This window comes from Talpa europaea, assembly GCF_964194135.1.
Source record: "Talpa europaea genome assembly, chromosome: 10".
NCBI lineage: Eukaryota > Metazoa > Chordata > Mammalia > Eulipotyphla > Talpidae > Talpa > Talpa europaea.
Window position 1 is genome coordinate 22,946,024 of NC_140077.1, and position 288,358 is coordinate 23,234,381.

Here is a 288,358-nt window from a genome sequence, read left to right on the forward strand (position 1 = left end):
GTCGGGGCTGCATTCCTGTGACCTTTTGTTCATTTGTTGGAAACAGATAACTTTCTGAACTTTCATGAATTCCTGCTGTATAGCCTGCTTATCACCAGGTTGACAATCAGTACTTTGAAGGAGTATGATGACTTCAGGGGAGCTATGACACCCTTGCAGAAACAGGGTGTGCAGCCTTGTTAGCTGGGGTGCATTTTTATAGCACTTAGCAATGATACTAACTTCTAATCATAAGTCACAGAGGAACAATTGCTTTTGAGGAGAAACATATCCCTCTTCAGAGTAACTGATTAAACTGTAACTATAAGTATAATGTCTGGTCCCTATCACATAGCAATGGAGACAGAATTGTTTTCTGAGAAAGGAGTTTAGCATTCAAATATTTATCATATCACTTTGAACTTTTATCTAGTCTTAGTAGGTGCCAGACACTGTTCTGCTTAGCAGCTTTTTCAGCAGTTATCTAATTCAATGTTCCCAGCACTCCTTCTTAGAATTTTCGTTATCCTTATTTTCCAGGAGAGGAAATGTTATCAGAAAGTTAAGTAACTTTGGGCCTCCCTGGTGGTGCAAGGGGTTAAAACACAACCTATGAAGCTGTCAGCAGCCACTGCAGCATGAGTTTGATCCCCGGCCCGGCCAGGGAGATACCCACATGGTGCAACAGACCTCTCCTGTCTCGCCCGCTGCTCCCCTCAGCAGTGTTTCTGTAGATCTGCCTGTTCTGCTCCCCACTCTGTCTCTGATGAGTTCTCCCACCATCCCACCCCCCATCTCTGGCCTGTGCCCCAGCTCTTATGCATAAATAAATAAATCTTCAAAAAAATACAGAAAATAAACCCCAACAATGCTTTAACTTTACCATGTTCTCACATCTGTTGCCTGCCTCAGTTAATCTTCATCAGAAGCCTGTGAGGCAGGAAGGGCTAGCATAATGATGGCTATTTCAACCACTGAGGAATAAGTTCAGGCAGGGACAAAGTTATGTGGCTTTTGGTTTCATGATTCAGACAGGAGGGGAAACCCGGGAACCTCTAGAAAGCTGTAAGCAAACAACTGTGGTCTCAAGAAAGCATACCATGAATTCCGTAATTCTGAGATTTCCACATCAGAACCACATTTGGGCGCAGGTAGAACCTAAATGCTGGTGGACTCGCAAGGCAGAATGAAAATGAGAAACTACAACTCCCGGCAGGCCTCGGGGCTGGGTCTCCTCCCTCCCCCTTTTGCCCTAGCTGGGGGGGCCACCCACGACAGTTACTTATTTGAACAGACCAATAATACCACGAAATTCATGTTACCCAATTGCATGGAAGAGGAAGAAGCACCTCAGCCAATCCGAAGTCTCGGGGGGCGGGACCTGCGGTGGGCGGTGAAAGAACTTTGCTGACTAAGATGGCGGCTGAGGCGCAGGGTGAAGGGGAGGTGCCCGCCCGCGAATCGGGTCGGAGGTGAGCTGAGTTCTTGGTCCAGCTGCCTAGGAAACGAGGCCGTGGGCTGGGCACACTGACGCCTTTCCTTTGGGTCACGGTGACCCAGCGGGATCGGGCTTTTGACTTCCCCCGCCGCGTATCGCACGTCGGGGCTGCGGCGGCTGAGGTCCGGCGCGGGCGCCGGTTGGGTCCGGCTGACGGGCGGGGGTCGTGTCGCGGCCCGGGCTGCAGTGGGCCCCGCGGGTGGCCGCGCTGTGGGCCGAGGCGCCGCTGGTGAGCAACAGCCCAGAGGGGTTAAGCCAGATTTCCCGCGTCACACAGCCCCGGGAGCGAGCGCCCTCGGTACCCTTTGATCGGCATCAAGGCGGTTAATGTGATTATCGGAGCATGGATTTGAGTGTCAGAAATGGGTTTTAGTCCTTGAATCAATTAAAAAAAATGTTTTTTTTTTTAACTGAGTTGGTTAAGAACTCCTCAAGAGGAGACCTGCCCTCTGAGCAAGATGTTAAGAGTACAATCCAGTGTTGTTGAGTGTAGGGACAGTGTTGTTCTGCAGATCTCAAGAGTTTATTCATCCTGTTTAGCTGAAACATTATGCCTGTGAATGAGTAACTTCTCTCCCCCTGGCCCCCAGCCCCTGGCAACCACCACTGCACTTTAATTCTATACATTTTACTATTTTAATTATATTTAATTTAGAATCATGCACTATTTTGTCTTCCTGTAACTGGCTTATTTCACTTAGCATAATGTCCTTAAGTTTCATCCGTGTTGTAGTGTATGTCAGAATTTCCTTCCCTTTTGGGGCCTTAATAATTCCTTTCTATTTCCATTCTATGTATATACCACATTTTTCTTCGCCATCTCTGAACATTATTATTTTCACAGCTTGGCTACTTTTTTTTTTTTAAAGATTTATTTATTTATGCATACAATAACTGTGGTCCAGAGGTAGAGTGTATGTGTGTGTGTGTGTGTGTATTCACCAGAGATAGTGGGGAGCAGAACAGGCGGATTGACTATAATAAACTGCTGAGGGGAGCAGTGGAGGAGTCTGGAGAGGTCTGCTGCACCATGTGGGTAGCTCCCTGGCTAGCAGGGGATCTAACTTGAACAGGTGCTGCAGTGACTGTAGATAGCTTCATAGTTTTTTTTTTTTTTTTTAAATTTAAAGAGCAGGTTTATTCGGAAAAGGGACAGAAGAGTAAAAGACACTCGCATAGACACAGGTGGGCAGGAAGAGCTGCCCCGAAAGGAACAGGTTTGTTGAGGGGGGCCTGCTTGGTTGCAGGAGGGCGGCCTTGAGAGAGCTGCCCTCCTGAGAGAGGTCAGTGAAGAGAGGTCCTGGCATGGTACAGGTCACGGGCAGGCAGGCAGGAAGGCCTCTGCCCTGCGGAGGGAGAGAGTTGGTGAAAGGAAGCACCTGCATAATCACAGGTGGGCAGAAAGATTGCTGCCAGATAGCTTCACAGTTTTGAGACCTAACCCCTTGTGCCACCAGGGAGGCCCCACATTGGACACTGTTAATCATGCCTTGGTAAACATGGGAATGCTAGCTAGCATCTCTTCAAGACTGTGATTCCAATACTTTCAGAAAAATATCCAGAAGTGGAATCGCTGAATTATTTGTTATTTTCTTCTTCTTATTTTTTTTTTATAGAGGCATGTTTTATTTATTTATTTATTTGTTGGTTTGTTTTGTTTATACATGCACTGGGTACAGTCAGAAGTGCGGGAGGGTGAGAGAATTCACCAGAGCCAGAGCGGGGAGCAGAGCAGGCAGAAGGACTGAAGTACACTGCTGAGGGGAGCAGCGGGCGGCAGGAGAGGTCTGCGCGCCATGTGGGACCCTCCTCCGATGGCCGGGGAGCAGCTGGGGATCGAACCGGCGCCGCAGAGGCTGCGTGCAGCTTCGCAACCCAGCGCTCAACCGCTGCGCCACCGGGGAGGCCCTCTTATTTTTTTTTTTTTAAGATTTATTTATACAAGAGCTGCATCTTCAGGCCAGAGATGCAGGAGGGTGAGAGAATTCACCAGACACAGAGTGGGGAACAGAACAGGCAGATGGACCAAAGACATTGCTGAGGGGAGCAGTGGTGAGACAGGAGAGGTCTGCCATGCCATGTGGGAATCTCCCTGGCTGGCCAGGAATCGAACCAGCTCTGCAGAGACTGCGGACAGCTTCACAGCGTTGCACTCAACCCCCTGCATCACCAGGGAGGCCTGTTATTTTGAGGACTCACTATTCTAGTTTCCATAACAGGCACACAATTTTGTACTGCTAGCAGTGTACAGAGGTTCCAGTTTCTTGATGTTCTCACCAACAGTTGTTTATTTTTTTTAATAGCTATCCTGACAGATATGAGGTGATATCTCATTGTGATCAGGAACATGGCAAGGGTGCCCACTCTTGTCCCCCCCCCCTTTTTTTAGATTTATTTATTTATTTATACAAGCACTGTGGTACAGTCAGAAGTGTGGGAGGGTGAGAGAATTCACCAGAGCCAGAGCGGAGAGCAGAACAGGCAGACTGACCCTCACCCAGAGGCCGGGGATTGAACTGGTGTTGCAGAGGCTATGGGCAGTTTCGCAACCCAGCACTCAACCACTGCGCCACCGCCACCTGGGAGGCCCTCTTGTCCCTTTTATTCAACATAGTATTGGAAGTCCCAGGCAAGAAGTTAGGCAAGAGAAAGAAAGAAAAGGCATATAAATTGGAAGGAAGAAGTGAAATTGTCCCAGTTTGCAACATGATCTTATATATAAGAAGCTAAAGGGGCCTCCCCTGTGGCACAGCGGTTGAGTGCTGGGCTGTGAGGCTGCTCGCAGCCTCTGCAGCGCCGATTGTATCCCTGGTCACTGGCGAGGGTCCCACATGGCGCGCAGACCTCTCCTGCCACACCTGCTGCTCCCCTCAGCAGTGTACTTCCTCACTCTGCCTGTTCTGCTCTCTGCTCTGGCTCTGGTAAATTCTCTCACCCTCCCGCCCAGTGCTTGCATAAATAAATAAATAAATAAATAAATAAATAAATAAATAAATAAATCTTTTTTTTTTTTTTAAATGAAACTAAAGACTTAACAGCAATAACAAACTGTTAGAACTGATAAATTTAGGGCCTCCCCAGTGGCGCAGCGGGTTGAGTGCAGCACTGTGAAGCTGTCCGCAGCCTCTGCAGCATGGGTTTGATCCTGGCAGGCCAGGGAAATACCCACATGGCACAGCAGATCTCTCCTGGCTCGCATTCTGCTCCCCTCAGCAGTGCTTTTGGTCTGTCTGCCTGTTCTGCTCCCAGCTCTGTCTCTGGTGAATCCTCTGACAACCGCCCCCCCACCCCCACCTGTACCCCAGTCTTGTATAAATAAAATAAATCTTTAAAAAAAAAAATAGAACTAGGGCCTCCCTGGTGGCACAAGGGCTTAAGACGCAACCTATGATGCTATCTGCAGCCACTGCAGCATGAGTTCGATCCCCAGCCAGGGAGATACCCACATGGGGCAGCAGACCTCTCCTGACTTGCCCGCTGCTCCCCTCAGCAGTGTATTTCAGTCAATCTGGCTGTTATGTTCCCCACTCTGTCTCTGGTGAATCCTTTCACCCCCCTCCCACACCTCTGGACTGTACCCCAGTTCTTGTATGCATAAATAGTCTTTAAAAAAATAGAATAAATTTAATAAAGTTGCAGGATATAAAATATACAGAAATCAGTTGTTTCTATATATTGTGAACTATCTGAAAAGGAAATTAGGAAATCAGTATCATTTACAGTAATATCAAACATAGTAAGATACCCAGGCTAAGTTTTAAACTTTACTCAGCTTCAGTTTCTTTCTTTGTATGTCATGGTGTTTATTACAGAGAATGTCAGGATTAATTAGACAGTCCTTCTAAGGCACTAAGCCTAACAGTTAATACATTCAATAACATGATAGATTTTACTTTCTCCTAGTAGAACAACTGACGAACAGATCACAGGGGTCTGTAGTTGAGGAAGTCATTACATAATTTCTACAGAGCTTCTCTCCTAAACAAATACACTGAAACCTAGCATTTCCCAGAAAGAATTTTTAGGTGGTATTCCTCCAGTCTTGAGATCTTAGATGTTGTGATTGTTTATATACATATACATTAGGATTCAGTACAGTGAGCTTATTTACATTGCTTCTATAATCCAATAAAACCTTTGGTAGCTCTTGTCCTATCTACTTAATAGGAGATTTCATGTATTGGGAAGCTGGATTTAGGAGTGGGCATCAGATACCTTCCCTGCCTGACATGCGCATAGTTGAATATGTTACTTGATATTTTGTAGGGAAGAGTTTTCTATTCTTATAACTATCTATAAATGATTGGCTATTTTTTGCCTGGAAACCATGGAGGGATTGCTAGATCTGATTAGATAGATCAGCCATCATCCTACTCAAATCGTGAATTGTGGATGAAAACCTGAAGACAAAATATTCTGTAGCAGGAGTAGGAATTCCACTTAAAGCATGTTGCTAACTGAATTAAAATTTTGGTTAATAGTTGCATGATCAACAGATATTCACAGGCACAGATAGCTGAACCTGAATTATCAATTCTACTATTTGTAAAATAGTGGTATATCAATTCCATATCATAAAAGAGAAGTTTGTGTTTCTATAATGCTTTTTGGGGCAGGATCTCCCTCCACCCATACACCCATGCACACACCTGCACACATTTATATATACCAGGCACTTAGCTTTGTGTAGGTGGTCTTTGATGAATGAATAATAGTCTTTGTCATCTCTAAGACATATTACCTTGCAATGATATGTACCATATAAATTCTTTTTGCCCTGCAGATGTTAAACTTTTGAGTATTCTGTTGTTTTGCTCCTTGTAGTCCACAAAGAAGAGGAAAGAATAGTCTGATTTTACGCAGATCATTACCTATTTTGCATGTTGAATGGAGAATATGTAATCACTCATTTATAACTCTTTTTCTTCATATTCTTTATATTCTTTTCTTCATATTATATTCCTAATAGATGCTTTAAATGGTTTCAGTCTGTTAACTAAGAAATGCTTTTTTTTTTTTGTGGGACCCTCGCTGGCGGCCAAGGAAGGAACCAGTGCTGCAGAGGCTGCGGGCAGCCTCGCAGCCCAGCGCTCAACCATTGCGCGAGCAGGGAAGGCCCCTAAAAAATGCTTTAAGGACTGAGTTCAATCCCCCACCAGAGGAAAGGTGCTGGCCCACCTTTCTTTGCCTCAAACCTTTGAGAGTTGTGACATCAAAAAATATTAAAGAAGGAGGTTGCTGGTTGGTTGTGTGGAAAGTCCTCAGAGATGTCAGTTTTATTAATTTTTTTCCTCTTATTATTGCAAGTTCAGAAATGATTTTATTCATTAGATGGTTTTGAGGAGACTGATTCCATTCAGGCTGACAAGAAGCCAAGTGGTAAAATACAAATTTGGTCATTTGCATAAAGAATATGCCAGATACGTATGTCAGGTTGCTAGCACATTTTATCCTGGGAAGAAGCACTGTGCAATTGATTAGATTATTACTTAAAAAGAATCAGCACTTTTCAGCACTTTCTTCCTAAAGATACCTTTTGTTTACCTTGGGTGGACCTCTTAGCTGTATTTTTTTTTTTTTGAGAACAGAAAAGGCATGTTTATTGAAATACACTGCTAAGAGGACCAGCAGGCAAGACAGGAGAGGTCTGCTGCATGGTGCTGTACTTTTTTTTTTTTTTTTAAGATTTATTTATTTATGCATACAAGAGCTGAGGTACAGGCCAGAGATGTGGGGGGTGAGAGGATTCACCAGAGACAGAGTGGGGAACAGAACAGGCAGACCGACTGAAACACACTGCTGAGGGGAGCAGTGGGCGAGATAGGAGAGGTCTGCTGCACCATGTGGGTTGCTCCCTGGCCAGCTCGGGATGTGCTGCAGAGGCTGCGGACAGCTTCATGGTGTGGTGCTTAGCCCCTTCAGCCACCAGGAAGGCCCATGCTGCTGTACTTTTAATCAAGAATGGATTTCTAGGGCCTCCCCGGTGGCGCAGCGGTTGAGCGCTGGGTTGCAGAGCTGCCCGCAGCCTCCGAGGCACCGGTTCGATCCCTGGCTGCTTCCCGGCCACAGGAGTAGGGTCCCACATGGCGCCCAGACCTCTCCTGCAGCCCGCTGCTCCCCTCAGCAGTGTACTTTGGTCCTCCTGCCTGCTCTGCTCCCCGCTCTGGCTCTGGTGAATTCTCTCACCCTCCCGCGTTTCTGACTGTACCCAGTGCATGTATAAACAAAAACAAACAAACAAATAAAAATAAATAAAAAAAAAAAACATGCCTCTATTTAAAAAAAAAAAAGAATGGATTTCTAGAAATGCCAGAGCCCATCTATTTTGTACTGATGTTTTGCTAGTTTTACTTGATGTAGCAGTCAGGGTTCACCCAGTACATTAAAACTATACAATAATTTGATCAAAGAATATTTTTTATAAAGAGTGATTAACAGGATTGGACTAATAAGATATTGGCTAGTTAAGAAGTAAAGAGAATTAGCTGTACAATGTATATGTACATCATATGTATATGTGTATCAAATCATGTACACATATATCTTAAATTTTCTATCTCAATTATCTTTTTTTTAAGTATGAAAATACTTTTTTTAACGATTTATTTATTTATGCATACAGGAACTGGAGTCCAGACCAGAAGTGTGGGGGTGAGAGGATTCACCAGAGACAGAGTGGGGAACAGAACAGGCAGATTGACTGAAATACACTGCTGAGGGGAGCAGCTGGTGAGATGGGGAGGTCTGCTGCACCATGTGGGTTAGCTCCCTGGCCTGGGACCTAACTTGTGCTGCCGTGGCTGCCAATATCTTGAGATCCCTGACTTTAACCCCTGCGCCACCAGGGAGGCCCCCTCATTGTGGTTTTGATTTACATTTCCCTTATGAGAAGTGATGATAAACTTTTTTTTATGTGCTGATTGACCATCTGTATGTCTTCTTTGGAGAAGTGTCTATCCAGTGTTTGATTGGGTTTTTGTTTTCTACTTGACTTGTATGGGTCCTTTATGGATCTGGATATTAATTCCCCTAGCTGTATGTATGCTGTATGGATATTATCTCCTACTTGGTAGGGTGTCTGTTTTAGTGGAAGTTTCTTTTGTTGTGCAGAAACTCTTTAATTTGATGTAGTCCTATTTATTTTTGCTTTTGTTCCCATTATAAGTTGAGCCCCTACAGACATCATGAGGCAGTTGTGGAATGTTTTCCCTATATTTTCTCCCTATGTATAGATGATTTCAGGTCTTACATCCAAGTCTTTGATCCATTTTGAATTAGTTTTTGTAGACATCAGTTTTTTGTTATTGCAAGAATGAAGCAGCCAGTAGAACTGTAAGAAAATTGGCTTCCTGCTGGCTGAGTTTAGTTATGCTGTAGTATTAACTGTTGAGCTTTTTTTTTGAAAGATTTATTTATTTTTTTACAATAACTGGAGTGCAAGCCATGCGCGGGAGGGTGAGAGGATTCATCAGAGACAGAGTGGGGAACAGAACAGGCAGACTGACGAAATACACTGCTGAGGGGAGCAGCGGGCGAGACAGGAGGGGTCCGCCTTGCCAAGTGGGATTCTCACGGCTGCCGGGGATTGAACTCGAGGCTGCGGACAGCTTCACAGTGTGGCGCTCAACCTCCTGCTCCACCAGGGAGGCCCTTAACTGTTGAGCTTTTACAAATTAATACATAATTAAAATATTGCTTATATTCACAAGTATGAAAAGGAGATGTTTCCTTTAGAGATGTGTAGATCAGTTTTTGCTTTGTTTATTTATTAAATTAAAAAAAAAGATTTATTTATTTATTTATACAAGCCCTGGGTACAGTCAGAAGCGCCGGAGGGTGAGAGAATTCGCCAGAGCGGGGAACAGAACAGGCAGAAGGACCGAAGTACACTGCTGAGGGGAGCAGCGGGCGGCAGGAGAGGTCTGTGCACTATGTGGGACCCTCACCCTGCGGCCGGGGATCGAACTAGTGCTGCAGAGGCTGCGGGCAGCTTCGCAACCCAGTGCTCAACCACTGCGTCACCGGGGAGGCCCTTGCTTTATTTCTTTTGCTTACTGGTCAGAATATATTACATTTCATAAAACAAATTTCTTGGGACTTGGTAAGATTACAAAATACAATAATGATGTCAGCCAATCTATAACAGATAAACTTTTCTCCAATTCAACAGAAAATGTTGTTTAGCATACCATACAAAGCTACATCCCTTTCAGAATGTTCCCATTATATGATCCCAATTTTCTTTGCTGTTTGTTTTTTTCTTTTCATTTTTCCCACCGTAGAAAATTAAAATGTTTTGGTTTATCTACGTTCAAGTTTCTGAAGTGTTGTAGTAAAGAAGTAAAACATTGCAGTCCAAGACTTAAGATATTTTAATTTTTTTTTTTTTTTTTTTTTTTTTTATAGAGGCATGCTTCATCCATTTGTTTGCTGGTTTGTTTGTCTGTTTTGTTTATACATGCACTGGGCACAGTCAGAAGCACGGGAGGGTGAGAGAATTCACCAGAGCCAGAGCGGGGAGCAGAGCAGGCAGAAGGACCGAAGTACACTGCTGAGGGGAGCAGCGGGCGGCAGGAGAGGTCTGCGCGCCATGTGGGACCCTCCTCCGGTGGCCGGGGAGCAGCCAGGGATCGAACCGGCGCCACAGAGGCCGCGCGCAGCTTCGCAACCCAGCGCTCAACCGCTGCGCCACCGGGGAGGCCCGACTTAAGATATTTTGACTTTAGTTTGATACAAAAGTTATACACAGTCAGGGGAAAAAATCATACTTCAAATTTTGATTTTTGATCTTTTCCCAGACTAGTGACAGGCAGCCTGATACTCTCTTGTGATGCTGGGCAGTGGCAGTGAGCCTCAGCTCCCAGTCAGCTGTGCCATCATGAGGGCCAACAGCTGATAGTCTGCAGTGGACTGTATTGCCAGCTTTTAAAGCTTAACTATATTTTCAACCTTATGATTGACATGTCAGGTCATAATCCTAATGAACAATTCAAGGAAGAACTGTATTTGACATACTTCAAACAATGTTATCAAAGATAAAAGTGTCTCAGTTCTATCACTAGATGAGCTATATGTTTTAATTACTTTTTTACTTTAATTATTTTATTAGAAATTATAACCAAAGAATGATATTGGAGGCCTCCCTGGTGGCCCAGGGGTTAAAGTCCCAGCTGTGTCAAGCCATAGGCAGCCACTGCTGCATGAGTTCCCTGGCCTGGCCCTCCCCTGGCCAGGGAGCTAACCCGTATGGCGCAGTGGACCTCTCCTGTCTCACAGCTGCTCCCCTTAGTAGTGTTTTTCAGTAGATCTGCATTTTCTGCTCCCCACTCTGTCTCTGGTAAATCCTCTCAGCACCCCCCCAATACCTCTGACCTATACCCCAGTTCTTGTACCCCAAAATAAATAAAAATAAATCTTTAAAAAAAAAAGATATTGGGATTACATAATGAAAAAGTTCACTTATTTTCATGTAGTCAAGCCAAATTAGTAATAACAATGAAACTGAAGGAAAATGCAGCAAAAACAGGAAACCAGGAATCATGAAGATCGGACACCAAGAAAATGTATAGCAATATTATTAGTAACATCATATTAGAAAATATCAGATATGCACTTAAAGTCCTTTGAAATATGGCTAACTTTTGTATACTTAAGCCTATTTATCATTTTAAAGTTTTATGAATTTCGGGATCCCTACAGGCCCTCTATTTGTCACAATAATAGTTTCTTCACTCAAGTAGCATGGTCCATTTTATTATTTTTTTCATTTGGTAAGGTCATTTTTGTGAGGGCTATCTTTGTGATTAAAATAATTACATCTGTTGCTCAGTCTGCCTCAATTGTTTCGATGACCCTGAACAAGAGATATGTCACTTTTCAGTGTTTTCATCAAATAAGCATGACTTTTAAATTAAAAATAAGTCCACCAATGTGAAAGATGACACTTATGCCATTGCATTAATTTCATTGAAAATTTGATTCCAGGGTATGTTTATTAAGATTATACAGACTATGTGGGGCGGGAATGGGGAGAGGGGACCAACTGATTGGTGGTGGATGGTGACTGGACATTTGGTGATGGGTGTGGTGTAGGGTGATATATATAGTTGCTGAGGATAGGAATTGTAATCTGAAACCTATACAGTGATGTAAACTACTGTTATCTCAATAGAAAGAGAAGTTTTGTGTACTGTTGGAATTTAAATTAGAGATAAGAGGTGCGTTTTATAAAATCTTTGATAGCTAAAGGTGAATCTTAGCATGTAGATGTTTCAAATTTTTGTCTAAGATACAGATTACTGTTCCCTGAAATCTTTTGATATTACTTACAAACTTTGAACTGTTCCCATTACATATATTGGAAAAAAACCCTGCTGATCCGGGCACATGCCTGCTTTATCCTTTGTGTACAGCTTTTTTGATATCAGTTTAAATTTGATCTGTAGAAAAAGGAAGTATGATAGTCTTTTGTTTATCACTGGTTTGTATACCTATTTAAAATTCTCCAATAAAGTGACATTCAGAAGCTTTTAGGGCTGAAAAAGAAGTAAGAGAGTGCATACTTTTCTCAGGGTGGTAAGTCAAATTTAGACAACTTTAAATATAGCTCATATTTTGATAGATGTTGCCAAGGTTGTGGTTCTTGGAGAACAAATCAAGTTAAGCAATTCACTAGGGAGGAAACATTTAGTTTTGTGGGTATACAGTTTTTGTAGTAGTCTGCCAAAAGATACATCTACAGGATACAGGTTTGTTTCTCTCACTGCCTTGAATTTTGCAGATTCATGGGTTCAGCATGCCTCAAAAGCACTTACATTTCATTTTTCTGTAATTGATTTTTCAGCTGTGGATTCTGTTTCTGTTCCTTTCACTAAGCGTATCACTTTACATGTAGAGTTCCATCTAGTGGTAACAGTAATAATTGCAGACTGTAAGTAGATTTTAAAAAATGATCTTTTCGAGGGTGGTAGATCTTACCTCTGCAGGTTTCCCCCCACTTCCTGAAAATAGGTCATTCCTATTTAGTTGTTTTTAGGAGGTTGTATTTTTGGTGTGGGAATGCTATTATCATTAATTCCTGTGGCAAAAGCATCTCCAGACCCAAAAAATAATGTGCCAACTCATACCAATTAGGAACTTTGTGTTTTTGGATTGTGGGGAGAACCTTTATCAATCTCTCTCTAAGGATACTTGCCTAGTATGTGCATTTAAATGCTTGAACTCTTGCTCTCTCTGCATGCCTATGCACCTAACCACTAAATATGGTTCTGGCCATCACTTTTATGATAAGGGAATTCATGTTTAGTATATACTTTTGTTTTCTATAATAGTTACATGAAGTTGTAGCAAAATTTAGTCAGAACTACTCGGTTTCTTCAGAAAACTTTGTCATGGAAGATATTGCTTATATATGTAAGTATAGCATAATCTACGCAGTACTCTTCCTGTCAGACAGCTTTAACCGTTCTTAACATTTGTCATATTTACTTCAAATTCATTGTTCCCTTCTCCCCCTTGCCCAATGATTTATTCTTCACAAGAACAATCCTAGCACCCTAGAAATTTCCCTCATGAAGAACCGGGATGTAGATCAGAGGTGGGGAGGTGGGTGGTGAGAAGATTCACCAGAGACAGAGTGGGGAGCAGAACAGGCGGATTTATTGAAATACACTGCTAAGGGAAGCAGCGGGTGAGTCAGGAGAGGTCTGCTGCGCCATATGTGGAGTTAGCTCCCTGGCTGGGGACAGAACTCAGGTCGTCACAGTGATAGTGCTGAGACTTAACCCTCTAGGCCACCAGGGAGGCTCCCTCATGCTACTTCTTAATCACTAACCGCCACAGGTTTTTGACATCCTGAGTTTTAAATACATTTTTGCTTCTCTTTACAATTTGACCACTTAAGCAAGTTTGTCTAAACAGTATAGTTTTTTTTTTCTTTTTAAAATTCATTGGAAATGGCTTTATATAGTAAGTCATTGTCTCTCTGTGTGTGCTCATTTATATATATATGATTCTTTTGGTCATTGTTATATGTAAGATAACTCCACGATGGTGCACGTAACTGGGATTCCTCCATTTTTATTGCTGTAAATTATGCCACTATATATTTCATAATTTTTAAATCATTCTGGACATTATGCTTCCAGTTTTGGCTGTTTAAAAATTGTTGGAACGTTCTTGTTTGTTGTTTTTGGTGCACATGTGGCTGCACATTAGGTGTGGAATAGAATTGTTGGATCATAGGGGTATATTTATTCAACTTAGTAGCTAAAACCAAACAGTTTTTCAAAATAGCAGTATAAAAGAATTACTGTTTTTTTTTTAAAGCTTAGTGTTGTTAATCTCTTTAATTTGAGTCATTCTGTTGAATAATAGGTTGTCATTGTTTTTTAATTTGCATTTTATTGATGTCTAATGATACTGAAGAGTTTTTTTCATGAATGTGTTGGTCACTTGTCCAAACTTTTTTCTCATATTTTATTGAACCCTCTTGCTTATTTTTCTATTGTTTCTTTTTTCTTATTGATTTGTAGGAATTCTTAATATACTCAAGATATGAATCCTTTTTTTGCTATATATCTGTGACTGTAGCTGTAATATTAATACATATAACAGATACATTTTCCTATTCTGGCTTGCTTTTTCACTTTCTTAATGGTGTATTTTGAACACAAGTTTTTTACTACAATGAAGTCAAATATATTAATCTTTTTCTTCATGATTAATATTTTCTTTTTTTTTTTTTTTTTTTTTTTTTTTTTTTATTTTTTTTTTTTTATAGAGGCATGTTTTTATTTATTTATTTATTATATTTGTTTGTTTTTGTTTATACATGCACTGGGTACAGTCAGAAGCGCGGGAGGGTGAGAGAATTCACCAGAGCCAGAGCGGGGAGCAGAGCAGGCAGAAGGACCGAAGTACACTGCTGAGGGGAGCAGCGGGCGGCAGGAGAGGTCTGCGCGCCATGTGGGACCCTCCTCCGGTGGCCGGGGAGCAGCCGGGGATCGAACCGGCTCTGCAGAGGCTGTGGGAGCTTCGCAACCCAGCGCTCAACCGCTGCGCCACTGGGGAGGCCCATGATTAATATTTTCTATGTTTTATTTAAAAATTAATTTCCCTCTGTGGGTTTCAATAATATATTCTATATTCTAGAAAGTTTGTTTTATTCTCTACCTTTAGATCCATAATTTACCTGGAATTTATCTTTGTATATCATGTATACACACAAAAGATATTGTTTATAATGTCACTTGCTGTACAGAAATAAGTATCAGATTTCATTTACCCTCCCCAGAGATGTCCAAGTTCCCCAGCACTGTAAGTGAAAAGGTCATCCATTTAGGTGGAATTGCAGTTCCACCTTCATCCTGAATCCAGTAAGGAAAGCAAAGGAAGTAATAAAGATAAGGTCAGAAATTAATGAACTAACCAACAAACATGCAATAGAGGGATTCAATAAAACCAAACCCTGGAACCTTGGCAAAGCTAATACAATTGATAAACCTATAATAAGATTCATAAATTTAAAGAGGGAAAACAAATTACCAAAGAGGATATCATTATATCACCTAGAGGCATTAAAATGTTCCTAAGAGGATATTCAGTAAATTTGAAAATTTATGTGAAATAGACAAATTCCCAGAAATATATAACTTACCAAAGTTAATACAAGAATAGAGAATTTAAATAGTCCTATAGCACAAAATAAATTGAATATATATTTAAAATCCTTACAAAGTAGACTATGGATGGTTTTATTATCCACTTTATTTTTATTTTTTTAATAGAGGCATGTTTTATTTATTTATTTTTATTTGTTTATTTGTTTTGTTTATACATGCACTGGGTACAGTCAGAAGCATGGGAGGGTGAGAGAATCCACCAGAGCCAGAGCGGGGAGCAGAACAGGCAGACCGACGAAATACACTGCCAAGGGGAGCAGTGGGCGGCAGGAAAGGTCTGCGCACCATGTGGGACCCTCCTCTGGTGGCAGGGGAGCAGCCGGGGATCGAACTGGCGCCACAGAGCCCGCGGGCAGCTTCGCAACCCAGCGCTCAACCGCTGCACCACCGGGGAGGCCCTATTTTTATTTTTTTAAAGATTTATTTATTTATGCATACAAGAACAGGGGTGCAGACCAGAGTTATGGGGTATGAGAGGATTCACCAGAGACAATGTGGAACAGAACAGGCAGATCTTCTGAAATACACTGCTGAGGGGAGCAGGGGGCGAGACAGGAGAGGTCTGCTGTGCCATGTGGGTAGCTCCCTGGCTGGCCAGGTTTAAACTCCTGCTTCAGAGGCTGCGGATAGCTTCACAGTGCTGTGCTTAACCCCTTGCGCCACCCGGGAGGTCCCATGAACCACTTTTTTTTTTTTCAAAGATTTTATTTATTTATTTATTTATTTATTTATTTATTTATTTATTTATTTATTTATTTATGCAAGCACTGGGTACAGTCAGAAGCGCGGGAGGGTGAGAGAATTCACCAGAGCCAGAGCGGGGAGCAGAACAGGCAGAAGGACCGAAGTACACTGCTGAGGGGAGCAGCAGACGGCAGGAGAGGTCTGCGCGCCCGCCATGTGGGACCCTCCTCTGGTGGCCGGGGAGCAGCCGGGGATCGAACCGGCGCTGCAGAGGCTTCGGGCAGCTTTGCAACCCAGAGCTCAACCGCTGCGCCACAGGGGAGGCCCCCCATTAACCACTTTTAATCGAACATTTTAAAGAAGAAATAACAGTCTTATATAAACTTTTTCAGAAAATAGAAAAATAAGATTACTTCCCAACTAACTTTTTTTTTTTTTTTTAAGATTTACTTATTTATACAAGAACCGGGGTACAGGCCAGAGGCGCGGAAGGGTGAGAGGATTTACCAGAGACAGAGCGGGGAACAGAACAGGCAGACTGACGAAATACAAGACTGAGGGGAGCAGCGGGCAAGACAGGAGAGGTCTGCCCCGCCATGTGGGATTCTCGCTGGCTGGCCGGGATTGAACCCACACTGCAGAGTCTGCAGACAGCTTCACAGTGCAACACTCATCCACCTGTGCCACCAGAGAGGTCCCCAACTAACTTTTTAAGATCAGCACAGCCTTGATATGAAACCTAACGAAGATAATACAAGAAAGGACAATTACAGGCCAACCACAAATATGGAGAAACCTAAGCAAACTTATACCATATTAATTCAACAATATATAAACATGATAATACATTATAACAGCATTGAGTTTACTCTAGACATGCAAGGTTGGTGTAACATTAGAAAATTAGTGTCATTTACCATATAAAATACAGGTGAAAAATAATATTAACAGAGGAACACACATTGACTCATTTTTATAAATAATGCTTACCATACCAGGATAAAAGATACAACCCGAATATCATAGTTTTCACCAAAATGATGGATGGTTAAAGAAAGATACCATTTGAGCCTTCCTGGTGGTGCAGTGGTTAAAGTCAAAGTGCTATTAAGCTGTCGTCCCCCACTGCGCCATGAGTTCGAGCCCAGGCCTGGGAGCTAACCTATATATTGCCCAGCAGACCTCTCCTGTCTTGCCCACTGCTCCCCTCTGCAGTGTATTTCAGTAGCCTGTTCTGCTCCCCACTCTGTCTCTGGTGAATTTTCTCATCTTTGCCCCTCGCCCCCCACCCATCTCTAACCTACACCCCAGTTCTTGTATGTATAAATAAATAAAATAAATTTTTTTTTAAAAAAGAAAAAAAGATGCCATTTGAAAATTTGTTTTACCATAATTATTTCTAAAGTTGGGGTTTCTTTTCATGTTTATTAGTCATTTAGGCCTCCTGTTCTCTGAATTTACTTGACTAATTTTCTGGAGTAAATGTATTTTTCTTGTAAATTTTAGGCATACTGATATTCTGAATGCCACTCCTTATATATTCATGACGGATTTCTTTTTCTAGTTTATGGCTTGTCTTTTTTTATTTTAAAGTTTTGAATTTATTTATGAATGGGTTGTATGTTCACATGCATCAAAAATCCAGAAAATACAAAAGAGCATACAGTGAAGTTTCTCTCCCACTCCTGTTCTTTCATCCAATTCCTCTCTCCAAAGTCATTGTGACTTCATTTTAAAAAAATGTTTATAATGTCACTTGCTGTACAGACATTTTAAATTTTAATATACTTCTGTATTATTTCAGTCTTGGTGGATTGTGCTTTTTATCTCCTGTTTAAGAAATCTTTCCTCTGCCTCATTAATTTATTCTTCCAAACTGTTTTCTAGAGTTTTTAAATTTAGGCTGTTCGTTTTTAGATCTATGTTCTGTTTGGAACCTTTTTTTTTTGTATGTGGTATGAGGTAGGAATTATATTCCTCCATATCATAAAACTACTTGTACTTTTACTTTAGGGAATTGTTTTGTCTAATACAACTTTTCGGTGGTGATGGAAGATACTATTGAACTTAATAAGCAATTTGGGAAATACAGTGAACTAGTCCAGTTCTTAAAAATTTTTGTTTTGTTCCTACTTGCAGATGAGTGCCTAGAGTTCTAATAAGTCTGCCTTTCAGGTCCCATAATGTGTCCTTGTGTCCTCTGACATGTCTGGAATTTGTGTAGGCTGAGATGGGGCAGGGAAAGGAGGGTTCTTTTGTCACAACTAAGGAGAAAGCTTTTTTCCTATCCATTCGATGTACCAATGCCTCATCAGAAACTTTCAGCACTTATGTAAGAAATTTGTTTTTTCTTGAACTTGACAAACTTTGAGGTTGTTTTAAAAGAAGATACTGTAAAGTAGGAAGTTAGTTTGCTTAAATATAATACTTTAAAATTTTTTTTTAGCTTTGAATCTCTTAAGTTCTTAGCCATGTTCCGTGATAGTCTCAGCTCTTTACTGTGTATTGTGTATTTTGTGGAAAAGGAGTAGTGGGCTCGGTGACATGGGAATTACAAGAACATGTCTTTTCCATTTTTCATCTTTCAGGTTAGTTTTACTTCTTTTTTGACCAATGCTCTCTTGGTTCTTGTCTTACCAAATGTTCTGTTCAGAAAAAATGAGGAAAAAGAAAAAAGAGAACTAGGTTAAAGAAATTAATGTAGGGCAAAGCAAGAGTAAATGATGGAGGGAGAAAAAGCATAAGGGAAAAGTAACAGATTACCTGTGTTTTAGAGCTTCAGAGGTATCTTTCTTGTATATTTTTTTGTGAATAGGTAGGAACAACCTTGAACTTCTTTACTCTTCTGTCTACTACACTTTAAGAGCAGGTGCTATTTAGGGGGTGATGCCTAGACTGAAAGAATTCTGTTGAAAAACACTGTAGCTAGGGCTTTATGCTTCTCTTTCTTTTTTCACTTGTGTTTGATCCAGCTCAGTGCTGGAGGGTCAACTGTGAGGTAAGGTTTAGAATCTTAACTTAGCCTTGCTCGGGACATCAATGAAATAAGAATTTGGAGATTGTATGTATGTATGCATTTCTGCTTCAGCCATTTAATGGATACTACTCATGTACATTTGCATGATAGGACTAACAGGAGCTGAAATCTGTTATTTAGAATTAAAAGGGATGTGAGTTCATAAAATCATTGTTTAGGCTAGATATGATATGAATGTTGATATTCAGTATGAATGCGATCACTCTCAGACTCATGTTTTCTGGCTCTGGGTAGAAAAATAATTAAAAAAAAAAAAAGAATATTTATTTATACAAGCACTGGCTACAGTCAGAAGTGCAGGAGGGTGAAAGAATTCACCAGAGCCAGAGTGGGGAGCAGAACAGGAAGACTGACGAAGTGCACTGCTGAGGGGAGCAGTGGGTGCGGCAGGAGAGGTCTGCTACGCCATGTGGGACCCTCTCCGTGGCCGGGGAACGAACCGCTGCTGCAGAGAGTGGGCAGCCTCGCGGCCCAGTGCTCAACCACTGTGCCACCAGGGGAGGCCCAGATTTATTTTAATTTATGCATACAAGAACTGGGGTGCAGGCCAGAGGTGCGGGAGTGTGAGAGGATTCATCAGAGACAGAGTGGGGAGCAGAACAGGCAGACTGACTGAAATACACTGCTGAGGGGAGCAGTGGGTAAGACAGGAGGTGGGGTGAGACAGGGCTAGCTCCCTGGCCTGGGGTAGAACTCTTGCTGCAGTGGCTGCTGATAGCTTAATAGCATTGACTTTAACCCCTGCACTACCAGGGAGGTCCTGACTCTTGTTTCTTGACAGAAATAAGCTGATGTTTAAAAAAAGAGGTTTTTGTTAACGATTTAGGAAACAGTTGCTTTTGATTTTAGTTGGCTTATAGTCAGTTGGCATTTTTAGTTTATGCAGGAATGATAACCTATCTTAAACTGTGTAAAAGCCTTGAGGAGGCAAGCATTATAAGTTCTCTTTCTTCAATAACTTTTTGTCTTGAAAACATGCATTCATAATTTTAAATTTTCACCTGAATTCTTATCATTTTAGAGAAAAGAAGTAATTTAGTTAGCTACCAACTGGAGATTTGGGCTGTTGATTAAAAATTCTGTAATAGTTTTTCAGGGAAGTAGAGATGAACTTTGAAGTATACCCATACCTTATTTTCATTATAGCGTTATTAAAAATTAGTCCATGTAGTGTTGGAAAGGTGTATCATAGATTACTTACATTTAATACTTACAGGTGTCATTTTTTTGGAGCAGTGCTTTGGTGCCAAGGGTGTAGTGGGAGACTTTTGTGATTTTTTAATTGTGGAAATCTGTATTAGTCAGGTGAATTTCGACTTTACTTGATAGATAAGTTGTCCTTTCTGGCTTGTATTACATCTACTCAGAGGTTAGAAAATAAATAACTGTTTCTATAATAAGGATTAGAACAGATCATTAGATAATAAGTGATGTGTGCTGTAAGAGATGGAATAATGCTGTTTTATATATATGATATTGGAAGTAAAATGGAGTACAGTTATTAGGCATTAGGAAACAGAGAACAGGGAAGAAGATATTTCTGAGAGTCAAAAGAGCTTTGCTGGGATTATGGCAAAGTACTGTAGGAGTGGAAAACCAGCTAGGGGCCAGCAGAACATACAGTGTTATTCAATGATGGAAGAATGAAATTAGAAGCAAAATGTAATTCCCCAAGTACTCTGGAGAGAAGAACCTGTCCAAATAAAGATTGGACTTAGATGATGGGAGAGAGGCATTGAAAATTAAAGGATTTAAAAATAAAAGAGTGACTTCTTGCGGGAGGGACTAATTCTTGGGTTGCTTGACAGAGAATATTTTATCTATATTATTTAATTTTTAATGAGGAAAATGCCTTCACATATTGTGCAATTAAACAATATAAAAAGAAAACTATATGGCCTCCTTGGTGGCACAGGGGTTAAGTCTCAGCACTATGAAGCTATTGGTAGCTACCGCAGCACAAGTTCAATCCCCAGCCAAGGAGCTAACCCTTGATGCAGCAGACCTCTCCTGGCTTGCCTGTTCTGCTCTCCACTCTGTCTCTGGTAAATCCTATCACCCCTTGTACCTCTTGTCTACACCCCAGCTTTTGTATGCATAAATAAATCTTTAAAAAAAAATAAAACCTGTTTTTCACCCTGGACAAGGCTGAATTAATATCTATTTAGTGTACCTCTAAAATGTCTTTCATTCTAGTGAAGGCTTTTTGGCTCTGAGGAATAGAATCCAAGGGCAACTGGATCAGTTAAAGGGGTCTGATTATAAGGAGATTATTTACCTATATTGACCTAGGAATCACAGAACCCTGTGGGTAGAGTAAATGTATCTGAAATGTCTATTACATTATTATAGTGTTAGCTCTTACATAGTCTCAGGTTTACTGTCCTGAATGTGGCCTGACTGTGGCCTTGTCAGCAGTTGCTTGTTGTATAGTACTGACTGTATTCACAAGAAGGCCTTAATTTAATGATTATCCACTGCTGCGTTAAGGGAAACACCTACAGTCTAATGTCTTACAAGTTTTTAACAGTAATTAATCCAGGGTTTGACTGTTCTATAAGGAAACATGGCCCATGTGACTAGCAATTCTAATATACTATTAGAGCTGGGAGTCTGTAAGGATCTGTATCTTCCTGCAGTATATGCTTGAAATTAAGAGACAAACTTAGGTAATATCAAACTGGCTGTTCGATGATTTCTTTCATTAAACTAAGTACTTAAGTGTTTGTTTCAGTGAGTATTACCTCAGCAACAAGTCCAAATTGTCTTCTTTTGTGCAGTCAGTAGAATAAGGATTAGTTTTTTTTTTTTTTTTGTGGGACCCTCGGCGGCGGTCTGGGAACGAAACGGCGCTGCAGAGGCTGCAGGCAGCCTCGCAGCCCAGCACTCAACCACTGCACCACCAGGGGAGGCCCAGGATTAGGTTTTTCCAAAGACCAACATGTAGATGAATCTACAGAAAGTGGGTAATGGTATGGTTGAGAGGACCTGAGAAACACATGCAAAAATGATCCCAACAATCCTTCTGTTTCCTATTTTCCAGTGATGCCATCTGCAGTTTTGTTATCTGCAATGACTCTTCCCTTCGGGGTCAGCCCATTATCTTCAATCCTGACTTTTTTGTGGAAAAACTCCGACATGAGAATCCTGAGGTGTTCACTGAGTTGGTGGTCAGCAATATTACAAGGCTCATCGATTTACCTGGAACTGAGTTGGCCCAACTAATGGGGGAAGTGGACCTTAAATTGCCTGGTGGGGCTGGTCCAGCATCAGGATTCTTCCGGTCTCTGATGTCTCTCAAACGGAAGGGTAGGAGATGTGTCTGGGAAGGCTGGGTCCATGGGCTTCACTCCTAACATCTGCGTGAAGTTACTATGACTGTAAAGGGTTTTTTTGTCATTTTTCTCATTTTTATGTAGCATAATCTTATTTAATAGTACTAAAAATTATAATCTAGATAAGTAAGCAAAGCAAATATAGTCAGTCCTCAAGGAATGCCATGATTAAGTAGTTATCAAGGTCACCTTGATTTTAATGTCCTCTTAATACTGTACTAAAATAATATTTAAAAAAAACAAAACAAAATCACACAGCTGGACAGTAAGGGAAATTTGAACTTTTTTTATTGCAATAGTTTTCAAACATTTTTATTCTCCAAATGCTTTGGATAAGCATTTGAATGCCTATGAATCACCCAGAAAGTTTCCAGGAAATAATTGTAGCACTGCTTTTGATAAGCTATGAAAGAGGCACTATTTTATTTTATTAAATATGAGGAGATCATTTAGGTAGAAAAAAGTTTAGACATTGTAACAGATCAGACTGTACCAATTAGTGGATAATCTGTCATGCTTAGACAATTATTTGGCTCTAAGTTCTGTTTTTCATAAATATCAACATTCTGGGTATTGATACTTAAGAAGATGGTCTGTGCCTTCAAGGAACCTATAGTCAACATGTAGAGAGTTTTTTGAAAGTTATCCTGATTGTATTTTTTGGTGCATGTCCAGTTCTGAGGTTTTGTTTACTGACTCCATGAAAACGTTTGCTGAATTGTAATATAGATGCTTGGGTGACTTGTAAGTATGATGATTTTGTACTATTTGTGGAAAATATAGACCTTTCCTGTCTTTTTTTTTTTTAAGAAAAAGGAGTAGTATTTGGATCTCCTTTGACAGAGGAAGGCATTGCCCAGATATACCAGCTGATTGAATATCTACACAAAAGTAAGACTGCTCAAAATTTTGTTGTTGTTTGTTAATGAAAAATTATGAGTTTGCTATTGAGAGTTAACTTCCTGGAATCACTGGGTGTCTATTAATCATCAACAGTGACACTAATTGGTGATGTTTTCAGGTGGCATGTTTTTAAATATATTTCCTCTTAAATTTCATCTCATGTATTGATTTTATATTGTCAAAGGTGTATATAGATTAGATAGTGTCTGTGAAATTATATTTTCCTCTTCATTCAGAGACATTTCTGGAAATATACATTGTCCCTAAAGAATTGTAACAATGAATTATCACCAAAGATATTCTCATCTCTAAAATTCTATGATTAAAATACAGTCTTACTTCCTATTCATTTATAGCAGTCATGCTGGTAAATGTCATTGCTCTAAGTGCTTGATACAGCATGTGAAATTTGTGGCTTTATGTGATGCTTTAACTTTGACATATTACGGCTTATTCTATGTTGGACACCATGCTAGGAGCTAGAGTAGAGGTTGCAAACTGATGGTCTAAGGACTCCATTAATGTTTTGTTGGCAAAGGATTAAATTAAAAGATAAAATTGTCAGTTTTAAAGTGGTGAGGGTTCATATTTTTAATTTTTTTGGATGCTAAGCAGATACAGCATCCTTCAGCTGTGTTTCCTCTTGGACATGATCTGCCGGAGCAAATGTCTGTGCCCTCCAGTTTGTTATGGTTCCTTTTCATTCATTTACTGTTACCTGCCTGAACTGTAGGCATTTGAACTTGGAGCCTTGAATTAAGAGGCTATAAACAGAGGTAAATATTTACCTTAATTTGAAACATGAACTCTCACACTTCTTCCAGATCAAACCAAAGCTGTCTATCCCATCTTTTTTTTTTTTTTTTTTTTAATCTCAATAGATTAGTTTAGGACCTAATTGGGAGGGAAGAATGACCCTACACTTCTGGGAATCTCTTGGTGTGAAAGGTAATCCAACAGGTTAAAGTTCTAATTCCTGGGACAACACGGAGAGTCTTGATTTGTTTTGGGCTGGGAAACCATTTACAGGAAAAACGAGCCTCATATGAACTCAACCTCCCTTCTGTGATGACCAAAGAAGGGGAGTGCCTTTAGGGAGCTTTGGCTTTTCTCTCAACTGATTTTTCAGATTCATTCTGACTATTGTTTCGAATTCTGTCTCCAGATGGTACTCAGGACGTTGAATGACTCCTGGGAGACCATCTCTTAGTCTGGGAGATCACCAGGTGCTCAGGGATGTTAAGACATGTCTCTTCAGGGGCCAGTGGTTTTAAACTACTCTGGGAAAAAAACCAGAAACCTCCTTCTAAGGTCTTGCAAAAGATCTTTGAATTGTGAAGTAGTCTTTTAGACAATGTATTTTAATCATAATTTCCCTTTTTGATTCCTTTCTACATGACTTCTGTTCTCTTCTGTGCTAAACAGACTTGCGAGTAGAAGGTTTGTTTAGAGTACCAGGGAATAGTGTCCGACAACAGATTTTAAGGGATGCTCTCAATAGTGGAACGGATATTGACTTGGAATCGGGGGAGTTTCACTCAAATGACGTTGCCACCTTGCTGAAGATGTTTCTTGGAGAGTTACCTGAGCCCCTGCTGACACATAAACATTTCCATGCACACCTTAAAATTGCTGGTGAGTATAGGAAGTGAGATATAAATACATTTCTTTCAATTTAATAGTTTGGAATATATGCATGTTTTTCATTGGATTGATTCATATACTGGAGATGGTTACAAGTTCGTTATATTTGCCTTGCTTTGGGACTTTTGCTAAGTATTATTATGCCTCAAGTGAGATAATTTCTACTCTTGAAAATTTTTCTTTAAAACTAATTTTATGGTTTTTTAAATAGGCAATATATTCTCATGGTTCAGAATTCAAAAGGTTCAAGAATATACAGTGAAAAGCCCTTTACCCTCACTCACCCCTTTTCCTAGTACTCTGTTTTTCTTCCTGCAGGCAGCTCATGCTCTTGATTTCTGGTGTATCATTCCAGAGATATTTTATAAGCTTACAAATACATATTTTCCTTTCACTCTTTTCATGTAATTATGGGGTATGGTTCTTTGGTCTGCTCTTTATACTGAATATATCTTGGAGAATGTTCCATTTTCAGCTCATAAATAGTTTTCTCATTTTCTTTCATGTTTGTGTGATAAGGGATTCATTTTTAGATTGCACAGCTGTTATGCTGCTATAGGCTTTAAGTGTGCACAGCATCAAAATCCATACTGAATCTATTTAGTTTTCTGCCCTCGAGGATTTTCTTCTAATTTTAAGGAAAAATATTAAATATAAGATTTTTTCTTTTGAATAACTTTTACTACTTAAAATTTTAGTTTTGAATTTCTAACATTTAATAAGATTAGCTCTTTTTTGTACTTCCTCTTGAGTTAATTTAGTGCAGTATTTGAAATCCTCTCTGAGGATGCACCGTCCTTTGAGATCATATTGAGGTGTGGCACAGTCGTAGCAGCGTTTGATACACCTTTATGATGATGACAGGATTTTTGTTTTCAAAAAACAGGAAAAGCTTATAGAAATATTCTTTTCCTTTCATAAATCTTGAAGTTTTATTGAAGTTAAAAGGTTTAACTAACACACTAATCATTTTCAGGTCGATATGAATTGTACCTATGTGGTTATCAGTGTCCTTTGAAATGCTGATTATCCAGTGGACTGTCTTTATAATAACCTGTGTCTCCTGGTGAGGGCAGAAACAGTGATTCTGCCTCCATGAGGTGATACTTGGGTCATGCCGTTACCAGGCATAATTCACTTCTCATATTTCTTTCAGCAATAACATCCCTGAGTGAGGGAAAGTGAAGGGGGTGGAATTATTAAAAATATGTATGGGCATGCTTTTCATTTCTTCTCGGTGTATACCTAGGAATGAGATTGCTGGGTTATAAGGTAATTGTTTACATTTTTGTGGAATTCCACAGTTTTCCAAAGTAGTTGCATCTTTTTTTTTTTTTTTTTTTGTAGTTGCATCATTTTACAATCCCACTGCAATGTAAAGGAGTTTAATTTTCTCTGTATTCTTGCCAACACTTGGTATTATCAGTCTTTTGATTATAGCCATGCTAGTGTGTATAAAGTAGAATCTTACTGTGGTTTTGATTTTACATATACATTTCCTGATAGCTAGTGAAACCGAGTATACTAATACTTACTGACCATTTGTGTATCTTCTTTGGGAGAATGTCTGTTTGTCTTTTGCTTGCTTTTAATTGTTTTTTGTCTTTTGTTATTGAGTTGTATTGACCTTACCTTGTTACTATATTTTGTTGTAATCCGTGTTGTTGCCTGAATTTATTTTTTCATTTCTTTTATTGGGATTGAGGGGAAGATTATAATAGGAGCATTGATTTTTCTTGATTGTATTTTTTTCTTACTTTGCAATCATTTCTTTTGTCCTCAAGATTTGATGCAGTTTGATGATAAAGGGAACAAGACAAATGTACCAGATAAGGAGCGGCAGATTGAGGCTCTTCGGTTGCTCTTCCTTATTCTCCCTCCACCCAATCGTAACTTGCTGAAGTTATTGCTTGATCTCCTGTACCAGACAGCAAAGAAACAAGACAAGAATAAGATGTCTGCCTATAATCTGGCCCTTATGTTTGCACCCCATGTCCTATGGCCAAAAAATGTGAGTGTTGAGGGGACGAGCAAAGATTGCCAGATTTTCTTGGGCTGGGCCTCATCCTGTGGTTGTACTTTGGTGAGGTTATCAGGGTTCAAGGTCTAGTTTTCAGCTTTATGATGTTAGGAACTTTTTTACTAGATCATTTAAGAGTTTTACTAGATCATTTAAGAGTTATCAAACCTAAGGGAACTGATTTCTGTTAATCTTACCTATAATCAATCTCTGATAAACTTAAATGGCAGTTTATTAGTGGAGACTCTTAGTCGAAATTGTAACTCTTAAATAATAATTATGGATGGTCAGTCTGAATTCCTTTTTTTTTTTAAATTTTTTTTTTTTTTAATAGAGGCATGTTTTATTTATTTATTTATTTTGTTTATGCATGCACTGGGTACAGTCAGGAGCGCGGGAGGGTGAGAGAATTCACCAGAGCCAGAGTGGGGAGCAGAGCAGGCAGAAGGACCAAAGTACACTGCTGAGGGGAGCAGCAGGCGGCAGGAGAGGTCTGCGCGCCATGTGGGACCCTCCTCCGGTGGCCAGGGAGCAGCCGGGGATCGAACCGGCGCCGCAGAGGCCGCGGGCAGCTTCGCAACCCAACGCTCAACCGCTGCGCCACCAGGGAGGCCCTTTTTTTTTTAAATTTTTAATTTATTTTTTCATAGAAGACCTAGGGTGTAGGCCAGAGGTGTGGGGGTTTGGGGGTGGGGTGAAAGGATTCACCAGAGACAGTGGGGACAGATTGAAATACACTGCCTTTTTTTTTTTTTTTTTAAGATTTATTTATTTATGCATATAAGAGCTGGGGTACAGGCCAGAGATGCAGGGGCTAAGAGGATTCCAGAGACAGATGAGGAACAGAGAAGGCAGACTGACTGAAATGCACTGCTGAGGGGAGCAGTGGGAGAGGCAGGAGAGGTTTGCCTTGCAATGTGGGTTTCTCTCTGGCCAGCCGGGGATTGAACTTGTGCTGCAGAGGTTGCGGACTGCTTCATAGTGTGGTGCTTAAGCCCTTGCGCCACCAGAGAGGCCCTTGAAATACACTACTAAGGGGAGCAGCAGGGAAGACAGGAAAGTTCTACTGTGCAATATGTGGATCCAGTTCCCTAAGTGGGAATCAAACTCAGGCCATAGTGGTGATAGTGCTGAGACTTAACCCCTAGGCCACCAGGGAGGCCCACTCTGAATTCCTTTTTAACATAGAAATCTTGGGAATTCAAACTGATATCTGGAGGGTTGTGTGGTATAAATTTAGAATAGCTTATAATCTTACAGGATAGTGTTACTAAACTTTTATTAAGAGGACACAGAGCGGGCTCCCTGGTAGTGCAGGTGGTTGAGCGCTGCACTGTGAAGCTGTCTGCAGCCTCTGCAGGGTGGGTTTAATCCCGGCCGGCTGGCGAGAATCCCACATGGCGAAGCAGACCTCTCCTGTCTTGCCTGCTGCTCCCCTCAGCAGTGTATTTCGCCAGTCTGCCTGTTCTGTTCCCCGCTCTGTCTCTGGTGAATCCTCTCACCCTCCCGCACATCTGGCCTGTACCACGGTTCTTGTATAAAAATAAATAAATCTTTAAAAAAAAAATAGAGGACACAGAGCAATTTTGCCTTGGTGGTAACTTCCTTTGCCTGTAGTTATACTCTTCTTGAATAAAACTGAATGTACTTCTTATTACTGAGACTATGGTTTCTCAGGACTACATGAGAAATAAATAAAATATCTGAAGTCTTTTGTATTAATTTTTCATGTGGAGGCACATAACTTCATATTCTTGTCCTTTTGTAACATAGGTTTTACTATGTGATGAAATTGGGAGCCAGGATACTTGGGTTAGAAGCTACAAATCAGGGCCTCCCTGGTGGTGCAAGGGGTTAAGTTGCAGCACTATGAAGCTATTGGCAGCCACTGAAACACGAGTTCTAGCCCCACCAGGGAGCTAACCCACATGGCACAGCAGACCTCTCCTGTCTCACCTGCTGCTCCCCTCAGCAGTGTATTTCAGTAGATCTGCCTGTTCTGCTCCACACTCGGTCTCTGGTGAATCTTCTCACCCGCTGCACCTCTGGCATATACCCCAGCTCTTGTATGCACAAATAAATAAAATCTTAAAAAAAAAAAAAAAGCTGCAGACCAGCTTTATTACCTGTATCCTTTACCCTGTTTATGCTTAGGCCCCTCTGTATATTGGGCAGATTACTTTACCACTTAACCTCACAAAGTTTTGGGGATGATAATAGAAATAGATAGGATATGGTGACTTAGAAAAATTTTAATATTATGAGGAATTAGAAAAGGAAAGATAAAGGAGAGAGGTTATGTGGGATATTTTACCTAACAAGTAACTAGTGGAAAAATAATATAAAGTTCCTGGCTAGGAAGAGCCTCTGACCGGAGTATGGGGGTGTTTGAGAAGAAAAGAAACACCAACATTTGTCCACATGAAGGAGATCAAACCTTATAATGGAAGAATTTAGAATGAGCTAAATGAGACTGAAAAAGGAATGAGTAATCTGTGCCTATAAAAAGAAATATTTAAGAGCTCTTAGTAAAAGCAAACAGATTAAGTAACAAAGGTACATGTTAAGGATGAGGACTTTGGTATAGTAGAGAGGCTGAAGTGCTTAACAGAGAGGCAGGAGAAAAGAGAAGGGAATCAATGACCATTGCACTGTTTTTTAAGAAATAGGTGTCCATTAGTGACCTTTTTTTTCGGTTTTTGGAGAAACTCCAGTTTTTTGAAGAGGCGCTATCCTTGACGGTTGGCACAGATTCTGTTCTTCTGCTCATTTTGAATCCCTTCTAGATCTTTTTTTCCTTCTAGATCTTTTTTTTTAAGCAATTCTGCTTGCATATTTAATTCTCAAGTTGAATTAGGAAATGAAGATTGGTTCTCAGGGATTTCTTGGTCATTTCAGGGATGCTTGATTCTTCCTAGAGTATGTCAGATTTGGTGGAAACCCACTGAACCAGAAAGCCTTCCCAGTATTAAACATGGTATTAGAGGCATTTTATTGGGGATAGAAACTCATACAGTTGAAAGAATATTGGTAAGTAAATGGAGCATCTACCTTCTCTTTCCTGTTCTTAATTTCTCCTTTTTGTTTTTTTTTCTCTGAATAGGTCACTGCAAATGACCTTCAAGAGAATATCACAAAGTTAAACAATGGGATGGCTTTTATGATTAAACACTCCCAGAAACTTTTTAAGGTAGGTAAGGGATGGGATTTGGGTGGTAACAGGACTAGGAGGATAGAACACAGTAGGGACTTCAGCAGGACTATGAAGATAACTAGATAAGGAAGACCCTGACGGGCATTAAAAACCAAATGGACAGTGGCAAAAACCAGAGGAACTACCCAAGGTGGGGAGGAAAAGGAAAGTACTGGGAGGCTGAGTAAGTTCTGCCCTCTGGGTCATTGACTCCACCCTCTGAGTCCTTTTCTTAAAAGGCAGCTTTACTAATTGGGAGATGGGTAGTTTTAGCCTGCCTGATTCTTGCTGGTAGAATTTTGAGAGTTTGCCAGCCTCTTTTCATTCTGTAGTCTTTGTCCCCTTTAGTCCAAACTAGCGGTATTTCTTTTAATGTAATTTTCTCAAGAACTTTGTGACTTTTCTGTGGATTTCAGGGTATTCACTCCATCATACAAAACCCATATGTACAAATCTTTTGAAGGTAAACCCATTTCTACTTTGGTTTCCTGCTGAAAAGGCTGAGGGCAATACCTTTACACTTCCTGGAGTCCTTCTGGTTTGATTCAGAGGATTTGTGAGGCAGGCCTTTACTCTCTTGAAAGGGGCCTTTTATGTGACTGAATTTTTTGACCTTTTGATGTTTCTAAGGTTTTAGCAAAAGGTTGAACAGTCATAGCCTTGGTCTTTTAAGTATACTTTTCCTGATAGTCAATTTCTTAATTTTCACATCTTTTCACACCTGGAAAGGCTGAGAATTTTTTTTTTTTAAAGATTTATTTATTTATACAAGAACCGGGGTACAGGCCAGATTCACGGGAGGGTGAGAGAATTCACCATAGGCAGAGAGGGGAACAGAACAGGCAGACTGACGAAATACACTGCTGAGGGGAGCAGCGAGTGAGAGAGGAGAGGTCTGCTGTGCCATGTGGGACCCTTGCTGGCCGGCCGGGATCGAACTGGTGCTGCAGAGGCTGCGGATAGCTTCACAGCACGGCTCTCAACTGCCTGCGCCACCAGGGGAGGCCCAAAGGCTGAGAATTTTTAAGTTCATTCATTTCTGATTCTTTTTGTTACCGACTTAACTTGTTCATGTGAGTTAACCAGATCCTATGGCTCACTGCTTAGAAAGCCAGACTGAAAGATGAGGTTGTTTCCACAAATAACTCCATTTATTAACATGCTTTGGCACCATGGGAAAATGGCTGAGTTAGCTTTGTAGAAGACCATTTCCTCAAGGGGCAAGTGAAGGAGGACTATATAGGAAAGAAAGGAATGCAAACACGTGGGCCGGGGAAGGGTTTCTTCATTTTCAGGTCTAGTAGGGCACTAGACAGCCTAGGGGCGGTCATCACAGCATTTTTTTTTTTTTTTTAAAGATTTATTTATTTATTTATACAAGCACTGGGCACAGTCAGAAGTGCGGGAGGGTGAGAGAATTCACCAGAGCCAGAGTGGGGAGCAGAACAGGCAGAAGGACCAAAGTACACTGCTGAGGGGAGCAGTGGGCGGCAGGAGAGGTCCACGCGCCATGTGGGACCCTCCTCAGGTGGCCGGGGAGCAGCTGGGGATCGAACTGGCGCTGCAGAGGCCGCGGGCAGCTTCGCAACCCAGCGCTCAACCGCTGCGCCACCGGGGAGGCCCATCACAGCATTTTTGATCACCTTCTTGGAATAGTTGTTATTAGTTGAAAAGTGGAATTGCTGTGTTATGTAATTCTATTTTATTTTATTTTTTTGGGAACTGCCATACTATTTCTCATAGTGGCTATCCCATTTTACATTCCCACTAACTGCACAAGTGTGATTGCCATTTCTTCACATTCTCACCAAAATTTGTTATTTTGTTTCTGGGTTTTTGTCTTTTCTAATAGCTATACTTAATGAACATGAGGCATTTCCTAATTGGTTTGCATTTTCCTAATTAGTGATGTTGAGCCTTTCATGTGCTTATGCCGATTTGCATTTTCTTTGGAAAAGTGTCTTAAGTCTTTTGCTTGTTTTGAATTGAGTTTTATTTGTTGTTGTTGAGTTATAAGAGTTCACTATGTACTTGAATTGTGTACAATGACACAAAAGCCCAGAAACATTTCTTTGGTCATTCTTCTGTAGTCATATTTCCCTTGGACTATAACTGGGAAAGATTCTCTGCTTTTAAGGACCCAGGTGATTATATTGGGACCCACCTGGATAATCTAGTCTAATCTCCCCATTACACAGGCCTTAATTACACCAGCAAATACCTTTTTTTTTTTTTTTTTTAAATAGAGGCATGTTTTATTTATTTATTTATTTGTTTGTTTGTTTTGTTTATACATGCACTGGGTACAGTCAGAAGCGCGGGAGGGTGAGAGAATTCACCAGAGCCAGAGCGGGGAGCAGAGCAGGCAGAAGGACCGAAGTACACTGCTGAGGGGAGCAGCGGGCGGCAGGAGAGGTCTGCGCGCCATGTGGGACCCTCCTCCGGTGGCCGGGGAGCAGCTGGGGATCGAACTGGCGCTGCAGAGGCCGCGGGCTGCTTCGCAACCCAGCGCTCAACCGCTGCGCCACTGTGAAGAATTTTAAGATACAGATTATTATATACCTTAGAGATAAAACAAGAGTAGTCTCCTAGAGATGTAATTCAGTTTGGTGCAAGTTCTAATTATTACGCTCTTTCAGGCATTCTGTTTTACCTTCCTTTTCCTTCTACAGCTATATTCCTCTTTCAGCTTTGCATCCTTGGGGTTTTGATTCATATTTACTACTTTACCTTTGTTTCCAGGTTAGTATGAACTTTCTTTGAACCTCTATTGATCTCTAAAAGAGAAAAATAACTTTGTTTGGGAAATTTATTCTGGTCTTAGGTGTCTTCTCTTTGGATTCAGGTCAGGAATATTTTTCTTGTGGGCACCTGCTTCAGCACTTTGACTAACTAGGTTCTACCCTAAACTTTACCCCTGGATGAAAAATGGTTATTCTGTGTGTTTGATTGCTTGTTCTAAGGTTCTGTTTTATCCCAGGTTTGTTCTTCTTGGGCTTTGTCTGTCTTACTCTTAGGCTTCTTTGGGTGGACTTTTTTCCTCCTTAATGCTTAGATACTATTTTTTGCCTCATTCAGTGTTCTTTGTATTTTCTGTTTTTCCTGCCCTGTCATTATTCCTAAAATTCCTTTTAACTGTTTATAGTTCTGTCCTCTACTATCTAAGTCTGGCTTTATCTCTTCCCCAACACAAGTAACCACATCTTTTCCTAGAGACATATGTACAGTTACTGTCAATTCCCATTTTATTTGGGAAGTCCTTTTGTTGTTTCCTATGAAACATTGTTTCCTTCTGTCAAATACTTATACTTCTCATATTTTCATTTGAACCAATCTGCCTCTTGCACCCTCTGTGGGTATCCCTTTAGCTATAGTATCTTTTGGAGCAGTTTTTTTTCCCCCCCCAAAGATTTACTTTTGCATACAAGAGCTGGGATATAGGCCAGAGAAGCGGGGTGGGGGGTGAGAGGATTCACCATTGACAGAGTGGGGGACAGAACAGGCAGATTGACCTAAGTAGACTGCTGAGGGGAGCAGAGGGCGAGGCAGGAGAGGTCTGCTGCGCCACGTGGATTGCTCCCTGGCCGGGGGTCGAACATGCTGCAGAGGCTGCGGATTACTTCATAGTGTGGTGCTTAACCCCTTGTGCCACCAGGGAGACCCCTGGGGCTTTTTTTTTTTTTTTTTTTAAGCTTATAGATTAGGTGATGTGGTTCTGTCATATTATTGTTTGGGGGAAAATCTCTCTTGGTTTTGAGCTCTGCTTTATAGTTTTTCAAGTTAAAAATTTAACTGTTAGATATTGCTTGGGTGCAGGGGGAAAACTCGCCCTTATTTGGATTCTTCTGAGGGGCAGTTCAACAATTTAACACCAGACAGATTAGTAGGAGAAAAGACCAAAAGTTAATGACGTACATGTGGGGAATTCACATAACTGTGCATTCTAAGGAATAATAGAGTAAACCAGGGACATTTATTCTGTGTTTAAGGACCTGGGACTCCAGGGACAGATGGGGAAACTTCACATGACAGACAGAAAAGGGATGATCTTGTCTTTACTTTTGAAGAGGACATGTTCATTGATAAATCTGCACCGGGGTGATAGTCCCCAAAGTACATTCTTCTAGGTCATAAAAGGAGGAGCAGTGATTCTTTAATTAGGAAAAAGGGGAAAGACCAAAAGCTCCTACGACCTTTATTTCTCTTAATTTAAAATAATATATTCTTGGGGCCCTCTCTGGTGGCGCAAGGGGTTAAGCACTGCACTGTGAAGCAATCCACAGCCTCTGCAGCACGAGTTTGATCCCTGGCCTGGCAGGGAGCAACCCACATGGCGCAGTAGACCTCTCCTGTCTCGCCCGCTGCTCCCCTCAGCAGTGTACTTGGGTCTGTTCCCCACTCTGTTTCTGGTGAATCCTCTCACCCCCCACATCTCTGGCCTGTACCCCAGCTCTTGTGTGCATAAATAAATAAATCTTAAAAAAAATCTATTCTTTAAATAATGGTAATAGACTTTCTGAGGCTAACGGGTCTCCATTAATCTTTTTTTTTTTTTTTAAAGATTTATTTATTTATGCATACAAAAACTGGGGTATAGGCCAGAGGTGGTGAGAGGATTCACCAGAGATAGAGTAGGGAGCAGAACAGGCGGTATTTTCTTCCCTCCTACCCTTTCTCACTTTTTGCTTCCTTCATTTTTAATCACTGTATGGTTCAGCATTCTATGGATGTTTGCGAGTTTATCCCACATTCCCCTGTTAATACATATTTAGGTGGTGTCCAATCTTTTGATTAGTCTTATCTAAGAGTTACAACTTACTATGTTATTAAGATCATATAAGGTAATTCTGTATAAAATAATTCTAAGGGCCTCCCTGGTGGCGCAGCGGTTGAGCGCTAGGTTGCGAAGCTGCCCGCGGCCTCTGTGGCGCCGGTTCGATCCCTGGCTGCTCCCCGGCCACCGGAGGAGGGTCCCACATGGCGCGCAGAACTCTCCTGCCGCACGCAGTGTACTTCGGTCCTTCTGCCTGCTCTGCTCCCCGCTCTGGCTCTGGTGAATTCTCTCACCCTCCCACGCTTCTGACTGTACCCAGTGCATGTATAAACAAAACAAACAAACAAACAAACAAACAAATAAATAAAACATGCCTCTATTAAAAAAAAATTCTAAAATATGACTGGGGGACTGTTTGTAAGACTTTTAGAGGTGGTTTTTGTTGAATATAAACATTACTATAGATATCTATTTTTGTTATTGGGTCATTTGAGTATATAGATGCCATATTTGATTTTTAAAACAGCAGTAGTAGGATGGTGTCTTTATAGTTTTCCCATCAGATTTGTCGAGATATATTTTTGGTGAAAGTTATAGAATAGGGCATTTTAAAATTTCTTTTTCTAGAGTAATCTGCCAGTCAGATCATTTTAAGAACCACTGTTCCTGTGGCTTGAAACAATTTTAGATACTACTAACTATCCCGTCTGGTTTAATTTTGTATCCTGCCCAGGCTCCTGCTTATATTCGGGAATGTGCCAGATTGCACTATTTGGGCTCGAGGATGCAGGCATCAAAGGTAAGAACAGGAACTTTTTTTTTCCCCAAAGATTTATTTGGTAGGAGGAGGGAGAGGGATCAGAGAAAGGGAGGGAGGTGCACAGGGGCCTGATGTGATGGTGCACGGGTGCATTGGTGAAGGAAACTCTATGGGGACTACACCTGAGGGGGTCGGGGGAAGCAAATATTGTTTAAAAATGAACAATGAGGGCCTCCCCGGTGGCGCAGTGGTTGAGCGCTGGGTTGCGAAGCTGCCCGTGGGCTCTGCAGCACCGGTTAGAACCCCGGCTGCTCCCCGGCCATCGGAGGAGGGTCCCACATGGCGCGCAGACCTCTCCTGCTGCCCGCTGCTCCCCTCAGCAGTGTACTTCGGTCCTTCTGCCTGCTCTGCTCCCCGCTCTGGCTCTGGTGAATTCTCTCACCCTCCCGCGCTTCTGACTGTACCCAGTGCATGTATAAAAAAACAAAACAAACAAATAAATAAATAAATAAAACATGCCTCTATAAAAAAAAAATAAAACATCCAAACTGAAAATTCATACAATTTAAAAAAAAAAAATGAACAATGATGTAAAAAAAAATTAATATAAAAAATAAAAAATAACAAAAAGTAACAAAAAAAAATAAAGATTTATTTATTTTTATACAAGAGCTGGGATACAGGCCAGAGGCGTGGGAGGGTGAGAGGAGTCACCAGAGACGGAGCTGGGAGCAGAACAGGCAGAAGGCCGAAATACACTGCCAAGTGGAGCAGCGAGTGCGACAGGAGAGGTCTGCCACGCCATGTGGGACTCTCCCTGGCCAGCCGGGAATTGAACCCGTGCTGCAGAGGCTGTGGACAGCCTCATAGTGCTGTGCTCAACCCACTGTGCCACCGGGGAGGCCCAAGAATAGGAACTTGCTCTTAGTTCAAGCAATTAAAATTAGTGAAGTTCTTAAACAGTGAGGTTCTAAAAGGAAAGCCATGGAAAATAAAATGTTTTCAGTATTAGATTTAAAAATCATCTAGCTATTTTAAAATAAGAAAGAAGGGCCTCCCTGGTGGTGCAAGTGGTTAAGCACTGCACCATGAAGCAATCCACAGCCTCTGCAACATGAGTTCGATCCCCGGCCTGCCAGGGAGCAACAGACTTCTCCTGACTCGCCCGCTGCTCCCCTCAGCAGTGTACTTCAGTATATCTGCCTGTTCTGTTCCCCATTCTGTCCCTGGTGAATCCTCTTACCCCTTGCATCTCTGGCCTGTACCCCAGCTCTTGTATGCATAAATAAATAAATAAATATTAAAAACATAAAAATAAAATAAAAAACATAAAAATAAAATGAGGAAGAAGATTGAGAAGAAAATTAAGTATTCAAATAAAAATGCCCATTTAGAGTGGCTGCATTTAGAGGTGCTCCATGGTGGATGGTATCCTCTACGTAAGAGTGATAGTGTGGATTGATTGCACCGGTACCTTTTTTCATAAAGCCCTTAAGTACTTGTATATGATATAAACAGTCTGAAAGTAACAAATGCTTTGCAGTAATAAAAATACAATTATATGTAATACATTCTTCTTTTTCATTTTTTTAAAAATTTATTTATTTATGCATACAAGAGCTGGGGTACAGGCCAGAGATGTCGGGGGTGAGAGGATTCACTAGAGACAGAGTGGGGAACAGAACAAGCAGATTGACCAAAGCACACTGTTGAGGGGAGTTAGGAGAGGTCTGCTGTGCCATGTGGGTTGCTCCCTGGCCAGCCGGGGATCGAACTCATGCTGCAGAGGCTGCGGATTGCTTCACAGTGTGGTGCTTAACCCCTTGTGCCACCAGGGAGGCCCTGTAATACATTCTTTATTTTTTTTTAATTTTTTTAAATTTTTAAATTTTTTTAATTTTTTAATTTATTTTTTATTTTTTTTTAATAGAGGCATGCTTTATTTATTTATTTGTTTGTTTGTTTTGTTTATACATGCACTGGGTATAGTCAGAAGCGCGGGAGGGTGAGAGAATTCACCAGAGCCAGAGCGGGGAGCAGAGCAGGCAGGAGGACCGAAGTACACTGCTGAGGGGAGCAGCGGGTGGCAGGAGAGGTCTGCGGGCCATGTGGGACCCTCCTCCGGTGGCCGGGAGCAGCCGGGGATCGAACCGGCGCCTCAGAAGCCGCGGGCAGCTTCGCAACCCAGCGCTCAACCGCTGCGCCACCGTGGAGGCCCTGTAATACATTCTTGTTTCAAGTTCAGTGGTAAATTAATTCTTACATCAAAAAACTAAAAGACTTGAGACCGCATGAGGTTAGAAAGCAAATGTTAGATGCTTATTAACACGATCACATATAATTATTGAGCTTTAAAAGCAGGGCATTTAAAAAAAGTCACACAAAGAGATAAAATTTTTTTTTATAAAGTTTTTTTTTTTTTTTTTTAAGATTTATTTATTTATATAAGCACTGGGTACAGTCAGAAGCGCGGGAGGGTGAGAAAAATCACCAGAGCCAGAGCCACGAGCAGAACAGGCTGACTGACGAAGTACACTGCTGAGGGGAGCAGCAGGCGGCAGGAAAGGTCTGCGGGCCATGTGGGATCCTCGCCCTGTGGCCGGGGATCAAACCGGTGCTGCAGAGCTGCAAAGGGTGCGGGCAGCTTCGCAACCCAGCGCTCAACTGCTGCGCCACTGGGGAGGTCTGAGATAAAATATTTTTAAATTATTTCTATTTAGTTTGTCTTGTTAGAAACTTTAGGTGTCATCTTATGCTATTTTTTTCTGCTCTGGTTTGTTTGTACTTTTTTTAAGCAAATGTTTGGTGTGACCAGGAAAGCAGCATATGATTTCAACTAGCTTAACTGGAGTGTGGTTTTTCTTAGGGAGTTGTTTCTGTTCCTGCTGTATAGTTAGTGTATCCTGTTGTCACGCGTGGGAAAGAACACCCACCAAGGACCCCTGCATTTGGGCTCCAAGACAAGGCCGTCACTTGAATAGTCATTTAGATCACTTTAAACTTCAGCTTAGCTTCAGTTTTTCCTCTATGAAATGGGAATAATACCTTCCCTGCTTACCTCAAAGCACAGTAGTGAGAATGACATGAAATTAACAGATGCTTTGAAAACCGAACTCTTAGGAACTTAGGCTCTCTGGGCAGGTCATGGGAGTGAGTTATTAATATAACCTATAATTATAGGTTTATCTTTATCTGCTAATGGTACTTAGATTTGTCTTCCTGGGTATTAGAACATACCATGTACTTCCCCCAAACCTCTCTTTTTGTTCCAGGTTTATGGGGCCTGAAAATAAAACTGGCAGGTTGTATTAATTCACTTTTTTCAATTTTTTTCTAGGATGATCTTGATCTGACAGCTTCATGTCATACCAAGTCCTTCCAACTCACAAAATCTCAGAAATGGAACCGAGTAGATTCCTACTCCCACGAGGAGACCCAGCAGCGTACAGATGAGGCACTGAGAGAGCTGTACCAACATGTTCACAATATGCCAGAGTCAGCAAAGAAGAGACAACTTATTAGACAGGTGCCTGAAGTCAGGGAAGTATGACAGGACTTTTGGAATATAGAATCAATGGGAATATTATTTTTTTAAAAAGATTTATTTATTTATGCATATAAGAACTGGGGTACAGGCCAGAGGTGCAGGGTAGTGAGAGGATTCACCAGAGACATTGTTGGGGAGCAGATGAGGCAGATCCATTGAAACACACTATTGAGGGGAGCAGCAGGCGAGACAGGAGAGGTCTGCTATGCCATGTGGGTTAGCTCCCTGGCTGGCTGAGGACTGAACTCATGCTGCAGTGGCTGGTGATAGTTTCATAGCGCTGTGTTTAACCCCTGCGCCACCAGGGAGGCCCCAATGGGAATATTGTTAAGAATCTCATATAAGTTTTGGCTCTTATTAGCACCAAGTATTGATTCAGTCGAGAAAGTGAACTTGTCTGTGGAACTGTGGGTGTGATCTCTGTACTACTGCCCAGTGGGGAAAGGAGTGGAGATGCTTGGATTTCTATAGTTAAACAGGAGGATCTGTGGCCTCCTTGGTGGCCCAGGGTTAAGTCTCAGTACTATCAAGCTATTACCAGCCACTGCGGCATGAGTTTGATCCCTGGCCAGGGAGCTAACTCACATGGCACAGCAGACCTCTCCTGTCTTGCCCACTGCTCCCCTCAGCAGTGGATCTGCCTGTTCTGCTCCCCAATTCTGTCTCTGGTGAATCCTCCCACCCCCGACACCTCTGGCTTACACCCATTTCTTGTATGCATGAATAAATTAAAAAAAAAAAAACACTAAAATCTTAAAAAAAAAAAAACAGGAGGATCTAACTATAGTTAAGAGTTTCTCTAATTTTGGTTATGTACCAAGTATGCTGAGAGAGAACCAGCAGTTATATTGTCTCACAGGTTTTTTTTTGTTTTTTTTTAAGATTTATTTTATTTATACCAGAGAAGGGGTATAGGCCAAAGGTGCGGGAGGGTGAGTGAATTCACCAGAGACAGAGCAGGGAGCAGAACAGGCAGAAGGACACTGAAAACACTGCTTAGGGGAGCAGCGGGCAAGACAGCATAGGTCTGGCGTGCCATGTGGGTTTCTCTCTGACCGGCTGGGAATCGAACCTGTGCTGCAGAGGCTGCGGACAGCTTCACAACGCTGTATCAACCTGCTGCACCACCGGGGAGGCCCTTGTCTCACAGTTTAAACCTGTCAGATTCACTTGGCAAATAACTTAATCTTTCTGAATTTCAATTTTGTTTGTAAAGTGGTAATTGTAATGTCCATGTTTCATGGTTGTAAAGATTAAAGAGAACAAAAGTAGTAGCTCTTACTAATGAGTTGTTTGCATTTGGAAAACAACAAGGTTTTAATCTGATACTAAAATTAGGAATTCTTGTGACTAAGTTTGTTTATTTTTTAACTATAGGAGCAAAATTAGGCCTCTTATTTGCCATTTTGAGACTCTGAATGTTGCTTGAGTGAATCCTAATGATTGGTCAGTTTTTTTCCTCAGGAAATTTGTCTCAATTTCTCTTGAATTTTAGCTGAACAGACAAGGTCAGCTTCTTGACTTCTTATTCAACTGGGACTTACTTGAGCGGGGAGTCTTTTTATTATTTTTTTTAATACCTTATCTTAAATATAGGACCAGACATAAATAAGTGTTCAGAAAATGTTGGACTGAACTGTTCTCAACAATTAGGGAAGTGCTTTAAGGGAAGTTTTCTATCACTCTCTTTGAAGTTACTTTGAGATCTAGCAATTTGTGAGGGTGTTTGCTGAGTATTGCAGATTCAAAGCAGTTTAATAATTTAATTCTGAATACAAACTATGACAGCTATTCAGGTAGGAAACGTATAATTTTTCTCGTCAAGAACATTGACGGTTAAAGATTATACAAAGGAAAAAACCCAGTATTTTTTCTTCTTTGGGAAGGATAGAAGAAATTAAGTCACTCATCTTAACAGTGTTTATATTTTGAATATTTCTTTTAGTCAAAAGGAAAAAAGATAAAAAAAAATAGAGCAAATTCCTATGGATATATATTTTACAGAGTTATGATCATACTGTATTCTTTCTTTAATCTCTCCATTAGTCAATAAGCATGATAGCATACACATTTTCTGATGTATGCTCAAAAACTTGCATTGGGACTCCCTGGTGGCTTAGGGGTTAAGTCTCAGCACTATCATGGCTGCGGCACTATCATCCCTGGGTAGGGAGCTGATTTAAATATCGCACAGCAGACCTCTCCTGTCTCGTCCACTGCTCCCCTTAGCAGTGTATTTCTGTAAATCCTCCTGTTCTGCTCTCCACTCTGTCTCTGGTGAATCCTCTCACACACTCTCCACCCACTATCACCTCTAGTCTACACCATAGTCTTCCATGCAAAAATACAAAAAAACATTAACAACAAAAACTTCCTTGCAGGATTTAAAATACTGCCATTTATTTTGAAGATACTATAATTTTACTACTTCCTAATTTTTCTCCATGAAAAATTTCTCACTATAGAAACATTTAAACTTCCAGACGAGTATAAAGAAAAAAGTAAAAAAATCTCCTATAATTATCCAGAAATAACCACTGATAACATTTTGGAGTTTCTTACCATGAATATGTATTTCACATTTTATCCTTTTGCTTAATTGAGATTATAATATATATTTAGTTTTTTATATCTTACCATTTTCACTTAACATCATATCATGAACATTTTCCATATCATTAAAAGGCTGTAAACATTTTTAATGGTTGCATATTTCATCATATAACCTAATATATATACAGTTTGCCATCTACTGGGCACATTGAGGAAGTAGGTCATTTATTCGTTGACAAATTTTGTTCGTAAATACTTTCACTGTAGATTACTTCCTAGAAGTGGCATGACCAAAGGGCACGATGCCCTTTTTTCCTTTTTTTTTTTTTTTGCTCGATACATGTACTAGGTCCCTTTTAGTATTAGGCCCTTCCTTCACTCTTTGCCTTCATTTTTCTCCCTAAAAAATTGCCATAGTGTGCTTGTTTTAATACATTTTAAATTTGTAGTAATTTAAATTTAGAGGAAAATTGCGAAAATAGTACAGAGAATTCCCATGTGACTTTTACCCAATTACTACTAATGCTAATATTGTTAAAACTAACACTGGTACATTACTAGTAACATTGTAGACTTTATTCAGATTTTACCAGTTTTTACACTAATAATTGTTTCTCTCCTCCAGGATACTGCACTGCATTTATTTTTCTTAAAAAATATTTATTTATTTATGCATACAAGAGCTGGGGTACAGGCCAGAGATGTGGGAATGAGAGAATTCACCAGAGACAGAGTGGGGAACAGAACAGGCAGACTGACTAAAATACACTGCTAAGGGGAGCAGTGGGCAAGTCAGGAGAGGTCTGCTGTGCCATTTGGGTTGCTCCCTGGCCAGCTGGGGATCGAACTCGTGCTGTAGAAGCTGCGGATTGCTTCATAGTATGGTGCTTAACCCCTTGCGCCACCGAGGATGCCCCCTGCATTGCATTTAAACACACATACATACATCTCTCTCTCTGTACTTGTGAAAGAAATCAGATTAGTTTTCATAGTCTGGATTTTTCTGCCATACTTGTAGTGTTACTTAATGTGTTCCGCAGTCCTCTTACGATTCTAAAAGCTTGATCTAATTTAGATTTCATTTTTTTGTACGTTGATGGTGTGTATGTACTTTTTAATTTAATTACCCCCTCAGAGTAATTTCCAGAGTAATTTTTGACTCTTTTTTTTTGGCAGCATCATTTCTGCCTCACTGATTTGCCAACCTGCTAATCTATTTATGTATGGACTCAATTATTCCTTTTTTTTCCTGGATCATTACACTTACAGTATTGGGTTGTCATAGAATGCTCCCTTTTGATGGGAAAATATTAACAAAATGTTTGCTATGTTTTCTTTTAGTTTATTAAGCAATCTGTGACCCAAACACCAGGGCAAGAACCTTCTACTCCCCGGGTACAGAAGAGGGCCCGTTCACGGTCCTTCAGTGGCCTTATTAAGGTAGATATGCTGTGCTTGCCTTTTAGCATTGACTGTGAGAAAATGTAACTAACGGTCTGATTTTTCTTATACATAACAGTGTTCTTTTCTTTGGCATCCTATAAAGGGTTCATCTGTAAGGGGTTAAGGATAGAACTTGGAAAAAATTTTATTATTCAAAGCATTTTGCTGTTTTTCAAATCAGAAAAGGAACTCTATAAGTGGAGTAAAAGAAATAAAGGTCCTTCTTTCTCCCTTTGGATTGCCGACAGAGTTCTTGTTCCTAAGCAGAGTAATGAGTCTCTTTTGCTTCATGACCTGCTTTGTGCTACATGCTTCATTGTGTGATTTGCTGAAGTCACAGAGAAATGAGAAAGTTGATAAGACACTAGGGAAATTTTAGGAAGTAGATTTTCTAATGTGAATTTTAGGTAACTCAAATTTTTATAATCTTAGTATTTTGATCCATTGTTGTATTTTCTATCTTTGTATTAAATTCATTAAATATCTTGCTTTTAAAATAAATTATCTATCTATCTATCTATCTATCTATCTATCTATCTATCTATCTATCTATCTATTATTTCTGTGCTATTGCCACCACCAGTATGTTTGCAGATTAGACTCAATTTATGTCTTCATGGACAATTGGAGCTTGTAGTTAAGGGATACTGCCATCAGGTGGCAGTAGATAACTTGACTATGGAGTTCAAATTTCTAGACATAAATAAAGGCAAGTTTCTGGTTAACTTAAAGAGAGATTAGCAACATTCTTATTCTGCTGTTTTTCCTTTTAAAAATTATTTTAACATTCCAAAATCTATGAACTCTTGACGGCAACATCAAGGAGTTCTTTGCATAAAATTAAAATTAGTATCCTAAAAATTGCCCTGTAATTTATATAATTTTCTTCTTTAAGCTGCAGTTATTATCATTAATCGATAAGTTTAGTATTCACTCTCAGTCCTGATCCATTGGGGCTGAATAGCCTCTGGGACATTGGTTTTGCTTGACATGAAAATTTCCTTAACTATCACAAAGTCAAAGGGACCCATAAAATGAGAGAAAATATTAGTAAAACATTTGTAAAACGTAAGGGATTAATATTCAGAGTATTTAAAGAACTTTTAACAACCAGAGCAAAATCCCAACCAGATTAAAAAATCAATAGTGGATTTATAGACACTTCTCTGAAAAATTTACACAAATTGCTAGTAAACACATGAGAAGATGCAAATCAAAACCACAATGAGAATCAAATTCACACCCACTAGAATGACTGTTACTAAAAAAAGACACAACAAAGTAAGAAGTGTGGTGAGGTTCCAGAAATTGGAGCCCTGTTCCACTGCACTGTTGGTGGGAATCTAAAATGGTAAATCACCATGAAAAATAGTATGACTGTTACTTAAATAATTGAAAATAGAAATACTACATAATCCAACAAGTCCACTTCTGGGTACATACTCAAGAGAATTGAAAGTAGGAACATGAACAGATATTTGTATACTCAAGTTTGTGGCAACATGATTCACAGTAGCCAAAAGGTCGAAGCCACCCAAGTGTCCACTGATAGATGGAGAAATAAAAGAGCATTTGCAGATAATGGAATATTACAAAGGAAGTAAGTCATATCACATGCTACAACAAGGGTGAACCTTGAAAATATTGTGCTAAGTGATATAAGCTAGTCATAAAAGAACAAAATTGTTCTGTTACTTATATGGCGTACTTAGACGTTTGCTCTAAGAGAGTAATCAGAATCATAGGAGCAGAAAATAGAATGGTAGTTGCTAGGGTTTGGGGGAAATTAGGTGGAGAGTGATTGTTTAATGGTACAGAGGTTTTCTCTGGGAATCTGAAATGTTCTGGAAATGGGTGGGGTTAATGTTTATATAATCTGACTATGCTTGATGCCACTGAACTCTCCATTTAAAAATGGTTAAAATGGGGCTTCCCCAGGTGGCGCAGTGGTTGAGCGCTGGGCTGCGGGGCTGCCCGCAGCCTCTGCAGCGCCGGTTCGATCCCCAGCCACCTGTGAGGGTCTCACATGGCTCTCAGACCTCTCCTGCCATGCCCACTGCTCCCCTCAGCAGTGTATTTCATCAGTCTGCCTGTTCTGTTCCCCGCTCTGGCTCTGGTGAATTCTCTCACCCTCCCGTGCTTCTGACTGTACCCAGTGCTTGTATAAATAAATAAATCTTTAAAAAAATAAATCACGATGATAGTATTTTAAAAAAAAAATGGTTAAAATGGCACATTTAATGTGTGTGTTTTACCACACACAAAATAAAAATCCCTTTGCTCTCATCCTAGTAGTGCATTCACTTGCTCAGACATGGCTAGTAAAAACTTAACAAATTGGTTCTTTTTACTTGAAAGTCTGGCATTCCTTCTGACTTCCCTGTCTTTTTTTTTTTTTTTTTTAAAGATTTAATTATTTATGCATACAAGAGCTGAGGTACAAGCCAGAGATGGGGGGGTGGTGAGAGGATCTACCAGAGACAGAGGGGGAACAGAACAGGCAGATTGACCAAAGTACACTGCTGAGGGGAGCAGCGGACGAGTCAGGAGAGGTCTGCTGCGCCATGTGGGTTGCTCCCTGGCCGGCTGGGGATCGAATGTGTGCTGCAGAGGCTGCGGATTGCTTCATAGTGAGGTGCTTAACCCCTTGTGCCACCCGGGAGGCCCTGACTTCCCTGTCTTGATAACAGGAGAAGTTATAGTCAAATAAATGTTTCTCAAACAGATGTTTCTTTGACTAAAGTTAGGTGAGTGTAGTAAGCAGTTGGTTCTAGATGTATTGCTAATTGTTGCTTGAAATGTAAATAAATAGTATATCCTCTTGGCAACTGCCCATCTTTTACTGAGGGAATTTAGAACTTTAGAATTCTATCAGCAACTTAAAAAAAAAATGTTAGCTAGTTTCATAAAACAAGAGTAAAAGGTTTTCATTGTAAATGAAGAGACCTTTGAGCTAATAATTGATATGGGTTTCTGCCTAATAGCAGTGAAATAAGGAGATGTCTTATTTCATAAGTTCACTGGAAACTGTGCAGCTGTCCTGTAGCTTCTGGGCCCCCAGTTTAGCTTGCTCTGAGGTAGTATTTGACCTGTGAAAGGAAGCGGGACTGGTCTTATTTGCCAGCATTTCTGTTTTTAACTATTTGATTTATATCCTGCTTTGATCATTTTTGGGCTAGGTTTTTTTTTCCCTTCAGACCACCTCCTCTCTTATAAATAATGTATTACATCAGGATATTCTGCTATATATATTATAGAGTTTATTATATTTAGAGTTTATTCTAGTTTTGATATGTTCCTTTTTTGGAATTCAAAATTTATTCTCTAAGGAGAAAAATGGAAGATTTCTCCAAAGATGGTAGAATTGTCGCTGTCAGCTGTTGCAGTAAGTTACATCAGTATCTGAGCTGCTCAGAGATGAAAGGGCTTTTAGTCCTACTCAGAATGTCAGTAGAGTCATCTGACCCTCTTAAGAAGACCTGTATTCTCTTGTGGCTATATTAGAAACTCTTAAAGAATTCCTCCAAATTTTCCAATCCTGTATGAGGCCATGAGAGGGAAGCAAAGTCTTGGAGTGGACACAGCATAAGTATCCCTTGGTGGGGAGACAAGCGGGGACTCTTTATACCGCCAGGGATAGCATGTCTTCAGGGGAAAGAAACTACACTGGTAAGGAACTGGCATTTCTTTCATGTTCTTAGAAATGCAACTGTGATTGGCCTGTATAAGCTATTTTAAATAGACTATATAGTTGCACTAATATTTCAGCCCAGTAAAGGAAAAGTGATCACTAAAGAGAGGCGATGATTTCAGGGTTTTTCTTTTATAGAACACTTTGACTTCCCTAGTGTCAGATGGCCTGGGAGGGCCCCTACATAATTTATCAGAAAACTGAGTTTATTTTTTAGCCTAAGAAACTATGGTTCTGAAGGTGGGTTTAGCTATAATATGAACATAGTCGATGTTTCTAAACCAAATATTTTTCTCTTCCTAAATCAGCGGAAGGTCCTAGGAAATCCGATGATGTCAGAAAAGAAAAATAAGACCCCTACTCCGGAATCTGTAGCTTTTGGTGACTTGAAGAGAGCCAGCAAAGAAAATATGAACCTAGTAAGATACTGTTTTCTGGACTTTTTCTCTCTTTCTGTGTACATTTGTAGAAGGAGGACAACGGATATACTGTCATCTGTTTTTCCTTTGTTTCACTGGACCGTTCAATTATTCCCTTTTCTCAGTTAATCCTTTCATTTATGCTGTCTTATTTTTGTAGATTTTTAATGGTTTATTCAACAAACACATATGAGTTGAAGGAGGAGCTAGCCAGTCATAAGCAGAGAAGATAAATACAGTGAAATAGCTCCACAAAGTGCTGGAGGGATCATTCTTTCTGGGAGACTCCACAGCGTGGGTGACCTTTGAGCCAGGCCTACCTGGCACTGCATTAGCTGGGGGCTGGTCCTTCAGGCATCTCAGGCAGAGTTACTTCATTAAGCTAGCAATAAAATAAGTTAAGATGAATGATAAAAATATATCAGTCTCATTAAAACTTCTCATGTTGAATTTGAACAAGTAATTCCTCAGTAGCCTGTCTATAGGAATGACAGTAGCACATTCACGCCACTAAATTTTTTCTTATTACAGTTATTTTCTGACTCCCCGCCTGTCATGATGACACCAACAAGATTGAAATGGTCTGAGGGGAAGAAAGAGGAGAAAAAAGGTACTAAGTGCTCTTATTCCATATTCTTAATGAGTGTTGCTCCTTTCTGCATCTGGTCAGCCAGTAGCCTTTTTTGAATTCCCAGTGTAGAATGGCTGCGACCAGAAGCAGTGTAAAAATTACAAGGCACTTGCCCTTGAGTTCATTTAGCAGATGGTTCTTGAGCAGCTACTCAGCACTGTCCCAGGTGCTGAGGAGTAGAGCTGTGAACACAGACCTACAGGGTCCCTGCATTTTTGGGCAGATGGGAGACATGAAAAATATCTAAAGAATACTTGTTAAGCAAATTAAAAACAAGTGTAAACTAATTTGTGAAACCAAGCGAAGGCATGCTGAGAATATCATCAGTAAACATGGAATAGACTTTAGTCTTATTTATTCAGTGATGCTTCCTTGATAAACAACTCATGCTGAAGGGCCCTGGAAATCAAATCATGTAACGTGATTTTGAGAATATTTAGGACAAGAAGGATTACGTAGTGTTGGCACTGTTGTTTGCACCTTGGGTTCATTTTGGTAAAAGGCTGTTGTACTTTCCTCTGAGGAAAGACCTTGGGATTTGTAGCCAGGCTTGATCTGAGTCATCATTTCTCTGGTTTGGAAAAGCCATTCATTCTCTATGAGCCTGTTTTTGCCTCTGAAAATGAGGATAATAGTTAAATCTACTTCACAGGTTTCTTATGAGACTCAATTGGAATAATATTGGGGAAGCATGTGTTAATTGTTAAAATGTATAGTAGTAAATTATAACTAAAATAACGAATTGGTTTGTTTTATAAGACGTGTATAACAGATGAAGTCTACTGGACATGAGCATAATTACTTACATATTTGAAGCACCAGCAAGAGAGAGAGAACCAAAAAAGCTTGATACTGATGGACAAATCTTTATTCTTTTCTAGAAAATTAGATTTCTTTACTTGAATGCATGTTCTGATCTTTCTTCTTTCCACCATGCTTTTGACTTCTAAACTGAGCTGTCTGATTAAGGCAAGTCAGTGTTTGAATTATTTCCACCTATGGGCCTCCTTGGTGGTGCAACGGGTTAAGTCTCGGCATGATGAAGCTATCAGCAGTCACTGCAGCATGAGCTCGATCCCCAGACAGGGAGTTGACCCACATGGCACAGAAGACCTTTCCTGTCTCACTTGCTGCTCCCCTCAACAGTGTATTTCAGTAGATCTGCCTGTTCTGCTCCCCACTCTGTCTCTGGTGAATCTCCTTGCCCCTCCCCCACATACCTCTGGCCTATACTCCTGCTCTTGTATGCATAAATAAATAAAATAAATCTTTAAAAAATAAATATTTCCCCCTATATATCCATGAGTCAAAACCAAACATGTTTGCTTCAGTTCTACTTTTGTTGCTTTCATTTGTGGAAAGCTAATCAAGAAATTATATTATCTTTCTATGTTGACAGTTCCATTTTTTGGAAGAAAGAAATGAATTTAAATTAAGCCAGTTTAATTTATTTTTATTTTTTAAAGATTTATTTATTTATGCATGCAAGAACTGGGGTGCGGAGGGTGAGAGGATTCACTAGAGACAGAGTGGGAAACAGAACAAGCAGATTGACTGAAATACACTGCTGAGGGGAGCAGCGGGCGAGTCAGGGGAGGTCTGCTGCGCCATGTGGGCAGCACCCTGGTCGGCCAGGGATGGAACTCGTGCTGCAGTGGCTGCGGACAGCTTCATAGGTTGCGTCTTAACCCGTTGCGCCACAAGGGAGGCCCAGTCAGTTTAACATTTTAGTTTTAGAGCAGGTATTCTTAACTTGTCTGATATTGTTGATGTAATTTTATATGTAGGTACATATGTGCATTTTCTGAAGGAGAGAATATATAGTTTTTATTAGAGTCTCAAAAGTATTAGTGATTCAGAATGGTGGAGGTCCACAGATAATGAATGACCTTCCACTGAATGAAGCCATGGTGTTTCACTTTTCTCTGTTCCTGGTCATGTCCTCTGTCTGCAAATGATGCTGCATTCTTCTTCTTTTTTTTTTTTTAAATGAGGCATGTATTTTTATTTATTTGTTTGTTTGTTTGTTTGTTCGTACATGCACTGGGTACAGTCAGAAGCGCGGGAGGGTGAGAGAATTCACCAGAGCCAGAGCGGGGAGCAGAGCAGGCAGAAGGACCGAAGTACACTGCTGAGGGGAGCAGCGGGCGGCAGGAGAGGTCTGCGCGCCATGTGGGACCCTCCTCCGGTGGCCGGGAGCAGCCGGGGATCGAACCGGCGCCGCAGAGGTTGCGGGCAGCTTCGCAACCCAGCGCTCAACCACTGCACCACCGGGGAGGCCCGATGCTGCATTATTCTTGTCTTCCTTCCTCCTCTCTAATTCTTTTCCATTTCTTTTTCTTTTTCTTTTTCTTTTTTTGTGGGACCCTCACCGGCGGCTGGGGAACAAACGGGCTCTGCAGAAGCTGCGGGCAGCCCTGCAGCCCAGCGCTCAACCGCTGCGCCACCAGGGGAGGCCCCTAATTCTTCTCCATTTCTGAGCGACTTATTCTTGTCTGCCTGCATGTCCGCTTCTTGTGATTGTTGGTGGTCTGTCTTAAGTTCTCTGTTCATCTCTGCTTTTGCTTTACCCCCCTTAACAGCTTGGTCTACTTCCATAGCTTAGTTCTGCTCTCTGGACGATAACTGCTCCCAGATCTGAACTCCTTCACTCTCTAAGCCCACAGATCCAGTTATGTGCCATTTACTTCTTTTACACAATGGAAACAGTCAGTTTTTCAATGGTGATTTTATAAAAATAACATGTTCTTTGAAAAAGATAAACCAGTTTTATTATCATCATCACTAATAGTATTCTCAACATCATTCAAAAAGACATTTTTTTAGTACAGGGTTTCTCAACTTGGCACTATGCAACATTTGGTTCAAAAAATTCTTTACTGTGGAGCTACCCTGTGCATTGTTGGAGGTTTAGCAGCATTCCTGGTCTCTACTCAGCAGTTTGCCCAGTTCTCACACCAAAAATGCCTCCAGGCATTGCCAGATGATTCCAAAATGAGAGGAGGAGGCAAGATCATCCTTAGGTATAAACTACTGATTTAGCACCTGCTCATTAATTTTTAGCAGTGAGAATCTTAGCCATTGTTCAAAGTCTAGCCAAAACCCTACCTCCTCTTTGAAAGCTTCTTTGGCTAACCCAGCCAGATACACTTTTTCCTTTGAACTCTTTGACTTTCTAAAACATTGCTGTTTAATATGATTTATTATAGTTATTTATTTCTCATGTGTTGTCAATCTCAAACTGTTTTCTCTTCTGGAAGACAAGGGTCAGGAGAGGCCTCTTGTCTTCTGTTTTTCTCTTATTTTCATTAAGACAGTGCCTTGCATCTAGTAGGCATTTAGTAAACATTTGCTAGTGAGAGAAATAGTAGTGGTAAGAATATGAACTCTGCATTCACTTAGGCTTGGATTCAGTTCCCAGATTCACTGCCCAATAACTATGTGTCTTGGGGCAATTTAATTTGTGTAGGCTTCAGATTCTGTACTTGTAAAATGGCAAGATTGTTAACCTCATGTCCAGGTGGTTGTGAGGACAAATGAGTAAAATACCTAAAGAACTCAGAGTAGTCTATACCTTAGTTTATGTACTTAATGAAGTGGGGGCTGTTATTGCCATTGAGATGGTTTAATGAGTTGAGATTAGAGCAAATGTACAAAATGATTACTCTGGTTGCGAGCTCTAAATTATCAATTTTCTTTTGTGCCCAATTTATAGGAAATATTAACTATACACTCTAGCTTTTAGGTAGGATGTTTGCATAAAGAAATATTTATAAATGTGATTAATGCTCTTGTTTCTCTCATAACCTAGCATTCCTCTGAAGGATCCAACCTCTCCTGTCTACCCAGGATTTTCTCTGCAGCGGGCAGGAGTCATTACTACTTACAGAGAAGCTTGGACTTGCAGCTTGCTTGCTGCATTTTGAATTGTGAAAGTCAGCTAATCCTGTGACCTCACTGATACTTCTAACCCCACTCACTGGATGATGCCCGTACACTCTGCCTTCTGAACCAGCACTAGCAACTTTCTGTCTTTTTTTTTCCCCCCCCACTATTATGGGAAAAACCACTAACAAGGCAGCTTACACAGCACAGTAAATGGACAGACAAGGTGGGTTCTAGTGCTTATTCAGTGTATTTGCTTAGGCAGAGTGTACTTTTTTTAATATGAAATTTGTGCTTAACTCTGATTTTTTTTTTTTTTTTAACTACTGTCAATCCCAGTGGATTGATGTTATTTTTAACTGATATTTTGGGCTTTTCTGTTTTGATAGTATTATGGGGTTTTTGGTTGTTTCTTGTTTGTTTTTTGTTTTATTAAAAGCCATTTTTTGGAAAGGTAATCTAAATGGGCTCTAAGGCAGATAGATAGATACCCTTTCACCCTTTTCCACCTCAAGCTTTGGGAAAGCTCTTAATCTCATAAGCTATATTCTTCAGTACCTTATTGTGTTCAAAAAATTTCTAGCTTTCCTAGAAATTTTAAATTATTTCTTAGGTGTGAGATTATAGGATATTTGATCTGTGATCTTGAGAAAGGAGAATTTAGAATGTTAAAATTATCAAATTTCAGTTAAGTTGTGTCTCTCCATCCTTCTCTCCCTTTCCTCAGTGATGCCAAAATAGTTGTGTGGTTGCTGAACTCATTTCCATCAGTTTCCTCTCACCTAAAACATTTCTGGTGCCAATGTAATACTTCGGTGCCAAATCACTGTGACTCAGGGAAAGTCACTGACAGCTTTCTAGAGGTTTGCTGAAAGATCTGTATGTATGGAAGCTCCGGAGTGTGACTGGGATGGGCCTGAATGGCTTCATGTTCAGGACAACTCCTTATGAATGGGATTCTAGTGCATCCTTCTTAGGGATCTGGGGTGCAGGCTAGACCACATCCTTGAGAGCAAGTTGGAGTCGGAGGAAGGAAGTGTGAGCATTGATGTTTGCAGGACTGAGAGGACTTAAAGGAGAAAATGTTCTTTGGGTGCACTTAAGGCTTTCACCAGTGTTTTAAGGAGCTGTTGCTATACTGACCTCTCCTTGTCAGATTGCGCATGGAGAGTGATTGGTGATGGGGCCAGACCTCTGACTGGGTTGGGCATGTCCGTGAGTTTGAGGTGAGCAATGGCATGACTTTGACCTGGTGTAAAGCCTCACTGCCTGGAGAGCGGCACATGGCAGGTAAGAATGTCTGGTTTGTGCCTACTTCGTTAAGCAGTGGGACATTCTTGCCCTGTGTGTGGAACTGAGTCAGGCCTCTATGTGGAAGCAGTTTCTCAACAAAGTATGATTTTCTGATCTGTTTTAAAACTATTGAAAATGCTGTGTTATTTCTGAGACAAAAGATGACTGGATTGGGTTTGTGTCTGGTGTGAGTCCTTTTCTCTATTTTCTTTCTTTTGCTGCTATAACAGCGAAAGTAAAGGACCAATGTGAAATTTGGCCTTTCAGTGGATCATTTGTGAACAGTTGATGGGTAGGATTATAATGGTGCTTAGAGCCCCTATCTCTAGAGCAACTTATATGATTCTTTAAGATACATATTAGCTAATTCATTGTTGGACTGTTTTTCTTATTGGGAAAAAATTAAATTCCTTGGTACCAGCTATCACTGAATTCAAGCAAAAACTTGTTTTAGTATGACGAGAGTGATGGAGTGTTCTCCCTTAATTCCACACTTCCTTTTCTGATTTGTCTGAGTGTTTCTTTGGAGGAAAGCCTATTTGCTATGTTCTGGCATCAGGTAGAGAGCGCAGAGCAGTGACCTGATAACCTTTTCATTCATTCTGTGGTTGCATTTGAGGGAGGAGTGGAGATTTAGAGACTTTCTGGGGATGAGTGGAATCGGTAAGCCAGGCTAGTGTTCCGGGCTTGTGTGGTGAGAGAGGTGTTTGTCACATGCACATGCTTTTAGGTAGCTTGCCCCCTTGGGCAGTTTATGTGATACTTGGGTAATGTGTGTTTCATTAGAGTTATTTATTGAGTATGCTGTCCCTTGCGTTAAGGGTATGATAGGTCATTTTTTTTACAGAAGCTGTGATCTAGTTGGAATCTGGATTTGAAGAAAAAAGAACATAACCTTGTGCCTTGCAGTATGTGACTATTCTAATCCTGTGGAGTGTTATGGGGAACTCAAAGATAAAAGCCTTTTATCATTTGCTACAGAAGGGTACTATCTCCCTGGGTGGGTATTTTTGAGCCAGTATTTTTTAAAATTTAAAAAAATTAAAAAAAATTTTGATTTTAAAACAATTTTTTAAAAAATCCACGTTTTTAAATTTGTTTTGTCATGTTTATTTTTCATGTTGGTATAATCTCTTTGAAAATGCTTCTTGCACCTTTTAAAATTTCATTTCTTTCTGAGTTGAATTGCGATAAGGTTTGATGTGGTGTCAGGAGGAGGCAGAATATTTGTGGCAGAGAACACAAGCATAAAAATGCCAACCACATCCCCTTGATTCAGGTTTGCACTGGGTGAGCTTCACCAGCTGGATCTGTGAAAACCATAGATGCTGGAGTTTCTAGTCTTTTACAGCTATGGGCCTCCACCCTGGGACCAATGACTGTGGTTTGAGAAACTCCACTGCAGCAATGAAAGAGAATTAGGGGACACTGACTGTACCTGAGTGCCAAAACCTAGTAAAGGAGCCGGTACTTAACGAGCCATAACTGAAACCATGTTGATCCTCCATAAAGGAAAGTTCTTTGCCTTGAATGTCCTTCCAGAGTTAGTCAGGAATGACATGGGAACACCCTTGGGAAATGAGTAATGCAGGGCTGTTGACAGCAGTGGTCCCTGGATGTTCTGGCGGGGTCTTGTTTCACCTGCGTGTGAAGCCAGTTGATCCCGGAATGAGCAGAGCCATCTGTTCTCCTCAAGAGCAGTGTTTCTCCTCAGCTTTCCTCATTGGCACCTGTGTTAGATACGGTTTAAAATGCTGCCTTCTCGGAGAGTCTGTGGTCACTGGGGCTGTGCTCCACACTGACTCCTTGTGTGACCTTGCAGAACTGGGGCAGCCAATTTTGGGAAGGGACTTCTCCAGACGACTGTCTGCTTTCTGTCTTCATGCCAGGCCCTTGCACAGGTGCTTGAAGCTGGTGGCTCTTATTCTGCTCTTTTGAAGTTGAATTCCTGTTCCTAGGAAAGAGCTCATCCTTGTCCTCCTTTACCCTGAAACTTCTGCACTGAAGATAGGACCTTGGTCTAAATCTGAGTTTCCAGCATTTGGCAGGATTGTCCTGGCATTTGGGAAAGATTTGGATTCCTAAGAGAACTTTTCAAGCCAGTGGGGATTAACCCAATCCTAAACTCACTATGGAAAGCCCGAGATCTTTCCACCAGTGGAGAGTTGGTGGAGGGGCTAGTGAGGAGCTGGAGTGCCAGGGTTACCATGGAAACTGGAGTGTGTGAGGCTGCAGCCTAGCTGGCTCAGGAGCCATTGAGCACTCCCCTAGGCGTGTTTAGCGACCAGCAGGACTTGTTGGGAAAACATTTCCCAGCCACAGGGTCCTTTCTTCATAGCAGGGGTTACTTTTGCCCGATCCCTGAGCTTGCTCAGCAAGAGAAGCAAGGTTTCCTATTTTACTTCACTGTTTTTAAATTTTCATTCTTATTTGACTGTTATATATAAGTATGTATGTATGTAATGGAATATGTAAAGAAACAATTATATGCATTGTTTTCCTTTTATATTCATGTCATATTCTAAAATTAAATTTCTTTTGTTTCATACTCACAGGCTTTGAGTGGTCTTTTAACTCACATTTTGACTGAGGCATTATTTTAAAGAGAGATTGCCGCTTGTTCTGAGGAATATGAACCCTCTAAGAACATTGCCATTTTGATTGTTTTCCTGGCTCGTGGGTGGGGTCAGGGGAGCGGGGCTTTGGGTGATAGGAGGTGGGGTTTGAGCCTCTGAGAATCCTGAGCTTCTTGAGTTCCTGTGTGAATCTTGAATGGTTGTGTAGGTTTCACTTGGACTCATAACTTTTGTTTCTTCATTTAGAAATAAACTGTGTAGTTACAGTAACAGTAAAAACAGAAGGACATTTTCATCTAGGGAAGCAAATTGTAGTGCTTAGACACCTCTGGTTGAAATGTTTCTACCACTGATTTATTACATATGTGACCCTGGGTGTATCTCCTCATCTGAAAGGTGGGAAAACTGGTGTCTTAGTAATGCCATCCGTGCTTAGATATAAGGACTTTACACAGAGGTTTTAATCTGAGGCCCATAGTTGTGCTTCAGGATGTCTTCTGCCTCTGTTATTCTATGTAAATTTTGTGTGCATTTGAATTTTTCAAAGGAAGAGATTTGATAGTTTCTGCAAGAATCCCAGAGGATTCCTTGACCACAGAAATGCTCAGAACCACCAGCCTTACACAGTGCCTGGCAGATGGCAAGTATTCATTAAATGTTAATTTTCTCTCTCTCTCTCTGCCAAGGATACATTTTATAATCAGTAGGTTATTGATGCTGACATAGTGATTTTTGACAACAAAGGAATCACTTAAATCCGGAACAGATATAAAAACTCTGCAGTTGTCTTTACTCCATCACCTACACACGAATTCCTTTTGCTGTGTTAGCTCCCCAGGTGCTGCTCAGAATTGTCTGTCCCTCTCTCTTCACCCCCAACCACCAACTCATATATTTGCCCTAAAAAATGGAGCCAGGTCTGTTCTTTGACAGTATAGCGTGGAGAGAATCTTAGATGGTACACTGAAATCTGAGTAATGTAGAAGGGGAGAGAAAGGGCTTCAGGGACTAGAGTTATTTTGAAAAATAGGATCACCGTGTGCAGCAAATGCCAATCATGTAGAGCATAATTACTAATTGAATTGTAGAAAGTAATAAAGTTGTAGATATGCATTAAAAACAGTAGAACGGGAAAATAATAAAGTTGAGAAGAATTTTCCTTCGCCTCTACTTCCTCCCGCCAGTGCCGGTCCCCCATGGCAGGCTCCAGCCACATTCTTGAATTAGAAGCCGAGGGAAGGGGAAAGATGAAGAAGCCTCTACCCTTGACTAGAATCACAGTGTAGAGTACATCAAGTTGGTTTAGATGCTTCTGTTATGTCAGCCTTTGATCTCCCCATATAAAGCAAACATAAAAAAAATGAGAGTTCAGCAATGGTCAAGTCTTGGTCCAAGTGGGGCTTTAATATCTTGTCTTTTATCAGCAGCATCGGTGCTTAGATCTTGAAAGTCCACCTTGGAGGCAGGATGAGGGCTTTGGAAGGCACCGTGGGGGGCAGGGCTAGCTTCCCTTTTGGTTTTTTAAAAGATTTATTTATTTATACAACAACTGGGGTACAAACCAGAGGCATGGGAGGGTGAGAGAATTCACCAGAGACAGTGGGGAGCAAGAACAGGCAGATAGACCGAAGACACTGCTGAGGGGAGCAGCGGGTGAGGCAGGAGAGGTCTGCTGCGCCATGTGGGTTGGTCCCCAGCCGGTGAGGTTCGAACCCGCACTGCAGAGGCTGTGGACAGCTTCACAGTGTGGCGCTCAACCTGCTGCGGGAGGCCCAGCTTCCCTTTTTATTCCCAGTTATCAGCCTTTAAAAATTTTCAATGGCTCAGTAGTGAGGACGGCTGAACGCAGTTGAGCCATAGCAGGGGGCAACAGAGAAAGGAACAAACTGTAAAAATTGTGAAGTGGAAGCCATTGCTCGACACCATTGTATGGAAATGGGGGTGCTTTTAAGAGTTTCTCCTGCTCAAGTGCGTCCCAATTTTCCAGCATTGGAAGAGGAGTATAGAGGGTCAGTAAGGAGTTAAAATTTCTTATGAATGAAAAACCTTTTTTTTTTTTAAAGATTTGTTTTCATTTATTTATACATGCACTGGGTACAGTCAGAAGTGCGGGAGGGTGAGAGAATTCACCAGAGCCAGAGTGGGGAGCAGAGCAGGCAGACTGAAGTACACTGCTGAGGGGAGCAGCAGGCGACAGGAGAGGTCTGGGCGCCATGTGGGACCCTCCTCTGGTGGCCGGGGAGCAGCCGGGAATCGAACTGGCGCTGCAGAGGCTGCGGGCAGCTTCGCAACCCAGCGCTCAACTGCTGCACCACTGGGGGAGCCATGAATGAAAAACTTAATCACAATTTTATTGAATATTTACTTCGTACCAAGCTTTGTGCTAGCCAATTAATTTCCTTTCATTACATTCATACATGTCTGTGAAGTATTATGATCTCCAGCTTTATAGAAGAGACCTATGAAGAGTTTTATGTATCATTGTCAGCTAAAACGTGGCAGAACCAAGGTTAGATTCTAGGGCTGCCTGAGTTTAAACACTGCCATATTAAGCGGGGTTTACAGCCCAAACATAGAGACAGTTATCAAATTGATAATTACTTCAAGAGATTTAAATATACTGTGGAAGCCAAACACAACTCAGCCTGGATTATGCCCACAAGCCCCACTTGGCATCTTCTGTGCGATGCTGCTCTGCTCATCTTCCAATTGGGTTCTGGGTCTGCACAGGATGTTCCTCAGAGCTCCTCAATGTTGGCTCTGGGTTGACAGCAGCTGTGTGCCTTCCACGAGTGGTGTTCAGATGCAGGGTGTCTTCTCCATCACCACCCCTGCCTGCAATGCCCCAGGAGTGCTGGAAACTACGTCTTTAAGAGTGTTAAGAGCCATAACCACCTACTACTGAGGGAGGGCAGTTCTTCACTCTCCACTGCTGTTCCAGATGGTAGCCACCAGTCACATGTTGGTAGCAAGCTCCTGAAATGCTCCAGTCTGAATTGAGACTGTTAGTGTGAAATATACACCAAAATGCAAAGACTTATTGAGAAAAGAAGAATGTAAAAATGCCTCTTTTTTTAATATTGATTACATGTTGAAGTGATATTTTGGGCACACTGGGATAATAAAATACATCATTCAAAGTCATTTTACCTGTTTCCTTCTCTATAATGTGGCTGCTGATACTAGATACATCTCACGATGCATTACTATGGTCCAAAACCCGTGGGGCTCTAACCCTAGGCTGTCTTTTCTCCCTTAGAACATATTCCTCAACTCCACTGGCAACTGTCATCACATTTCCTCTTTTCCTGTAGTCCTGAGACCACCCCAGGGAGGAAGGAAGAGGTCAGGGCAAAGCAGGGCAAGGATCACTCCCTGACTCCTGTGGCGTCCTCTGCCCCTTGGCTGGCCGCAGCAGTGCTCAGCGGCTCCAGCTCCCAGCTGCGCACGTGGCTGGCAGCTCTGGGGGCCGGGGATCCCTGCAAGGGTCTTTCAAGTCAGAGTATGCCCCAGACACGGCTGCTTCCAGGGAGGGCTGCCCTTCCAGGGAGTGCAAGGGAGAAAACCCTTGTGATCCATGAAGCCTTGTTAAACTTAACGAGTTCGGGGGCCTCCCCGGTGGCACAGCAGTTGAGTGCTGGGTTGCGAAGCTGCCCACAGCCTCTGCAGCACTGGTTCGATCCCTGGCTGCTCCCCGGCCACCAGAGGAGGGTCCCACATAGCGCGCAGACCTCTCCTGCCACCCGCTGCTCCCCTCAGCAGTGTACTTCGGTCCTTCTGCCTGCTCTGCTCCCTGCTCTGGCTCTGGTGAATTCTCTCACCCTCCCGCACTTCTGACTGTACCCAGTGCATGTATAAATAAATAAAAAAATAATAAAAGAACCCTGCTTTAAAAAAAAAAAAACAACTTAATGAGTTCGTAATCATGTGTGTGTGCGCGTCCTGTATTTTCCACGTGGATAAAAATGCAGTTGTGAAGTTGGAAGCGGAAATTTGCGGGTATTAAGGTCTTCATGGTTCTCAACTGGGAACTACTGATAAGATTGCTAAAGGCTAAAGGAGGGGCGCTGGGCTGGTCAGAAGAGAGCATTAAAATTGTACCCTCCCTCCTTCATGCCGCACTGTCTCCGGCATGAAGACCCAAGTCTTTCTGGGCCAGGGCCTCTGCCTCTCCCTGATAAAAAGCCACTGGGATTTAGTGGAAACACGTAATGAATCCAGCTTTTATTAAAGACTTCGGTGTGACTGCCGCGGCCTGTTGGAGGTCTTTCGCTGCAGCCACCGCAACACCGTGCGGGATGAACTAGAAGAGGAGGGTGGAGAGGAGGGACATGCCTTGTTTCCGCTCTTTCTCCCCGGAGCAGGCGAGCCTCTTTGCACATGGGGGGGAACTAGAAACCATCTGGCATGGCGGAAAGGGGGATATATTTAGTCTGGAGCAAATCCTCGGCAGACACCGAGTCAGCCGGCAGAGCTGTTTGGGACTGTTGGAGGGAATATTGCTGGTGGCTTGTGGCACCTGCTCAGGTATTTGCGAGGCGCGGGAGGCGGTCAGGACAGCCTCACTCAGCCAGGGCGCTCCCTCGCCTCCAGTTTACAGTAAGATTTTGTTGGAATAAGGGGCCCGGAAATCATTTAGCTCACAGATGATGTTTCACAGACAGAAATGGAGATTCAGAAAGATGGGGACTTAGGGCTGAGATGGTACATCCAGTGAAATGGCATTGAGTGGCAGTACAGGGACTGGAATCTCTCTTAAAATCAGCTCTATTAAGCATACAGTTTGATATGTTGTGACAGACACGTACATCTCTGTAACCACCAGCTCAATTAAGATGTACAGATTTCCATCACCCAGAAAGTTCTGTTCTGCCTCTTTACTATCAATCCCCTGGGCCTGCCCCAGGCTACCATCTCATTTCTAGCGCTGGAGATTACTTTACTCATGAATCCCGTCTCCTAACTTGCAGTTGGTGTGTTGACAATGCCGCCTTTCACTCCCTGTCTGACTTTAAATATCTGAGTGTTTCTGCACGGAGGAGGGAGAAAACCCTTGCTACGTGTTTCTGGGACCAGGAGCAGGAAATGAGAAGAATGATTCTGACTTATATTCTGTTTCCAAATACTAAACAGTGCCTGGCACCTTGGAGCTCTTAGTAAATGTACTGAACTGGATTCGATCCTTCCAATAATGGAATGGCCCCCGGTCAGAGAAGCTGCCCCGTTCCTCCTGGATGAACATGTGCTGGGTGGCAGTGCCCATCCCTAGAGGGCACAGGTGATTCTGAGTTTTTTGGGCTTGAGAGAGAGCCATGAGGGCAGAGCCATGTGGGCATGGCTGGTGCTGCTCCATGGCAGTGCAGTGGAGAGACGGTGCGTTCTAATGTGATGTGGGGGGTGAGGTGGAGCTGAGTGCTGTGGGCGCGAGGGACAGGCCCAGAGTCCAACTGGGAGATTTGGGGAGCTCCTCTAGTGGGTATGTGCCACATAGGATGCTAGAAGTAGCCTGTGGAAAGGGATTTTAGTACAGGAACGGCAGCATCACTTGACAGCCACATGAGACCATAGCGCATGTGCGTAACTGCTCTGCCTGGGAGCGTGGGTCTGTGTGACTTCTCAAGTTGCTGCCATCGTCAGATGTGTAAGAAACCTGCGGAATGGCCACAGGTGTCCATAGGCATCCACACAAATTTGTGGTTTGAGTCAGAAAATGGCCTGACACAATGCTTTGCATATTGGGAACAAAGGTGCCCTCTAGAAGCTGGGAAAAAATAAGGAAACAGATTTTTTTGCTAGAGCCTCCAGATAGAACTACCCCTGCTGACACTTTGATTTTAGCCCAGTGAGAACATTTCTGACCTCTGACCTCTAGGACTTTAAAATAAAAAATTGGTGGTACTTTAAGCCACTCAATTTCTTATAATTTGTTACTGCAGGAATAGAAAGCCAGTGCAGGGCCTTCCTGGTGGCGCAAGGTTAAACATCACACTATGAAACAATCCGCAGCCTCTGCAGCATGAGTTCTATCCCTGGCCAGGGAGCAACCCACAAGGCACAGCAGACCTCTCCTGTCTCGCCCACTGTGTATTTCAGTCTGCCTGTTCTGTTCTGTTCTGTTCCCCACTCTGTCTCTGGTGAGACATATGAACTCTGGGCCCCCTACCCTTCACCTCTGGCCTGCACCCCAGCTCTAGTATGCATAAATAAATAAATCTGCAAAAAAAAAAAAAAAGAAAGAAAGAAAGAAAGCCAGTGCACTGGATCACATGGGGAACATGTTACTACAGTAAGAGTCATGTGATCATTTAAGGACAGGGCGGTTTTGTTGTGCAGCTTTCACAGAGTGGACTTATGCCAATCCAGTGGTCTGGCCTGTTGGGACCACCTCCTCCCTGCAGTCCATCTCCGACCCAAACGTTGACAAGTGACGCCTGACTATGCAACAGCATGGGTGAGGATGAGACATCAGAGGCCCTTCAGAGTACATGATTTCACTTATATAAGCACAAAAACGGGCAAAATGGATCTATGCTATTAGAAAGCAGGAGAAGCCATGAGTGGTTATTAACTGGAAGTGGGTTCAAGGAAGCTCTGAGGCGCTGGTCATGTGGGCATGTCGGTTTGAGAAGATTCATTTTCCTCTCTGTCTGCATATCAGTGGAAGGTGTGACTGTGACTGTGTGTGCTTTATCCAGATGAGCCTGGATTTTGAGGGGCATGAAGGGGATTCTTTTTGAACTGGGTGCTAATTTTTCAGGTGTTTAGGTCTTGGGCTTGGGGAGACTGGAGAAGTAGGGTGAGAAGCTGGTTGGGGAGCTGGAGAGAAGGTGGAAGGTGGGACAGGGAGGCCCAGGATCCTTCCCAGAGGTAGTGCTTAGAGCAAACTATGTAATTATGGGGGTTTGGGAGTGTGTGAAGCAGAAGTAAACATCTTGGGGGCCCAGAGTTCATATGTATCTATTGAGCTGGTGCTGCCTCAGTCCTCAGGGCTATCACAGTCATGGGGTTGATGAAAGGGGGGTGCTCAGTGGCCCAGGGGGGTAGTACTGTTATGGGTGTTGAACACAGGGCCTGGAAGGGCAGGGGGGCAGCTACCTGTGGAAAGGGGAGGGGCAGGCTGGACCGAGACGCCTGAGCCAAAAGACAGAGCAGCCCCACCTGGCAAGGCGCCAAGTGAGCTGGTGCCTGGCGCTGAGTGCACGGAGTGAGTGGGGGGTCCTCAGAACTGCTGCAGCTGGTCCTCCACAATTAGGGGGGCTGATTATCAGGGCCACAGTACCTACAGTTTAGCAACAACCCAAAGGGAAGTAAATCAAGACCCTCTAACAGCAGAGGGAGGCTGTCTGCTCTACTTTTCTTACCATTTTTATTTATTTATTTATTTATTTATTTAATACTTTTTTTTTTTTTTTCAAGATTTATTTATTTATACATGCACTGGGTACAGTCAGAAGCACCGGAGGGCGAGAGAATTCACCAGAGCCAGAGCGGGGAGCAGAGCAGGCAGAAGGACCGAAGTACACTGCTGAGGGGAGCAGTGGGCGGCAGGAGAGGTCTGCACGCCATGTGGGACCCTCCTCCGGTGGCCGGCGAGCGGCCGGGGATCGAACTGGCGCCGCAGAGGCTGCGGGCAGCTTCGCAACCCAGCGCTCAACCGCTGCGCCACCGGGGAGGCCCTTCTTACCATTTTTAATCAGAGGAAGTACACTAACTTCCACTAAGCACCTGCCATGTCTCCCACTGTGATCCAACATGCCTTGTCAGGTGTAATCATCACAATCCTGTGATGTCACAAATCTATTTGAAGGATGAGGAAACTGAGGTTGGGAAGTGAAGAAATCTGCTCATTGTTATTTAGACAGACCTGGGATGCAACCAGTCCTGGGCTTGGCTTATCTAATTAAATCTCTCCCCTCCAGATTATCACTTCAACAGGTAATTGGTATAAACAGTTGTTAGTGAGCTGTTTTATAGCCTTTTCCCTCCTGTAAGTGCACGTGCCTGCAGTTACCATTGCTGTCATTAGATGGCGCAGGTGACCTTTCCCCAGTTAACGCAACAGGCGTTAGAGGTTGGGTGGGAACTTCTCTTAAATCCCCCTCTTTAATTTATTTTAAAATATTTTAGCCAGGGCCTCCCCAGTGGCACAGCGGTTGAGCGTCGCACTGCGAAGCTGTCTGCAGCCTCTGCAGTGCCGGTTCGATTCCCCACCAGCCAGGGAGAACTCCACATGGTTTGGCAGACCTCTCCTGCCTCACCCGCTGCTCCCCTCAGCAGTGTCTTCAGTCTGTCTGCCTGTTCTGCTCCCTGCTCTGGCTCTGGTGAATCCTCTCACCCTCCTGAGCTTCTGACCTGTACCCCAGTTCTTGTATAAAATAAATAAATCTTTAAAAAATATATATTTTAGCCAGAAGTGAGCTTAAAAGATTCCAAACCATTATAAACCTACTCTAAAAATAAACACAGTAGCTGGGTCCGAATGCTCCAAGTTAACATCTATGTTGACTATAAGTCAGAGATAAGTAGTAAAATCATGCTAATTTAAAACTTGCACAGACACTATTAAATCTTAATAGTAATTGCAATCACTGTTTTGCACTTAGGCAAATAAGATTTTGGGGGTGAAGAGTATTTTCTCACTGGCTTTCTTAGATGTGCTGGTATGTGGTGGTGATAAAAAGTAGACCAACCATCAGTTGATTATATAAAAAATTCTCCATAGACAATGGAGTCCCCTCTTGGCTGCACCCAAGGGAAACCTGTCTGACCACCAAACTCTGGACCACTGCTGGTACCTGTTAAACTGGGCTTCCGTTCTATTTCCAGGATGAGGAAACTGAGTCTCATGAGCCATGTGCCTCCTCCCATTTGTGTCACGATACAAACGGCCAGCTTTGAACTATCGACAGCATTCAGACTTGACTCCCTGTCCAGTGCTCTCCACCATATCATTTCTCAATCTCTGTGTACAAAATGTCTGAGCCTGACACCGTGGCCCAGAGCTCAGCCCCTGCAGGTCACTTACACGCTGAGAACAAGGCTGAGCCCAGGCAGGAGCTGGGGTCAAAATTATGGAGTGAGGGCCTCCCCGGTGGCGCAGTGGTTGAGCGCTGGGTTGCGAAGCTGCCCGCGGCCTCTGCGGCGCTGGTTCGTTCCCCGGCTGCTCCCGGCCACCGGAGGAGGGTCCCACATGGCGCGCAGACCTCTCCTGCCGCCCGCTGCTCCCCTCAGCAGTGTACTTCGGTCCTTCTGCCTGCTCTGCTCCCCGCTCTGGCTCTGGTGAATTCTCTCACCCTCCCCTGCTTCTGACTGTACCCAGTGCATGTATAAACAAAACAAACAAACAAACAAATAAATAAATAAATAAAACATGCCTCTATAAAAAAAAAAAAAAAAAATTATGGAGTGAACCAGGGGAGGAAGGAGCAGAACACCCTCCAGGCATGGAGAAGCTCACCCTTCCCAGAGGTGGGAGGGCCAGCCCGCTGGCCATCTGGTGGCAGATGACACTGGCCCCTTCCATCATGGAGGGACATTGATTTGGTCCTCACTGGAAGAGACACTCTGAGTGTGGATTTGCTAACCCCATCCTGAAATACTTCCGCCAACCCAACCATCTGTGGCTCAGGGAATGCCTTCTTCGGTCTGAGTGTTCTGCGTAGTACTCTGCTTTTGAGCAGGGGACTCACTTCAGAGCGATGCAAGTGCAGCCACGGGCTGTGCTCACGGGAAGTCATTGGTGTTGTCACCTTTCCTGAAGCCCAGAAGGAGCTGGCCTGGTGGGACCATGAGGTAACCTACTGAAGATATGGTCGTGGTACTGTTACAGGTCAGGGAGAAAGGCATCCCAGACCCCGCAAACCTGCCTGCTCTAAAGATTTATTTATTTATTTATACAAGCACTGGGTACAGTCAGAAGCACGGGAGGGTGAGAGAATTCACCAGTGCCAGAGTGGGGAACAGAACAGGCAGACTGACGAAATACACTGCTGAGGGGAGCAGTGGGCTGCAGGAGAGGTCTGCGCGCCATATGGGACCCTCGCCCAGCAGCTGGGGATCGAACCGGCGCTGCAGAGCCTGCAGGTAGCTTCGCAACCCAGCGCTCAACCGCTGTGCCACTGGGGAGGCCCAAACCTGCCTGCTCTAAATAGGTTCTGCCATCTGCCATATCAACACAAAACATATGAGACTTTAATGGGAAGGAACTTTAATACAATTAGGAAACAATACAGGAAAGACAGAGAATATAGTTTCTAAATCAAGTACCCAGAGTTACCCGTCCCCTCGTGGGTAAAAGTCCACCCAAGCAGGATTGGCTCAGAACAAGGCCCCAAAGCCTGCCACAAATCTAAAGCATCTTCCAGTGGGGACCCTCAGAAAAGGATCAGAAATAACCAGACAAGTTTGGAAGGAAAAGAGCAAAATCAAAAACAAGACAAAACCCGCCATTGTCACCTCCCCACGGGTCTCTCACCCACATCTGTGTCAACCAGTCCGCGACCAAAAGGCAAGTGCAGTTTCTTCACATGTTTCTCTGCTCCATGTGCCTCCTTCAGGTCTCCTTCTGGTTCTCCATTCTGCTTCCTCCCTTTTTCAGTTTCCTCTGCAGCTTCTTCTCTCCCTGCTTAGCTCAACCCTCCTTTGGGGTGGGGCAGGGAAACTGGAACCTCCCCCTTTCCTGGGGACCACCCTGTTACAGCACCAGTTGGCCTGAAAAGTCGGAGCTTTGTCCTCACAGGATGCAGTATATGCCTCGAACCTGTGACTGTCTCTCCCCTAGTCATCAAGGGGGTGTGCACAGGAGGGGGCCACTATTACATGGAATAACTTACCTGCAGAATCATTTTCCCCCTTCGAGCTCTGCTAATTCAAAGGCCTTAGTTCTACTGGAAAAATAGTTCCACCAGGGACACACAATGACTCCACTGAGTTGAGCCTGCCACCCAGGGCGCCTCAGGCCTCTGGACCAAAGGGAAATCCGTGCACAGTGGGCACTACACAGTGGGGCAGAGGAAGTGTGTCTGCAGCTGTAGGGTCACCTCTTCATACTTGCTCATCAACAGTAAAAGTGAATAGAAAACTCTAGCAACCAGCAAGAGGTAGGGCCGCAGAAGGATTTGGACTTTTCAGTAGCGAAGTTTTGGGTCACTCCAAGTGGAGGACCTGACCGGCTGAGGTGTTGGTAGGGGTAGGTGTTCATTTTACTTTCTGTGTTTATCAGAACATTTAAATTGTCTGTGATTCACTGACTTTCTATTGGACAGTATTGGGTTAGAGAGTTATTTGCCTAAGTCGGGGCAGGTGTACGGGAGGCTGAGCTACCTGCCTTTTCAGCATCTGGAAGGGTTTCTGCCCCACTTTCTTTTGGGGGAGTCATCTCTGCCCACCAATTAAGTCTTGGCTATAAATCTTGCTTTACCTTTTTTGTTCCATGAGTGGGTGCTTGACCCCAGTTTGACTCATAGACCGCCTCTCCTCCAGGACTCTGAGCTTAGAGTGGAAAAATATTGCAGATAATCTATCAGCTAAGGGACTTATATCTGGAGTATGTAAAGAACACTTATAACTCAGCATTAAAAATCAAATACTTCAATTTTAAAAGTGGGCAAAGACTATGAATAGATATATCTTCAGAGAAGAAATATGAATGGTCAATAAACCTATAAAAAGATATTTGAAGTCATTAGTCACCAGAGAAATGCAAATCAAAACCACAGTGAGATATACTTTTCAGCCCCTAGGATTTACAACAAAAGAAGACAGATCATAACAAGTTTGGCAAGAATGTGGAGATCTAGAACCCTCCCTCATTGCTTGTAGGATTATTAAGTGATGTAGTCATTCTGGACAACAGCCCAGCAGCTCCTCAAAAAATTAAACAGAGTTACCATATGACCCAGCAATTCCCCTCTTAGGTATACATCTAAGAGAATGAAAACATGCCCACACAATACCTGTACAGGAATGTTCGTGCAGCATCATTCGTAATAGCCAGAGTGTAAACAACTCAAATATGCAGCAGATGATAAACAAAATTTTTATGATCAAAATATTCAGGCAATAATGCTCTGCTTCCCACTCTGTCTCTGGTGAATCCTCTCACCCCCTGCACCTCTGGCCTACACCCCAGTTCTTATATGCATAAATAAATAACAATAGATATTAAAAAAAAACAAAAAACAAAAAATATTCAGGCAATATTATTCAGACATAAAAATCAGTGAAGTCCTGACACATGCTAGAACATGGGTGAGCCTTGAGTACATGCTAAGTTAAAAAAACCAGACACAAAAGACCACTTGTTGTATGGTTTGGTGTATATGAAATGTCAAGGGGAAGCAAATCTAGAGTCTAGAGAATCTGTGGAGAGTTGATTAGTGGTTCCCTGGACTGGAATGGGAGTGTTGATAGGTCAGAGGTTTCTTTTTAGGATGTGAAAATCTAAAATCAGGGCCTCCCTTGTGGCGCAGGGGTTATTAAAGTCTCAGTGTTATCAAGCTATCACCAGCCACTGTGGCATGAATTCAATCCCCAGGCAGGGAGCTAACCCACATAACACAGCAGACCTCTCCTGACTCCCCCGCTGCTCCCCTCAGCAGTGTATTTCAGTCAATCTGCCTGTTCTCCCCGCTCTGTCTCTGGTTGGATCCTTTTATCTCCCACACCCCAGTGTGGGAGGCCTACACCCCAGTTCTTGTATGCATAAATAAATAAAATAAGACTTTAAAAAAATATCTAAAATCAATTGTGATATGTGTACACAACTCTGCAAATACATAAAAACAACTTCAAATGTGTGACTTGCATGATATGTGAATTTTATCTCAAAGCTGGTTTTACGAAAGGATATCAGAGAAAAATCCCCTCACTTCTTTCCCCCCCGCCCCCAGTTCCTATTCCTGTCCACAGAAGTATCCATGATTACCAATTTCTTGTGTATGCTTCCAGAGAAGTAGATACACCCACACAGAATTTTTATACATGCCATAGCAAACCACACAAATGACTCTGTACTTGCATTTTCCACTTGCCATGCCTTGGAGTCATTTTCATAGAGATACTTCTTTCTGAAATCTGCATGACATTCCACTGTGGGGATGCATGATGCAGTTGGCTGAATGAAGGCCCCCAAAAGGAAATTCACATCCCAATCCATGGAATTTGTGAATGTTATCTTCATGGCAAAAAAGGACTTTGCGGATGTGATTAAATTAAGGATCTTAGATGGAGAATTTCTTGCTATTGGCTGTGTGAGCCCTAATAGAAGATTTAACAGAGAAGAAGAAAAGGTAACGTGACCAAGAGGCAGAGAGTGATGTGGCCACAGGCAAGGAATGCCAGCTCCCAGTGGAGGCGGCAAGAAGCCGAGAGCGGACACTCAGAGGGTCTGGGAGGATCGCGGCCCTGCTGATACCTTGAGTTTGGTCCAGTGATACTGATTTCAGGCTTCTGACCTCTGGACTGTGAGAAAATAAATTCTGGTTGTGTTAAGTCACCAACTTTGGAGCAATTTGCTACAACCACCACAGGAAACTAACACAACTCCTTTATACCAGTGGATACTTATATTATTTCTAATGTTCTGCTTTGCAAACAGTGTTGTGAATTTCTTGGAACATATGTCATTTCACATAGGAATAAGTAAATCTGTAAGTTATATTGTGGAAGTAGAATTGCAGGATCACAGAAATACAAAACATTCATTTTCTGCTTATATTCTTTTTTTAAAAGAAGATTTATTTATGCATACAAGAGTTGGGGTGTAAGCCAGAAGAGTATGTGTGTGTGTGTGTGTGTGTGTGTGTGAGAGAGAGAGAGAGAGAGAGAGAGAGAGAGAATTTACCAGAGACAGAGTGGGGAGCAGAACAGCCAGATTGACTGAAATACACTGCTGAGGGGAGCAGCAGGAGAGACAGGAGAGGTCTGCTGTGCCATGTGGGTTGGCTCCCTGGCCAGGGATTGAACTCATGCTGCAGTGGCTGCCAACAGTTTCATAGTGCTGAGGCTTAACCCCTTGCACCACCAGGGAGGACACCCCCCCACCCCCAACCCGCCCGCCGCTTATATTCTTAATTAACTTCAACTTGCGCCCAAAGAGCATTTATACAGGTTGGCTTCATGGAGCAATTTCCCTAACTTGACTTTTTCCAGTGTCATGCAAGGAAGAGCCTACTCAAAAGATACTAGCACCAGGAAGTCTTCTCTCTCCTAGGAAGAGCTATTTGCTCCACTGGTTGAATTCCCAAGGCAACTTGAATCCCTGATCACGTTGCACAGAGTTTACATGGCGTCTCTGTCAGACATGGTGAACTCTTTCAGCACGGGGCCTGGGTCTTACTCACTTTTGCATCTCCCAGACTTGTCACAGACCCTAGAGAACCACGAGGACTCTGTCAATGGATGGAGGGTGTGGCACAGGGTAGAGCCTGACTGCGTAAAGTCAGGACCATTGTACTGGGCAGTTGAACCTGACTGCATCAAGTCTAGGGCTCAGAAATTGTAGGGAAATGGCCGTTTCTGGAACTGTGGACACTGCCACCTGATTACCTAAGATGGACCTATTCCCTGACCCTGGGAGCCCATCTATGTAGTTTGTATATTTTATACGTTCCCAGTACATGAGTAGAATCTGAGGCTGATGATTCACTCTGAGGAGGGAGAAGAGTCTCGAGGAGAGGCCAGGCAGCAAGTCCCCCAGTTTCAGCTCATGTAGGAAACCCCTGCTGACATAAGGTGTAGATGTGGTGGCAGCCAGACCTGGCCATGGAGAGGAGCTCCTGGTGGTCCTTCCTTCTCTGCTTCTGTTGGGTTGTTCCTGGAATCTCTCACTTCTAAGGAAGTCCTTTCTCAATCTCCCGCATTGGCTGAGGGCCACATGGGCAAATGTGGGTGATGAAGGATGTGCATGGGGGGCCCTTTGCTCCCTGGGCCTGTCCTGGGAAGCCACCAAGAGCTGTTGAGGCTCACCACATCCTGTCCTAGGCCCACAGGGTGCTGACCACTCAGTGGGTGTCGGTTGTGTGTGTTCAGGACACTTTCACAGGCATTGTTTCCACAACAGGCTCCTTTCATTGAGTGAACCTGGAATTTGAGGTTTAGGACTTGGGTTTTAGGGTGAGCCACTTGTAGAAATCCATCTCTCATAATGTCCAGGGCTGGGTAGAGTGCAGGGAGACAGGGACTCTAGAGGTGGGGTGAGGGAATGTTTTCTGAATGGTAGTTTGGCAATAAGTATCAAGGCTTAAGAATTTCCCTTTGCATTATCATTATTTTTTTTAAAGCTGATATGTTGTATTTAAAAAATAGTCCTTTTGTTGTGGAGATACCTACTGAAATATTTATAGATGAAATACATGGCATCTGGGATTTGCTTCGATATAATCAGTTGGGGTGGGGCATGTGGGTGGAGTGCAGCTGAAGCAAGCTTGGCTCTGAGGAATTGTTATTGAAGTTGCTGCATGAAGGGTTCAGGGAGGTTGGCTGTTCTCACTACTTTTATAAATTTAGAAAAATGTCCATAAAACACAGTTAATGAATAATGTTATCTTTGACCTAGCATTTCTACTATGGGAACATCATCCCTCGCCAGCCTTTGCTGAGCCCAGTCCAGAGAACTCATGTCCTGCTTGAGCCCCTCAAAGTCCTCAGGGCACCCCCCGTCCTCTGAGTCAAGGACAGTGTTCTCACATGGTTTACTGGGATGTCCCTTCTTTCTCCAGCCTGTCTCTGCACACCTGCCACCCAGGTTTTTAGATCCCAAAACTTGCTGGTGACTTTGGGCCTCGGGTCTTTGTCTGGAGCCCCCCTCCAACCCCAACCCCAGGCCCTGGCCCTGGCCCAGACGCATCTTCTCTTTATCTGATACCTGGTTGAGACCACCTCAGGGCAGCTTGCTCCGGTGCCTTCTTGCTTCGGGTTCCTCAGTGTCCTGAGTTGATCCTTCACTCACGGCTCTCACTGCTCTTGGTGATCGCAAACACTGGTGTTTTTTTGTTTTCCATTTATGCCCTGCCCCAGACTAGACCAGGGACTCCTTGGGAACAGGGAGTGGCCTTGGGACACACCATTGCAGCCCAGAGCCAAGCACATAGAGGCCTTTGTTATTACTAAATATGTACCAGGAGGGTGTGAGTCGGACAAGTCTTGGAGGACGATGCATGCTGTTGTGGGAAAGTGCGTGAGACCTGCTTTGCTTAGAACATACAGTTGGGACCTAAGGCAGGGACTAGATCACAAGGGGCCTTGTTGGCCACATGAAGGGGCCGAGTTTGGATTTGTCAGATCCAGGGAGCCCCTGAAGCTGGTAAATGGAGGAGCAATGTGTATGCCAGGCTGCTTCACTCTCTGACTGTTTCACAGCAGGAAGGCCTGGAGGCCTGGACTTGCTGGTGTTAGAACCTACATTTGGGGCAGGAGAGCTCGTGCTGAGGTTAGGGCAGTGGTGATGGGGACTTAGCAAGGAAGTCAGCATATGTGGCAATTAATGGCCGCAAACCCAGTGGCTCTTGGCCCATCTTCCCTGAAGAAGCAGTACTTCTGCACCAGAGAGATGGTAGGAGCCCCAGAGGGCCTGGTGGGACGCAATGCGTTTCACATGCACATCCTCTGATCACAAAGACTTTTGCAAATGGTCCCTCCAGAGGCGGTCACCAGGAAACGACTCTACAGCCCAGCAGCGCGGGGCAGAGTCAAGGCCCTTGTCCCTGTGGCCGGGAGCTGAGGTGATGGCAGAGCCTGGCAATGGTGAATGGAAAGTTGGCTTGTTACGTGCATTAAATCTCTCTCCAATACTCCTTCATTTAGGGCTTGACTCCGAGCCAGGAGAAGGAGCTTGAGAGACCCTGGAGCCTGAAAAGCCACTGGGGCCTCGCGGGCCTCCTGGTGGGGGCCTCAGCTGGAGCCAGGAAAAGGCAGCCCCTCCGGATGAGCGTGAACTGAGCGTATGGCGTCCACCAGGACGGGCTGCCCTGGGACCTGCTGCACGTCTCTTGTCCCAACACTGCGTCACACTTTCTCTCCGTCCCCTAGGAGGCTTGTAATTGGTCGCAGAGATGGTGAACAAGGCAGCCAGGTCACCCAGTTCTTTTCCTTTCGGGAAGTCGCTGTGGGGAGGCGAGTGGGAATTATACGAGCAAAATCCACATAATAGCCACCATAGACTGAGTGCTCACTCTTCCACTTCCCCTGTGTCAGGCTCTTTACGTTGTTCTCGTTTAATCTGAGCCAGGTTCCTTTCCTTCTCTCCCCTAGAGCTCTGAGCTTGTCTTTTAGAGCACTTTCTGGAGTTGTAGCAGAGATATTCATCTGCATGTTTATTTGCTTCTGGTCTCTTTTTCCTGCCAGATGGTAAACTCCAAGGATTGGTCTCCTTGTCCTCTATAATAGCTCCAGAACCTACCATCTAGCCTGGCATGTAGTTGGCATGCAATACGGATTTGTTGGGTAGATTGATTGTTGGGTAGATGACTTATCTTCACAGCAGCCCAGTGAGGCAGGTGCTATTATTATCCTGTGTCAAGATGGGCAAACTGAGGCATGAAGAGGTTGGATTGCCCGAGCCACAGAGCCAGGAGGTGGCACCCAGGAATCAGACTTGGCAGTGAGCAGCACACAGGGTTGGGTGTGGTCCAAGCTTGGCCAACAAAACCCGGGGAGAACAAGACCCTGCTCTTTGGTCTTGGCTGTTGGGATGTAAGACTGGTAGGGACCATGATTCCAGCATACTGGTAGCTGCTCATGGGTAAGGGGCTTAGGTAGGAGTGGGCATGAAGGAGACTGATTTTGAGTACCTGGCCACAACCTTCTCTGCCTGCTCTGCAGCTGGAAATGAGAGCCAGGGCATGCGATTTTAAGCTTAGGCTGGCCTGGTTCCCATCCCTTATACTTGCCAGGGAGAGAGTGCAGAAGTTTGATGGGCCATCCCATCCCCCTGCCCAAGTGGGAAGTTAACCAAAGACCCGGTTTCGGCTCCAACTCTGCCTTGCCAGGCACTCTGTGTGGAGGCGAGCAAGTTTTTCTTGATCCCTGGGTCTCAGTTTCCTCAGCTAGAAAATGGGTGTGGTTGTTTCTGAGGCCGAGGGTGGAGTGGGGAGGACTAAGAAGGGAGTGAGGGTTTCACATTGGTGCCTGGTGTCCAGCAATTGCTCAGGAAATGTTGGGGCCTGCCTCGACCCCACCCTATCTTGGGGATTTTTAGCTGTAAGTAACAAAAAACTCATCCAGGACCAGCTTGAACAACAAGGGCTTTTATCATGCAGGACCCTGGAAGATCTGGGGCAGGGCAGTTGGTGGGGGTAGTGACTGGATGGGGTAGTAGGGTGTGGGGTTGGGTCTGAAGTGAGTTCTGAAGTTAACAGTGTTAAAGGATCAAGCTTCTTTCAGTCTTTCAGCTCTGCCAGTGTCATCTCAGAGTGTTATCTATTGGCCTCAAGGCAGTGGATGGCTGCCCCAGCTCATGTAGGCCCAGGAGGGCCTGTTTCTTCATCTCCTTGGTAAGAGTGAGGAAAACCTGCCCAGCTGCTCCCCAGAGGAGTCCCCTCAGGGTTCACCAGCTGCCATCATCATGTGCCCGATGTTAAAGGGAACATTCATAGGGGAATAAATGTCCTTTTTGGGCATTGGTGCTATGACTAGTTTAGAGTCATTTAGAAAGACCCTGAGGGGTTGAGGTGGGGAACGGAAGAGAATTTTGATGGCAAAGGAGGAAGGGGGACAATGACGTGTTAGGCCATTTCCGAGTATTTGTTCACAGCCATCTTGCACAGTGCTGGCCCTCGGGGGGTGCTGGGTTTTAGTCTGAGGTGTCAAGCAGGCAATTGGACCAGCAGATCTGAAATCGGCAAGGCTGCTCCCACCCTCCCACTCTACCCTAGAGAGAATGGAGGATGCCCTCCCTCCCCCTGTGAGATGGGCCACGATATGTATTTATTTAGTTTTTTTTTTTCTTCACATTTTGTTAAAGACAGGTTTATCAGGAAAAGGGGAAAGAAAAAGGAAGCATCTGCATAGTCATAGGTGGGCAGGGGAACTGCTGCTGCTGCTTTGCAAAGGGAAAAAGGTTCTGAAAAGATCCGCCCGCATAGTCACAAGTAGGCAGGAGAGCTTGGGCTGTGATCTTTAAATGAAATAGTAACTATAACAATTATTGACATTGAGCCAGGATTTTTTTTTCCCCCAAGCCTTGGCATATTTTCAGGCCCTCACTCTCCAGCAGCCCCCTTGTGCTGGGGCCTTACTACACAGCGGCCCTATGTGGGCTGGGGTTTCTCTCCACAGCAGCCCCATGTGCTGGGCGCCATCCTGGTGTAAGCATCAGGGACTCCATGCCGCGATGCTCATAGCGGAGACTGACAGGAAGCTGTTGCCATCCTGACCCTGTGACAGCATATTATGGTGGCACAAGGATCGTAGCAGCATTCACATTAGGGTATTTGGGAACCAGAAAATGAAATTTGACAGCTGACAACAAAGGCGTCTGAGTCTTATTTTCTGCACTCATGTGGGTGAGACCCTGGGTTGTCACGCTGCTGAGTCCGTTCCCCTCTGTGACCCCAGGCAGAGCTCAGCTGCTTCAGCTCCGTGAGAATGTCCCTGGGGTGGAGGGGGGCTGTGCGCAGGACCTGGGGCTTAAAGGCAAGGAGGACACTGGGGCAGCACCGGCTTTGCAAAAGCGCTGGGCAGGGAGAGGCGGGGTAGGCTCAGCTTTAGACTACCTCACCCCAGAATCTGTTAATTTAGGTGAAATGGTTGTTTTACCAGAATATGTTGGCCACCAATAAGAATGGCAGAGTTTTCCTTTTCAGGTGCTTTCTCCCCTTGCTTTTCATTTGTATTTAAAACAGAATCAGGGCCTCCCGGGTGGCAGTGGCTCAAAGGGTTAAGACACAGCACTATGAAGCAATCCGCAGCTTCTGAAGCACAAGTTTGCTCCCTGGCTGGCCAGGGAGTTGTCCACATGGTGCAGCAGACCTCTCCTGACTCACCCGCTGCTCCCCTCAGCAGTGTATTTCAGTGGAGTTGCCTGTTCTGCTCCCCACGCTGTCTCCAGTGGATCCTCTCACCCCTCTCCCACACACCTCTGGCCTGTACCCCAGTTCTTGAATACATAAATAAATAAATCTTTTAAAAAACAAACAAAACAGAATCAGAACTGCAGAAGACAAATGAATTATTATAGGGACAATTCTGGTAAATCCGCACCTGGGTCAGGAAATGGAGTTTCAGAATCCTCCATGTCGAAATGCAACTCCCTTCCTCTCCCAAAAGAGCAGCTCCATTCCCATTGATCTGGTAATCACTTTCTCACATTTCTGCACAATTTTGTCACCAAAGAGTGCCTTCTGAAACACCACAGTTTAGTCTTACCTGTTTTTAAAAATTAAAAAAATAATTTTGGGGGCCTCCCCGGTGGCGCAGCGGTTGAGCGCTGGGCTGCAAAGCTGCCGGCAGCCTCTGCAGCGCAGGTTCAATCCCCGGCCACCGGCGAGGGTCCCACATGGCACGCAGACCTCTCCTGCCACCCGCTGCTTCCCTCAGCAGTGTATTTCATCACTCTGCCTATTTTGCTCCCTGCTCTGGCTCTGGTGAATTCTCTCACCCTCCCGCACTTCTGACTGTACCCAGTGCTTGTATAAATACATAAATAAATAAATAAATATAAAAAAATTAATCTTGGGAAAACAATAAACACCGTAAGCTCCCATCTTAACATGTTCAGTAGTGTGAAGTATATACTGTCATGTGACAAGTCACTAGAAATTTTTCGTTTTGCCAAACTAAAACTCTGCAGCCATTAAATAACAATTCCCATTTCCCTCTCTTTACCTCTAGTAACCTCCGTTCTACTTCTGACTCTATGAATTTGACTACTCTAGGCACTTCCCCTACCATAGGGATCATATGGTATTTGTCTTTTTTGACTGATTTATTTCACTTAGCATAATGTTCTCAAGGTTCATCAGGTCATAGTATGTGTCAAATTGTCCTTCCTTTTTCAAAGCTGAATAATATTCTACCATATGCATGTACCACATTTTTTATCCATCCATCCAGCAATGGGCATTTGGGTAGCTTCCAGCTCTCGGAGAGTGTGAATAGTGCTTCATGAACATGGGTGTGCACTTGTCTGCTTTTTAAAATTTGATACATCTTTAAAGTCTCTTTAAATCCAAAGACTCTCTTCCCACTCCTCCCCCTTTTTTTAATCACTCGTTTATTTATATGTTGAAGAACCCAGAGCCCTGGACCAGGGGATCTTCCCTAGCCTGGATTTTGCTGATTGCATACTGATGATGCAGCTCAGCTTGTTCTTCTGTCCTCTGTATTTCCTGTAAATTGCTGGCTGGATCCAGAGGCTTGATCGAATTAGGCTTTGATTTTTTTGGCAGCTATAAAAAGATGTACAGAAGTTATGTTATTATTTTGTGCGTGTGTGTGTGTGTGTGTGTGTGTGTATGTAGGGGGTGATGTTAACAGCTGCTGATCTTCAGTGCCTAGATCCACTAATTAATTTATGGGTACAAAATGGTGTGTTCTCATTTGATCTTTCCTTTTTTCATTAATTAGCTGCAGCAGCTTTCATAACAGTCAGCCAATGGAGAGAATCCATAGTATAAGAATGCAATATTGCTTTCATGAGTTTTAGTTATTTGTCTTTTGCACAAGATTTTGGGCCTCCCCGGTGGCGCAGCGGTTGAGCGCTGGGTTGCGAGGCTGCCCGCGGCCTCTGCGGCGCCGGTTCAATCCCCGGCTGCTCCCCGGCCACCGGAGGAGGGTCCCACATGGCGCGCAGACCTCTCCTGCCGCCCGCTGCTCCCCTCAGCAGTGTACTTCGGTCCTTCTGCCTGCTCTGCTCCCCGCTCTGGCTCTGGTGAATTCTCTCACCCTCCCGCGCTTCTGACTGTGCCCAGTGCATGTATAAAACAAAAACAAACAAATAAATGAAACATGCCTTAAAAAACAAAAAACAAAAAACAAGATTTTGTCCATTGCTTATAAAAATGAATAAAAGGATCAGAGAACTTCTGAATAATGACAGTTGTTTGAATATATCTGCTTTTATGCTCTTAAAATTCTACTAAGTTGATAGAAAAAATGATGATGTTGAAGGTCCAAAACTTGCAAGGATAGGGAAAACAGAAGTGGGTTAAGAACAACAAAATTTTGGGCAATTTGCAAAGAAAGTGATATCTTCTAAGAGCTTCTTTAAAACAAAAAGATTTATTTATTTATGCATACAAGAGCTGGGGTACAGGCCAGAGTTGTGGAGGTGAGAGGATACACCAGAGACAGAGTGGGGAGCAGAACAGGCAGACTGACTGAAATACACTGCTGAGGGAGCAGCGGGTGAGTCAGGAATAGTCTGCTGTGCCATGTGGCCTGCTCCCTGGCCAGCTGGGGATTGAACTCCGGGATCGAACTCGGGGATTGAACTTGTGCTGCAGAGGCTGCGGATTGCTTCATAGGGTGATGCTTAACCCCTTGCGCCACCAGGGAAGCCTCTAAGTGCTTCTTGAGAAAAGATACATGAGAAGTCAGCATCTTGAGACCTTTGATATCTGAAAATGTTTTTGTTTTGCCTTACAGTGATTGACAGTTTGTACATAGAATTGAAAGTTGGGGTTGTTTATATCTAGAATTTTGAAGGTGTCATTCCACTGCCTGATGTGTCCCAGAACTGCTTTTGAGAAGACCAAGGCCATTCTATTTCCTAGCTCTTTGTAGGCAATATTATTTTTACTCTTTCTGGAAGTTTGTAGGATCATTTTTGTGCTCTGAATATGCTGAAATTCCATAATGACTCAAGTTAGTATGGATCTTCATTCATTATGGAGATAAATTCAAAAACAGTTTAAAGAGGTAAAGTGGGGGAGGGAACTTCTATTTTCATAACAAATCTTCCAGCATGATTTGACCATTTTTGTGTGTGTCTACCTGTGATGGCAAACTAAAAATAGAATAAAAAACTAAAACCAGAGGAGGAGCATGGGCTCAGGAGTAGGTGGACCTGAGTTGGAATCCCGAACCCCTGAATTCTCTAGTGGCTGTTAGTGAGTCACAGGACATCTCTGACATCTCTGGAGCTCAGCTTTCTTACTTGAAATGGAGGCAGGGATGGTAGCCCCACTCTGTCCAGATCTCATGGTTGTGTGATAGAGAATATGTATGAGATTTTGTAAGCGACACAGGAGAACCCATGGAGGAATAATCATTCCTGAGAAGACACAGACAGACTTGCGTGAGGGCTGAGGTGGAGGCTGTGTTTTCTCCTATTAGAGCACCTTGGGCCAGTCAAGAGGGTGTCATTTCCTGCAGGCCAGTCTTTACTTCCTTCCTCTTTCCTCTCCATTCCCAGTAGGAAAAAACACTTTTTTTTCTACCACTGTGTCGTAGAAAGTAAGCCCTAGTCAAACTCTAGCCTTTGCTGGGCACCACAGTTAACTGTGGCGCTGAATTAACTCCCTGGCCTTGGTCTGGAGGCTTCCTTTCAGTTGGTGGCCCTCATTCTCTCATTCTCCAGCCCTTCCACAATAATTTATTCCTGGAAACCAAACCTGGAATTCAGGGAGCTGTCACCAGTGAGATAGTGGAAGCCAGGCCTCCCCAAAGTGTGACTAAACAAATCGAAGATAACATACCTTCTCTCTTAATTAAGATACTGTGTATACATGAGGGAATGCTAATAGTTTTTGTCTCAAAGCAAACTGGCTGGATTGAGAATGATTCTGAAGCTGAGCTCAATGAAAAGGAGTATGGTGATTAATTAGCAATGTCTGCGAGGCGGGAGGGGGACGTGGCAGCGTGCCCACCACGTACTCATCATCCCGGATGGAAATGTTTTTCTCCTTTTTCTTTTTTTTTTTTGGTTGGGATATAATCATCAGAAAGTACACTAATATTAAGCGTACAATTGGTGTATTTTTACACACACACACACACGCGTGCGCACACACTCCCACCACCCAGATAAAAATTTAGAATATTTCCGGAAGCCCAGGGCTCCCTCATGCTCCTTTCAAGTCTCTGCTGAATCACAGGCAACCATTACTTTGAGTTTTATCACCACTAATTAGTTTTGCCTGTATTTTATTTCATATAAGTTGAACAATATGTACTCTCGTGTCTAGTTCTAGTGTCTTTCACTCAGCATAAGGCCTGTGTGATTCATTCATGCTGTTGGGTGGTTTGTTCTTGTTCATTATTCCATTGTATGGATACACCACCAATTGTTTATCTGTTCTCCTGTGATGAACATTTGAGTCATTTTCAAGTTTGCGCTGTTATAAATGAGGCTGCTGTAAATATTCTTGTACATGTCTTTTGATGGATAAAGCCACTCATTTCTCTTGTTGCGGATGGATTGTTTGTGTCCCACAATTGCACCCTCCCCCCTCCCCCCCAAATTCGTATGTTGAAGCCCTAACCTCCACTAGGATAGTATTGGGAGACAGGACCTTTGGAAGTGATATGAGCTCATGAAGGTGGAGTCCCCATGATGGACTTGTAGCCTTACAGAGGAGGGAGAGACATCAGAACTTCCTCTCTTTGCCGGGAGGATATAGTGAGAAGGCAGCCATTTTCAACCATTTTCTGACCATGCTGACACCCTAAGTCTTAGACTTCCCAGCCTCCAGAACTGTGAGAAAAAATGTTCAAATCACACAGTCTGTGTAGTCTATGGTTCTTGTTATAGCAGCTTGAACTAAGACAGCTGTCCATCCATCTACATCGATCTGTCTGTCCATCTGTCCATCCATCCATCCATCCATCCATCCATCCATCCATCCATCCATCCATATATCTATCATCATCTCCACCGAGGAGGGTTGCTGAGTGATAAGGTAGGTGAATGTCAGGCTGGATTTCTACACATAAAGCACTGAACTGCCTTGACTGTGAAGGGTCTCTGTTTACATCAGATGCGGTGTGGAGGGCATGTGGAGCTGTGGAATGCCTACTTTGAAATATGGTACCAACTTAGAACAAGTATTAGAGAAAAGCAAACACCAATGCAAACAGGCAGCCCATTTTCTAACACTTTACTATATAATATTTCAATTTTTGGATTACTTTATTAACCTTTGGTGTCTGCAGATTTGAATAAATCTTGAGTTTCCTCTAATTCTTTCTTGACTTTTCAGGGGACTTGTCTTGTTTTGGCAGATGTCAAATCTCCAGCTCTTATTAGTTGTCTAAAGTGAATCTTGTCTGTATCTGCTGGGAAAGGATTGGAATACCACCCCAGTCCTCTGCCCAGTCTCTCTGCTTGCATTTTTTTTTCCCATTCAGAAGTGAGAAATGTCTCCAAAAAAGGACTTCTTTTAACCTTAGTTCTTTGCTTTAAAAAAAAAAATTAAATAATAGTTGCTGTATGTAGAGTTTGTATTGAATGCTTATATTTGTTCACTAAATACTTCTGGCTGAAGAAAACTCCTGACTTATAAACTTGCTTCTAATTTTAACAAGGATCATAGTTCTTGTTTCAGCAACACAGGGCCTTGTTCATGGTGGATGTGCAATAAATATTTATTGAAAGAACTTAATGAAAATCATTTATGAAAACATCACCTAGACTGTAACTAGATGCTATGGAAGGTTGCTGCCCCTGCTCAGGTTTTAAGGCAAAGCCCTCAGGTGATTTCCTCGCCCTAAGCCCTGGGGTTGGGGAGTTGGAGAAGGGAGCGGGCAGTTCTTATTTTCACTGCAAAACAGAGTGGAGTTGTGTGGGCTGTGGTCTGGGGTCGCTGGTTGAGTCTGTTTATGCAGCCTCCAGCTGCTCTGGCTCTGAACAACTAACTGTTATTACTCTTGGATTTCTAAATTCCATCTTTTCTCAAAGATTGAGAACCTGGGTTTCCTACTCCCATCCTAGCTCACTTGGATTTCACATTATTTATTGAGCAGCTACTGGGACCCAAGTGCTAGGCTAGGTCCTGGGCTAGAAGCTCACAGCTAGGCTGGAAGGCAGACACCTAAAGGGGTTATCTCAATATGCAAATCATGGCAATGAGGCTGGAGGAGAGTTATTCTGCTCTGCCCCAATCAGCTCTGTGACCCTGGGTGGGTTAGTTCTCCCCTCTGATCTTTAAAATGGCTCTGCAGTGCTTATTTTGGGAGTATCCAGTGGTGCTGTCCTGGGATGCCTGTGCCTGCACCTACAGAAATTAAGGACAGCATGGCTGGACCAACAGGCTTCCCTGGGAGCATGTCAGCCCTCAGCCGCTTGCAGATGGTGCCTGAAATCTCCCAAAGGGCCTCTGTGCTTCGCCCACCCCCGGTTGTCCAGAGGCGCTGTTCTGATTGATCCAACAAAGCCTGCGTGTGGTTTCCGTTTGCTGGGAACCCCTCCTAGCAGACGCCCCCAGCCCCAGGCGGCGGGTCCAGATGGCCCCACCCCACCCTCGCGCTTCTGTGCTGTCCTCACCGGCTCTCCTGTCAGGAAAACCGGGCAGCAGCGCAACGTTCACGTCTGACCTGCCATGGAGAGCCCACCGGGCTGGGGCTGGGGCTGGGAGGAGCCGCTGCCCGGCCCGCCCAGGTCCCCTTGATGGAGGTCTGCTGAAGAGGGTAAGAGACCCTCCAAGGACACAGGCTGTCTTGGCAGAAGCCCAAAGCAGCCTCACAATCAATTTCAGAAATTCTTCCTGCCCTCCATGAAAATGGTCCCAGCCTTTCCTGCCACCCCCCCACCCCCATTTCAATTTAAATACTGCGGGAGGGATTGTTTCCAATCTGCAATCATTCATTTACACCGTTGTCTGGCCTCAGCAGGCCCCAGAATGGGGCATTCTGACCCACCAGAATGGGTCTGGGAAGCGAGCTTTGCCCCCCACCAGCTGCACACCCCGCCAACGCTGCACTCGGAGCCTGGGATTTCTGTCTGTCAGGAGGGTGCCAGCATCTCCCTCTCAGGGTGACTTACAGATGCTTCACGTCATTAGGGAATTATAGCACTTTTGTTGCTGTGGAAAGTGCTGAGTGAAAGGCTGAGGGGGTGACATCTGGACTCAGAGCGCCTGGCTTCAAACCCCCCCCCCCACCCCGCCCCGAATTGGCGGGCATTGATGTTGGCCATGCAGAGAGGTATTGAACCGCGGGGCCACACTTGCTTGTTAGTGATGGGTATTGTTTTCACCGTTGATTGGGCCTGTCCTGGGTAGCAGGAGATAAGGACCAGTGAGGGGACGGGGCATTCTGGCCCCACTTAGATTTATTTGGTGTGGCAAATATATATAAAATATAAAAACTCATTTTAACCATTTCTTAAGTGTGTAATTCAGTGGCATTAATTACATGCACAGTGTTGTGCAACTACCATCCCGAGCTATTTCCAAAACCTTTTCATCACTCCAAACAGAAACTGTGTTCATTAAGCAATGCCCATTCTTGGCTCCCTCCTGCCCTAGTCTATTCTCTGTCTCTATGAATTTGCCTGTTCTAGATATTTCATACAAACCATCATTTATTTTCTGAGCACCCTTTGCAGATCTATAGCAGCTCTGTCAGTGCAGGAAAGCAAAATGTGTCATTTAACATTTACTTTGCTCATAAACTCATTATATTTAGCATATTAAATCTAATGGTCTCTTTATGCAGGCAATAAATCTAGCTTTAGTAATTACGTTTTTTATTTCTAAAATAATATTTTAATTTTTTGTTATAGCTTGTTTATTATGGAAAATAATAAATTATTTTAGACAAATGTCAAAGAAGAGATTAAAGATCCTCTATATTCCAGTGATGTTACCATTTTGCCACTTTTAAAAAAGAAATTAGACTTACTATGAAACTCATTTAATGATTTGAGGCTATGACCTGTTGAATTTAGGATTTTGCTGGTTTGAGAAGGATTACTACATTTGAGATTAGAAGACCTCACCCTCTGTTTGAAGGCAAGGGAAGTTCTAAGGATATCTGGTTACATTGTCAAGCAGACCAGAAGGTATTCATTTGCAGAAGGAGCTAAGGAAGAGGACAGGAGGGAATTCTCCAAAATTAATCATGGCATGCTTATCAAAAGGAACGTTCTCTGGACTGACCTTTTCCCCAACCTATCACTCTTACTGATTCTGGCTTTTTTGGGAAAGGAACACACCACATGCCAGCACAGCAGAAGGCACTTTCATATGTACTATCCATTCAATCCCACATCCTTCCTAGGAGGAAGATTTTATCCTCAGCTTATATCCTAGCTCTGCCACCCATATGTTACCTTGAGCCTCTCTGTATTTCCAGCTCCTCATTTGTAAAAATAGTACCTACCTCATTAGTTTGTTGGAAAGATTAAATGATTTAATAGATAAGGCTTTTGGAATAGTGTAAACCTTTATAGGATTTGTAGGGACAATGTAAGTGCTTGTTAGTTGTTAAGAATTATTCTTTATAATAAGCTCCCCCCACCCCCACCCCCTGCCCCGCCATGACTTGGGGAATCAGTGAGCTCCCTGGTGTCAATTTTTGTCATCTTCTTGAATTTCAGAGGACTGCAGGCTAGCTCAGATGGAAAGGATGCCTTCTTGTCTTGTATGGGTTTTGGGTATGTGATGTGCTTCCAACTGGGTTCTCTCTCCAGTGTGCCACACAAGGCTGAGAACAGCAGAGGAGAGAAAACTGAGTGTATCTGGCTTCTAGACTTAAAGAGCCAGATGGTTCCCCATCCTTACCAGGTTGATTCAGCCCTTCAGGATCTGTCCCTCACTGACCCCCATCTCCCTCCTGATATCTACTCCCATTCACACCTAAAGGGACTGTGCCTTTTTTTGCCCCTGGGTCCGTTCCTACTCAATCTCTGCCCAATAGGTTGGGGAAAAGGTCAGTCCAGAGAACGTTCCTTTTGATAAGCATGCCATGATTAATTTTGGAGAATTCCCTCCTCTCCTTTTCCTTAGCTCCTTCTGCAAATGAATACCTTCTGGTCTGCTTGACAATGTAACCAGATATCCTTAGAACTTCCCTTGCCTTCAAACACAAAGGGTGAGGTCTTCTAATGTCTCTTTAGGTCTTGGTTAGATGCACTATTGTCACCTTCTTTGGTCCCTTGGATTAGCTGCCCTTCCTGTGGGCTCCCGTGGCCCCCATTTAGCTGTGATGCAGTGTCCTGATCTGCCTTCAGGAATAAAGGACTTATCCCAGCTGCTGGAAAATTTGTCCTCGGCAGTCCTCATTGGGGGTTGCCCTTAGCTGAAGAAAACTGCCTCACCCAAGATTCAGATCCCTTCCAGAGACAACCTTGCCCAGGGACTGGTCAGTGCTGTGGGATAAAGGTCCAGTGTTCCTGCCACAACTCATACAGCTCCAGAGGCTCCCCTTTCCTCTCCTCAGAGCTCCCTGTATTGCTGACGGCGCTGCCGCTAAGACAGCATCACCCACTGCCCAGCTGGCCCTTACCCTCTGCCCGCAACAGTGATCCTGAGAGCATCGCTAATGCATGTTCCGCAAGCTCTTCTCCATCCCTGAGGCTCTGCCCAGAGAGCCCAAGCTGTGCTGGTGATTGCTCAGCCCTCCAGCGGTTCGTGAACCGCTGTTTTGCCTGCTGCTCCCCTTAGCAGTGTACTTCAGTCAGTCCACCTGTTCTGTTCCCCACTCTGTCTCTACAGGTGGATCCTCTTACCCCCCACACCTCAGGCCTGTACCCCACTTCTTGTATACATAAATAAACAAATCTTAAAAAAAAAAAGAAAATATGTGAAAGATACAAAAAAAGACCTAAGTGGATCTTCTAGGGATGAAGACTACAATGACTGAGATAAAAATTATGCTAGATGGGATTAACAGCAAAAGACACTACAGAAGAAAAGATAATAGATATGAAAATCCAGCCATTGACGCTCACTGTGATGAATTACAGAAAGAAGATGAAAAAAAAAAGTAAACAAATCAGCAGTTACAGATCAACTTCAAGGGGTCAACTATATGTCTAAGTGAAGTCCCTAAAGGAGAGGAGAGAGAGGAAGGCAGGGGATAATTTTTTAAAAAGAAATAATGATTCAAAATGTTTCAAATTAACAAAAACTGTGAACAAAATACAAGAAGCCTAAAGAATTCCAAGTGAAAAATCTGCCTTCCCAAGCCTTGGCTCCCAGTTGGCATGCAATCAGTGTTTGATGAATGAATAAGCACACCGCTGCTTGCACAGACCTCTCCCCCTACTGTCTCCCTTTCATCACCTCTTCTTTCTCCCCCTTCCCTCTTTGCTTCTCTGTTGCTCCCAGTACTTCTCACCCCCAGAGTTGTCCTGGATGCAAAAGGTGACCTCTGGGCTATAAGAACCACTGACCTCAAATCTAGGAGCTTGTCCCTGCTGCAGGCTTTGTCACTAAGCTCCTCAAACAGTCCAACCCCCTTCAAATTTGAGTAGTCAGGGGGTTAAATATTAAAGCAAAAGTATCCTGAGTCCTACTGGCACAGACCTCTCAGGAACCACTGGTTTCTTAGTCTCCGAAGGGGATGGTAGGGTCAGGAAAAGTGCTCAGGTAGATTGGATGCTGTATTCCACATAGCAGAGCAAGACCAAGTCTCATTCATGACTTACCTCTGCAATACTTCTGCCGTGTGTGGTTAGGCTGATTGCTTCACTACACTGGGCTGCCAACTGTATAGTGGCTATAGTGGCCTTTGGATTTGATATTTTCTTATTCCCCCTCAGCCCAGACATCTTGTGATGGAAGCTATAATGCAGTAGTATCACATGGCTCTATGTGATAGAGCCATGCTCCACCGTCCTTGCTCCACCTCTCCTATCCCTACCTCCCCGCCCCCAGTAATAGCTTTCTCTTTGATGCCTCTCATCCTAGCTAATAGTATGTGGAAACCAGAGGAGGGAGGCAGGCCAACTTCAGACCCTTTGTCCCTGCCAAACCCCTTTCTCCATTGGAGTTTTCTTCAGTGAGATTTATTAACGCAGCACACCAGGCCTTGATTCTTAGAGCCTGGTCTCCGGAATCACCTGCATCAGAATTGTACTACCTGACACCCCAGCTTGCTGATTATAAGAAGGTGGGTTCTGGGAATCAGTGTTTATAATAAGCATCCAGGAGATTTAAAAAAATGTACTGATGGTGATAAAAATTTCAAATCCAAACAGTAGGGAAAAAAAGCATGTGCCTAAACTGTCCCCCTGCCACCACTAAGACCCATTCCGGAAGCAAGCACTGTCACTGGCACCTGGGATAGTACATTCTAAGCATCTGCATATGTTGGCAGGTGCAGCAGCAAAGAGAAGCATCCAGGGATTCTGCTAACTTAGCAAAGTCAGCCAATGCCTGCCCCAAGGCCTTTGGATGTGCCTCCTTCACCTCTCTGGCCTCTGCCCACCTGAACCCCACCTGAACACTCCAGCCTTGCTGAACTTGCTGTAGCTCACTGAGGCTGCTACTGCCATTTGCTTGCCCATGTTACTTCTGTTATCTTTGCACAGAAAGACTTTCTTCCTATTTTGCTGTCCAGTAAGCACCTATTCATCCTTCAAGACTCAGATCAAGTGCCTCCTCTTCCAGGAAGCCTCCCAGTCCTACCTACATTTTGACATCTCTGTAATGCCACACTCCCTGTTACTACACTTACCAAGACAAGTGGGCCTTTTTCTGCTCTCCTGCTGGACTGTGAGCTGACTGCAGGCCAGGACTGTTTTTATTCCCCCTTGAGTTACTGAGCCTCAGTACAGAGCACACAGAACATAGAGACCCAGTAAGTGGTGTCTGATGAATGGCCAGACAGCAGGCATTCTGTCTCATTCTTCCCTTTATAGTTCAGAAATCTAAACCATCAGGTTCCTCAGCGTCACCCAGGCACTCTGCTTTCTTGGTGCTACGGAAGGGGCTGGTGGAAGTGGAGGGAAGGACCCTCTGCAGAAAGCTGTAAGGAAGCTCTTGCTCCAAGTCACAGGCAAGGGATGGTCCTTGGCTCTGAGCATGCATGGCTGAGGGACGCAGAGAGGGCTCACGACACAGGGATGGGGAGCCCCAGCCCAGGTTTCCCTCTGGGGAAACTGCCTTGATGGTGGCCAGTGAGTAGAATGGGGCTTGGAGGAGTATTTTTGTCAGAAGCAACGTGACAGGCTTGCCTCCCCCTACTTGTGCAGAGGGAGCAGGTGGCTTGGCTGCAGGGAGGGAGTGGGGAGATCTGAGAGAGGGAGGGGCATGGGAGAGGAAACTGAAAAAAGCAAAGGGGGGTGCTGGGTGTGTGTGGCTGGCCTGGCGGCTGTTTAAGGAGTAAATGTGCTGGGAACACTAATGAGCTGCGTTCATTCATGGGAGCTGCCTCCCAAATTGGGGAGCTGGCCAGGTTCTGAGGTGGAGGAACTGGGGCTGGGAGCCAAGTTGGGGAGCTGCCCGGCTCCTGGGGCAGGGCCTCCCGTGACAGGCTGGGGGGGGGGGGGGCTGGGGGGAAGTCTTTGTCCTGGGTCTGAGGAGGCTCTCCTTCCTTTCCCCCTTTATAGGAAAGACCAGGCTTTGCCAGGCAATGACAACTTGGCTCAAGGCCTGTTTGGGATTCACTGTCCAGGCTAGTCTGGAAGCTTCTAGGGCAGTGGCTGATGCTGGAGATCCACAGGCAGGGCTGGTCTTGTAGCCCCTGCCTACTCCCACCCTCCTCCCAGCTCTCACCCAGCCACTCTGAAGCCCCCAGGGCACTTTGCCTGGTTAATCAACACTCTTCCTTTTCCCCACATGGGTCCTGGCTTCTGCAGAGCCTTCCAAGGTCACTGCCCAGGAGGGAGCACCACTTGGGCAGAAGGTTGGAGACTCTTCAACAGGGACAGTCCTACTAAGTGCCAGGTGCTGGGTTAAGTGCCAAAGTGAGGAAGTGAGGAAACCTTGTTGATGAGGGAGGGGGAGAAGTAGGCTCTGCCCCTGAGGAGTGTCAGGGAAGAAGCCACATGTGTAAACAGAGCTCCAGCTAAGAGGGGATAAACAAAGCTGCAGGCTCTGAGGAATGAGGATTTAACTCTGCCTGAGGCAGCTGGAGAGGGCCTGGGAGGGAAGGAGGGCTGAGTGCCCTGTGGAGAGAGTAGGAATTTGTGAGGGAGAGGGGAGAGGGAACTCTTGCTGGCCACTGAGCTCTGGCCTGATTTGTGGGAAGCCTCTCTAAGATCACTCCACACAGGACACCCTCCCTCCACCCCCCCAAAGACTCATCCCCCTGAGATGAGATTGAATTGATGCTCATGGACCCATGGCCCTGGATGGAGGTCACCCACAGGAGTGCGGGACACTTTCAAAATCCCATAAAACATCAGTCACATTAGCTGTGACATAGTGAGCACGGTTCTGTCTGTGCTATGACAGTAAAGATACCGCAATGTGGGCCACCCTGATGGCGCAGGCGGTTGAGCGTGGCACTGTGAAGCTGTCTGCAGCCTCTGCAGCACGGGTTCGATCCCAGTTGGCGGGAATCCCACATGTTGAAGCAGACCTCTCCTGTTGCACCTGCTGCTCCCCTCAGCAGTGTGTTTCATCAGTCTGCCTGTTCTGCTCCCCACTCTGTCTATGGTGAATCCTCTCACCCTCCCGCGCATCTGGCCTGTACCCTGGCTCTTGTATAAAAATAAAAAATAAATCTAAAAAACAAAAGATACCGCAATGTTTTTATCAAGATGGGAAAGAAAAACAAAGAAACCCCCTATCATTTTGGCACCTGGTGGGTGACGAGACTTTGATCTCATGGGACCCATCATACCAATCTCCTCAGAAAAAGTGTCTGTGCTGTACAAACCCCTGGCACCTCCTGGACCAGCCCCCTTCTATCTCATGTCTCCCAAGGGGAACCCGGAGCCAAGGGGAGGTGCTTCTTGAGCTGCTAAACTGTTTCCACCGGGGCTGTGAGCAGCCTGCAATCAGGTCTCTGACCAAGGTGGGTCCTGTTAGCACTAGCAAACCACAGTGGGCCTTGCTTTGGGGGAGCCCTTATCTTTCCTGGATTGAGGATGATTCTCTCCTCACCCAGATTTCCTGTCCAACCGCTGTCCACACTCATCAGTGTGAGAAAAATCCCTGCCCACAGGAAAGTTTATAAAGGCCTGGGGTCTGACCTGGGTCTCTTCCAAGCTCTTTCCCACCATTCTCTTCAGTCCTTTGACGACAGGGCTGGATGTTGGTTTTCACCTGTCAGAAATGGAGGGCGGCTGGTATGAGTACAGAAAGATATTTACTGGATTTCCAACCACTGATGCCTTGCCCTCCCCCACAACCCTCATACTAGGAAGCCAGTGTAGCCAAAAGGGCAGAAATAACATCTTCCAGTTGCACAAATGTCCAAATCAGGGTCATTCTCTTTCTGGATGCTGTGAGCTTTGGGGTTCCCCATAGAGAACTGGGGTTACCGCCATCTTGGCTGAGAATGTGTGTTGAAGGAGCACAGCAGACTGTGCCTGGTCTAGGGCTTTTGTGGCCCCTCAGGCTGTAGGTACCAGGTAAGAGAGGGTGGTGTCTGGGAGTTGCCACCTGGGGTGCTGGGATTTCCTTGCACCAAGAATTGACAAAGCAAATCTGATGGGGCCTGGGAGCCATTTCTGCCGTCGGGGAAAGCGAGTCTGTGGACCAGGGGACCGGTCCAGGTGGCTAAATAAGATCCCCTCCCCCTCTGGACCAGCAGCTGGCGCCGCTGGGGCCGGGCTCGTGTGTCTAAGTGTGAGCATCCTCCCTGTGTGTGTGTGCGTGTGTGTGGATGTGCGCGCGCGCGCGTGTGTGTGTGAGTGTGTATGTGTGTGTGCGCGCGCGCGCGTTGTGCAGCGCCGGCGAGGGCTGGGACCAACAGGTCGAGCCGTGGCTCCCTCCGCTTCCCCCCCCCCCCCCCCCCCCCCCCCGCCGCAGGCCCCTGCCGGCTCCCGGCGCGCCCCCGGGGTTCACCTCTGAAACAGTGCTGGGCTCCGCAGCCGCCGAGTGGTCGTCGGGAGGCGGGGGCGGTGGGGGGGGCTTGCTGGCTGCCAGGGGGAGGAGTCTGGCCCTGGATGTGTGCTTTTCGATTGATGGATGACTGCCGGGTGGGAGCGGGCGTGCGGGTGTGAGTGTGTGATTGTGCATGCGTGTGTGTGTGTGTGTGTGCGCGCGAGGTGCGTGCGCGCGCGGGGCCTGCCCATTTTCCTTCTCGCAGCAGTCAGTTGGGAGCTGGAGGGAGGGAGAGAGGGAGACGCAGCCAGCGAGAAACCCGAGAGGAGACGAGCGCCCTCCGCCCCAGGCGCCCCCGCTCAGTCCGCGCCCCGGGGCTGTCGCTCGGAGGAGCGAGGTGCCTCCCAGCCCGCCAGGGCGCAGCCACAGCCCGCGGTGTCTTCCGTGGCTCTGCCCCGGGACTGCACCTGGAGGCGGCCCCGGACGGGGATGGTAAACGGCTGTAGCCGTCTGGTGCACAAGCGGGACGCGGTGAGGGCACCATGGCGCTGATGCCCTGGAGGGGACCCTCGGCGAGACTCGTCCGGCCAGAGCTCTGGCTGCTGCTGTGGACAGCCGCGTGGCACCTGGGTGCCACTGCGTGCCCCGCCCTCTGCACCTGCACCGGCACCACGGTGGACTGCCACGGCACGGGGCTGCAGGCCATCCCCAAGAACATCCCACGGAACACCGAACGCCTGTGAGTATGGACCCTTGCCCTGGCCTCCAGGGATCCTCAAGGTTCCCCTCCCACCCAGAAGCAATCAGGGCTGGGGTGGGGGCAGAGCCCTAGGGACCTGCTCCACAGCCAATGGACTGGTCAGTGTCGCTGGGCTTCTTCCCCAGTCAAGAGCCAGGAGCCGGCTGTTTCCCTTTCCCTGGATTCAGAGGGCCCCAGGCGGGGTTGTCAGCTCCAGCCTCACACCTGCACCCAGAGCTCAGCACCAGCAGGCCCTTCCCTTTGCGCCAGCACTTTATTCCTCAGGGGTGTCAGAAACCTTCCTGGCACCCAGGAGGGCAGCTCCCTCACTTGCATGGCACAGTGTCTCCTTTTGGGCACATTGGGGCTTGGGCTGTGTCCTGAGAGGCTGTGTGGGTTCGAGCTCCGAGGACTAGCAGGCTAGTGATGGGGGGCAAGGTGGGATGGAGTTGAAGTTCCTAATCTCCTTCCTCCCCATTGTTTGCCCCTGAGCCTTAAGAATTCTTCCCTTGCAGGTGTCAGACCTTGACCCCCACCTCCATCCAGCCATCCCTGACCTAGGCAGACAATAGGACCTGAGAGCTTTGGGTTGGGGGAGTGGGGTGTTGCCAGCGATGCGTAGGCGTGACCTGGACTGGGAACCCTGTGAATAATGGGAGGTCAGGAGCTTGGAGCGGGAGAGGACATTAAAGACATTGACTGTGACAAGTCATAAAAACCATCATGTTCTCTCTTCTGAATTCTTGAGGAAACTCAGCTTTTTCTAGAGCTTTGTAGGGGGTGTATATTAGTGTGTATGTGTGTCTAAGATCTCTATGTACTTTGTTTTCTGAGGGTCTCCGGCAGGGTATGTGTCTAGATAGTGTTCGTGGTGCCACCTCAGTAGTGACCATCCCTGTACATTGGTTGTGCATGTAGATATGTGGTCACGCGTGGGGCCTTTGTGCTGCCTGCAGAGGTGACTGCTTTGGGAAGTGTTTGGACTGGACTTTGGCAAAGGCTGCCAGTTCCTTTGAAAACTGCCTACTCCTTCTCCCCACGCTCTGGGGGCAACCGTGGTGGCTCTCAGGAAAGGCAAACATATTTCTGTAACTTTGGAGCACATTTTCCAGGCTCCCAGCCGTTCAGAGGCAGAGGTCTGACCCAGGAGAGAATGTCTCCTGGATCAAACTCTGTACCAAGGTCAGCAATTACTGAATACACATTTGCCCCTGACTTTTCTTGGCTGAGTCTGAAAAATTCCCATAGAGGATTCAGAGAATTTGCAATCTAGATGCAATCTAAATGGGAAGCAATATGTGCATGCGTGTGTGTGAGGGCATGTGTGTTGTGGGGCCGGGGATAGGTGCTGGCTGGCCTGGAGAGAGTTGGGCCAAACCAAATTCCTTAGGGCAGCCGGTGTTTTATCCTGTATGGACCTGAGCATCAGAAATCCAGCCAGAGGAGACCTGAGGTTGCAAGGTCACCCTTCATACCCATTCCCTCTGGACCTACTCCTGTTCCTTTGCCTTGTCCACTGGGGCATTTCTCCTGCAGCTGTTACCCTGGTAGCAGCTTACATTAGCCCCTCTCCTTTGCTTTTGGATCTTGAATCTTGAAGTCATCTCCTTATTCCTTGCTCTTGCATCACCTTTAATTTTTAGGACATTGTCTGTTTTGACTTTCATAAACTGTAGGTCTTTTGCCATTGACTGGGATGGAAGTGAAATTTAGTGCAGAGGCTCCAATCCTGACTCAGGTATTTGCTGTGTGGCCTTGGGCATGTTACTTAATTTCTCTGAGCCTTGGTTGTTTTCTATCAAGAAAATGGGGCTGCTGATACATAAAGTCTCTGGTGCTTGTGAGGACTGAAGATAATGTCCAAGAAGTGCCTGCTACACCAGGATGCCCACTGAGTGAGAACCGTGACAGGTATCCCTTGCTTTGCGAAAGTTTGCTTTAAACCTCTTTGCTTTTGGGTCTCCCTGGTGGCGCAGCGGTTGAGCCCTGGGTTGCAAAGCTGCCCGCAGTCTCTGCGGTGCCGGTTCGATCCCCAGCTGCTCTCCGGCCACCAGAGGAGGGTCCCACATGGCGCGCAGACCTCTCCTGCCGCCCGCTGCTCCCCTCAGCAGTGTACTTCGGTCCTTCTGCTTGCTCTGCTCCCCGCTCTGGCTCTGGTGAATTCGCTCACCCTCCCGCGCTTCTGACTGTACCCAGTGCTTATATAAATAAATAAATAAATAAATAAATCTTTTTTTAAAAAAAAAAAACCTCTTTGCTTTTGTGAGAGACCCACATTAGTACTTTCTTTTGTGAACTACAAGATTTTGCAAGAGGATTTCCACTTTTATGACAAAAGACAAGAGTAGTGTTCGCATTCATTTTGCAACAGTTGTTATAGAGGCAGTGGCTCCCCAAGCAGTGAGAGTGGCACCACCAAGCTCCTTCCCCGGAACCACTTTATATAGGCTGTGTATTTATCATATCTTTCCTGCTTTTACAATATGTTAGTGTTATTTTGGGTTTTATGTGTTATTTGATGGGTTATTTTGGGGGTCTGGGAACACTCAAAGAATTTCCATATAAATTAATGGAAATTGCTTCTTTGCCTTACACATTTCCACTTAGGAAAGTCTTCCTAAGCATGCTCTCCTTTCGGCTACTGGGGAAAGCCCGTATTGCAGCGGGCTCAGGAGAGGAGTCTCATCTATTTCACTCAGCAGATGTTTATGGAGACAGGAACTGCCCTGAATGCTGAGGCTCCAGGAGGGTGTCAGCCCATGTCTACCCTCAAGGGGGGTACAGTACAGAGGACTGGGGAGGGGGTATCCAACCATACGTCTTTGGGAGAGGCCTGGATCAGCAGCCTGATGGGGTTGTGGCAGGGGAAGCATTGGGGTGATAAGCCCTGGGGTAAAAGGTTTTCTCAGAGAATGGGTCACTTGGTCAGGACACTTTGGGGCCCAGTAGTGCTTGGTGGGATGGCAGCGACACAGACAGAGGGAGTAGCAGGATCAGAAGGCCTGTGCTTATGAAGTGCCTGGCTGGATGGGCCCCAGATCAGCCTGGCCCTGGGCTGAAACATGTGTACTGTGGGGTGTGAGGGACCTGGAGGTTGGGAAGAGTCAGGAAGGCCTTTCTTTCTCTGGATTTTAACTCTGGAACTTCAGGGATGAGTTTTGGTGGGGGTGACAGGGAGCTGTGATCTGTGCTGTGTGCCGAACTTCTCGGATGGAGAAGGATGCAGAAAGCAGAGGGAGCTGCTTTTTCCACAGGCAGCCCACATAAGAGCCATCTGAGGAGGAAAAGAACACTCTGAAAAAGAGGCCTTGGGGAGAGCCCAGGCGGACTCAAAATAACTGTGGCAAATGCGCTCTCTGATCAATATGGGTGTTGCGCAGCATCAGGCCTGAAACGGTGGTTTCTTCTGACGCTGTGAAATTTTTATAGACTGCAGCTGTGCATTTTCCTTTTGTCCTCTGGGCAGCTTCTACAGCAGCCTGTGAGGCTGGCGACTTTATGATCATATATTCTAAACTCCTGGTCTGTTCCCCCAATGGGAAGAAATTGTCATTGGTTTGCTGTAGGGACTTCTGGGAAGAGGTTGTGCAGGTCCCAGAGCTGTTGAGGAAATTGGTTCAATCAGAGTGGTTGTGGGGCTGGTGGGCCGGGTGGGGAAGGGATGCTGAGTGATTCACTACAGCAGAACAATTAAAATATGGAATGAGGACTGGGGGTGCAGTAGACGCCTCCAAAGAGCTTCATTTCTTTGAAGGACTCAGGCTCAGGGGGACCGAGCTATGGCCACTATTAATTGCATTTCCTTCACTCAAGGACCTTGATTTTCAGTTGGATTTTTTTCTTTTAATTAAAAAATCTTTTGGACTGGAGTGTCCAGGAGACAGTGATAAGAGAGTTCAGAATGTGTGGACACCCCCTCCCTCCTTATCCCCTTCTTTAAGCTTCACCCTTCCAGCCATCTGCCACAGATTCCCCTGCGGGTACAGGGTGCAGTGAAGGGAGAGGCCAGAGGCTGGAGAGTCGGAGAAGGGCCTGAGGAAGGCTTGCTGGCCAGCATGTTTGTTCCTGTTTCCCCTCTGCTGTCCGCCAGGCCGGGAGGAACAGCTCTCCTCCATGTTCTGTAGAATATATGATCGTGCCTCCCGGCCAGTTTGTCCACTGCCCAGGGTACGCGCCTGCGTTGTAGACCTGTTAGACTGATGCCTTCTGGCTTTTCTGGAGCCCCATTCAACAGGGTTGGGTGGTGATGCCTTGTAAAGACAGTCTGGGGCAACCCAGGCTGATTGTCTGGGGCCTGTTTGGGATTACAAATAATGGTTGGCTGGTGGCTGTGGTGGACCAGACTGAAGCCAGGTCTGACTCCTGCCTGGTTGCTCAGGCTGCTGAGCAGGGCACTGGGATCTGCAGCGGAGCCCTGCGCTGCGTAGAGAGAGCTGCCTCCTGGCGGGGCTTGAGTCTCCAGAGCAGGCTGACTGCTGGGCTCTGGATGACTGGTGGCAGGGCCCCTCTGTGAGCCCCAGTTTCCCCATCTGTGAAAAGAGATAACATAGCTTTGTAGACTGATGGTGAGGGCTAAGTGAGCACATGGCTGGTGTTCTACTGTACCTGGACCTCTGGGGATAGTGACGCCTATTTTGCAAGGGAATCTTTTGCAAGGATTCACCCATGCTATGTGTGTGGAGTGCTTTGTGGCTCAAACAGTAGGTGACGTTATTATTATTTTTCATTATTTGAGAAACTCAAGCTCAAAGCTTTGATGGTTCAGATGGGGCAGGGGAGAGCCTGGGAGGCAAGCATTTGAGCACTGAGCCTGCTGCACAACCCTGTCCTGGAGCTCAGTGGCTCAGAGGGCTTCTTCCCCACACTTGGGCATTTTGCCCTGATTCTTGGGGTTTGGAGTTGGTTGCTTTGCAAGGACTGGCGGTGGGGCCCCAGTGCTGTCACCATGTGATGGCATGGCTCTGGAGCCAGACTGTCTGGGGTTTTAGCCCTACTCTGCCACTCAGCAGCTGGGGGGACCTTGGGCACGCCATAGGCTTTAATTCACTCATTCAACAGATAGCTATCTAATGAGTGTCTGCATCTCACCGGGTGAATGGTGTCGCACTGAAACCGAAACCGCCCAGCTCTCCCCGAGGTTTAGTCCAGTGGGTGGTGTGTGTGTGGGGGTGGGGGGGGTGGGGGTGGATGGGTAGAGATGAATGACATAATATGAGAATAAACCTGTAATTGCAAGCTGGGGTAAGTGCTCCAGAGAAAAGTGTGACTTCTCAGAACCCCCATTTCCTTGCCCACAAAGTGGGGCTGATGACAGGACCTGCTTAGAAGGTGGCCGTGAGGATTAAATGCGGTGATGCTGGGAGAAGCACTTTGCACCGGGCCTGGCAAACAGCAAGTGCCCAATAAATGGTAGTGTTATTATTGTTATTAAGGTGACAGAAAATTGCAGAGACGTGAAAGGAACTTGGGCGCCACTCAATGCTGGGCCTCACGCTGCCCCGTCTCCTCTTCCCTCTCCAGACAGCCTCGGTCTCTGGATCCCCTGGAACCTTGGAGTGCAGGGATATGGGGCTGCCCTTCCTCTGCCCCTCTGAGAGGCAGGGGGCTGGCCGTGGTGGCCCAGGCTGCTGAGGCTGCCCGCGGCCGGCTGAGCTCCTTGGGGGCCTGTGCGCGGTGGGGCTGGGCAGCGCCTGCATTATTGGGAGCAGACGGGCGCTTGGCGGAGTTGCCGCCTCCAGTTCTGTGCCGGCATTAGCAGCTCGGCAGGGCTCTTGCTTAATGGGATTTTCTTCCCAAATGCTGTAATTATCGCCATACAAATACTTATTACCCAGAGCAGATGACGGCCGGGCCTTGGGCAGTAGCCAGGGAGCTGGGCTGTGTTGGGGTGGAGAATTGGCTCCTCTTTTTGACGAGCCCCAGACCCCCTCCACTCGTTTCTGGAGCCCAGCCTGTGGGGGACAAACAGCTGTTGGGCACCTGCCACGAGCACAGTGACTGAGGCTCAGGGTGTGGACCTGCTATTTGGGGCGCTCGTGGCTGGTGGGAAAGAAAGGTCTGTCTGTGAAGAATAAACGTGCAGGGACGACTGTAGGGCCTGCAGCTGTGGCTGCCACACGGTGCTGGCTGGAAGGGTCCTGTGTGATTTCTGTCTCTCTGCAGGAGGCTCTCAAGCAGTGCACTCGTGACTTGACTTCCTTAGCTGCAAAATGGGGCCAACAACAGTACTTTACTTCTCTGTAGGACTGTGAATGCAAATGAAACACTCCATGTAAAGTGGCCAGAGTGATGTGCGTGGAAAGTTATCCTTGCTCATGTCAGAGGTGACAGAGGTGGGTGAGAACACAGCAGGTGTCAGGTCTCTGCACTGACCGGGCTCCTGGAATTTGAAATGGGCCTGAAGGTTGGGCAGGTAAGTAGAGAGGTGAATCGAGGATAGGGAATTCCTGGGCATTCAGAAAACATGTGCCATTTTGGGGGGAAAGAAGGTGAGGACAGGCCCTGCTGCTGGAGTGAGCATTTGCATTGGTGAGTTCTGTGAGGGGAGATTAAATAAATAGGTGGGTACTGGGCCATGGGCAGGGCTGAGGGGAGTCATCAAGAGGTAGGGGGTGTGTGTGTAAAGTTTTTTTTTTTTATTAAAACCTTTTCTTTACTGCTCAGTGATTTTTAATAAATCTACAGAGTTGTGTAAACATCACCACAATTCAATTTTTGAATATTTTTCACTCCAAAAGATTCCTTGTGCTCACTGTAACTTTTAATTTAGCAATAATTTCAAACATGTGGAAATTTGTAACAGAAGTAGCAGGAACTCCTGTAGATGGCTATTCAGATTCAATGCTTTCTATTTTTGCCCTTTTGCTTTACTATATATTATACACACACACACACACACACACAGAATTTTTTTCCTGAACCATTTAATATGAGGTTGGAGACTTTGTAGTTTTTTTGACTGAATACTTCTGAATGTATTTTCTAGGCAAAACAAGGCTACAAAATCAGAAAATGTAACATTGGCTCAACACTATTATCTACTCTAATTCATATTTGAATTTCATTAATTGTCCCCAAAATCTCTTCTAAGATTCTTCTCTTTCCAGGTCCACAACACAGTCAAGGATCACATGTGGCCTTTACAAGTCCTGGCTCTTTATATTTAATTTGGACTAATTCCTAGACCTTTCTTTATTTCCCTTGACCTTGGCATTTTGAAGAATACAGGCCAGTTATTTTGTAGCAAGTCCCTCAATTTGGCATCCTTTCTCATGTCCATTTGTCCCAGTGTTGGTGATTTTAGTAATTTTGGGGGAGATACTTTGAGGCTAGGTGAATATTCTGTTGCTCATCAAACTTTCATCCATTAGTGTGGAGACCCGCTGATGAGAAATTTCTACTCCATCATTTCTTCTCCATCATTTCTTCTATTTATTAGTTAGCATTCTGTTGTAAGACAGAACTTACCTTCTCCACCTGCTTGTCTGTCTGTCTGTAATGGTGTGCATTTACAGATTACTATTTTATACATTGGGTTATAATTTGATATTCAAAGTGTCCCACATTTGGCCAGTAGGAGCCCCACAAGATGCTCCTGGGTCCTTTTGACAAGACCCTTTCAGCACTTGTTCCCAGGGGTTTTGAGTGGAGAGTGATGAGTGAAAGATGGGGTAGTCTGGATTTGGGGTGGGGTAAAAGGGAGATATGAACTGGCAGTGGGGGGTGCTGCTGGTTATGGTGACGGTGGTGTTTGCTCTCTAGGACATCTATATTTTAATATTTTCAAAAATAAAAATCTGAAAATAGTATTAGCTTAAAGTAAGACTTGCCATATTCCCCTTACCCGGTTTCTCTTGTTAACATCTTTTATAACCATAACTTGATTGTCAAAACTATGAAATCAACATTGTCCAAGACTTAACTAAACTATGGACTTTACTAGATTTCACCCGTTTTCCCAATAATGTTGTTTTTCCATTTTAGAATCTTATCCAGAATTCTAATTCACATTTAGATGTGTATCACCTTAGTCTCCTTCAATCTCTGACAATTCCTTCATCTTGTTTTGCTTTCCATGACCTTGGCATTCTTGAAAAGTACTGGTTATTTACTTGTAGTTTTTTTTTTTTTTTCATTATTAGATTGAGGTTTTGCATCTTGGATAAGAGTGTCAGGGAGGTGATGTGCCCCTTGGGATCTTCTTATCAGGAGATAGATGCTATAGATAAGTCTGATGACTGGTGCTGTTAGCCTTCATGGTTGAGATGGTGTCTGTCAGGTGTCTCCACTGTAACGTTACTATCCATTAGAATTAATAAACATTTGGGGGGAGATTCTTTGAGACGATGTGATATCCTTTTTGTCCTCAAATTCTCATCTACTAATTTTAACATCTATTAATGGATCTTGCCTGCAACCATCATTATCCACTTTTGATTTTCTATTTCCCTTATTCCTTCTACATTTATTAATTGAAATCTTTCTGTAGGGAAGAAAATTTTATTGCTTTTTAAGAAGGTGATTGATGGGTACCTGGGGTGTTGATTCCTGAGGGCAGGGGTTGTGTCTCATGTATTTTTTGTGTTCCAATTGCCTGGTACAAAGTAGAAGCTCCAAAAATGTGTGTTTTGATGAAATATTAAAAAAAGCTTTTGATAAATCATTTCTTGGTTGTGATTTTTTGCTTTAAAAATATCATCATTCTGGAAGACTGAATAATAGTTCCCAAAGATGTCCACACTTGAATCCCTGGAAACTGTAAATCTGTTACTTTAGAGGAAAAAAGGGGCATTGTAAATAGGATTAAGTTAATGTTCTTGAAATGACAGATGATCCTGGGTGGGCCCAGTGACCAGGAGGACCAGAGTAAGTAGGAGGAGATGTGACAACGGAAGCAAGAATGGTAGTGCTGGGAAGAAGAGGCCACAAGCCAAAGAAGGCAGGAGGCCTCTGGAAGCTGAAAAAGACAAGGAAATGGATTCTGTCCCAGAGCCTCTAGAAAGGAACGCAGCTTTGCCAACACCTGGACTTTATACCTAGTGTGGCTGATTTTGAACTTCTGATGTCGTCTTGTAAGATCGTATATATGTGTTGTGTTGTTTTAAGTCACTAAGTATGTGGCAGTTTGTGAAACTACCACAGTCCTTGTGAAGGTATTTTTGGAGTTGGGTTCAGAGAGCGGGGTCCTTGGGTTCACTCTGGGAAAGGTTTTACCAGAGCTCCCCTTTCAGCGGCATGCGGTGGGTTTCCCAGGAGAGTTTCTCCACGAGACAGAGACCTCAGTTTTAGCCAAAAGAGCACGTTTATTAAGGAAAGGGAGAGAAGAATAAAGGACACTTGCACAGACATCAGCGGGCAGGAAGAGCTGCCCAAATGGGACAGGTTTGCTAAAAGAGAGGCCTGCGTGGTGGCAGGTGGGCAGCCTTGAGGAGAGCTGCCTCTGTTGTGGACGTCAGCAGCGTGGCACAGGTCACGGCTGGGCGGGCAGGCTGCTGCCCTGTGGAGGGAGAAAACTGGTGAAGAGAAGCACCTGCATCGTCACAGGTTGGCAGGACTGCTGCTCCGTGCCAGTGCAGAGACTGCACTAATAGAGTCTTCTTCTCTTTGGGAGGGGGCTCACTCCTTTGTGGAGTGGGCCATTTGCTGCTAATTTTGGATAACTATATAGAATTTGAAAGGCACCGGAGGATCTACAATGGCCCTCAATCTCCATGTCTTTACTGTCTGCGCCCTGTGACACTAACAGCATCTGGCACCTTGCTTGGGCTTGGGCCTTGGCGCCTAAGGATTTTTAGTTCCTGTAGCTGGTTTAATGACTCTGAATCACTTCTACCCCCACCTCCAGCTCCTGGCATTGTGTGAGCCAGGTTTCTGGTCTTGTGACATCTCCTTTCCAACTTTTCTATCCTTATCCTCCATCACTATCAGAGTCAGGAGGCTGCTCCGGAGGTTGACACAGGAGAGGAAACAGCCCGGACCAAGGCGGAGGGTGCAAAGAGCACGTGGGAAGGTTGTGGGTACTCAAATGCTGGAGCCTGGGAGAATGATCTTGTGAGTAGAGTAAAGCTGGGGAGGGTGACTGATCCAGGATAAAGAGCCCTGAAGTTGGCTTTTGCTGTTCTGTTTGAATTGGCAGTACAAAGCTGCATGAAAAATATGACCCTGGAGGTAGGGATAGGGGTGGTTACTCTGTAGCATGTTCAGGCTAGAGACAGTAGGGAGGGCCTGGAAGGCAGGAAAGCAGAAACATCAATGGAGTTGGATTGTCCTGGGGAGCCGGTATGCAATGGAGATTCCCTCGTCCTTCCCAGAAGTGCTGATTCAGCATCTTTGACAAAGGCCATTTGGGTGATTTGGATTGCTGGAGGTACCCAGAACACAATTTGGGAATCACTGTGTGGTGCCAGGTTTCCTGTGCAGAAAGTACATCCTTCCAAGACCCCCCGGGAAGCCTGTAGCTTCTGCCGGCAGTAAGAAGGCAGGAGGTCGGCCTCCCCAGTGGTGTAGGCGGTTGAGAGCCGCACTGTGAAGCTGTCCGCAGCCTCTGCAGTGCAGGTTCGATCCCAGCCGGTCGGAGAGAATCCCACATGGCGGGCAGACCTCTCCTGTCTTGCCCACCGCTCCCCTCAGCAGTGTATTTCGGTCAGTCTGCCTGTTCTGCTCCCAGCTCTGTCTGGTGAATCCTTTCACCCCCACACACATCTGGCCTGTACCATGTTTCTTGTATAAATAAATAAATCTTTAAAAAAAAAAAAGAGGGCAGGAGGAAGGGAGGCCATGGGTAGGAGGTGGTGGGAGACAAGAGTTGCTCTGGCACTGGGCTAGGGTTTGTGGATCCAACCTGGCCTGGGTAGCAATTCCCAAAGCTGCAGAAGGAGTTTTGGGATGGACAGGAGGGCTGAGTGTGCAGAGAGCCGCCAGTCTGTCTGAGGATGAGGTCCAAGGAAAGCTTCTGGAGCTGTGATGGGGGGTCACTGGCAAAGCTGGACAGACCGGTTTCCTGTGAGAAGTAGAAGGCGGGAGGCAGATGGTCTAGAGAGAGTAGGTGGGGAGGAAGTTTCGGGAGGTGAGAACAAGCCTGGGAGCTCCACTAGGGATCCCGCTCAGGGCAAGTGGTTTGCAGGGGAGCCCCAGGAGGGCGTGGGAGCCCATGGTGAAATAGAGGAAGCTGCGCCTTCTGGGACGCTGGGAAGATCGGAGAGGAGCTGAGGTGGAGAGTGGCAAAGAGGGGATCCTGATGATGTGGGGGTCACCATTTAGAGTCCCTCCCTTGCACCAGACTCAGAGCAAGATGCTTTACCCACCTCTGCTCTTAACTGTCCTGGGAGGAAAGTATTACTGCTGCTTTGCAGAGAAGATTCAGAGAGGTGGAGCCATCTGCCCCAGGCTAAACAGCTGAACAGTGGGTGGTGTGCTGAGAGTCCCTGAGTTTGAGGCTCTGAGATGTGTTTGAGTTTGCTTTTGAGTTTGACTATGCTCCACACAAGGCCTAGCTTCTATTATTCATTCATTTGTCAGAGGTTCATTCAGCACTTAACAAAACCCCTTCAGGGCTTGACATGGGAACCAGAAAGGCAAACTGGTTACAATGGATCCCTCCCTGCTCTTGTTTACCAGATGGACCCAAGTTGCAGCTGGTGTGGGGAGGGGTGTCGGCCTGGTGGGTGGGGGTGGTGAGCAGAGTTGAGGGTGTAAGGAGATGGTATTGCAGGCAGAGGTCAGGGCCCTGGGTGGGCAGTGAGTGGAAAGCAGGCTGGCAGCAATGGACATGGAAGCCTGGTGGCTGTGTGGGGTCCCTTCTACAGGATCATGGTTTTGGAGGGGAACCCAGACCTGGGAGGGGAATTGGCAAGAGTGAGGCTGGGCCTCAGTGGTGAAGGGTCTGGGGTGCAGTTTGGGCCTCAAAACAGAACACAGCATGAGTTGGGGCTTAGAGCTGGACTCTGGCTTCCACACATCTAGCAGAATATCTCCTATTTAAAAAAACTACAGCTAAATGTTGGTGGTATCGGAGCCCTTTGTACTGTGTCTGGGAATGTAAAATGGTGTAGTCACTGTGGAAAATAATAGGATATGCCTCTAAAAATTAAACAAGAATTACCATTTGATCCAACATTTCTTCTTTTGGGTATATATACAAAAGAACCGAGAGCAACATCTCAAAGATATTTGTACATCCATGTTCATAGCAACATGCACAGTAACTAAAAGGTAGAAGCAACCCAGGTTCCAGAATGAATGAATGAAGAAACAAAGCCATGTGAATACATGGAATATTATTCAGACTTAAAAAGTAAGGACATTCGGACACATACCACAACATGGATGAATAATCTTTAGGACATTACTCTAAGTAAAATAAGTTAATTACAACAAGACAAACACTATATGATTGCACTTATAAGAGGTACCTTGAATTGTCAAAATCATAGAGACGTAAGTTAGCATGTAGTTGCTGGGGTGAGGATGGGCGAGGGTGGGGGGCATTGTTTAGTAGGTACAGTGTTTCAGTTTTGCTGATGAGAAAATATATTATTGAACAAATGAATATAATAAAGATTCCAGCAGAACTTCCAGCCCAGGCTCAGTGAACATTCCAATGCAAGCACAATTAACAAGTTTGCTTACTTACAGCTCTTTGCCTTTCAAGATTCATGGCCAGGGCCTCAGCGCTCTATATACAAGGTCGGGCAGCCAACCAGTTGGTCTGTCTCTCCAAGGCTGCCCCCGAATGCCTGCATCTTTCCCCCCTTGCCTTGCCCGCCTTGGCTGGGGACTTTGCGGCATATGGTTGTGCCTGCTGAAAAATGATGCTATCAGTGTAACAGATATGGAGATAGTTGTGTATAAAAGGAACCCTTGGTCTTTAAACCGGTGCTCAGACCTTACAGAGCTACCCATGAGGTCTGGGACCTCATGCATGAGTAATAAAGCTTCTCCTGACCTCACCCTTCTGAAGTACCGCTTGTTCTTCCTCTGCCTGGGAAAAAGGCTAGAATTTATTTCTATAACATTGCAAGATTGAAGAGTTCTGGAGATCGGTTGTACACCAGTGTGAATATACTTAACACTACTGAACTATACATGTAAAAATGGTTAAAGCAATACATTTTATGTTATGTGTTTTTACCACAATTGAAACTTAAAAAAAAAAGAGCTGGATCCTGGAATCAAGACATACCAGGGTTCAAACCCTTCCTCCTCAGCCATACCAGTTGGCTGATTTAGGACAAGTTTTTAAAATTCTTTATGTCTCAGTTTCCTCATCCGGAAAGGATGATAAGACATCTTTGAGACAGGTAAGAGAGGCTTAAATGAGCTGGCTTGGTTGTCATTGCGCAGGTTTTCCCCACCATCTAAAATTAGAGCACTCCTGTGAAAGTTTTCATAGGCAAAAATGGCATAAATTGAAATGCAATTACCATTAACTTATACGGAAAATTTTTTGAGCATTCCCGGACCCCAAAATAACCAACCAAATCACACTAAAATAGCATGAACATGCAGTAAAAGCAGGAGTAATGTGATAAACGCACAGCCTTGTGCGGGAGTTGCTGGGGAGGGGGCTGACAGGGCCACTCTTGCTGCTCTGGGCGCCTCCGGCTTTGGGTTGGCTGCTGCAGCGTGGATGCTGAGTGCTGTGGTCATGCTTCCCCTTTTGTCATAAAAGCGACTCCTCTTTGGATTTCTTTTGGTTAGTGAAAACAGGTACTACTGCAGGTCTTTCATGCAACCACAGTGGTCTAACACGAACTTCTGAAAAGCAGGAGATACCTGTACAGATGTTGCTAGGAGACAGCCGAGGAGGCGGGATGGGTCTCCAGGAACACCAGTGGAGAGAGGGGTCGAATCTGTCTTGGCTCCGGCCCCCGACTACTGTCTCTAGGGTTTCTTGACTCATTACATTTGGGGGTGGCCAGGAGTGAGGGTGTTCCAGTACTGGTTGGTGCCGGACCTGTGAGTTCTGCTAGGGAGTTGGAGGAGTCCCTGATCGTGACTTGCCAAGGCCTGAGCCCAGTGGAGAAGGCTTGGTGGCTATCGGGAGCATGTGCCAGGCTCAGTGGGCAGGGTTGCTCATTGAGCTTATGTTCAGTGAACACCTACTGTGTGCCAGGCACCCTCACAGTGAGCAAAGCAGATGTGGCCTCTGCCCCTCACAGTCTAGCAGAGGAGACTGGCCTTCAACAAAGGACCTTGTGTTGAACATGCTCCAATTCATGACCCCGGCTCTGGAGGAGAACTGAATGGACCCTAAGGAAAACTGGTTGAGAGAAGGAAACATGTAGATTGAGGTCTGTTCAGAGTGAGCCAGCTGTGCTGCTGGGCAGGTGAAGACCAGAGGGCTGTTCTAAGAGGCCTGAGGCTGGGCTGTTCAGGTTGAGGAGAAGCAGAGTGCCTGAGTCCCTGTGGGCTGGTGTTTTCCTTTCTAGGAGTTGAGGAAAAATCAGTTTTTTAACCGGTGGTCTACGGGAGATTGATGCTTATACAACGGCTTCTGCTATGGGTGCAACTTTCTTGCTCGTGTTCATTTGGCAAAAACATTAATTAATATGTTTTTGGGGAAGGTGGGGGAGCAGGGGAGCAGGGAAAGCAAAGCCCACTCAACCTAATGTTATTTGAAATATGTCAATTTTCATGCAAATTTGTCCTTGCATTGAGGACACACTTAACAGTCTGCCAGCAGCCATGTGCTATGTTAGGCCCACGGTCAGAATGATGAGAAAAAACCGGCGGTGCTTGTGTCCACAAGGAGTTCATATTCATGTGTGACATATCTGTCAAGGAAGTCCCCAAGTCCATAGGAAATCACCCCTGTTTTGTGCTGCAGAGGAGAGCTTTGGGGTACCCAGTGGGGCTGTGGCAGGGAGGTTTGACCAATTGGAAGGCGAAGTTGGAGTGAGTTAGGCAAAGCAGAAGGAGGGCCAATCTAGGGAGAGGGACTGGCAAGCTCCAAGGCCCCACCACAGGAGGGAGGGAACCAGAACAGGGAGTGGGCCTTGTAGCTCATGCTAAGATTTTGTCTTGATTCCAAGAGTGATGGGGATTCATTGAAGGGCTTAAGTGGGGAGTGACATGATCAGATTTGCATCTTGAAAAGATCACTCTGGCTGTGGTTTGGAGAACACATTGGAGGGGAGCCAGAGTGAATGTGGGGAGCCTGGTGAAGCGGTTCCTCAGGGCAACAGGCACGCGGCTGGCCAACCTGCAGGTTGGGGTGTTCAGTCTGTGGGCCCCTCTGCTGCTGTCAGGAGGCTGGCTAGGTAGGGAAATTCTTCCCTCCTTCAGTAATCAGGTCTGATTCTGCAGACACTGTGCCATGGATTTGACTTAGGTATAAGCTTTCAAAGAACAGAACTGAGGTGTACAGTTCCCCAGCCCAGATGCCAGTCTCATCCACAGTCGGAGGGTGTGTGTTTATATTTCAGAGATGGGCAGGGAGGGATTTGGAGCCTTCCCACCGTCACTGCAGTGTGAATGTTCTGTGCGAATGTTCTGGTTCCCGGGGAACCAGCACCAGGAGTGACTGGAGCTCCTGGGTAGGTTGTGCTTGGGTACAGAACACCCCAAGAGGGGCCCACGGTGCTTATCCTTGCCGCTCCAGGAAATCCTAGGGTTTTTTTCGGCTTATCATGAATACCCAGATGTTGGAGCTCAGATTCTTGTTTCCTGACAGGATTCAAGAAATCCTCATATGTTTTTGTTTTTTCCTTGGTAACTTTGCTTCAGAGGATTTTCTCCAAAATCTTTTGCCATGGAGGTAGGACCACACAGGAACTGATGAAAATTGGGGCCATCTGCCCCTTGAGTGTGTTTCCTCCTGGGGAAGAACGATGGGTACAGACTCCTCACTTTGGGAGAACCGTCTTCCAATGCCATCGCTGGACTTAGCATGGCGTCCCGGGGCCTGCAGGGCACAGAGAGCTTGCTCCTCCCTGCTCGGCTTGGCTCTGCCAGTCCAGTGTCAGCCTGAGCTGAGCCTGGGGCACTGGCCTCCTGCTGGAGCCATGGTCCTGGAGGAAAACAGCAGCAACAACAGTTGTAGTAGTTAAAATAATCCAGCAGGTAATGCAGAGCTGGACAGCACAGATGCGTGCCCTGCATGATTCTTGGTGCTTTAGAAATATTAAGTCATTTAAGCCTCACATTTCTAAGAGGTGGGGTGTGATCATTATCCTCATTTTATAAAAGGGAAAACCGAGGCACAAGGGATTTAAGCTAAATGCCCAAGGTGATACAGCTAGTAGTAGTGGAGCAGGACTCTGAAGCCGGAGAGTCTTAGCCACCAAGTCCAAGATCTTAGCCATTAAGAACATACTTAGCCCAGGTGCTAGGGACTCCCCTGAGGTTGGTACTTAGGCAGAGCTCATGGTCTTGTGTTTCAAGCTTCCAAGTTGTTTCTCAGGCCTGTTCAACCAGGACCACTTGCGGTGAGAGGTGGAGGGTCCATCAACATGATGTTGATGGATAAAGAATATGGACTCATACTGACCTGGATTTAATCTTGCCCCACCACTTTGTAGCTGTGTGGCACTGGGAAAATTGCTTTACTGGTCTGTGCCTCTGTTTCTTCACCCGTAAGACAGAGAGAAAATGACTCACTTCATTGGTTGCTGTGAGCGTGAAGTGAGATGAAGCATGCTTGGATTGGGCTCAGAGCCCGCACACTGCAGGCGCCCAGTGAGGAGAAGAGGTGGCTGTGAGCTCTGGCGACCAGCGCCTCAGGAGCCCAGTGCAGCTCTGGACCCTGCCTTCTTCCCCAGAAATGGGTGGGCTGCCCTGAGGGCCCACCCCACTGTGTGCTCTGGCTGCAGAGGACCTAAGGTTACAACAGCTGGCTGGGGGTGAGGGTGTCTCCAGGGGGTAGGGAGGGGCCTGTCTCCATGGCAGCCACTCCTGGACCACCTGTTGGAGGAATCAGGCACTGGAGAAAAATCACCTCCTCACCTCATTCCAGCAGCCTCTGCTGAGGGTTCAAGGGGAAGAGGCTGGCTCAGGTTGGGAATTTGATCTGACTGGGTTGCCCTGCTGAGGGGGAGCTGGTGGGGTAGATGGAGGTCATCCTTCTCTTATTCTCTCGGCTTATGTGGTGATAATGCCTTTTTAAACAGCAGCCCTCAGACCTGGAACCTAATAAGAGCTGCCTCTGTCTCACAGAGAGTTCTCCCCTGAGAGGAGGCACTTAGCTCCGGTTCTAGGGAACAAGGCTAATGGGGCAGGCTGGGGACTGGGGTGGGCTCTGGCCTCCGTGGACATTCTCACCTGGAAGCTGCCAGCAGGGCCTCCTGAGATAGGGGGCTGCATTTGTTCTGCTGTCTGCACCATGATCCTCTTCTGTCTGTCCCTTTTCTTGAGTGGGGGTGGGTTGGGTGCAGGAAATGAGGAGGAGGGTGGGCTAATAAATGTGTCTTGGCATCTGCACAGTGGGGCCTGGGAAAAGGGTGAGAGGAGAGGGGTGTGAATATGAGACGTCACCAGCCGTCCCTGCCCCCACCTCTGCTGGCCCATGGGAACCCTCAAGGATCCCAGAGTTCCGTTAGGGCCCTGCTTTGTTCAGACAAGTCTTAGTGTTTGTCTTTGCCTCAGTCTTGCTATCTGTGAAATGAGTACTTGTTGCAGTCAGTTGCTTATAAGCATGGTTTCCCTGAGAAGGAATGCATGAATGTTCTTAAAATTCATCTGAGTTTTCGTGACTTTGGACTGTGTAGTTCTCTTTCTGGGGATGTGTTCCGCCCAAATGCTGGCCAAACTTTAGGCAGTGTTGTGTGGAACTGAACAACATCAGAACAGCCCAGATGCTCCAGTAACAGGGAGGCAGGAATGGCCTGATAACTCGATCTATTCAATTGTGGGGAGACTTTCTGGTCAGCCACAGTCCTAAGTGGAGTGCAAAGAGGGTGTGACATTGTAGAAGGAATGAACACATTCTTTGATGTCATCGATCTTGTGTCTTCAGATTCTTACAAGTCATTGCAAATAGTCAGTCTTCCATAAATATTTGTTGAATCATCTCAACTACATAAGAATTGTATCCCAAGGAAACGGGTTTGAGTGAAAATATTACAAAATGTTAATGGGGTTGACTTCTGGGTGATGGGTTAATATGTGACTTTAATTTTTTCTTTGTTTTTTAGGAAACTGAAAAATTGCAATAATGTGCATCTATTATTCTTATTTTTAAACACAGTACATGAATAGTCTGTTGGCTTGCAAAAATATAGATATCTTTTTTAAAAGAATATGACAACGCAAAAAAAGTATAAAAAAGAAACTAAACTCTCAAGTCCTACCAGTTGGCAGTTATCGGCATTAATGGGAGGGTGACAGCCCTCTGTGATACACGTGTCTCGATGCAGGTGTGTGCTTTTACACAAAGGTGATCATAGAATACAACTGTCTTGAAACCGTCTTCCCACACACTGTATCAGGGACAGTCTTCCTTGTCAATACAGACTGAACTATAACATAATTTATTTATTTATTTTTTCTAACTTTAGTGTTTTTTTTTTTTTTAAGATTTATTTATTTATTTATACATGCACTGGGTACAGTCAGTAGCGCGGGAGGGTGAGAGAATTCACCAGAGCCAGAGCGGGGAGCAGAGCAGGCAGAAGGACTGAAGTACACTGCTGAGGGGAGCAGCGGGCGGCAGGAGAGGTCTGCGCGCCATGTGGGACCCTCCTCCGGTGGCCGGGGAGCAGCCGGGGATCGAACCGGTGCCGCAGAGGCTGCGGGCAGCTTCGCAACCCAGCGCTCAACCGCTGCACCACCAGGGAGGCCCATATGGGTGCATAGTATGCAGTCTATGGGATGTGCTGAAAGTCAACCAAGCATGCTCTGTTGTCCATTTAGGCTGAACCTTTTTGCCCTTATAATCAATGCTGACACATCTTTATAATCAAAACAACCCCAAATTCCTTGAGCTTTGGGTTTGAGGATGAATGTTTGCTCCAGCAGGGTGATCCCAAGCAAACCAGCCCTGCTAGTGGAGAGAGCCGACTTAAGGCTTCTTGCTGACAGTCTCAATGTTTGAAGCGTGGTCAGGTTGCAGAAGGAGCAGATGAGGGAGCAGCACAAGTGAGGCCAGTGCTGATTGTTGCAGGGAAGACTATTTAGTTCAATGGAAAAAAAAGGCCTTTGCATTGAGAAGAGTTGGTCTCACCTGGGAAGGTATGCTTATCCTCATTTAGGGAAGTGGCTTTGTCTGGGGCTCTCACCAATGTTCGTTACCTTGGAGAGGCCTCAAGCCCCTCAGAGATTCTGTTAGAAAAGAGAGCAGGGAAGGGGTTTCCCTAGCTGCTCCTGAGGATCGGGAGCCAGGCCCGGGGAGGGGTAGAGGGTGTGATGATTTGAATGAGTTATCAGCTTGTCGACTTGGGGACGTGGTCTGGCCTGCTAGAAAAAGCCTGGGCCATGGGGTCAGGAAGCCATGTGTCCTGACCCTGGTGGTGTTTATCAGCTGGTGACCTTGGGAAACTGCCTCAACTTCCTTGAGCCCCTCCTACCTCATCTGTGAGGTGGGTACGTTGGCCACTCTCTAGGCACCATGAAGATGGATGTAAAGCCCAGTTCCCCAGGTTTGTCTCATTCCCTGGAATGTCTGCTTTGTCCCCTTATCACCCTTGTCTTTGCCTCAGCTCGAGTCCCACTTCCTCATTCCCCTAAAATGATGTGGTCCTCCCTGCTCTCTCCTGCCCAGAAAAAGGACAGCTTGCATCAGCCAGATGATAGTGTTGGTGTCCTCAAGGGTGTTCATTCCAAGCTCAGGACATGCTCTTTACTTGTTATGCCTCATGCTAGCCCCCTGAGGTGCTTATTATCCCCATTTTATGGATGTGGAAACTGAGACTCAGCTGGGATTCCACCTGACTAGCCTCTTTAATTGACTAGTTTCCAGATTCTTTCCTGTGTGAATGTCTTGTCCTCCAACTAGACTGAATCCTCTCAAGGCAAACCCACATTTTGATTTCCACAGCATGCCCAACAGTAACCCCCGCCCCTTGGCTTTTGCTGATCAGATTCTGCAGCAAAGAGGCCCCAGCTTTCTGGACCTTGACACAGACTTGGGGGGTCCCTGGGCTTAGCAGGGAAGCACCCAGCCTTGTTGGTGAGATGACAGGCTCAGGGAGGGGAGCCTGGAACTGAACCCCTGGGCTGGGGCCCACCCTGGTCATCTCACCATCTCCTTCTTTCCATTTTCCACCAGGGAACTCAACGGCAACAACATCACCCGGATCCATAAGAACGACTTTGCAGGGCTCAAGCAGCTGCGGGTGCTGTGAGTATAGGATGCTTTCCCACCCTCAGCTGTGGTCTGGGGGAACTGAGGTGGAGCTCTGGCTGCTGGTTGCAGGGCTGGAGGCCCACCCCATGGGGAGGATGCCCTGAGGAGTGGGGGTGGAGGTAAGGGTGAGTCTTGACTCAGAGTGGCCACTGCCTCCCGCATGACTGAGAAACTGGGCCTGGGGTGGGTCCTGGGGTTGTTCCTGGCAGGACCTGGGCTGGGTCCTGGGGTTGTTCCTGGCAGGACCGGACTGGGTGAAGGGGTGGTCCCATCCATTGGCTCTCTCCAAAGTGACCCCCGGAAATCCTTAGGCCTCTGTCCTCATGGGCACAGGCTGTCATCACAAAGTATCACAGACTGGGTGTCTTCAACAATAGAAACTTATTTTCTTACCATTCTTGAGGCTTGAAGTTTAAGATGGCCACCATGTTGTTTTCTGGTGAGGCCTCTCGTCCTGGTTTGCAGGCAACTGCCTGCTCCCTGTGACCTCACATGGGCCCTTTCTAGGCTCCAGCAACCTCTTCTAAGTCTGGGGAAGCCCTGCCTCCCTCCTGGCGGTCCCGTCTTCCCCCCAGGCCCCCAGTGGAAGCTGCTCAACGCCTCCAGCTTTTAGAAACAAAGCAAAGGAAGAAGAGTGTCTTGTGGTAGCTTCTGCCCCCTGTCCTGCCCCAAAGCTCCTCTGAGGACCCCGAGGGTGCATAAACCACCCCTTGAGATGGAGAGGGGGAAAGCAGGGAGGAAAACATACTTGATTATCTCAAAAAACCAATATGCAATGAGCGATCTGTTGGTGGAAAACGCTGCCCTGCCTGCTGGATGCTCTGGGTTTCGGGGTGCGTTGGTGGTGAGGAGGTGCAGAGCGCCTCAGAGCAGGTGGTTCAGTTGGCAGCAGATGGGGCCAGGCGGAGAGGGGGTGTCCTCTGCCAACTGTGGTTGCTGCCTGTGTGGGCTTTGCTCAGTTGGCACAGGCTCCTGACTGCCCCCCACTGGCCGGTCCTCCCTGCTCTGCTCCTTGGACACATGCCCTCTGGGCTGAAGGAGGGCATGTGTGCCAGCAGCCCAGGGCTGCCTGCTGCTTGTGGCCTGGGCCGGGCTTTCCCGAGCATGCCTTCGGAGGCTGACCGGTGCCCCTAGGACTTCCATTGTGCAGGGGGCTTCAGAGAGGCTCAGGTGGGGTGAAAGGCCAGAAGTGCATCTTGCTATCGGCGGGTGGGGTGTGCCGAGGGGCTCAAGTTAGGGAATTTGCAGAGTGTGAGGAAATTTTATCGGCTCAGGCCAGGCGAGAGTTTGTGTGTGTCTCCGGCACAGCTGCTGCCCGCTCCCACGGGCCTGCGGTTCCTAGCGTCCTTGTCCTGCCCCCTATAGCTCTCCTTGTCTCTTTGTGTCCTCAGGCAGCTCATGGAGAATCAAATCGGAGTGGTGGAACGCGGAGCTTTCGACGACATGAAGGAGCTGGAGCGGCTGTGAGTATCTGTGGGCGCAGGCACAGGAGGGCAGTGGGAGCTGGCACTGAGGTGGCATGATCCTGGCTGCAACGATGGGGTGAGGATTTGGGGTGAGGATGCTGAGCCCGCCTCCTGCCTGCTGAGGGGAGCCAGGGACAGATGCAGCCACGGTCGCAGTGTTGTAGGAGATGATGGCAAAGACAAAGCTGGGGAGAGTCCTCACCCCACATTCTAAATGCAGCTCTCTTTGTTGCTTTTCCCTGAAAATACATGATGGCAAAAATACACGCAGTACAGAGGCTGTGAAATTTCTTCTTATAGTCTCAACCCCTGGGCAAAACCACTGTTCATCGATATGTGCGGCCTTAAAGGAAGCACCTGTGGGCCCAGGGGATGGTTGGAAAAGCCCCAGGGGAGCTGTGTGTTGGGTGCTCAGGGTGTCAGCATAGGACATAGGACATGTTCCTGGTTTGTATGTCTTGTTCCTTACAGGGCTTTCAAGTTGGAAAAGGGGTTTTGATCAGTTTTAAGTTCCAGGTAGGCAATAATGAAAAAATAAAAGGATGTGGTGTGAGTATGTTGAGGGACGTTCACATTCAAAGTGGCCTCTGGCCTTGTTCTTCTGCAAGGTGAATTGAGGTGTCACGAGCCCTTAAGTTCATGCCTTTGAATCAGGAGGTCCATTTTATTTTAAGGAAATAACCAGAGACATGGCTAAAAATTTAGGTGTAAGCATATTCATTACACATTACATAAATGCAATAAAAAAATTGAAAATGGTCATCCTGGTGGAGACATAAGAAGTAAACTTACATTTAAAAAAATGAGTGATGTTTTTATGAAATCTGCAGAAGGGAAAACTATACCTTGGGGAGTCGGGGGTTGGGACCCAGAAGGAGTGGGAGCCAGCCTACCTACCCAGGAGGCTGATAGAAGGGAGCACAGCATGGAGAAGAGCCAGGCTGGCTTGGGGAGCCCCGGCCTCAGGGCCGTCATCAGGGACACTGCACAGCTTATGGACACTCAGGCCAGCCCTGGCAAGCTTGGTGAAATCACAGTTTTTGAGGAACAGTTAAGCCCATTGGAATGAGCTGACAATATAATGTTAAGCAGGGAAGTCTGGAAGTGTCATTTGGGTAAATAAAACTGACTTGTATGTGTACCGTCTACAAGAGGAGGAAAACAATCAAGAACATCCGCTTTCATTACCTTGAGTGGTGGGAGGACAGATAACTTTAATTTTACTCCTCGTGCCTTCCTTTTTTTACCGATTTTCTAACATCAAGTTTTTCTCATAGCATGGCTGCTGGTGATTGCCTTACACTATGCCAAGCACCAAGATAGTTTCTTTGCCCCCAATATCTTGTTTAATCCTTAAAACAACACGGTGCTTGGTGATGTCTTACAGACAAGAAATAGAGGTGCACAGAAGTTAAGGCGCTTGCCAAATTAAATGATTATTAACCGGTGATTAAGTGATTATGTGCAGAAGAGGGGATTAGAACCTAGATCATTTTGCCTCCAAAGCCTGAGCTCTTAATGACTATGACCTAATACCTCACTTTTCTTTTTTATTTCAAAGAAAATAAGGTATTAAATAAAGGAGAAAAGATGACGGCTGTCTCATTGCCTCCCTGCAGCCTGGAAGAAAGTCAAGGCCGTCTTTCTTTCCCCACTCTTCATCCTCAGACCCTGCGCTGGGGAGCCCAGGGCCCGTGGCTTCAACCCATGCTTAGACCTGTGTTTGTTTTCCTTAAAAAGCTCAGAACAAAATACATATTCATGACCTGGCTCAGAGAGGCTGATTTGGACCGAACCCATTGGGGCTCCAGCTCTGGTGCCGCCATGCCCTGGGGAAGGAGAAGGGGGGGCTGGTCCAGACAGGGTGGGGTGGCCAAGTCACGCCGGCTGCTGCACCCAGTGCTTGGCAGGGACTTCCTTTCTGAGTCACAACTTGTCATCGTGGACTTTGTTCCTTTTGTCCTTTTCCATTCCTTTCTTCCGATGGGTCACCGGCAACTTCTCTGATGGTGGTTATTCTTGGGAGGTGTGACTGCTCTGTCCTGGGGGCCCCGGGGGCCCCTGCTGATGGCTGCACCTTCTCTGACTTGTTGGAGATCAGTGGGGGGTCAGTGTGTCATAAAAGTTGGCTAAAATGGGGAGTCAAATACTGCACACACTCCACATATTTCACTTTAAGTCAAAGTTTATAAATATGCATTTATTGACTCTGCCCACCCCTCTTTTTTCTTTGGCCAGGGGCCAAAGAGATGCTGATGGGAACAGTAGGTTGTTCTCCTCACCTCAACCATGCGTTCACCTTGCCTATGATTTCTGATTTTCGTTTCTCTGAGGTGGAGTTGGGGTGAGATTTCGGAAAGACCTTGGGAGACAAAACAAAAACTAAGGAGAATTCTGAATTTCTTTTCTGCCTCCCTCTTCTAGTCTTTCACTCAATTTGATGGCCCTTTAATCAGTAATTTTCCTTTTATTGACTTGTTCCAAAGCTTAGTTTTCTTAGAGATGACTCTTTTCACACTCGTGTTTCACTCATTTATGTAATAGTTAATTCAATTATATAATTGTAGGTACCTCTGGCATAAACAGCTTCTGGAACAGACATAACTGGTTCTCCTCAGCAGTTAGCAACATGAGGGCAGGAGCAGAGGTGTGGGGTCCTGCTGGCGCCGAGGAGCCCCAGCATCAGTCAGTCTGGCTTGGGAGCAGTGGCATGCCCAGTCCCCACTGCTGGCTGGCTGGTGGGGGTCCGTGTAGAGTGGAGGCAGCCCGGGTGGGAGCTGGGGGAGGCTTCAGAACCCCGCCTCTACCACTTGGCGGTAAGTTGGGTGAGTCATTCACCTCTGGGCATCCCTGTTCCCTCAATTATCAAGGAGACAAGTCAACAAGTCGACAAACATATCCTGAGCACCTATGTAGAGCCACACCAATGGCGAGGTGGTGGTGGTAAAGCCTTCCCCGGGGGCTGTTGTGAGGAGGAGACCGAGGTGAGTGCAGGAGCGTGCAGAAGGCGCTGTTGTAGTGCTCAAGAGAAAGAAACCCGCCTTCCCTTCTGCATTCCCTCCATTGGTGAGGTCATGCCTGCCGAGCACCGCAGGGCCTGGCGCACGGTGGGGCTGAGGTGGGGCCCAGCAGGCCCGCGCCATGCTGGGTACTCCTTTTGTGTCCTTTGACTTTCCACTTCATACCAGCTATTGAATCCCACCTCCTCTGAAGTGTTTTTCAGAAATTGAAGCTGGAAAAATGAGAAAGTCTTAGGGAAGACAAAACAAAACAAAAAGTAATGATTAGCAGGCAGTGTAAACACAGGATTAATTTATTGGACGAGGTTAAGGAGCTTGGAGTCATCGGATGTCTACTCCTGTTGCTCCAAGGATTATACTGGGGTCCTCTTTCCCCCAAGGCAGTGATCTGTTTCCCTAGGAGACAGCTGGGCTAAAGGTGCAGCTCTCACTGTCCATGCTGTGCTGGAAAACAGCCCCTTTCCCACATATCAGATGAAGGGTGGCCCCCTAGGAGGTAACCACAGGCCAGTGACCACTGGTCACATGGAATGTCGTTTCTTCCTCCCTCCCTGCAACGGAGACTTTAGCTGAGTTGGTTTATCCTTGTCTAGCTCTGTTAAAGGAGATTCTTGAGTAGAACTCAAACTGTGCTATGGACTTGACAGCAAGTGCTTCTCCAATTTAACGTACCCTCGGAGCACTTGGGGATGTTGCTGAAAGGCCAGACTGGAGTTGATGGGCCTGGAGAGAGCCTGCAATGTTACAGCTCTTACCAGGGTGCCCAGTGCTGCTTCTACAGGTGCCCGGGTGGGAGTGCTGAGGGTCTAGCCAGCGTCACCCCACCCCGCCCGATGGGTGAGTCAGGACTAGTTGCCTAAGCTGGTGAGGTGAGTTCCGTCATCGCTTTCTGCCTACGTAGGGCAAGTCCAGGACCTTTCCGTGTCAGGTCTTCTCGTCAGACCAGACTCCAGGAGTGGAGCCAGATTTCCCTCTCCAGACTGTGTTTATAATACTGAAAAGTGTCCATCAAGAGAGCAGTTATTTAAAATGATGGGCATACTATTCAGTTATTAAAAAATAAAAGGGTGGTTCTCTGTTCAGTGTGGAAAGACATCCACAAACCATTAGGTGGCCAGCTCATTTTTCTTCTGTTATTTGAGACTTAAAATTAAGCATGCATTTTCATAAATAATGAAAAAGTCAGTAAAGCTATTTTCATTTTGCAAAAAGACCTAAAGCCAACAAGGAGAAGTTAATTTGCAACTGAGTCAAACGTAAATGAAGGTGATGGAGAAGCAGAACCTCCCCACTAGGGGACATCTCACATTTCAAGTGTAGTCAGATGCCCAGTGTAAGCTGAGATGATATTCGAATCGGTGCCTTATAAATTACACAGGGTCTGGCAAATGTGAAGTGATGATGGGTAGGAGAGAAAATATTTTTTGACCGCCCACTACATGTCCGGTCCTTGGCGAGGGCCTTGCACAGATACTCTGTTTTGATCCTCCCTAGATGCCGGGGAATTCCCACTTTTTTTTTTAATTTTTAAAAAAGATTTATTTATTTATACAAGAACTGGGGTATAGGTCAGAAGTGCAGGAGGGTGAGAGAATTCACCAGAGCCAGAGCAGGAACAGAATAGGCAGAAGGACTGAAAACACTGCTAAGGGGAGTAGCAGGCGAGGCAGGAGAGGTCTGCTGCACCATGTGGGGTTCTCCCTGGCTGGTGGGGAATCGAACCAGCGCTGCAGAGGCTGTGGACAGCTTTGCAGTGTGGCGTTCAACCGCTGCGCCACCAGGGAGGCCCGGAATTCCCACTTTAGAGATGAGTATAGATGAGGAAACCAAAACAAAGAGGAGGCGATTTCCCTTGGGTTACCGTCACCCTTATAGGATGTGAGCCCTGGACACTCTCACTCTGATTTCAGGGCCTTCTAAAAAGTCTTTTTTTTTTTTCTTTAGGAATGACTTTTATTAGGGTGAGGGCTGCAGGCCTGTCCTGGTCGGGTTAGTGTTCTATGAAAAGCCTTTTGAATTTCCTGGACATTTAGGCAATTTCCAACTCATCCTGTCTTTTCTCTTTTAGACGCCTGAACCGGAACCAGCTACACGTGTTACCAGAACTGCTGTTCCAGAATAACCAGGCTCTGTCAAGGCTGTGAGTGGCTGCAAAGCTGGCTTGTGGGAGGGACAGTGTCTAGTCTGTGGGGTTTGCACTTTCCTGTGACCCCGGAGCTTCTCGCCTGGTGGTGATTGCTCAGGGCACTTTCTGTAGGAAGGTGCTACGTGTGGCTATCTCCACGGCACTTGACAGGATCCACAGTTCACCCAGTTCTGTGTTCTGCCTCTGACAGCGCGGGTGCAAGGACGTTCTAGGGGTGGGCACGCTTGTCGGCCTTAGGCCAGAACTTACAGGGAGGTCCCCTCTTGTGTACCCTCACAGCCTTTGGTAACCTGTGTGGGGTTGAATATTTATTCATTCAACTAAGCCCTTCCTAAACCTATTGCTATTTTTCACTTGGAATAATAAGGTCTGTAAGCTGATCTGTAACCATGGTGTGAAGTCACACTCCTATTTGCTATATATATACTTCTTTTAAGCTTAAAGTAACTGGCAAATTTCGCTGTTCATGACTTGCCAAATATGTCTGTAACTGTTCTGATGTATACTTTGTTTTGTGGGAGCTTGGGTTAGACAGAACCTTAGAGGTTATCTAAGGAATCTCCTTCTGTAGCTCCTTAGCATATGGTCCTTCAGTCTTCACTTGCTTTCCTCCAGTGACAAGGAGTTCACCACCTACCCAGATAATCAATTCCATCATTGGATAGATCTGCATAATACAGATATTTTCTTAACTTTGAGCCTGAAACTGCTTTCTAAAAATTTATGTTTTTCCTGGCTTTGCTTTCCATGAGTACCTAGAACCATGTACTCTTGTTAGGTTTTGAAGGGTTGTGACTTTTTGAATTCTGAGCTGGTAGGTTTTTGAGGCCCCCTAGTCATGTTATTAATGACCTGTCAACCACTGGCTGGGGCCTGCTGCAAGCCTAGCAAGGTACTCTGTGAGATACTGGGGCTGCTGTTCTTCCCTAAAGAGGTTTGCAGGGCAGTGCCTAAGGTGGAGGCAATTCAGGTAGGACAGGTAACACCTAGGTGGGTGGGAGATGGCACCGGGCTGTGTGCTGAGGGCCTGAGGGTGGGCTCCTGGACTCTGGAGCTTCAACTCCTCTCCTTGGATTAAACACAGCTTAGTCTCTCACCTGCTGCCGTAGTTTCCAGATCTCTTGCTAGCCTGGTGGTCTCCAGGCTGCTCCAGAATTTGCCATCAAAGCTGCCCGCAAGTTTTTGTGTTTAAGGTGGAACTCTAATTTTTAGTCCGTTCAAGTGGATAGTGGTTTCTTTTCTTCTCCTGCTGACCTGAGGCTACACTACAGTGATCTCAGTGAAGATTCCTTCTCCTGGACTTTGGGCTGGAACTGAGCCTTAATTTTCAGTGCCCCTGCACTGGAGGTTGGCTCTTCATTTCACACCAGGCACGCACATGGCCTTACCTGACTGCTGAATGTACAAGACCCTTCCCAGCAGCTACGTCCACTCAACATGTCTTTAACCAGTGGTCCACACGCCGGTCTGTGAGGTCCGTGCTCTCCTGGTCACAAGCAGGCTAACCTGGCCCTGACTCAGTCCCAGCAGCTCCTGTTTTGTGCGCTCTGGCTCTTGCAAGGGTTATCTCAGCTCTGCTTGTTTGCAGAAATTCCTCCAGAACATCTTTTCTATTGGTTTTCTCTAGTACTTCTCTTTCTCCTTGTCTGAAGCTCTCTTAGCCTTTCATGCTTTTGTCCTCACTCTCTGGGATCAGACTCCCTTACTGTAGCCGTGTGAATCCACTACCTTCTACTATCCAGGGTTCAGAGCAGGTGTGTGCTGGATGGTGGCCATCTAGCGCTGGGCACCTGCTTTGACTCCTCCCTTTATTGATTTAAAGAATCTTTAAAGTTATTTTTAAATTTCAGCTTTGCTGAGGTGTAATTGATGAATAAAATGGCAAGATATTTAAAGTGTACTTCATGGTGATTTGCATTGTAAAAGGATTCCCCCCCTACTTAATACATCCATCACCTCTCATGTTTATTTATCCTTGTTTTTGATGAGAGCATTAAAATTCTATTCTTTTAGCAATTTTCAATTATGCAATGCGGTGTGATCAGCTGTAGTCATATCTCACACCTTAGTTATCTTATAGCTGAAAGTTTGTGCCTTTTACCAACTTCTCCTATTTCCCTTACCGTTAAGCCTAGCAATCACTTTTTCACTCTGTTTCAATTTAAAAAAAATTTTTCGCATATACAAGTGATGCAGTATTTGTCTTTCTTTGTCTGGCTTATTTCACTTTGCCCTCACGGTCTATCCATATTGTCACAAATGCAGAATATCCTTCCTTTTCATGGCTGAACATTCCTTTGCATATATACCACCTCTTCATCCATTCATGTGTTGATGGACATTTAGGTTGTCTCCTCCCCTCCCTTATTTTAAAATATCCAAGACCAGGCCTCCCTGGTGGTGCAGGGGGTAAGTCTCAGCACTGTCAAGCTATCTCCAGCCACTGCAGCACAAGTTTGATCCTTGGCCAGGGAGCTGACCCACATGGTGTAGCAGATCTCTCCTGTCTCACCCACTGCTCCCCTCAGCAGTGTATTTCAATCAATCTGCCTGTTCTGCTCCCCATTCTGTCTCTGGTGAATCCTCTCACCCCCTGCACCTCCTGCCTACACCCCAGTTCTTGAATGCATAAATAAAATAAAATAAATCATTAAAAATAAAATAAAATATCCAAGACCACTTCATGTGAATCTGAATCCACAAACCCCCAGACTCTTGCTTCAGGTTGCCTTCAGCCCCATTTACTTTTGGGGGCTGGCATCTTTTGCCATCGCTGCTACCAGCTCCTGGGGCTGTAGGCTTAAGGGCAGCTCTGCAGGGGTCCGCTCCCCCTCCCACACTCTGGCCACCTTCCACCTTGGTGCCTTTCATGTTCCTGGGCTCCCTCCTGCGAGCAGTGACAGTGGGTGGCTGCCCTCTGGCCTGTGCCTGGGAGAGCTTGGCTCCTTAGTGGAATGGGAGGTAGCCTAGGGGAGCACAGAACCCAGGGTCAGATGGCATTAGGAAGCAGACCTGGCATTTTGGGCCACTCACCTGCTTACCTTCCCTCTGTGTTGAGGGGTCTGTACTTATCTTTGCCATCTGGAGCAAATTACAGACTTTCATGCAGAGGCTGTTATGCTAAATCAGCATGAAAACGAATTTGAGAGAGACCAACTGTGCAGGATAACGTGTGTTCGCAAATGTATCAGGTGGCGTGGTCCACATTTTACTTGTTTTTTTCTGTGTAACTTCCAGGAGTTGAAGTCCTGTGACTGGTTGTTCTTTACAAGAATTTCTCCCGGTTCTGTTTGTTGGTCCATTTCTTTCCATATTTGGGACCTGTAACCCAAATTGACTTGGAGCAGGGAGCAGTTTGGTGATAGCGTTGGAATTAGACACCAGGTCTCCTCTGAGTTGTGCAGAGGCAGCATATGGGCTTAAACCTGACCTGGAAACCTCATGTTTGGGATTCTACCTAGGAGAATAATACATCATGAGCAAAAAGATGTTAATAGCAACATGTTAGAATACTATAAAGAATATAGGACTAATCGAAATGTCCAACGTGGGGGGAATGGTTAGGTAGACAGATGGTGGTATATCTACTTGGTAGAACACTTACATCATCATCAGAAGTGGCCCTTATGAAAGATGTGAAGTAATGCAATAAAAAGTTTGTGATGTCAGAGGCCAGCATGCAAAACTGTCCTGGCAATACGATCACTAAGTAAAGCACTCTCAACAGTATACAGAAAAATGGCTGCACACACCAACAGGGGGTGTCTCTAGGTGACTCTTTTCTGTGTTTCCCAGATGTATTATTTTTATAATAGGACACATTCCGGTTTTCATCTAGAATAAAAAGTCTCTGGAGTCTGAGCTAAAGGTAGTGCGGGCTACGTGATATTGGGGGTGCCATCAGCCTCACAGAGCTGTGTTGGGGATTAAAGAGAGGGCTAATCCACCTGTGTATCTGGTATAAACTTCAGGGCACACAGTAGGTGCTCAGGAAATGTTTGGGAATTGCTTCAGAGAGTGGCAAACCCCATCTCGGGGCGGCACCAGGGTCCTCAAGTGGCCCCCATCCTCGAGCGTTTGTCCTCTGCCTGTATGGGTTCCCCCACCCTCTGTGGTGTGGGGAAGGTGTCACCTTTCCCAACAGGTTTTGTTTCTCCTGGAGGCTCTAGTCTGGCTGGGGACCATCACTGCAGAGGCTCAGCTGTTGACCAGGGAGTCTGCCTGTCATACCCTGGGGTGTTTTCCTGAGCAAATGTGGTGCAAGAGTGGTGCCCCCTAGAAATGTTTCTTAGTGCCCTGAAGTGCTCAGTGTCCCTGCTGCTTCCTTGGGATGCCCCCATTAAGGGTGGGCCTACTCAGCACCCTGTGCCTTACCTCTTTAGAAGAGAGCACCTACCCCTCTCATCTCCAGTTAGAGAGAGGGGGAGCCTCTTACCACTTGGGTCTCCCAGGACCCTGAGAGGCCTCAGGGAGCACAGCTGTTCCAGTAGTGGTTACAACAAAGGAAGGCTGTTCTGCGCCAGACTTGTGCCCAACCACTTATAAACAGTATCTGATTTCGTCACCAGAGCGTCTTTCTGAAGTCAGCTTTTCCCTTATATCAAGAGGAAGAAATGCAAAGTCAGAGGGCTGGTGGCGGCCCAGGGAGCTGGGCCAAATTTAAACCCTGGGCTGGATCTGGGTCTTCTGCCAGGTGCTGTTATACCCTGGTGGCAACTTACCCGGATTAGGGTCATCTTCATCACCTGGCATTCAACCCCCGGATGTTGAGATGCTTTTTGGGCATACACAGGGGTTAGTTGCTTTTACAGCAGTGAAACCCAGTCTTTATCCATGTCTGGTGGGGAGCACTTCCCACCCAGTGCTCCCTTCCTCCCAGATCTGGGGAAGGGTATTTATCACTGCCTCGCAGTCCCTCCGCTTGCTGGTTACATTTCCTTCCTCATCCAGAAGCTGCTTCTGGAAATTCAGTTCCTCTAGGCTTCTTTTTAGCCTTGAAACCAGTAAGTGTATCAACAAGATCGACCTTTTGTGTCTCTGCTGGGCCTGGAGAGGTGGGGGTGGGTGATTGAGGGCAGCCCAGGGCATTTATTTCCCCTTATTTATATCCCTGCTGTAAGGACCAGGATAACTCATTAACAGGGCCCTGGTGGCCGGAGAGGCATGGATGTGATATTCGGCAGGAGTCCTGTTGAAGACTGCCTGACCCTGTCGACCCCGTCTCGGGCTGGGTTTAATTAAACTGTCAGCACTGGTCAGAAGAACAAAGCCTCCCTTCCCGGCCTGGTCCCCAGCCCCCAGCAGAGGCAGGAGGGCATTCTCTGCTGAAATGAAGAGCTGTTAAAAATGGATCTGTCTTGCCTCCAAGGGAAATTACCCGAGGCAGGAAGGTGACCTCGCTGCTATGACACATGTACTCTAGGAAGCAGACCTGAGAACTGAACCAGCACCCTGTGCAGGAGAAATGGGGTTCCCTCGGTCACCCCTCTCCTGGCCTCCTTCCTGCCAGAACTGCCTTTGTCCTCCTTAAGATGCCATCCCTCCCTAGACTTCCCTTTTCCCAGAAAGGAATTTCCGGAGCTTTGTCTCAGGAGATAGTAAGACTGTAAGATGTTTCTGATGTTAACGGTGGAGAGAAGCTTTCTTGGTCAGACAGTCTGGGTAGTGCTGGGTCAAACGGGGTTCTTCACAGAGGGGCCTTTTAGGCCCCTTAACATGCTCATGTATGTTCTAAGCCCCTGGGGAAACATGCAGGGTATCTCACACTGGCTTAACTTTAAAACTCTTATTAAAAAAAATTTTTTAGGGCTACCTAGATCTTATGGGTTTAATGTCAGGTAACTAACTTGCTGAGGTCTCAGACAATCAGGATCAGAGTTGAGGCTTGAACCCAGGTCCCTGACCCCAAACCTGTGCACCCACCTCTACACCATGAATCAGTGTGAGAGTCAGTGGGGGAGTCTATTACAATGCAGATTCCCAGGGTGCTAGCATCAGAGACCCCGAGTCAGCAGGTATGGAACGACTCCGGAATCTGTATCATCACCAAGCCCCTCCCTATGGTTCACACTTTGAGAAGCCTTCTTTGCCGGCATGTTTGATGGGTCTTAGGTGGGCAACCCACTCCCAGACTCTTAGCTTCTGCCTGGGCCTCGCTGTGGTGTGAAAGCCCCAGGAACAAGGACCCCACCCAAAGCAGCTGCCTCATCTCCCACAGCCTCACAGAGAACAACTTGGGGCTTATGAGGTGGCAATTATGGAATACTCTGGATTCTCAAAGTGCTCTCCAACCATTAAATCTGTGCCTGCTATTAAGGCTGGAGTGAAAAAAGGCAAGTCCGCTGGGCTGGCCTGGGAGCCTCCGCAGAGAGGACAGTTTGCCTGAGATTGACATCACTAGAGCCGGAGTGGCTTGCCTTGCTCAGCATGGATGTGTGTGCTCAACACAGCCCTGGCTCTTCAGAACCACACAAATCAGCCAAGGGAACCCTGGGCCTGGAGGAGGCCTGCAGGGAAGAAAGGCCCAAGGGCTTCACCTGGGGATAATGCACATCATCCTGCTGGGGACATTTTATAGAGGTCAAAGGCATGAAAAGCCTCCTGTCCTTTCCTACACATTACAAGAATCAGCATGGAACAAACTGAATTCATAAGCATCCAGAAGATTCCAAACAGAGAGGCATACATGCAGGAGGGGCTGCAGTAAATAACTTTTAGGGGAGTAAAGATTTTTAAAAACCATTTCAAAAGTTACATAAATAATTGTGCAAGGCTGTTCAACTATTGAAAAAGAGAGAAAAGCAAAGAAGATGAAAGATAAGAGGTTTCATGTTTTTCAGATTAAGTAAGGTGTTCAAAATTCAAATATTTTTTAAAAATACAGGATAATGACAGAGGTATTTGTTATGATAATAACCATCTATTAAGCTTTTATGTGCAGACACATTATGTGCATTTTGTATTTGCATTCTTACAGTCCTAGGCAAAGGATGCTCTTATTATCCCCATTTTACAGATGTGAGAATTGAGGTACAGCTAAGTTAAGTAAATTGGTCACAGCGTAGCAGGTTGTGGACAGATCCAATCTTCTCAACTTGCTCTTACCCACCATGCTGTGCTGCCTTTCATGGAAGAAAGAGATGACCCAGAAGTCTTCCAAGGAGGTGAATTTCAAGTCAGGTGTTGAAGAATGTCCAAGACACGAGTGGCTGGAGAGAATGAGCAGGAGTGCTGTGTGAGCTCAACCCCGAGGAAGGGGCAGGCAGGCTCTGTAGTCTAGAGTGAGATGTCTGGGATGGGTGATAGACAGAGGGGTCCACAGAGTGTTCCTGAGCAGCCCAGAGCCTGCACAGTTCCCTTCACCCCATTCAGTCTACAGGAACACATGGCCCTCATCTTCCCTTGGCTTGCCTGGAAGCCACCTTCCTCTTACAGTTCCTTAGTTCCCCCTGCCTGGGAAGAATTGGTTATTGTCCCCAAGTGCCCTCTTTAATTTTTAATAGTTTTTTTAATCATGGTAAAACCTATACCTATTAGGTATATAACCTAATATTTATCATTTTAACCATTTGTAAGTGTGGCATTATCTATATTAATAATGGGCAGTAATCACCACTCTCTATACCCGAAATTTTCTCATCATCCTCAACAGAAACTGTACTTTTACTTTTTTGCATTTATTTCTCTCTCTCTATTTTTTACCTCATTATTCATTTTGTGCAGTTTGCTTTCTCCTCCAAGGTGTAGTTCCTGTAAAATTCCCACCAAGTGACCTGTGCACCATCACCATAGTCCTTTGTGCTCTTCCCTGTCCTGTTTTTTTAAAAGATTTATTTATTTATGCATACAAGTTGGGGTATAGGCCAGAGGTGCAGGGTGGGGGGGCAGTGAGAGGATTCACCAGAGACAGAGTGGGGAACAGAACAAGCAGAGGACCGAAATATACTGCTGAGGAGAGCAGCAGGTGAGACAGGAGAGGTCTGCCTCAGAGGCTGCGGATTGCTTCATAGTGCAGTGTTGAACCCCTTGCACCATCTGGGAGGCCCTTCCCTGCCCTGTTTTAGTCCTTCTTCCTCCCCTTCCCCTGATGAATGTCTCTGACTTACAGATGCCTGCTAGTCTTGCCTCCCCCGCACCTTAGTCCCTTATTTGGTTTCCTTATATTTGGTTCCTTTATATTCCCCCTGTAAGTGAAACCATCCGATATTTTCCTTTTTCCTTCTAACTTCAGAAACGGTACTTTTAAATTACAGCTCCCCGTTTCTGCCTCTCCCTTCAGCCCTGGTTACTTTCTGTCTCTGTGGGTTTGTCTGTATTAAGTACTTCATGCGAGGGACCAGGATTAGGCATCTCCTGGTCATCTCCTGCCCTTAAGCTGAACACGGTGGCCAGGTGGCTCTGTCTTCTACTCGGGATTCCCAGTCAGGCCTCTGTGGGCTCTGAGAAGCTCAAAGAAACAATGATGGGGCTCCTCAGGCTCTTCGCATTGTGTGTGCTAACTCAAACTGTCTTTGTTTTTGGCTGGAATCACACCTCAATTTGGTGCTGCAGGACTGGCTAGCTGCTGCTAATGAGAAGCGCTGACTAGCAGTTGATTAATTGCTCTTGACTAGTAAAAATATGGGAATTTATTTTATTTATTTATTTATTTTTTTTGTGGGACCCTCACCGGTGGCCAGGGATCAAACTGGCGCTGCAGAGACTGCGGGCAGCCTGGCAACCCAGCGCTCAACCGCTGCGCCACCAGGGGAGGCCCAAATATGGGAATTTATTTTAATGCCCAGATTTTTCCAATGCTGGTAAAACTGCCTGGAGCCACTGCCTTTTGCATTTGGACCTGTTCCTGCATCTCCTCCCCTCATCCTCAGCCCAGCCGTAGGGCAGGGAGCCCCCAGGGTTCACCTCCAGGGTCAGTCTGGCTTTGGCCACAGTGTTAATGAACAGCGTCTTGGCAGGAACCCCGTCTTTGTCCAGGGCCACTCTGACAGCCTCCCACTCTTGAGGGGAGCCTTGGAGTGCGTGGGTGAAGAAGTAAGGAGTTTATGAGCCCATCCCCAAGTGTTTCCCAATCTCTGGCTCTTTCCTCTATAAGTCTGGGGGGTTCAAGCCTTTGCTCGGGAGAGGCAGGTAGCTATCTGACCAGTTGTTGGCACTGCCAGGGCCTGGGGTGAGTGGCCCCTCACTCGGATCCTGGGCAGGTGAGTGGACTCTGGTCAGGCAGGGAGGGTTTGGGTGTCTTAGGTCTGGGCTAGGCCTGACCAGAACCTGAGGTGGGCGCTAGTCTAGGAAAAAAGCTTGTCTTAGAAAAAACAAATGGCATAGGAACAAATACTGTATATTTCTAGACCATTGAATACTTTGCAAGGAACTTCTTAGCAAAACTCCTGGAGTTTGGTTTACAGTGTATTTTTTCACATCTTAATGAGGCAACTTGAGATTCACTGATTCCCCACAGCTGATAAAGAACATGTACTCTGTTACCGCACTACCCTGTCACAGTTTAACGGGCCCAGAATCAGTTTTGCCCTCACTGAACTTCCCTTGCCTGCCTCTGTCCCATGCGGGGTTGGGGCCCAGTGCAGGCTGCACTGCCCTGGCCGTGTGTAGAGGTTTCCAGCTACAGCAGTGACACTTGGCCACAAACGTGGTGGCTTAAACCAGCTCAGATTTATCCTCCCGCAGTGTGGAGGTCAGATGTCTGAGATGAGATAGGCTAAAATAAGGTGCTGGCAGAATTGTGTTCTTTCTGGAGGCTCCAGAAGAGATCTACCCCTTTCCTTCTTCAGCTTCTAGAGGCTGCTTGTTTTGGCCGGTGGCCATGCTACTCTCTGCTCTTTCTGCTTTGGGTTCCACCTCTCCTCTGTCTCTTCTGTTTCCCCTTTCCCTTGTGAGGTCCCCAGTGATTATACTCCAGCCCCACCCCCAACCTAGACTGTCCCTCCCCATCGCAAGCTTGTTAATATAATCACATCTGTGAAGACCTTTTTGCCACATAAGGTAAGAGTCCCAGATTCTGGGGATCAGCACGGGGCACCTTTGGGGGCATTATTGTTACAACATGGTGCCTTCCCCCTGGAGGACATTATGCTCAGTGACTAGAGTCATGGGCCGGTCCCTCCCTGCTTGGGGTCACGGAGTTACACACATACCATCCTGCTCCAGGAGCCCACCAAGGGCGGGTGCCTCTCCAGGTTGTAGCTAGGATCCTGGGCATCGAGTCTTCTGTTTTCTCCAGTGACCATGGTTACTGAGCAGCTGTGGGGCTCTGAGCCAGTTTCTTAACCTCTCTGAGTCTAGACATGGGGTGGGGTGTTGTGAAGATTGGGGTGATTTGTTTGGAACACCGTGATCAGCATCCTCACCCAAACCATTACTCCTGGCAGTGACAGAGTGATGGTAGGTGGCTGGGTGCCCCAGCCAGCTGCATCTCTTGCGTGTAGAGGACAATTTGCCATTCTAAGCATCACAAGTCCACAGGTGCTGTCACATGTAAATATAGAGTTGGGACTGATATTCCAAAAAGCACCTCACTTTATTGATGTACCCATAGCTCAGTTTGCTTCTTTGAAATCCAAGTTTCTATTGTCCTTCCTGGTTTTAGGTTGTCCTATCACTTGTTAATGATGGCTTTAAAAAAATTGATTGAAAACATATAACATAAAATTTGCACCTTAACCATTTTTAGTGACAGGTGCCTAGAATACCATTTTTAGTGTACAGTTCAGTAGTATTAAGTATATTTATAATGTCATAAATTATATCATTCAAAGGGAATGCCAGGATGTTTTCATCTTGCAGATCTGAAACTTTGTACCCATAAACAAATTTCCCTCTTCCTCCAGCCTCTGGATATCACCATTCTACTTTTGGTTTCTGTGAATTACTTTGGGTACCTCATAAGTGGAGTCATAGAGTATTTGTCTTTTTGTGATTGGTTTATTTCACGTAGCACAATGTCCTCAAGGTTCATTCATGTTGGAGCAGGTGTCGGCATTTCCTTGTTTCTAAGGCTGAATATTATTCAGTACATGTTCATACCACAATTTATCCACCCTTCATCAATGGACACTTGGGTTGCCCCACCTCTTGGCTAGCATGGCTAATGCTGCCATGAACATGGGTGGGTAAATATCTCCTTGAGACCCTGCTTTCCATTCTTTCAGATGTATCCCTAGAAGATGCTGGATCATATGGTACTTCTGTTTTAAATTTTTTGATGAATTCCATAGTGGTTGCACCATTTTATCCATAGTGGTTGTTATTTTCAGGTTTGGTTCTTTTTGATCGTAGCCACCCTAGTAGGTGAGAGATGATACATTATTCTGGTTTTGGTTTGCATGACTGGTAAGGAGGGAGGGATAGCAGGCTGGGGAAATAGCAGTTTGAGAGGTCCTGGGGACTTTTTGGCTGTGTGATGGAAACAAGCCCTGGACCGGGAGCCAGGACACCTGTGTTCTAGACCTGGCTCCATACCCATCCGGCTGTTATGCCTTGGACAAGTCATTAGCATCTCTGGACCCTGCTCTGTCTATCATTTTTATTAATGAGTTGGATGAACATACAGAAAGCTTGCTTGCTCACTAGATTGAGCAGCTGGCCATAATATTCAAGATGACAGAATTAAGGTTAGGAAAGATTTCCAGAACTGGGCTAGAATCATGAGGTAACATGAAATATAGATTAGTATGAAGATGATGGTAAAAATGTTAAATGTGTGGAGACCTGGTTGGGCAGCACCTGTTATGAAGAGAAAAGGAGCAGTGACTTCAAACTAAAGATGAGTAAAGTGAAAGAGTGAATATTGTCTTAGGCTGGTTTAGTTTAGGCAAGGAGTCCTCTCCAGAGGACGGGATAGACCTGCTGTAGTTTGTGCTGATTTGAGCACATCCAGAGAATGGAGTTCAGTATCACGATCTGTGTTTCTTTGTGGGTATCTATGGGGACAACACAAAACATACTCTGGTGAAGAACAACTGCCATTGGGGGCCATCTGGAAACCATTTCATGTAAGTTACAGACAAGGAGCCTGCGGCTGTTTGGGGTGATGAAAAGAAATGTAGATAAACTCTTAGAGTAATTTTCAAATCTATGTGACTGTCATAAGGATAAGGGAACCGATTTGTTCCAGAAGCAGAACTGGGTACAGTGGGCGGGAGGTGTGGGGAAGAGGATTTTGTTCTGTTTGGGGCCGGCTGCTGAGGGTTGGGCAACTCTGCCGTCACCTGGTTTTCTGGAAGAGTTCATGGAGCGGCTGAGCCTTCATCTGCCAGGACAGTGTGCCCGAGATGCTGGTTTGATTGCCTTGGGGTGCTTTCAGAAGCAGAGCTGTCTAACCAGAGACACACAGAGGACCTGCAAGCAGGGGAGAGGCCCCATCCAAATGGTGTTTGGGATGCTTCATCTGCTTGCACACACATGAAGCTGGCAGACCATGGGAGCCTGGAAGGCCCCTCGGCCCAGCTCAGTGCTGGAAACCAGCCTTTACAGCAAAGTGCTTCCAGCGAACTGAGTAACAAATACTTACCAGACCCCGATTCTGGCCCACGTTGTGGAGTCAAATTTGGTATAATAAAAATTGACAAATAGCTCTGATGTCTGATCTGTAAAAAGACATAGAAGGTTTGTCCTCAGGCAGAGTCAGGACCTAGAGGTGCTCAAGGAGCCGCTGTGGGGGTGGGGTGGCCACCCTGGGCTGTTCCCCAGTTGATCAATGACTCATTTCCCCCTTTGAAGTCCAGGCGTTGTCTCTGGAGCCCTGGTGTTTGTGCCCCTCTGCTCCTTCAACAAAGGCCCTTCTGTCGGCACATCTCGGAGGCCAAGCCGGGAAGGGTCAGGAAGGGAAGGTATTGACTGAATACCAATAAGGAGGGGAAGTGTGTTCTTGGAGGAGGGGCACCAGGCAACTCTGGGGCGCACTCGTGCTGTGCAAACAGAACAGAGAATGCCGTTGGCAGGTTTGTTTTACTAAAGGCTGGGGGACCCTGAGGAGGTGGGGAGGGGGCAGGAGCGGGAGGAAATATTTCACAATGCGGAGTTGGAGCTCAGCTCCTGGCTGGGGAAGGCCGGCCCCAGAGCTGCGGGGTAACAAAGAGGCAGTGTGGACTGGTGACAGTTAGGGGAAAACACATGGCAACTAATGGGGTAGTAATGGGTGGGGAGTAACCTGGGAAAAGCTGGTACAAGGAAAGCTGGCACATAAATTCTGGTGGCGTGACACCCCCTTGGCAGGGCGACAGGGCCCCCTCTTTCACCCTCCCCAAAGCCAATGCCAGAGACTTCCCGCTCCCAGGGAGGAGGCTAGGGCGAGGGGCGGCTGCTCCGGGAAAAGCCACGCTGGGGGCACCTCACTCTGCAGCCCCTGCAAGGGACTAAGAGGAAAAGGAGAACCCTGCTCGGCTGGCTGAGTGCCAGGGCCCAGCGCAAAGAGGAGGTTTTGTGTGGGGGTGATCAGCTCCACGTGGAGGCTCAGGTTAGTCCACCCAGGGTGTGTGCACTGAGCCTCAACCCTGTGCCGCCGCCTCAAGGGAGTCCCCAGTTGCAGTGGGAGTCATGGGCCTGATGGCTACTTGGGGAGCATAGGAGACTGACCCCAGGGCCCTGCTGCTGTGTGGATGCTGTGAGGATGATATCCGGGTCCCCTATTCACTGAGCCCGGGTCTCTGCCCCCCATTCCAGGAGAAGACTGTGGATGTGTCAGCTCTCAAAGGGGCCATATTTATTACCCTGGGACTTTAGGAGGAAGCCCTCTAGCTGCTTGTATTTGGACTTTTATGGCTTCCACAAGGTTCCCAAAACAACCAGGGGCACCCCAGTTCCAGAATAGTGGCCTGTTGTTAGAGGTTTTTTTCTGTTACAGACCAACCATTTTTGATGAAATTAATATTCTTAGAAAACAAAATAGTAAATCAGCTTTTGATCTACTTTTGTGTGTGGCCAGGTCTCACGTCTTAAATTTTAAGAAATGTTTAGGAAGAAGCGAAAGGGGCACATCTACCTGCAGGTGCAGATCTGGAGTGTTATCCCAGGGGCTCAGGGGGCTGGGGGAGCCTCTTCTCCTGGACTCTGTGGTGGTGGGGATCCTGAATGGGGTCCATGGCTGGCGTGTGTAAAGCAGCAGCTGGCCTGGACCCCTGCATCCTTCCAGTTGCCTGTGGTGAGTGTCATGCCTGAAGGAGTTGGGGATTCTGGAAACAGCTTTGCTGCTGCCTTCTGAGTGTCACTCTCCTCCCTTGGCACTGGGGACCCAGGGTTTCCCCCTCTGGATGGGGAGGGGAAGTGTGTTCATTCACCCAACCAACCTATTGCAAGCCTGCCATGCGCAGTCATTTGTCAGGCGCGAGGAATATCAGGATGAATTAGATATGGTTGAGGACTTGGCTGGAGCAGTGGCTGGTGGTTCTGTAGTGGCTGAGCTCTCAAGAATGTGGCAGGTGTAAGCTGTGAGAACTTGATGGGTGGTTTGTAGCCTGCCTGTCCCCCTTTCGGTGCCCATGAAATGGGGAAAAAGAAAGGAATGTGAAAGAAAATGAATAGAAGTGAAAAATCATATTTCACAGGGACACATGCACATCTATCAAGCAGACAGCTGTCCAAATCCAGCCTTCCCCACCTTGTTCATCTTCTCCCACATACATTAAAATTTGGTCACTGCACCTAGGCATTGGTCTGTCTTATTCTTCTAAAGACAACTAGAAAAAAACAAATCAGTTTCCTACAAGCCATCAACCTCATTTATAGGAAGTAAAGGACAAGAAATCATTTTCAGCAGGTCCTTACAGTAAACTGTGTAAGCCAAGGCGGGAACTCGTTTACTGATGCTTTTTAATAGCATCTTTAACAGCCATCTGGACATGGCCTGAGACCTCACTTGGTCCCAGGGGAAGGCTGTGGACAACTGGCCATTTGAACATTGACCACAGACTGCAAATGGTTGTGTCCCCTGGGCTCCCGGCTTTGCTGTAAGTGCCAGCTGTTGATGGTGGGGGTGCCTGCAGGTGTCAGCTGTACATTTCTGAAGACACAGGACCTGAAAACCATTATGCAGCTTCCATTTGGACTTTCTTCATGTCGTCTGGTGCTGCTGAAATAACTATAGATGGGGAGCAGGCATAATGGAAGTTGAATTTGGATTCTGGTATCCAACAGCTCTGCTAGCTGCTACCTACTTGACCCCTGCAAGTTGCTCCATCTTGCTTAGACAGTTTTCTCATCTGGATAAAGGGCATAAGGCCTTACCTCAAACTGTCGAGCACAGGTTCAATAAAATGATGCCAGTGATGTGGTTCTGGGATCCTGGTAAATTATCAAGAAACATTAAGCTTGTGTTTTTTCATAGTTAACTCCTAGCCCCTCAGTTAAGAAATGCTGAGAGCAAAAGAAAAAAGTTGTATTCCCACTACCCAGCAACCAGTACCTTAATCCTCATTCTGTACTTAGAATACATCTTTTTTTTTTTTTTTGGTTGATTTTTTGGGGGTTGATTTTTTGTTTTGATTTTTTTTTTCTTCAAACAAAGATCATTGAGCAACCAAAGGTGGCAGAGGTTCTGGAAATCCAGTTTGGCAGTCAGACATGTTGGTGTTCTTTCCAGGAGACATGTGAGGCGCTGAGAGTGTCTGCCTCCAAAGTGTCTCAGTTAATATGGAACCTTTCCTGCCTGAACGCTTCTGTAACTAATTTCCTGTATCATTTAAGAGGAGGGGAAAATATGTTTAAAGAAACAGAGGAAAAATGTGGTGGCTTTGTACGCCGACCAGGGGGACTAGAGCTAAATGAGTAGAAATATTCCTTTTTCTCTTTCTTGACTTCACGGGGCATCCGCTCTGTGCAGGTTAGAACGATCCTGGTCTTTACAGCTCATTTAACTCGGAGAACACAAGGCTTTGTTGAAGGGGAGGACTTGACAGTTATCCATTTTGACGCCACCAGATAGGACTTAGCCCCGTTCAATCTGTTCAGATTCTTATCCCCGTTGTTCACACCAGCTCACGTGGGGGAGAAGTCTCCGGTGCAGCTGCCCCAGGTGTCACGTCATGCCCGAGGATGCACAGTTGCCTCTTCGACAAAATAGTGCCCCAAATCTTGCAAGCTCTGAGATCAGAGCTCTGATAAACTCGGGACCATCACTCTCTGCCCTTTCTGGCCTTCGGCAGCCCTCCAGGGTGAGCAAGTTCCACCCACCAGCCTGCTGCTGGAAACCCTGCGGAAGCATGCACTTTTACTTCCAATTTAAGAAGATGAGTTGTTTTTTCAGAATATGGTTTTATTACCCATTCTTTATCAACAATGCCAAACACAGATGCAACACTGTGGGGCTAGCCACCTTAGAGAGTCCCATCTAAGATTAGGTTTTATCATCACCCTGAGGGCCCCATGAGGTGGGAACCCCCATAGGGGCCTGGAGTGCCTTGCAGCCCCATGGCATGTCAGTTCCTGGGACATTTTTCTTAAGGGCAGGCAAAATAAGAAATGAGATTATGTCCTATCTTGCCTAAGGGAAAGTTGTTTTTTTTTTTTTTTAAAGATTTATTTATTTGTGCATGCAAGAGCTGGGGTACAGGCAGACTGACTGAAATACACTGCTGAGGGGAGCAGCGGGCTAGACAGGAGTGGTCTGCTGCGCCATGTGGGTTAGCTCCCTGGCCAGGGACCAAACTTGTGCTGCAGTTGCTGTGGACAGCTTCATAGTGCTGAGACTTAACCCATTGCATCACCAGGGAGGCCCCTAAGGGAAACGTTTTGGAACTGAAGATACCCCCTCCCCAACCCAGTCATAGCCCTTTGCAGAAGCAGGACGAAGATGTATCCGTGGATTTGAAATGCACCGCTGCAGCCCTTGACCATGTGGACAAGCTGCCCTTGAGGGAGAGCCGTGGGCGAGGCCAGCGCACAACATGTCCAGGGAGAGCTGAAGTTGCTCTTGAGCTCATGGTACTTCAGCATCCGCTTGGCTTTTACTGCTGTTCAGCTTTCACAGAGGCCTGGCCTTCCTCCCTGCTGCCTAGCAAGATATTGCCACCTGACATCCTCACTGTCCTTCCAGTTCCCAAGGCATCAGACCCCCTGACCCCCTGGCTGCTTATAGTTTTTCACAGGATTTCTCACTTCCTACCTCTTAAGAGAATCTGCATTTAAGCCCAATGCTCTGTGGTTGGGAGAAAGACTGTAGGTCCAAGTTCTGAGGCTGCCGCTTCTAGTCCATGACTGCACAAGTGTAGCTCCCCAGCCTGCTTGCTCATCTGTGATTGGGGGTGGTGACACCCCTCTGCAGTGAGACTGGGGGGCTCGGGGAGGGGTGCCCCTGTCTCTCTCAGCCCCAGCTCTGTCGTTAGCGGTGGCTGTTCTGTGGCCTGGCTCTTCAGGCCTCTGCCACCTTTAATGGGCTTCCTTTCAAGGAGGAGGGCGGGCTGTGTGGTCCTGTCATGCTTTCCAGGGAGTTGCTGCAGGGGCCATGCAGTGCGTGGACACTGGGCCTCTGTAGTTTTGAACTATGTGTCAATTGGCAGCCTGTTACCATCAGATGAAGACAGGAACACACACTCAAAGGGTGAGTGGGAGCAGAACCCTGGGCAGGTTGCTTCAGCTGTGTCTGTGATGGTGCTGCTCAGAGACCCAGATCGTGTTTGCAGGCGCCAGCTCCACCTCTGCCTTTTCTTGGGTCTGGGTTTTAATTTTCATTTTTAACACACTCAGTGACTATTTCTGACCTGCCTCATTCCAGTCTCTGGGAGGGAGGAGTACAGCAGTGTACAAAAAAAAAAAAAAAGAGCGTGCTCTCTGCTTTCCAGAGCCAACAGGTCCCCTTGGGGTTGTCAATGTGAGTTAGAGAAAAAGACTCTTTTCAGAAAACTCCAGTGGCCGATGGTGCTGGACTTAACTGCAGCATCACAAAGGGCAGAGACAGAGCTCAGTGGCCCCTCAGTGACCAATAGCGGACAGCGGTGGGAAGGAAAGGGCCACAACATCTAGGAGGTCCCAGGAGGCCTCCCCAGGTAGGGACGCCTGAGCCAGCTCTCGCCTGACTCTGCCCATCCCTCCAGCTTTGGGAGGTCAGATCTGTGTGCCCCAGTTTTACCAGGCCTCCTGCTTCACTGCAGCCTTGGTCTTGGGGTCTTCAGATGATAGTGCTTTTGCACTATTTGGAGATAGACGTGCTCCTCTGGACCAGGTGCTCGCCGTCCTCTCCAGCTTGTGTCTCAGCTCTCGCCCCTGCTCCTGGTACCCTCTGGCCACAGGATGGCTGAGTTTTGGGTCAGGGCCACCTCCTGCTCCCAGCTGTGACATGATGTCTCTGTGATACCGCTGGCCTAAGTCCTCCGGATGCCAGTATCCCATCTGTAGGGAAGGGCCCACAGCCTCCCTGCCTTCCTGTCCTCTGGGGGATGGAGGCAACACAGAATCCCAAGAGCTAACAAAGAGAGCTAGAGAAAAAGAACAGTGCTCCAAACTCAGTTGATGTTACTGAAGTTACCTTGTTGGATTTAGTCAGAAGGAAGTTTTTTTTTTTATCTGAGCAGGACTTGAATTAAAAAAAAAAAAAGATCCCCTGTTTCTAGCTTGTAAGCAAGAGTTATTTTACAAATAGCAACCTCGCGATACAGAATTCACTAGAGACTTCCCGGTTTGGGGAGGCTTCTGAGAGCCTCCTCGCAGCCCCTTGTATCCATGGGGAGGGAGGCTGAGGGCCATGATTCTGCACCTCTGAAGTCCAGCCCCCTGGAGACCTGCAGTTTGAGGGCGAATGGTGAGGGGCACAGGTCAGCCTGGAGCCTTCTCAGGCTCTTTCTGGTCCCTGCTTCCGTGGGGAAGGGGTGATGCTCCAGACCCAGGAAGTGGTCTTGGAAACACTGCTGAGTGTTGAGCCCTGCCATGCACGCCAGCTCTTGGGAATCCTTCTGTTAGCTTTTGAGGGTGTTCAAAGGGGAAAGAGAATGTCGCCTGCAGGCAAAGAGGGGGTCCACCCACCAGACCGGAAAGCTAAACCCCTTGGTTCAACTTTGGGGACCTGGAACAAGGTTGAAGAGATGCTGAGAGGAAAGAGGGGTCAGCGAGTTCCTCAAAGGGGCTTTTGTCCCATTATGAGGCCGCTGATAAAGCCCCAGGTGGGTGAGCTGCTGGGAGACTTCCTACAGCTCAGGGCGAGGGTGGGGAGGTGGGCACGGGAGGCCCACATGCCCTCAACGCTTGAATGTCCCTCCAGACTCTGCCTGCAGGAGTGGCGAGCTCCCCATCCTACCCAGGGGCAAGGATAAAAAAGGCTGCCCTTTCCCAAACTGTGTGTGCTTTTCCCAGGGGCCATTGTTCCTGGTTGCCAGGAAACTGGGGCCTTCAGGTGTCACCCTGGAGACTGGGGCCCGGGTATTTGGGTTTAGGTCAGGCACAATACCGCCTGCAGAATGAAGTGGTGTCCCCAGGACCTCCTTAGTCATTTGTCACACAACTGTGATTCCCAATGACAGTGGAGACACCAGAGTTTGGGGGAGGAGGTGGGTGGGGGCAAGATGGGATGAGGACACGAGATAGGGGCAGGCAGATGATTCCAGCCCTTTGGGGAGAGGAAGTGAGGCTGCTTGGCCTTTCCCAGACTTCAGAAGGCCTGGGAGGAGTCAGACTAAGGTCCAGGACTGCCCACGGGGAGCTGGGGGCTCATTAGGTGTCAGATCTTATAACCCTCTAGAAAATACTCAACAACTTAAGGGCACATCCGTTCCCAGGCAAAGAGCCGCAGGGTACAGTTGGAGCAAAGAGGATGTCCAAGAGCAACACGGCCAGGACGCGAGGCTGTTTTAAAATGATAACACATCAGAAGACTCAGCAGCCATCAGGGGGAGGGAGGCAGGGACCTGGGGCCTCAACATCACTTTTGCATCATTCTGCAGGACCCTGACATATCCAGATCCTTCCCTAAACCCTCAAGCACTATTTATTATACATTCGATTTCGAGTGAATGGAGAAGTGGTAGATTACGTCATCTCTCCACCTTCTCCCTACTGTATCTTGTTCTGTTTTTAGATTTTTAATTCCATATAACACATATAAAAGTGGTCATCTTAACCATTCTTAAGTATACGGTTCAGTGACTTAAGCGTATTCACCTGGCTTTGTAACCAATTTCCAGAACTTTTCTTCTTGCAGAACTGAAACTATAGCCATTAAGTCATGATGCCCCACTCTTTTGCCCCCAGCCCCTGGCAGCCACCATGTTATTTTCTGTCTCTATAAATTTGACTGCTTGCATAAGGGGTATTTGATGATATAGTATATATCTTTTTGTACTGACTTATTTTACTTAGCATCATGCCCCACATTGTAGCCTGTATCCAAATGTCCCTTCTTTTTAAGGCTGAATAATATTCTATTGTGTGCATTTGCCACATTTTGCTCATCTACTTATCCATTAAGGGACACTTGAGCTGCTTCCACACGTTTTACTACTGTGAATAATGCTGCTAAGAACATGCCTTACCCTGCTTTTGAGGCTCCCTCTGATTTACTTTATGTCCTCAGGACATTAGTTGGTAACTGTTTTCCTTGCTCCCTGTCCAAATTACTCAAGGCCTCCCGGAAGTGGGACTGCCAGTGATTCCTTTCAGACCATCGAAGATACACGTCTCTGGCTGTTTCCTCCTGCTTGACAACATTGCTACGAAGAAGGTCTTAATTCAGGCAGGGAAGGTGGTGGGCTGGGAGCCAGGGAGCAGACCCAGCCCATCTGGGGGGGTGGGTAGTGGGCAGAAAGACATGGCACAGCAGCTCAGAGGCACCGCATTTCCTGCAGCTTCTGGCAGCTAGCAGTGAGCCTGGTGATAGTGGAGCCCCACTGGGTAGGGGGGAAACTTGGAGCATGTGACCCTTAGAAATTTGGGGTATTTGGCATTCATTTTAGGTTCCATCCAGTCATAGTTTGGAGTTGAATGATAGGGACAGGGGAGGCAGTGTTGAGAAGATTACTGGATTGGTAACTTGGGGTGCAAGCCAAGGTAGAGTTCAGCAGGACAATTCAGCTCCAAGGTCTTGATCCTGGGACTATGACACAGGCACCTGTTACATGGGGCAATGCTGGAGGCAGCTTGAGGCTCAAGGGAACTGGGGATCTCAGGGGACTAAGCTGGGATGGGGGCATTCTAGGAAATGCAGGGCCAACTTTGGGGCTCCTGTGAGGGAAGCCAACAAGGTGTGCTGCAATTCTGAATTCTTTCCTCATGATGGGCAGGGGAGGGACTGAGGCTGCAGGTGTACTTCAAGCCAGTCTCTTGGGGACTGGGATTGCCTGGGCTGCAGAGGGGCCAGGCTAGAGCCTGCAGAGGGCAGGTTCTGGTGAGCCCCAGCAGGGTATGCGACTGGCAGAGGGTGTCCCGAATTTTCAGTGCCAGGGATCTGAACTTTGGGGAGTTTGGATTCCCTGGGAGCCAGCTCAGTGGGTCATGTAGGCATGCAGCCATGGCTAAAGGGGGACAGTGGTTTCGGAGTTTCAGTTTTACTTAAAAAAACTTGGAGGGTGGAAAGTTAAGTGATTAAAAACAGCTTTGCATACTACACTTAGATAGTAGGCAATGGAGTGCACTTGGGGGCCAGGCTGATCTCCAACAGGTCTGCCGTTGGCAAGATGTAGCGCCTTGGGCCTGTTGCTTAACCTCTCTTTGCCTCAGTTTCCTTACCTGTAATATGAGGATACATAGTTTCTACCTCATAGGCTTGTTATAGCAAATGAAGGGATACACACACACACAAACACACACACACCCGGAGCAGTGCTGAAACAAGGCAAGTTCTCAGTATGTAAGTGCTGTTGTTATCATGACTTGGTCAAACCAAGACTGAGATGTTAAGGAGAATCAACATAGTCTGGAATGTTTAAGATAAAACAGCATGGAGACACCCAAGAACTTCTATGGTTGAGGTGGCTGTTTTGAGCTTTAAGGTACTTTGATGGAGCTGTTGGGAAATGTCACAGCCTCCAGAGGATGGAACTGGCATCGGTTGTTTGGGGGGACCTCTCATGTCTGTCTCATAGTGGGGTCACTGTACATAGCCTGAGGACTGAGTGAATGTGTCACTGGCCTGCGCCTGGCAGACTGGCAGAGCATGGGCCTACGCACCCAGAAGGCTGCTGCCCACCTCTCCCGCCCCATGCAGGGTGGAGTGGGCACGGCCCCAAGGATGGCCTTATTTGCGTTTTCCCATCTACCAGCGCAGTCAGTGCCCAGGCGGAATTTGTTTGAATTAACTGCTTGAATGGGCCTGTTTGTGACAAGAGTGTGTGTGGTGAGAGATGTTGGCAGAATTTGAAAAGGGCATTAACAGGCTCTGGATGGACAGCTGCACAGAAAGCGAAAGGCTGTTTCTGGCGGAGCAGCCCCTTGGGCAGAAGGAAAAGCCCTCCTTTGGTGCTGACCGACGGGGCCGGGTGTGATCATCCATGGTGTCCTCCCTTAGCCAGTTCCAGGCTGTGGCCCTCGCCTGTCGGGTGTATGTGGGCTGCCACACTGTCAGTGTCCTGCCCCTCCTCCCCGTGTGATGACCAAGGCTGAGTTTGTCCTTGTGGCCGAGGTTCCACTCACACAGGGAACTTGGGCTTCTTGGGGCGGGGCTATAGGGCATGTTCCCCGAGCCAATCCAGTAAAACAAGAATGTCCTTAGCCTTCTAGAGTCTCGACAGAGTGATTGATGCCACTGTCACCGCCAGTCAAGCAGCAGTGCAGGTGTGGTGTTTCCATGTGCCCCGTGTTCTAGATACTTACCAGGTATCCAATACTCTTTGAATCTTCCCAATCATCCTCTGAAGTGACTGCAGGGAAACTGAGGCACAGAGAGGCTAAGTAGCACACTTGAGGTCATTCAGCTAGAAAGTAGAAGGGTGGGGATTTGAACTCAGGCAGACTGACTCAGAGTCCACGATCTTCGCCATTATTATTTTTTAAAATCATTTTTTAAAAAGATTTATTTATTTAGGCATACTAGAGCTGGGGTACAGGCCAGAGACGCAGTGGGGTGAGAGGATTCACCAGAGACAGAGTGGGGAACAGAACAGGGAGATCGACTGAAACACACTGCTGAGGGGAGCAGTGGGCGAGACAGGAGAGGTCTGCTGCGCCATGTGGGTTGCTTTGCTCCCTGGCCGGCCAGGGATCGAACTCGTGCAGCAGAGGCTGCGGATTGCTTCATAGTGTGGTGCTTAATCCCTTGCACCACCAGGGAGGCCCTAAAGTCATTTCTTGAATCTTCTTAACTTTTCTATAGAGTTGGAATCACCATCCCCTGGTTTTTCTAATGAGAACACAGCCCACTGAGTAACTGATCTCTGCGGCCCCCAGGGATGGGATTTCAGCCCCGCCATGGCTGCAGGGCAGCTGGAGCACCCGGACCTCCCGGCTGACCCCTTCCCGGAGCCTCCTTGGCTCACTCCCTCAGCAAATGGCCTGTGATCTCCCCCCTTGCTTCCTTGTCTCTCCAGTCACTGGGGGATTTGGGACTTGAGGGTTGGGCACTCTCTGAACTTTATTCAGAGTATTTCCCGGAAGTATCCATTTCACAGATGACGACACACCCTCTTGGTTGTGCGGCTCCTCAATGTCCGGTCTCTGGAGACTTCAGGAGGGAACTTGCTGTGCTCAGCTAAGGAGATTCTGTTGGAAACCTTTGCCAGGCATTTTTATTTATGTGGTGAAAGATATATAACAGACCCTCTCCTTTCAACTGTTGTAAGTTAAAAGTGTACCTATAATAAATACTGTAAACACTATACGTGTACTCATTGGGGTGTCAGGCACTTTCACACTTTGTTCAGCCATCACCACCATCATCCGTTTCTAGAACTCTTCCCAAGCAGCAACTGTCCCATGACATAGCAGCGCCCCATCTCCCTTGTACCCCTGATTCCTGGAACCACCTCTCTACTTTTTGCCTCCATGAATTAAACTAATGCAGTAAGTGGAATCGTACTTTTGTGAGTGGCTCATTTCACTTCATAATGTCCTCAGAGCTCAGCCGTGTGGTAGCATGTGATAGGATTTCATTCCTTTTTAAGACCGAATAATATTCCACTGTGGGCAGAGATCTCATTTTGTTTGTCCAGGCGTCTGCGGGGACCCTCCGTCCGCCTTTGGGCTGTCGTGAGCATGAGCGTACAGAGCTGTTTGCGTTCCTGCTTTCAGTCCTTTTTTCCATATACCCAGGGGTAGGGTTGCTGGATCAAATGGTAATTCTCTGTTTAATTTTGTGATGAGCTGCCATATGGTGCCAGATGTGCTGGCTCAGAGCACGTGCCTGGTCTAGAATTGAGGTTTCCCTTGTCCTGCCGGCTTGGAGTGCAGTCAGAGCAGCTCCTTTGTTCTGCTCTTCCTCATCCCTGGACCTGCTCCTTGCCCTGCTGGAGAACTTGTTTCCTCTTTGCTTTGCCTTCACCCACTGAGATCTAAAAGTCATGCCAGGGCCTGATGTAGTGCCAGGCAGATGGTCGTGCTTGGGATCTGTGTGTGGAGGAGGAATAAGAGAGCAGAGCGGGCTGCGGCCTGTGGCTCCATCATGGTCTGGAGGCTGGGAGGTGGGCTGCTGCCTCTCCCAGGGGAGGGGAGAGAGTGGATGGTGGAGTGCAAATATCCTCTCCTTCCTCACCCAATTTGAGTTCGTCTTGGCTTGGACCACCCTGCAACTCAGATGCCCCATCTTAGAACAAGGACCGTCTAGCTCTGGTCCGTCTAGCTCTGACAGTCCACACTCAGTGCAAGCAGGTGTCTGTGGTCACATGCTTACTACTTTATGTGGGGTGCTGGGCTTCATCTCCCCGACACCTGGTGAGAAACTTACATTAGCTCCATTTTACTTAAGTGAAAACCAAGGCACAGAGGGGTTCAGTGATTTACCCAAAGACACACAGCACTATGGAGAGAAGCTAGGGTTGAATAGGGACTATCTGAGCCCATAGATTGGACCTCAGAACTGCTCCTCTACAGCATTTCACTTTGCAAAATAGAATAACTAACCTTATCCTCTCCTAAGGCTGATTTTGGAGGGGGAGAAGGGTTCATTTTTGAGGGCATATGTTTAAGGAACAGGGAAAGAATGGGACTTAAAGCTTTTTCTGCACCCAGAAGGCTGGAGAGACTGAACAGCACTGGATATAATCCTAAGTGAGATCTTTTCTCCCTCTGGCAGGATCTGGTGGAGGCTGAAATTCATCACAGCAATCACATCCTCTTCTTTCCTCTTCATCTTGCTCTTACACAAATAAGAAACCTCAGTCACGATTCCAGCTGGGCATCCTCTGTCTCTTAGCAACCGCCGTCAGCCCCGGGCTCTGGGCTCCAGGCTCCAGGCGTGCCTTTCTTTTCTGCAGTATTTTCTGTGGCTCCTGGGCACACAATGCAGGTTGTGGGCATCTAGGGAGGAGGGGGCATGTTAACCCCAACCTCCCAGACTCAGAGGGGCTGGAGAGGGCCTGCGCTGGGAGTTAGGAGGAAGGGTGCCTGGGTGAAGTGAGCTGGTAGACACCCATGCCCACTTTGCTGAGAGGAACAGGGTTTGGGGAATGTGTGTGTACATGCGTGTGCAGGCGTGTGCAGACTTAGTGGACCTGGGCTGCCTGAAGCAGGCATTGTGCCAGGTGAGAGATGGTACTTGTCATTTTCCTGCTGGGTCCATCTTTACCATTACACGTGTTTGCTTGAAAGGCTTGTTTCTCGAATGCACTGAAGAGCCCCCTGGGACTGTCTGGGCTAGGCTTTACCTGGAGGGGAGGGCTGGCCCTGAGCCTGTAAGGGCTGCTGAGAGAGGGCAGCGTGTGCCAAGGAAGGGAATAAAGGGCGAGGGCCCAGGTGGGGCGGAGGGGCCTGGCCTCAGGCAGGGCGGGAACAGGGCGTCGATTGGGAGACGGAGAGCAGGTTGGTCCAGGCCTCTGGACTCTTCCCGATAAGACATGTGGGCTCCAAGAGGCTTCTTTGGCTTGTGAAGAGGGTCGGTGTAGAACTGGGTCTGTCTAGGGCTGTGGCTGATTCGTTTTCTTCTTTGGGGTTCCCACCTGTCATCCCTGAGGATTTAGCGGTATATGAGGGAGATTCTAACCCATGTCCTGGCTTCATATAAGAAGAAACAGAGGTACAGAGTGGGGCATGAGTCTCCAGAGTCTCCCTCTGTGGGAGCAGAGCTGGGAGCCACACCCTGACCCCTGCTTTCCACTTCAGAGCAGGCCCTCTGTCAAGTGGTGCTGGTAGACATAAAAGTGAACAGTCAGAGCCTGGCAGGCTCATCTTGAACCCAGAAGACACAATTTCTGATGGGCTAGCAGGGTTGCTTCTGCATATCCAGAGAAATCTGACCCCGCGGTGGAGGGACTTGGATGGAATCCTAAGGAGACAGTGCGGCTCTGCCCAGCAGCTTGCAGGAGCTGACAGGTGTCCCGATGACCCAGAGCCCATGCAGCGATAGCCCTGTCCTGCTGCCTCATTTTTATTTTTATTTTTATTATTTTTAAGTGATTTATTTTTATTTATTTATACATACAAGAACTGGGGTGTAGGCCAGAGGTGCGGGGATGAGAGGATTCACCAGAGACAGAGTGGGGAGCAGAACAGGTGGATCTACTGAAATACACTGCTGAGGGGAGCAGCAGGCAAGACAGGAGAGGTTTGCTGCCCCAAGTGGGTCACCTCGCTGGCCAGGACCGAACTCGCGCTGCAGTGGCTGCATATAGCTTGATAGTGCTGAGACTTAACCCCTTGCGCCACCAGGGAGGCCCTGTGCCTCATTTTTAAATAGCAAGACTGGGTTGATGGCCCTGACGGGTTTGAGTGTTTTACAAAAATGTCAGGTTGGAGACCAACTTAAATAACCTTTAAAGCCCAAGAATGATGTGACTGGGAGGAGTGCTTGGCAACGCATGTGACTTCTGCCAGGAAACAAGTGGGTGGGAAGCACCAGGTGAGAGTCACAGGTCAAGGGTTCGGGTCTTGCCTCTGTCCCTTTTGCTGTGGGGCTCAAGGGCTTCCAGAAAGTCCCAGATCCAATAGCCTAAGAGCTTCTAGGTAGCCTGCCTGTTCCTGACCACTTGTCCATCTATTCTGCAGTGTTTGCTGAGTGGACCCCTGTGCCTGGCTCCGAGCTGGGTGTTAGGGGGTTTAGGGAACATGTCTGCTCCAGGTGGGGTTTATGGATAGACTGGTGCTGGCATCTGCCAGTGGGCATGGCAAAGCCTCGGGCATTCCTTCCTCCTGCACTTTGAGAGCTAGTCTCTGGCCTCGAAGTTGGTTCATCAGATGAAATATATCCACGAAGAGGAGTTTGTTCCCTGCCCTGAACCTCTCAAGTAAAGGCCAGTTTGGATCTTGCCATTTTCAAGGGCTCCTGAGTCACCTCTGGGGAGGAATAGGGTATGCACACTGTTAGGCGCATACCCAGATCTCAAGGTGTTTTCTTCTCTAAGAAAGGCCCATGTTCATGTGCCCGTTTGTACGTGTGTGCAAACTAATAGCACTTTGCACGTGTATAGTCCTTCACAGTTTACAAAACGCTCTCACATCAACCGCACTTAATGTTCACACTGCCGAAATGTTCCCCGTCAAAGCAAAACAAAACCCTAGTGCTTTAAGTGCATTGACTATTTCATAACAGGTTTAAAAAATTAAACAGGACAAAGGCAAATAAATGGTGGTGCAAAGGGTTAAGATGCAGCACTATGAAGCTATCCTCAGCCACTGCAGCACGAGTTCGATCCCCAGCTGGCCTGAGAGCTACCCACATGGCACAGCAGACCTCTCCTGTCTCGCCCGCTGCTCCCCTCAGCAGTGTATTTCAGTAGATCCACCTGTTCTGCTCTCCACTCTGTCTCTGGGGAATCCTCTCACCCCCTACATGTCTGGCCTGTACCCCAGTTCTTGTATGCATAAATAAATAAATCTTTAAAAAAATTAAAAATGAAATCTCTGCCGCACTCCAGTTCTCTTGGCCCCCTTCTCACATACAACTCCTGATACAGCTTCATGTGGAGCCTTCCAGAAATGTGCTCTGCATATGAAAACATAAATGTCCTTCCCCCTATTCCCCATCCCTCTCCCCCAAATGGGAGTCTTTCCTGTTCTTTTAATTCTACTCCACTCGGGGCTGCTGCTACCAGCGCGTTTAGAGACGGCCCTTCTTTCCTTTTCTTAGCCTTCACTGAACGTTCCATTGAGGGTTATCAGACTGTTTTCAGTCTGTTTGCTCCTATAAACATTGCTAAAGAGAAATCTCCTCTTTGCACTTATGCAGATAAGTCTATAGAACCACCTTCTGGAAGTGCTAAGTCAAAGTGTGTTTCATGTCGGCATGGCTAGTGCCTAGTGCCTGCCCAGGAGGCTGTGCCATCTTCTTGGTATATGAAATCTCTGTTTTCTGTGCCTTTTCTTTAGTATTAGATATTATTAATGTTTTTCATTTTTGCCGATCAGGGCTAAAAAAAGTTTTAACTTTATTTCTTTAATTATGCCCGTGGTTCAGCACCCCTTTTAAATGTTTGTGTGGCCATATGTGTTCCTTTTTTGTTGAACTGCCTGTTCAGCCCTTTGCCCAGTTTTCTGTTCCATCTCCATTCTATTTTTTTTTTTTATAGAGGCATGCTTTATTTATTTAGTTTGTTTGTTTGTTTGTTTATACATGCACTGGGTACAGTCAGAAGCGCAGGAGGGTGAGAGAATTCACCAGAGCCAGAGCAGGGAGCAGAACAGGCAGAAGGACCGAAGTACACTGCTGAGGGGAGCAGCGGGCGGCAGGAGAGGTCTGCGCACCATGTGGGACCCTCCTCTGGTGGCCAGGGAGCAGCCGGGGATCGAACCGGCGCCGCAGAGGCTGCGGGCAGCTTCGCAACCCAGCGCTCAACCACTGCGCCACCGGGGAGGCCCTCCATCTCCATTCTAGACATGTGTGCGCTGAAGCTCGGAGAGGACAAACCTTAGGTCTCACAGTGGGTGTGTGTCAGAGCTGGGACTAGAACTTGCTCCTCTGGCCCCTGGCCCAGTGGTCCTAGTGTGCGTGCTGCTCCCTGCACAAGGGCTGCTCCAGCCATGCCTACTGCTCCTGGGGGGCAGGGCAGGAACCGGTCCTCTGGCTGGGTATTCCTGGGAACCCCATTGGCCCTAAAAGGAGTGGGGGAGAGAGAGGGAAGCTTCTATATCTTCTTTCTCAGACTGAACTTGATTCTTCTGTGTCAAGTGCTTCTAGGTGTCTCTCCCTGGTCAGGTGGGTGGGCCCTGGGTTCGATGATCACTCTGGATGGTTAAAGGTTTCTCCTATCAGTCTTTTGAGGCCCCTCCTCCACCCACAGAAGATATCCAGCTGGCATTATTGTTTGTGCCTGTGAATTATTGATAAGGCATGAAATGGCCTCAGCCTTGGAATAGCAGGGCTCGAGGGAGGGCACCACCAGGCTGAGGAGGGGGGGGTCGGGCTGGGGCCCAACCTTGCCAGCGATCCTTTGTGAATGTGGGACTTCACAGACATCCTCTCCACTGCCCTGCCAAGTCGTAATTGGACTTGGAGTATGTATCGTTTCAGAAAATATGCAGGGGCAAGGCTGCCATACATTGGACACCATTTTTGTTTAAATATAAAGGCTGCACATACTTGTTATAAAAAATTCAAGTATTGCAGCACTGCATTTTGTAGAAAGTGAAATCCTGTGTGGTCTCACCCCGAGGCTTCCACGGCAGTAATGCCTTACGTGACTTTTACTCTTCCCCGAGTCTATGAACGTGAGAGCAGCGTACTGTTTATTCAGGGGACAGTGTTTGAAAGGGGGATTTGAAGGCTCCTTGAAATACATCCTGAGCCGCCTGAGGGTGGGCAACCTCTGGACAAGAAGGAGCTTTAGGGCTTCACCTTGGCACTTAGTATTTCCTGTGTGTTCAGTTCTAGCTGCTGACTCCTCAGAAAAGGAGTCTTCCTATAGGCTTCTTTGTCTCTAAACATGCCTGGAACTGGCCTTGCACATAGTAGGTGCTCGTTCTGAATTGTCTGAGGGCAGTCCAGACATCCAGAGAAATCTAATTGTCTTCACAGTTACTTCCTTTGCTGGGTGAAGGGAGGTCATACTACTCTTCCTTGACTGAGTGGCTCATGCTTTCACTTTCCATGGGCCTTTAGAAGGAATCTACTTGTTTTTGCTGAAATGTGGCATGCTGCTAAAAGTTGGCAGGATTTTAGGGAGACGCTGCTCAACATTTGTGACTTTTTGGCAATCCCTGTAGGAAGGACAGGCTGCAGACTTCTGAGGATCATTTCTTTGGGACGGAAGGAGCAAAGAATGCTGGGAACAGTGTGACCAGTTCTGTGATGTGAGATAAACATCAAGCAGCTTCCTGAGCCTCAGTTTATCTGTAAAATGGGGATGTGGGTTGGTTTCACTGTCGGGCGTTTGGCAGCTCCTGGTGCAGGGCTAGCTTCAACAAGCATTAGCTCAGTTTCCTGCCTAGATTAACTGGCTGTGGCATCTGTTGACAAGGACCAGTGCTAGGAGATGCTGGAGGGGGTGAGCCTCAAGATAGAGGCAGATGGAATCAGTACAGATTGGACACTAAAGAACCCAGAAAATGAGGCAGCTCCAGGCCAAACGTGCCAGTCTAGCAAAGCAGCCAGCAGACAAGGAAATCCCAGGGAGCATCACTGGCACCCAGTAAACAGTTGTTGAACGAAGGCCTCTGCTGCTTCTACAGGTGCTACCAGCTCCCCTGAGTTCCTCGCATGTGCCGTCTTCATGCTCAGCTCTGGGTTTGCACATGCTGATCTTCAGCCTGGAACACACACCACCCTGGACAGATGCATGTGTGTATGCATGCACGTGTGTACACACACACACCCACACACATCATCTGGCCAGTCTCTAGCATAGCCTGGGTGTCAGCTGAGACAGTGTTTCCTCTCTGCAGTCTACTTTCATCACCTTGTGGGTCTGACAGGGCTTCTCTGCCATATGCTCCCTCAATGCCCTTGACCTCAACTCTTTGTAACATGTACCAGGTCCTTGGACACAGCATCTGTGGCCCCTGGAGGACTGAGGTGCACATCTATTGTGTTCTCAGTATCCCCATCCACCAGTGTGGTCCTTGCTATCCAGCGGGTAGTTAGTGTTTGTTGAATGAATATTCTCAGAGTCACCTCCCTACCAATTATCAGTCATCAGAACACAGGGTTTCACTTGTCTAGAATTGAGTTGTGGGAGTCTGTCTGCACCCCCTGACTTGTGAGCACCATCTTCCTTATGATCAGAGTCCCATGTATCCTTACGTGATCAGCCTCTTGGAAATGTGGTGACTTCTTTTCTTGTGAGAGAGGATAGCTTCGCACACTCTGGAGTCAGCACACTTGGGTTCAAAACTTCGTCCTTTAAGTTGCCAGCTGGCTGAACAAGGACATTGGCTCAACCTCTCTATTCCTCAGTCTCTAAAATGGCTCTGATCACTTCTGTAATTACCCACTTTATGAGATTGTTGTGTGGGTTAAATGAAATAAACATTTAGCAACTATCGTGCAGCAAGTGCTGCATAAATATGATCCATTCTTCATGTTAGTGAAGGGCAGTCTGCCCTGCCAAAATCTGGAGTCGGTAAAGCAATGGAGCTGAGCTGGACGGTTGCCGATCAGGCGGGAATAGGCAGAGGAAGTGAACTCAGGGAAAGGCCAGACGCCTGAGTGCGCCTGCAGTGGTGGAACAGAGGAAGGAAACGATTTAGCCACCAGCCCAGGAATTGGCTTGTGGGATTGTACTGCACTTAGTCTGGGGTCTTTCTGGCTTAACTTAGGACTTGAGTTTGAATCTGGGCTCCATGGCTTGAAAATTATGCATTGTTTTGGCAAATTGCTTTGTCCTTCTGAGCTGTTTCCTTGCCTGCAAATGGGTTCGTGAGAGTCACATGGAATTTCTATAGGTGTCAAGAAGCGAATGTACAAACAGCACCTCCCTGAGCGTCAGATCTGGCACAGAGCACGGTTGCAGTAAGTGCTTAGGAAGAGAAACACGTTGGGATATGGGGACTCGGCATGATTGAGCCTATGGTGGCTCCAGGAGCAGGGTGGACAGATCTGCCTGTCCTGGGCACAGACTGTAAATCTGAAGAAAGGAGGGGTGAGCCGAGCGCGTGCAGCATGGCTTCGCAGGGTGACACCGCTTATTGTGTAATTATGGAACAAGTTGCATAAAAATGAAAATACAGGTCCAGATGGCAGGCCTTCCATGCTGTTGAGAGGCAGAGCTAATGAACTTAACAAATCACTGATAATTAATTTTCAAAAGCCAAAGGAAACCGGGGAGCGATGAATAGGTCTACAGAAGGGGAGAATGCGGAGTAGTGCCAACTGTCAGCCAGGAGGAAGGTGTGAGATGCTGGCACTTCCAGGCCAGCGAGACGGTGCTTGCTGTCTTCCAGTCCGGAGGGAAGGCGGGGAGAGCCGCTGGCAGGTGACACAAGAACGGTCACGACAGTACTGGTCAAACTCACTGACTCTTCTGCATGCCAGGGACTGGGTTAAGTGTTTTTGGACCTGCTCTTATTTCAGTAGGTGGTTTCTCCCACTGGTTGGAGGTAGGAAGGGGCCCCCAGAATCCAGTGGTTGGAGAGCCTTTATCTTTGCAAGATAGTGATAATAGCTAATGGAGCACTTGCTGCAGGACAGGCCCTCTGCCTGGCACTTCAGTGGGTGTTGCCCTCCTAGGACCTCAGCCCTGGGCGTGAGGGGCAAGGAGACTGGGTCTCGAGTCCTGAGCTCTGAGCTGGGTGCAAAGCCTGTAAAACAGCATCAGGACTTCCCTACAGAGCTGCGGATCGCACACATGGAGGGAGCAGGTCTGGGAGCTGGGGTTTAGCTCCAGCCCTCTGAGAGGAGTCGCTGCCCCTCTCTGGATTTTGGTTTCTTTAACTGTACAGTGTGAGCGATGGGGTGAATCAGCGGGACACAACTTGTATAGGCAGCAGTCTATTTATTCAAAATAAATCTCTCAGGAACCTCGTGATATAAAACAGACATGGGGGGCTGGCTGCTCACCCTCAGCCCCTTGGACTCAGGCCTGCCTGGAAAGCCCTGCGGGGCACCATTGGCCACTGCTGATCTCTAGGTCTCCCTCAGCGCCAATTGTCAGAGAACCTGTGATTCCTACACCCCTCCCATAACAGTGATGCTGACAGGGAGGTGTGGAGAGTCACCTGTGCTCAGAGGGGCCCTGGTACATCTCCTTCTTTTGCCCCTCACTGCACGGGAGTCTGGCTGTTGTGTGCTTTCTAGCTGTGCAATCCTAGGCAACTGGCTTTACCTCTCTGGGCCTCATGTTGTTAAACTGTCCAATGGAAATAAAACTTCATGGAATAAGCATGAGGATTAAATGTCATCAAGTATGTGCAGGGTGTCTAGGAAAGGATCACCAAGGTGACTGATAAATGGCTTGGAAATGGATACGTACTGTCACATGCGTATGTGTGTGTGTAAGTATACATATGTGTGTGTGTGGGTGTGTGTATACAATTCCCCTGGAATTCATGCCAGAAGACATAACCGTGGCCCCACTGGGCCAGGTGGGAATGAAGTGAGTGATCTGGCCGATGGGCGGAAATGTTTGGGTCCCTTTGTCCTCGGAGCTGGCTGCCGACACAGGCAGGCATCGGCAGTGCCCCTCCCAGCTGCTGCCAGGCCACCTCCCGCCTGTCCTGGGGGGGGTGTCAGATGACAAAGCCTGGGAGCACGGTGAGCCCAAGGCGCCATCTCGGAGTCCTCCCCGGCCCTCCCCGTGACCTGCCCGCGCCGCCCGCCGCACACCGCCGTCTGTTCACGGCCCATCAGCCGCTTTCTCCCTTACTGCGCTCCGGTTCGAGCCTTTGTCAATTCATGTTTCCAGATTAATTAGCGAGGCCCCGTGTCAGATGCGAACTGAAACCCAGATGTCAGCTTGGTTCCTCTCATCAAATCATTTTGTACCAGTAATTGTGGAACACAGAGGCAGGACTCGGCTTGGCCAGGAATGGCCCGCGTCCCCCTCCTCTTTCCATGAAAAGGTAAATAGACCCGCCCTCCTCAGAGGACCGCAGACAGGGGGTTCGCCTGCCAGCTCCCGCGATGATAGAGGTGGCCCCGACCTTCATGTTGAAGGTGGGTTCCCAGAGAGGTTTCCTGCGGGTGTATTAGAAGGTGGAAGGGTGCAGGGGAGGGCAGCTCTTTCTCATTTTAACTTCAGCCGGACGTCCTTACCCGGCCTAGGAACTGCCCCTCTAGGAGAACAGATGTGAGCTGGGCAGTGCCACCAGGGACCGTCCTGAGTGAGCATCTTTGTTGGCTGTGTGGACCTTCTGGATTCTGGGGATCCTGAGCATGTCTGGGTGACACTGACAAGTCTCGGGTGTTATTTCCATTGTGCTCTAAGCTGTATGTCGGGAATGTGTGCGAGAAAGAGGACTGTTTTTTAACAGCTACCGTGAATTGAGCTTTGGCCTCTCTGGTCATCATGGTTAATACCTTCCAGGTTAATACCTTCCAGGTTAATACCTTTCACTTAATCCTCACAGCTGCCCTATGAGGTGAGGAATTTCTTACCCCCATTTTTCTGATAAGGAAACTCTGATGCAGGGAGGTTAAGTGACTTGTCCAAGGACTCACAGCTAGTGTGACAGAGTTGGGGCTGGAATCAGTGAGCACGTTGCTTCTGTCTGTTAAGTGAAAGGAGCATTTGCAGGAAAGACCAGCCATCTATTCTTTTTCCTTAAGAAACGTGTGCTCTCCTGGGCACATGAGATGAGTTTTCTCAATTGAAAGCTAAAACTCACAATGATCACTTTGGAGCTAGAGAAGCGCTTTGATGGACGACACCAGATGGCTGGTGGCCTGTCAGCTTGGGCTGGATTAGAGGCATGTACCACAGGCTGAAGGAAACCCTTGAGAGCTCAGATGGACCCTGAACTCCATTGCGTGGTGAGAACCCCATGCACAGAAGATTGAAAGATGGATTCAGGAAGGTTCTAGGGTTTTGAAGTTGATGGGTTCAGACCCAGGTCCAGCCCAGTCAGTCTCTGACTTAGGGCTGCTCATATGACCTCTTTGAGCCTCAGTTTCCCCATCAGCAAAATGGTCCTAAAGTGTCTTATACTATGGAGTTCTTCATTGGGTGTTACATGATTTTCAGTTTGCAGGAAATGCCAGGATATTGTGATGGACCAGATACCTCAAAACGTCTAGATTTAATAAAACAGCATCTTCAATATTACCTGAAAATACTTTGGAGAGCCATGTGCAAACATTAGAGAAATGAGAACTTGATTATTAAAAATGTGGGTTTGAAAGCCCTACCCCAGACATTCTAATTTAGAATCTGAGTTTAGAACCAGAAATCTGCATTTTGATATCCATCCCTGGAGTTCTTAAATACATACATAGAACTTTCATTCTGAGGATTTTCATAGAACTTTCAAATGTCTAAGCCAGCAGCTATCTCAAAGATCTCTTAGGCCCCTTCCCATCATTTTGTAGAGAAGAAAAAGCTTAAAGTTGTAATTCAGAAATGAAGTGCCTTTAAGCAGGACTGAGAATGAACATTAGTTCACTAAGATTTCAAATTGTTGGCCTCCCTGGTGGCGCAAGGGTTAAGACGCAACCTGTGAAGCTAACCGCAGCCACTGCAGCACGAGTTCCATCCCTGGCCAGGGAGCTACCCACATGGCACAGCAGACCTCTCCTGACTCTCCCGCTGCTCCCCTCAGCAGCGTATTTCAGTCAGTCTGCCTGTTCTGCTCCCACTCTGTCTCTGGTGAATCCTCTTACCACTCCCCTCCCACCCCTGCACCTCTGGCCTGTACCCCAGTCCTTGTATGCATAAAAATAAAATAAATCTTAAAAAAAAACAGATTTCAAATTGGTAACTGAGCAGTGACCTTCATTTATGAGACATGGCCAAAATTTCGCTGTCTTTTTCAGATTCAGGGGTCAAAGATTTTTACACTTCTCAAATTCTATCCCTCCAATTTAGGTACACTGTCACCAGGTGGCAGTAGTGTGCTATAGAGCATGTAGGGTAAGTTCTTGGACATGGATACCTTCATAGATTTATACATTGAATACTCACAGTCCCCCTTTTTAAACACAAAGATAAATAGCATTATTAAGCTAACTAAATGCAATCAAATATTGAAGTGGAGAGTATGTTTAGAGCAAATTTTATATGCAAATAAATTATTAGAGGTAAGACATTTTTCCTTAAGATCTTTTAATAGATATTTTTCCTAGTCCTTCTTCTCCCTGCATTTGGTTCTTTTTTTTTTTTTTTTAAAAACTACTTAACTTTTTTCATCTCTCCTTACATGCTTTAGTCTCAGACCCTCTCGGGTAGGTTTCCTTGATGTCAGAGCCACTTGAGCTTTTTTCCATATCAAGCATTTTTCTTTCAAGTCTGTCTCTAAGAAGAAGCACAGAGATAAAATTACATTGTGTGTTTCTGATTCCATCTTCTTTCTCTGTAAAGCAAGCTATTGGCATATTTCTGTTGCCCACTTTAAAAAGGGGGAGAGAGAAAACCAGCAAGTTATTGGGTATTGATTGTGTACCAAGTTGTAAGTCATGTGCTTTCTGGTTACCTGGTGACAGTGTGAGGCAAGTGTGCTGCCATTGTACAGACAGGTAATAAGCTGAGTGCTGGGATTAAATCTAGATCCAGGCTTCCAGAGCCCAACCATCCTTTTGTCTCCATGGTGTGTAGGTCACTGGGGGGACATGATGGCCAGATGCTTCCCCACCCATGGAGGAAGCGCAGATGCTCTGGGGTGGGCACTAGGACTGGTGGCAGGCACCCTGCTTCCCTTATTTTTTTTGCAGCTCCGGCTCTCCCCCCAACCTGCACCAGAGAGGAGGCAGGAACACCTGGGCCCCTCTCCCTGGGGAGTCCGACTGCCACTGCAGCTGCTCTGCTGGCATTCTGGAGAGTGTTAATTGGGCAGGGCGCCCAGCCCTGGCCCCCTCTCTCTAGAAATGAGCTAGGCCAGGGAGAGAAACCTCACTGCCTGCCATTTGTAAGGGGGCTAGGACAGGATTCTGGTGACCAGTACTGGGGAGAGAGTCCAGGGGGCCAGGCCAGACCCATGGGCAGCAGGCACCCCTTTGCCAGTGGCCCCACTCTTTCAGACTCTGTAAGGTAGGAAAGAGGTGCTGACCTGAGGCTTTATTTTACTGTAGTCTCATAGCATCCCTGTAAGTGATGTTTTGTTGATTCTTCTATTACATTAAAACTCTGAGAGCACAGCCAACTTGCCTAAGGTCACACAGCAGGTGAGTTGACATCCTTTGAGGCTTGAATGTACGTTCAGTTCCAGAACCTGTGCTCAGTCCACTCAGCCTGAGCTTCCCACACTCTCCTGACAAACACAGAGTTCGCCCCATCCCTGCCCCAGCTGCTCCCTAATCTTTTTGGGAGGACTGTGTGTTCCCTTAGATTCCAGAAGAGTTGGAGTCTGATACAAGCTACTTAGAAAGGCAGAGAAATACTGTTTCTGTCACACTGGAAGTAGTTGGGCCATAGGTGGGGACTGTATTTCTCGAGAAGGACCCAGTGTACCCAGTGGTGACAGGGCTTGCTATTGGCCCCCGCAGTAGTGATGAGCCATGGAAGATGGAAGCCAGGGAGATGGAAAGTGTGCTGTCGTTGGACTCAGGGCGCCAGGATTCCAAGGCCTCCCATTGGGGCTGGGGGTCAGTGAGGGTGAGAAGGGGAGGTGACGGCTGCTGAGGAATCCTTCCCTGGAACACGGTGCCTGGCTTCTGACCCCTCACCTTGAGAGAAAGTCTACCAAACCCATGAGCACCTAGAATCAGACCCCAGATCCTTGAGGGGGCCTATGAACAGGTTTCAGGCAGTGAAGAGATGGCTGGGGGTGTTCTCCCAAGCTGCTGAGAGCAATTTGCAGGTATGGGGGTCAGACTCAGAGGAAAGCGGCTTCCCTCAAATTCTCCAGGAGCAGGATGGCTTGAGGGCTTGAGGCCACTTCTGGACCAGAGTAGCTTGGGGGTGGATACTGGGCCCCGAGCAACAGTGAGTGCCCTGACCCTGGGCAAGTAGTCTGGCCAGTCCGGGCGGGCAGCCCATCTCCAGCCTCACAGGGGAGCCAGAGGAGCTTCCTGGCAGGGTGGCCCACACTCTATGACCACGCTTTTCCTCCCAGCCAAATGGCCTGTCACCTGATGGTCCCTTCAGTGTGCTGTGTGCTGAGCGCCTACCCCGTGACAAGCATCGAGGGTGACAGGGCAGTGCTCCTGTTCTCACGCAGCCTGAGGCTGGGAACCCTGTGTGACTCAGAGCCAGTGGTCGGTAGATGATGCCGCTTGTGGGTGCTTCTCTGTGCCAAGGGATTTATACGCTTGTCTTATTTAATCCTCTCAACAGCTTTATGAGGTTGGGATTATTATTATTATCTCCATGTAATAGAGGAGAAAACCGCGGCTCAGAGGGGCCAAGGGCTCATGTGAGATCCTGCTGGTATGAGGTCTCAGAGGCGCTGGGCAGACCAGCCTCCTTGGGACTCTTCCTGAGCTGAGGTTTCCTCCAGGTGTCTGGGTCTAGCCCCCCGGGACCTACTTTGTGACTGTGATGTCCTAATTGGAAAAATTGGGGAGTGCATGCCGGCCTCACTCAGGGGCCCCCTTTATCCTGAGCAGGGGTTGGTGCCTTTGAGGTGGATTCCTACTTCCTCGGTCCTAATGCATCCATGCCCAGTCTCATTCATTCGGGGGCAGGGTGAGGGGCCTGGGAGCACTGTGGCCATCCCCATGTTGGCCCTGAGGGCTGGGGTAAATTGTTCTCATCAGTCCTGTTGGTCTCTGGCTTGGAACGTCACCTGATGGATAGTCACACAGAGAGGAGCGGCCAGGGACCGGCAGAGGATGCTCCCTAGCTGGGACACTCGTCCTCACCTCTGGTCTTGCTGGAACTTGTGTCCTGAAGGCCCGGGAGAGGTGGGGTGGCATCAGGCATCCGGGCCTGCACGCCAGTGGGGTGAGCGCGGTCCTTGCTCTTGCTGCCTCACACTTGCTCCCCTGCCTGCCCGGGGGCTGGTGAGACTCTTCGTGTATCTGTGAGCAGGTCTTTGTACCAAGTCAGGTCACTGTTGGACTCACTCATAAAATGCATTTTAAAAATCCTCAGAGGAAACTTTTCAGAAGAACTGATCGAATGGAGAATCCTTTGGAATTGCAGGTGCTGCACAAAATCGACACTATCATTAGTGTATCTTCATAGATGATTTTTCAAAAACTCCTAAAAATGACCACTAAAAGTTGTAGTTGCTTCCCAAGATGATTTTCAGGTCTAATGTCCACTGATTTCATGCCCAGTCCCATTCTGAGGGCATTCAGTTGTTTATCCAAAAAATTAATCACCCGCTGTGGGCTATGGAGTCTGATAGGCAGGGGTGACGCGCTGTGTGATTTTGTTTCTGGAACTGGCCTTTGATAATGTTCAGATTCTGCGTCTGTGAAAAGGGATAGGAGCAGCCCTTGGTGTGACTGCGAGGTGCAGCCCTGGCAGGTGCATGCGCAACAACATGGCTCCTCTGTCCGCCCATCCTGTCCTTGTGGCCCGGAGACAGGAGGCCCTGGAGACAACACACATTTATTTCCACTGAGCTGAGTTCATGTCTATTCAGCCTACAGGCTGGGATGCAGAAAGACGAGCTCAGGGCCTGTGGGAGAAGACAGAGCAGGGTACAGGGAGGCATAGCAGGGGAGACAGGAGCCCAGCAGTGGAGTTCCTAGCAGCTCCCTGGAGGAGGAGGCATGGCCACTGGGTACCTGGGGTCAAAGGCTTCAGCCAGGCCAGGAGAGGGGTGAAAGGCAGAGGGAAGAGCCAGTGCAAAAGCAGGTGGCAGGAAGGAACACATGGCACTGGGGAGCATCCCGGTCAGGGTGTGAGTTGTGCATGGGAAGACGTGAGCTCGGCCAGGACGTGTCATTCTGCTGAAGGGTTTGGATTTCTTCCCTAAAGCGGTGGGGATCCTCTGGCAGATTTTAGGCAGCAGAGAGGCACAAATTCCCTCACAAACGTAGCATCCTGTGGTCTCGGAGCTCCGGAGTCTTATTTTCACGGTGTGTTAAATTGATGATGATGAGTAACGGGGCGGCGGGCCATCTGGGTAGGGATGTGAGCACAGACATCAGTGCGTGTTTATGGAAACGAGCGAGCATTCCCAGGTGAGCCGCAGCCTGCTCCCACAGAAAAAGCCCTGTTTGTCTGACGCCAGGCACTTCAGAGAATAGGCCTTATCAAAGCAAAACATTTGGTTATAAATATTTATAAATATGTGTTGGATTGAATTGAGCTTTGGTTCATTCACCATTTATGTCTATAAATATTTGAGAAGCTGCTTGGCATCGTGGAAGGATGCAGTATTTGCAGGCAGGACAGATGGGGTGCATTTGGTTTGTCACTCATGGAAGGCCCAGTGTGGTGACCCTGGCCTCGTCACTTCCCCTCTGGGGCTGTGCTTCCCCAGGGGATGCGACACATCCTGTGCAGATGAGAGTCACAACGGTCTGTGTGCAGAGTGGCTCCTGCTGAAGCCGTGAGGCCGCTGTGACTGTCACCTGTCTCTGGGGTGTTAATAACCCCAACGCTCAGTGGGCGGGATGGTAGTGGTGGTCTGGTTCTCAGTGTTCCTAAGTTTCCAGCTACTTTTTTTTCCCCACAGAGGTCCCTGCCAACATTGTTGCCAACACTCTTTTTGAAAAGAATTTTTAAGTGTATTTTGAGAATTTAGAAGAATGTGTTATCAATGATGTATATGTTAGTGATAAAACATAGCAATAAAACGAGCACCCATGAATTCACCCCCTAACTTAAGGGAAAGAGCATGGGATGGTGCTGCAGGGAGGCTCTCTGCCCCTCCCGCCCCACCTCTGCAGAGGGAGCCACCACACTGATTTTTGTTTGTAATTTCCTTGGTTTTCTTTACCCCATGGCTATGGGTATGTGAGCTGTGACTTGTTTTGCTTGTTCTCTGAAAGAAAGCAAGCTATGGCCTTCTCCTGCAATGCAATTTTTTTTTTTTAACCCGCACTCCACTTCTGAGATGGGTCCGTGATAACGTGGGTGGCTGCGGGGGGTGCATTTTCACCATGGAGCGGAATTCCCACAATGTGCCCATTTTCCTGCACCATGTATCTGTATCTGAATAACCTGCGCTTCCAGGTGCATGTCTGGGGAAAATTTCTGAGGGGGCCACATGGCGGGAGGATTGTTAACTCACAGGCAGGCACAGCTTCCACTCTGGCGCCTCCAAGCTCGTTGCCGTACAGAGTGACTGCCTCAGCCTGTCCATCTGCTTCCCCGTGCCATTCTCAGCCTCTTGGGGGGCTGTCCCTCTGTCCCTTTTGACTCTGCGCTGAGCGAGGGGCCGGCTGGCACTTCTGTGTGGCTGCAGACATTGGCATAGCTTCCGTGCCTTCTCTCTAGACCTGATTCCCTGACAGGTAGGGGATATTACCACAAATATTTTACAAGTAAAATCTTAATTTCAGTGGCTGTTGGAAGGACACTAATAGACCATTGAATTCACAGTTGATGTTCTTCTGTGCTGCATTTCTGCCCTGCTGCGGGTGAGTGGTCAGTAATGGTCTGAGCTAATTGAGCTGGTTGTGGTATCCGAGTGAACTCGCCCCCGCAAGTTCTGGCCTGGCCCATCTGATGCAGGTCTGCAGGAGCCCAGGAGCCCAGGAGGCATCCTGAGCAGAGAGGCCTGGACTGCGGCTCCTGAGCGCTGGCTCAGCTGGGCCTGGGCGGGATTGTTGGCGACATTTCTCTCTCGTTTCTCTTTAATGTGCGGGGGAAGGAGGAGAGATGAGTGATCAGGCACAAAAGCTGTGGGGCTGGCACACGCCAGGTCTGCCTGGCCTCCTGTGTGCTGGGGCTCCCGCCACTGAGCAAGCTCACGCCCAGCTCGCCTCCATTATTGACTTTGAAACGCTAATTTCCAGACTCTGTCCTTTCTTGCCTTCCTCCTTGTGACAGGCTCCGAGGGTAAGGAGGGAAGACAGCAGAGTTAGAGCAAGAGACGCAGCGAGTGACTGGGGCCCGCAGCTTCTCACTGGGAAGGAAGGGTCCCTGCCAGCTTGTTTCTAGAATCTTCTTCCATCAGGGCCCAGAGTGGGAAGGCACTTCTCCCCAGCATCTCATAGGCAGTCAGCCCTCTGTTCTGCTTTCTTCCTTTAAGTTGTTCTTGAGAGAATAGCTGTGGCTGCAAATAGCCCCAGGGTAGTCGCTGTTCCCGATTGATCATAATGTAATGCAGCGATCACATTGCTGAAATGAGAAAGCCCCTTCCGCTTATTGTGCTGCGCTAAGCATTTAGCAGCATTCTCTCATTTACTCCAGATAGTAACGCTGCGAGCCTGTCACTCTTTATCTTAGACTTACAGCCGACGAAACAGCTTAGAGAAGTAAAAAGGACTTGTCCCGAGTGACTGCACCCCAGCCCTGGGCCCACACGCCAAGCCAGGATGCTAAGTGCAGAGCTCCTAGTCACTGCCTGCATCCCTGTCAGGGTGACCTGGCCTGGCAGTTGTTCCATCTACCCCTAGGTGTGCACTGGGGACACGGACAGGGTGACGTGGACCCTGAGCCTTTAAGCCGCTCTGTTCAGTGGAGGAAAAGGGCAAGTGAGAAACAGGAGGTGCTGGACCAGATGCTCTCCATGGACAGTTTTATTTGACCCTCAGCTTTCTCATTCTCATTTTACTGATAAAGAAACTGAGGCACAAAGACATCAAGTGATATAATTCAAATGCCAATGTGATCGACCTGTGGTTAAATCCAGGCAGCCAAGCAGAACCCACCCTTTTGTTCTCCTTCCTCTGCTTCTTCCTTCCAGAAAGTGCTTTCTGCAGCTATCTAGAGTGTGCTGAGGTACCCTCAGGGGGCCGTGGGGGCCACAGAGGACTTCCAGGAGGGATCTCCTGGGTAGACAGGGAGAGGGCAGTCAGATGCCCAGCCAGGCTGCTGAGGCAGGAAAGGGCACATGTGCACCTCTTGTTTTCTTCCAGACCAGAGCCCCCCCTCTTTGAGCTCTCTGCACCCAGCATCCTCACACCCTCCCTTGGTGTTTCTTCTCCTCTTCTCATGGGCATAATGGGCGGGGTGCCACAGGGTTCCCCTCTGCAGTGGGGGCAGCTTCTGCTCCATCCCGGCTCCTGCTTTATCCCAAGCAAGTCCAACCATTGGGCTCCCCCCCCCCAACAAGCACACCCCCCTCTTAGCTGAGATGGCAGCCTATGGGTTGGGGCAGGGTCTTCCAGTTCTGGGGTGGGGAGAAGTGGGGTGCTGAGTTTTCCCAGCACCCGTGTGTTTCCTTGCTGTGTCCTTCTTTTTCTTCTTTAGTCTTTCCCATCATCTTTGACTTGCCCTCTCCCGGCAGTGAAGAGAGTGTCTTGGAGAACGGGAACTGGTCCATGATCAGATGGGCTTGAATGTCAAGGGGAATCAGCAGACCTTTTCGGGGCTTGTGTGGTTCTGCTAAGATGTGAGGGATGTAAGGGACCCAGAGAGAAGGGAGACCAGGGAGTGGAGGTGGCATCCTTGGCAAGCTGCCCTGCTCTCCCTGGGGAAAGACCAGGTTTTCATTTTAACAAAGGAGGCAGAGTTTTCGCAAACTAAACATAGAGTTAAAATAATACAGCGGTGACTTTGGGCTTTACAACACATTACTGTTGTGGGAACACATTGCCCTCGGCCTTTCGTTCACTTTCACTTGCAGCGGAAGCCTGTGTTGACAGCAGGGTGCGTTCCCCAAGAGGGCCATGTTTTGTCTTTTGTTTCTGACACCTTCCTGTTGTCACTGCTTTGAGCCTTTTCTGGCTTTGGGCTTGTAAGCGGTTATTCTGCGGGATGCTCAGGGCTCCTTCTTGCGTTATAAATGATGGCTCAGTTACTTCTGTTCAAAAAGTTGAGATGGTTGCACACTCTGTGGATTACCCAGATGACGGTGCACTTTGACATTTATCAGTGGCTCTGCTGGCCTGAGAGATCTTTCTGAAGCATGTGTGGCATTTCTCTTCCAAAGAGCATTAAGCCGGTTAGCTCTGTTCTCCAAATGTGAACTCCCTCGGGTCCCAGCCCTCTCTGGAGCGCTGACCTGTTCATCCAGGGGGTGGCTTGGCATTGCATACAGATCATAGCCTGGGGGTGCCCCCTGGTTGTGCTTTTACCATTTATGAGTCATCTGACCTGGCCAGTTAAAAATCTGTTTAACTTCAGTTTCTTTATTTAAAAATAAAGATAAGGGGAAACAAAACCTATAACAACAGGTTATTGTGGGGGTTACATTCAATAACTTTTGTATTATGCTCAGCAGTAAGTATTCACTAAGACTTAACCTCTAGGTAGACCTGAATTTGCATTAGATGAGGCCTGATTAGGAGCTCAAATTATACCAAAGCCCAGAATCATTCATCCATACATCCTTCTTTTTGTCTCCCTCCCTTATTCTATTGTCTGACTTCTCAGAACTTTGTCTATCCATGTTCTAAAATGTCTAATTTGTAGCTTCAACTGATCCACTTAGCTCCAAGTCCACCGTGAAAGAATATAAGTTTCTGCTCCAAAAGTCTCACACATCTTTTTTTTTTTTTAAAGATTTATTTATTTATTTATATAAGCGCTTCTGACTTATATTTATATATTTATATAAGCGCAGGAGGGTGAGAGAATTCACCAGAGCCAGAGCGGGGAGCAGAGCAGGCAGGAGGACCGAGGTACACTGCTGAGGGGAGCAGCGGGCGGCAGGAGAGGTCTGCGCGCCATGTGGGACCCTCCTCCGGTGGCCGGGGAGCAGCTGGGGATCGAACCCATGCTGCAGAGGCTGCGGGCAGCTTTACAACCCAGCGCTCAACCGCTGCGCCACCAGGGAGGCCCAAGGCTCACACATCTTATTGGCTTTGATGGGATTCTGTGCCCATCTTGTACCTGCCACCATGACCAGGGAAAATTTGAGGCAGTCCTGGAATAGGGAGACAACTCGTCTCCATATGACCACAAGAGCAGTTTGGGGAGGGATAGATGCCCCAGTCAAAAGAACTAGGGCTATCATTGGGAAGTGGGGTGAGCAGGTGCTGCAGTCAAGACAGAAGAACAAAACCCAATGAGGTCCTTTATTGGTGCCACTTATGGAACCTGGGGTTCAAGTGATTGTACCCTTGGCAAAAGTCTTTTTTTAAAAAATATTTTTTAAAGGTTTATTTATTTATGCATACAAGAACTGGGGTACAGGTCAGAAGTGTGGGAGGGTAAGAGAATTCACCAGAGAATGAGTAGGGAACTGAACAGGTGGATTGACTGAAAATACACTGCTGAGGGGAGCAGCAGGAGAGACAGGAGAGGTCTGCTGCGCCATGTGGGTTGCTCCCTGGCCAGCCGGGGATAGAACTCATGCTGCAGAGGCTGCGGATTGCTTCATAGTGCTGTGCTTAACCCCTTGCACCACCAGGGAGGCCCAGAAAAGGTCTTTTGTTCAGAATCGGGGTGCATGTTACCTCTGCCTGATTACTGGTCTATTGGGCTTTTGCTCTTGGGCAGGGACTAACCTACAGAATGGCTTGAGACAGAAGAGCCAGAGCTTCCCCAGGAGACCGGGGGATCAACAGTTCATAAGTCCTGGCCCCGTTTTCACATTGGGCTCCTTAATTTAGATCCTCTGGAGGCTGTTCTGTGGTCCTGTGATTTATCTGCATCTGGTTAGGCAGTCATCTAGAATATTCTGACCCCTGTTTGATCTGGCATCTCTTCTGCCTGCCTCAGAAAGCCATGTGGGAGTTCAGTGCTCTTTAATGTTTTCTGTGAAGACAGAGGTGGTGGATTTACGTCCCTGCTCTCATTACATGACGGTCATTGGCGCCTCTGTGATGTGGCCGGCGCGTCTCCACCACTGACTTTCCAAGAATTGCCTCAGATTCCTTTTCATCTGGTCTTGGCTGGTGGCTGCTCAGGGCTTTGGGAGGTGAGGTTGCCTTTTCCCCAGATGTAAGAGCTTGAATGTGGTCATGAAGCCATGCCAGGCACGTGTGCGTGTGCGTGTGCGTGTGTGTGTGTGTGTGTGTGGAGTGCTGGGCAGGGATTTTGACTCTCCTCTTTATTATGGCTGTTTTCATCTTGTGAAATACTCACCTGCATCTGTGGTTTCCATGGGACCAAAGTCTGGCCTTAAGTGGTAGGCAGAACTGAGCTGTCAGATTTCTTTTTATCTACTTATATAGGTTTTTTTTTTAAAGATTTATTTATTTATGCATACAAGAACTGGGGTACAGGCCAGAGGTCCAGGGGTTGAGAGGATTCACCAGAGACAGAGTAGGGAGCAGAACAGGCAGATTTACTGAAACACACTGCTGAGGGGAGCAGCGGGCGAGACAGGAGAGGTCTGCTACGCCATGTAGGTTACCTCTCTGGTCGGGGATTGAACTCGTGCTGCAGTAGCAGCAGATTGCTTCATAGTGCTGATGCTTAATCCCTTGTGCCACCAGGGAGGCTCCTACTTATATAGGTTTTGTATGTTAATAAGGAGAGCTTCTCCTTTTCTACCTTACTGGCCCCTTGGACAGGCAGGGAGAGGCCAACTCTGCCCCCTTCACTACTTAACTGTCTTGACTGGGTCTCTGTCAAGGATGGGGGCCCTGTGGGGCCCCATTTACTGTGTTCTTTTGCTGAACCTCACTGTGGCTTATTCAGTGTGTTGGCTGAGCCCGGCAGGGGGCTCAGCAGGTCCCCATCTCATGGGCGGGGGTGGGGGTGCAGGTGGGGTTGGCTGGGGGATGAGACCAGCACCAAGGATGAGAAGGTCCGTGAGTGTCCCACCTATTTGGCTCACAGTAGAGATGACAACACCTGGGGAGGCCAGCAGAAAGCCTTCATGGAGGAGGTGGGCTTTGAGATGTTTTGTGATATTGAGATATTAGGAGGTGCTGAGAGGAGCCCTTGGGGATCAGAAGGAGGGGAATGACAAAGGGGAAAGCAGAGCAGAGAGAAGATGGGTGAGTTTAGGGCCCATGTGATGGGGTGGTGCCTAGAAGTGTGCATTGGGCCTTTGCATAGAAGGGCTTAAATCCCAGACAGAAGCACCTGGGCCACTTAGCAGTGAGAGGGGCATTATTGTGGGGCTTTGAGTGGTGTGTGTATAGGCATGAGGGGGGGTGACTAGAGAGAAATATAGGGGCGATGTATAACAACAGCTATGTTAATTGAGCACTTAGTCTGTGCAAGCTACTACTTCTAGTGCCTTGAGTGCATCATCTTCTAAGTTGCTCCTCTGTTCAGTCCCCTCTGATGATTTCCTGCTTCCTTCAGAGTGATATCCAAAGTCCTTACCCTCTTCCTGCTCACCCCCCCTACTCCAGGCTCTCTGACCTTCTTGCTTTTCCTTGAACACCATTCATATTCCTACCACAGGACCTTTGCATCACCTGGAGTACTTTTCCCTCCAGATGCCCACAGGGCTAGCTCCTTCCTTGCCTCGCACAGTGAGGAATGGCTCGAGTCTGCCTGCCTCTGAGCTGGCCACCTGCTGCGCACACCCTTTGTCGGCTGTGACTCGGTGACAAATGCTTAGGGGCTGTGTGCGGGGGTTTTTTTTTTTTTTTTTTTTCGGCTTTGTTTTTAATAGTGTCTTTGTTAGAAGGAACTTCATTCCCAGAGGCTTCATTAATTGAGGGCGTTGCACTTTGTGAAGAAACCGCTGTCTAACTTGGTTTGGAAATCACACCGTGTTCTGTTCAGATGTGCTAACACGAACGTTAGGAGGAGAAAAAAAAAAAGTCTGATTGTTGTAAAAATTAAGCATTTTGGGGAGAGAGCTGGAAGCTCGTTAAAAATCACTACCAGGGGCCTTGAAAGTGGTTACTAAGGAGATCATTGGTGCCTTCCTTTCTGGTTACCTGGTGGGGGCTGCTGGGAGAGTGTGGGGGGCTCTGGGCATCTGCCCCAGTGCAATTTGTCCTTGTCTGTTGTGCCGTAAGGAGAAAGGAAGCAGGAGATACCTGTTTGGCTCTCGAGAGAGGCTGGAGACCGACCTTAGAGCAGCAGAAATGAGGCGAGGAAGGACCTCTCTCTACCTCGTCTTCCTTCCCACTAAAGCCGTCCTCCCTCCCTCTCCTGAATGCTGTCATTCGCTCTGGCCTGCGTTTGCTCATGGAGAGCTCCCTGCCAGGGCTCTTCCCTGTTCTAAGCCCAGCCTGCTGCCTGCGACTTGCAGCTACAGGTTACCTGGGGGGTTGTCCCCTAGGATGTGTGGAGAAGCAGTCAGTCTCTCTGCCTCCAGATCATACCCGTGGCTGATACGACCCAAGCCCATCTCCGGGGACCAGGCCAGTACCAGCTTTATCCCCAGCTCCCCTCACACCCTTACATCAGTGGCCATGTGCAGTGGCTCCCAGAGACTGCACACTTGCTGCAGGCCACAGCTAGTGAGCGAAGAGCAGCATGCAGACCCAGGCTTGTGGCACCCTGGAGCCTGGATGCCCAGACATGTATAAAGCAGGTATCCTAGCTTTGTGGCTGGCTGCAGCATGGCCTCTCACACTGGACACCCCAACTTGGCAGCTTAGAACCTCTCCATCAGAGCTGCCACTGGCTGGGCAGCTCCAGCCCACATGACCTGGGATGGAAAGTCTGCAATGGTTCCTGACAGTGTGGGGGTTGTCCTATCTCCAAGGGCAAAACCTTTGGGGGATCCCACAGCAGCCTAGACCAGTGCCTCCCAAGCTTTGACATGCACCCGAGATACCTGGTGGTCTTGTGTCAGTGCAGATCCTGATTCTGCAGGACCGGAAAGGGCCTGCAGGGGCTTGAGATCCTGTTTTTCCAACAAACTCCCTGCTGGTCTAAGAAGCACACCTTGACTGGCAACAGTAAACCCAGTAGAATGAGGGCAGGATCACAGAGCTGCTGGGTGCAGTTGGTGATTTCCAAGGCCCTTGATACCCCTGAACATAATGGTAGTCCAGGCTGGTTCCAATGGACATCACACTGTGTCCAGGAGATACTCAGTCTAACCGGCTGTGACTTAGGGGGTGTGCTGACTCGGGCATCCCAGAGATGCAAAGTCATGTCCACCCCAAGGCAGGATGGGCGTTGCTCAGCGAGGGGCATTGCTTCAGGTCATGGTCACTCCGGCTGCCAGTCTAGGCTGCTGTCGGAGGCCAGGAAGTGTGTGAGGTGTGTCCCCATTGCATAGCCGTAATAGTAGGCTCTGGACCCACAGCTGCTGACTGCAGAGCCCCAGAGATGCTGTAATGCTGCCCAGCAACATGGTAGGTGGGGGCATGAAAAGAGCACCAGCTAAGTAGCTGGGTGACTCAGGGGAAGTCACTTGACCATTCTGGGCTTTTTACATCTGTCAGAAGACAGAGTTGAATCAGGACATGTTTAAATCCCCTCCCAGATCTTATTTCTTTGAATGTGCACTCTGTCTGGGGTTTCAGTGGTTCCTTTGGATGGCAAGTGAAACTTCCAGAAACTTTCTCTTGTGCTTTCTGAGGCTCTTCTGGGTGGAGGAATAAGCAGTATTTTGGTTGTCTTGGGAAGAGCACTGCAGCCACACCATGACAGGCCCAAGAAGCCACACTCTGTTATCTCCTGGAGATCCCCGGCCCAGTTCCCACTCTCCTGCCTAAATCCTGAAGCCCTGTGACCTCCAGGTCATCGGTGCTCCTGGTCACAAAGGCCACAGCATGCTGTGCTGAGTGGGGCAGTGGAAACCCCTCATCAGCGGGGAGCTCAAGTTTATTGCTGACATTTTCCAGAATTGCCTGAGCGTGGTGTTAATGAAAAGTGGACCAACTTCGATGATTATTATTTTAATAAATAAATGCTTTGTGATTTAAAGATTCTTGCTCTACCAATGGTACACCCCCTTATGCTGCACTCTGGGGACCTCTCCGTTGCCCATCCCCACGAGACAAGGGTCCCTTCAGCCGCCCCCCGCCTGCTGGTCCCAGCTCAGCAACCAGTGAAGGGACGCAGTCCCCTGAGCTTGTTTCTGGGCCGGGGCCTCTGGGCTTTGTCAAGCCAGAAGCCGGGAGGACGAGCCCGGCGCTGCAGCCTGGCCAGAACAAGTCGTGTGACATGATGTCACTGGCTGTCAATGGTGGAGATGCCTGGATTCAAATATTATGTCTTTTAGGGTGATAGAAGTGAGAAAATTGGTTCTCTGGCCGCATTCTAAGTACATATTGTCAGAGGAATTTAAATACAGATAAGACATTTAATTATTAAATGGCTTTTCAACATGAGGCTCAAATGGAGCTTTCTAATTAGCTGTCAGTTCTGTCAGAGCCATGACTGGGGTGCCCTGGGCCGCTTTCTTCCTGATTTCCATGTTTAAATTCCATTTCATGGCAACGAGTCTTGGCGGGGGCACATCCTAGGGTGTGCTGTTTGCCCCCCCAGGCAAGGAGCCGCTGGAGTTTCCTCTCTTTCTTGGCTGATCCCCCTGCTCCACCGCCCCGCCCCACCTGCCCCCCTCAGGGCAGCTGCCTGTGGACCACCAAACTGGATTTGCTTGAAAAGAAAAAGTGGAAGCCGGCTGGATGTGCCCCGTCCTGCATTCCTAGCACACAGGGACGCGCTAGTGCAGACAGAGGCCGGCCCGCGGGCGGAGGCAGAAGTGGTTGCGCCAGGAGGCCCCGGAGACAGAGGGACACCTGTCAGATGCACACCAGCGTCAGTGACTTCTGGCCTCTGCCCCTGGAGAAACTTGTTCCCTTTGTGCAAGTTGTGCTTTTGGGAACTTCCAGGAGGCAGCAGCAGCCCCGGCTGGAAACTTCGGCTCTGGGGGGCCCTGGGGTGGTGGTGCAGGAGCTGCCTACATGGCTCCACTAGCCGCATGAGAGTTCTAGCACTCTTTGTGACTTCAGCCTTCTCTTTCCCCTGGTCACCCCCGAATTACGACTGCTCCCCTGGACTCCATGGAATTGCCCAGTGGATGTGCAGCTGCAGCCCCTCCCACCTCCGCCCCCTTCACACACCAGTGTTACACTGTGCCATACGCTTTCGTCCCTCATCAGCCCTGTGTGAGCGTCTAGAATTATCCCTGTTTCATTGTTAAGGAATGTGGAGGCAAGAGGGGCTGAGGGTCATGCCAGGACCACTCGCCGGGCTAGCACCGGGGCTAATGCGCATGGCCATGTTGATGGACGTTCCTCAACCACCAAAACCAGGGCCTCAGAGGTGGGAGCCCCCTCACTACTGCTTTAAGGATGGTTGTGGTTTCCCCAGTGGCCACCTCCCCTCCTCTGTCCTTCCCCACCCCCCGCCCCAGCCATCCTTTGGGGCACCAGGCATCACCTTCCTAAGGCACCGCCTGATTTGGGAGCTCTTGTTTTCAGAAACCTTCAGGGGTCCTTGGGACTGTTGGCTCAAGTCTACCTTCTTTATGCTGGCTTTTATGGGTGCTTGGCCTCAGGCCCCTACTGGCTTCTCCCACTCACTGCTGGGCAGCCAGGCCTTTCAGCTCAGCCCCGGCACAGCCCAGCACGGTGGGCGCTGTTGTCTCTGCCTTCCCATCCTCCCTATGGCATAGGCGCCCTCACCTCACCCCTGGTGCTCGCCCAGGCCTCTCCAGCATCAGTGGTGGGGGGGGGGGTCTTCTCTCTGGATCATCAGTGTGTGTATCTCTGTGGAGCTGAGTGGCTGTAAGCACTTGTCCCCTTAACTCAGGGCCTCTCTCCCTCAGGGCCTCTCTCCCTCAGGTCCTGTCTTGTGTCCAGGTGGTAAATATGGCATCATGGCTAGGACTCAGGCTCTGGAATTAGAACATTGGAGTTAAAACCTGTCCTGCACCACCCGAACATTTGGCTTTGTTCCAGACCCTACTTCCCTAGGCTCTTTCCCCAGCTCTGAATGGGAATAGTAGTAGCACTGAAGCGGGGGGCTTTTGTAGAGACATAATGTGACGGTGTTAGCATGTAGTGAGAATTGGGAACCCTTAGCCACCAGGATCATCACTGTCCTATGTTCTTGGTGCTAAGCTGTGAGCTCTGTGAAGGCGAGGCCTGTGCCTGCATGCATGTTTGCCCCTTCATACATCAGCCACTGTTTATTATGTGGAAGGTGCTCGGGGAATAGATGTTCCAGCTGGGACAGTTCAAGGCTATTGGTTTTGCCAGACACTTGATAGCTTGGCAGTGTGATCAGAATTTTGCATATTGGACTATAAACCGGGCTTACTGATTCACTTGAAATGGTAATACCAAGATGACAATATTAACAAAATCATTAGGGTGGTGATTGCAGCTGTGTCGTGTGGAAGTAGGAGTGCTTTGAACAAACCAAACACAGCCTGCCATCTCTCTTTACGGGGAATGGCATAAAAGGACAAGGCCAATGGCATGGACAATGTGTGTTAGGGGAAGGTCTTCCCTGAGTGCTAAAAACAACAAGAAATGAAATGTTTTGCCTGAGGTAAAGAGGATTGCAGACCAGGCAAGATTACAAAGTAATCCTGAATGATCCAAGTGGAGTAAATCAGGGAAGACTTCCTGGAGGAGGCTCCTTGAGATGAACGAGGCTTTTCTTTCTTTCTTTTTTTTTTTTTTTTTTTGAGATATCTACTCCCAGAAATTTGAAGGTGTTTGTTTGCTTTGATATTAGTATCCAGACAGAGGTAAGGCAAGACATTTTGGTGAACTAATAGGAAAGCACAATAAGGATCCTGAGTCTCACAGCTGAACCCCACCCCACCACCTTAGCAAACTAACATTTTAATGCATTGAGTTGGAAATGTTTTCTCTGTAAAAATTATTGCCTCTGTGACCCAAGAGTAAATTATTTAGTGTTCTCTGAGACCTACAACTGGAGTTTCAAAAGGAGTCAGATGCATTCCCGTGACCTCTGACCTTGCTGAGCAGACATAAAACAGGACCATGAATTTCTCCAGAGACAGCTAAGCATCAGGCACTCCTGGATCTCACGTCTCTTCTTTCTGAGACTCAGCAGTTCAAGAGCTTGAAGGGGAGAGGCGGTGGTAACCTTTGACGCCTGGTGTGCAGGATGAGGGAGGCCTCAGGCGCAATGCTGGTGTGAGTACCCCATGGGGAGCAGGGTCCAGGCACCTTCCTCTTCTCATTTAATCCCCCCAGTAACCCTCGAGGATAGAGCTGATAATCCCCCTTTTAGAGATGAGAAAATGGGAGCTTTAGATATTCCAGACTCAAGAGAGGAGCGGGGAGGCTCGTCAGTTCAGCTGAGCCATGGTTGGCCGCTTTACCTTTGTCTAAATAAGCATAGGGCCCCTGAGGAGGGGCTCGTTGGTGGCTCTCATTAAATGCACAACTAAATGGGATTTAATTTTTCTGCCTCTATGAGTCTTTTCATATCGGTGCATTTCTAAATCACACCACGTGTGCTGATTCTTGGGAGAGAAAATGTGGTCCCTGGAACAAGACACCGCTGGTCCGCTCCTGCTGGGTGGTTGGGGGCAGGGCTCTCTACCTCTCCACCTCCCTGTCTCTCTGGGGTGGGTGGACTGTACTGCGGGCAGGTGGCGGGACATCTCTGCCAGAAGCAGGAGTGCGGAGCCGCTGACATTTCATTCCCGGGCCCTCCTGCTCTGCAAAACCTTTTTAGCTTGGCTGCTGGAAGCTTCGAGCTGATAATGATGAGGGAGTGTAAATGTCAGCGGGATCCCAGCTTCAATCAGAGCTGTTAAAAATAAGCCTGGCACGCCAGCTCTGCCAGAGGTGAGCTCAGAGAGCAGCAGGAGAGAGCAGGAGGAGTTGGGGGGCCCTGTTGGACGAGGATGATGGTGTGGGGGCTGGGGGAAATGACAGGGAGCTATCAAGGCTAGTTTCTAGCAAGTGGTAAGTGGGGGTGGGAAACAGAGATGGCTAAGGAGGAAATACTTGTTTTCTTTTCTCAGCTGTTCTGTGATTTAAAAAAAAAACAAAACGACATCTCAAATTTTGTTTGGAAAGGGAAAAACAGAAGGCAGCTGGCTGGCGCCCTGGGCTTTGTCCACAGCTGGCTGTTTTGTCTGCTGAGTTGAAATTTTAACGGGTGCCAGGGTAGAGGCAGGAGAGGGCCAGCTGCCAGCTCACGCAGGGCAGGGGTTCTGTCTCTGCTTGGCCCCTGGGAATGAGGTAAAGCACCAGGCTTATCAGAAATGCAGACTCTCAGTTTCCTGCCTCCAGTGTCCCAGACCCATTGAGTCAGAATTTACATGTGAACAAGATCCCCGGGAACTTGTGTGACAAGATCTGAGGAGACTTTACTGCCTTAGCGGTAACAGTCAGGGTCTTCATTTTGCCAGTGGGGACACCGAGGTGGACTTACCCAGGGTCATAGAGCCAGTGCAGAGACCTGGGGTGCAGAGACTTCCCCACCTGCTTCATGTCCGTTATGGTGCACGACAAAATGCAGGTTCAACAAGTATGTTTGTTATTCCTCTTCCTGCCACAGTGCATATGGCTTGTCACTGCCTTGGCGACCAGTTCCAGGCCTGAATAGGGGAATTTCAGTTCTTCTCAATAAGAATTTTACCGGCATTTGACTCAGTCCCACCTCTTTCTTCTCTGGGACAATGCTGATTTCTCCTCTCATATCCCAGTACTGGCATCTAAAGGTGTGAGATGACGCAATGGGCCATAGAGTAGGAGGTACCCCAGGCACATGGACTGTCCATGGGAAATTGTTATGGGCGATTTTTGGAGGTCTGGCTACTTGCTACTCATGAGCCAAACTCAAAAGACAAGAGTTTGTGGAAGAAAGTCAGGTATTACCATGTGCCAGCCCACCTGAGGACATGGTGGATGATCATCATGAAGGCCATCTTCACAGGCCCAGCAGCCATGGCCAGACACAGCAACTCCTTCTTCATTTGGAACTTGGTTGTGGACCTCACTCCATCAACTTTGATCACCATGTTCTCATTGTGGGCCAGCAAAGAAGGGAAATTGCCAGCCTTATTCAGACCTGGGCCCAGGATTCGTGGGATCTGCTTTCTGCTTGATCAGACACTCAGAAGCCAAAAAGGCATGATTGGTCTGTAAGAATAGCATTAAGATGTGGTGAGGTCAGCAGATACATCCTAGATAGAAAGCATGGAGGCAGTTAAACTAGATGTCTTTATTTATTTTTTTGGTATGTTTCTCAGCAGTTGGGTCACAGACAGGGAGTTAAGGTCAGATGGTTTATTGAAGTTTACTAATTTTCATTTATTTAAAATATTTTTTATTAAAAAAAGCCAATAATATGACAAAGTAGCTTTGATAATTACAAATAAAACTCAGAGTCATTTCATTTTGTTTATTTTGTCATATGTTGATGCAGTCCACAAATTCTTACTGGTACAGTCAGAGGCACGGGAGGGTGAGAGAATTCACCAGAGCCAGAGTGGAGAGTAGAACAGGCGGACTGATGAAGTACGCTGCTGAGGGGAGCAGCGGGCGGCAGGAGAGGTCTGTGCGCCATGTGGGACCCTCGCCCAGTGGCTGGGGATCAAACCGGCGCTGCAGAGACTGTGGGCAGCTTCACAACCCAGCGCTCAACTGCTGAACCACCGGGGAGGCCCCTTACTAGACTGATTTCTACCTGTGCCTGGTGTTTACCACACTCACGGTCAAGAGACATGGTAACTCCTAGTCTTAGCACAGCAGTCAACTGCTCCATTCCACCTACTCCAACTGATTTTTCCTTCTGAATGACACTAAACTCAAGTGCCTAAACTTGCTATTATATCTTTAAGCATAGAAATCTCTCCTGCCTTCTTAACCAGGGTCCATATCGCCTAATAGAATCATCACTTAGAGACTGGGACATCCTTAGAAGCATAGCATTCAGCCAGTTTTGGAGCCATGCAATCAATGCAGGTATGGTTTGACCATATAGGAATGCAGTGTTCCTCTGTACAGTTGTATAAGTTGTGCACTGCTCAAGTATCTCCAATGGAGACATGGATGTAGGTTTGTACATTTATCTTGATAACTTAATTTCCAAGTATAAATTGTATATTTATTTTGATAATTACTGGTGAATGGATGTGTCCTGAAGAAGAGGCAATGACCCATAAAATCCCTAAGGCTTGGCAGTGGTCCTGGAGGTTTTGTCTCTTGCATTAGCTATGGAAACTTGTTGCCTCGAATTATTCTTACTGATGGAATGCTTGTGGGACCTTGACTTTCTTCTAGATGGGGATCATCCAGGGTGTTATAATCATTTTGACTCTATATAACAGAAAACTACAAATAAACCAGCAAAGCTTGAACTAGACAAAGGAGTTTCTCACATAAAAGTAGGGCAGCTTTAGAGTCAGCTAGGAGTCAAGGTCCCAAGAGCCTTCTAATCTTTGTCCCAACTTTCTTAGGCATTGTCTTTTGTCTTCAAGGTGACCTCCGGGTTCAGTGTAGCTGCTGGAGCTCTAGCTAGCTTATATGGGTTCTAGACAGAAAAAAGGAAGAGGGAAAAGGAAGGATAAAAAGTCACTTCTAGCAACTGAATCAGCTTCCTTTACAGAGATTTTCTGGAAGCTTTATTTAGCAACTTCAGTTTAATTTTCTTGGACATCCTTACTTGCAAAGGAAGAAGGAAATGCAGTATTTAATTTGGGCATATCTTGAGCCAAATGAAATCACAGTTCTAGTGAGAGGAGAAAGGGAAGAATGGATCTTGCCGGAAGTCGACTGGTAGCCCCCCGCCACATCTTGCTGCTTCTCCCCTTCCCCTGTCTACTCTCTTCCCCAGGTCTCGCACATGCTGCCTAGACGAGCTCTGCCACGATGTCATGTCTTCTGATAGTTATAGTGCCTCTCCTCACCCTACTTAGTGGTTCTTTCTCTCTGCTCTGGCTCTGCCTCTGCCTCTTCTCCTCAGAAAGGATAGTACTTGTGTGATCATTAAAATCTGGGTTAAAACAGGCCTGGTGGGCCTCCGCGGTGGTGCAGCGGTTGAGCGCTGGGTTGCAAAGCTGCTCGCAGCCTCTGCAGCGCCGGTTCGATCCCCAGTCGCCGGGCGAGGGTCTCACATGGCACGCAGACCTCCTCTGCTGCCCGCTGCTCACCTCAGCAGTGTACTTCATCTGTCTGCCTGCTCTGCTCCCCGCTCTGGCTCTGGTGAATTTTCTCACCCTCCTGACTTCTGACTGTACCCAGTGCTTGTATAAATAAATAAATAAATCTTAAAAAAAAAACAAAACAAAAAAACAGGCCTGGTTCAGGTAGTGGATTGAGCTCCTCATTATGTGACCTTGGCTAAGTTACTGACGCTTTGCATCTCACTTTCTTCATAAGTGATATGGAACGAGTAATGACCTTGGTACAGTGACCTTGGGAAGTTATGAGGAATAAACAAGAGGAGACATGTAAAGCACTTAGCACAGAGCCTGGCACATAGCCAGGGGTTCAGTGTTTGTTGCTATTAATTTCATTATTATTTGGGGTCTTGCCTTTGGCATGGCCAAAGGTATTGTGTGCCAGAGACATATCTCTTTCCTCCTGGGCAGTTCTAGTTCAGTCAAGTATTTATGGAGCATCTAGGTACTTGGGATCACGGGCAAACAAAACAGACAAGGATCATACTTTAGGAAGCTCCATCGACTGTGCGGGTGGGGCCCTCGAGCCCTTGGCTGCTCTTGTGCCATAGAAGTGGCATCCATTTGGGCAAATGTGTCTCCACTTATAACTTCTGAGCTTTTCGGGAGTATGAGTGAATGCCCTGTTCAAAATGTCTTTTGAAAATGGCATTGTTCTCACATCCATAAATACTTGGGCACATCAGCAGGCTAGTCTGTGCTGGCGCCGGAGATGAACGTGTCCTTCTCAGGCAGCGCATTTGCTTCTGCTAGGGCCCTGCCACTGACAAGTCTCAAAGCGGGACGTGTCATCTTTTTGGAATCATGTCTCTGAGGATCTGAAGCCCTAAGCACATAGGCTAATTTTGCAAACAATCCAGGGCATGCACAGAACCCCACAGTCCCTCCAGGGCCCTCTGGGCCTCCCTGGGCTCAGGGTCAGAGTCCTGCTGAATACTCTAAGGAGTGACTCTCATCTGGAGAGGGCTTGCCGCTCCTGGAAGCAGGGGCTCTCTCTTGCTCCTTGTGGGTGGCCCAGATTGAGCAAAGACCTGAGCTACATATAAGAAGACGAGTAGTTGAAGTAGAAATGCCTCTTCAGCTGACGCTGCCCTTTGCCCTTTGTCAGTGTGAGATCGTAAGCAAGACTTCTCGTCCCTCTTCATCTGTTCAACACAAGAGTTTGATCCCATCATTTCGAAGGCCGCTTTGAATTCAGATAACCCGAGATCTGCAGGAGCAGTTAGACAGGGTATTAGCTGCACCCGAGGGGATACAGATCCTGCCTCTCCACCTGTGACTCTGTGCACTTCAGCTAGCTCACCGGCTTCTCTTTGCCCCAGTGGCTCATCTGCAAGATGAAGATAAAACTACTATCAAGCAGAATTGTAAAAACTTAGAATCATGACTCTCAGACTAGTATATTGTGATTGTGTGCTAAAGATTTATTTCACTCAGTGATGAGAAAGCTAGCAGAATGCTAGAGCTGCTTCCAGGAGAAGCCGAGGCACTGGGAGCTTGCAATCAATGACAGAGAACATTGAAATAAAATTACAGCCTTAAATACAAAACTGGTTAATGTCTTGCAAGGCAATAGCTAGCCACTAGGTTATCATTTCTACCAAATGGTAATCACTTGCAACTCTAAAACACAAAAATCTCCCAGTTCATGGGGCACTTCACAGAATAGAGGTCCTGATGGTTAGTGGACAGTGAGGCAAACCAAGAGGGTTCCCTGGCTTCATGGCAAGGATGAAGACAGCTCAGGCGCCCAGCGCTTGCCACGGGCCAGCAGGGACCGATTGGAATATTCACACACAATTTGCTCATTGACCTTCACAACAGCCCTGTTACCTAGATACAATCATTCCTTATTTTTTCCAGTCTGCAGAGGAAGAAAATGAGGCACAGAGAGGTTAAGCAACAAACACAGAGTCATCCAGCTAGTAAGAGGCTGGCTCCCAAGTCTCCACTCTTACATGTAAAGCTTTTGTTAGATCAGTGGTGTGCAAGAGAGAATGTGAATCATGCACCCAGCATCCCACTTTCCCTAGTGATCCCTGCCTTCCATGACAACAGCCTGTCCCTACGGCCTTGTGCCTGGCCTATAGCCATCTGAGCTGCTGACCATCTTGTTCCAAAAGCCTTCCCTCCCCAGCTGTGAGTGGGCACAGGGCACTCCCTCCTCCATCCCCTCATGGGATTTTATTCTTCCAGGAGGGGGCTGCAGTGGCCAGAACTCCATTCCCACCTCTGCCTAGTGATTAGTCACACAGGACATGTTCCCGAGAGCAGGTCACCTGCAGGTTTCACACTCATCATCAGAGCCTGACACCTCCAGCCATGGGCAAATTATCCCCCCACTGCACAACCTGCCCAAGAGAGGTTGGGGGGTGGCAGAGCCCAGCGCCCCAGACTGGAGGGCCCCAGCGGGGTCACACGCTCCCTTCTTTTCATTTGCACCTTGGCTGGCTGTCAGGGCTGGCTGCTGTGAAAAATCAAGTGCCTGGGGTCTCCTGCCTCCGAGCCATGTCCCCAATCACAAGGGTCTTGGCCTCTCTTTTTTTCTGCCTCTTTGTCTTTTTCTCTCATTTAGCTTCTCTTTCTTCTGCCTTCTCCTTTTGCAGATTTGTCTTGACTGGTATCTCCTCTCTTGCTGTCTCTGGGTTCCTTGCCTTTCCCTGGATGGTTTTGCCATGTACCCCGAGCCTGGAAGCTGCTGCTGCTCCCTGGGGCTGCACCACTGCTCTGCTGCACATTCTCCTTCAGGGGACAACCCAAGGCTGTGTGGCAGGCTGCGGTGTGTGGCTGGGGATTCTGGCCTCCAGCCTCCGCCTTTCATCTGATAAACAAACTTGGCCCAGCTTTTTCCCTCCTCTGGTTTCTGGACCTCCCCAGAGGCAGCCTGGAGGAGAAGAGTGCATTTGTGCAGAGAGGGACATTGACACCAAAGTCACCATGAAGAGGTGGCAGGTATGGTCTGATCCTGTCACCCCTAGTGTGACCCCAGCCCCTGCTCCTGGTTTCTAAAGGCAATCTCGTCCCCTCGTCCCCTTTCTCCTGCCTACAAAATATGTCACAGGAGAGTCCAACATCAGTGGGAGACAGAGAGTTGGACTTGTACACACAGGTGTCTTTGCTCAACCATCTTGTAGCAAACTTTATTTGTGCTAGAAATAGTTCTTTTCCTATTTAGTAAGTTTGGTTGAATAGAAAAGACTAATTTCAGAGTTACTGGGAAGTCCTCTTCTGCCCAAAGTGTTTTCGTTACATTTCTCAGATTGATCAGATGTCACTGATGAGGAATATTGAGTCAAGAACCCTCTTATTTTTAGTACTTTGTGGAAAGTGGGGCTGTCAGTCATTCACCATCTAGTATGAACTGCTCTTCTGGGCCCACTTTCCTCAACACCCAATTAGCATCAGTTATCCTGGAGGATTGGAAATACTGAGCGAAAAAGTCTTGGAGAGGGGAGTAGCACTGCAAGGTGACACTGGGTAGGGAGGACACAGTGAGGGACCTGAGGCGCACAGAGGGCAGCTTTAACCATCACACGTAGAAAGGATTCTCCATCCTGGTTGCACATTGGAATCTCCTGGGTAGCTTTGAAAAATCTACCTCCCAACCAATAAAGTCAGACTCTCTGGGATAGGCTCCAGGCATCAGTACTTTTAAAAGCTCCTCAGGTGGTTCCCATTTGCAGCCATCTCCAAGAACCACGGTGCTTCACTTTATTAAATGCAGGTCTGGGAATAGGGCCTGAGGTCCCGCATTTCCACTGGGTTCTGTCCATCTTCTGATCAACCTTTGTTGGAGAGGCAAGCCTGCATTTCCACTGCTTGTTTTTTTTTTTTAAAGATTTTTTAAATTTATTTATACAAGAACCAGGGTACAGGCCAGATGTGCGGGGGGCGGGGGGAGAGGATTCACCAGAGACAGAGCGGGGAACAGAACAGGCAGACTGACTGAAATACACCGCTGAGGGGAGCAGCGGGCGAGACAGGAGAGGTCTGCTCTCCATGTGAGTTGCTCCCTGGCCAGCGGGGATCGAACCATCACTGCAGAGTCTATGGACAGCTTCACAGTGCTGCACTCAACTGCCTGCGCCACCAGGGAGGCCCTCCACTGCTTGTTTTTTTAGCCTAGTTTTGTTCTCAATAAAAGATGAAAATGGAAACTATTGGAGGGGGGTGGCGAGCACCATGCAGCTCCTCCAGCGGCAGAGCTCAATGAACCTGAGCTGGGGCCCAAGGTTAGCTAGGAGCCTCGGGCTTCCCAGGCTGAGGTATTAGCATGTTCTGGCCAGACGCTTGTTACAGGAGCTGAAAGCAGTGACCAGCAGGCATGAGGGAAGCAAGGAGAGGGGTGTGTGGCTGTCCCGACTTGTTGACGTGGCCCAGGTGATGGCTTGTCCCCTCACATTAGTAGCTGCCTCCAGGAGGCAGGCAGAGGGCAGAGGTATCCTTCACAACAGCTGTGCTGTCATCATTATTATCCGAAGGCCAGCAACGCACAGACATGCAATGTGACAAGCCAGCGATGGAAACAGTGGCCACTGGGAGGCAGCGGAGCAGGCAGGTGATGGGGGAGGGAAACAGTGTGGAGGACCAGGAGGCGAGGGGGTACCCTCAAGGAGACAAGCAGCTTTTCTTCTAGGGGCCAGTGACACTGCCTGTCTGACTGTCATACAAGCTGTCTGGGCCCAGTTCAAAATCTTTGTCCTTTGCTGGTAAACAAGAGCCTCTAGGGAGCAACAGCTGTGGGGGTGGAGGGGTGGGGGTGGGGTTGCAGACAGGGAGTCTCATACCCCTATCCTGATAATCCCTGATGGGGGGGCCAGTTTGTTAATGTCAAGCTGCCATAGACCTCTTCCAAAGTGTAGTTTGACCTTTTGAGTAGCCAAAATAATCATCAAGTGTTTATTGAATCCCACCTCTTTGCTGAGCATGTAATCCCACCACTTGCTAGGCAGTAGACACACATGGCCCATGCCTCAAGGCATGGTCAGTTTAATCAAGGAACTAAACATTACTTAATTCCATAAATACTCAATTGATGAAAATCCTGGCGAGTACTAAGCAGAAAAAAGTGTGGGTTCAGTTATGAGGGGACTGAAAAACACATCATGTTTTTAAAGAAGATCAGCAGCACTTTTAATTGGATCTGCATCTCATTTATTGAAACAGCATCTATATCTGCATGGAAGGAAAAAGAGGAGCAATAGCAATAGCTCCTGTTTGTCAGGCCATAAATTGTCAACCCACCTATCTAATCCTCATGGTACCTCTGAGATAATGACTCTTGCAGCACCCGTTTTGCAGATGCGGAAAGTAAGGCTCAGAGAGATGAAGCCCACAATCCTACAGGACTCTTGCTCAGTCTGAAAACAATTCTAGGGGTCCATGGGGATGCCCAGATGCTGCAAGAACTTCATGGCCCTTGAGGCTCTGCAGCCCATTGGTGGAGACTCTGGTTTGGAGTATGGAGGGCATGAGGCAGACAGAGGACTGTCTGGCAGGGCAAGGCTGATGGAGTCAGCCTCTAGACATTGGTGAATACACCCATTCCTCCCAGAGATTCAGGAATTGGGTCAACTAGCTGCCAAGATGAAGGCTCCTGAGTCTGAACAGTTTCTGATGTTCACACTGATAGCCAGAGCACCCTACCCTTGGCCTTTTCTCTCCCAGGAGCAGACCACAGCCACCATGCCAGGAGATCTGGGTGTCCTCCCTGTCTAGGTTTTACAGTATTGCCTTCTTTCCAGATCTAGTGAAGACTGGGGGAGGAGTCTCAGTGATCACTGGTTCTGCTGGTGGCTCTTGGGCGGCAACACCAGGGGGTGCCAGAGACTGTGAGAAGCCAGTGATTGACCATCTTGAACCCTTCCTCCAAGTTACCCCTACCAGGACCCCATTCCCAGGGACACCTCCTGACTGTACTTGGGATTGAAGCCCCTCACCACAGGATCCCAAACTTGCTTCTCTGCCTTTCAACTCTACCTGGATGTGGAAGGACTGATGGTTTCTGAGATAGTTGTGGGAGTCCAGGTGACAAGCAGAAGTCCCTGGACAATGCTCATTTCTGGCAGGGGCTGGCATTTTGCTCTCCCCACAGCACAACTGCACAGGGATAACATGCAAACCTCATGGCATGTTTGGTGAGAATATGTCTAAAATTTATTATACAGTTACCTAAGTTCTAAACAGAGGGTCCTGGGTGTAATTTAACTTTTGCTTGATGACTCAGTGTCAACATTATGAATGCTCATTGTCATGCACTGTTAATGTTTTTACCTCCTCCCTCCAAGTTCATCTATCAGATGTCAGTGCTGACATGTGTATGCTTCTAGAAGATGCCTTCCCCACCTGCCCATCACTTTGATGATTCTAATGTGCTGAGCCAATGTAGCACAGTGGGTTAGCTTGTGGGCTCAGACAGCCTGGGAAAATGACTATGTTTCAGTTACATTACCTGGAAGTTAAGTATGGTGAAAAGTTTTTCAAACTGACTTTATTTTTAAGAGCAATTTTAGGATCACAGAAAAATTGAGGCAAAAGCACAGACAGCTGTTACACTCCACATATACCCAAACTCTCTCTGTGAACATCCCTACCGCGGTATTTATCTCAGGAGGTTGTTTTAATGATGAGACAAGGTATATAAATGAGACAAGGTATATAAAACATAAAACACCTAGTACAATGCCAGGCACATAATAAATACTCGATATATGTAGCTTTTGGTCATCAACATCACCATTAATAATAATGACATGTTATATAAGAGCCAGTGATCATTAAAGTCTTAAGGATTAAAGTGAGTGACTTTTGTGGGAGGATCTGGGGGGAAGTTATTTGGGGCATGGCCTGACAACTTCTTAGCACCTCTCTGTCCCTGTAACTGTGTGTGGGCAATGGGGGAGGTCCGATCTCTGGAAAAGCAGAGCAGGGTCGGGCTCTACCCCTAACTAGAATAAATTAGTGATGTGGGCTGTGCTCAGCACTTGCCTCTCCTAAGGGTCCAAGAGTGGGTCCCTTGAGGTTCATGAGTGTGCTCTTCTGACCCTTTGTGTATATTATGAAATTGAGTCCCTGTGGGTTTGTGGGGAAAAAAAGAATATACAGGGTCTGGTGTGTGGGCCAGATGGGTAAGGCTGACTAGGTCTAGGATCCAGGATGTACCTTTAACTTGGACCGGAGGAAGAGTGCCCGCGAGGGTTCAGGACCACGGACAGCTCCCCAAACGGCCGCCTCTCCTGGCTCCTCCAGTTCTTGACAACCTGCCACGCCAATCTGCCAACTAGAAACCTTCCTTGTCCCTGTCATACAGCAGGGTTCTGTTCTTCTGCCTGTCTGGGAGGTAGTTAGGGGGTCATGGGCCTTTTGGACATCCCTGTGTGTGTGCCAGGATCTGAGGGGCGGCAGGTGTGTTGGGGAGGCTGACCTCTTGCCAGTCCAGTCCCTCAAGCTCCCTTGTTCTGCTGAGAAACTCCTAAGGCCAAGTTTCAGGCAGGGCTTGGACTGCTCTGCAGAATACGTGGAGACAGTCGACATGGTCTTTGGTAAAAGAAATGCGTCCTGGTTTTCCCTTGGTGGCAGGGAAGAGAGGACTGAAGATGCCCCCAGGGACTTGGTGATATTCTGGTGGCTCCTTGGTGCAACGCTGCTGCCAGTCTTCAACCAGGCATCTGTTCTGGTACTAACTGTCCTGCAAGGTCCCCCACCTTCTCCCTGGGGAGGCTTAGACTGGCAACTTGGTCACTTGCTCAGTGTTGCCTCCTCGTGCCCTCCCTTCTACCCCCTACCCAGAACAGCCTGGATTTGACTTGTCCAGCCCTGTGGCTGCTATCCCTGGCTCTCACTCCCCCAAACTACATTGAATCCACGCCATTCTCAAGTCCTCTCTTGGTCCTAATGAGGGAGAACCTTAGAACATTCCCTAAGTCTAGATGAACTTAACTGAGAAAAATGATTTGTATGGAAGAGCTTACCTCTTTCCTTTGATTTTTGTACCATTTTTAAAAAAGATATATTTATTCGGCCAGCTGTGCAGTGCATGCATCCCTCAAAAAATTCTAAACTCCACCCTGGCTGCAGCCAGTCCCGCAGAGAGCAGTGCACTAAATGGTGTGGAGCTCTTCTGAGCTCTGGCACCAGGCTGTGAGCCTGGACCGGGAGCGTGTAAGTAATTGCCCTGTGAAACACATTTCTGTGTCGGAAGCCAGCCAATCTACCAAATGTCATTTTGCTAAAAGCCAATTTGCCAAAAGTCAATTCACTGAATGGCCAATTTGTCAAATGACCGATTCATCAAATTGACTTACTTCCTTTAACTATTTGGTGTGAGTTGACTGATTTTGCATTTAGTCTTTATTATGGCATTTTAAGGGCTGTTCCATTTGTCTCTGCTCCCGCTCCTGGTGTTTGAATTATGATGGACCCACCCGTGTGTTCTTGCGACTGCAGGGACAGCCCAATTGCCCCTCACGGGCTGCTGTGAAGACAAATGGGCCAGCACCCAACTGAAAACAACTTGTAAAGAAAACAAGGAAATTTAACAACTTGCTGGTGGGATTTGATCTTTAGAGGACTGAACTATCTGTGACTTTGCTCCTGGAGAGGTGACCTGGAAGGGGGTGACCTAGTGTCCTTGGGCCTTCCCTGAAGATGCTGATGTCCTACTTTTCCCTCCTATGGCCCCCTCTTTGTGGGGACGGGTAGGGGGCCTCCATGCTTGGCATTGGAGCCAGGAAAGGACGCTTCTCCCAAGCTTATTTTCATTTATGGATCTGGTAAGTCCTGTAACACACCAGTCTCCACGTTCAACAGGGCGAGCCTAGGGTAAAGTGAGCTTACCTCTTTCCTTTGATGTTTGTACCATTTTTAAAAAAGATATATTTATTCAGACAAGAACTGGGGCACAGTCCAGGGGTGCGGGGAGGGCGGGGAGAGGATTCACCAGAGACAGAGTGGGGAGCAGAACAGGTGGATTGACTGAAATACACTGCTCAGGGGAGCAGCGGGTGAGTCAGGAGAGGTCTGCTGCGCCATGTGGGTTGCACCCTGGCCTGCCAGGGATAGAACTCATGCTGCAGAGGCTGTGGATAGCTTCACAGTGCTGTGCTTAACCCCTTGTGCTACCAGGGAGGCCTGATATTTGTACCATTTCTGCTTTTTTCCCCCTCACTCTTCCTGTTTCCTGTTATCTTACTCCATTATTCTTTCCACTAGACCTTGGTTCTTTCTCCTGATGCTTGCTCACCCCTGGCCCCACAACTGTGATCTGGGCTGGGAATCTCAGAACAACTGGGCCACATAGGTATCTGGGGGAGACACTTGTCTCCCCCATTGCACCCCTGCTTGGAACGCAGCAGAATACTGAGGTTTCCTTGGGACTCATTGCGTGGTGGTTGAGTAGAGTGGACAGCCTCATCCTGGTATGAGTTAAGAGGGGGTTGTGTCTCCTGCCTTTTTCATCCACCCTATTGCCATGTTCCTACCATGGCAGTGGGGGTCCATGCTGGCTGGTTCTGTTTGCTGTGTCCCCAGCCACTCACTCCTGGTGGGACTCTAGTCTCTGAGAAGCTTTCCCTTGGCTGAGCTCTGTGGCTGCTGTGTGGGGTGCATGCATCTCATATGATATCTCTATTGTAGGAATTGATTGTGGTGCTGCTCGGTAGCGGCATAATAAACAGCTCGGTTCAAGGAAATGTTACCCAGGGTGGGTTTATGGAGCAGCCATCCAGGGCTGCTTAATGTCTCTTCCTAATGAGGTTTCTGCAACATTAACTCTGGGGGCCTGAAGGGAGGGGGCTGGCCACGCGAGCATGGAGGCTTCGGCGATGTGGCGGGGAGGGCAGGGGGCATCGCTCCAGCCCACAGCGCCCCCCATGTGCTGAGTGCTCAGACCAGCCCTTTTTTCCTGCAAAGGTCAAACCCCACCATACTGCGTGTTACTCTGCGAAACCCGTACAGGAGCTTGGACATCAGGAGCTCCGCTGGGGAAAGGTCGGGGATTCAACATTTATTAAAATCTCAAGATGTAACGGAGCACGTGTGAGCTTTGAGTCCATGACTCTTACAACCACCTTGGGGGGCGGGAGAAGGAGCATGCCCCTCACCAGTCAGCAGAGAGTAGTCTGAAGTCTTCCCAGCAGTAAAATTGATTATCTCCTCCTGTGAGTCTCCTGGACATCCTCACATGCCGTCCTTCAGTTACTCTTTGTATACACTTAAGTAACAGCTGAGGAAACTGAGGCACAAAACGCCTCTCAAGAACCCACGAAGAGGACCAGGACCACCTGGAAACAGTACGCCCACAAGGTCAATCCTCACACCTGCTGTTGCTGCCCTGGGGTGGGGGTGTCGGGAGGGAGAGGGTTGCAGAATGGGTTTCCCCTTTGGGTGGCAGGGGTAGGATTTGAGGGGAAGTTTGAAATAAAGGCAGAGACAGAGAGGGATATTCCCCCCAGATCTGAGGAGTGCCTCAGGGAAAGGTGTGCACCCAGCATCTAAGACCATGTCCTGCAGGGAGCCTGGGGTGTAGCCAGCCCTGGGGTCTCTGTCTCCTGGCCACTGCCCTGGGAGACTCCTGACCTCCTCGGAGAAACTGATGACCACAGCCTGATTCTCCCCACAGTCGTCTCAGGCAGCCTTAGGGGATGGTGTCTCGTCTACACTCAACCCAATGGGAATGTGGGAGGGTGGGGAGGCCCAGGGAGTGGCTGATGCAACGCCCCTCCTGTGAGAGCCTTCTCTGTCCTTCTGGTGGGTAGCGGCATGCCCAGATAGCAGGGAGAGCTGCCCTCCCGCTCGCCACCCATAGGTTGTATCCCAGTGTCCCTCTCCCGCCCCCCCACCTGAGAATAAATATTGCTCCTTTGCCCTTTGCTTTGATGGCGGTTCAGGGGCTGTAGCCTGCCTGCCTGGGGTCCAGGTGTGGATACAAATGATTTTCATACTTCCCTCTCTCAGATCACATAAATCACAGTGGCGGAGGTGGGGTGCTTACTAAATACAGACTCCGTTACCGGCTCCTCTTCAGGCCCGGGAGCCTGTGAAGTGGGTGCTGAGTCTCCTGCTGTGGGATCGCGGGGGCATCCCTAGCAGCTGCAATGTCCCTTCCTCCTCCCGCCCTTGCTGGGAGATCAGTGAGGTTAGCAAGGACATCGAGGCACTGGGAACTAACTTCGGGTCTTACCCCAAGACCCCAGAGGGCTGGTGACAGAATCAGTGCCCAGCTTCAGCCCCCTGATTCCCAGTCCTGGATTTTCCAGCTCTGACTCCCCACCCCTCCCGACAGAGCCTATGAGGACCATCACAAAGTACAAGCAGCAGCAGCTGTCCCTGCCAGCCCTGGCTGGGGCACACACACACAGGCCCAGCTAAGCCCCACAACCACACCTCGTTCCCACTCTACAGGGGAGCAGTCTGAGGCATCAGGATTAAGAAACTTGTGGGAGGCCCTTGGAGGGTCTCTGACAACTGACTTGTTGGAATCTGAGGCTCTTGGAACGAAGCAGCCCTGCTGAGGTGGTGGGGCACAGTCAGGTTGTGTGACTCCCTCCTGGGGGGGTCCCATGTTGAATGGGCTCAGGGTGACTAGTCAGACTGCAGGGGACGAGGGGACAGGACAGAGCAGGCCCAGAGCTCTGTAGTGGAGTGACTGAGCAGGCGGCAGGAACCCAGGCCTGGGTCTGGCTTTGGCTGGTGCTCAGCGCCGCAGCTGGGCCCCCTGCCGATCCTCTTAGAGGCTGGTCTGCCAACAGGGCCAAATCTGGTTAGAGCATGAAGGGGGATTAGCAGTGAGAACATGGGGTCCTGACCTCGGCTTCCCAGTCCCTGCTTCCTTCAGCCCTGGCAGAGGCCGGCAGATTGGCAGTGTGTGGGGGGAGGCGCAGTAGGAGCCTGTGGTGATGCCCCAGGCAGGATGTGGGCCTGGCTGCCCCTTTTCTTCAGGGCAAAGGACCCAGCTGGGGTCACTGGGACATTCCCACACCCAGTGTGGGTGGCAGCTGCCTCTCAGGGTCCTTGATCTTGGGTGGCAGGCTGAGGGAGTTTTGCCTGCAGCAACCTTACCTCTAACTCCCCAGGGTGGATCCTCAGGGGCTCCAGCTCCCTCTCTTCCTTGTGCGGCCCCAGGAGAGTCATCTCACCTCACCTCTTTCTTGGGCTGCCCAGAGCTCCCTGCTGATGCTGCCTGTGCTGCCTCCGGACCAGGAGGGTGTCCCGTTACTCATGCCCCATCAGGATGTGTGAAGGGCAGGGTAGGGCTGATTTTAAGAATATGTTATAATGTTATAATGCAGCAAGTGCTCCTCAGAGACCCCCTCCTTTTTAGAGCTCTCTTGTCATGGGGTCTGCGCCAGTCAGGCAGAGCAGGTGCAGGTATACCCAGTGCCCAGGTGAGGAGCCTTGGTCTTGCGTGGCCACGATGCACAGCCAGCCTGCCTGCTCCAAGCCCGCCTTCCCCTCTCGGCTGCACAGCCTGTCCAGACTCCATAGTCTGGTCAGGAAAATGCAGAGGGGTTAGAGCAAGAGAATCATGTGAGGATCCACTTTAGTTCAATTTAGCTAAAAATGACTGAGCCCCTGCAATATATTAAGCCTGGGGATACAATGGGGAATGCAAGAGAGTGTCTGACCTTTGGAGTTATGGTCTGTAAGGGAAGATGGATGTTAACCATAACAGCAGTATTTCATTACATTTAATGTAGTATTTCATTATGCATCTGTTTTTGTGCTAAGAAGCAGCCTGGGCGTCATGGGAGTATCGGAAGGTGTTTGTAGACTGGGATATGAAGGATGGGTGTGAGTTTCCTGGGTGAAGAGTGGAGGAAGAATATTCTCAGGGGGAACAGCAAGTGCAAAAGTCCTGTGGCAGGAGGGGTTTGAGGAACTGAGGGAATGTCAGCACAGTGGAGTAGTGGGCAGGGCCAAGCGCACACAGTAACTCTCACAGCAGAGCCCACAAGGTACGTGCCGCTTCTCACTCTCATTTTGCCGATGAGTAAACTGAGACCAGAGAGGTTAAGTGACTTGCCAAGACCCCATGGTCAAAGTGGCTGAGTCAGGACCTGTTGAACCCAGTTTCTATTGTGACACTTTACATGCAGCCTCAGACTGTGTCCCAGGCGTGTGTGGATCTCCGCAGTCCTGCCCCTTATCTGGCTGCTGTGTCCTTGCCCTGGGACTTCCTTCTGGGCGCCTGGCAGCACTGTGACCATGTGCTCTGGCTCCCGCCAGGAGTGGACCACAGGTTTGTCCTTCCACCTCCAGAACCCTCCTGCTCCCGGTGTGTCTCATCGTGTCCTGGACACACCCAGGTCACACCCTGCACTCCAGGGCCTGTTTCAGGGTCACCGCAGGAGAAGGATGGGGAAAGACAACCATGTTTGAAGGAGATGAAATAGGCTGGGGCCTGGGAAAGTGTAATGAAGATGTAGGTTATGCCTTTTGGTTTTGATGCAAACCTGGGTGAAACTGGAGATGATAAACTTTATTGCAAGGAGGTTGAGAATGATAAGATAGTTTCTGACAAGTGGGAAGTCAACTGGGGCAAAAAACAACCCCCACCCCCCACCCCTTCCCCAGAATAGCTTTGTTTGGATTTGTGAGGAGACTTGAGAAGGCAGCCAAGCTCAGAGCAGGCATCTCGCTCCCTCTAGTGATCAAACCGGAAACAGCAGTCAGAACCTTGACTGTCTATAGGGACAAAACTGTCTTTTCTTAGATATTGTTAAGGAAAAAATTGGTCAGGAAAATGCAGAGGGGTTAGAGCAAGAGAATCATGTGAGGATCCACTAGTTCAATTTAGCTAAAAATGAATTGGGGCTAGAAAAGGAGCTTAGATATATGACTCACTTAGTCTCCAAGCTCCCATACAGTAAGTATTTTTGTTGCCATTTTACAAATAAGGAAACAGAAGCTCTCCGCTGAGGAACTTCCCATGTCTTTGACTGGTAAATGGAAGAGGCAGGAATTGAACCTAGATTCTTCTCATTGCAGGGTGTGGGCTCTTTCCACCAGCCCCTCTGCCGCCAGCAGCCTGCATTCCCCTCAGGCTTCCAAACTCACCCCTTTCCCTCTGGCTGGAGGCTCGCCTCTTCCTGGTCTCACATTCATTTCCTTTACTCATATGGACACGTGAGTTGCTGAGGGCTGGCTCTGGATGGATCCACACCCGCACCGCACCGCACTGCAACTTACCTCACCTCATCTCACCTCACCCCACCTCACCCCACCTCACCTCACCTCACCTCACCTCACCTCTCCTCACCTCACCTCACCTCACCTCACCTCACCTCACCTCACCTCACCTCACCTCACCTCACCTCATGGATTGGGTCTTGGTTGTGCAGCCTGCCTGCCTGCCTGGAGGCAGTGTCTTTTTCTTTTGTAAGGTTGGTGCCCCAGAACATGTGTGAAAGCCCATCAGATCACTGCCTCCCGGGTCTAGCCTGTCACTGCTCGAGCTGAGAGGCTTTTTCCTGGAAATACCTCCGCCAGCACCTTCTGCTCCAGGCGAGCCAGCTACTCAGGCTCATGCCGGCTCTGTCATGCCTCCTGCATTCACACAGTTTCTGTCCCCACTTTGCATCCCCCTCCTCTCTTAGCTGATGGTGTGAGTTCTTAGAATTGTTCTATACAATTGTTTTCCCTAAACCCTATGTTGATGATGAGCTATTATAAGAAACAGGTGCTCAAAACCCATTTATTATAAGGACCTAGAGTTATTGATTAGACCACACTGTTATTTTTTAATAAACCCCCATGGGGAAATTCCTGCTTCATTTTTTGCCAAAAATAGCTACACTCCAGAGAAAGTGTTTCCTTTAAACTTATACATATATCGGGGTCACTATTACCTAAGCAGTCTCCCTTTTCACACTGACACTCAGGACGCCAGAAGCCACGGTCTCCCCAGACCAGCAGGTGTGCGGGGCACCTGGTGTTGTGTTCTTGGTCCCTGCCATTGATTTTTCTTCCCCACCCCCCTTTTCACTCCTGCTCTCTTGCTGCTTTGTAAATCCCCATAAGCCCCCTTAAAACCTTTCTGGAACAAGGTTGAACTAAATCGATAAACTAATCAATACAAATAAAAAACCTCCTTTGCAGGGTTGTGGTGAGGATTAAAAGGAATAATGGATGTGAGTTGCCGGCCCAGAGTCCGCTCCCAGGCATGGCCAGGGCTGAGAGGAGGTCCCAGCGGAGGCCCCCACCCCGTGGGCCTTCCATCTCCCCAACTCCGACTCCGCTGTCTCCAGCCCACCCCCTCCCTGTCCTTTCTTACCTTCACCACTTTCCCTCTCCCCGGCTCCCTGTGGGTGGGAGAAAGTGGGTGGCTGTGTCTTCTTCTCCTCGCACTCCCCTCCTCTCAAAGCCCTGCCATCAGCTCCCTCACCCCACCTCCTCCCTGGACCTCAGCACCCTGAGGACCAAGTGCCCCACTTGCTACTCAGAGACACAGGTGCTGGACTCCTGTCGGCGGGAGGTGCAGAGGCTTAGAGATCATCTGGTCCAGGCTACCTTTTGGACAAAGGGAGAAATCGAGGCCCAAAGGGAGAGCCTGAAGCAGCCAAGCCCCAGGCACCGTTCCAGCTCACAGCCCTAGAGCCTGAGCGTGGCCCTGCCTGCTCCACGGACGCTCAGGGGGTCCTCGCTGCCCCAGTCAGGACTGCCTGCTCCAGCAGTGCCAAGGCTCTCTGCTTCCGGACCACTCCCCCCAAGCACCCCCGTTTTAGTCTTCAAGGATTCTGCGAGCTTTTACCTCAAACTGTTGTGGCCTGAGAGACAGTCAGTGTTTATGTTCTCACAGTTCCTGTAGGTGGCTGGGCGGCCCTGGCTGTGGCCTTCGTGAGAGTGTGGTCCAGCTGTGGGCTGGCGCTTGCTTAAAGCAGACGGGCGAGGAGAGACGCAGGAATAGGCCGATCATTAAAGACCGAAGCGTCTCTCTTCCTCTCAGGACAGCTGGGGTCGGCAGGAGTTTCCGAGAAAAGGAACGTGGGGACAGGCAGGAGTGGGCACGCTGGAGGCACCTGCAGCAGCCTGAGCCAGTGGGACATAGGAAACAGCTCCGGGAACGTGGGGGGCTGAGCAGGGGGTGAAGATGCAGCGCAGACGACTGAAATCCAGGACCAAAGAGAAGGGTGTGGGGGGATGTGATATTAGGAGGAGCGGACAGTGGACACAGGCTTGACCTGCAGCCATTGCTGCCTCCTGGGAGGCAGAGGAGGGACGCGCTGCTACGCGAAGGGGCAGTGGCAGGCTGGTCATCGTGCGGCAAGGCCCCGCTGGAGTGGACGACTGTGGTCTTGGAGGAGGGAGAACAGGAAAGTGAGGGGTGGGTGCTGATGGCGACAGAGCCCTTCAGACCGCAGGGGCCTGGGCTGGTCAGGGGCCGGCAGGCCGGTGGGGCTGGGCTTCAGAGGGGAGTAAGCCCACAGTTGTGGGCTTCCACTGTGCAGACCAGGGCTCCCCACTCTGCCCCCCACTTGGCACATGAGGAAACCGGGGCGCAGGTGGGAGGAGGGCTGACCTACAGAAGCACAGCCAGGAGGTGGGGAGCCGGTGTTCAAACAGGCCTTTCTGAGCCCCGGGGCCAGCTCTGGGTAAATGACAATGTCTGGAGCTCAGGTCCCTCCTCTGCAAAATGGGCGAGGGGATAGTTCACACTCCTGGGGCAGCTGTGCCTACGGGGGGCTCTGGGTCCCAGGTCCAGGGTCTGGGGCCGCACTACTTGCTGTGTTCCCTTGATGAGCGGCCTAGCTTCTCTGGGTTCCCCTGGCCTCCTTTGCAGCGGGGAGACAGTCGCGGTGTGTGCCCACAGCTGGCGCAGGGGTTGAGTGCTTTCACGCTGAAGTGCTGGGCAGTGCTGGCCTGGGTTTGGGCTCTGAACATGGCAGCAGTTGGTACCATGACTGTGGGAAAGAAACACCACCCTGGAAAGTGGCATTTGTAAAGTCTGTTGTGAGGATGTTGTAAGAGGTCGGGAGAGGCAGCTGGATAGGTGCTGGGGCCCGGCGCTGCCAGGGGAGCTGGAGGAAGCAGCTGGCAGCTGCCTGGGGTTTGAGGAGGTCAGGGGTCAGCAGAGTCCCTGCCATGCTGCCTCCTCACACCAGGGCACTCGTTGCTGGGGTGATGGCGAAGTCTGGGACCAGGGGCGTAGCATTGTAGCCCCTGGCCGGGTGCTTTGGTTCCCCGGCTGGGGTGGCTCTGGCCCATGAGCTGGTGCCCAGGATCTGGAGTCCAACCCCGCCTAGGAGAAGCCCCTCTGCTTGCTGCCTTGCAACACTGGACACTGCCAGGCCGAGCTGACCTCTCTGGGCCAGGAGGGCCGGGCGAGATTGGCAGAGTGGGTCGTGACTACCCCACACTTCTCCCTTCAGCTGCGCCCTTCTCCCCAGAGAAGGGGCAATGGCTGAGTGTGGAGCGCTCTCCAGGGCAGGGTGCCTCTCTCCAGCTCACTCTTTCGTTCCCTCATTCCTTCATTCAGCAAATGTCCACCGGGCAGCCTCTGTGTGCCAGGCACAGTCCCGGGTGCTGGGACGCATCAGTCATGTCCCGCCGCCTGGCCTCTCAGTCACAGGGGACTCTGGAGAAATCTTTTCTGACCAGGGCTTTTTCTCCTCTGGTTCTGTCCTTGCAGGGACTTGAGTGAGAACATCATCCAGGCCATCCCCAGAAAAGCCTTTCGTGGAGCTACAGACCTCAAAAATTTGTGAGTACAGGCCTGGGAAGGAGAGGGGCTCAGGAGCTTCGGGGCCACCAGGGAGCATCCTCGTGGGTCCCCATGAGGCTCATGGTCCAGACAGCCAAAGAGCTGGTCTAGGCTGAGACACAGGTGCCAGCATGATCTTCTGGAACATTCCAGAGTTGGAAGAAGCAGGCAGCATGTCTGTTTCTCCTTCTGGTGTCATTTTGTGTGAAAACCCAGCAAACGCTCAGAAGGGCCTTGGGGGTAGGGAGTGTGGTGAGCCTCAGGGCAGCTGGGGGGCTTCTGGGTCTGTTAAATGGCATGGTCTCCGTGCCCCTGTGGGCTGGGAGAGCTGGGTCTGAGCAGCCTCTTCTAGGTACAAATGCATGAGCTACTGCAAGTCAGTTAACTTCACTGAATCTTGATCTATTTTTCTGTAACACAAGCCTATCGTTTGTACCTCATGGTCTTGTTCTAAGATGTAAACATGGCAATAAGTTCAGGTTGTCAGGTGCTGCCAGGTGTGGGGTTCGCTTCTGGTGTGCAGACTTGCTCTGGCTGGGGCTTACCTCCTCTCCAGCCTGTGTAGATGCTGGTCACACTCGCTGAGTGCTTCATTCTGGAAGCAGCACTCCAGGCAGCCCCTCGCTGCAGCTGCCAATGCTCCTGTGATCTGCTCTCGTTTTCCAGCTACCAGCGCCCTCTAGGTGGTCTCCAAAAAACGGGGGGGGGGGGGGTGGGAAGGCAGGGGGAGTATTTACTCCCCAGGCCATTTGCAAGGTTTTTTTTTGTTTAATGAGGGGGTTGTTTGATTGAAATATTTGGACCCCCTGCTCTCGGCCACTGGCCTCCTCTACAACCTTCCTTTGCTTCACAGACAGTTGGACAAAAACCAAATCAGCTGCATCGAGGAAGGGGCCTTCCGGGCTCTGCGGGGGCTGGAGGTGCTGTAAGTAAAGAGGGGGCTCGGGCTGGCAGGGGGAGAGGTGTGGAGAGGCGGGTAACGCAGGTGCAGGTCCAGCAGCTGGCTGGGGGTGGGAGCAGTGCAGGAGGCGGACAGCGGGCTCCAGGCCCAGGGCGGCTGTGCCCTCTGCTCTTCCAGCATGAGAACATTCATGCTCACGGCTCAGCCCGCAGCAGCGACCCAGGCTTACCCTGCTCCCACTGACCTCCCCCCACCCCGTACCCACCCCCGCCCCAGGCCCCCACTCTGCACCCCGCCCCTTCTCCCAGCCAGCCCAAGCCTGCAGGCAGCCTCTCCCTCTTGCTCCATCCCTGTCCGTCCCTGTCCTGCTGGAACAGGAGCTGATGGAGCAGCTGCCAGGGGCTCTCCCCGAGGGCGGCTCCTGGGGTTCCCTCTTTGGCACAGCCATGTGTGGCCCAGGGTACATCCGCCTCCAGGGTGAACTGTGGAACATGGCAGAGAGGAGCCGTGTCCCTCCCTCCCACCTAACTACCCCCTGACTCCTGTTTCCCGTGCAGGACCCTGAACAACAACAATGTCACCACCATCCCTGTGTCCAGCTTCAACCACATGCCCAAGCTGCGGACCTTGTGAGTGGGCCCGGGGCCGGGGCAGGGGCTGAGGCAGGGCTCCCCTGCTCCGGGGAAGGAGCCCACTGTCCACACCAGCGGCCAGCCCGGTGTGGGGTGGGGGGGGACAGTTGTTGGAGGGGTGAGGGGTGATCTCAAATGGAAGGACATTGAATGTCATTTATATCTGGTTTTTCCGGGGGAAAGAAATGATTTGTGCTCTGAGGCCATGGGGCTAGGCGAGCTCAGTGAAATGAATCGACCGTGGTAGGGCACATGCCAGCCACAGGTGTGCCCCCAGCATGCTGGAGGGGACTTCGCTGCTGTGGGGCTCATCCCTGGGAGGGAGCTGAGTTGCAGGCGGCTGTGTGCAGACTGCCTTGGGCTGAGCACGCGTGGGGTTGGCCTTCCCGCGGGGCCCAGTGGATGGTGAGCACCTGTCCCCTGCAGCCGCCTGCACTCCAACCATCTGTTCTGCGACTGCCACCTGGCCTGGCTCTCACAGTGGCTGCGGCAGCGGCCCACCATTGGGCTCTTCACCCAGTGCTCCGGGCCCGCCAGCCTGCGCGGCCTCAACGTGGCTGAGGTTCAGAAGAGCGAGTTCAGCTGCTCAGGTGGGTGCAGGTGCTGGGGGTGCTTCCCTCTGCCTGTCTCCTGCACTCTCCTCCCCATGCCACTCTTTGCCCTCCCATTTCCTCCTGTCATCAAGTACTAACATCCACCCATCGCTGGCCCACCTTGCCCATCACTTCCTCTCTCTGTCCTTGCTCATCGCCTTCACCTCTGGGCTTATCCATCACTGCCTGCTGTCCCCGCCCATCTCCCCTTTCTTGCCTGTAAAATGGCCACAAGAATATTGTACTCCTCACAGAGGTTGTGCAGTAGGATTAAGTGGGATGTTGCATCTGTGATGCCCACCACAGCATGGGGCGCAGAGTAAGTACTCAACTAACATCTCTGTTGGCCTTGGATATTGAGCGAGGAGGCTGGGCCTCAGTCATGTTCTGCGCACAGACTAGGACCCAGAGCTTCAGAATCTAGGCTCGGGGTTCCTAACGTGTGACCCAGCCTCTCACGTAGCACAGTTAGGTTCAGATTCAAGTTCGGAGAACATCTACCAAGTCCCTAATATGTGCCACGTGCCCACAGTCACATTTTAGTCCTTGGTGATTTCTGCCTCATCCTCATCCAGAGATGCACCTTGAGCACTGTCCCCACCATAGTGTGTGTCTGGGGAGGGAGGTGCCCACCCGACACCCCGAGGTCATAGCCCGCTGTTTCTGCAGGCCAGGGGGAGGCGGGGCGTGTGCCCTCCTGCACCCTCTCCTCAGGTTCCTGCCCGGCCATGTGCACCTGCAGCAATGGCATCGTGGATTGTCGTGGCAAAGGTCTCACCGCCATCCCTGCCAACCTGCCCGAGACCATGACCGAGATGTAAGTCAAGGGCCGGGCAGGTGCTGGGACACAGACCCCTCGGGTTGGCCTGGCTCCGGTTGGTCCAGTGAAGACTGGAGCAGGTGCCACCCCAGGGCTCGCCTGAATCCCCTCAGTGCCAGTGGAGAAGACACGTGCCTCCGTGGGACTGAGCTTTCTGCCCAGGGCTGCCCCGCCCTGGAGGACGGGGGTGGGGGGATTGTCCTGTGGTCCAGCTGAACGAGGTGAGCTGCTGGAGTTAGTGTCTTAGTGTCAGCTAAGGGGACTAGTCCAGCCACAGAAACCTGGGATAATGGCGCTCAAATCACAGCCGCTCCTTTTCTCTGCCTGTGCCAGCCTGTCTCCTCCAGACAAGGATGGGCACAGTGGCAGGAGGGACAGAGGGCCTGGGTTAGGGGGAAAGTCCAGCAAGTGACAGCTGGGGCTGGGGCGATCTGACCCTGGACTTCGTGTTCTCCCTCTGCAGCCGCCTGGAGCTCAACGGGATCAAGTCCATCCCTCCTGGAGCCTTCTCTCCCTACAGAAAGCTGCGGAGGATGTGAGTCCTCCCGCTGCTCTCAGGGGTCGCCTGGGGCAGGAGGAAGGTCCTGAATGCCTCCACTCGTTCAGTGGCCCTGGACAAGTCACTGCCTGGCCTTCCTGCCAGGCTCATCTGACATGGGGGCAACAGTTTGTGACCCTTTTTGCAGGATTATCCTGAGGCCTCAGTGGTGTGCTGAGCCCAAGTCTGGCACTTGATCAGAACTATCTTCACCCCATTTCATTCAGGCACCAGTAGGAGCCATCGAGGCCAGAGAGAGGGTGTAGGGGGACAGGATTTGGGGAAACATATGCTGCACGAGATCGACCCTCACGCTGCACAGGGAAATAGTGGCTGTGGGTCTTTGGGATGGATAGGAACACTGGTCCTTGACTTTCCTAATTTCAAACAAACCCCTGCCCTCATGGCATCTGGAGTAGAGCAGGCGGGCAGGGCTGGTGGCCCCTGGAGGTTTAGCTGCCCTCTCTCCTCTGTTCACCGTGCAGAGACCTGAGCAACAACCAGATTGCAGAGATCGCGCCAGACGCCTTCCAGGGCCTCCGCTCCCTGAACTCACTGTGAGTAGCAGAGACAAGACTCCCTTTGAGGTCCAGGACACCCCCCAAGTGGCCCATCAGGTCCAAGGCCTCTCTGGCAGGTGCTGGAAGAGGAGCACAGCCCTTCACAGGTCTCCCTCTGGCTGCTTAGCATCCCTTTCCTTGCGGGGGACCCCTGCACAGCTGGGAGGAGAGGGAGGAATCAAGGGTTGCAAGAGTGGAAAGCTCGGCAGAGCCCCAGCCCCTGGCAACTGTGATGCTCTCATAGCCAAAGTGGAGATTTTCCCAGCATTCTTTGCAGTATCTGACTCTGCCTGGCCTCATGTTGGCCCTGCCTCCCCGCAGGGGTTCATCACTTCATGCTCCTGAGCCTTCCCATGGTCACCCATGGAAGCAGCAGCCACTAGCTCCAGCTATGACATCTACCACACCTATATCTTTCTCCCCAGATGTGCTCTGATCCTGACTTGTGGCAGATGATATGAGGATAGGACAGTGTTTTTTTCTGCCTCTGTTCAGCATTTTCCTTCCCCAATGGGGATTCTGTAAATCTAGAAATGTTATTCTAGAAACATTATTCTGTAAATCTAGAAATAAATCTAGAAAAATTATTCTGTGAATTTAGAAATATTGTTGTAGCTCTCTTTTCTCTCGCTCTGTCCTGCCCCTGAGCAGCCTGGACACACGGTGGCATAGATGAGGGACCTAGGTGTAGAACAGCAGAGAACTCCCTTAGAAGGTACCGGAGGCTGTCAGCTCAGTGCCTGTTGGGTGCACCCTTTTCTCTTGTAGTATAGTCCAAGGTGGTGGGTGGGCCAACTGTGAATGGCAACCTTCAAGTTGTGCAGTGTACAACGCACACAACTGTACACGACAGTCTGGTGATAGGTCACTCAGTGACTGGGGAGAGCAGATCCTGAAAGGTGGTCTGCCAAAATGCAGAGCTCTTTCTCTGAGATGTGAATGCAACTCCGCCTAGGTTGGAGCACGCGCCTAAGTGAGTCCTGTTATTCATATGTGGCTGGTCAGAGCCACCTCCCCACCATACTGGAACATTTACGTTGTCATGCAAATAGGTCTCATTGACAGTGTCCACCTTGGCTGGACTTCAGGCTTAATGCAGCACATCTTGAAAAATACAAAAGTATGAAATACCAACCACCCAGCTCTCAACACACTAACATTTTGGTCTGTGTCTTTCTGACATTGCACCTGTGCTGGGAAGACTTGTTTGACGTGCTGGAGCTCATGTTGCACATGTGTCTGGCATTCGAGTATTTTCCTGTAATTCTCTAAAAATATGTTAATTATTCCTGCCCGTGGTATTTTCTCGGAACAGTCTCCTTTTGGATTCCATACAAAGTTGATTTCCCCTGAGGTACCCAGGAAAAGCCCCTTTGCTGGTGTCTGCAGCATCCCTGTGTGAGGTCAGGGAGGGGGCAGGTGAGGGTCTTCTCCTGATTACCTGAATCACACCCCCTGTCCCCGGTAACTGCACCTTTGTGCAAACTAGAAACGGGGACCTTTTCTTAACACGCTTTACTGCCATCTGCTGGTAACTTGTTGCACCAGCCTACCCGGTACGAGGCAGTGCTGTCTGCAGGCTGCCTCTCTCTAACTCTGGCTTACTGCTTCCTTTTCTCCAGGGTCCTCTACGGGAACAAGATCACTGACCTCCCCCGCGGTGTGTTTGGAGGCCTGTACACCCTACAACTCCTGTAAGAGCCCATCCTCGTGTTTATGGGTGGGATAGGGAAGGGACCAGTATTCCTCTGACCTTTCAGACTGGAACTTTAGGCAGCTTTGGGGGGTGGGAGACCCACCTGAAGCAAGGAGCTTGGCGGCCGGCAGGCCTGGCAGAGCTGTGAAGCCTGCAGGGCTCTGCAGAGGCCAGAGAGGGAAGGGCTGCTTCAGAAGTGATTGCTGGGAAGCCCCTGAGATGCCACCTGAAGATCTCCCTGTGGCTGGGGACAGAGCTTTCTCCTGTAGGGGGCACCCAGGCCCAGCTCAGCTGCCTTGAACCATGCGTATTCCAGCAAGGGTCTCTCCCAGGACCCAGACTCGAAAGGTCCACATCAGCTGCCCAGGGAAGAGCAGAACTCTGGGAAAGAAGAGGAACCCCAAGGTGGCTTTGCCACTGTGCCCTCTGCTGTCCCAGAATCCATCATCTGGAGGGACAGATGCCCCATGGACGGATAGACTTCTCCCTGAGATAATGCTATCTCGGTGCTTAGAGAGATGCCTAGGACATAAGGAGTCCAATCCTGCGCCTACCGCTTATCATGTGGCCCTGGCTCTGCCCTCAGGCTCTTGAATGCCAACAAGATCAATTGCATCCGGCCTGATGCCTTCCAGGACCTGCAGAACCTCTCCCTGCTCTCCTTGTATGACAACAAGATCCAGAGTCTCGCCAAGGGCACCTTCACCTCCCTGCGGGCCATCCAGACCCTGTGAGTACTTCCTGCCTCCTCCCCTGATGCCTTCCTTCCTCTGGATTCTAACATTCCTTCTTCATTTGCTAATGCTGCTGGTTATGCTTGGAAAAGTAGTCCTTATCTTTCAGCTGGAATACTTCTGCCCAGGGAAACCTCTCCTTGTCCACTATTTGGTTAAATTTAGTTGCTCTTTTCTGTTCTTTGTCCTTAGCTCTGAGCCAGCAGTTTGCCTCTAGGTGTTGACTTGGGTGGGTCCTTTGGGTGCCTAGTGGGCATCTAGTATTAATGTTATTGTGGGCATGTGCCTACTGCCACTCCTGCCACTGCTGGTTTATCTGCTGGGCAGTGCTGTTCGTCAGATTCTGTCTGTCCCACTGGCTGCGTGCAAAACAGTCTGTCACTCCCTGGGGACTTTGCCCATCAGCAAGGGATGTCAACCAGGAAGGCAAACTCATTAAAGCCCACGTACCCGCCTGCAGCCCGGCTCCTGCTAATTAATTTACTTATAGCCAGGGAGAGGATGAAGAAGCACCGCTGGGAAATCTTGCTGCGTATGTGAAATTAGAGGGTACAGGAGACACCGGCAAGGTGGATAATTTTACACAGCCATCTGAGAGACACTCACTAAGGAGATTCAAAAGCCCAGGACCCATACACCAAAGAGCCTTGGGGGTGGGAATGGTACTGGGGCGCTGTCTTCCACTCAAGGTGAAAGAAGAAGGAATGAATCAAGTGGCCGGTGCTCTTGGAGTGGGAGGAGGCAGCCCCTGTCCGTGTCCATTTACCTGGCTGGACTTCTGCCCTCCAGACACCCTGAGAACTTGGCCGCTGCCACCAGGCCAGTCGGGACCCCAAAGCTGGAGAATGTTAGAACTGAAAGGCTTCCCATAGACAGGAGCATGACAAGTAAAACCACTAACAATTCTGATAACAGCAATACTGATAACACGACCGTTGTTTACTGAGCACTTACTGAACACCAGCCGCTGTTCTTGATGTGTGGTAGTCACTTAATGCTTATAATGACCTATGGGGGAAGGCGCCGTCCTCCCTGACTTTGCTGACAAAGAAACTGAGGATGGGGCCTCCCTGGTGGCGCAGCGGTTGAGCGCTGGGTTGCGAAGCTGCCCGTGGCCTCTTGCAATGCCGGTTCGATCCCCGGCTGCTCCCCGGCCACCGGAGGAGGGTCCCACATGGCGCGCAGACCTCTCCTGCCGCCCGCTGCTCCCCTCAGCAGTGTACTTTGGTCCTTCTGCCTGCTCTGCTCCCTGCTCTGGCTCTGGTGAATTCTCTCACCCTCCTGCGCTTCTGACTGTACCCAGTGCTTGTATAAATAAATAAATAAATCTTTAAAAAAAAAAAAAAGAAACTGAGGATGGTTACACGACTGACCAAGGTACCGCAGCATCTAGAGAGTGGGGATTTGTATCAGGTCTCTCTTCACCACCACTGAGAAATTAGTTAGCTCCCCTTTCTGTTGTGCCTTTTCCCTGAGAGTAGATCTCATTATTGAAGGCCGTAAAGCAAAGCTGAACGAACATTCACTGACAACTATTGCATAGTTTCAACAACTGAAGTACAATTCAGAACAAGACTAAAAGAACGCAAATCCAAGGCACCATCGGCTAGCCCCCTGACAGCCTTGGACTTGTGAAACCTTGTTTTGTCTGCCCTGAGCATATGTAATTTACCAAGCCCTGCTTGATTTTTCCGTAGTTCCAAGATCTTGGATTAGTGCCTGTGTCTCAGTATTGATTTTGCTGAGGCTTTACCAAGAGATTAAAAAAATCTAGCAGCTTTAGTGAGGTTTAACTTACATACCATAAAATTCACCTGTTTTTAGTGTACAATTCAATGATTTGTAGTAAATTTACCGTTGTTCAACTAACACCGCAATCCAATTTTAGAACATTCCATCACCCTCCAGAAATCCTTCGTGCCCATTTACGGTCGATCCCTGCTTGCAGTCCATTCCTGGGCAACCACAAATCAACTTTCTGTATCTATAGATTTGCCTATTTGTGGACTTTTCTTAAAATGTCCTTATCCATCGCATGGATGGGCACGTCTAAGTTATGCATTCCAGGGGCTGGACACTGGGTCATTCCCACTCTATGACTAACTACTATGAATAGCCACTTACAAATCTTCATGTGGACAAATATTTTTATTTCTCTTGGAATTTCTGGGTTTATGTATTTATAGTCATAAGTTAGTGAAATTTATGTTTAACCTTTTAAGAAACTGGCAGTGTTGTCCAAAGTGGCTGTGTCCTTTTACATCGCCACAGCAAAGGATCTGAGGACTCCTGATCCCCCACATCCGCAGATCCCCTAGTGAGGAAACCCTGGGCCTCACTTGGCTTTTTGGTTGTCACCTAGCAGTGGGTATGAAGTGGGTTTAATTTGACCCACGGTGTTGAGTATCTGCTCCCAGAGATTTTTAGTTGTGACTCCTGAATGCGTATCCCCAGAGAGACACTGAGAATCAGTCTTGCCTCCTCCTTCCTTCCATTGTCGGAAATGTTCATGGAGAAACAGCACAGCCACACGTGGAACTTATTTCTGGGTGTGTCTTAACCTGATTATCTTTTCCCAAACCCATTGCTCCTGAGCTTCCTCCTGAGTATTTTCTGTCCCCAACTTCCTGCCCTTCGTAACTTTCACAAATTCTAATTTGTGTCAAATAGGAAACAGAAGTCACTTCTCTCTGTGGGTGGTTTCAGTTTTCTAGGTTGGTTTTGACACAAATAGCTGATTCTTAGAAAGGATGTGTTCTGTTGCATGTTCCTTGAACATTTTAAGACACACCTAAATAATATAATTGAATTGATTTTAAACAGAGTTTTCTCCCAAGACCGTAGAAAAGGGAGGCAATTCATCCCGGCAGAGGCCAGCGCTGAGGCAGAGACGGATGTGGATGAGCAGCCAGGAGCACCTCGGAGCAGTCCCACGCTCCAGTGTATTTTCAATTAGCTTCCAGCTCTGCCCCTGGGGAGTCAGCAAACGCGTCTTGTGTGTGCGAGTTGACAGTTTAAATCAGGAAATAAATGCTAAGCTGGATGCAGAAGAAGTGGGAGGGCCTGGCCCCCTTGGTGGAGCTGAGGGGGGCCAGGACTCCAGGGAGTGGCAGAGACAGCAGGCAGGGAGCTTCAGGTATCCTCTCCAGGAGCCACAGGGCAGAGCCCGCAGGTGATAGGCTGTGGAGAGAGCGGCCAAGGTCTGAGCTGAGCTGGCCCAAGACCCTGGGCAAGGCCTTGTGACCCTGCTTGGAGAGCTCTGCAGCCCCCAGGCAGGCACTTGTGAAAAGTCAATAAATAGAGCAGCTGGACTGAGGGTGCTCGATGCAGAAATGTGGCCGGGGAGTCCTCTGAGCCAGCCCTGCTCTGTCTCCCGGTCTTTCCCGGTCTTTCTGTTAGAAGCGGTGGCTGTCAGGCACAGGAGCTGCGGCAGGTGCCAGGGACTCTGCCCTGGCTGTCTGGGTATGAAAAGCAGGGCATGCCAGGCACACGTGGGCGAGTCTGCTGTTGGGATGCTTCAGGTGTGGCTGGTCTGAGCCTGCCCCGGTGGTCAGGAGCCACAAACAGGGAAGCCACCCGCGTGGTTACTCGCCCCTACCGAGATTCACCTGTCCGCTGCCCCTCCCTACACCCATCCTGTTGGTAATATAGGCATCCCGGCGAGAGAGTGTGAGTGGTTCTCCAACAAGGGGAACTCGGGAATGTTTTCTGAGTCCAGAGGTAGCCTGCAAAATGCAGGGAAGAGCCCTGTGGTCTGGGGTGGCTGCAGCCAGTCCTTGTAAAGCCAAGCGGCTGCAGTGTGCACCAAAACCATCCGGCTGCAAGCCCTGCCCTGCCCTCTGGCCTCCTCGTCTTTCTGACGGAAGGCTCTCAGAGAGAGGCTGCTGTTGCCTGAGGCCACCGGGAGGGAGCAAACCAGGAGCCTGCATTGGGCATCCAAGGGCCTCTGGACACCGAGGGCCGTGAGTCCTAGAGCCTGTTCTGTCACCCCACCTGTGAGTGTGGTGCTCTGGTCAGTGACCAAGTCCCTCCTGCCCTTGCTCATATCTGTGAGGTGTCCCAGGGCAGCGGGAGGGCTGGGTGGGTAGAAAGAGAGGGGTCAGAGTGAGGCTTGCAGAGAGGATGTGGCAGGGACAGGAGGGAGCAGGGGGCTGTGGAAGCTTCAGAGCCTGCAGGGACCCTCCCCTGCTGTGACGCCCTGAGGAGCCTTCGCCTGGCTGGAGCAAGCAGTGAGGCCCATCCAGGTGGAGTCCGTGCAGGTTTGCAGCCTTTGTCTCTGATCCCGCATCTCTTCCTTTGCACAGGCACCTGGCCCAGAACCCGTTCATCTGTGACTGTAACCTCAAGTGGCTGGCGGACTTCCTGCGCACCAACCCCATCGAGACCAGCGGCGCCCGGTGCGCCAGTCCCCGGCGCCTGGCCAACAAGCGCATCGGGCAGATCAAGAGCAAGAAGTTCCGGTGCTCAGGTAGCGGCCTGCCGCCCGCCAGCCTGTGTGCTGTCTGTCTACCTGCCTGCTGTCTCTAGTCTGCCCTGAAGCCCTGGATGTTTCATGGGCGGCCCTGCTGAGGGTGTCATGGCCACTCTGGACCCATGCTGGAGGGTGGAGGCCCCAGGTTCTGCACTTGGATTGGGGTGGTGGCTCAGCCCCACCCCTGTTTCCCTGAGGGCCAGGGAAGAGTGGAGCTGGCCGAAGGTACCCGAGGGAGCATCCAGACATGCATCCTTGTCTTGTTCCCCGGCCAGTTCTCTTGCACGCCACTGCTTTAAGCCTTTTAAGACACTCGAGAGGCCAAGAACCATCCTCAGTGAGTTCAGAGTCTCCTCCAGGCTCTGGGCAGGAGGAATGGCATGTGGCTGGGAATGGTGAGGTCAGCTTCCGAGCCCAGGTCCCACTCAGGAACTTGATGCTAGCAGCCCCACCCCCTTCTGCACCACTGCGCCTGATGGCCCCATGGTTCTAGTGCTCCTCGAGAGAGGCTTAGTTGGGGTGGAGCTAACCTCCAGTGTCGGCCTGGGCTCCATAGCAAGGCCTTCTCTACACAGGGGCTGGGCACCTGGGCTCCAGGGGTGCCTCATTCCTGGGGTGCCTTCAGCTGGGCAGTGGGCTGGGTCCTGGACTTTCTAAAAGTCCTGGCTGATCCCAGTGTCATGGTGTCTCTGTTCTCTCCCCAGCTAAGGAGCAGTACTACATTCCAGGTAGGACAGCAGGGGGCACAAGGCTAACCTGGGTGGGACAGTGGCATTGGGTGGGCAGGAGGCTGGGGTGGCAGGTGGAGGGGGGCTGGAGACCCTGGACTGGACACGGCCCCTCTGCCCCAGACCACGAACTCTCACCACAGGCACGGAGGACTATCAGCTCAACAGCGAGTGTAACAGTGATGTCGTCTGCCCGCACAAGTGCCGCTGTGAGGCCGGCGTGGTGGAGTGCTCCAGCCTGAAGCTCACCAAGATCCCTGAACGCATCCCCCAGGCCACGGCTGAGCTGTGAGAGCCCCAGCACCTCCAGCCCCGCACCTGCTCCCTGTTTCCACCACCCTTCCTGGGCTTAACACCCTCTGGTCCACCTTTGCTTGGGGACTGCCAGAGACACTGGCCCACGGTGTGCCAGATGCTGACTCTGGCAGGAAGCAGCCCCTGCAGCTCCTCAGAGAAGCCTCTCTCTGGCTCTCAGACCTGCACAGACCTCAGAGCCATCTCTGGCACCCAGGGCCCATTGCCAGCCTGAGCTAGGAGTGGCTTTTCTCAGTCAAACTTTTGCTATCTTTTGGAACATGGTCCCATCAGCTCAAATCGGGGCCTAAGCAACTCTATAAATATTATTTTTCTTTTCTCTAAAAATATATATTTGTGTACATCCATAAGCATATGCTTGGATACCTATAGACACCTGTCACCTATGTATGTAAATTTTCATGACATTTCTAATGTTAAAAATATTTCCATTTATCACCAGCACTGGGCCCGGTCTTCCTTTGAAATAGGATCAGTTTGTCTTACCAGAAAAATTCTTCTGGGAGTCCCCTGTATTTGCATCCCAAATATTCTTGATTTGGAAGATACTGTCATGTCTGTTATTTATGCATGTGTAAGTTCTCTCTTCATTGCCTCTTACAGGCGATTGAACAACAATGAGATTTCCATCCTGGAGGCCACTGGGATGTTTAAAAAACTCACACATCTGAAGAAAATGTGAGTTACCCGCTGGTGGGCAGGATGCAACTGTGTCTCTGGCTCAGGATGGGGAAGGAAAATACCGGGGTTGGGGGCTTCTGTGCATGGGGGTTGGGTGCCAGAAGAGGGGCGTCCTGCACTACATAATCCTGGCCCCTCCTCCCCCAGCAATCTGAGCAACAACAAGGTGTCAGAAATTGAAGACGGGGCCTTCGAGGGCGCAGCCTCCGTGAGCGAGCTGCACTTGACCGCCAACCAGCTGGAGTCCATCCGGAGTGGCATGTTCCGGGGCCTGGATGGCTTGAGGACCCTGTGAGTGTGTGGGCTGGGGCGTGAGCATGGCCAGACCGCGGTAGCAATAGCCAGGCCAGCGTGTAGGTGTCTGCACTAAAGGGAAAGGCAGAGAGAAGGTGGGAGTTTCCCTTCCCTTGACCCACATTTGCAGGGGAAGGGGGCACGGCTGAGGACACTGGCTGCAGTATGACAAGGAGTCAGGTGTCGGTAGCTGTGGGGAGGCCTGCTTTTCCTGTTTCCAGGGCTGTGGGGTGATGGCTGGAGAAGGGGTAGAGAGAGATGGCCCTTCTAGAGTCCCCCAACGCCAGCCTGCAAGAGCACCGCGAGCGGTTCAGTTCAGGAGCGGCTGACACTACTGGGGACAGGAGGGGTGGCGGGGCCCCATAGTGGGGATATTGCAGGGATGACTCTGGGGTAGAAGGGGGGAGCAGGGATATAGCACCATTCTTGGGAATAAGTAGCCCATGTCTTAGGGCTACCAGAGCTAACCAGATGTCAGAACCCAGTAGGATCCTGGGGTCATGTACCCTTCTGATGCAGCCTAGCACTGGCATCCAGATGGTCATGAAGGCTTTCAGTGTCTAAAAGACAGTGCTGTCCGGCCGGACTTCCACGGGCAGATGTCCCGTGTCCATGCTGCCCAACCCAGCTGTGGAGCACTCAAGGTGTGGCAAGTGCTACGGAGGCACTGGGTTTTGAATTTCCATTCATTTCAATCAATTTGAATCCAAACAGCTGCCTGTGGCCAGTGGCTACTAGCTTGGACCATGTGGTTCTAGAGCCACCTGCCTGGGTTTAAATCCAGAGCCTCGCAGTAGGGCTACAGATTTGTTTTCTGAGCACATATCATGAAATTTGCATAAGGTAAATAATGTATAAAGAGATTCCCTGTGGATTTTTGTTTGTTTTACACAAGGGAATTTTATTACGTCCCGTGTTTAGCAGCTTGCTGTTTTCACTGGTGAATATGACTCACCTCCTTGCAGGCTGCTCACATCGGGCTGCTTCATTCTTTCTAGGATCACTCGATGAGGCGCCGGGGTGGGGGGGGCACAGGAGCAGCACCCATAACTCTGCACTGTGCAGAAAGCATCTCTGTTGATTGTTGACATAAACAACTGTCTTCCCTGTCTTTATATACATACATGTGCACATACATGTGCACACCCCTGCACACAAATACATACTGCACGCACACACATGGAGGCTTATATACAGATGGTTGTAAATCATATATTTTATTTAGTAATTTATTTTTTCCTAAAACACAATGTGGGCATATTTATGTATGTATTATTAAAATTTCTTTAGCAGCATCATTTTGAATGAATATATATATATATATATATATGTATAATGGAAATCTAAGCAATTTCTGATTTTTTATTACTAATATTGTTGCAGTTAATACTTACCACAAAATCCTGTGTTCATCCAGGATTACTCCCTGGTGATAAGGACTTGGGTGCATCTCACTAAACACTGCTCCAGGGTGGTGCCCAGTCATGCTCCCGCCAGCTGTGTGTGCCTGCGCCTGTCTGCCCCTCACTGACCAGGGCCTCACCACCATCATCATCGTTGTATTTTTAATCATTTTGTAATTTTTCAAGCAAAGATTCAAAATTGCATACATGTCCTTGATTATCAGTAAACTTGCACATTGTAAAATGAATGTTCATAAACCATTTTAATTTCTTTTATCAGGTTTTGTTTTGTTTTGGGGTGGACGGGGAACTGAGCCGGGTTTTTGAGGATGAAGAGACATTTGCATTTATAAATGAGGACAAAGGTGATTCTAGAAGGAGGTCAGAGCTGGGGAAAGTCAAGTCGGTGGCGCCTGGAGGGCAGAGGAGCTGCTTTTGGGAGCATGAGCAGGTGCTGGGCTGAGAAGAAGGCCTGGGACTGCGTGGACAGGCTCCCGCTGGCCACAGTAGAGTGTGGACCTGGGTCTGCGGGCGGGCGGGAGCTGCGTGGACTGCAGACTGGAGAGTCTGACCAGGCTTAGGCTTCAGGAAGGTCTGACAGGAGTGTGGCCTGGTAGTGGGACAGGTGCTGGGCATCTGGGGGTGAAGGCGAGGGTGATGGAGAGGCGGGTCTGGAGGGGGCTTGGGTGGCCCAATTCTGAGGCAGGGGATCCCATCGCTGGGCTCAGAGCTTCTAGAGGAGACCGTGAGAGCTGGCCGGTGGTGCCACAGCTGCAGGGTGCAGGCAGATGTCTGCAGCCACAACGGGCTCCCCTGTCCCTCTCCCAGGATGCTGAGGAACAACCGCATCAGCTGCATCCACAACGACAGCTTCACGGGCCTGCGCAACGTCCGGCTCCTCTCGCTGTACGACAACCAGATTGCCACCATCTCCCCCGGAGCCTTCGATACCCTGCAGGCCCTCTCCACCCTGTAAGTTGGGCCCCTGGAGGACGGGTCTGGGTGTGGCAAGAGCCATCTGTCTTGGGGACCCCTGCCCCCCCAACCATTCCAAGTGTCTTCAGTGGTGACTTTGAAGGACTCGCTCGGGATGTTTGGGCCTCCTGGTTTGTTGAAACCTGGTCCCAAGTGTTAGCTGCTGCCCCCGGCGAGAACCCAGTCCTCTCCGCAAGGCTGGCTGTCTGGGCCAGCGTGTGCATGGCAGGAGAGGGCTTTGTGGGGACATCAGGACTGGTGGGGTGCCTTTATGTCACATGACCGCCTCTTCCAGAAACCTCCTGGCCAACCCTTTTAACTGTAACTGCCAGCTGGCCTGGCTGGGCGACTGGCTGCGGAAGAGAAAGATCGTGACGGGGAACCCTCGGTGCCAGAACCCTGACTTCCTGCGGCAGATCCCCCTGCAGGATGTGGCCTTCCCCGACTTCAGGTGTGAGGAAGGTAACTTGTGAGCCCCTGGCTGGCAGGGGAGAGGGCGAGCTGGCCAGGTCAGGAGGAAGGGAAGTTGGAAGTGGTGTCTCTTGACATGGCCCCTGCCTGCCGGTGTCTGTGTGATTAGAAGAGCAGTAACATGCTTAATGTCAGAAAAATAGGGAACTATGGATATAGAAGGAAATAGATGTGACCTAGAACCCATCACTCAAAGGATATCAGTTAGATTTCACTGCACTTCCTTCATCTAAGTAAGATTAAGCCGGGCTATTCCTAAGTGCTCCTGGCTGTCCCACACGCAAGGAGACCCTCTTGGCCCCCATCCTCCATACCTGGGAACCCCTGGTCACTTCTTGGGTCACTTCGGTTACCTCTCAATTCTCATGCTCTCTCCCTCGGCCTCTCCCTTCTTTCCAACACATGCAGAATGTAGCCCCATGCCGCAGTTTCCCCCAGAGCAACACGTACACAGGGTGACTGTGGGAGGCAGACTTTTACCAATTGCCACAGAGCAGGCTGCACCTCAGCACAGCCTACGCCTGGGGCACCTGCACCTGGAGCACCTGCCACTGGGGATCCTACCCACTGCCCTCAGCTTCCAGTCTCCCCCCGGCTGCCTCCAGCATTCCCCTTCCCCAGCCTCAGCCTCCTCCTGCCTTCTCTGCTTCCAGAGGGCAATTCAGCTGTCAGGCTGGCCCATCTAGGCCAGGTGAGGGTGGTCCCGCATGGGGAGCTTCAACTTTCATACCAAGAAAGAACGTCTGGGTATTTTTCTAAATAAAATCAACAAACAGAGTCTCTAAGAGTGCTTTTACTTCCAATTATTAAAATAAAACATTAGATGATTATCTAAATTTTTATTTTTTAAAAAATAGAAAATATCTTTATACTATTCACATACATAATATATATAATAATAGTTCGCTGTTCTTTTCAAAAAACCTACTACATGTTTTGGGCATTGTCTTATGCCATTAAATATCCTTTGAAAGCATTATTTTTTCCAAGAAATAGTTTCTTTATATTTTTCTTATGACAAAACCTAGCGTCTTCATTTCCTTAAAAACAACAGTAGGGTCCTCCCTGGTGGCTCAGGGGTTAAAGTCTCAGCACTATCAAGCTATCAGCAGCCACTGTGGCATGAGTTCGATCCCCTGCCAGGGAGCTGACCCACACGGGGCAGCAGACCTCTCCTGTCTCACCTGCTACTCCCCTCAGCAGTGTATTTCAGTCGATCTGCCTGCCCTGTTCCCCACTCTGTGTCTGGTGAATCCTCTCACCTCCCTGTCCCTCTGGCCTACACCCCAGTTCTTGTATGCATAAATAAATAAAACAAATCTTAAAGAAAAAACCAACAGCAGACAATGCAGAAGGAGAAACATTCTCAGACGTGCCTCCCCCTGCTTCCCATGGCCACTGTCTGCATCCCACACGGCTGTGCAGGTGTCTGCTGTGTGTGTGCACATGCGCACACATGTGACACATGCAGAACTGCCTGTGTGAGCCCTGTCCACGTGACAGCCTGTGGTCTGAGGGGCACAACTGGTTTAAGCAGCCCCTGCTGCCTGGCACCTAGTAACTTCCAGAATTGTTCCATCTCTTGCTGCCAGAACATTCTGGTAGATAACTCTCAAAGCAGGTATGCAGGTTCCCCCTTTGAATTACTTCCTGGAAGTGAAAGGATGTGACTATTTTAAGATGTTCCTGCCAAGAGGCAGCAGAATGTACTGGTCAAGAGGGGACGTTCCTGAGGCAGCATCTTGGATTGCTGGCCGGGGACCCTTGGGGCCAGGTCTTCCAGGCCAGGGGCACTGTGCATGTGACTTAAGCTCTGTCCTTAGTTTTCTTGTCTCTCAAATAGGCTAACAGTGGCACATCTACTGAGAGATTTTTAAAAATTTTTCCATTTATTTTCTTTTCTATCATTTTTTTAATTGTGGTAGCATCAGTACCCCTATTGTCTTATTAATGAGATTCTGCTCCATGCAGAATCCATGCAGACTTTCTGGTGGTCAAAGCTGTGTCAGAGAGGGGCATCTGTTCTCCGGTGCCCCTGAGCAGGGCCCTGGCTCCAGAAGATCTGTGGAAGACCTGACCCTTCACTGACGTGCCTTCCCACCTTCCTCCCCAGGCCAGGAGGAGGGGGGCTGCCTGCCCCGCCCACAGTGCCCCCAAGAATGTGCCTGCCTGGACACCGTGGTCCGATGCAGCAACAAGCACCTCCAGGCCCTGCCCAAGGGTATCCCCAAGAATGTCACAGAACTGTGAGTAGCCCAAGGTGACAAAGGGCAGATTCTGGCTGACTAGGATCTTGGGTCAGAGCTTTGCAGGAGACACTCATTCCAAGGCAGCTCTGAGCTTCTCTTTCACCCTCTCTGTAGTTCCCCTGATGGCCTGGGTTACCCTGCCAGGGCTTCATCCCCTTAAACTAAGCTCTGCCTTTCAAATAAGAAATAACATTTCTTTTTCCCACTTGACATCCTGTCATAAGTGATCCCCCCTTTCACAAAAACTCTCACAAGTTATTTTCACTGGCTGTATAGTATTCTACCATTTGTGTCTACTGTGGTCTTCTATATGATAGCAAACCCCCCTTTGTTGGATACTTGAGTTGTTTCCAATTTTCTATTGTGAATACTACGAGGTGACCATCTCCTTGCCTTGTTAAGACTCTGTCTGCCTTTGGCCCAGTGGACTTCTATATGTTCCCCTTGTGCCCTCAGGAGCCGCATATGGAGGTAGCCTTCTGCCCCACCCCCATCAGTCCTGGGTGTTGTGGGCTAAGGTCTTTGTTGATTTGGATTTCACACCTCTTGGGGGCATGAATGCAAATGTGTGTGGAAGAGGGGGTGCAGAGCAAGGCTTCCTCTCACCTCAAAGTGAGAGACTGTGGTGGGCCGCCAATTCTTCCTGTGCCCTGGGCTTGGCCCCTTCAGGCCTCCGGAGCTGAGCCTTTCTTTTCCCTGTGGGCAGTACAGGAGGTTTGCTTTTGTGTTTCCTTCATGACCAATGAGGCTGGCTGTTTCTTCTCCTGCACCTTCACCACTGCAGTTCTTGTCCTGTGACTCGCCTGCCTCGCCCCTTGCCCAGTTTCCTGTTGCGCCTTGGTGCCTCCAAGCCCCCCTGAGAATAGTGGGACAACTGCCTTCTTTGAGGATACTGACGTTCAGAGCCTGGGGAAATTCCGTGACCCCCTAAGCCTCAGTGCCCTTGGCTGTAAAATGGGGTTAGTTGTGTTGATGAAACAAAAGCAGATGATGAGAGACCCGTGAGCAGGAGAAGCCTGTGAATAATCATGGGACTGGCTGCAGAGGGAACTGGAAAATCCCCACCATGGAACTGAGCCTTGCTCAGGAATGTGGAGTGTGAGCTGATGGCGTTAGGGGAGCTCGATAGGGTGTGAAGACACCAAGCTTGTGTTTGGACATGTTTGGGTCTGGGACTTCCATGGTACCAGCCTCATGCACCAGCAGGTAGAGAGGGGACCCTGGAAACAGGTGGAGGCCCTGGCAGGTGACCCTGACAGATCAGATCTATTTGGCCAGGAAAATTGCAGAATAATAGGGAGGAGGCTGAGAGGGCGAGGCAGGAGGCAGGAAGGAAACAGAGGCTTTATATCTTAGTGACTTGTACCAAGTTTCGGGGGCACCCACCTAATGGCTTAAGAAATGTACATATTGTCTCCTGTGATTAGTGATTCTGGGCCGATTCTGTATCTGCTTGTAGGAGAGGAGCATAATGAGAAGTCCCAAACCGCAGGCAAAGGCCCTCCCAGCAGTGGGCACTGCCAGAGGCAGAGGTGGTTGCACTAATGCCTGTGTTCTCTCCTGCAGCTACTTGGATGGGAACCAATTCACGCTGGTTCCGGGACAGCTGTCCACCTTCAAGTACCTGCAGCTGGTGTGAGTATTCAGGCCACCAGAGGACCCCAGGCCGGCCCCAGAAGACAGGGGTCTATTGGCATCTAGCTACCACGGCTCCAGCTTTCTTGGAATTCCCTACAGACCCACTTCTGACTTTTTTAATCTCACCCCTTCTGTTGGGAAACATCTGTACACAGAACTGTTTTGCCACCCAGTGGCCATGCTTGGAATTGCAGTGTTCCAGATTCCCCATCTCCCCAGGCTGCCCTTTGGGCTGATCATTATCCTTAATTCAGTTCTTGCTGTCCAAATGATGATGCTTCTGTCTCTTCCAGGGACCTGAGTAACAACAAGATCAGTTCCTTAAGCAACTCCTCCTTCACCAACATGAGCCAGCTGACCACTCTGTGAGTCCCAGCAGGGAAGGTGGGGGAAGTGGTAGTCAGGCCTCCCAGACCTTCCCATGCCCTGGCCACTCTACCTGGCCTGCGGACTCCCTCAGACATCAGGGGTGCCAGGGCATGCTGGCCAAAAAGATATTTTAAAAGACATTTTAAATTGTGAAATATGACACATATCTTGAAAAAAATAGAAATGAGCGTTATAATCATAAAGCTAACAGTTATAAATACCCAAGGCATAACGACAGAGCACAGCTGGCACCCCAAAAGTCCAACCCACCATTATTATTCCTCCTTTGTCCCAGCCATGGTTTTTATCATGTTGCCATCTACCTATGCATTTATAGACAATGGGCAGGTGCTGGTCTGGCATCACAGGGAGCCTCTATTCTGTTGTAGCCCTCAGCCCAGATTTAGCAACTCCCCTTATTGAGAGTTTATTGGGAGCTTCGGTATCAAGTGATCTATGACCCGCGGGAGAACTTTTCCAAGTTGGCCTGACTTTTGTCCCTTGTCTACGGTTGAGGGAATTCATAGGGAACAAGCCCAGATCTCACATCTCACTTGGCCAGAGCCTCAGCCCACACTCTCATTCATGGTTCAGCCTCCCTGTAAGAGCTACTGAGCAAAACCAGCCTGGTATCGTGAGCTTTCGCTGGGCTCTAACATGCTTTCTTCACCCCCCCATCCCGCTGCAGGATCCTCAGCTACAATGCCCTCCAGTGCATCCCGTCTCTGGCCTTCCAGGGGCTGCGCTCCCTGCGCCTGCTGTAAGTCTTTCTGCTCTTCCTTCCTTAGGGCAGCCTGCCACCCACTCATGGGCAGAGATGTGCCCATTCCTGGGGCTCCCAATCCTGGGAATCAGCTAGAGAATGAATGGGAAAGCTATCAGAGAAATGGGGGCTTCTGTGACCCCCAAATTGTATTTGCAGTGTGTGGATGTGTCTGAAAAGGGGTAGGGGGTTCCCCAAGATAAGGTAACCTCTCATTTGCATGTGATGGAGAAGATTTGCTTGCTTGCAGGAGATTTGTGAACATTTTCTAAGAATTCCCGCTGTGAGGCTTTGGCCTTGTGCTCAAAGGCTTCTGTCAGGCCTGCTAGGACAGCCCAGCATGTCCCGCCCTGGATTCTCCAGCAGGGCCACCTTCACCCCCCACCTATGACTCTGTAGTAACTTCCTACCCCTCAAGCTCCCAGCCAAGAGAGGTGGGCCCAGGGCTGCATTTCATTGGTTTCCCCAACCCTCCAACACACTGGAACTTGTGCTGATTTTTTCCCCCCATTTTTAAGTTCCATTTATTGAGGTAATATCGGTTGACTACACTTTATGCTTCAGGGGTATATGTTTATACCTCCGCCAATGTCCTCACGCCACGTCCACCAGCCAAGCCCCCATAATCTTCCACCACTAGGAAGGCAAAGCTACAGGCTTCTGGAAGGGCTGAGTGGCAGGGAGTTCTGGGATTTTGGGGGTCTCCTTCTCTCCTGACCCAGCCTGAGGGCAGGTGTTGACCTCTTAGAGCCGATGGAGTTGGGAGGAGAGTGAGGCCTCCCACAGTCTGGCCTCTGGCCCTGCTTCCATTGAGGCCCCCGTGGCCCCTTCTCTCCCCAGGTCCCTGCATGGCAACGAAGTCTCGGCCCTCCCGGAGGGAATCTTCGCAGATGCGACCTCCCTGTCTCACCTGTAAGTGGCTCCGCTCAATTCTCAGGAACTCTGGGTTTAAACAGAGCTTGGATTCAAAGAAAGACCCCACTCCCCGAGACTGTCAGAGTTTGTTGCTTTTACCCTGAAATGAATTAAGCTGTGAACGTCAAATGCTCTCCATTTCAGGCCCGTTTAGTCCCACCAGTCGCAACAGTGGGATTTGAGATCACTTCTTGACAAGCAAGAGTAAGAGCCGAAATGACCGTTTCTTGATGGCTGAGCACTTGCCCTGCCTTTGCTAATTGAATCCTCACAGCAACCCTACAACACAGCTACTGTCACTCCTAGTTTACACGAGCGGCTCCCCCATATCACCCAGCTGACAGGGGCTGAGGTCGGCGTGGAGAGCCGGCTCTGAAGCCCACACCAGTGTTGTGCCTCCAGCCTCACACGCGCAGGGAGAAGCGTTGGGAATTGACTCCCTGCAAGAAGCGGTATAATTGGACATATATTTACTTCCAAAACCATTTAGCAGGCTATACCATGAGGATTCTTATAAAGTATCTTCAGTTTCTCCAAAGGCTAAATGTAAAATTATAATAAGACCTAGAGGTTCCGCTCCTCATCACACACCCCAAAGAACTGAAAGCAGGGATACCTCGTTCACAGCAGTATTATTCACACGCTAGCCAGAGAGCCGGAATGAGCCCCAAGTGTCCATTGACAGATGAATGGATCAACAAAAATAGGACAGACACATGCAGCAGGTCATGATTCGGCCCTAGGAAGGAAGTTCTGGCACATGCTAAATGGAATAACCCAGACATGAAAGGGCACCTACGGCATCACTCTACTGGTCTGGGGCCCCCAGCTGGAGATGGGGGTCTGGGCAAAGGCCAGGTAGGGACAGTGTTGGTAAGGGATCCCGATCACGCCCATGCACAGGGGCTTCTTTCTACCTGTCTTTGGTAAATTTGATTGGGAGCTTGTTTTCTGCTGACTTTAGGATTTCTCAGGGCCCACATTGCAAGTGCTTCTCTCCAGAGAGCATTTGGGCTCCTCTGTGCTGCTGTTTCTCCAGGCCCACCCACTTCCCTTGCGACCTTCTGGGCCATGACAATGTCTGCTTTGGCTCCCATCGGGCCCGATCAGGCCCTTTCAGACCACCTTTCCTGCCCTCTGATCCCCGCTCTGTGTATCTGATGCTTGGGGTTTAAAAGTGCACTTGGCTACCTTTCTTCCTTCCCTAAGTACAACCTGGTCTTGTCTCCAGCTCAAAAGACAGTAAACTGGTGTCAATGATGTACCTAGATGAACCTGCGAATGCAGAGGAAATGAAAATTAATTATGTCACGTCTATGAGATGAATTTCCTTTGCTCTCCTACTGAGGGGTGTGCGTTGCTTGTGCTTTGGGGCAGGCATTTCTTCAGCAAACATTTACGGAGTGCCGGCTCATGTCAGGCGCGGCGGGGGAACTTAAGTTTCCTGCTCTCAGGAAGCTTCAGTCCAGTTGAAGCAGACAGTGATGCACATGAATAAATTCCCCGGGAGAAGAGGTGCAGCTCAGGGGAGGGAGAGTTTGAAGTTCTGTGTGTGACACACTCTACAGTTCGTGCTGCTGTGCAAAGTTGTTTTGGCCCCAGTTACACTAATACAAAGCCTTGGCATGAGCAGACCAAACACATATTGTTTCAGCTGTTTCCAAGCTGTTGATCAACCATTAGGAGTATTTATACTTTTGTAGGGTATGAGCCTGAACCCACAGACCTTTGAGATTGACAAGGGGCAATGGCTGCCCCTCCCTCTGTGGCTCAGCTGGGCCTGTGACTCTCCAATCCCACTGAGTTTACAGGAGCTTTATCAGGAAAAATGAGCCCCAGTTGAAAGTGAACTACTGGTGCTACCGAAGTAGCCACAGAGATCAGGGCTTTGGCTAAACAAACATAAGCTCGAGATGTTGATTTCAGGGTGGCTAAGTCTGCTTTGTACGGAAACAAGGAGAGCTCTCATTGGTCAAGCCAGGATGCATAGCTTTAAATAGTTTTATGTTGCCAGTGCTAGATTTTGTTCATCTCTATTACCATTTTTAAAAAAGATTTATTTATTTATATAAGAACTGGGGTACAGGCCAGAGGTGCCAGAGGGTGAGAGAATTCACTAGAGACAGAGCAGGGAGCAGAACAGGCAGATGGACCAAAAGCACTGCGGAGGGGAGCAGCGGACGAGACAGGAGAGGTCTGCTGCGCCATGTGGGTATCTCCCCAACTGGCCGGAAATCAAACCTGCGCTGCAGTAGCTGCAGACAGCCCCACAGTGCTCAACCCGCTGAATCACCAGGGAGGCCCTATTACCATTTTTATATTAAAAGTCAGAAAGGTATTTACACTCAAGGTGCAATTTACTGTCATTTGGGGGATGGAATATATTTGGGAATCAGGAAGATTAACAACCACCTCAGACTTAATCTTTTTGGTATTTTCTCTACATGAACTTCAGGACCAAAAGAAGCATTCATAATAAACTTTAAACTGCTGCTCATTACCAGCCTACACCCCCGCAGTGTCCTAGAAAACATTTAAAATAAACTATTTTTTCATGTCAATATTAATCTGTTGAGTGTAAGCACTTTAAAGATGCCATAATTTTTGTATTCCTGTTATTTTTTAAAAAACAGTGTTTTTTAAAACATGCTGGAGCTTCAAATAAAATCAGATCTGGGCTTCCTCTACCTGTTCAGGGGGGAGAAGACGGTTTCTCCCCATCCTGCTGGCCAGCATGGATGCCGACAGCAAATCAGGACAGAAAAAATTAAATACACGTTGAGCTTGAACCTACTTTCCTTTCCCAGCTGCAATATTCCCTCGGTGCCCATTTTAGTTTCAATGTGCTTGTCTTTCTCCCCGGTCTTAATTGCAGGCTCTTTATCAAATCATAAAGTGAGCCCCAGAGATGTTAAGAGTGCCACTCAAGTTCGCCCGGCAGCTGAGCAGCTGTGTGGAGGCTGGGGCCCAAGTCTTGCTTAGCTTGCTCTGTAAGAGCACACAATTGGGGCCTCTCTAGTGGTGCAGGCAGTTGAGCGCCGCACTGTGAAGCTGTCTGCAGCCTCTGCAGTGCGAGTTTGATCCCGGCCGGCGAGAATCCCACATGGCGCGGCAGACCTCTCCTGTCTTGCCCGCTGCTCCCCTCAGCAGTGTATTTCTTCAGTCTGCCTATTCTGTTCCCCGCTTTGTCTCTGGTGAATCCTCTCACCCCCTGTGCCTCTGGCCTGTACCCGGGTTCTTGTATAAATAAATAAAATCTTTTAAAAAAATAATTAAAAAAAAGAGCACACAGTCGTCAGCTGTGCTGTTTTGGGGAATTCCTGCTCAGAGTCACCGTTTTTGCATCAGACTCAGCCCATCTCAGGAGGTCTGCTTCTTCCATATGGCCCAGAAGCAGGTGGAAAATGGCAGTGCCCCTTCTGGTTAGTAGAGAAAGGTTCCCTCTCTCATTAACATTACGCAGCCTTGTGTTTTCAAAATAATGTTGATTGAAATGAACTTCAGGTATGAGGCCCTGACTTCTCTATATGCTGGGTCAAAGAACTCTGGCTCCTTTGTCCCCCCAAATCAATATCTTGTTCATTCTAAATCTCTAAATCTAAATCGTTTCGGGAGCTTAAGCGCTTGCCTGCTGACCTGGCAGGACGTCAAGAGGGTGGCTGCTTACGGCAAGGAACAGACAGCCTCACTCCAGCACAAGCAGGCTCCGCTTTCTATCAACATTTACATGCATTTCCTCTGCCACTAGAACCCCGCTTTTACCGGTCTGTTCTAGAGAGATGCTCCCCCCACCCAGAGAGGTGTGTGCAGGAGTGTTCACTGCCTCGGGGCACAACCAGACTGGCAACAAGGAAATTGCTCAGTGAACCGCGAGAGGCCCAGTCTTTAGGGTACTGTGGAGGAGTTTGAAAAATGAGCTGCACCTATAGATGCTGATCCGGGCAGATCTCTAGGATGTGCTGTCCAGTGACAAGAAGCAAGCTGCCCACGGGTGATGTGCAGCATGTGACTGTGATTCCTGAACAAGAACCATGTGTGTAAACATGGGAAAGCCCCACACTTGAGCCTGGGGACCATGTGACCACGTGACCACGTGTCCTGTGGCTGCAGTGACAGGGCGTCGGCCTTTGTTGTAAGGTGGACACAGTGAGTTTACTTGATGGGCACTGGGGGACCATCCCGTCCTGGGGCTGTTACCACAGCGGGACAATGCCATGGCATGGCTGGCTCACACACGTGTGCAGGTATGTCTGTGAGCTAAACCAGGAATTGCCATGTCGGAGGCGACTGCTTTGGTAATTGGAGCGATGTTGCACAAGTGCGCTCCGCAAGAGTCACGCCACGTTGCAGTAACATGTGAACGTGCCTTTACTTTGAGGTGGAAGGCACGTCGTGGAAAGTTGGAGACTCTGGTGCATACAGATGAGGGGCATTTAGTCCATTCACAGCCCTGGGTGAGCTGCAGGCCTTTGCTTTGTCTGCAGTGTTTGGGATGGTTTATAATGAGAATCCATTCATGGGCTCCTCATTTAATTAAAAATGTAAAGAAAAAGAGGGTAGGCTTCAGAGTCACAAGCTCTGGATCTGGCTCCGGGGCTGCCCTTCACTAGTGGTGTGACCCCAGGGAAATTACTTGGTCCAGGGGAGGCCTCATTCCCACATCTTTGAGATGAAGAAAAGAGAACTTAGACTAGGGGGCCAAGAGGATTAGCTGCACTAATATGGGGAAAGCAGCTGGTTCATCACAGCAGTGAAGGTTGATTCCTCTCTCCTCTGTGCACTTGAGGCAATTCATTCAGAAGAGGCCTCAACAGCAGGGGTTCAAATCCCAGCACCCCCCTTGCCCTGTGCAATCTTTGGCATGTATCCCCATCTTTTTTAGCCTTAGTTTCAACATGTAAGATGGGAATGGTCGGGTGTGGTAAGGACTGTGTAAGATAATACATCTGAAATGCTTAGCACAGTTCAGGCTCATGCAGTGGCAGCTTTTTTTTGCCAGCCAGCCCCTGGCATAGTGTCCAGCACAGTAGGTGCCCGGTGGGTGCAGGACCCCATGAAGTTGTAATGCCTATTTCTCTCCACTCTCTGATCCAGGGCCATTGGTGCCAACCCCCTGTATTGTGACTGCCACCTCCGCTGGCTGTCCAGCTGGGTGAAGACAGGCTACAAGGAACCAGGCATTGCCCGCTGTGCCGGGCCCCCGGACATGGAGGGCAAACTGCTTCTCACCACACCTGCCAAGAAGTTTGAATGCCAAGGTGAGCCCAGGAACCCAAGAGCAGGGTGGTGGCTACCAAGTTGCATCCCCACCCCCTGCTGCTGGAGTCCCACAGGACCCTGACCTTCACGGGCCTTCTGATGCTCCTGATGTTCCTGCGGTGCCCGGTGGGGTGAGGGTGGCAGGAACAAGGTACCTGCTGCTTGTTAGCATGGCTGCCTTCTAGTCCTGACATACAATGGACGAAATCTCACGCCGTAAGGGCTTTAATCCCTCCCTGGGGTGATATAAGGGAAATAAAAATAACAGCAGTGTTTCTGGAAGCTCCAAGACTCTCAGCAGCACGAGAAAGCACTCAGTCCTTCTTTCAGTAGAAATTGTGCTCAGCAATTAGCTTAAACCCTTGAGTTCACTGACATTTGCAGGAATACAGGGCTTGAGTGTGATTGGAGGCTCCCTGCCCTGGTCATCTGTAAATACTTACTCAGGGATTGATTGATTGACCCAAGGTCCAAGCCCAGGAGTCCTACTGAGCAGAGGGAGGTGGTGGAGTCGCTGCCCCAGGCCCAGCTTTGTGTGCAGGAGCACAGCTGGGGGGGCACAGCGGAGGCCAAGGGGTACAGCCTCTGCCCTCCCTAAGCTGACAGACCACTGTCGGAAGTGAGGCTGACGACTGCGAGTTAATGAGGAGCCCTGGGCCACCAGCATGCAGGATGCTGTTACAGAGGAACAGTTCAAAGGGGCCCCATCTGTGGCCTGGCTGTTGGCAGTTGGGAACAGGCTAATTTATGTGGAAACATTTGCTAGGTATTTATTTAGTGGGGTGGGGAGGGTACTAGTTAGTGGGTTTTGTTTTTTGTTTTTGCCTTTTTATTGGAATATAAATGCATTCCAGAGTGTGCACCCACCCTAAGTATCTTGCTGAATTTTCACTAATTGAACACAACAGGTAACCAGACCAAGAGACAGAATCCCACCTGTACCCACGAAGTTCCCAAATGCTTCCTTCCAGTCACTACTGAAAAATGTTCCTATTTTTCTTTGTGTTCATGCCTCTTGGGCAGAACATGTGATATTTCTCACTCTAGGAGTCTGAGCAGAGACCTGAGTGAACCGGCTGGTCTGGCTGTTTATTCATGTGAGGTCCTAGAGCCCCTCACAGCTGGTACCCCAGGTGGCAGGGCTGCCTGCTCCCCGTCCACCTCCAAGTTCAGGGCAGGGCCACCAGTGAGTCCTGGAGGGACTGGAGAAGGCCCTGACTGTAGCCAGGAGGCCCGGGAGAGGGCCCCTCTGCTCACCCTCCGAGAGGAAGGACTTCAAGGCCAGCTGACCCTTTCCTTGAGCACTGCCCCCTTGCAGAGCGGGGTCTGGCCACTCGAAGTTCCCTGAGCGGTGTCTCTCTCTGCTGAGGTGGCCACCCTCACCACCATGGTCAGTGGGCAACAGAGCTGGGGTAACTGCCTTGGAAGGTTGTGAGGGGACCCTTCAGTCTCAACTGATGGCCGCCGCTGCCTGTTAAGCACTTTTTCCGCATTAGCTCATTTGGTTCACGTGACCCATGAGGCAGGGGCTATTATTGAGCCCATGTTACACAGAAGGGCCTGGAGGCCAGAGAGGAGGCCTGTGAAAAAGGGACCATGGAAGGAGGCTGTAGGCATGACCCAAATGAAATATAGGAAGGTGCAAATATCTGGTGCCTGCAGGTGGGGGTTCTGTACCCAGCCTTTTCCTACCAACCTACACTAATGCTAACAACCTACACTAATGCTAACCTACACTAATGCTAACCCTTGCTGCAGGTCCCCCCACCTTGGCTGTCCAGGTCAAGTGTGATCCCTGCTTGTCCAGCCCATGCCAGAACCAGGGCACCTGCCAGAAAGACCCCCTTGAGGCATACAGGTGTGCCTGCCCCAGCGGCTACAAGGTGAGTGCGGGCTGAGGTGGGGCAGCGGGGCAGAGGGCTGCTGGTGCGCTCAGGGAGGCAGGTTGGCTGGGTCTGTCCGGTTTGCCCTTGTGCCCCAGTGCCCGGAGCAGTGCCTGAGTGAAAGTTTGAGCCTGTGACAGAATGAACGTACACATGGATGAATGTGGAACTCCAGGACTGGGGCGCCTGGCCCGGGAGGCTGGCTGTCTTTGTCGAGCCTGGGTTTCCCCGAGGCCCCATTGCTGACTTTGTCCCCAGGGCCGAGACTGTGAGGTGTCCCTGGACAGCTGTTCCAGCAGCCCCTGTGGAAACGGCGGGACCTGCCGCGCGCTGGAGGGCGAGGATGCGGGCTTCACGTGAGTAGCTGGAGGGCCGAGCCCGGGAGGTGGGTGTTGACTGGGTCCCAGCCTCGGTGTTAGCCTTGGTGTCAACATGTAAGATGGGAGTTCGCATGTTACTGGCCCACCTCCAGTCCCACAGCCCAGCCCCTGCTCTGCTCTGGGGGAGATGCCAGGAGGCTCTCCTTGCCCACCTGCCCGCGCCTGTTGCCAGGGCAGGAAAGTAGGGGGAGACGAGGGAGGGATGAGCTGCTGTCCTAGCCCGCTCTCGCTCTCGGCTGCTCCCTGCCCTGCAGGCCCCAGGAGGGTCTTCTGCGGGGCACTGGGAATCCATGGCCAAGGGCAAATTTAGGAGCAGTTTGGGAATGCTTTAAACCCGTATCACCTCCATTCATGCCCCAAACCTCCAGCTGAGGCCAATACTGCCCTTCCTCAGCTCCTTCCCACTAAGTTCGACCCCCACGACAGAACCCAGGCTGCCACAGTGACGGGGCGGGGGCTGCCCACAGTGGGAGTCAGTCCCGATGACACCTCCGGGGCTCCCCACCGTCTCACAAGCCACACTGGTCACCCTGCGGCCTGCTTCCCATTGCTCAGTGAGGCGGGGAGTGCATGGCAGTAACAGGTCCTCCCGGCAGGCACAGACATGGCCATCCAGGAACCCCCACCCCACTTCCCCCAGGCCCCTCAAGGGTGGGCCCCTCGCCCTCCCGGACCTCTCCCACACCTGGAGATTTTCTGAGGAAAACATAGTATTTAGTTGCTAACAGCAAATTGCCAGACAAACTGACTCTTCAGAAAATGGCGTTGAATCTCCTGGCAGTAATGGCCGAACCAGCGTCTGGACAGCTCTGGACACCTCTGGACGCCCAAATTGCCGGATGAGACATAGGGAGCGCTGAGGACCTCTCTTTCCCTGGTCGCCTTGGAAAAGGTGTCCTCACCAAGGCTCTGTCCCCCTCTGGGCGTTGGCAGCAGCCCCCTCCTCATGTCCCCCTCCTCCAAGTCCCCTCCTCCAAGCCCCTCCTCATTTCCCCGACTCCTGGGTTGGGGTGAGGGGAGTGCCTGTGGAGAGTGGGGAGCTGAGCAGTACCCCGAGAAACTTCCTTTGCTGGGCAGAAAGCGGAAACAGTTGGCGGGGTGGAGCGCAGCTGTGATTCACCCCTGTGCCCCCAGTGGGCAGCCCCCTCACACCTAGCAGCCCTACAGACTGGGGAGCTTTTGGGTCCAGCCTTTAAGTAGAAAGGGGTACTTGCCTGAGTTACCCCCAACCCTGAGACTCCATTATGCCACCACTCTCACTACCTTTACCCCAGCCCCCTCCAGAGGAAGCTTTCTGAAATGCAAAGTTAAAAACCTTGGGGGTGGGAGGGGAGAATTAAACTCCCGGGTCATGCCCCAAAACAATGAATTTCAAGCCTTTTTATTTCAAGCCTTTTTGCACACATGCCCTTTTCACACATTCCTATGTGATAGGTGAAGATTTTCCTTGTAAGTTCAATTTTTCATTAGCAAGGAGGTAATTTCCAGGATGCTGTAAATATTGTTAACATTAAAAAATACAACTGACACTCTTTATTTATTTTTTTTTTTTATAGAGGCATGCTTTATTTATTTGTTTGCTGGTTTGTTTGTTTGTTTTTGTTTATACTTGCACTGGGTACAGTCAGAAGTGCGGGAGGGTGAGAGAATTCACCAGAGCCAGAGCTGGGAGCAGAGCAGGCAGAAGGACCGAAGTACAATGCTGAGGGGAGCAGCGGGCGGCAGGAGAGGTCTGCACGCCATGTGGGACCCTCCTCCAGTGGCCGGGGAGCAGCCGGGGATCGAACCGGCGCCGCAGAGGCCGTGGGCAGCTTCGCAACCCAGCGCTCAACCGCTGAGCCACCGGGGAGGCCCACAACTGACACTCTTTAAATCACCCTTTTATCATTCTGATTCCATCATTCAATGGAATTCAATGGAATCTGAATAGCATAGCAATTTTATACAATTTAAAAATCACTCAAAAAAAAAGAAAGACATAAACAGCTTAAACATGTTCCTCTGTAACAGTTTAAACATTTTACCTCATTCTTTTTTCTTCTAGAATTGGTATTTCCATCTTAATTCCCTGTTCCTGCATTTCTTATCTAATTTAATGTTTCTATGCTTGAGTCTTTTCTTGAGTATCCCACTGTACTTCTCTGCCACCAACATGAATTTTTAAAATTACATTTAAAGTTCTTTTCTTTTCTTTTCTTTTTTTTTTTTTACCATATACTTCTGATGGAAAGTTTCTTTTGTGTTGAGTTATCATTACAATTACTGTAACATACAGGGATGCAACACTGTAAGTGTATTGTACAATTAGATTGAGAATTACTACACAAAAAAGTAAACTTTTATTAGATGGTCTCTCTGCATGAAATAGATGGAGTTTTGGGGGTGTTCTTTTCTTCCCTCCATTGGTTCTCGTGCCCATGCGTGAATCTTACAGCATGAGAGAGGACCTAGCAGCCAATCTATTCCTTATATAGATGTAAGGTATAAATGCCCAGAAAGTTTGTTCACATATAAAAAAAAAAAAAAACCCATGGGATTAGCAGGAGTTGTTTATAGCCATGTCACTCAATTCTTTGAAACCCTTCCGAGTTTATATGCCCAAAACCCCACAGTCATCTGTCATCAAAAAATATTTTTAATCCTCTATCAGCGGACAATTCCATGAGGACTTCCTTCCATTATTTTTAACATAGGGAACTGGAAACCTCTTGACTTGCAAAAGCATTTGTTTGTTCCCTTGGAAATATCAATATTCCTAAGTGTCCCTTTACTTGACACCTGAGAATTTGGGGCCACAGGCATGTCTCACTTGGACCCTGACTGGAAAAGTTGTATGTCCCATTCTGAACCTCTGGGGATGGTTTAAGGAAGAATACATGCGGATAGCTCTGCCCCATCACCTTCCTGCTCTCCTCTTTTGGGGTTCTTGGCTAACTCATCACCTCCTCCAGGATGTCTGCCTTGACCACTCCCTCTCAGGATTAGCTGGCCCCTTCCCCTTCCTATTGCTGCACTATCCTGACTTATCACATCTTATCAGCTTCCCCACTGGACTATGAGTCTCATGTAGAACAAGCTTGTTTACATGTAACCCCCCCACACCCTCCTACACCCACATGTAGCAAGGGCCTGGCCCAAAGTAGGGCCACGTTTTTTGATGGTTTTGACCAGTGGCCACAGGCTTTCACCAGCACCTCAGGAAGGCTGCTGCCCAGCGTGCCTCTCTCTCCTCTGCTTCCCACAGTTGTTCCTGTCCTACCGGCTTTGAAGGACCCACCTGTTGGGTGAATACGGATGACTGTGTGGGGCATGCATGTGCCAACGGGGGCACCTGTGTGGACGGTGTGGGCAACTACTCCTGCCAGTGCCCCCGGCAGTACACGGGTAAGTGTGTCAGGGTTTGCGTGTCTGTGGGGAGGCCAGGAAGAGACACCCCCAGCCCCATTTCTGAGGGCAAAAGGGCTGCCCCAGTGTCTTCAGGTTCAGCTGTGCTGGCCACCTGGCACAGCATGGGGGCAGCTTCTCTCCTGCCCCTACCTTGTTCTTTCCCCAGGAAGGGCCTGTGAGCAGCTGGTGGACTTCTGCTCTCCGGATTTGAACCCATGCCAGCATGAGGCCCAGTGTGTGGGCACTCCAGACGGGCCCAGGTCAGTGTCCCATGATTCCAGGGTCAGGGAAGGGCATGGGCCAGCTGGTCACCTCTGCACACCCTCCCCATTCTACTTCCTCACCTGTCAAGTGGGTTTGGTCTCAGCTGAGCAGAGTTCCCGTGAGTCAGCATGGGCTCGGGTGGCTGTGGGCAAGCTTTGCAGCAGGTAGACCTGGATTTACAGCCTGGCCTTGAATGGGTGGCTCTGAGCCTCGGTTTTCTCATCTACACACTGGGTGCCCCCGTAGCTTCCTCCCGGATGGCTGCAAGGATCATATATGAGCAAAAGCATGGACGAAGCTGAGCTCCATGCCTAGCACCTGACATCTAAGCCCTCCATATGCAGCCACAGTCAGGCGGAATGAAGCAGGGCTGCACCTGGCCCCTCACTGGGCTGGGCGGCCCCCCATTGCATGGCAGCCCCACATGACATGCAGGCATGTTCTCCCAGCAACTGTCTTGGGGGAAGAGGCACTAATTCCCATGGTGCCTAGCGTCTGTCTGAACCTGCAAGTGTTCACTTGCACTCACTGAGTGAGCGAGGGAGTGGCTGTAAGTGGATGAGTGGATGGTCGTGGCTCTGGTTTTCAGATTGTAGCTCAAGACCTGATGGATTGTGATCAGCTGGATTAACAATAAAAAGGAACTTGGAAAATATCAGAGAGCATCGTGCCATTTTATAGAGTAAGGATAAGTATGGCGCGTGAAACTGGCTTCAGTGGTATATGTCTCTGAGTGTGTGCTCACAGGCATGTGTATTGGGTAGAAAGTGTTTCCTAGAGCTTGAAAAACACTGGGAATGAGTGAAAAGTCTGGGCAAGAGCAGGATCTACCTGTCAGGTTGTGTGGATGAGCTGTGGGGTTTGTAGTTTGCAGTTTGGAAGGGTTTCTCAGAAGGGATAACTGAATGATGGTTGGGGTGTTCACCAGAGGCTTCCTGGAGGAGGTGAGGTATTGGCCTGGCTGGACCTGGCAGGGAGAGAGAGGAGGGTATTCAAGTCACAGGTGTGAAGGCACGGGAATACTGGGTAGGGTGAGGAGTGCTGCCGGTGGAGACAGTTCTAACCACAGGGTGGGCTTGATGTGGGGGGAACTGGACAGGCACATCTTGGAAGGTCATGACTGAAAATGGGAGAAGGAGGAGGGCTCTTTATTTTATAGGCACATGGCTGGTGGAAGTAGATCTTAGATAGCAGCGAGGCCTGGTGGGAGTCAGAGGTTGGGGGGTGGTGGCATTAGCCCTGCTGATTGTGGGGTGGAGTGGAGAGGGCCTGTGACTCCTGGCAGTGCTGGGAGGCAGCAGGAAGAGGGAAGTCTGGCTTCGGCTGTGCTGTTGGTGAGGGTGGATCCTCTGTAGCAAGATTCCCCTCTCCTCACGCTGCTAGGTATCTGCCCTCCCGGCCCAGGGCCCCCGCCTCAAGCCCACGCAAGCTCTCTTTTTGCACTAGGAAAGGATCACTGTGTGGGTTGAGGCATCTCTGTACACAGCGCTTTGTTTGGGGGACCCCACAGACCCACAGCGCCTTGATGCTGTCTGTCACACACAGCCCCCAGAGCCCCAGGCTCTCCTGGCTGAGCTCTGGGCTGACTGCCTACCCCACCCCTGCCCCCCAAGGTGTGAGTGTGCACCCGGCTATTCAGGTGACAACTGCAGTGAGAACCAGGACAACTGCCAGGACCACCGCTGCCAGAACGGGGCCCAGTGCATGGACCAAGTAAACAACTACTCCTGCCTCTGTGCCGAGGGCTACACGTGAGTCTCCTAGATGCACCATGGTGATGCCTCCTCGCCCCTGGGCTGGCCAGAGCCGCAGGCTGGCCTGCAGGAGGGAGAAGCATCATCACCTGGGAGTTGGATGCTGGGGTTTTAAGGGTGGCCGCGCCAGACACCAGCTGCGTGGCCTTGGGAGAAATTCCCTAACCACTCAGAGCACCAGTCCTGCTTGGTGGAGGGAGTGGGGAATGGGTACAGATGAGCCGTGCACTGTCACTCACCCACCCAGCAAGCCTCTGCAGACACATCTAAAGCCAGGTTTTTGTTGTTGCTTATGCTTTGGTGTCACATCTAAGAAACCACCGCCAATCCAAGTTAGAGAGTACTTGGTGAAGAGCACAGTGAAGATTATATTTAGGTTGTCTTCTTAGAGTTTTATAACTGTAGCCCTTAAGCTTCTCAAACACTGGTGTGCACACCAATCACTGGGGATCTTGTTAGGAAGCAGACTTGGGGGGCTTTCTGTTTCTGCCAGGGGCCCAGGTGATACTGATGCTGTTGTCCCAGGACGACCCTGGGTCTCAGCTTGTTTCCTAGTGCCCTTCTGGCTCTTAGCTCTCCTGGAAAAGAGTTTTTTGGAGCATCTCCATCTCTGCAGGGGACCAGTTTCCCATGATGTTTGGTGGATTTGTCTCCTGGACTGTGGGAGCAGAAGATGCCCTTGTGCCTCCGCCCTGCCCTCTCTGACCTGTGTCCTTTTCCTCTCAGTGGGCAGTTCTGTGAGACCTCTTCCCGCCCGCCTGCCCCCAGGAGCCCCTGTGAGGGGACTGAGTGCCAGAACGGGGCCCACTGTGTGGACCAGGGCAGCCGGCCCGTGTGCCAGTGCCTCCCGGGCTTCGGTGGCCCCGAGTGTGAGAAGTTGCTCAGTGTCAACTTTGTGGATCGGGACACTTACCTGCAGTTCACCGACCTGCAGAACTGGCCTCGGGCCAACATCACATTACAGGTGCATGCCCAGGGGCCCTGGTCCAGAGGGGAGTCAGGCAGTGGGGATCCTGGCTTCCCGTTAGAGCATCAAGACCCACCCCTGCACAGGACAGCTGGGAGGACCCACTCTGGAGTGGGTGTCAGGATCTCAGCTTGAACTAGCTGAAGTGCAGTTGGAGAGGTTATTGGGTCACAAAACCTCTCTCAGAGAAGGGCGGGGGTGGGTGACCTGCCGGAACTAGACTTGCCAGGCTGCTCTCCACCATCTCGAGTCTCACCTGCTCCCAACTTCAGTCCCCAGGCTGCGGACAGGCTTCCTCCAGGGGCCTGGATCATCGTCAGAGTTAGTTCTGCACTTATGTTGTCAACCAAAAGTCCCCAAGTTCCTTTATTTTTGCCATTTCATGACCCATACTTCACCTCAGAGCATCATCATGGTGAGGGAAAAAGATGCAAGTCGAGTTCACTGATGGATAGTATAGGCATTTTGCTAAATATTTTCTGGGGAGAGCAGAGTAGATTACAGTGCTCACCACAATAAAACACTTTTTTAAATGTGCAACTCTAAAATTTACAATTCTTAGTGATCGCTCACCCCCAAATTCTATTCCCTACCCCAGATACCACACCTTCCTTCTCTTGCTTGTCCTCCTTTTTCCTCAGAGCCCTTCAGCTTCTCAAACACACTTACTCTGCTCTTCCCTCAGGCATGTCTGCCACGTCCTATCCACTCACACCCGCCACACGGCCAGACCACAGCCAGTCTAGCCCCTCAACAAAATAAAACTCACCCAAACCCTAAGCAGCCTTGCTTGACCTGCCAGCTCTAGTTCAGAGACCAGAGCTCTGGTCGGCCTGATGCAGCCCCAAGCCCATCCCTGGACCAACCGCTGGCCTAGGAGGCGAGGTGTAAGGGTCCGCCCAGCTTGTCCATGTGTCAGCTTGAGAGACTAGGGCAGCTGGGAAGTTAGGTCAGAGGGTGTCAGTATCTTTATCAGAGGAAAGGAAGAGAGGAAAGGAAGGCAAGAAAAACAAAGCATCCTGACTCTTACCGCCTCATAGGAGGGTCTCCCCACCCCGAGGCAAACCCGCTTTTGTTTCCAAGGCGCCAGTATCTTCTGAGTGGCTCCTTCGGGGTTTGGGTAGTCTTACCTGTTCAAGGGCCTTCCTAAGATTATCCTCTCTGGGAGTGCCAGCTGGATCCCTGAGGCCCACAGAATGGGCGATCCCACGTCCTTCATTTCCTCTCTGGGCAGAGGGTCCAGGTCTTCACCTGTCCTTGGCACACAGCTTCCAGACCTGTGGGTCCAGCTACCCGCCCCTGCCTGGCCCTGGCCAGACTGACGGAGGATGGGATTTGAATGGGGTTTGCTGGCACTGCAGTGCCCCCTGGAGGATGGGTCACTTGGGTGGGCTGAGCAGGCAGGAGAAGATGTGCTGCTCGCAGCATCTCCCCTCCCCATAGTGGGTCCCCCATCTGCCTACCTGCCAGCCTGAGCTGCTGCTGCATGGGGGGTTTGGGAGAGAAAGTGCCGTTCCTGTCAGGTCTCCACGGCAGAGGACAATGGGATCCTGCTGTACAACGGGGACAACGACCACATGGCAGTGGAGCTGTACCAGGGCCACGTGCGTGTCAGCTACGATCCGGGCAGCTACCCCAGCTCTGCTATCTACAGGTAGGGCTTCCTCCCACCTACCACCTGCCCTCAGGGGCTGGGGGATTACCAAGGAGTGGTCTTCTGGGTCAAGAGTAGGTGGTTTCAGGGACTACCAGGAACCGGGTGCCCCTGTAGAAAGGGCAATGGAACCATCTCGATCAACCCCGGATTGGGTCTGAGTCGTGGTCCCAGCCTTCCCTGTCCCACCACCTCCCAAGGAGCTCCATCGTGGGGAGGGGAGATTGGTAAGTTGGAAAGCACTGCCCTACATGACTCCGCTTTCCCAGGGAGTCCCCAGCAGGAGGGCAGGAGGGGACAGGCCACTGAGTCTCCATGGTTCTCTCCCTCAGAGATGGGTCCCTTGGGAAGCAGCTGCTGAACCAGGGAAGTGCCCAGGCAGGGGTGGTCTAAACTGAAACTCATTCCCTGGGTGGGGCACCCCATCTTCCTCCAGTGCCGAGACGATCAATGATGGGCAGTTCCACACTGTTGAGCTGGTCACCTTTGACCAGATGGTGAATCTCTCCATCGATGGCGGCAGCCCCATGACCATGGACAACTTTGGCAAACACTCCACGCTCAACAGCGAGGCCCCCCTCTATGTGGGAGGTGAGGAGCTGGCCCGGGTGAGGCTGCAGCTGGCCCTCCCCCGGGCTCCCCAGCTGTCAGTGGGACCTCTGTGGCCTGAGGCTTGCCAGGGGAGCTGGTGCCCAAGGTACAGGACTGTGGGGAACATTCCAAGATGGCGGGGGAGGTTCAAGGGAGGGGCCAGCTGCTGGTGTGTTGTCCTCCCTTACTGGGAGTCCAGGCTGCTGTCTGCCCCACCTGGATGGACCAAGAGGAGTGGTGTCAGGATCTGGTCCAGTCTGTGGTGTGTCCTGGGGGGTGGGAAGGGTTGCTTTTCCAGCTGTCCTCTGCACTGTGGGAACCCTTCCTCTTGGCTTTGGGCCAGAAAGGACCCATCAATTGTTCAGGGTCCATTTCCAAGCTTGGGCCCCTCAGAGGCCTGAAGCCACTGCAAGAGGCACAGGCTGGGAGTCCCCGGATCAGCTGGGGATGTCCCAGCTGGCCTGAGAGGCTAAATGACACTGTCGCTGCCACCCGTGGACATTTCCAGATCTGGAGGAGGCAGGTTTCTGCATGCAGCAGGGCTGTCTGAGCATTTGGGGGGTTTGAGGGATGGAGCCCTGGGATCTAATTCCAGCTTAGCTGTTTACTAGTTGTGTGACTTTGGCAAGTCACTGAGCACTGAGCTCCTACCTGGGAAGGTGCCATGATGACCACAGAAGTGGGGAAACAAGGGGCCATACACATGAGTACTAGGCTCAGATTTGGGATCTCTGGGAGCTACAAGCTAGTGTCCCAAAGGGAAAGAAGGAGCCCTGAGTAAGGGCAGCCAGTCTTTGGTGTCCAGAGCCCCATTTGTCAGCTGCTAGACCTGGCACCCCAAAGCTCTGATCACAGAGGAAGCAACTTCTCCATTTCTTCTGGGAAAGGGATCTGGGCTCTCCAAGATCATAGAGGACCCTGGCCCTGGGCTTGAGGCTGAGGACAAAAGGGAGCACTTGGCGATGCCCAGCAGACCTCAACCCAGCATCTGCCCTTCCCCCCACCCAGGGATGCCAGTGGATGTGAACTCAGCTGCCTTCCGCCTGTGGCAGATCCTCAATGGCACCAGCTTCCACGGTTGCATCCGAAACTTGTACATCAACAACGAGCTGCAGGACTTCACCAAGACACGGATGAAGCCAGGCGTGGTGCCCGGCTGTGAGCCCTGCCGCAAGCTCTACTGCCTGCATGGCATCTGCCAGCCCAATGCCACCCCAGGGCCCGTGTGCCACTGTGAGGCTGGCTGGGGGGGTCTGCACTGTGACCAGCCAGCAGACGGCCCCTGCCATGGCCACAAGTGAGCCCCCAACTGCCCCCTGTAGCCCCCCCTTCCTTCCCTACCAGTTCCATTTCCCCATGGTGAGGGCCACTGTTTTTAAAACCCCAAATTGGAACATGGGGCCTAACATAGGTTTCTTTTTCTTCTTGACTTTCAGTTTTTATTTATTTATCTATCTAGTTATTTAAAGATTTATTTATTTATACAAGCACTGGGTACAGTCAGAAGCGCGGGAGGGTGAGAGAATTCACCAGAGCCAGAGCAGGGAACAGAACAGGCAGACTGACGAAATACACTGCTGAGGGGAGCAGCGGGCGGCAGGAGAGGTCTGCGCGCCATGTGGGACCCTCACCCGATGGCCGGGGATCGAACCGGTGCTGCAGAGGCTGCGGGCAGCTTCGCAGCCCAGCGCTCAACCGCTGCGCCACCAGAGGAGGCCCGACTTTCAGTTTTTAGTAACAGGAAACGGTCCATAGGGACTAACACAGAATCAATTTGCTCTATTTAAATCTTGGGAATAAAATAACCTCTTGTGGAAGCACAGCTGAGGGGGAGCCTCGGGGCGGGTGGTGGGTGGGTTCTGGCCTGTCTTTACAGTCCCTTTCTCTGTCCCCTCCAGGTGTGTCCACGGGAAGTGCGTGCCCCTCGATGCTTTGTCCTACAGCTGCCAGTGCCAGGATGGGTACTCGGGGGCCCTGTGCAACCAGGAGGGGGCGCCCGCAGACCCCTGTGGGGGCCTGCAATGCCTGCATGGCCACTGCCAGGCCTCGGCCACCATGGGGACACATTGTGTGTGTGACCCTGGCTTTTCGGGCAAGCTGTGTGAGCAAGGTCAGGGGCCCCTCTCCTGACATGCCCTCTCCAGGGTCCTTCCCCACAACTTGCTTTAGCAACTTCACTTTTTTTCCTCCCAACCTCAGACCCGAGCCCCTCCCTCTTCCTGCACCTCGGCGGCAATGGACGCCAGTGCCCCCCTTCCTTGGGCTCCGAGCCTCCCTCCCAGACAGATGCCCAGTCTCTCCGGGCTCAGCTTGTCTTGCAGCCCCCTTTTCCGGGGCAAGTGCCCCTCTGGCTGGGGTCTCTCCTTACAGAAGAGACCACTAGGGTAAGAGCTCCTGTTCAAACCGCTGCATCTTGGCCTCGTCACCTTGGAACCTGGAGCACTAGGAAGTCTGAGACTTGAGGACTCCTTCCCAGGCCTTCCCTGGCGCCTGTGACAAGATGCTTCCGCTGGGATCGGGATTGCTGAGGCCAGGCAGGGGAAGTGGAGGCATCCAGAACTCAGACACCTTCAGGGCCCCTCCTTAGGCCACACCCTCTTGCCACCAACTCCCTCTACACCTGTTATTTCCTCCCAGGCTCCCAGCTGCCTCTTGGCCACCTCAAGTAACAGGGAGCCCACCTCACCCCGGCAGCCCCATCTGCCCCCAAGGGGCCTGGCGGCTCAAAGGTCTTTCCCACCACCTTGTGGAGGAGGCTGTGCATGTGCATGCGGGCCGGGAGGATGCGAGACCTGGTGGGGCCTGCCAACAAGGGGCTCAGGCCCTCAGATGCAGCCCCCCCTCTCCTCCTCCACCTCCTGTTCCTCCTGCCTCTCGGGGCAGTGTGCGCCCAGCGTGTGCCCTGAGGGTCTTTCTTGGTGTCTGTCCCATCCAGAGTCCGAGTGCCGGGGGGACCCTGTCCGGGACTTTCACCAGGTCCAGAGGGGCTATGCCATCTGCCAGACCACGCGCTCGCTGTCGTGGGTGGAGTGCCGGGGCTCCTGCCCGGGCCAGGGCTGCTGCCAGGGCCTGCGGCTGAAGCGGAGGAAGTTCACCTTTGAGTGCAGCGATGGGACCTCTTTTGCCGAGGAGGTGGAGAAGCCCACCAAGTGCGGCTGTGCCCTCTGCGCCTAGCGCCCGGCACGGATGGGGAGGGGCGAGGGCGGGCACGGGGCACGGCCACAGTGGAGACCGAGCTGCCAGCAGCTGGGCTGGGGGTGCGGGCCATCACCAGGACGGCTCCTGGGTGGCTGTACCTGCTCGTGTGGGTGGGGCCAACCTCCCAGGGGCCGGAGCGGCCTTTCTGAAGCCGACTGCACCGCAGCTGGGGCAGCTGGGGCAGAGCCGGTGGGCGAGGCCCTCTCCGGAAGTGCCTTGCACAAATAGGCGCTTAATAAATATTTGTTGAATGAATGTGTGCGTGAGGTCAGGCCGAGAAGTGCAGAATGGTGATACCCCTCCTTGCCTGCTACCTGGCTCTGAAGAAGGGGACTAGTCCCTTTCTACACCAGCCTTTCTCTCTTGCCTGTGGCCCAGGAGGGCCCCTGAAGCCCTTGACCCCCTGCAGATAACCTCGAATTAGTCTCAGCCTCCGCCTGGGGCAACCAACCTAGCTCCCAGGCTGTTCTGTTGCTGCAGCGTAGGTGAGCACCAGCCGCTCTGCGGTCCGGGAGGGTGCCCCTGCAGGCCAGGAAGGGGCTGCTCTTGCCCCCGGGCTGACAGGAGCGCTGTGAGAGCCACTGCTCATGAGGCTGGGGTCCAGGCGGGTCTTAGAGTCAGGCCTCTGACGTGAAGTTTTGGGATGACCATCGTTAACTTCAAGGAGGGGCTCACGTGAGGGCACAGCCACTGGGGCTGCTTGGGATGGTGACCCCACCAAAGAGGGTTGGAGGGGTGGTTCTTGGTTCCAGCAGAATAAATACCAGCGCTTTAGACACCAGCCACTGATGGGGAGCCCCTGTAGATGTGCAGAGGGCGTGGGCCAGGCTGCTTGACCAGGGAGGGGTCTCCTCCCATGGAGACAGGTTCAGATTCCCTGGCACTGCCAGCAGGGAGCAGTGATCCAGGCATCGGAAAAGCCCTGCTGGCTCTGTTGCTCTGGGCAAACTTCTTCCCAGTTTCCTCGGTTATCCGATGGGGATGTGGGTGACTGATGAGCAATGTGGCTCCAGGAGGGATTCCCAAAGAGTTAGAAGATCCACATTCATTAATCCCATCAACAAGCATTTATGTGCCTACCTTGGGCTGGGTACAATGGGTGTCTGCCCCATGGACAGATGCGAACTAGACACTGAGCATCAAAGGAGCCATCAAGATGCCAGGAAGAGAGTGAGCCAAGCCAGGGGTCCGAGCACAGACTCCAGCCCAGGCTAGCGTGGCTCCCTAGAAGACTGCAAGAGTGTTTGAAATGTCGCTGATACACGTCCCTGCAACTGCAGATTCTTCTCTTCCATGCAGAATGGAAACAGAAAGTTACCTTTGAGCACAGAGAACTGGTTGTAGGGAAGATAGTATACTCTCTCCTTGATGGCTCTCCAGGAGGATGTGCTTCTGGGGTGTCCTGGTGGGCAGTGGGGGTGGGGTGGGATGAATATGTCCCTTTCCTGATTCCTTCCATCTGCAAACAGAAGGCATGGTTGGGGGTATGTTGGGGGTGCAGTAGGAGTGGCCCCGTGCCTGTGTCCTCCATCAACATGAGCAGTGGGAGGGTAGTACCAGTAGATACTACTGGTACTAGTAGATGGCCTGAGGCCCTGCACTGTGGTGCTCGGCATGTTCCATTACCCAGGACTCAGGCCTGCAGTTTTGAATTCTGGGGCCCCTGTAATGGGAAGAGGGCCCTGCCCAGCCCAACTGGGGAGGTTTCCTCATGGCAGAATCTGCCTCTCACTAGAGACAAGGATTTATTTCAGAGTAGCTCTGAGTAAGGCCACAGTGCTCCTCCCCATGAGGACAGCAGCCTGGCTTGGTCTAGGGCTATATAGCTCTTAACAGAGTTCCTAGGCCACTGTGGGACCCTGGAGGGCAGCTAGCACAAGGCTGGATAGGGCAGAAAAGCTCCAGTGCAGTCAGCTTGCCCCTTCCATGGAAGAGGGGTGGCTGGAATCCACCAACCCTGAGATTGGTACCTTAGCCTGGTCACCACCATCATTCCCTACCACCCTGCACAAGCAGCTCTCCAGGCTGGGGGCACTGACTGGCAGGGGCTTCTTCACTCTGTATAAAGTGACTGACAGACAAGTGATGGCTGTCAGGAGTCCTCCACCCCAGTGCCAGGGGGTTGGGAGGGCAGAGGATGGAAGGTTTGCAGGGAGCATCCTTGAGCTGCTCCTGCTCAAGCAACACCCACCTTCCAGTCCAGCTCCACATTCATCCTCTCTCCAGAAGACTGAGATCCACCACAAGGTGAGGGCAGTAAGGGACAGAGAGCTGTGTGGCCCAGGATCAACTTTTCCTCCAAATCAGCCACCCATCTGCAAGCCGCTAGGGAACTGGCTCACCATGCGTTTTGCCTATTCACCATTGGGCCCGCTGACTCCCAAAAGACTACTGCGCAGTCATCTCTGAGACGTCATCTCCTTTGGTTAAGACCTTCGGTTCACTTTGTTGTCGCCACTGGCTGTTCCATTAAACGTGCACTGAAGAGACATAAAAATAAGCAGGGCAAGCGCCGAGGTTGCTATTGCTCTGGCAGCACCGTGGGTGAAGTGGCCAGTGTCAGGAATGGAAAAGGCTGGACTTTGTCTCCTCTTTGCCTGCTGTTAGCCTAACCATGAAAGTATCTCTTTATACAGAATACTTAACAGATTCTAATATATATTTGTATTTCATTTTGTTATAGTATTTTTATATGTTAAAGTCAACATTCAGTGTCTTGTTATGATTTTCAGATGCTATGTGGTCGTGACATTTTGTTTGGGGGTTTCTGTAGTCTTGTTTGAATCACTCTGGTGTAGAACAGGCCCGTGAGGGAGCCGCACCTGCCCTTCCCTGGAAGTGTCATTTTAGAACATGTTGGATATTGTCTGTTGTCTTCCATGTGAACATGACATTGATTCACGCAGGTTCTGCCTCGTTCTCTTTTTCTCCGCACCGAGGATGAGCCTGGGGCTGCTGACACGCACCTTCCCTGGATGTGGGGCTGGCACACCAGCCACAAGCCAGGGACGGCTCCAAGCAGCAGTCCACATAGGACGTCTGCCTTGGACCTCTGGTCTTTTCCTGAAGGGGCAGAGGAGGTCGGTTCATGAGGAAGGGGTGCCCGGGAGATAGACACAGCTCCTTGGGATGTCAGCAGGAAGGCAGGGCCTGGCCCAGCACAGCGTGCACAGCTCTGGGGGCTGCTCATCCCACTCTCCTTGAGAGCCTGCTATCACACCCATGTTTAGTAAGTCTGTGTACAGAGTCATACCCATATTTAATCTGCCTGAGGCTGCAGGGTGTCAGGGCAACAGATTAGAAAGCAGCGTGGTGTCTTAGTCTATCCTGTAATGTTAGCCTTCTGTTCCCAGGGCAGTATTTTTAGGGACCAGTGGAGAAAGGAGGCAAACATACCTCTTTTGTAGTTCTACCACAATTTCAGATGACAAAATTGCACTCAGGAGGCATGCCCTGAGTGTCTAGGTGAGGCCAAGCCTGGCAGTCAGACTGGGTTAGGTCCCTAAGATGGGGGAGGACCCTCTGGTGCCAGAACCATGGACAAGTTTCCCACGAGAAAAAAGCATCATGGTAAAGGTGGCACAGGCCTCACCATAATAGTACCCATCACCTTGAAAGTGAACAGTAATGGTAACTACAGTGCCTTTAAAGCAAGTAGAGATCTGGAAATATAATGAACAGGGTACAGGAGAGAATACGGGTTAAAGTAGGGTTGTAAACTCAAGTACCTGGAGTGGCTGGTAGGTCACCACTAGTAAGTCAAGTGGGCACATAACCTTCTGGCCCATCATCTACATTGCCACTTCTGATGAAGCAGCAGCCTCAGAGACCTGCTTTGCTACTGTAAAGAAAAAAGAACAAGTGGCAGGTAACTGACAGGGGCTGTGGTCATTTGAAGGGCACTATTCTCAACGGTCTGTGCTGTCCAATTTTTACCACGCGTTAATTTCATCGGATCTTTTTGTTTTTAAAGAGAAGCTAGAAATCAGTGTTTATTTAAACAGTCATAGGTTTAAGTATCTTTTTCTTTAAATACTGGGCTAAACAAAACACATCTCTAGGCCACCAGTTTGCAACATCTGACTTAAAACTAAAAGTGGCGGCAAATGTTAGTTGAAAGGAAAGCCCCAGCAAGGGAATGTGGACAGCAGGGCTTGCTCGGAGGTGGGGGCAGCAGCAGGAATGCCCAGGTCCCCGCTAGCATTGTCAAGTTTCCTGAGATCAGGGACACTGCATCTCTAGCATCCGTTTACCCTGAGACCTGAGTTAATTTTCGATTAGTCCCCTCACCCTCTGCTTGTCTGAACTCTCAGGTCACATTCTGGATATTCTATCACAGGATGAATTTGGAGGAGTCTGTCTTAACCATGAAAACTCCTAATACAGAATCAAGCAGTTCTCTAAATTGAAATCAAGAAGGGGCGGTCCACCTACCAGTTGTGAGGTTCTATTCGCTGGGTGTAGTCAACAGCCACAGTCAGATGAACTTGGTAATGAGATCATGGTTGATTCCACAGGCCAGGGACCCACTGGATCCTTAAACAGACCATCTCCAGTAGATTTGAAGTTAACGAAACAGGTCATTATAGTAACAAATGAAATTTCCTGCCAACTTTCTGCCATACCCAGCGTGTGCTACCGAGAGTGGGATCACCCTTGCCAGATGGTTATGCATGTCACCCCCTATTTACCAGTGGTATCCCTGGGGCCAGGCGCTTAACTCACTTGCTCCTCTCCCTCAGGATGAAACACTGGCCTCGTTTCAACTCTATGGGAATTCCCAAGGATTATCCATTGTGTTTTCTTTTCTCTGAATTTGGGCGTAACACACAAAATGCCCACAGGTCTAGCAAACAATGCTCGAGTTCCAACAGTGTGGTTGGCTTTTGGCAACCTACCAACTTTGCCATGGGCTACGAGTTCAACGCTGGGCTTCCACTCATCCTGGAGTCTCCCAGTAACTACACACACACATTGTAATATCAAATAAGTTTAATACGCTGCATTAAAATAAGCGCCTAGAAAAGCTCATGGAATAGATGTCAATGTTAGAGAAATCCCTCCCACACATCCTCTAGATCCATACCCCGTCCCTCAAAACCCAACAAGAAAACCTGACACAACAAAGGAAACTCCCCCAAGCTTGGATTTTAGTGAGGGCCCCTTCACCAATAACAAGAACACGGTTTCCTACATGATCTAATAGGAAAGTAAAACACAGAAGCACGAAAAGTCCACAAGATTTCAATATTTAAGAGACTCGGTACATATTCAAAGTTAAAATAACTCCAACTTTTATAGCTATACATATTGTTTTAAAGCAACTTAATATATTTTTAAATTTCATATATACACTCTCAAAGGTTCTTCAGGTGAGGTATGTAAACATTGTCTAATGAAAAATTTTCAATGTTTCAAACCAACAAATTCACAGCATACATTGAATTTTCATCCATTAAAGACACAGTATTTTCCCTACACCCACTAACATGGTGAAAATCCAGGCCCAAGAGATACACACTGAATCATCCGGATTAGCGTTTACAGAAATTCTCATTTCACTGCTTTTGGAAAGACCACCTTCACGCAGGTCAGGAGCACACAGTTGGAACTGGGAAGGGGCAGTGCCCCCCGGAGACTCCTTGGGCATCTGGATCACTGGCTATGACTCACAAGACAGCAAAAAGAAGCACATCTGAACAACTACAAGATTGACCTCGGCAATGACAACACTGGGAGGAACCAGATTGAAAGGAACGGTAGAGATTCATCTTAGAGCTCCCTGAATCCACAATTGGATCAGCAGCCCCTGCCCTAAACTCATTCTGAAGGGTCATGGTCTAAAAAGAATATAAACCCAACATGGCACCTGAGCTTCAGTTAAATTGCATGGGTCTCCTATGACCCCCCGGGCCCCTCAAAGGCATAAATTCTAGCCTGAAGTAGGACCCTGGGCTGTGCTTTTCATACAGGTTGGGGGTGAATTACTTAATGCATATGGGAAAATAATGCCATGAGTTCACAAAGATGACCAGCGCCCACATACAGGCACAGGCCAATGACCTTGGAGGAGCTCAATTTTGAAAACTACTTGTTCCCTGAGGGTAAACAGCAGGCTTCTATTGAGATTAAGTGAGGCTAGAAAGGGATTATTTATTACAAGGTAATAAGACTTGGGGAGCTTCAGGCCAAAATTCTTTAACCCCCACATAATCTACAATGCCCCCTCCCTGCCCTCCCACTACCGCAAGTAGTCATCTGCCCAATGATACAATATAGATCAGTTTCTTTCCTCTTGCTTGCTTTCAGGCTCAGCAATGGAAAGTTACATCCTAATGCACCCACTTCAATCTAAAAAAAACCACTAGTGAAAAATTTCCAAACACCATCATAAATACAAAAGACATATTCCAAAAGCCTAAAAAACCTACATTATTCTATTAATGGTTACCTGGATGTGGGGTATTTTTCATACAGTTTAGGACGGTCACAAGGAGAGGCTGCTAAACAACTTGGAGACCTGTTGAACTGGACACGCTGGGATAGAGGAGTGACTGCCCTCCTTCTACTTGACCTAAATGGCTACCCCAGAAAACGGGGCTGCTGACATTTCAAACCCAGACACAGAAAGATTATAGTAATGGCCTAGTTTAAAGGTAGATCGGATACAGTCGAAGACGTTTAAATGGCCATTTAAATTCCTTATGTAAAATGTTCTTATATTTACTCTACAAATGAGCTTTGACTTAACTAGATTCTGGAAACCCCACACAGTCAATGAAAATTGCTATATTTTCAGTTTCTATGCCCAATTTTTGATGTGTCTGGTGCTGGCAGATATCTCCTCCATCGCTGGAGCTGTATGGTGTGAAGGAGCGTGCAGACAAACAGAAGCAAAAATTCAAGTACAGCAACCTCTCCAGCAAAGGCAAGAGGTCTTAGCAAGAGCTGTTCTACCCCCACCCTATCCTCTGAGACAAGGGCCAACCTGGGGCCCGGAATAAATGTTATTACCTAGGATCTTATTGCTTATAGGCAACACATCAGAAAGAACACCTGGAATCTGCTCTGCAGATCTGGGGACTGACCACTGACCAGTTTATCATACATACGTGTGTATACATATATTTATATATATAAAATATATAACATAACCAGATGAGAAGAGGGGGCAATTAAAGCTTGGATTTGATGTAACATTACATATCAAATGCCCCAAACAGCTCTCAACCTGCTGGTTTTTGTTCTTTCTCCATGTGTGAACTGTGTTATGAAAGGAAGTCCACTACTCAAAATATATCTTCTACGTTACTACAATGCAAACCAACGTCACGCAGAACATGAATCTGTATGCAGCACACATAATAAATATTCTTTAAAAAGTATTTACAACGTTATTTCTTGTGAACATTTAGATGAGAGCAAAATTTATTTCTTCCTGCAAAGGTTAAAAAAAATTTTGACTGTCTAGTTCAGTGCTAAATTCCCTGGCACCTAGTTACCCATTCACATTTCATCTTAAAATCAGATTTGCTTACAAATATCATCTTAGAAACAACATTCTCCAGCATTACTGTTCAAGTGTCCTCCTCATTTACATAGAAAAGACAAAGGGAGGCCAGAAGTAAATATGCAAACTATGGTTCAAATGAATGACAAAAATCCTTGTGCCTAGTCCCAAGCTCTCCGAAGTCCCGGAGCCAAAAGTTCTCAGTCTAGCCAGCTGGCGGGATGAGAATCATGACTCAGACGGGGTGCCCAGGCACAGGGAAGGGCAACAAGATCATGAAGTATTGGTTGCATTACATCGAGGGGTGCTTTGAATTGCAGACTAGGACTCCTGAGAAGTAAAGCTGTACACATCTTAGAACAGACGGTCTGCTCTGGAACCATCAGTTACAGGTGGGGCTGGCTCACACCTGGACAGAGGTTTGCTGAGATGAGGCGGCGGCAGAGGAGACGGTGGGAAGGTGGAGAAGAGGAGGAGGTGGTGAGCCAAGACGTACTGTCAAGGTGCGGAAGGAACATGCTTATTTCCTGTGTTTAATGAGTGTGAATAGACGTCTTTCACAAACATGAGAAAGACTGAAACACATCTTAATGCTTTCTTTAGGCAACCAATGGTTTCTCCATATCCTGGATATGGGTTTAGATTTCCTTGGGACTACAACTAAGGCTCATTTCCCTGCACAGGCTGTTGAATGTATCAACTGTGCATGCACAAGCGGGTAGTTTGAAGCAAGCCCCGAAACGCCTGACACAGTTACAACTGATCGTGGGAGATCCACTTTGTTCTGGGATGGGGTATCAGCGGAGAGATGCACACAGGTTTCCAATCCAGGTTGCATCTGCCCCAGTACAGCAGGATTTAAAGGCCCCACCCTTCTGCCATCACTGTGTTTGGGGTTCAAAGGCTAAGCATGGTAGCTGGGGTAGATGGGTGGCTAGAAAAACACTTTTTTTGGAAAGCCCTTTTGACAGTTAAATTTTTTGTTAAAATAAATACTTTCTATAGAAGCATTTTAACAGCAAAATATCACTATTTACAGAGAAATTCCACAGTGGTGTGTATAAATATGTATTATATATATGTGTGTTTGAAACCATAGTCACTAACACATTAGTCTCCTAGAACTATTAAGGACGCAGAAACTACTAGTGAAACTGATAACCTTAAGCTATAGTGGCTCTAAAACTAATCCCTACCTGTGGTATAAATATACAAAATTATGCAAATCTTGTTTGTATAGCATCTTTTCCACAAACCAGTTCCCAGCTGCTGTAGCTTTAGCTATACTACGAAGTGTAGATTATAGAAGACAATTGGGGTTGACAAAGTTGGTAAACCAAGTAGCATTTGAACCCAATGGCTAATTATGAAAATAGTTATGAAACGAAAAATGCTTCTAATATGACAAATACGTGTTCAGCGAAGCACTTGGGAGGTGGGAGACTCTCCCAAAGATGCCGCCTCCCAGAAGGGAGGGTGGAGGCAGAAACAGAAGAGGGAGGAGATGAGACCCCAAGGGTGGTGCCTAAAAATGAAGTGAGTCAGGCCTGATCAAGGTCTGGCTGTGCTGTCCAGGCCAGATCGCTCTGAGCTTCTTCAATCCAAAGCTGCTGGTATGCTGATGGGGCGGGGAGGAGGTGGGCATAACCATGCTGGTATTTCTAAGAGCTGAGAATGTGTGGTCTGGCCTCAAGGTTCAAACAGACAAAGGCCAGTCATTTATGTTTACAAATAATCACCCAAACTTGGAGAGTGACATACTTTCAAATACACGGTGCATGGAAAGGAGGGCTCCCGGGGAAACACGCACACAAGCCTGGTGCTTGCTGGGAGAGGCACTCTCTGTTCTAAATTCATTAGTGGGTCTGTGTTGGGCACTGCTGAAGAGGAATGTCTCTCCAAGAGTCAAGTTCACCCTGATTCATAAACATGAAGACTATAATACTTTAGTTAAAAGTAAAGAATTAGCACTTTTGGTTTTAACTATACATCCTAGTAGGTAAGACTGTATGTCCACAATTCCACAAATGTTCCATCAAGCATTATTCAAGAAGAATGGGTACCAGCGGCTGTATTGAGAACAGGCGTAAATCTAAAAGGTAAGAAATGTTGACATCTTGGACTAAATGAAAAAAGAAATTTGTGCCCTAAATGCTCTCTGATTTGATCTTGAATGACATACTGCAAGTGTCAAGATAGTATCTTTTCTCTACAGGGTCAGGTAGGATATATGCTGTATTTTAGATACACAGCCTCTTTTTTGGTAACCCTTATCAAAAAAAAAAAAAAGGTAAAATGCATTCATCCAACCTCAGGCATATTATAAATCCACGAGCACCTGGTTCACTTTTCCTTTTAATGGGCAGTCTATACTTTCCCGTGGCCAGTTGGCTGCGCACTTAGTGTTAAATGGAATGATCCCAAGCAGAGGAGAAAGCTGGTACGTCACTGTGCTCACCAGGTGAGCACAGCGGTCCCTCTGCAGGACAGAGCAAACGATGTCTCCTGAACACTGAGCATAAACCACCAGGGCTGTGTGGAAGGACGATCAGACAGAGAGGAGGCAGTGGAAGGAATGAGCCAGGTTTTGCTCAATTCCAAGGGCAAAAGCAGGAGCAAAGAAACCCTCTCCAAAGTGCCCATGGGGGTTGCCTGGGTTCCCAGTACAGCATGGCAATGCCATGAGCTGGAAGCAGCATCAGAGCCTGAGCATGATTTTCTATCTTTAAAGGAGAGTTAGATTTTCAGGGCTTCCAATCAATCAATCACTGTAGAATATAGCAGTTTTTAATACATCAAGGGATGAAGAATATTAAAGGTGACCTCGAAACACTTCCCTAACTCTGCTTATTCTAACACAACAATCATCTCCCCCCGCCCCCAAAAAAGGAGTTTTATTTTCCTATAATTTGGTAAAAAATATGACATAATAAAGAATGCTTTGCGTGTGTGACTGGGCTGTATTTCCTCTTTGCGAAGACTTTTTCCATACTAAATTTAAGTCCCAGAAAATTGAACATTTAACTAACGTAGTCTCAACTAATTTGGAAAGAAAAAAATCTTGGCTTACTCGAGTAACAAAGAAGTGAAGCTGGAATTAGTTTTATGACAAAAACTGAGTGAAATAAGAAGCCCAAGCCACATATTTTAGAGCTCCGAGACCCTGAGGGTTGATGGGTTCTGATTCTGTAGGTGAAAGGTGGCTTCATTTTGGCTACTGTGACTGGTGATTCCAAAGAGATGTGACATGAAGGCTAATTGTTAGGAGATGGTATTCCACGTGCTACACCAATATAAAGTGTCTCTTTTGTAATATGAAGAAATACATAAAGGTAAAAGGAAAAATTGCTGTAAGATGAAAGGAAGAAAAAAAAGGACAGAGAGGGGTAGAAAAAAGGAGATCAATCAGGGGAAAATTGCTCCTGAAAAGTATTTTTTTCTCAAGCAAGGGTCAGGATCAGCAAACTGTTTCTTAAGGATCCAGACAGTACATATTTTATGGCTCTGCAGGCCATATGGTCTCTACTGCAGCTACTCAACTGCGGGACAGCAACCACAGAAAACACATAAATAAATGGGCATGGCTATGTTCCAATAAACTTTTATTTACAAGAGTGACCAGCCCAGTTTGCTGATCCCTGGAAGATCATCTATAAGCCAAAAGACAGCCTGCTTGGACGGACCTACAACCAGAGTGGGCATGGCTCCCTGGGCCCAGACCTTGTGAAATTCTGCTCTGGCCCCAAATGTGCCAACAGGACATTAGACTTGGTGACACTACAGCACCCTCCCAGCTTGCGCCAAACAGCATGCTGTGCTTTCCTACTGGGCTTCTAGGTCTACTCATCAGTGAGAGTGGCCCGATAACTCAGAGTGACAGCTTCAGTCCTCATCAGAGATTGCAAAACACCGCAGGAAGCAGGCCAAATTTCAACTCAAAGTATTTGTCTCAAAGTGACACAGCTTGCTCATGACCTATCTGAACAATGAGACAGTCACCTGGGCAGTATGGAATCCAGAGGCTCTCTCTATCCACTAGAGGCACCCTGTGGGCTTATTCTAGCCACACCACTGCGTGAAGAGTGAGGTTCATGAAACCCACAGTCTAAGATTACTTTGTCAGTTATGCCTTGTGAGAAGTCTTTAATGAAATATAGCTACAACAGAACTGGCCTGCCAAGGGAATTCAAGGGACCAGCAATTGCAGATTATCAGACAATAATCACATTTTTACACAGGAAGCCTTACAAGCAGAACAACAGTTCACGACCTTCCAGTGCACTGCAAGGTTGCTGCGTGGCTGAGGAAGTGGTAGGGTGGGGGTGAGGCTCTGAACCTCAACTGAGAGAGCAGTCTCTATGTTATCCTTCCAAGCCCAGGGAGCCTCATAGGTAAGAAAATGGGTTTTCTAAAGAGATCTCAGCTCTGGGAAGCTATGACTAAGCCTTAGTAATCACTTCCCAGGCATCTTGTAGCTCCTCCAGAGCTCAGCAAATGCCAATGTCTTTTGGTCAATTTCAGCTCTAACACTGGGGCAGTCACTTCACTGAGTATAGGCCTAGGTTAGGCCCAGGAGCAGAATATCTTTCTGATTTGGAATCCAGAATGTGGGACTGCCTTTGCATCTAGTGGCAAGACATACTGTGAATACAGCTTTAGGAAGAAGCGCTTGACTCAAGATGAGTTGAGTCAATGCCACGCGTGGCTTGGAAGTGTCAAGGAGACAGGTTTGCCAGTATCTGCTGAAAGGTGAAAGGCCCTTTCAGAGTTGGCCCTCAAGTTGCTTTTTTACCTTCTTCCTTCTATTAGCAAAATTAACTGAATCAGCAAAAATGAGATTCAATAAATATAAAAATAATTTGGAACTTTAGGTATCCTAATTATGTAGAATCCCAGTCTATTTAAATGTAGTCACTACTATAAAGTGTAAGCTGATTTTAAAGATGATCCATTGCATTGTTAGGTGTATAAAATAAATACATATCCATCGATACCCCTTTTCAAATGCTATCTAGAATGAGAAAGCTAGTATCTTGAAGTAAGCTTTTATAAATGCAAAGTAAAACAAAGCCTTAGAAAAGTAATGGAATGAACTATAAATCTGGAACTGGAAATGTTCCACTCACTTTACTGACTCAAACCTCTCCCTAAACTAACCCAAGCACCCTTACAAGGTACTCTATTGCAGCTAATGGGCACCTTGAACATATGTACAGGAATCAGCACATCTGACACGGGCAAACATCAATTGTTTAAGTCACCACAAAAACAATATCCAGTGACAACGATATCAAACTTTTTAAAGACTAAATGAACCGACTCAAAACATATTAATGCTTTTGTGCAACTTAATGCTGAGAAAGGGTTGCCAAGATACACACTCAGCAGTTTCATTAAGATAGGTAGCTCTTGATTGGCCAAAGTCAAAGATATTAAAAAAAAAACAAAAACAACTCAAGGGATAGAAGAGACATTAGGGGGAAAGTCAAGACTTCACTGTGATAGTAAGCTTCACTCTGTAAATTCTCATTTTCTCCAAATGTTTTTCTCCAGTCCTATCCAATCAGAAGTTTTCTCTATATACAATGAGCCTTTAACAGAATGGGTAGAAGGTCTGTTTTATTTCAATGAACTAATGCATGAAAAAAAGTCCACCAAGGTTTATCTAAAACAGATATGAAACAATCTAAAGGGAAACTTTTTTTAATAAAATGGACAGAAGCAGCTGTCCATACCAGCCTACTTCAATGGTGGAGTATATTAGAGAAGCTGGCATAGGCTTTACAAACAAGCCATTTTGTAGAGTGGCCCAACAGAAATATACTGTGTTATAATAGAACAATGTTATTAGTACCAAGTTAAGGCCATCCCAGGTTTTAATGTACCCATCTCAGGCTTCTCTGGGGAAAGGCAAACATCAGTTACAACTATTGCAGCTCTCATTTTTGAGCCAAGGAGCAGAGCCTGACACAATAAGCACAGGAGTGATGCCACAAGTATTAAATAATAGTATGGTGCGAACCCATTGGAACAGACACCCACTCTGAACATGAACATTCACATTAGAAAATGTCAGTTAAACATCAAGTCTGGTGTTGGGGTTGTGTATGTCAACTATGAGATGCTGGAGCTGCTTCCTCGAATGGCAAGGCTGTTCTGACCTTCACTGAACTTGATGCTGTTTAGACCTTTCTGAGTCCAGTGCCAATGTGGTTCTGAGGATGCTCACAGAGACCCTAGGCCACATTCAAACCACCTGGCCTGTGCTAATTACCCAGCTCATGAACACCTAGCACATCACACAGAGAAGGAATTTTACTGTAGAACTGGAGTTGGGAGACATTTGTGGCTGATAACCACATAAGAATGCACCCAAAAGCATAAGTACACACACACTATAAAACTTTTCTATTACTCGAAATTGATATTTTGGCTTCTTTGAACATGGAAGTACTCAGAGGGTAAGAAAAGAAAAGTAGAACAGTCATTCTCATCCTACTTGTCAAATTACAGGTGCAAGATGAAAAAAGAAAATCCTAGGTTCCCCCCCAACCTCCAAATTAGTATGAAAATTAGCTAGTGAGATTATAAAGGCAAAAATGAAAAGGATGGTAAGAATCAATAATGTAAATAATCTGAGGACTATAAATAACTTTTAGAGGTCATGCACCAATACTAACACCATCTGACAAACCTGTTGTCCGAGGGGCACATATTTTAGAATGTAGGTTCTCAAATGACAAAAAGAAAAAAAAAATCAAAGGTGAGGGGTGAATACAATGAATACAATTTTTAAAAAGGGATACCAAAGAGAAATACGAATCTTTTACAATAATCATAAATGCCCTCTGCATCCTCTCCATAGGCATCCTGCATCCTCTCTCCGTGCCATAAAAATGATTTGGTTTAGCTTTCAATTATTACTTAAACAAACAAGACAGAGAGGGCAGTTCACTGCTGGGGTCTGCAAAGAGCATCTGGGTTTGTGTACAGATACTGCAGGGTGGCTGCTGAAAACTACTTTTACGTGCATGATGGTGGTCTTCTCGGCTACAGTACAAGTGCTTGTGCATCAAGTATAAAATACAAGCCTTTAATCACATAGATCAGCTTTTTAGCTTTTGTAAATTTAAAAACAAAAAGGATAAATAAGGCACTGTACTTTTAAAAACTAAAATTGCTTAGTTCCAAGTTTAAAACCCAAGGAACAACCAGAATATAATATATAACACTTCCCTTACTCAGCCTCGGAGAAAGACTCTGCAAGTTCCCTTCTCCATCCGAGCTGCATTTTCTGACGTCTTAAATCGCGGCCTTCTCCATTAACTGCAGATTTGAAAGGCTTGATGAGCTTATAAAAGCAAATTTAGTTAATGCAAAATAAAGGTTACTTTTAGAGAACAGTTTTACTCCTGGTTACCAGCCTTCCATTCATTTTGCATCCAGACGCCTCCGTTTGCTATTGGAAGAGTCCAGCTTTGCCTTTAGTTTTCGCTTTCTCTGGGTCGCGCTGTTCTCTGGAGTTTTCGTCAAGGGTCTGGCCCGGGTCTTTCCACTGTTCTGCTTCCTATTTGTGGCTTTCTGTGACCTTGAAGAGGATTCACTTGACCCTTTTTGCTTTATAGGTTTTGTCACTGTCTCCAAGGTGGTGGGCTGGGCAGGTTTTTTGTTGGCATTCTCTTTTTCTTTTCTACAGGGAAGACAGCTCTTTCCAGAGGGCTTTTTTTGGATTTTCGCTTTATTTTCTTTCAAGGATGACTTTTTGGGCAGTGGGTTGACTTTGTCCCTTGCTGCCAGCTTCTTGGCAGCAGGGGGCTTGGTGGATGGATCACTGTGCTTTTCTTTGCTGGCTTTCGTGGCTGATGCCTTGTCCTTTTTGTCCTGAGTGCTGTTGCCTTCTGTTCTTTTGCGTTTATTCTGAACTTCTGTTTTCGGCAAGATTTCAGATATCTGCTTCCCTTTCCTCCCCTTCACTCCATCGGTATTCTTGGGTTTAACAGGAAATCCATCTGCATTCACTTGCAGGGCGAGCTTAGGGGACATTAGAGGGTTGATACATACACTCTTAAAACTCTGTTTATTTTCCACAGTCCGACCAAAGGGGCTTTCCATTTTCTCATTCTTGATCAATCGCTGCTGGGCTCTGAGCTTTCCTCGAATATTAGAATACTTTCGAAGGATCCGGGTACTGGCTGGAGTAGGTGAGTTTGTGGGAGGATGGCTGTTTCTTCCTTCCTTGACTTCCTCTATAATGTCCTCAGTATTGGGGCTGAAGCTGACATCACTGCCATCCTCTGGCTCCACTTGGTCAGGATTTTCTCGAAATTTGGCCCACAGCTTCTGTGTTTTCCAATTGTTCCTAGCAGGAGTTGCTCCAGGAAATTTCTTCAAATGTTTTTTTAAGCGTTCAGCCTGTAATGAACTAGGGTACAGGCTGGAAGGAGAGAACTTCTGAAGAGGATGCTTGACAGGGGGGATATCTCCTGGAAGCCGAGTATTGAGCTTCTTCACAATTACCAGAGACCGGGTTTCGGTTGTCTCTAAGAACCATTTACAAACATTAGATAATTTAAAGTTCGTCATAAACAGCATCTGAACAGGAGAAAACTTCTGAATTTCCAACGAACCCCTATATTTCCGTGACCTTTTCTTGCTTTTCCAGATCTCCTTCAGTTTATCTGATTTGTTCCTTGCTCTTGGTGTTGGCTGGCTTTCTTTCTCCAACTGGATCCAGCCCTTCTGAACCTTCATGTACTGGGCATTGAAGTTGGCGATGAGCTCTTGGTTCTCCTCCTCAGCACACCACTCCACAAACTTGGGCTGCTCGTCTACCACGGTGTCCACATCACCCTCATCTAAGGGATCTCCGCTCTCTGAAGCATCATTTTCCTTTGGTACTGAGTGTCCTTCTGCTGCTTCCTTTTCTAAAGTCACTTTTGTAGTAGTATCTACGGAGTCCAGAGAATGAGCGTGTCTTAGATTGTAGGTTGAAGAGGTCAGTCTTGTAGGCCTTGGTGCCCATTTTGGTTGTCCAGCAGTATCACCACTTCCACTGCTTGGCAATTCAAGTACACTGGAGGACACCTCGTTAGCATCACCTTTATGCTGGGGGTGTGAGCTGTCTCCCTCATTTGTAGCCTCCTCCACATCCTGTGGGGGAAGAGGTCCTGGCTTCTCTTTTGATTGTTCTGGGAAAGTACAAGAAATACTTTCTGAGGGATCATGAGCATTTTTCTCACCCACCTTAGACTGAACATAGATCTCTAGTCTCTCTCCAGGCAAGGGCTGGCCAGCTGCAGCTGAGGAGTCACCACTGGGGAAATTATCTCCTTCCTCTTTGACTTCTTTTGCCAGCATGTTTTTAAAAGTCTGCCTAGTAATGACCCCACCTCCTTCACCCTCCTGCTCTGCATCTTTCTCAGCGGGATCTTCATGCACATTTGGGTTTTCAGTGTTCTCCAGAGCTTTTGTATGGGAATTGTCAGGCAGAGAGTCCTCAGGTGTCATTCCACCTGGATACTCATCTTTTTTAGAACGTTTTGCACCAGCATTTTTAGAAACCTTAATCTCAGGACAAGCAGAGGAAGAATCTGAACTCTGACTTCTTAGGCACCTGTCAGCAGAGGAAGAATCTGAAAGTTGACTTCTTAGACACCTATCGGAGGCCTCAGGGAATTTTTTACCTTTTTTCTTCTTGTCCAAATTCTCCTCAGGTAAGTCAATGCTTGGATCACACAGATCTTTTTCCAAAGGATGTTTTACATCATTTTCCTCTCTCCCTATTGTTTCTGTACAGCCTGCTGCCTCACTTTCCTCAATTTCACTGGGGTTTTCATCAGTCAATGTGCTGCTTTCCTTTAAGAGCGGGTTGGTATCTAGCTCCTGAGTGTCTTCTGTCTTGGTCTCAGTAGTGATACTTTGGTTGTCCTCAGCCTTTTCTAGGCTCAAGGGAGGCTCCAAGTCCACTGGTGGACTTTGATATTCAGGGCACAGAGGACCTTCCTCTCTACAGACTGTTTCAGGAGAACGAAGAGGCCTAGAAACAACATCTTCACTAGCTCCCTCATAAATACTCTCAGTAGAGGGAACCAGGGGATAGTCTTGGGGTACACTCATCTCCATTGTATCCAGCAGCTCATCAGGTAGTTGGTCTTGTGCAGGGGAAGGCAGCCCACTTGCTATGGGAGCTGAGCCCACGGGGCTGCCTTCTGGCACGTCCTCATTAGGAGGAGGAGCTGGGAGAGACACCAGGCTAGAGGCTGTTGTTTCCTTTGACCTAGGGGAGCTGCTCAGATTCTGCTTATTAGTCGTGGTACAAACCTCAGGTTCTTGAGATTCCTTTTCAGATGAAGCATCTCTGTCTCCTTCCGTGAGGGAGGTTATTTCTTTACTAGGTTCTTCAGGGTTGTCTCCGCTGGGATGTTGAGCATCTACTGTAGGTTTCGGGGCTGGAATTACATGGGTCGGCTTGGGACTGACCTCTGATGCCATTATTGAGCAGCTTGCTTTTTCTTGGGAGTGTACATTTCTGGCCAGTGTACGAACAGTTGGCAACTCACAACAATCACCATTAAAAAAGTATCCTCGAGTACTCTTTCTGGCTGTTTTCCGAGAAGACAGTATTGATCTCTGATTCTCAAAATGGCATTCTGTTATTGGCTGACTGATATAAACAACATCACACTGGTTATCATAATCATTTATCCTCAACCCTGATGCCCTTTTACTTTTCCGAGCTGTCTTTATAGAGGTTGGTATCATCTTGGTTCTTGAATGTCCATTAGATGCTTTGTGTACAGCTGGCATGGGGCCGGGGGCTAACCAACCATCTTTGGAATGATCAAACTGACCCTTATCACTGGGATGTAACTGGTAACCTACTTTATTTCTTCCTAGTGAGTGAAGATGGTTCTCTTGCTTTGGCCTTGAATCTTGTTCACTTGCCTCAAAATCTTGGTGCAAAGGTGTTTTTGAGCTACACTGTAAAGCATTCTCTTTGTCAGCAGTTCTAGATGAATTCCCCACAAACCCAGAGTCCCAAGCCTCTTCTGATAAAGCTTTAAATGAATTTCTTTGAGAAATAATACCGCTGTTGCTCTCCTCACTATTCTCAGCTGCCACCTTTACTGTAATTGGACTTTCCACTAAAGCTGAACTCTGCATATGGTCTTTACCATCCTCACATGTTTTCACATTTTTGTCTTGCTCCTGACCAGTGGTTTGATCCTCTAAGCTCTTTGAGATGTGGTGGCAGTTTAATGAAGAAGAATTAGATGCAGTGAGGTATCCCAAAGTGGAACTATCCATCGAACTATCAGAAGTGGGGTTAGTGGTTGGAAGTTCAGAGGAATCTTTCTGGACAAGAGTCAAGGCATTCTCTCTTCCATCTACAGAGTTTGTATCGGGGGGTGACTCCTTCAGGGCCTGTTCTGCCAAGTGTAGAGGGCTGTGAGAGCCCGATGAGTCTACAAATAAATCAACAGAAGTAGGAGACTTCATATCAAGACACACAGCATCCTGTTCCTTATGTTTGGTGCTCAGCTGGGTACAGCCAGCATTGCAAGTGGATGCATCCATTGCTCCAGAATCAGAAGGCTGTCGGTCCTCAGTGTCTGGCTGAGACTCAGTGTATAGGTCGTTCAGAACACGAATGAATTGCTTCTGATGATGCGTGCACAGTTTGACCATAAATTTCTCCAGTGGGGACTTCGATTGATTGTTAGAATCTACTGCGATTGCTTCTGTTGTGTTCTCACTAGAGAGACAAAGAGAGAGAAAGAATTAGTATGGCCATTTTCCAAAGAACAATTTTTACATGATGAAATTCATTAGATGTTAATCCCATTGTAAAGACACTGGAGACTCTGGCCAAAACTCCTTCTAACTGCCCTTATGCTTTTGATTCAACAAATGAGGAACGTATTTACCTAATTAAAATATAAGGCAGGCCCTGTTTTATATCTTATCTATATATCTCTCTCTACATATACACACATATATATTCTCAATTTTCAGTGACACAATCCTTCATACTTTTATCATTCATGAATAATCTCTACCTTATAGAAAAGAAGTATCACTGAAAATAATTGTTTTTCAAAAAAATATCTTGGCCATATTAACTCCAATTGTGTATTCCTGTTAAATAATTAATAGTTTCTAAGTCCACAGCATTGACAAAAATTCAGTTTTACTATATCACAAATCTTGGTTTAGAAGGACTTAGAAAACATATAGTTTTAACATGGTTTCTCAATATGACCAACTGTCTGAACTGTACAAATCTGCCATCAGCGATGCAGGAATTTGCCCATCCTTTGAAGGCACAGAGGACAGAAATCAATAATTTTACATTCCAGACAGTGAAAGATGTAATGACAAGCAATTCCTGATTGCTCTAAGTGATGGAACAGAAATGAAATCACACTGTAAGTGTGTAAGTTGTAAGGCTAAGTTGTAAGTTGTAAGGCTCTGTCAAATGCAAGGCAGTAGCAATGTTTCTAGTCAAACCACTTGACCTTCAATAAATGTTTTACAATAATTCACACAAATCTGTCTAGATTAAAGGAATCTTTTCAGCAAATCCCATACATTATCCAGGACAACACTTAGACTTTAACCTGGACAGAGGGGTTTGCAAAAAAGGATACCAGATTCAAGACAAGCTAAAGGCAGTTCCTGCTTAGAAAACTTTGAAGGGTTTTCAAGAACCGCTTTGTGTTTCTGGATGTCTTGGTTTTACTAAGTCTATGCAGTTGGAGAGCTTCAATTTTCTGGAGTTTTATACAGTTTCTCAATCTCTCTTTGGATTGCAATTCCTCAGGAGACTATGGTCTGACTCTTTACGTAACATGGCAGAACACCAAGGATAGTTTAATAAATGTGTGATGAGCAGATGCTGTTTGATACTATTGCCTAATCTGTTTTATAGGCTTTGACTTTTTATAGGCTTCGACTTTTTCCTCCTAGTCATGAGGTACCTTTGAGGACCTCAGACAGCCTACATTGGCCCCTTACCGCCTCAAACTTGAAACTGATCACTGAATTTTGAATAAACCAAGAAAAGTATTAAAACAGGTACACAGGGAGAGTGAGTTTTAGAGTACATGCTAGCAATGGGGCCAAGAGAGAAGGAAAAACTCACACAGCAAGAGTACTTATGGTATGTGTATTTTACTTATGTGTATATCTGTATTTTATTAAAATCTATTTGGTTCCCAAATAGTAGCTGTATTTACGAGTCCCACCTTTACTGTTAGAATAATGTCACTAACTGAGAAACCACATCTCAAGTGCCTGACTGGTGCCAAATAGGTGCTAAATGAAGATTTAAACAATAGTTTTACAAAATCAAGTACTTGGGCTTCATAAGAATTTCAATGGCTCAGTGAGTTTTTAATTCAGTTTTTGGTTACCAGACATATTCCTGATGTTTTTGATAGGTGACTATAAATAATTGGGTTATTACTAGCTTTTTAATATAAGGAATATACTCTAAGTACATGTTAGCAACACACACATACCCACACCTGGGGGGCAAGGTTGACTAAGGTCTTATAAGAAAGATTAAGAGATCATGGCAACACATTGTAGAAAATAACTAAAGCAATAAATGGTTCTTTCCAACCAAAAAGCACAAACCACCACCAAAGCCTGTAAAACTCTTTTGGACACTGCCTCACGCTTGTGGCTGTGCTCTGGGAATAGGGTTTAGTGTCTGGAATTAACAATATGCCTGGAGATTCACGAAATCCAGACATATACCCCAATAAAATGTCAGTGTTCTGAAAGAAACTGAGGTGTACTTTTTTATAAAATGATGCTTGCACAGAATCTAAAAAATTTGTAATTAATCCACAGGTAGAATGTAACTTCCTTTATGGTTATAAGACTTGGTTCTGCTGCTGTAACATGTTTCAATAATTTAATAGTGTTGCAATTTTTCAATTACCTTCAACAAAAGTAAAATCTTTCAAAGGGTCCTGCAACCAAGCCTGAAATACTGACTAGACTATGGCAAAAAACATGGTGCTTGATGGTTGATGGGGTGTGTGTATGTCTGGCCTGCACATTCTGATGGGACATTTATAAGATAGCGACTGTGAAATGTTGATAGGGAGCTGGACATACAAGCATGCGCTCACTAGTAGCTTCACTAACATCTGAGAACTTTCACATTAATACTAACCTTTGTCCGGGTTGGTATTAAATGGCCCTGTCATAATAGCTAACTTTATAACTATAGCAATAAAATCACTTTTGACTGTCCCTCTGAATTATCCAGCTTCTACCTTGTTTAATTTCCTCAAGCAATTTTCTCAATAGAACCTAAGTTTAGATTAATTTCATTTCACTTGAATATTTAAGTTTTAAAAATATCCTTAACTTCAGAACTTTTAATTCCATTACTGTTTTATTCATGTTTTAAAAATATGGGTGGTTAGGTCAGTTCCGCCTAAGTTTTAAATAGTGTGACTTTACTTTTGCTTCTAGTTATTTTTCCACAATTTTAGGCGTTTAATAGAGCCTAAATATAGCATTTTCTCTGATTTCGAATACTCTTAGGTATTGAGTTGGGAAATTAGAAAAAGGCCCATTTCTGTCCTGTAGGCCATTCACTCCACTTCACCTAAGGAGGAAACACTACCTGCTAGTTCTGTGATTTGTTACTACAGTACGTCTTCACATCTGAATAGGTAAGAGCATCACAAGAACAGTAATTCATCACAGGTTCTGCAATCATCTATTTGATTTCATGTTTCTTCTGCTTAACAGGAATCTGTAATAATTAAATGAAGTATTTACCGCCCAGAAATACTTCACCACCATGGCTAAATAGCAGGAAGAAGGGCTGCAGAAGAGGGAAACTTGACTTCTAACTACCAAAGTCAGTTTTGGTTTCTGTCCTGGGTGAAAATGGCTGGCATGACCTTGACCATTTTGTCTTTCTAGCCTCTGTTCAAAGCCTAATTCTTAAGGGTGTGGTAAAAGGATAAGATAATATTCATAAAAAGTGAGTGGCCCAGTTTAAGAATGATGTGTTGTTTCACATTCACAACCCTATCTTTAATGATTTACTCAATGATGTTTTTCTAGATCAGAGGTTAGACACAGCTGAACTCGCCTACTTTGTCAATACTGCAATACACAGATGCCTGAAGGAAAGTGAATATAAATGGAGGATGGTCAATGTTTATGTCATCTTAGAGTAAAAACTCAAAGAGAGGAGAGATGTGGCATGGAGTTTCAAGGGCACTTTTAGGAGTCTAGAATTGGGGACTGATGGATTTAGGTATTCTCCAATATCTGCTCCCTAACTACCTCTAAAACTACCTGATGGCAAATGCAACATCACCAATGATCAAAACATATTCCTAAGTAAAGAGAGACAGTGAATGATGTCTGGGTGAGAGCCGATCATAATAGCAAAACACACACACACACAGTACTAGGGAAGCAGGAGAGAGGAAGCTAAGGGGAGAGACACACTTTATGTAGAGTGACCAGTCAAGATCTGTAAACTAGCTGGCTTCTTCTCTTTAAATATAAGAAAATATAATATTCAGTACCCTTCAAGGCAATGAAAGTTGCATTTTTTTTTGTTTGCCAGACAAGAATCAAAAATGAGTAATTCCTTACTTCTGACCTTTTAAGCAGGTACATGTAAGTATATTCAAGGATAAGTCCACTGACAACTCTCTTCTCTATTACCACTGGCTATTTTACACTTGTCTATCATACCCGGATATAGGGATATTCACAAGGGCTATGACAAAACTGTGTGTATGTGGATTTGTCTGTCTCTCTATGTTTCAATCAATCATTAAAGAAAGGTGGGCATGGGTTGTGGAGATTTGTTTTTCAGTGTCTAAAAAATCTAAACCGGGGGTCTCCCTGGTGGCGCATGGGGTTAAGACGCAACCCATGAAGCTATCCGCAGCCACTGCAGCATGAGTTCGATCCCCGGCCAGGGAGCAACCCACATGGCACAGCAGACCTCTCCTGACTCGCCTGCTGCTCCCCTCAGCAGTGTATTTTCATCAATCTGCCTGTTCTGTTTCCCACTGTGTCTCTGGTGAATCCTCTCACCCCCTGTACCTCTGGTCTGTACCCCAGTTCTTGTATGCATAAATAAATAAATCTTTAAAAAAAACCCAAAAAACTCTAAACTACCGAATACCAAAGTTTTCTTTCCATGGAATTAAACTAGGAGGAAAAAAGGGCCTCCCCTGGTGGCGCAGTGGTTGAGCGCTGGGCTGCGAGGCTGCCTACAACCTCTGCAGCAACGGTTCTTTCCCTGGCCACCGGCAAGGGTCCCACAAAAACAAACAAACAAAAAAACAAAAAACAAACAAACAAATAAAAAAAACTAGGAGAAAAAAGTTAACAGGTTATGCAAAGGTAACACAGAAAGTGAGAAAGTTCATTAAGATCACAGAATAGCAAGTGACCTCTTAGAATTAGGTAGTTTAACACCCAGGTGATTTTCCAAGTAACTGAAATCCAGCTTATGTAAAATTGGATTTATTGAGAATTCAGGTGGATTTAGATAGAAAAAGCAATTCTCAAATTGGAATTTAGGAGAACTGTTACTCCCCAGAGATCAAAGGGGAAGGCGTGTATGCATGTGGGTTCAAATCTAGGCTGTATCTGCATCTCTCTTGCCTGTAAGAGTCTCAGCCTCAGCGAGTCACTGCTGCTGATGGCAACATGGCATCTAGTTCAGGCATGGAAAGAAAAATAGTTAAGAACTACTGCTCCAAAACAAAAGGCATGCAATGCCAACATAATAAATATGCTTCGGGTTTAGTGTATTTTAATCAAGTTCGTTAAAAACAGGGTAGAACAAAGTTTCAAAATTTTTGAGTAACTCACTTGGCAGAAAGAAGAGGTGCCACAGAGGAAACTTATGGGGCATGGAGCCACAGATTGCTAGCTTTTCTGTTCCTCAGGGCTTAAAATCCCTGATAAAAGATTATTATTCAGAGTAGATCTAAACATGATAGACACAGTTTAAGGCTTGTATATGGCATCTCCTATTTCTGTTCAATTTAAATAGGTCATGAAATTTATTAAATTACAACAAAAATAAAATTACCAATGTTTCTCATGTTAACACATTTTACCCTATAGGCAAATGTACTTGGGAAGTCAAAATATAATCAGAAAGTTACTTAGTGAGCAGAAAGTGAGAGCAAGGGGTCACAAAGCATAACAATGACTCCATCTCTCTAGAAATCTATTGGGTTCATAAAAAAAGAAACTATGAAAAATTACTTACTTTTGAAAGTTCATCATTTTGTTTGTTTGTTTCTATCATTCCAGATAAGACTATGCATACAAAACCAGAAATATTACATTTGGTATATATTTTTTAGATTTATTTATTTATACAAGCACTGGGTACAGTCAGAAGCGCGGGAGGGTGAGAGAATTCTCCAGAGCCAGAGCAGGGAACAGAACAGACAGACTGACGAAATACACTGCTGAGGGGAGTAGTGGGCGGCAGGAAAGGTCTGCACACCCTGTGGGATGCTCGCCAGTGGCCAGGGATCGAACTGGCGCTGCAGAGGCTGCAGGCAGCTTCGCAGCCCAGCGTTCAACCCCTGCACCACCAGGGGAGGCCCCATTTGGTATTTTTTCAAACAAAAAAGGAGGGGAGGGTTCAAAGACAGTGAATGGCATAAATTTAAAAACAAACAAAAAAAAAAGGTCCTGGACGTGTGGGGAGGAAATATGCTGAAGTGCTGTAACATTATATAAATGCTGATTCGGTGAGAGCACAAATCTAAATTGTTAATCTAATTAATAATTAATCTAATAAGTATTAGAGCTACAAATTTGTAGAAAACACATTGAAATAGACTTTAGGAAATAATATGATTCCAGATAAAATGAAAAGACCTTCGTCCAGGGCCTATTTGAACTGAAACAGTATGTCTATCACTAACCTCATTAAGTTAGGGAAACCAGAGTAAGGAGAGCTCTAGATGTTAAAAGCATAAGTGACATTTTAGAAGGTCAGGACTATGTGAGAGCATATGACAACGGAATGTGACTGGCCTGTTTGTTTGATTTTGCTTTTGTATTTGTCAGGTAGGGGGTTAAAATTCCATCTTCTTCTTTAACTGTTCATTAATTTGAAACTTAAATGATAAACTGTTCATTAATTTGAAACTTAAACTTAAAACTTTTAGTCCAATGATGGACTAAAAGAATACCACTACTTAAATGGAACATAGGGGTGCTCATTGCCCAAAGGGTGAGAAAAGGTACCTTATCATGATGCTCTTTTGATGGAAGGGTAAGGGCAACCAGAGATCACCTCATGCCTGCTAGAATGACTATCACTGAGAAGACAAGACACCATGGGGGTTGGTGAGGAAGTGAAAAAGGAACCCTTATACACAGTTGGTGGGGATGTGAACTGTTCAACCACTCTGGAAAACAATATATGGAAGTTCCTTCAAAGAAATAAAAATAGATCTGCCATATAAACTTGAAAGTCTACTTCTAAGTATCAACCCAAAGTAAATTAAAACAAGATTTCATAAAATATATATATACCCATGTTTATCACAGTTAATTCACAACAGTCAAGATATGGAAACTAGAACTGCCCATCAACCCATCAGTGGATAAATGGATAAAACAGATGTGGTACATACACACAATGGGATATTATGCAGCCATGGGTGGAGCTTAAGGGCATTATGCTAAATGGGTAAGTCAGATGGAGAAATATAAAGAATTGTATTATATCATTCAAATGGGTAATCAAGTCTGTTTTTTTTTAAAAAAAGCAAAGGGTCTCCCCTGTTGGTGCAGCGGTTGAATGCTGGGCTGTGGAGCTGCCCGCAGCCTCTGTAGCGCCAGTTCATTCCCCGGCTGCCGGCGAGGGTCCCACAAAAATAAAAGGGGGGGGGGGCGGCAAAGTAAGATGGTGGTTACCATGGGATGCAGGGATAAGATTGATGGTTTAAGGGTACAAACTTGTAACAAGTTGTAAGTAAGCCACAGAAATCCAATTTACAGTATACTGAGTATCCACAATAATGTACTATAAACGATACAATAAATACTGCTTTAAAGGCAATTATTACATATATAAATGTATCAAGTAACACCCTGAACACCTTAAATTTATAATAGAGCATGCCAAATTTGTCAAATAAAAAAATTTGGAAAAAAACGGGGGGTTGGCAGGAAAAGAAACATTTGTCAAGGCCTAATAAAAGCCAAGGATTGTGCTGGTTTTCCTGGTGTGGGACTCAGCCTCTAAGAGTTCAGATAGGATTCCACTCTAACTGGAATTTATTTCTCTCACAACAACAATGATAAACTCAAACAAAACCCCATGCCACCACCTTGCAGGACAGTGTTTATGCAGAGGGGAGAATCAGAAAGAGGCATGGGAAGCTAGCAGAAAGAGAAAAAAGCACAAAACAACAATCAATAGTTCACATGACAGATTGCAGCAACACAACTTTTTTTTTCCTCTCAAGAAATAAAGTGGTATGTTTTTGACAAAAATTCCTAGTTACTTTTTGGGTGAAAGGAAGAGGGAAACTAGCAGATATAAATGTGAGGCGAACTGATAACTACTACACTACGGAAACTGATATTAGCAGATATTAATGGATACTTGATAGCGTTCTGAGTTTTTCATGACTTTTATGGGATATTCTATATCCTAACTTTTCTCATGGTCTCTTGAGGTTCTTAATCTCCATTCCTGAGATCATACAAATCCGTGGCATGGACTGTAAAAATGACAAATTCTACTTTTGTTGTCAAATAGTGATCACTTAACATTGATACAATGATGGCACTCCTAAAAAATAATCTAGACCACATCATAAAATACAGAACACAAAAAAAAAATAATTTCTAAGGCACCACAGACAAAATTTAATGTTACTTCTCAATTGCTCAATTCACGACTGTTACAGAAGGTATACATATTTTAAAATTTAAAGTATAGGGATAAGCAAAGTATTTTCATTTCTACCATTCTCTCTGGGGTGCTTAGGAATTAACAGTTCATTATACCTATCCCCCACTCCATCTCTCTCTGAAACACTCAAGGCTACCATTGGAGATGTTCTAGAGTGGGAAAGAATTAAATAGAATCATCTGTATATTCAAGTTCTTACTCAGGAATGTTGAAAGACAAAATATAAATGTATACACACATGCACACTCACATACATACACACCACTCAATTGATTCTACTTCAATCCTTATCCCTGGTTCTACCACTACTCTTGCTTTTAATACACTGCCCAGTTCAGCTACACCTATTGAACTTCCCTGGCACCTGTCTTTTCCTGACTTTGCCTTAAGTACCACAAACTGTCCATCTCCCTAAAGTTCAAATTGTCTCTTTTTTGCACAGAACTTCTGTCAACTTCCCACTACACACACTCATCCTCATCAGCACCCTATCCATGGGGGAGATATTTCTTGCTCTCCTAGTTTGTTTCTTTTATTAAATAGAATGTATGCTGCATGGTAAGGGCTGACATGGCTATCTCCTCCACTGAGTGGACTGTGAACCTTCTTGATGTCAAGGACTTTGTTCTTTTTAACTTAGGAGCTTCTTGCTTAAGTTCATGTTCAGTTCACACAGGTATAAGTGGTGAAAAAACTAACCAAGTAAGTTACTACGCAGGGAAAAATATTTTTCTAAGACATTTTTCAAGGTAAGTGAAAGGGGCAGAATGATTTATAATCAGAATGAAAAGAAATGTCATTTTCAATGAAAGTGAGTTCAAATCAATGGGCAGGGACAGGAAGAAGGGGATTTTGCAAGTCAGATAGAAAATGTGTAGGCTCTTAAGTATGTACACAAGAGGTTCTGAGCAGGCTAATAAGGTACCAGAAAAGCAGGGCTAGAGGTGTGGTTTACAGAATGACTTTGAACAGTCATGAGGGCCAGAACAAGAAACACATTTTACAGTGACCCCAGTACACACATCTCAGTTTGTATGTGTATGACACACGAGTTTCAGTGAAGTAGTATCTACCTACTTCTTTTTAAAATTGTTGGTTAGGACACATTAAGTAGCTATTACAACTATGAAATCACAACTGGTTGTTCTGACCACCTTGTAAAAACCTGTTATCCTGGTTATTTTCTTCTGAATCCATCTTTATGTAGCTAAAGTCATTCCTGGCAAAAATGTCTCAAGTCAATTTAATAGATAGTGGAATGAACATCCCTAAATCATGTTAGGTGTGATTTATCATTTTGAAATGCACAGAACTCCTATTTGATCAAATTCTTTCATTAGAAAACTAAAGTTTTGATGATTAAACATACATGCATACATCCCCAAACCTGGCTTTTACATTTTGCTATTCAAACTACCACATTGTGATAACAAATACCTGCACGCAGATTCAAAGCATGTAAAATCTGAACTTTGAACAAAAAAAAAAATCTGTATGATAAAAATGCAAATTCTAAGTAACTATAATCTTCAACCTCAAATATCTTCTACTTTCCAAATAATGTTTGTTCCATTTAGTTTTGAAAAGAAACAAAGGATGATTAAGTTTGATAATATTCCCCTACAATAGAACCAAGAAATATGGAAAAAGCAGTACTCCAGACTTCAACGATAGATAGTATCAATATTTTTTATGTCTTTGAAGAATAAAACAAGACTGGCTGCCCCTAGTCCCAGTATAAGATAAGCTCATCTGCCTCATTTCCAAAGTCCTAACTGATACAAACAGCATCGTCCACAACTTTCATCCTGATTTTCTCTCTCTCCCTAATCTTCACACTAAATTAAATACTGCTAGGTGCTTTCACTCCTAGCTTTCATCCTCAACACTGACAAAGAGCCTGGCACAGTGCTAGGCATTTTACATACAGAATCTCATTTACGTCTCATAACAAATCTCTGAGGTAGACAGTATAAGCTCCCTTTTATAGGTAAGAAAACTGAGGCTCAGAAAGGTTCAATAACTTGTTCAAGGTTGGGTACTGAGAAAGTAAAGGGGCTAGGATTTTAAACCAAGCTCATCAAAATGTCTCTTAAACTTGGCATATTCTTTTCTCTCTTCTTTACCCTACCTATTCAAGATCTACTTCCTGCAGCACTGAGTCATCAGTGTTTACTTCTATTTAACAATTAAGTTTTGTATGCTTCAAATATAATTTGTTTACTGGTAATTTTGTATGACAGATTTAATTCTCTTCCTAAAAAGCAATGTAAGTTTATTCAAGAGTAAAACTAAATTTATCACTTAACTACTTAAAACTGAATGTAATTAGCAGATAAAACCCCTCATTCCTAATTCTAGGTCGAGAGTAATAAAGTGATATGGAGATCAGTATTATGGTTAGGGATCATGATTATTAAGGGCAACTTATTATATGAGGAAATCAAGTCCCTTAAACTCCCCAAGTTTCGTGTTTTTCATCTGAAAATTAAAGACTAAAATGAGACCAACTGTGTTTAATCCGTTGGTTAATCAAAACCTCCTATGATCACAATAATGTGAATAGATTGAACACTACTGAAGTGCACATTGAAAAATGGTTAAGATATGTTTTGTTATATGCCTTTCACAATTAGAAAATAAAATCACGGAATAAAAAAAACAAAAACCACCACCTCCAAATCAAAATGTCCTGTTACATTCTGAAAATATATAACATGTTCAAGCCTCAATCATAAACTGATTCAAGTGTATGTAGTATAGGACTCAGGCATCTGTATTCTTGAAAGGTTAATTCTGACCAAGACTGATTTATATTCAATGATCCCTATATTTGAGCGCTAAACATTCAAGGTAGAACTAATCTGTACTTCTGAAATAGCAAATTGTGAGTAAAACTACCTTAAAACTAGTCAGAATAGGGGCCTCTCTGGTGGCGCAAGGGGTTAAGATGCAACACATGAAGCTCACCACAGCCACTACAGCACAAGTTTGATCCCAGGCCAGGGAGGTGACCCACATGGCACAGACCTCTCCTGGCTCGCCCACTGCTCCACTGCTCACCCACTGCTCAGCAGTGTTTCAGTCTATCTGCCTGTTCTGTTCCCCGCTCTGTCTCTGGTAAATCCTCTCACCCCCAAAACTCTGGCCTGTACCCCAGTTCTTGTATGTATAAATAATCTTCAAAAAAAAAAAAAAAACTAGTCAGAATAAAAAGTGCTCATTTTTTGCAAAGGTATCACCACAACCACATAGTTCATAATAAAAACAAACTTGCGAGGCATTTAAAATGACAATCAGATCTGTATTTTCCTTAGAAAGTATAGCAATCCAAGGTGAGACCTAAGGTTTTAAAGACTGCACTGTTCAGTAAAGGGTTGCTACCATATTTCCAAATGTTTGAGATTAGTGCATTTAATAGCAAACTGCATTTTTAATTGATTCAGTTGAGGCCTAAAACACATTTATGCCAACATTCACTTTACAAGTGAAAAAAGCTATCATCTTTATGAAAGTACCAAATGCTTTTTAACACATACATACTGCTGATCAAATAAAGTTGGGAAAAGGGTACAATTGACATTTTAAAACAACTAATCAAAACAGCTCTAGAACAGACGATTTAGTATTTAGAAATGCTTATATTTTTGCTTGCTTTCCAAACTGAACCCTAAACAAATCTTGCCTTGAACTGTTAATTATACTCAGATCAATCTTTTAAAGCAATGTTTTGAGTACAATTCTTTTCCATGGAACTCTGAAAACAAGCCTCTTCCTACCCCTTACACTGAATTAACTCCCACCAGGTGGCAAAGCCTGTCTACTCCAGTTATAAACCTGGGTTGATACTCACAGCGCCACTTCCCACCCAAAAACAAAAGTCCAAGAACTTACAGTTGGAAGATAAAAACTTAGTGTTTTAAAAGGCTCATCTTTTCCAAGCAAATAAGGATAGACACTCTGAATAAAAGAATTGTATCTGTTAATATGTTCTATTAAAAAAAAGGATTTCTCACTCATTTCAGCTATATTAATTCAACATCATGACTTGGGGAAATGTTTTAACATTTGAACCCAAGTATCTTGTGACAGAAATTCACAATCTTTGGGGCAAAATGTGAAAAGATACAATAGGAAATGACACCATCTTCCCTTCTGTCCCTTCTACTACCTTTAAGCAATTTCTCTGATTGCTATATCTTATTAAAACATAGGGTCCCCGAATTCCAAAGTATCAACAGAATGACAGAAAACTGGTTTAGAAGAAATAAGTCTTTTAAAAATAAGGTCATAGAAATTTAAAAACTATGCATCAATTTGAAGACAGAGTCACTAAAATTCATTTATGAGATGCTAGGTTATAATCCTACCACATTGATCTGGCCACCGTTTAGAATAATGACAAGAGAAAGCAGTTAAAGCTTTGAAATTTACAAAGAATTAGGTTCCCAGAAAAATGTTCTACAAACACGTGGCAAGGCTGAGTAAAGGGAACGAATGAAGTCTATAAACAAGCCCGTAGTAGCAATAAAAAGTTCCAATATTGGAAGCACGGGACTATAAAAGAAACAGCTAGTCAAAGTAAGACAAAAGGAGTAACTAAAAGATAATCATGACCAACTCCCCAAAACAGATTTATTTTAAAATATAAAATGCCATTACAAATGATCAGAAATCACTTCAATCAGCCTTTAATTACATCTTGACCTTGAAAAGTTTTCTAAATTATTTTGTATCATTTGTAATTATCATTATTATTCAGCTGTCTCCCTAATCACTTTAAAATAGGAACCATTGTATTGTACAAAACTTATTTATACAGTTTCTAAAAACCACAACACAAATGCTGAGCAACATATATGTTGTTCTTTACTTGTCCTAGGACAATGAAATACCAATATCTTCCCAAGAATCAGAACTAATAATCTTAATTGAGAACATTGCTTTTTAACTCTGCCTTGAGAAAAGAACAAACAGAAACTGATAAATCATTGTTTTTGATGAGCAATCCCAGCATTATTTCACTCTAAAAAATTTTTCTATGAAAGACTAATTTTGGCAAGAAGGTATTATGAAAATATCAATATATTTTGTTAAACTTAAAATATTTTTTAATACTCTGATGAAGAAAACTGAGGTAGTGTAGTATCAAATTAGTAAACACAAGGTTATAAGACAGTACTGCATCCAAATACTGATGCACAATTTTGAAGCAGCAACTTCTAGTTATGTAAGATTTCATCTAAAAAGAATGTATCATTAAAAATTACTCTGCTTACCATGCACTAAAATCCTAGGAAGTAGAAACCAACTCTTTAAAACAGTTTTTCACAACAAAATTTATTAGAAGAATAGTGGTTTTGAAAAGTCTAGCATCCAGTGAGAACTACCATACACAACATTACAGCTGGGAATGTTTATCCAAAATGTCATGGTCAAATAATACAATGGAACCATTAAATCTTACACATGCACGAAAGAACTAGCGCTTTTGACATACAATGCCAAAAAAAAAAGGGGGGGGGACCACATGGATTAAAGTTTTAAGTACTCATCACATACATTAAGACACAGCTTATTGTAGTCCAGTCAAAAATCAGAACTGCATTAAAAAATTTAATGTAGTGCAATCAAACCAAAAAACTTAATTTGTGATCATAAGTGCTCTACTACATAAACATTGATCATAGCAAGGAACAAAAAAGTTCAAATCACACAGTACAAAAAAAATCTGTAAATAAATATAAACTACAGTACAAGAGAAATATTAAATTATACAATTCCGTAAAACTGTAAACAGTATATTGAAATGAGGTCCATAAGAGTAAAGGGGGTTCCTGTTTTGTTGCATGACACTTGAACTTCTAGAAAACTGAAATATGCCATTTTCTGTGTTTTCAAAGGCTATGGGTTTTATATATAGAGAATTCCTTTAGATGTTAAGATATCAAATATTAAAGCAGAGGCGTAATCAATTTTGTTAACCACAGATTATACTGTAGGAAACAAGTTTTACAGGATAAAGAAACCCAGTAGACAAGTCTTAATATTAATGATGCAAAGGGCTAAAACACTAGAATTAGAACTTCACATCAGAAGAAACTTGTCACTGAGGACTTCAAGGTTACAAAATATACTGACAAAATTGTCTGCTGATATGTAGACCTAGACCTCTGCTAGCTTTTTTGACATTTACATGTTCATATTATAATACCAACTTTGGCAGAATCACTACTAATAAACTCAGAGCACTCCTGGCCCAATGGTTCCATCACAGTGGCCAGTGCACAGAATTCTCTAAAGACATTGCATAAACTAGAATGTAGAGGTCAGACACCCAAGGACCAGTGCTTGAATTTAGTAGTAGCATGGTGAAGAAGCAAGAGCCACATTGAGGAGGAACTGCATCTGTTGTAATTTACAGAAGCAGCAAGGAATGTCATTTAATTGTGCTGGCTATTAGTGGCATTTAAAAATAGATTAACTGTGTGTGCGCATGTGGTGTTTTGCATGTGCTGGCTATATATTTATGCACAATTCATTTTTTTAAACTACACCGTTAACAGGAACCCCCATATTATCTGCTCAGTAGTAATAACTGAATATATAGAATGCCACTATAAGAGTATGAGGCACCGTGTGCTGGAGAGTTATATGCAGCTTTAAAATCTGTTTGGCTGAGTTATACCTGGATACCTGAACTGAGTTTTTAAGTTGACATTCATCAAGGATGTGCTACCAGCACGTCAAAATAAAAGCAAAACAGAAAAATACAAGTCACTGTTAGGTTTAAGAATAGCATCAAAGTACCTGAATTGAGTGAGAATAGTGTGTAAACTGTCCCTGAGGGTTTTTAAACAGTGTGTACAAGTTGGATTCCTAAGAACATTAGTTTTATTTGACAGTATGGACTGATAAAATACCAATGTCTGACAGTTTAAAGTGGAGGTTATACAGAATTATATTCAAACACTCCAAATGTAGTTTATACATTTCTTCTCAAAGCAGCAATAAGCTGCTGTAAAGTATACATCCCATCAGAACAAGCAAGAAATGGGAGTCAGATAAAGGTTTCTATCTTAGTCTGGTTTTCTGACAGCACAGCATATCAATATCCAATGATTCTATCTTTCTAGATCAGAATGTAACTAATTTCGACTAGCAATATAGGATTAGACTTTTAATCAAACACTTTGCTATTACATACTAAAATTTCATAAACTTACTAATGCTGGTATACTAACCTAGTTAATTATCCCCCCTCATTTTAGAAATATACCCTTCCACAACTTAAAAACATTAAGATCCATTTTCAGTCCTCTGATGTAAAAAGCATGTCAGTGAATTAATATTAAAAATTTACACAGTAAAAAGGCTTGAATTTCAGCCAAAGACTCTAAATACTGCTCATTCCCTGAAGACTTAAAGGGAGAGAGAATCCCTACCCATTTTCCTAGTGATTTATTTTTCTAAAATGGTCTGACATAATTTTCCATTCTGGGGAATTTTCCCCTCACCTTCTTTCAAATTCCAAATTCTTAAGCCTGAAATGCTTAATGAAATGGGGAAAACGAGGCAATCACTTGGAACCGCTTCAAAGTACAAAATGCTATTGTCTCTTTTTTAAATAAGATTTATATAAATGCAATCTGACCCCGTATTATGTTGTTTTATATTTTTAAATAATCACTGTAAAACTTACAGTACCTAAGACTCTGAAGATAAATTAAGACTTTAGTGTTGTAACAGAAAAAGTGCTGAATTATCCCTTTTCTAGTACTTTAAACATTTCAGACAAGTGCTTTCCTAGTGATAGTAAGTTTACTATATACCCTTCCACCAAGCAGGAAAAAAAAAAGTTACCTGGATGAAAGAAAAGATGTTTAGGAGTGTAGCACCTGGTATTTACCAAATAATAGATGTTATTTCACTAATTCCGAGGGGGTAAAAATATTCTAGAATGAATTCTATTTGGCTATTGAATGTGTTAAAAATCCCTGCTCTACTGTGTCAGTGTCCTGTGTTTAACCCCCCACCCCCCTCCCCCGGTCCCCTTACACACTATCCACTGAGAATCTAATCTCTAAAGAGATTATTTTAAAATTTATGTTTTCAGGACATACCTGAGAAAGGGTGCAATTATGCAGAACAAGGAACCCAAGACTGCACTAATACTGGTTATAGTTTCATAAATTCTTTCCCAAGACAAATCTAAAAAGTCTAAGAGGTATGGATCTTCAAATATTTCTTACTGCTTTAGATTTATTTGGTATGTGTGTAGGGTCATTTCCAGTGTTGAAAAGATCATCTTGAACCTGTTCTATTACAGTTCAAGATGGGGTAAAGAGTTCATTTCCATATTCAAACAATAAAGATTAAATATTATGATTAAAATATTTGCTACATCCAATATATCTATGATTAACTAAAAGTGCTTGCTTTTCAACTTTTACTGATTCAGCTCTAAATGAACTGGAAACCTTAAAATTACCCCCCCCAATAGTTGCAGAATTAACTTCTGTTTTACCATTTGTCAAACAACCTTAATTAACCTTGATTCTCATTTTCAAACAATCAAAAAACTTTTCTGATTATCAAATGAAGATGGCCCAATGTTACCATACATATTATCTATCCTGTGACTCACTTTTAGTATTATAGGACAGAATCTTCAGTTTTTTCCTAAAGTTTACATACTTTTCCTTCCTACTTCCCAATCCTCCCTCCCCCAAATCTCCTTCTTAACACTCAGGGCACACAGCTACAGTGTTAGCTACAGGGCTAATGTCTGCTGCTTTAAAAGGCAACTGCGAGTTAATTTGGGAATAAGAGACAAGAGTACATGCAAAGAATTTCTACTGTTTTCCTTTCAGTAACCATGTTCACAAACAGTCTCAAGGACAGAATGAATCCAAAACTTGAACTAAGAATTTGGAGGGTTACATTGCTTGTTTCACAACTATACTTTTTTCCTTTTTCAAGAATTTGAAAGCAATTAGATTTTTAAACAATATCTATAGTTTAACAGTCTCCTAATTATTGTAGGTTAAGTCTTTAATAACACTGGATGACCTAGTATCAATGAAGACCTAATTATAATGAAAAGGTTGCCAGGAAAACAACCTGTGATCTCTATGGGAAGGTCAAATTTAACCTGTTACTTCCAATGTCTCCTATAAGTAGAGCAATTCAGTCTATTATCATATTCTATCACCAATGACAGCAACCTGAATATACAGAAAAGGTGGTTCATATGGGAAAAACCCGACATTTAGTTAAAGAAAAGAATAATTATAAAAGCTGTAAGTACATGGTTTCAAAATATCAGGTAGGATAATAACTGTTAAAAGAAAATAACACCAAACTGTAACATAATTGCAGTAAATGCTCAAACTAGTATCAGGTTCTGACACTGGGTTGACTCAATAATTTGTTTTATAAAAATAACAAACTGAATCCAAGCTTCATTATTATGGGTCAATGAAATGTGAGAGAATCACAAAGGCTAAGAATCAGGCCTTGCACCATGTGCTTACTTGGGGAAGGGGGAGAAGACACAGCTCACTAGCAACACACAGGTTGCTGTGTACTGCCTAATGACAGAAGGTAGTTATGATATGGGCCTCTGCAGGTAGTCAGTTTTTGTCTAATTTAGAGTTCTCTCCAGAAAATTGGGACTAAACTTTTCATTGTGCCTTACTGTTTTACTATCTGATCCTACATAGCTCATGTTATATCTCAGGTAAAATGTTGGGGAATGGAAATGCCAATTGGTTGAGGTAATGGTTTTATATAAGATAACCAGAGTTCTAAAAGCACTTCAATATTGTAAAGTAAAAGTGTACCAAATAAAGCTAATACACACTTCACACTTGTTGAGCTTGCTCACCAGAACTGAACAGTAATTAACTTCACATAAGGACCCCTATTATCACACAAAGCCTTACTCATATTCATGATCTGCTGCAGCAAAGGTTTATCAAGCAACATCTAAACTTCAGAATAACAACAAACTCAATATTAAAAAGTATTATACACAAATATAAATTATTTTTCCTGAAAGAGAGACCTTGTCCTTCATGGTACTTGGGGACCAGAAAAAAAGGTATAGCTCATCACAGACACAGTTCAGTCACCTGGAAGCCTACTGAACAAAGATATATAATACATTACTGTCAAACTTGATGACTGTGTTGTCTCAGAAGAGAAAGTTAATAACAAAAATACCAACTAGATCTCCTTCCACAGAATTTTTGATTTTATAGTGCTATATTTTTCCTACTCTATAATATCATTGTTTTCTCATTAAAAAAATCAACATTAGTTTGTGTAATATCATATAATTTGAATAATGTCACCATCTGCCTAATAGAAACTTTGAGAAGAAAGGACTTAGTGATGAAGACAGTTATGAATTATACTTTCCCATATCATAAAAATGGTCAACTGTTGTTTGGGCCATGCAAAACTCTGATTAACAGAAATTAAGCATGCGAACAGACTGATCTCTTACACATTTATGAGGACATCCCCAAACAAGAGTATCTACACTGAAAAAGTGCCAATACAGAATAGTGGCAAATGGAGAGAAATCAAATATTAAGGGATCACTGCGGCACCAAGACTGACAGTCAGTCATGTGATGAGCCACCTCCGAGAAATACATGGTATAATGGAACTCTGAACACAAAATTTAACATTAAAAGTGCACCTGAATATTACAAACTAACTTTACAAAACCTACAATAAGGTAAAATATATATCTTTTGAAATATTCAGCAGCTTTCTGTTTTTTTTTTAAGGTTTTTTTTTTTTTTGAGAGGCTCATGAAATTTTAAAGGGACCACTATCTAATTTCAACCATGCTTCACAAAACAATAATGGCTATTTTATATTGCAGTTACCAATGTAATGCAATTAGTGCTTTAAAATAATCTACACTCAAAAAAGGAAGAGAAAGAAAGAGCGAGAGCGAGAGACCAACCGACCTTTGGAGGAAATATGCTTATTCAAAAGCTTCTTGGAAAAGAAAATTTACCTGAATATCAAGTCATGACTGATCTCAAGTGTAATGTTTAAAAGCTTCACAGACATGAAATTACAATCTTCAGGTCTCAGGACTTTTAATCTGAGAAAGTTTAGAGTTTGGTTTGTTTTTTAAATTCACTTTCTAACCAAAACAAATAATAAGTACTCAAATTTTCACTATTTACAACTCTCAGCCTACAATCTGAAATGACACAATACAAGTTCTCTTATTTAAACTGCAGCATTAAAGGGTAGGCACACCATTCTTCTGCTGCTCGATTGTCATCCACTGAAACACACATAGAAAATATTTATGTTAGTAAAATGATCACTCCATGTACACTACAATGACAAAATTTACATAACTCAACTCATACATCACTTTATAGACTACCACAAAGGATTAAACCTCTCTGAACAGTAAAACTCTACAAAGGTCGAACTTTTAGGGCCAGATTTTTAAATGGGCCTTTAATGATGCCTTTCTGAGAGGGAATAAAAGCAAGCACAAATTAATTGCTCCAAGGACCTTTTTGCAGCAATCCTGGGCTACTGAATACCCCAAACATCATACAAAAAGGCACCACAGCTGCAATTAATTGTGTATGACAAATTGAGCATGGAACAAAGGAGGTGTTCCTTCACAAGCTTAGCCTTTTGCTTTCAGCAAACTTTCTACAACTTCCTTAACTGCAGATGAAAACCACATATTTCATAAAGTATTTTTATTGCAACTTCCAGCTAGGCTAGAAAATATTGCAGAGTCATATACTGCTTTAAACCCAACTGATTATTTTGTTGAGAAGACTAGAAAATTAAGAGGAAACAGGCTCAGTCGCCCACCGATTAAACTGATACACAGAATAACCAAACCAAAAGAGGAACCCAAGCCCAATCTATGTCAAAATGAGCAGTGCGTCTATTTTAATAACAGCAATGGTGTGCCTAACCTTTGAACACATAAGTTGCTGAGGGAAAACTATTCTTTAACTAACTGCTCGAAAGTTTCCAGGCAAGAATTTATTCTGTGGGAATATCTGGACCCACTTCTTACACAGTAGCCATCTGAAACCATCAACCTCAATTTAGCTAATACTCCAAGTTTCATTTTATTTTTAACAAAAGCTCCAGTGATTTTTTTTGTTGTGATTTTGGTTGAGCATTTAGAAGGGCCTGACCACCTTTCTCAGCAGATTTGAATACAGGGTGTATGTGGTATGTATAGACTATGTTTATGCACAAAATGGTAATTTAATTTGGTCAGAATGCAAAATTAATGTCATGGGCTTTGTTAGTAGTTATTCTTGGAAAATTTATAGAAAATAAACTCTAAATTTGATTACTGTAATTTTAAAAGCCAATCTCAAAGGAAAGCTTAAATGTTCTTCATGGAGTGCTTTTACAAACATGATCTGAAAGGTCCTGAACTGTGTGCTAAACAACCATGAAAATCAGCTAAATATCAGAAAAAGTTAAAAAGGGGTTATTATTTAGGATGCCAAAAGAAGAAAAAATTGCAAAGCAACAAATGAACACCCAAAAGCAACCCCTCCCCACTTTGTATTAGTATCTGGATTAGTTAAAAACAAACTCCAGTGAGCCTGACTTCTCATATTTTGTCAGAAATGAAATTTGACCTAAATCACAGTAGGTTGTCTTGGGGTGCTGTTTTTTTCTTTCAACACAAACATAAATCCTTCATTAATGTGGGGTATCTGGGCAAGCTATCGAGGCTGTAAAATCTAGAAACCACGTGTAGTATTATACATATTTCTTCCATTCCCCAATAAAACAGATCTTGAATCTAGTTTAAATTAGTTGCCGCAGTGACATACAGTCATTAGTTAGCACATGATTAAATCTGTAACAAAAAATTAAAGAATACAAAGAAACTTAGTTTGCTAAAATGAGGCATCCTCTACTGCTTTATGTAATGTACCCTGACTGCTCCTGAGTAAGAAGGGAGCTCGTCCTCCATGAGATAAGGCTATATCCTCACTTGTTGGTGAGACCAAATTCTACCCTTAGAAAATCCCAAATAAAATTACAGCAAAGGTAGTGTTACAAAGTAATTAACTCAAGCATTTCTGAAGGTAGTGTGTGTGCACATTTCCACCTCCTTTCCCTCTGGGTGAGCACTAAACAGATTGCTAATTTGTGAAGTAAATTTAAAAGAAGATAATCACAGAATGTGAATTGACCCACATAATTATTTATCGTCGAATAATCAATTTTCTTAAATTCAAAGGTTCATTGTTTTTAAAAGACTTTCCTTTAGTTTAATCCTTCAATTAGTTGAATTGTAGGAAAAAAATATGAAAAGCTTTATAAAGCGGTTTTCCAATTTGAAATGATAAAGCTCCCAGTATGAGGTGATTTCTAAAAGGGGGCTTTTCTCCTTTTTAATTTTTTTAAATAAAGGTAAATATAACTTAAGGGAAAAAAAAAAAACCAAAAAACAAAGAAAGAAAAGCATGCAGGCTCTACAGGCAAGGAGTCCACTTCCATGTATCTGTTCTTTGTGAGGTAACTCAATTCTCTTTTGTAGAGAAACATGCAAAAGGCCAAACATATCCCGAGCCATACTGCACAAGAAAAATTTAAAATATGCAACATTCAGAATGTACCTTTCACCACTGTACACACAAGTCAATGCAAAATCTGCAAAGAAACAAGTGTCACAGCAAATGAAGTTAGGTGCAAGCAATGACAGCTGAACAATGCAGTAGTGCTCACCCAGTTTGTACAGTAATTGGCACTCTACAGTATTCCTATTCATTTTTTGATTCATTTGCACTTTGTGCTGCCTCTCCCTGGGGATCTAATTCAATCTTTACAGAAACATCTGGCCCCTCCGACCTCATTAATTTCATCTTTTTCTTTGGAGGGTTTTTCAAAGTGCCCAGCCTTTCCTTTACTTTGTACTCCAGTGTACTGTGGGGAATCCCATAAATACTCTGAGCTTTGGAAACACTCATTTTTCCACTCATAACCACTGAGATTGCTTCCTCCAGTATCTCACTGTTGTACTGTCTGTAACGCCCTCTTTTCTTCCGAGGCTGCTTGGAGCCAGGGTCTCCTTCTTGATCCGATGTGGGATATGGCTGTCCAGAGGTAGACTGCTCAGCATCTGAGCCCCAAGAATCGGGTCCAGCATCTAACATGCTTTTTCTATTTTGTTTTGGAAGAATAGCCCTTAATTTTTTACTAAGCGCGCTCTCCGTTTGTGAACCCATTACCAAAGAGCTATAGCTGTACTGATCACCAGTGCGAGACTCCCAAGAAAGATCCATTCCTCGAACTTGTGGTATCTTTAAATCTACAGGAGATGAATGGCTCGCATCCTTTTTTCCATCTTGTTTTGCTTGAAGTGGCATTTTTGGAAAGGCAGAGTTTTCTGCAAGAAAAGGAAGGTCACTGATGTTGCTGAGTGCACCATTTCCCCTGAACTTCATTCGGCTGAGGTTGAACTCATAATGTGGTTTTGCCCAAGAGGCTTCCCTGGATAATATTAAGTGTTGTCCATGATTCTGTAATCCAGATGGTCCAAGGCTGGCAGCTGTGGACAATTGGTTTCTGCTCAGTAGTTCTTCACTAATCTGCAGGGATCGAGCCAATGGAACTTTGAGTGATGTGGAGTGTCCAAAACCTTCCCTGGTTCCATCCTGTAAGCTTCTTGGAGGTACCCCATCACCACTCCGAAGTCCGTCTGGGCGGTACTGGCTGGGTCTCCCAGGTCGCCTAATTGGATGGAAGGAAACTGATGTGAGCAGGACTTGCACAGGTAGGGAGGGATGGGTGAGGGGACCACTCCTTTATTAGAAGGCCTTGCTTGGGTAACATCACTTTGTGTTATTTATTTATTTTTCTCTAAAATTAAAAAAAAAAGTGGCTCAGCAGTTAGTTTTAAAACTTGTTCACAAAAAAATAAAAAAAAAAGGAAAAAAGAAAAAAAAAAGAAAAAAAAAAAAAACAGGAGCTTTTTGGGCAAAGAAAAATTAAACCTGTCAGCTGCTGGTCTCTGGTTGGGTTCACAAATTTTCGGAGAAAAAGTTTCGCGCAACTGTCTGAAGATAGCACCTTAATTATTATTTACAAAGAAATCATCAAGTCTCCATAGATCTACACAGAATTGTGATACCAATGTGACGTTACCACTAAACAAGTACAGTAATAAAAGAGTAAGCCAAATTATTTATTTTAGTCAACATTTTCAACACTCATGACAACCAGCTATAAAACTGGAACCATTTACATTGGTGGAACCCATAGATAAGTACTCATTTAGTCCACAAACAAGCTGATGTTTATTATCAAAAACAAAACAACTCCAAATAACATTTCTTACTCTGCTTGGGGGAAAAAATGGCTGCAAGTTCCAAGGAGGAAAAGCCCCAAACTAAAGCAACCAAAATAGCTATCACATTATAACTTACCATATACTTAATTTTAAAACACTATCAGATGAGTATATACAGATGTGTACCACTGATTCTCCATTTGCAATAACCCAAGCTTTTAAGAAATTACCTTTTATATTCCCCCAAAACTTTGTTCCTTAAGTTCTACTCAAATTATTGACAGAGGTATATAAGCAGTTTTGTAGTTTTCTTTAGTTAGAAATAAACTTTTCTTCTTAAAATATCGAACGTCAAATTTGAAATGTGTAAGTGAATAGCTTTCAAATGTGTTTAAAAAGTCAACTATTTACACAAAATTAATTCATATGGTTTTCATTTTTATGAAAGAAAAGATTATCAATGACAAAACTGGTAACTGGTAAAGCATGCCTAAGGGGAATAAATTACATTAACTAGGTACAAAAGTAGAATTTTGCAAAAATAATGATAAACCAGCTACATTTCCCAAAATTCTACAGGGATGCTGTGCTGTTATCAGTAAATAACATAATAAGGATAGCAATGAATATCCAACTAAGAGATGGGCAGTACTGACGGTGCTTTGGTCTTCCAGAATACAATACCACATAAAAAACTTTCCAATCAGAGGGATAAACACAGCAACTTCAACCATATGAGACATGGACCTGATGGCCAAGTTTAAAGTGAATCTTAAGCAAGTGTTTCATTTATGCAAACCATGTTTTAGTATTCTCCAGTTGTGTCTTTATACAACTCAAGTTTTTTGAATATATAAATGGAATACAATGATTTAGGACATTAATGACTTTAATATAAACTACAATGAAAAGAAAAACTTAAGGAAAAAAGATTAGTAAACAATGCAAAAATGGTTGTTATTTTTAAACTTGAAATAAGGAAGAGAGAAAAAGAAAAATGATGAAATTTCAGAGAAAATAAAGGGAACATTTCAGAAGTCAGCAAAGGAATCCTTCAATTTGAAGGTAACTGAGTAAGTTGAAAAAGGTTAGCTTATTCAGTATGTACTTGTTTCTCCCATGTTGATATTCTCTAAAGTTAAATAAATTTAAAAACTAAGCTATCAAATTAATCTTTCATATCTAGATGAAGTCAATTTTTAGTCACAACACAGTTTTATGGAAATTCTTTCCCAATATGGCAGCTAAATATTTTCATTAATGACTTTTCTAAATGGTTACTATGTATACACAGATGGAGAATTAGACAATTCTTACACTGTGGAATTAAGTGATGAGAAACTTTCGTGTTCTAAGAGTTATCAAAACTGAGGATGGAATAGCGCCTTGACAGTATAAGTTGGTTAACCATCACAAACTACAACCAGTCTTAATTACTTAAAAAAAAAAAGAAACAATATACAATCACATTTTCTGAACTGCCACACAATTAAAATTGCAGTTCAAATCAACAAACAAAACAAATAGAAAAAAAACCAAAAAAAAACCAAACCAAACACCATTCCCCCAAAACACACACACACACACACACACACACACACTGGAGTTCAATTTTCATTCAACAACTTTAGAACACATAATACTGCCTTTACATCTGCACTCTGAAATTATTCTGGCTGTGTTTTACACTTCCACACTCTCAACAACAAAAAGTCCAAAGATATTCTTGCGTCTTCCTAATTATTTGTTGTCTATACTAAATTGATCTATACTAGCCAATTCTATATCTCACATATTGTTTTTACCTGACTGATGGACTAAAAGTCATCTTAGAGAAGCTCACCTTTAAGAGTGTTATTCTGAAGGATTTTTAAAACATGTAAGGGAGACTGGATTTGCTCCTGATAACTGTTCTCTAGAAAGCTTTGGAAGGCTACAAATGTTTTCCCTTACCCGTTCCCTTGAGTACTGGAGCAGCCTGGAGAATGGCTCAGGGAAGTGCTGCCAGCACATGGACTTTTCTTAGTGGAAAGATCAAGTACACCGTCTGTAGAGACACAAAAAAACACTTGAGGATATGAAAAAGTAGGAGTTAAGTGTGAATCAAATAGGCTAAAAACGACAAAACAGTAGACCTAGCCAACTAGGTAGATACACTGGTCATACACTTGAAAAATGAAATCAATTCATTAATAAAAATCAGGATTTTTCCCCCTCCTGAAGCAATGCAAAATTGGCAAAGCTTATTGTATCTAGTCTCTACAAAGGTTAAATATTTTATTAATAGGGCAAAAGGCATATCACAAAGATGTTAAGATGAAGTAAGATATTAGAAACAGCTGTCTAGATAGTATGGGGGTCTTGCAATAGAATTGTTAGACTTCATTTTCTAAATTTACCTAAAGTGTGAGTTTTTAAGGCCACAATGGCATACAAACCACAAAACCATATCCGTAAAGAGCTAAGTCTACACAAAACACTAAAAGCACATAAAAGTTGGATTTAGATACAAGTGTTTTCTTAAATAGTAAGTTTATGAATGAATTACAAACATATACTATATGAGACAGTCCATAAGATGAATTGGTTTTTAACTCTGTAATTTGTAAGGCTCCTAAATACTCTTTTAGACTCATTTGCAAAAAACAAAAAACTACAAATGAAAAAACTGTGTATTTGGATATAATCTTTTAGAATAATCTACAGAGATACAAAGGTCACTTTGTGAAATTTATGAAGGCAAGGTTTTTTTATTCACAAGCAATTCTAAATTGGTGGACAAAGTTTAAGAAAGAAGAATTAAATAGTCTTAATACTGAGGAGAATTTAGAGGTTTTACTGTGGTTTACTGAAGTTAGATCAAATCACAAATTCATATCAGAACAGGCTTTCCCCCCTTTGACATATGCCACTGATTTTCAGTTGGCCAGCAGAAAAGATCTACTATGTACTTAATGTTAAAAACTACCTTAGTATGGAACCTACTTCTGACTTATGTCTGACATTATCATGTCCTATATTGGGCTGTTAAAGGAAAGCCCACACTCTCAGAGTAAATGCTGTCATTTAGACTTACTAATATTTCTAAAACATAAAATTGTAATCTTATAGAACCAAGCAAGTATCTTATTAGACATCTAACCCACTTGGATATCTAACAAGCAAATGCACTGTTTAACATATTTCCAACCAAAGATAATATTAAAGACATGAAAATTAATCTAAAAAGACAACATACTTTAAATAATGAAAATCACTATGATTTAAGCTGAAAATTCAGTAAAATTCATTAAAAATGTTCCATTTGAAGTCTGTAATTCAAATTTCTTTTGATAAAGTGTATTTTGTCAAACATAAGCTCTGAGACAACAATAACTAAAAGAAGTTAAATTAGACTAAGTGGAATTTTTGTATGTTAATCTCTATTACTAATACTATAAATACAGTTTCTATGCTATTATTCTCCTATTGCAAACCCAAAGCTTTTAATAAAATAATTAGAGTAGAAAGATTTTTAACAAAAGTCACCAATCCTCAATAAAAGAGTAAACAATCCTTAATAGACCAGTAAGAAGTAACCAAAGATGCACTGATCAATGTGAACTAGGTAGTCTCCTTTTTGATAATTTCTTAGAACTTAGAAATTTTGCTTGCTGTTCATTATACAGAAACAGAAAAAAACCTCAAAGGAAAACTTCAGAAACTATATTCTTTAATAAGCAACTAAAGCCAGTCCATTATGTAAATTCTTTATAAATTACTTATAATAAATCAAAGAAAGTCCTTTCATAAATCTAAGAATTATATTTTGTAAAATAAAGTTATTTCTCATCAGTAAGTCCACACATCTCATAACCATTCTGCAAAATTCTCATGAGATTTCTATGTCAATAAAATTTCAGACATCACCAATTTACAGTGTACAAACAACAATAGAGTTGCAATGTTCAATTCATCTTTGTTAAAATAAAAGATAAAATGAGATCACAAAGCAAAAGGAGCAATACTATCTAAGAGGGTAAACTTTGCAAAGACTCAAGAAATTTGAAAGCCCCTTAACCTCTTCATTCATGAATTAGGATTCTTACCAAAAAGTTATCTTTTGGAAATACTTTAATTTATAATACAGTGAAGGTATGCAAGTTTTTCTATTTTTTATAAAATACTGAATACACTTAACTTCAAGTGTTTGTCTTCTCTTTATTTTTAACCCTAGGTTTTTTTTTTTATGGAAATATGTGTTTTTGCCTTATGATCTCATTTGCAGAGTATCATCTACCTAACAAGCACATTTATTTCTCCGATAAATGCTGATTCTACAACAATGATGGATAAGAGTTGAAAAACTTTTCTCATAGGGCTCTTAACAACAATGGCTATGACAATACTTTGGAAAGTTTATATAAACATCAAGTAAGTTAAAGTACAGTAACTGTAACCACCTAACTTTACTGGGTGGTACATTAATCATCACTGTGTACTGATGGGTAAGGTAACCAATATAGCTGCACTCCTCCATCACTGATTAGTTAGATCAGACCCACAAATCACAACGTTATTTAATCCTATCATTGATACTGGTGCCTTTCTTGCTGATAATTTCTTCTCCCCAAATTAAAGTATTCTGACTGGACAGAGGAGACCTTGACATCAAACCATACCTTGTTCGCTAGGTTCTGACTGAGACTTTCTGACAGTAAGGTCCAGAGGTGAGTCTTGGTCAGCCATGAGAAGTTTGCTGAGCACAGGGTTCTGAGTAGTTGCAGCCGTGGGAGAGGTGGTGACTGGAGATGCTTTCGGCAGGCTTTGGTTCTTTGTGCTATTGGGCTGGCTGGGGTCCTGAGTAGAGCTATTTTTTGAGGTATATTCAGCAGCAAATTGTTGGATCATTCGCTGCATGATCTCACGGGCCACTAGGGGAATATTGGGGTCGGAGACCCAGGGACTGTCTGCGAACAAAGATTTATTTACTTTTAAAGTGGGACAATGTACTAAAAAAAGACAGCTTTCAAGCAAACACAAAATTTCATTTTATTTTTCCTTAAAATACATTATCCTAAAATAGTATTCCCTCATAATTACATTGTTCATCTCTAACCTTTTGTCATAGATTTTAAAAATAAATTTTTCATAAATTTATTTCTACATATTCCCTGCTCATACCCATACCCACTGATTATGAAATCAAATAAAGGGATAACAAAGAGTGTCTCTTATGGGCAAAAATTACTTACCTGATAGTGAAATCCCAAAACCCTTCTCTTATGAAATTACCCCCCTATTTACCACCTATAGATCACCTCTGATTTCCCTAGATTATTCCTTATTCATTTCTCCTTAAATTGTTGAATGGATTATTTAGTTAATGGCTACTTAATTTGCTTTTTGTTAAAGACTAAAGGCATACCAAAATTAGAAAGTAAATACTTAAATATTAAGATCCATGATATATTGGGGCAATAGTTTTAACATTCAGTGATTCATCAGAACCACTTTGAGGGCTTATAAAAATTGATGGTTCAGTTTTACTCCCAGATTTACTGATTCAGCATCTCTAAACTAAGCTCATGAACTTGAAATTCTAGTAAGTTTTTAAGTGTTGATGGTCAGGGGACTACAACTTTACAGTCTCTGAGTCAGGAGTTTAAACATCCATATATTTTCCAGGAGTCCTTTAAATATTTGCTTTCAACCACTAAACAGAGAGCTAGGTTAAACAATAAAATAAACACTTACGTTATCAATTTCTAATCAATGTCAATTTAAAAGTAAAGACCATATGAATTCACCAACTCAAAGAACTTTCACCACTAGGAGACTTACAGGTCAAATGGTTTGATGAAATAAAGGGGAAATGTACCGTATAAATATATTATTATCACCTCTTATTACCATACTATCAGGGAGTCTATGGTTATTGAAAATTTACCTCTCTATATTCAGCACCTAATCTCATTTGGTGTAAAGTATACATTCGTATTATTTGAGTAATAAGCTTTTTATTTAATTTTCAAGAACAAATGAGGAAGGTGTGCTTGACCTAAATAGTCAATGTCCTCTTCAAATTTGACTAGATGGTTTAGTAGTAACCCTTGATGAAAACTCTTATCCAGATTTTAATGTTCCACCTATGACCTTTATTCCACAGCATACTTTTTTTTAGAAGTGTGTTTGAAGATGGTTATCAGAAAATTTCAGTTTCCTTAGTCTTTTAAATGTTAACTATAAGAAGGTAAATTGGTCTACACATACTATTTTGGAGCTGTAAGGATTCATGCTATTTATAAATCAGCTCTTTAGTATTAAAATCTTAACAAGCAAACATATCAAAATCTCACTGAACTATTACCAACAGAATTTTGTCCTTAAAGGACAATATTCATACCAGAAAATGGTCAGAATATTTACTTCTCTGCAGTTTTAGCAAGGCTTATTCTACTAATAGTATTTCTGCTCTACTAAAATAGTACTTCTAATTCTAAGCTTTCACTGTATAAATAGAAACTATGAATATGCTAGATGGTTTAAGAAAAAATATGTTCAATTAGGGAAGGTTAAGAAGTTACATTCACTGACAATAGTTCCTATAATGTTTTAATAAATATCTTAGCCATACATTATTTTTAAAATCTCTTTACCCACTGGTTTCCCTCCAAATGAAAGACTGACTAGAATTTCAAAATTTAATATATTGGTGTATCTTTTTATTCTCTCAAAATTTGGGAAATATAGAAAACACAAAGTTTCCAAATATGAAACAAAATGAAGTATTTATGCGATGGCCTGTTATAACTACACTAGTAAGTAAAGACTTGTGAGGCATAAAAGATTTTAGGAGAAAGACCATTAATGGCTACATTTGAGCTTTAAATGCCTCCAGCATATTTTGCCTCAGTTGAATGAATGCAACTATGAGACAAGATTTATGCTAATGAACCAACAGCAATTTTCTCATTTGAATTTCCACATCTTTTGAAAGTTTCCTGAACATATTTCATTATTCCACTTATTTGAAAAACAGTATCTCTAAACATAGCTATGCTTAGGGGAACATGAACAATCCAGTCAAGTGAAAACAATGTCAGATTAAATTGAAACTATAGAAAAAAACATGTAAATGCTACATCAAAGCCACCTGTAAGTTTTAATGTAAATCTAACTTAGGAAAGTGTCAAATTTTCTAATACAAGCAAGAAAGTAAGCTGAAAAGAAATGATTATGATAGTTATAGAAGGTATATGGTTGTTAAAATTAGACTTTATTAGAGTCCCTGATCACAAAAGTCTATTTTTATTGCATCTATTTTTCTACCTAACAGACAGTAACCTTTTCATACTCAATTACGATAATTATAATGGGTATACAGAGTGGTAACCCTTGATGAAAACTCTCACCCAGATTTTAATGTTCTATACATGACCTTTACTCCAAACCACACTGCTTTAGAAGTGTTTAAAGATGGTTATCACAAAATTTCAGTTTTTTGCAATATGTGGAGATAAAGGAATAAATTAAAATTTTCTATTAAAAACAAAGTATTCCACATAGACAAAGTTGCTTGTCATATCTCTGGATACTAAGCATCTTCTGTATTAATTTGAAAAGTATGAATACCTATCTTTTTGAGACATCGTCAACAGTATTAATACATAAAGCAAGGAGGAAGAAACTTCCAATTGCAAAGCCACAGTTCTTTTCCTAAGCATCAGAAACAAATATATAGACATATACACAACTTTAACTACACATTATTTTAGAGGATTCTCATTTCTTTAAGTCTTTAGTGAGATTAATTACAAAATAAGAATTCCTCCCTGTCAAAGATTATGTGTCCTAAAGTTTAATTCTGAAATAAGGAAACTTAATAAGAACTTTAATGTTATTTCTCCATGACAAAGGATGGTACTAGTAGGCGGAATTCTCTTTAGGAATCTGCTTATGACTATTAACTCCTAAACAAAGAGTAGATGAAAAATAGTTCCTCCATGTAAATTAGGGAGAGGAATTCCTCTTTTCGGATAATGAAATCTGCTATATAATTTTAGACTCCAGACCCAGTAAAAATTCTAAAGGAGAGTAGCAGCAGGAGCTGTAAAGATCTTTTGGTTAATGAAAAGTAGTGATCTAATCAACCATTTATACTTTAAAGGTGATTTACTTCAATAAAATAATCGAACATACCTAAGATTTAAAAATTGCTATTTTGAACATAATAGCAATTTGGAATTCAGGATGCTTAATGGGTACCCCATTTGGGAGCTTTCCGTCAGAGGGCATTAAAAAAGAAGTAAAAACATATTAAAAGATTTAATTCTGCAGCATGATCTGATGGAAGAAATTGAATGAGAAAAAATAGTGCCACTGAAAACAATAATCTTGTGCATTTCTTAATTTTATGACACTTCATCTCATACTAAGGAAAAGCTGGTTTTCAACTCATTACCATCAGTATTTCTCAGACTTTTAACCAGTGTACAGACATTATACCCTTCAACTTTAGAGGGTAGGAGAGAATTTACAGAGGAGTGAGAGATATCAACTAGAATGTAACAACTTTTTTTTTAAAAAGTGGTATCTCTGAGTCATTGAAGATTAAATATATTCAGGATTATCAGAAACTTGAAGAAAACATTTTTAGAGCCTGTTACATAATAACCTCCAACTTGGAACTAAAGGGGAGGTATAATTAAGGAAATAAAAATCTACTTAGAATTTTGGTGGATGGCAATTATGCTTCATGTATAGAAAAAAGAAATTAATGCTTCCATGAAGAACTTACAAACCCCAACATGCTGTGATTGGAAAAAATATTTTTATTTCAAAAGAAATATAAAACAAATCAATATAAGCTTCAGGGAGAATAAATGAAAAACCCAAGAGGTGATGTTATTAAATGCCACTTCAATGTATAGGAGTTTTAATACATAGAAATTTTCCCCTCTAATTTAATAATTAAAACATTTTTAGTTAAAGAAGACTATGTTAAGAAGAAAAATCTAATTTTAAGAAATAACTTTTATGGTTATCAGTAATTAAAATAGTAACTAGTCATGTAAAAGAAAGTTTCTACCAAGTCTACACAATTTTCAGACTTTCATGATAATTTTAAGAACTATTACACTCATAAGGCACCATCACTTCAGAGCCAACAGAAGGGAAGGGCTGCCTTACTCTAGTCCAAATTTATCAATAACTTGGCAAAAGGAATATAAGGTATATTATTAGTAAAGAGAAAATTTTTAAATAATTTTTTTGCAAAATATTGAAATTAAGGAGATTAATAGAAGACAAGCAGGTGCTAAATGTCAACTCTTCACTGGAACCAACCTTTTCTATAAAAGACTGCATTGAGGAATTCTTCTGCTTGTCTCTCGAATCGAATGATTTTTGCTTGCTCTTGTTTAAGCAGAGCTTCTTGCCCAGCTCCCGAAGCTGGTTCATCCAGACCGACTAAGTGTCCCTGCAAAAATATTTGGTAAAATATTTGCACAAAAATCTTTCCCCATTCAATACCATAAAGCACAGATACAAAATCAAAGGCAAATATTAATGATCGGTAAGGCAAGTGAGTTTAATATAAGTATTTAAAAACTCTACAAAAGTATAAAAAGCAAAGTGAGAATAAAAATATACTTTGGGTGGTTTTTAACCCATTTTTTAAATTACATTTTTTAATTTACAGTTAAACTCTGTAAGTATTTGAGGGGAACATGTCCCTAAGCATCAGAAAAATACTGTTACACTATAGCAATCAATAGTTCACAGCCAACTCAACTCTGATGATACCTTAAACCCCAAATCTTATTTGAGAACTGTGTTTGTCCTCCTAGTATAAAACTTCATCAGACTCAAAAATAAACATTTCTAAAGGGCCATCAGAAGGTAAAACTTGAAAAGATCTGAATTCTTAATTCTTAAATCTTAAAGTGGGTTGTGAATTTAGTAAGTCAAAACTAGTAAAAGATAAATTTTTTGGTCTCTCTTAAACTTGTGTATGTGTGTATATATTTGCATACATGTGCACACACAAAATACAGACACACAAATACACTCACACTTGAATATGCTTTTAACATAAACATGGGGGTCCTGGTCAAAAAATTTCAAAATGCTGCACTAATGTCATCCCAAAGACTCAGAACCTGCTCCAGATTGCAAGAGAATGGAACTAGATTGACAATGCTTTGCACTTCTATTCATGTTGCTAAAAAATAAATAGAAAAGTATGATAATAGAAAATAAAGAGTATAAAGTGGTGCAGAGTGTGTCTTTTACGTTCTGGTATATACTACTTATTTCAAATCACTATGATGCATCAACATGTGCATTTACTTGTATCATGGGAAAGGTACAAATATTCTAAATAGAAAAACAGGGACATATTTTGGCACTAAAAAGGGAAGTTAAACAAGACAGTGAAGGCATGTCATATTCCACAAAAGATTTCCTTGAACATTTTAAATATACCCAATGGTATCTGTGACCCGCTTTCTCTGATTTCCCCATCATTCAAACTGCCATCAGTATGTCTTTGTATTTTGTACATATGTTTTTACAAAATATGTATTTTGCAATGGCACATTTAGCATCAACTGTATATTGTAAATGAATATAAAAAACTGCATACTCAAACTAAAACAATGATGCCTTAATATTTCTATATAAGATATATTTGCCACACAATTTAGTTTTCTTAATTGCAAATCATTACAAAAACCTTTATTAGTTGTATTTGCCAACACTTCTTTATGGACAGCAGAAATTATTAAGAAAATTAACTTTTTATAATAAAGCAATACAATAATCCCTTTTATATAGATTTAACATATAAAAGTATTAGGAACAGATATTAAAGAGTCCACTGAAATCCTCAATTGTATACTTAAACGCCTCAGTCCCACATTCAGTCAGTTTAAAATCAGGCTTTGAAGAGAATATCTACACTTAACTCACTTTTAATGCAGCATTCAGGCTTACTTCTTAATCTAAAGTAACACAGAGTAACCAGCTTAGCCTTAGTAAGACAGATGAGGCATGTTCCTTTTAAAATCAATTAACCAATTTCTATCAATGGGGACTCTGTAATGTACAGATTACTTTCAAGTGGTTCACAGCAATTATAGTCATGCTTGTTTTGATTTTAAATAATTTTATTGCTATAAAACCCACACCATACACTTCACCCATTTAAAGTACAAAATTCTAAAGGCCATTAATATATACACACAGTAGGAATTATCACCATGATCTAATTTTAGAACATTTTCATTCCCCCAAGAAAACCTGCTTACAGTCGATCTCCACTTTCCTCTTTGCTCCAAACCTAGGCAACCATTATACTTTCTGTCTCTAAAGACTTGCCTATACTGGACATTCCACATACATGGAATTATGTTATATTTAGATTATGTTAGTTCTGTTTACCATTTTGAGAACCAATTAATTTTCCAAAGCAGGACCATTTTATATTCCTAACAGCAATGAGGGTTCCAATTTCTCCACATTCTTGTACACATTTTTATTATTCCCATCCTAGCACATAAGAAACAGTATCTTGTGGTTTAGCTTTGCATTTCCCTAATGTCTACTATGTTGAATATTTTTCTTTTCATATGTTTAAATATCTTCTGTGGAGAAATGTGTATTCACATGCCCTACCCAATTTTTAATTGGTCAGACTACATTTTTTGTTGTGGAGTTGTAAGTATTCTTGACATATTTTGG

The 288,358-nt window shown here is 46.4% G+C and overlaps 3 protein-coding genes across 7 annotated transcripts; 2 read left to right on the top strand and 1 right to left on the bottom strand.

Moving 5' to 3' along the window:
• Positions 1-1,395: 1,395 nt before the first annotated feature.
• ARHGAP19 (Rho GTPase activating protein 19) lies at positions 1,396-47,869 on the top strand (the record flags this gene model as incomplete). Of its 4 annotated transcripts, none has more annotated exons than XM_084245648.1 (11): positions 1,396-1,451; positions 21,924-22,189; positions 23,026-23,106; positions 24,544-24,753; positions 26,547-26,773; positions 29,886-29,972; positions 35,483-35,548; positions 38,847-39,035; positions 42,951-43,049; positions 47,052-47,162; positions 47,694-47,869. In XM_084245648.1, 11 exons carry the CDS (start codon positions 1,396-1,398, stop codon positions 47,847-47,849), a joined length of 1,548 nt encoding a protein of 515 aa, XP_084101774.1. In that variant the 3' UTR covers positions 47,850-47,869. The 4 variants fall into 4 exon arrangements, with proteins under 4 accessions (XP_084101774.1, XP_084101775.1, XP_084101776.1 ...); XM_084245649.1 differs by having other exon boundaries at positions 47,052-47,159; XM_084245651.1 differs by lacking the exon at positions 1,396-1,451 and adding an exon at positions 18,117-18,175.
• Positions 47,870-90,507: 42,638 nt separating this feature from the next.
• SLIT1 (slit guidance ligand 1) lies at positions 90,508-233,815 on the top strand (the record flags this gene model as incomplete). The annotated part of the gene is made up of 37 exons (XM_084245748.1): positions 90,508-91,106; positions 111,310-111,381; positions 112,779-112,850; positions 117,942-118,013; positions 192,685-192,756; positions 193,610-193,681; positions 194,215-194,286; positions 194,716-194,879; positions 195,552-195,699; positions 196,166-196,237; positions 196,726-196,797; positions 198,423-198,494; positions 199,083-199,226; positions 203,535-203,698; positions 204,406-204,429; positions 204,573-204,717; positions 205,348-205,422; positions 205,573-205,716; positions 207,951-208,094; positions 208,393-208,559; positions 210,682-210,814; positions 212,384-212,452; positions 212,749-212,820; positions 213,513-213,584; positions 214,428-214,499; positions 219,597-219,760; positions 221,520-221,644; positions 221,903-222,000; positions 225,269-225,408; positions 225,578-225,671; positions 227,289-227,426; positions 228,156-228,393; positions 229,920-230,050; positions 230,487-230,641; positions 231,650-231,938; positions 232,540-232,751; positions 233,577-233,815. Exons 1-37 carry the CDS (start codon positions 90,910-90,912, stop codon positions 233,813-233,815), a joined length of 4,605 nt encoding a protein of 1,534 aa, XP_084101874.1. The 5' UTR covers positions 90,508-90,909.
• A 14,965-nt stretch (positions 233,816-248,780) lies between these two features.
• On the bottom strand, positions 248,781-281,533 carry LCOR (ligand dependent nuclear receptor corepressor; the record flags this gene model as incomplete). Of its 2 annotated transcripts, none has more annotated exons than XM_084245353.1 (3): positions 248,781-253,104; positions 278,588-278,681; positions 281,296-281,533. In XM_084245353.1, the coding sequence occupies 3 exons, from the start codon at positions 281,531-281,533 to the stop codon at positions 248,781-248,783; spliced, it is 4,656 nt and encodes a 1,551-aa protein (XP_084101479.1). The 2 variants fall into 2 exon arrangements, with proteins under 2 accessions (XP_084101479.1, XP_084101480.1); XM_084245354.1 differs by lacking the exon at positions 248,781-253,104 and adding an exon at positions 275,106-276,075.
• Between the last annotated feature and the right edge of the window lie 6,825 nt (positions 281,534-288,358).